This window comes from Gymnodraco acuticeps, unplaced genomic scaffold, assembly GCF_902827175.1.
Source record: "Gymnodraco acuticeps unplaced genomic scaffold, fGymAcu1.1, whole genome shotgun sequence".
In the NCBI taxonomy this organism is placed as follows: Eukaryota; Metazoa; Chordata; class Actinopteri; order Perciformes; family Bathydraconidae; genus Gymnodraco; species Gymnodraco acuticeps.
The window spans coordinates 3,363,301-3,625,789 of NW_022991219.1; the positions used below are offsets into that span (position 1 = coordinate 3,363,301).

The 262,489-nt window shown below is 41.4% G+C and overlaps 11 protein-coding genes across 16 annotated transcripts; 7 read left to right on the forward strand and 4 right to left on the reverse strand.

The window, feature by feature from the left end:
* Positions 1 to 22,156: 22,156 nt before the first annotated feature.
* Positions 22,157 to 40,043, forward strand: slc2a15b (solute carrier family 2 member 15b). The gene is made up of 12 exons (XM_034239259.1): positions 22,157 to 22,643; positions 25,054 to 25,152; positions 28,883 to 29,043; positions 29,181 to 29,305; positions 30,806 to 30,951; positions 31,410 to 31,542; positions 31,752 to 31,939; positions 33,977 to 34,087; positions 35,054 to 35,155; positions 35,932 to 36,007; positions 37,157 to 37,284; positions 38,773 to 40,043. Exons 1-12 carry the CDS (start codon positions 22,599 to 22,601, stop codon positions 38,992 to 38,994), a joined length of 1,536 nt encoding a protein of 511 aa, XP_034095150.1. The 5' UTR covers positions 22,157 to 22,598; the 3' UTR covers positions 38,995 to 40,043.
* A 26,855-nt stretch (positions 40,044 to 66,898) lies between these two features.
* fgf8b (fibroblast growth factor 8 b) lies at positions 66,899 to 71,262 on the forward strand. The gene is made up of 5 exons (XM_034239261.1): positions 66,899 to 67,577; positions 67,669 to 67,705; positions 68,300 to 68,480; positions 70,139 to 70,245; positions 70,520 to 71,262. The coding sequence occupies exons 1-5, from the start codon at positions 67,519 to 67,521 to the stop codon at positions 70,814 to 70,816; spliced, it is 681 nt and encodes a 226-aa protein (XP_034095152.1). The 5' UTR covers positions 66,899 to 67,518; the 3' UTR covers positions 70,817 to 71,262.
* A 1,718-nt stretch (positions 71,263 to 72,980) lies between these two features.
* On the reverse strand, positions 72,981 to 75,417 carry dpcd (deleted in primary ciliary dyskinesia homolog (mouse)). The gene is made up of 6 exons (XM_034239284.1): positions 75,310 to 75,417; positions 74,616 to 74,696; positions 74,385 to 74,509; positions 74,122 to 74,255; positions 73,857 to 73,959; positions 72,981 to 73,433 (listed from the first exon to the last, which is right to left on the reverse strand). Exons 1-6 carry the CDS (start codon positions 75,371 to 75,373, stop codon positions 73,329 to 73,331), a joined length of 612 nt encoding a protein of 203 aa, XP_034095175.1. The 5' UTR covers positions 75,374 to 75,417; the 3' UTR covers positions 72,981 to 73,328.
* A 189-nt stretch (positions 75,418 to 75,606) lies between these two features.
* On the forward strand, positions 75,607 to 84,499 carry poll (polymerase (DNA directed), lambda). 2 transcript variants are annotated; one of them, XM_034239110.1, is made up of 9 exons: positions 75,607 to 75,667; positions 76,686 to 76,829; positions 76,969 to 77,266; positions 77,839 to 77,956; positions 79,094 to 79,432; positions 79,586 to 79,759; positions 81,954 to 82,082; positions 82,666 to 82,834; positions 83,435 to 84,499. In XM_034239110.1, exons 1-9 carry the CDS (start codon positions 75,652 to 75,654, stop codon positions 83,788 to 83,790), a joined length of 1,743 nt encoding a protein of 580 aa, XP_034095001.1. In that variant the 5' UTR covers positions 75,607 to 75,651; the 3' UTR covers positions 83,791 to 84,499. The 2 variants fall into 2 exon arrangements, with proteins under 2 accessions (XP_034095001.1, XP_034095002.1); XM_034239111.1 differs by having other exon boundaries at positions 75,650 to 75,667; positions 76,686 to 76,730.
* A 394-nt stretch (positions 84,500 to 84,893) lies between these two features.
* On the forward strand, positions 84,894 to 103,191 carry wbp1lb (WW domain binding protein 1-like b). The gene is made up of 4 exons (XM_034239262.1): positions 84,894 to 85,302; positions 92,240 to 92,342; positions 97,444 to 97,605; positions 99,648 to 103,191. The coding sequence occupies exons 1-4, from the start codon at positions 85,216 to 85,218 to the stop codon at positions 100,469 to 100,471; spliced, it is 1,176 nt and encodes a 391-aa protein (XP_034095153.1). The 5' UTR covers positions 84,894 to 85,215; the 3' UTR covers positions 100,472 to 103,191.
* Positions 103,192 to 104,283: 1,092 nt separating this feature from the next.
* Positions 104,284 to 114,233, forward strand: as3mt (arsenite methyltransferase). Its single transcript, XM_034239092.1, has 11 exons — positions 104,284 to 104,457; positions 104,750 to 104,798; positions 109,622 to 109,749; positions 109,844 to 109,994; positions 110,405 to 110,541; positions 110,643 to 110,712; positions 110,782 to 110,863; positions 110,943 to 111,074; positions 112,393 to 112,532; positions 112,606 to 112,728; positions 113,653 to 114,233. The coding sequence occupies exons 1-11, from the start codon at positions 104,441 to 104,443 to the stop codon at positions 113,755 to 113,757; spliced, it is 1,134 nt and encodes a 377-aa protein (XP_034094983.1). The 5' UTR covers positions 104,284 to 104,440; the 3' UTR covers positions 113,758 to 114,233.
* Positions 114,234 to 115,049: 816 nt separating this feature from the next.
* cnnm2b (cyclin and CBS domain divalent metal cation transport mediator 2b) lies at positions 115,050 to 179,038 on the forward strand. 2 transcript variants are annotated; one of them, XM_034239153.1, is made up of 8 exons: positions 115,050 to 116,717; positions 154,527 to 154,670; positions 156,773 to 156,910; positions 158,621 to 158,790; positions 160,221 to 160,314; positions 161,127 to 161,189; positions 175,918 to 176,096; positions 176,778 to 179,038. In XM_034239153.1, the coding sequence occupies exons 1-8, from the start codon at positions 115,220 to 115,222 to the stop codon at positions 177,072 to 177,074; spliced, it is 2,583 nt and encodes an 860-aa protein (XP_034095044.1). In that variant the 5' UTR covers positions 115,050 to 115,219; the 3' UTR covers positions 177,075 to 179,038. The 2 variants fall into 2 exon arrangements, with proteins under 2 accessions (XP_034095044.1, XP_034095045.1); XM_034239154.1 differs by lacking the exon at positions 161,127 to 161,189.
* Positions 162,289 to 209,549, reverse strand: nt5c2b (5'-nucleotidase, cytosolic IIb). Of its 4 annotated transcripts, none has more exons than XR_004571412.1 (20): positions 209,303 to 209,549; positions 205,795 to 205,914; positions 200,695 to 200,768; positions 193,837 to 193,954; positions 193,403 to 193,498; positions 192,815 to 192,906; positions 192,568 to 192,625; positions 191,894 to 191,987; positions 191,091 to 191,144; positions 190,917 to 191,000; positions 190,768 to 190,809; positions 190,529 to 190,636; positions 189,175 to 189,241; positions 188,775 to 188,945; positions 188,413 to 188,493; positions 187,834 to 187,885; positions 187,523 to 187,583; positions 186,772 to 186,948; positions 185,369 to 185,789; positions 162,289 to 162,314 (listed from the first exon to the last, which is right to left on the reverse strand). XR_004571412.1 is itself a non-coding variant. In XM_034239156.1 (20 exons), the coding sequence occupies exons 3-20, from the start codon at positions 205,893 to 205,895 to the stop codon at positions 185,547 to 185,549; spliced, it is 1,773 nt and encodes a 590-aa protein (XP_034095047.1). In that variant the 5' UTR covers positions 205,896 to 205,914; positions 207,094 to 207,349; positions 209,303 to 209,525; the 3' UTR covers positions 182,682 to 185,546. The 4 variants fall into 4 exon arrangements, 3 of the variants coding, with proteins under 3 accessions (XP_034095047.1, XP_034095046.1, XP_034095048.1); XM_034239156.1 differs by lacking the exon at positions 162,289 to 162,314 and adding an exon at positions 207,094 to 207,349 and having other exon boundaries at positions 182,682 to 185,789; positions 209,303 to 209,525; XM_034239155.1 differs by lacking the exon at positions 162,289 to 162,314 and having other exon boundaries at positions 182,682 to 185,789.
* Positions 209,550 to 212,256: 2,707 nt separating this feature from the next.
* On the forward strand, positions 212,257 to 217,173 carry inab (internexin neuronal intermediate filament protein, alpha b). The gene is made up of 3 exons (XM_034239158.1): positions 212,257 to 213,364; positions 213,860 to 213,984; positions 214,184 to 217,173. Exons 1-3 carry the CDS (start codon positions 212,327 to 212,329, stop codon positions 214,467 to 214,469), a joined length of 1,449 nt encoding a protein of 482 aa, XP_034095049.1. The 5' UTR covers positions 212,257 to 212,326; the 3' UTR covers positions 214,470 to 217,173.
* A 31,775-nt stretch (positions 217,174 to 248,948) lies between these two features.
* On the reverse strand, positions 248,949 to 251,278 carry LOC117561748 (protein ANTAGONIST OF LIKE HETEROCHROMATIN PROTEIN 1-like). The gene is made up of 2 exons (XM_034239331.1): positions 251,111 to 251,278; positions 248,949 to 250,600 (listed from the first exon to the last, which is right to left on the reverse strand). The coding sequence occupies exons 1-2, from the start codon at positions 251,257 to 251,259 to the stop codon at positions 249,688 to 249,690; spliced, it is 1,062 nt and encodes a 353-aa protein (XP_034095222.1). The 5' UTR covers positions 251,260 to 251,278; the 3' UTR covers positions 248,949 to 249,687.
* A 3,566-nt stretch (positions 251,279 to 254,844) lies between these two features.
* On the reverse strand, positions 254,845 to 256,399 carry LOC117561570 (formin-like protein 14). Its single transcript, XM_034239065.1, has 2 exons — positions 256,247 to 256,399; positions 254,845 to 255,583 (listed from the first exon to the last, which is right to left on the reverse strand). Exons 1-2 carry the CDS (start codon positions 256,390 to 256,392, stop codon positions 255,151 to 255,153), a joined length of 579 nt encoding a protein of 192 aa, XP_034094956.1. The 5' UTR covers positions 256,393 to 256,399; the 3' UTR covers positions 254,845 to 255,150.
* Positions 256,400 to 262,489: the final 6,090 nt, after the last annotated feature.

Below are 262,489 nucleotides of genomic sequence, written 5' to 3' on the forward strand. Positions count from 1 at the left end.
GTTTAGTGCAATTATTTCACAAGTTTTGTTATATATACACAGCTCGGAAAAGATTACCAAGGTCCGGACCTCGGTGACCTCAATGGTGGATACGGCCCTGCTCCTCAGTTTCTCCTTCAACTGTCCTCTATTTACACTTCTTGCATGCTAGATGATGAAGATGCACTTCCCTGTCTCTTTTTAAGCCTCCGATTTGCTTTCTCCAAAACTTGTTGCCAAAACTGTGAAGTCCTTGCATTTCCTGAGGCCAAGTTGAAGGATCAAATACTAAGAAATTATCACATGACTTGAAGTTATATCTGATTTCTACGGAGCCCCCTAGGGGACATGGAGAAGAAAAAGAAAAAAATATGAACGAAAAAAAAAAGAAAATGTTTTTGCGAGATCTCGCAAAACCTTTGCTTACTGGTCAGTTCGGCTGCTACGGCAACACAGAAACCACAACAATGGAGTGGTTCATCGATTTTACTTTGAGCTTGGCCTTAAATATAAAGATATAACTTCAGTGCTTGGCAATAGGCACGGGTTTCACACATAGACTGTATGTATACAAGGGTTTCACAAGTGAAGACACCTCAAGAGAACACTCAGAGCGAGGGGACGTGCACGTCCCTCTGAGCTGAGTTATTGACAGATTCGAATTTCGCGGATCAATAACTCATGAACATAACGTTGTAAAAATGCAAACAACATGACTTTACAATCATAGCAAGGTAGACAACGAGCTACGGAGTCGTTTTTATCAGAACAGTTCGATACGCGCCGTCATCCGAGCTAAACATCAAGAATTGGTCACAATCTGCAGCTGGAGGAGGGAGAGGAGTGCTTAGGGACCGTCTACAAACTGCAACGGGGTTTTGCGAGATATCGCAAAGGGGTTTTGCGAGATCTCGCAAAGGGGTTTTGCGAGATATCGCAAAACATTTTATTTAAAAAAAAATTCAAATAATTTTTTTTTTCTTCTCCATGTCCCCTAGGGGGCTCCGTAGATTTCAGATGTGGGAAGTTACTAAGTATACTTATCCAAGTACTGGGTTGCGTTCCGATAATCCAAAAATCAGCTCCTAAATTAACTAACCCTATCTCCTATTCCTTGACCTCTGAGTGAAACGTCACGGGGTTAAGGGATAGTGGATAGGAGAATTCAAAAGGATTTAGGAGAAGAGACCGCGGTACTTTAGAGAATCCGAATGCACTTTCACTATCCGACGTGTTTATGATGCGCCAGCGGACGTCATGAATGTGCGTCTGCTGCTGTGGGGAAACTATGGAAACTACAGTTTTCTATACAGCGGACTACAACATGGATGTATAATAAGAAGGAGGGACTACTGTAAACTCATCTAGAGACTCTGCACCGTGCTCTGATGCTGTTGTTTTATGCTTTATGAACGTGGACAACAGAGAAACATATTCTTCATGACCAAAGTTGGAATTGAAATAAAAAAGGAAAGTGAAACTTACGCTCGTCACCCTCTCCCTCCGGTCCACATTAATACAAATGATCCCAATACGTATGATTGTATGAACTATGAAAATATCTTAAAATCAATACAAATGTATTTATTATAAACGTTAGTCCTTAACATCTATCACTGTGTATATCACCATTCAAACATCTTTTAAAATATGAACAAACTCCACACAGCTCAGTAAAGACTGTGAAATGTTGACTTTATTTGATCATTTCAGTAAAAACTAACGTTCATATTTCTCTTTTTGATTATAATACTGATGAACGTTCAGAAAAAAGCACTTTGGCAACTTACCACATACGTTTTAAAATGCTTAATAAGCACCGTAACTTTCATGATATCATTTCTCGGTCATAATCGGTTGTTTCTGTGAACGGCCGACTGTTGAGTGACGGCAAATGCTGCGGCTGCAATGCATTGTGGGGCAGCATTTTCTCCTCTCTTTTCGGCTAGGGAGGTCCAGAGCCATATAATAGAAGAGTTACGACATCTCCGTTCACTCCAATGGACCACTTTTTTACAGCAATGGCGGATCGTGGAGCCTCTCAATCGTTCCCCGGAAGTTAGCGCCAAGGCTAGCAGAGCTGTAGAGTTGCAGCATAATAGACCGTTCGTGACGGACTTTTAAAGGTAAGAAGACGTTTAAAGATTTATATTGCGGATATTATCAGTACATCTTGATTCAAATTAACATGTGTATTAAAGGATGTCAGTGGATTATCCCTAAATTAGTAGATTTAGGGAACGTTTACAGATAACAGATTAAGCTAGGATACCGGATCAAGTTAGCAACACGTTGAACAGCCTTTTAATTGTAAATTCCGTTCTCTTAATGTCATTTCGTCCAACGTTGTTGAATTAGAGAAGAGGGGCTTCTAAACGGGATTGTATGCGGGAGTGGAGGGAGTTAAATATTAGATAAATATAACTTTGGTGCGTGTAAGAGTGAGTGTTTTTAGCAGAGCCATATTGTGTCCTTGTGATTATGTTGATTATTACCTGTCTGTATAATGTTGCAGCTCAGCTGATTTTGGATTGATGGCAAAGGGAGAGGGACTTAAGTGAGAGTGAAAACACAAGGTAAGTTTAATACTACTGTTTTATATAAGTAAGCATACTAAACATGTATTCTATCACTGTATTATATAAGTAATCTTGTTAGTAACCTACTGTATGGCAGGTGGAGGGGCAGTGATGTTACAGGTGGAGGAGCAAAACTGCAAGACTGCAAACTCACAAGACAGAGAAATCGAAGTTTGTTCTCCAGAGAAGAGGTTGATTTCACTTCAATTTTTTCATATTTTCTAAAGATGTGGAAATGGCACAAAAAAAAACTTGAGAGCTGTAACCAAGACAACTGTAACAACATGAGTAGACAGCCACCAAGGTTTTTCAAGTCCCTCTCTTACTCCATTTTGCCAACCCAAACTTCCAGGTACATGACGGGACACCTTGCTTGTTTTTGTTGTTTGCGCTCCTCTGGCAGGTGGAGGGCAGTGATCCCTTCATTTCTTCCCTCAATCTTTGAGACTAATGTAAGTAGAAGACATGGCACTGTAAATGTTCGAACATTTAAAATATTATACCACTTAAAAATAAGAAATATTACTTTTGTTACTAAGAGTTCATACTTATTATACCTGTGTCACCTTTCACACTATCGCTGTGATCATGAGCTATGGGCTTTGTAGATACAGTTCCCGGGGTGAATCGTGGTGTCTCTTTTTGACCACAGGGCGATGCACGAAGATGGTGGGTATTGCCTCTGCTCTCTCTCAGCCTAGTCTTGCCCTTTTTTGTCTTGACAAACTGGTCTGCATCAAAATGTGCCTGCGGAGTGACTTGAGGTTACTTCACACACAGAACAACTGTGTCTGAATCTTGTCTGCCCACATACATATTCCATAGTGGTTGAATACACAGTATTAGGAAACACTTTATACTTACTGGACATGTTACACTCATTACATACTGTATATAAAATATGACCAAGAATGTGAGACAACTTTATAGAAATTCATATCACATCTGTTACTGATGCCATTTGTCATACTTTGTTAAACTCACAAATAATAAAGTTCCATAACTTCAGTTGGGAACAAAGACCACACCTTATCTCCCCAAGGCAATTTCCCATCCAATAGGTGTGCTATATAGGTGTGTATAACCCTTTCTCCTGTCTGTTTATCCCTCTTTCAGCACAAGAACCAGAGGGGGATTCAATGGAGCCTGAATACCTGCACTGAGACCCTCACCCTGCACCCTGAGTCTCAACTCTGTGTTTTTCAAGTCTTTCCCTGTTTTTTGTATTAAACAAAACATTAAGCTTTCCCAATGGTGTGGTTTTCGTTTTGTGAAAAAGTGCAAATGCAGTGTTTGTATATAAATCACATATTTTTTTGCTGTTGGTCGTGAAATTGCTCCTGCTTCCTCTGCTCTGTGTCAGTGGGGAAGCCGTACATTCGTACTCCTTTCTCTGAGCGATTTGAGCATCCCCAGGCAGCACAGCAAACCATGGTGGCGACTAGGAGGCAGCACTGCAAACCAGGACAACACGGAGGAAAAGGCACAGACAAACTGCATGATATGCTATTCAATGTTTATTGAATTCCATGTATTTGCAATGGATATTCCTAAAACAACACATTTAACATCATCATCATGCTGCTGCTGCTAGTCCTTTGATAGTCACCTGTCCTTTCTGAAAGCCATAAAGATGACATTAGTAATTTAGATAACTTGTGTCCTCAATTACCATGGGATTACTGAAACTACCATGAATTTAAGAAAATGGTAGAAATTAATCTAATCTGAATTTTAAAGCATTACTTTAGATCCCCTCCCTCTAAATATATCAATAAACATTAGAAAGTGATGCTCCTGACTACCATACAAGTTTAAGAAGATAATATTGGTTTTAAAGAATTCAAAGCTATAAATAAACAGCAACAGGCTCTTTAACCAAGGCACTGTTAGCCTAACATGTAAACTAGTTGTTCACACTAATCCTAATATTATCACTTAATATTAGCTAATTCTATTTTATTTTTTAAAACATATTGATGTAAATACATACACATATCGATTTGTTGTATAAATATTGCAAATCAAAACCTTTATTCACTAATAATTACCAAAAATCGTAGTTCTATCTCCTGTTATCAATGCATTCACATTGCCCGCCATGAACTTCCGGGGAACGATCCTCTTCTACATGAACCACGTGACGATAACCGTTTTTGGACTTCCGTTGTCGTAACTCTTCTATTATATGGCTCTGGGGAGGTCCAGTGGTTCCAAGCCCCCAGGAAGTGCGCCGGAGTCTGATGAGAATATTCGTAGTGGCCAAACGGCGGTACTACACTTCCGTTTGGTTGCTGGGCCCGGAAACACTTTTTCCCATTGACTTACATGGGGAAAGAGTGGTCTGTAACTCGTTGGATAATTTTTTTAAAACTAAATAAACAACCCAGTATGAAGACTTGTATAGCCCTTATTAAAAACATTTGTTCCTCAAGTTGTAAAAATGTGCTAATAACGTTATTCTGAGAGTTATTTCCCTCGACATTATGAACGCGCATCTAACCCACGGGACCGCGCTCTCCGGCACGTTCATGTGATGTGACGTGTTCAGCACCTCCCCCTTCACACGCGGTCACGTTCAGTGTTCACTGTCACGTCACTGAGGCTAAAGAGACAACGCTTTATATATACAGTCTATGCTAACAACCGACAACAGTTTGTTCCAAAAGGTAAGATACGAAAACATATGTATTTTCTAACCTGCCTCCTTAATGTCTGTATGTAATGTAACATGTTCTCATATAAAAGAGTAAAATAAGCCAAACCACTCATCAGCAACCGCTACTGTGGCTAAGCTAATGGGTGTTTGCACAGTAATTTTCCATACTTTTCATAGTTAACCAAAATGCTAGAAATGTATGCATGCCAGCAGTTCTGCAATGTTAACTCTGTATGCATTAGCTAACTTTCTAGAAACCAGACTTTGCATTTATAATTCGTTTTATATATATATATTTATATTTAAAATCTATAAATGTGAGATGAAAAAACTAAAAATGACATATCTTTTTCACAACTAATTTCCAATGCAATGTCCCTACCATTGTAAACGACGATGCATACGGAATCTTCAAGAATACATATTATTTTAAAGAGGCGTGAAGAGCTAATCATTTGTACTTTATTTATAGATGGCAGAAATAGCCGTATCGACATCCAGAGAGGAAATCCTGAAGGAAAGTGGGCCTGCCGCCATACTTGGACAAGGTGCTGTATAGTTTTTATAAGAATTTTTATTCATTTTGTTTCAGTAATTTTTTGATTGCATACCCTTTACTTTCATATGGCAAAAACAAATATATTGTACCTTATTTTTACATCTGATAAGTGAAATCAGTTGATTGTGAACTTATCACAAAAAGTCAGTGACTTGATACATCCTGCTTCGTAATAATGCATGAAATCGTCATGCATTATTTAATGTAATATTAATAAATAATCTTAATCCTTATAAAGTTTCATCATGATTCTATATACAAGTATAGAGTTATATGTAATATAATATACAAATTAAACTTGTGTAGTCTTAAAAATATGATGAAAATGATATGACAACTCAGGCTACATGTACCGCCTTTTTCTAAAAGATGATCACCAGTAACCACTTTTTCCTTTTTCAATATATTTTATTCTATCTAGGTCCCAATGTGTGGATAATAGGGAGCAGCTACGTTAGACGTGGGGAAGAAAGAGCCAGACACACCATGGGAAGCAACCTGGGTCTCAATTGCCGTGTGTGGTGGTTTGGCAAGGGTGGTCTGAGGTGGAGGAACCTTCTTCCCTTTTTCTATCAGTCCTTGAGAGGAAGAACAGTCCCGGATGTCCTGCTCATCCACTGTGGCGGCAACGACCTTGGCAACATCAAAGGTGTGGAGCTTGTCACAGCGATGAAGCAGGACCTGCTTTCCCTCAGTGACAACTTCTCAGAGATGAAGAAAATTCTATCTTCTATCAATGAGAGATGTCACTGGAGGAAAGCCAATCCGGGAAAGCTGAACAAGGCCAGAATGTGGGTGAACAGAGAGATGGGTAAATGTGTTAGTGGTTTGGGTAGAGTGTAAGGCATCCTTGCATTAAGTTTGACTGCCCTGGCATATTTCTAAGAGATGGAGTTCATTTCACCAATTTGGGAAATGATATGTTTTTAAGTAACCTTAAACAGTCCCTTGAGGCTACAATCTAAAGTGGTTCTGCATTTTGGATTCTAGCCTCAACAGGATATGTATATTTAACAAGAATAACTTTTACATTTGACAGGGCAGTCCTCCTTGTAAGGATGTCTTCACTTACTCACACAATTTTTTTAAATGTGTAATTTAATTAAATTGTTCACTCACATTCTGTGTTCTTCCTCTCTCTTAAACTTTAGTCCCCTTGTCTTTTTCTCTCTTTCCTTCACTCATCTTAGTCCCCTTGTCTTTTTCTCTCTTTCCCTCACTCATCTTAGTCCCCTTGTCTTTTTCTCTCTTTCCTTCACTCATCTTAGTCCCCTTGTCTTTTTCTCTCTTTCCCTCACTCATCTTAGTCCCCCTGTTTTGTTTCTCTCTTTCCCTCACTCATCTTCCCCAGCCTCACCAGCCTCACCAAGACGACGAGACGGCGTACAGAGAGGAGGTCGAAAACCTGACATCTTGGTGCCAGGATAACAACCACCATCTCAACGTCAGCAAAACCAAGGAGCTGATTGTGGATTGCAGGAAGCCGCAAAGAGAGGGACACGCCCCCCATCGCCATCAATGGGACTACGGTAGAGAGAGTCAGCAGCTTCAGGTTCCTCAGTGTCCATCACGGACATAGCTGCATCACAGCCTGGTACGGCAGCTGCACCGCCCTCATTCGTAAGGCTTTCCAAAGGGTGGTGAAAACTGCACAGAACATCACCAGGGCGGAGCTTCCATCCATGGAGGACCTTTACTCCCAGCGGCTCAGGAAGAAAGCCCTCAGTTTATGTTTATTTTAGAAATGTTTTGGCACATTTGTTCCAATTCTGCTAATGGTATATTGCAGGATATTTAAGTCTCCCATGTACTTTTTAAATTAATAATAGTATGTTCATCTTGATGTTTAACTTGTAATATTGTAATCATCTTAGTTAGAAATGCTGTTTCCACCCCATCCTCTGCTGCTGAATGATTTTATATATTGTTACTTAAAGTGCTTGTCTTTGATATTATAATGATTACACCAGAAAGTCACTCTTTGTGAGATGTATTTGTTCACATTTTTCCCAGCCACAAGATGATGTTCATTCATTGGAGGCCTCAAAGCTGGGTGAAGGTATTGATGCACGGATCAATGCAATCCTTTACAACAGCATTCCACTATGGTTGGGGATGTCTGTAAAAAAAGGAGAAATAATCTTAAACCAAATAAGTCTTGCAATATAGGGAAACAAACTGACAAAAACATCAATTAGATCAGAATACATTTACATTGTTACAGCAGAAAAGAGCCAAAGACAGCCTAATGTTACTTAAAGTATGCATACAAAAAGTATTAAAGATTCAAAACAAGAAATTATAATTAAAAAAATATACACATGTCACAAAATACATATCCAGCAACAACAGTTTGAGGATTTAGCAGCCTGGTATATTACACAGTTTTAGCGGCATATTTATATATATATTTATATACACATGGTTGGTATTTAACAACAAGGGGTGTTGTACTGTGATATTGGTATTTATGGGAACATTTTACACCTTTCCTTCAAGTATTATACGTTTTAGTTAAATGTGGGCTACTTAACATGAATAATCACAGTTAATATCCTTTTACTCCATCACATTTCAAAAATAAATAGGATATTGTTATTTTAACTCCACCACAGTAATCCATTGATTGATTGATTGAAAAGTTTATTAACAGCTTGTATATTGGGTACAGTACAGTACAGCTCAAAACAATTGTTAAGGGGATGCAAACCAGAGAAAGACTTTCGTCTTGTTTACATCAGGGTCCCCCATTTCCAATTCATCATGTCATTTAAGACATATAAGACATATTTGACATACAGATGGCTTATTTACAATTTACATACAGGTGGTTTTTTACATACAGATTGCTTATTTACAATTTTCATTTTAGATTTCGTTCTAATACATCCTAACCGGACATTTAAGACATACCAAGTCTACAGATATACAGTTAGTAACAGAGTCTAAAAGGCGAGTATAACCATAGATGGGGGGGGGGGGAAGCTGTCCATTGAACGACAGGTTGAGATTTGTACCATTACCGGGGCCAGTTTTGCAATGCTCTCCCCCGAAGGTGCTCTTTAAGAGAGGTTTTGAAGGTAAGTATAGTTTTACTTTCCTTTACAGTTGTGGGAAGAGCGTTCCACCTTGATGTGGCATAATTGCGAAACGTGTATTCCCCCTTTTTTGTGCCAAATCTGGGTTTCACATGATTTGTGGAGCTCCCTCTGGTGTTATGATCATGGTATTCCTTGACCTTTGGGAAGAATTTTGACATGTACATGGGTACCATAGAGGTGTAGTGGATCTTGTAGACCAGTCCCATTGCAAGTAGCTGTACTCTGTCGTCTACTCTAAGCCATCCTAGGTTGTCAAAGTGGGCAGAGGTGAGGTGGGTTCTAGATGAAAGGTCAAGCAGTAGTCTGACCAGTTTATTTTGCGATGTTTGAAGTTTTATTTTTAGCGCCTTGGAGGTGCTATGGTACCATAACGTGCAAGCATAGTCATAGTACCCTTGAATGAGTGCTCCTGCCAGAGTTTTCAGGGTGTTTTTGTTTACCAGAGAGGAGATCTGGTATAGGAATCTAGTTCTTTGATTGACTTTTTTTATTACATTGGATGCCATTTTGTCACAGGAGAGGTTTGCCTCAAGAATATATCCTAGGTATGTAATTTCCTTCTTAGTTGTGACAATAATGTCGCCCACTGCAACTGAGAAGTCGTCGGATTTGCTGAGATTATGTTTCGAACCGAAGAGAATGAATCATCAGCTTTACTTTTTAGATAAAGTTTTAACTCACAATTGATCATAACAGGCTTCAACATATACATTTGTATATATATTACCAAGTGGTTTCATGTACACAAGTATCATGCTAAATGAAGCTCTGTTGCTTGGATATCACTAGATCCTGATGTCAGCGTAATATAAAAGTACATAACGATTGATGTGTAAGTTAGCATAATTTACTAGCTAGCTGCTAACTGCCGCCTCGTTAATATAAATCCAGTACCATGCTGTCATGAACGCGCGGTGCTGTTACGTGTACGCAAATTCACGTGCTTAATGTGAACGAGCCTTTTGGGTGGCGTGGTTAAAGTTGCGCATGCGCTATGAGCGCACATAGGGGTACTTCTCAGGCATGCCGGGTAATCTGTGACGTTTCGCTCTCTCAAAAGTTGGGCCATTTTGTCATGCGCTAATGAGCAACTCTCATAGGAATGAATGAGGCCCCGCCTCCCACGCTGTATCCAGTTCTTATTATACATCCATGAGTGGTTCCTGTCACTACCCGATCTGCAGTGCGCATGTGCGAGATGGTCCGCCATATTGGACAAATCCGGACGGCAACCCAAGTAGGACAACATTGACACAGTGGCTTTTGGCAAAGCTCAAAAATAAAACGAGAGAGAGATGAGTTATTGTTATTACAACGTGACTTCACTATTATTTAACAACTCTATTTATTGGGTTCTTTTATTTGGGGTTAAGTACATTGTCAGAATAAGTGAGAAATTGATTTAACTTCTGTTAGACAGCTATCATACTGAATACATATTTACTGTGAATGTGTGCAAAATGTATGGCATCTAACAGAAGTTAAATTCATTTATCAATTATTCTGACAATGTACTTAACCCCAAATAAAAGAACCCAATAAAAAGAGTTGTTAAATAATAGTGAAGTCACGTTGTAATAACAATAACTCATCTCTTTCGAGTTTTCCTTTTGAGCTTTGCCAAAAGCAACTGTGTCAATGTTGTCCTACTTCGGTTGCCGTCCGGAGTTGTCCAATATGGCGGACCATCTCGCACATGCGCACTGCAGATCGGGCAGAGCTGCAGATCGGGTAGTGACAGTTCCTAAGCTAAAGGAGGTTATAAAGGAAGTTTGAAACCTCCTTTCCTTTCATTTGGAGAATTGGAACGGCACTTATCATGGCTGCCAGTGACGTACTTCCGGGTCATTTCACTCCGTTAGGAAGGTTCCTAAGCTAAATGGACTATTGGAATGCAACCCTGTACTTAAAGGTGGGGTATGTAATTTTGGAGAAACCAGCTAGAATTTGAAACTACGCAGCCGAATAAAATCTGCCTCTTCCTTCAGACTTCCTTACAGAGCCCCTCCTCCAACACACACAAACGCGCACATGACCAATGAGGGCACGAGATAAGTTTGTGCACGAGATGGAAGGCTGACAGGCAGGTAGGCCATCCAGTTATTTTAGCCGGGCCGGCTAAAATAACAGTCAAGTAATTTATGTGACTTCAAAGCTCATGCTTAAGGCGAGACACAGCAGGCAAAAACATCGTTTTTCAAGTACTGGTCAATTTTGAGATTTTGTGCTATTTTGATTCTATAACATGTTTTCTTTCAGGCTTTTGGAAGGAAAACGTACAACATACACATTTAAGTGTTCATTTTACTATAGTCTGTCTATTTGCGTCTGTAGATTTTTCCTAAATTCACCAAAAGTTAGCATTCTAACGTAACATAAAGTACCGCGACCGCTGTGTGCACCATGTCAACAGAGATATCGTTGGAAAGCTGTGTCTCTCCTGCACAATCTCATCGGATCCAAATATGGTCATTTCCTTTGTATCAGCAACCAATCGTGAAAGCACAAAGGGGTCTTAAACCAAGAAACGAAATCTCATTGGCTGGTGTCAATTTCGGACAACGTGATTCGTTCAGATGCGTCACGTGGTGTGCTAAAACACTTCCTGGTTAGCTTTCCGCTAGAAATTGAAATCTCAAAATGGCAAAAGAACGGAGAAAAAAACGTTCACAGAGAAGACGACAACAATTGTCACTTGCACGAAGCAAGGTTATACAAAAAACAAATGACCCCGAACATGAAATACCTTCACGCAGCGCCATATAGACTGAGAGTTACGTCATCTCCGTTCACTTCAATGGACCACTTTTTTACAGCAATGGCGGATCGTGGAGCCTCTCAATCGTTCCCCTGAAGTTAGCGTCAAGGCTAGCAGAGCTGTAGAGTTGCAGCATATAGAGGCTTTGCATATGACGTCACGTTACCCGTGAAGTCAGCGCAACGGCCATACTGGAGTACCAAAACAGACACCGTAATACGTCATACCTGTTCAATGTTTGTTTTTTACCGGACATACAATGGTTAACTTCTGTGCCATTGTTGGCTGCGGCAACAGAGGTGATCGAAACAGGGGGCCAAAGTCATTTTACAGGCTGCCGGCGGTTATTATAACACACCAGGGTGAAGCAACACATGAACTTTCAAAGCGTCGCCAGGAAAAATTGCTCGGATCGGACGGGAGGATCTCAAACCATCCAACCAACTATACTCGCGTTTGTGGGGATCATTTAACCCACGTACTAAGACATGCATCTTAACAAGGAAATAGGAATCCTGGAGTCTGTCATCGATCGACATATCAGATTGTGGAGTATCTACAAAGTAAAGTCATCCCTTGGTCATCTTCACACCAGTCTGTCAATCCCCTGCAGTGCTTCGTTTAACTGTAATTTAAAGTAATTCCTCCCCCTACTGGCCATTTGATTATATGTAAACAGTAAAGGCTGTACAGTCCCTGGCCCCTTTTCAGAGGCTTTTGGTTTCCTCAATTATTTGTCATGTTCCAATGTCTTGACACCAGCATTTTAAATATATCTAAAGTCTGACTTGTCCTGTCAAAAGAGGTCAAATTTGTATTAATTAACAGTTCACCCAGCCAGGATATAACTGACCTACAAGTGGCACTTTTTGACAAAAATCATCCTGACTGGGCACCGTCTGTCAAATTAGGCCACGAGAAAATTACAGCACCTTCCCCTGCTACACATGCCAGTTATAAACGCGCCAGAAAAAGGTCATCCATCGCACTACTTGATCTCTACAGCATGATATACCATCTTTAGAAGAGCCCACACCAGTCCTGGGAGCCACTGGGGAAGAAGAAGGACTGATTAAACCAGAGACTGGCACTGCAACTCAGTGCTTCTTTAACTGTAAGCTGCAGAGATCACCTCACATAACAAATAGATTAACATTGTGTTCATATTACAGTTATTTTCAATGCTAAAACACATTTTTTGAAAGCAGGGCTTATTTTCTCAAAACACTAAACACAATTCACAAAACCATACACACAAAGTGCAAAACACCTCATATATGCTGCAGACTTCAGCACTACACCCAGAACTACAGAAACACTTACCAAAACCAAACTGTTGCACCAAATGGCACACACTTCATTCACAGTACAAGACATTTTGTAAAACCAACTACACACCATCGTGCTCAAGCACACTGTTTTATGGCGTTTGATATAGAGAATTCTGCAAATAAAGATGGTTCAAGTCTCCAAAATATGTGCAGAAACACAAATATACTGTTGTTATACTTTTACTTTTCAAAAAGTGGAAAGTTGAATTGCAAATTGGGTGCAGAGCTGAACATGTGTTTAGAGTTTTGGATATTTGAGCTGAGGTTTTGCTCTTTGAGTGTCAGTTTAAATAATGATGATTTTTGTGTCATTTTAGTGTGCACAACTTGTTTTGATTGTTACACTTACATTACATTACATTTAGCTGACGCTTTTATCCAAAGCGACTTACAATAAGTGCGTTCGACCAACAAAATACAACCTTGAAGAAAACAGAATCATATAAGTACATCAGGTTTCATAGAGCAAAAACATTTCAAGTGCTACTCAACTGGCTTTAGATAAGCCAGTCCTTTATTAGTATATAAGTGCTTTGTTAATAGTTATATCGCTCGAAGTGGAGTCGAAAGAGATGAGTTTTCAGTCTGCGCCGGAAGGTTTGTAAGCTTTCTGCTGTCCTGATTTCAATGGGGAGCTCATTCCACCATCTTGGAGCCAGGATAGCAAACTCACGTGTTTCTGCTGATGGGAACTTGGGTCCCCTTCGCAGTGCGGGTGCAGCGAGCTGTTTGGCTGATGCAGAGCGGAGTGCACGTGCTGGGGTGTACGGTTTAACCATGTCCTGGATGTAGGAAGGGCCAGATCCATTCGCAGCATGGTACGCAAGTACCATTGTCTTGAAGTGGATTCTAGCAGTTACCGGAAGCCAGTGAAGGGAGCGGAGGAGCGGAGTGGTGTGGGAACATTTAGGAAGGTTGAAGACCAGACGAGCCGCTGCATTCTGGATGAGCTGCAGAGGTCGGATGGCACATGCAGGTAGACCAGCCAGGAGGGAGTTGCAGTAGTCTAGGCGTGAGATGACGAGAGCCTGGACCAGAACCTGCGTTGCTTTCTGTGTCAGCTGGGAACGCATCCTCCTGATGTTGTAAAGCGTGTATCTGCAGCAGCGGGTTGTAGCAGCTATGTTTGCAGTGAAGGACAGGTTGTTATCTAGGGTCACACCCAGATTCCTTGCAGTCTGAGTCGGGGAAACAACAGAGGTGCCGTGTACTTACATGTTCTTTATATAGATTTGATGTAAAAGAAACAAGTTCAATCAAATAAATATATACACTGTCATTCAGATTGATTAGTACTTCTGTTTCTTTTGAGAGGGGACGCCTTTTCCTGGGTAACTGTCTTGGCATCACGTATCCGTATAGATGTTTGTATGTAGAAAAGGAGAGATGCAACATGAGTACATGTTGATCCCAAACCAGCCTTGCAGTTGCAGTTAGCTGTGATGACTGCACCATCCTTCTTCATCAGTAGCCACGGACATGTTGGCGGCAGCCCAATACTCTGAGAATGCAATACCTGAAAAATAAAATACAAAAATATTATTGGATTGTTGACTATTTAGAACCACCTTGTCATATGCTAGGTAGTACATAACAGAAGCTGACAACCAAGAATAGGTTCACAACTTTTGGAATGTAAATATATTGCAATATATAATAAAGCTTTATTTATAAAGCTCTTTTCATAAAGCACGATTGTAAAGCAAAGTGCTTTACAATCACAAGTTAAAAATAAACCACGAGAAATTCCCCTCAGATCAGATGTTAAGACACAAGACTAAGTTAATTGATGCAACAATATAAAACCCTATAAAAGAAAGTAAACATATAGATATAGGTCCAACAAAAATAAAAGCTGGTGTTTAAAAATGTCCACTGAGTTGGCCTCTGATATTTCTTGGTAGCGTAGTGGATAAAAGCAGCCACACCCATTTTATTTTGGGGGACTTTAGGGATATTTAAAAAGCCAGCTGAAGAGGACCTCAATAAATATTTACTCACTTTTCCAGCTATTACAGCCACATCTCCTTGATATGCAACGCAAACGTTGCGGATCCACCCGGATGTGAACTCTTTATGTGCCTAGAGTCCTTTGTACGCCTTCATTTCCTCCATGGTGTACAATGGAATAGACGAAAAAAACAGGTAGTTCACGATATCACAGTAGGAATGTGAAGGCCATGAATTTATATCAGTGCTGTAATCCTTAACGGGAATCAAATAAGGGTCCACCGAACCAATCGACGTATATTTTTCTCTGTAAACGGTCTTATCCTCCGGGTTTAGTGATTCGTAGTAGCCTTTCATTTTCGCCATTTTTGAACGCTGCCGCCAGTAGAGTGGTACTCCAAGATGTTTGACGCGAAATCCCGTGACGTCATTCGGAAGCCTCTATAGACCGTTCGTGACGGACTTTTAAAGGTAAGAAGACGTTTAAAGATTTATATTGCGGATATTATCAGTACATCTGATTCAAATTAACATGTGTATTAAAGGATGCCAGTGGATTATCCCTAAATTAGTAGATTTAGGGAACGTTTACAGATAACAGATTAAGCTAGGATACCGGATCAAGTTAGCAACACACGTTGAACAGCCTTTTAATTGTAAATTCCGTTCTCTTAATGTAATTTCGTCCAACGTTGTTGAATTAGAGAAGAGGGGCTTCTAAAAGGGATTGTATGCGGGAGTGGAGGGAGTTAAATATTAGATAAATATAACTTTGGTGCGTGTAAGAGTGAGTGTTTTTAGCAGAGCCATATTGTGTCCTTGTGATTATGTTGATTATTACCTGTCTGTATAATGTTGCAGCTCAGCTGATTTTGGATTGATGGCAAAGGGAGAGGGATTTAAGTGAGAGTCAAAACACAAGGTAAGTTTAATACTACTGTTTTATATAAGTAAGCATACTAAACATGTATTCTATCACTGTATTATATAAGTAATCTTGTTAGTAACCTACTGTATGGCAGGTGGAGGGGCAGTGATGTTACAGGTGGAGGAGCAAAACTGCAAGACTGCAAACTCACAAGACAGATAAATCAAAGTTTGTTCTCCAGAGAAGAGGTTGATTTCACTTCAATTTTTTATTTCCTATTTTCTAAAGATGTGGAAATGGCACAAAAAAAAACTTGAGAGCTGTAACCAAGACAACTGTAACAACATGAGTAGGGAGCCACCAAGGTTTTTCAAGTCCCTCTCTTACTCCATTTTGCCAACCCAAACTTCCAGGTACATGACGGGACACCTTGCTTGTTTTTGTTGTTTGCGCTCCTCTGGCTGGGTGCTGGCAGGTGGAGGGCAGTGATGTTGGCAGGTGGAGGGGCAGTGATGTTAAAGGTGGAGGGGCAGTGATGTTAGCTGGGTGCTGGCAGGTGGAAGAGCAATGTTTAGTCCAAATATTTCCATTGCAACGACTAATGGAAATGATTGCAGCTGTGGGTCTGTTTGGGGGTTGCTGGATGTGGTAGCTTGGCTGCTGTTGTTCCTTTTCACCTTTTTGGATTGGCTCTTGCTTCCAAGATGGCCACCTTTTTAAAAAAAAAAAAATTTCTGTCATTTCTGATTTGTTTGGCCTCAATTCTCAGCCTCAGCCGTATGAATCTTTTTATGAGTTTTTGTTGTACTCCACAGCATGACGGAAGCCTGCTGGAGAGGGCCTGAGCTTCTTTCTCCAAGACACCCACTGCGTTGGGGAGCTGCATGAGGGAGGAACCAGTCTTGGTCCTAAATAGTTCCTCAATTTGGTGAATGAAGTCAAAGGCTTCTTGGGAGGGACGACAAAGAGCACCTGCCTTGAAGTCTTTCAAGTCCACTAACAATCTGTTGTCACCAGAAGGACTCTCATCATGGTGCTCTGTTGCAATTTTGCATTTTTCACAGATGCTGGCAAACTTGATGATTTTGTGGACAATGTAGCCTGCAAGATGGAAGAGAATACATTTATCAGTTTTTGTGAGGTCAGGTGCTGCTGCTCTGTTCACCGCCATCAGCTGTTTCACTCTGACTGATGGAGTGATTTTTGGCTCCCCTGTGTCCAGGAAGTCTGCCAAAAAGCTACTGTGGTCTTCCTGGTAGCTCCCAGAGCTGATGGTGGTGAGGAACTGCCCCACAGATATGATTCTCAGTGCATGATGGAATTCCACTGGAGTTGGGACAGGATTTTTAGACCTCACACAGCTGAATGTATTTTCAAGGCAGTCTTGTGTGAACCTTGACGTTAACACAAACCTGTGTCCTTGTGTAAGCATCTCCTCTTGTATGGCCAAAATTGATGTTGTTGCCATTATCACCCTGTTTGAACAGGCTTCCAACCTCCCTTTTGACCTATCTTTATCCCACGAAACAGATGGACGATGTTCTGGAGGACGGTGATGGCCTTTTGGTACTCCTCCATCTTGAGCCTGCTCAGGGCTGTAATTGGATGGCGAGATGACATCAGATCAAACCAACGATCAACCTGCAACCACGCTGTCGTCAGGTAGGACAGAGGGCGGTTTTCTTGCTGCACCATGTATTTCAGCCCAGCACTTGTAGCCTTACTGAACACATTTAGAGCAAGACCAACCTTCATCTTATCAAAGTGACTTGGCTCGATGGCTGCAGCTGAAAGATGGGGAGCTATTTTTAAGGCCATCCCTTCCTGAAAGGTCAATAAGTCCTTAATGGGGACCACAGAAACCTCGTTAGAGGGGAGGTTCTCTCTATTAACAACATCCTCAGGAATTATGAAGACCTGCCCACGGACAAGGGCACTTTAAAAAAAAAAATCCAGATGTGGGACATCGGGCATGAAATAAAGCTGCCTGTATGGTTTTGCAGGATGTGGCACCGATGTTTTATTTTGGTCCACCCCAAAGGATTTCCACATGGCTCGGTTAGGGCTACCCATGTCGGTGGTGACATCAAGCACATGTAGCCCTATGGATGCTGCCCTCTGTATTATATCAATAATGATTGGCCTGTACTCTGCTCCATTGGTAGAATTGCCAGTGTAATGGTTTGCCACTACTTGCTTCCACCGTGTTGTGTTTCCAGCCAACATAAACACACAAGCATGTGTTGCCACCCCTGTGTGACCTGGTAAAGTCACATCACCGTACAGTTTGCCTGTAATCATGTCTAACTCCACACTTGGTGTGATTGCCATTTCATCCAAGGTCAACACACACTCCCTTTCAAGGTCTGTCAATCTATCTGCCTTCAATTTTAGGAAATCAAAGACCTCTGTCAACACACCAGGCTCAAACTTAACACATTGCATCCTTCGTTGCAGTGTCCTTATTCCTATCAAGCACAAGTACGGGCACGAGCAAAAAATAGGACTCAAGAACACAACCAATAAGGTCTTTAGTCAAGCGTTTAATCCAAAAGGTAAAAATAAAACAGGCAATGATCAAAAAATGTACTGACTTGAAGTAACGAAAAACAACCAACTAAGTTGGCGGAAAACTACTAGAGAAGCAACAAAAAAACAACCAACTAGGTTGGTACAAATGCTAAGCAGCTAGAACAATAGCTTACGTCAGAAGAGAAACATTGAGCACTTTCTGCTATACAGACAAGACGAACTGGCACTGACCAAGGAAACAGCACAGACTAAATACACAGGTGAGGAGTGATCATTAGGGACAGCTGAGGATCATTGAGACCAGGCAGGTGATTAACAGGGAGCAAAAATACACAGGTGAGGGAGTGAGACGATCAGCCAGGGCCAGGATGTGACAATTCCTGGAAGGGGAATCTGCAATTCCTGCAGAGTTTTGTAACCCGTTGGTCCAAAAGCAAAAAAAAAAAGCAAAGCAAATTTGTAAAGCCTTCATAATTGTCTCATTGCTCCATTTCATCCCCTTTGTGGTGAGTCTGCCTAATGCCTTAAGTTGATCTTTTGAAAACGTTTTCTTATATTTCTTGTCCCTAATTTTCATTGTTTTCTTGAGAGCTGCATTTTCCTTCCTGATTTTTCTTAGTGCAGCCTTTGCTTTTTTGGTGATTCCTTCTTGGCTCTTTAATTTTCTCTTTAATTTTTTTAATAGATCTGTTTGACTGGCTGCTGGTTCCCTCGTATGCTGACTGGCTGCTGGTTTCCTTGTATGCTGACTGGCTGCTGGTTCCCTGGTATGCTGACTGGCTGCTGGTTCCCTGGTATGCTGACTGGCTGCTGGTTCCCTTGTATGCTGACTGGCTGATGGTTCCCTCGTATGCTGACTGGCTGCTGGTTCCCTCGTATGCTGACTGGCTGCTGGTTCCCTCGTATGCTGACTGGCTGCTGGTTCCCTCGTATGCTGACTGGCTGCTGGCTGAGTGGGTGGTGTCCGCCCTCCCTGTCTCTCCTCACTAGCCATGTCCTCTCTTTCTTCACCCTCACTTTCCTTTCTCTCAGTCTCCTCATCCCTTCTTCCCTCAATCTTTGAGACTAATGTAAGTAGAAGACATGGCACTGTACATTTTCGAACATTTAAAATATTATACCACTTAAAAATAAGAAATATTACTTTTGTTACTAAGAGTTCATACTTATTATACCTGTGTCACCTTTCACACTATCGCTGTGATCATGAGCTATGGGCTTTGTAGATACAGGTCCCGGGGTGAATCGTGGTCAGTGGTGACTGGTCATTAGGGGCAGGTGGGGAACAGCCCCACCTAGTGTCAGCAGAAAGTATTAAAAATAATGATTACAAAAAAATGCAAAAAATATATTTTAAGATCATGTTTAATCATCTGATTCGTCTTTACATTGCTGTTTTAGTCTGTGTTCTTCTAATTAGTGTCTACAGTGTGTGCCTATTGAGCTGTTTAGAGCCATGTGGGACAAAACCCGATCATGCCCCTCCCTCTCTCTGTCTAAGTGAACGGTGACTGTAAAAACTACACTGCGCATGCTCAGAATATTTTCCTATTTAATGTGTGTGGCAAAAAAATAATGACCATAGGGGCATAGTGCTGCCATCCCCACCATACGTCATCTCACATCATTCAGAGCTGATTGGCTGTAAGTATACACACCTTATACGTATACGTGTGCCGCGAAATGTGTGGTGTGTGAAGAGGAGACGAGAGAGCTGCAGTGAGTGACGCATCCTAAAACCCGCAAGTAAACTGCGCATGGCTTCCCTCGACAAAAAAGCAATGATATTTCTCCATGGGATTTTAGAAAATAGCTCCAAATAAGGTCTGTGGGAAACAAACCTGTTAGATAAATGCACGTTTTGTTCAGCCGGATAATATCCACATGTCTACCCTACTTTTATAATTTTCTAATCATAAATCTATTGATTAGATTAGATTTATGATAGACTTTTGAAACTACAAGAACATAAGGAGGACTTTTACAAAAAAGTAATAGAGATTTTTGTCCAGAGGGATAGGCAAATGGACTTCATCTTCAAGTCAAGGTAAGACTGCAATTGTATTGAAAATGGGATCTTACTAAGAGAGAACAATTCAATATTTAAATGATAAAATTACATTTTTTGGGTATCCCTTTGTTGAACTGTCTGTTTAAAATTAATTGAAGCATCAGACAAAAAAAGATTTTGAAAATAATATTATATTTTGATTTAGGTCAAAATATAATATTTGTAAACCTGAAGAGTCAGTGCCAGTGCCTCACCAGCCATGAACCTCACTGCAGAGGCTTATAGACATCTACGTTTTTTGTGCCCCACCACTTTTGTACATATAAAAACGCCACTGATCGTGGTGCAGGGGCCCTTCTCTTTTTGACCACAGGGCGATGCACGAAGATGGTGGGTATAGCCTCTGCTCTCAGCCTAGTCTTGCCCTTTTTTGTCTTGACAAACTGGTCTGCATCAAAATGTGCCTGCGGAGTGACTTGAGGTTACTTCACACACAGCACAACTCAGTTTTGTCTGCCCACATACATATTCCATAGTGGTTGAATACACAGTATTAGGAAACACTTTATACTTACTGGACATGTTATACTCATTACATACTGTATATAAAATATGACCAAGAATGTGAGACGACTTTATAGAAATTCATATCACATCTGTTACTGATGCCATTTGTCATACTTTGTTAAACTCACAAATAATAAAGTTCCATAACTTCAGTTGGGAACAAATACCACACCTTATCTCCCCAAGGCAATTTCCCATCCAATAGGTGTGCTATATGTGTGCTATATAGGTGTGTATAACCCTTTCTCCTGTCTGTTTATCCCTCTTTCAGCACAAGAACCAGAGGGGGATTCAATGGAGCCTGAATACCTGCACTGAGACCCTCACCCTGCACCCTGAGTCTCAACTCTGTGTGTTGTTCACACTAATCCTAATATTATCACTTAACATTAGCAAATTCTATTTTATTTTTAAAAACATATTGATGTAAATACATACACATATCGATTTGTTGTATAAATATTGCAAATCAAAACCTTTATTCACTAATAATGACCAAAAATCGTAGTTCTATCTTCTGTTATCAATGCATTTACATTGCCCGCCATGAACTTCCGGGGAACAATCCTCGTCTACATGAACCACGTGACGATAACCGTTTTTGGACTTCCGTTGTCATAACTCTTCTATCTATATGGCGCTGCCTTCACGGAGTGCGTCGATGCACAAGCTGTCATCCAAAGAACAGGAGGGTTTAGCTAGCGCCTCACTGAAATCTTTAAAGGTCGTTTTCTCAAAATGAGTTTTTTCTCCTACTCTGAGTTCGAAATTTCAACTTCAGTAGCACGTAGATACACCAAACCTTCCAGTTATATTCCTATCAATATTATGAAGGCTTTTACTGAAGGGTTTGTTCATATATCATTCATAGCCTGAATTATACAACATTGTATACCTAGAAACATGGCGAAAATTGATATTTTAGGGCTGTTGACAGTATTTTCTGATTTATGGAGTGATAAAAAGAGATATCCAATATCCCTTCTGTAAAAGCTTTAGATACTAATATGACTACAAAATGAAACAAGAATTTTGAACCTGGCTTTATCCAAAGTTCAGATTTCGATTCCTGAAATGTGTTAAAATATGTGCATATTTAATGAGATAATGGGACATTTGCATATTTAAACATGCTATTTCAGAAAACGTGTAATACAAAAAACAATTGCATTTTTGTAAGTAATTAACTGGAGAAATCTCTAGCTGATACCTTTAAGTTAAAAAAAACTACCCTATTCACCTGGGGTGTCTCGCCTTAAATCTGTATTGTGTTGGGCACCTTCACCCGGAAGGGGGGATTCCAACACTTATACTTGTTCTGAGCCAGGCCCCTATTGTGTACTAATCCTGAACACGCCCATGTTAGTCACGTTAGTCATAGGCTGTGTAATAACAACTGTGCGCGCTTTGGGACGCAGGATGAAGCCACTTGGCTCATGTGATCGCTGATGGACCGGGGAAAAAGACCTCACGCCTGGGGTGGGCCTGCTCTTCGATGCGCTGCACTGCGAGGATTGGAGATCCGGAGTTTGACAGGCTGTTTTTAATTCCGCCCATCAACACGACACGCCTCCTCTGGTCCCAGGAGCATGTCTGAAAACTACAAATTGGGGAGTGAAGAGTTGGACAAAGTTGTGCGCATCAGATTATTTCTAATCTAAAAACGAGCAGAGCACACAAGGGGAGTAATTATAGATGATTTAAATGGCGGACGAAATACTTCTGGAAAGCGATGGAAAACACGGCACGGTGAGTGTTCAAATGTGACTTTTATTATGGAGGGTTGATTGACATGTAGTCAAATATCATATTTTTCTGTTGCATTATACAGTATTTGGATTATTTTGTGAGATTTTCCTGATTTGGATTTGACGTTTTTAACCATCAGCTCTTCATACTGTCAACACAGACATGTTTATGTGGCCTATAAATGGAAATACTGTATGTTTATACAAATATCCAGATTTGTATAAGGATCATCAGCTGCTACAATTTCGATTTCACTATAAAATGATCTAAAACAGGCTTTAATTTCTTTAAAATCAATCATAAATCAAACTAAGAAAATCCCAGCAAAGACTAGTCAAATATTTGCTTTGACTAAACTGCAACATGTGAAGAGCTGCACATCCGACAGATAATCAACCTAAATTAAGTGCAGACTGGGCAGCATGGTCTCCAGTAAACTATTTTCACGTGTAGTCGTCTGACTCCATCCTTCAGTCTATTAAGCGGCTAAATTAGGTTTCTTGAAGGCATCTATGCTGTTATTGTTCAGTCACAGAGCAGAGAGCCTCCTCAGTCTGCTCCTTGTACTAACATCTTACACATTAGCAGATTCCTTTTGGGCTCGCTGATATAAAAGAATAGTGGGGTTGAATAAACCCTGATTTTATTTAGTATTATATAAACTTAACAGAGTGGTTGGAGGGTGGACTTACTGTGTGGTGTAATTTTCTCCAACCTGAGGTATAGATACTCAAAAGAACGTTATAATCCTGTTGACCTTCTAAGAGGTCAGCTAAGCTTTGTTTGCTGGAATTTTGGATGGCGGCCAAGAGAGTAGCTGCAACCCGCTCCTAATGAAAATACAGTAGACCGCCCCCTCCCTCTTTAAAGACGGAGTAGGGGCTCATGTGACTTTGGCGTTATCCACACAAGTACTCTACCAGGCTGATGTTATTAATATGCAACACAACGCTTAAGTTGTCCTCTTTTCTCAGACTGCTACACAAGTTTAGCTACCTGAGAAATGTTGTAGCTTCATAAAACCTATTTTTCCTACAAACCAGTTCTAATTCAAAGTGTCTCTCCCATAGGTAAACGTTTTGAATGTGTCCTGTATCCGTGTGTTTGTTTTGATTGATTGATTGATTGAAAAGTGTATTAACAGCTTGTATATTGGGTACAGTACAGTACAGCTCAAAACATACAATTGTTAAGGGGATGCAGACCAGAGAAAGACTTTCGTCTTGTTTACATCAGGGTCCCCCATTTCCAATTCATCATATCATTTAAGACATATAAGACATATTTGACATACAGATGGCTTATTTACAATTTACATACAGGTGGTTTTTTACATACAGATTGCTTATTTACAATTTTCATTTTAGATTTCGTTCTAATACATCCTAACCGGACATTTAAGACATACCAAGTCTACAGATATACAGTTAGTAACAGAGTCTAAAATGCGAGTATATACATAGATGGGGGGGGGGGGGGGGGGGAAGCTGTCCATTGAACGACAGGTAGGTTTACTTCTTCTGAATCCACCAGGTTCCACTAGGAGCCGTTTCAGCTTTGCCCCACCCAAAGTCCTAAGATCACACATGCAACATACAATAATAATAATGCCGGAGAATAGACCCAACGTGCATGACATATGTTTAAGTACACAGCAGAGACTATTACAATACTTTATCACTTTAATTTTGCTGTATTATTAATTTAATTTGTATTCTATTTTATCTTAATTTTCACCCTGTGTGAATCCTGTTTTTCATTCTGACACTGTTGCTGCTATTAACGCCTGAATTTGCCCAAGGGGATAAATAAAGTTCCATCTTATCTAAGAAAATGCACAAGCTACAGTATCGTTAATGATCTAAAATACACCAAAATTAACAACAACAGTTATTATTTATACTAAACCAGACTAAAGACTTTTCTTTTTGCCGCTGCTTTTAATTGAACTATTCACATCTTAAACTGCACTGTAACTTTTATCCATGTATTTTTTCTTTTAATGTTTATTTTATTATCTTTTCTTTTTTAATTAATGACTGATTTTAAATGCCATTTTCTTAATGTCTTTCGTTTTTTGTAAAGTACTTTGAATTGCCTTGTGTAGGTGCTATATAAATAAACTTGCCTTGCCTTGCCTAAACACACATACTCTATGTCATACTACATAGACATTTACAAATATGGACTGTAAAGCTTTTTATTCTGACATGAAGGCTACATTGAATATGGCTAATACTCTCTTTGTCCATTATGGGAAAATCAAAAGTTGGAGTCACGTTTTAACAAAAACACCCATCAAAGACAAACATTTTCGCTAATACCTAAGTCGTGTTAATACTTCACTACTGAGATAGTTTACTATGTAACTTTTGTTGGCATCTGACTTGTTTTATCTTTCCATCCTCAGCATCTCACAAAGTCTCTGCTGGCGGTGGCTTTCCTGGCCTCGTTCGGCAGCTCCATGCTCTATGGCTTCAACTTGGCGGTCGTCAACTCACCAGCACAGGTTAGCCATCACTTCCATTGTCAGTCATCATCCACCTGAGTATTCAAATAGTTTTTACCCCAAATGTTTCCAGACTGAATCTTGGAGACTCAATCTTTATCTATGTTACGGATTACTTTTAGATGTTAATGGAGACAGCAAAGATAAGATTGCATTTTATTGTCATGTGAAGTCATGTGGGTGTGTATCAAATGGAGAGGCGGCTGAGAGCCTCACTGTGTCATTGATGTCCTGCCGTTTATATCCACCTTCTGCACTTCGAATTGTGATTTTGCCGTGGTGTAGTGACTAGGCTGGGAACCATTCCTGTCCCCCCCTCATCACATTGAAGCATGTGAGCTTCAGTGCCACATTTCTTACTACCAGTCAGGGCTATTTTCCTATGAAGGAGATGCATGGAACTCCAGCATATCAGCACATGACGAACACCATTTCCATCAATATGGCGAGGCCTTTAACAAGCAGTTGAATATTGAAAAAAAAAACAGGTTAAGAGTCACATTCATTTAGAGCCCTGTTTGTATCCACCTTCTGATTAAGTCAAATGTTTTCTTTCTTTTTCTATTCTTTTTGGTCTCCACCAGTCTCTACGGGATGACATCTGTCTCATTAGCCACTAAATGCTATGAACGTTTAGACTACAGTGGGTTTTTAGAGCTTTTTGAACTTCAAATACCGGCAAAGCTTTGAGTGTAAACCAAATCAGTTGTTAACAGCTGAACAAGGAGTTGAAACGTTCCATTAGGGTGAGGGGAACCATACATTTGGGTGATAATCCTGTGTAGATCCGACCCCTTGCTTACGGCTCTCCATTGTTCCAACCTCTCATTTTTTAACATGAATATTTTACCAAACTTGAATGAAGCAGCATTTACTTTGTTAGATTGGAGATAAGTGCTCATAGTCACACATTTCCCAAATTGCTACCGATGTGAGGTTAAACATTTGACCATGCTCCATGTGACTTCAGTGTTGTAGGATTCACCGCTGTGTGTCATCTGACATTAGTTACTCCAGTGTGCTCCAAATATAACTTGGTGGGGCAGGGAGATCAGTTGACATTGAGCTGAGAGGAAATGGTTGAAAGAGGTTTTTCCAGGATACCTAAAGAACTAACTACCTGGGTTTGTATGTCTTAATAGTATGACATTATCAGAAAAGTAGTTTCTGACTTCCTCCACTCTGTATTTTGAGCAGACTTGCTGCAGCATAGAGGTCTTATTTTATCAAATGAAATGTGTTTGCCTTTAAATAAAAACATTTTGGCATGGAATCTGTGTGAGCTAAGCATCAAGAAAGTCACAGCATAATAACTTTCTTAGTTTCTGTTTTGGCTTGACCACAAACTTTAATACATTTCACTTGAGGCTCAGCTTGAAGCAAAGGAGTTTCTGACGTTCAGGAATAGTCAGATGATTAAATGTGAATTTTCTTTTCCTGGAATTATGATCACTTACTGTGTTCTGACTCTGAATTACTTACAAAAAGGTATCTACAGTGTTAACTAAAGGGTTCTTACATTGCAGGGTTGCACCCATTTCCCACCATTTTCTTCTCCCTTTCCCACGCCTTAAGGGTATTTTGCTGACTTGCCATGTGATCATGTGCCCTTCAGCTATTGTGATATTTTTACTTTGAGTCATGTAACATGAGATTCAAACTAATTTCCCTTTGAATGTACTGGAAAATGACATGTTAACACATGCAACTAGTGAACAGGGCAGAACCGAAAACAAAGGGGCTCCTGCTGTGAGATTTCAAGTGACAGAATCAAAATCAGATTGTATTTACAATATATAGCTGAGTGTCACAAAACCCATTTAGTTGGCTTCAAATATCAGAAAATAATTATATAAAAAGACATAAGGAAATTACAAAAATACAATACAAATGACATGATAAAATGTGAAATAGAAATGAAATAGAGTAAAATTCAATTAAATAGAATAAGAGAAAAATACAATAAAATGTAGGACCCAGGAGGACGTTCTGGGGAAGACTGAAACCAGCTCAAACATGAGGCTTTATTCAAAAGGAAGGTCTTTAGCTCTTTAGCTGTATTCCTTACTAATCAAAACAGGAAGCTGGTTCCAAAGAATGGGAATTCGGTACGTTCAGTATCTACTTTTGCAGACCCGAGGAACCACCAACAAACCTGCACTCTGGGATCATAATGCCCTAGTGGTGCAATAGGGGATTTTTTAGATAGGATGGTGCCAGACCATTCAGTGCTTTATTAGCTAGACAAATCATTTTTTATCAAATTAAACCTGAGAATATGTACTTCGGGTTATACTAATGTAATATTATGAACCAAGGATTGCTGTGATGCTCAAATATCATTTGGCCTGTCAATACGGCAGGATATGATAGAACTAGAAGGGCATTTAAAGAGCATAGACTGCCCCCAAGGCCATTTCCATAAGTGAAAAACAAAGTTTGTGTCCACCCGTAATTCCGATCTGTTTCAAAATGCGGTTTTTATTTTTTCTTGACCAATGCTACAACCTTCCACAAAGTTTCATAAAAAATAGGCCGGTTGTTTTTCCTCTTTACACTGCTGACAAACAGACAAAAATAACAATACCTAAAAGCCAAAACCTTATCCAGCTCATCATCTAACGAACGGGAGAAGTATTTGGCAATAAGGCCAACAAGGCTGAGTAAAGATTCATGTGTGATTATTACCAGCATCTGTCATCCACAACTGCCTCCATGTTGTATGAAGGCCTTTCCTTCCGAACAGCAGGTATGTTGATTACACACGTGAGATCTGTCCGTTACCTCAATTAATTCTTGCTCAATCAGCACCAGGCTGGTGCAACTGAAAACATTAGTTGTCTTCTAGCACTGTACACAGACTGCCACTTTATAAAGTTCCCTGCATGTGTTGGAGACATTCTTGGGACAAATTGGACGCACGTTGTCCAGAGTTTCATGACAAATTGACCAATCCCCTCCTTTCATTACTGAGCCCCCACAGCGTCATCCATTCCTTTAAATGATCACGCTTCACTATTTTAATAAACTAAATAATTTGTCTTTTAATCTGTTGAACAGTGTAAGTACTAAAACTACTCACACAAATTCAAATGAACTTTTTCCGTCTCCTGTTTTCTGATGTTTCTTTTCGCACAGAGTGACTGAATTGTGTCTCTTGAGATGAATTGGATTAAATGTAATGGGTTCTCCAGGACAGCCTGATCTCTGCGGAGTCTTCACTGTCAGATAAACCTGAATGGAATCTGACGGATCTTGTTGGCTCTCGCAGTAAATGTTTGTCAAACCGAAGAAACTACCGCTGTCGTTTTATCAAGCATGCAGTTCAATCTGATCTGATTTAAATCTGACTGTGGGGGCTTGATGAGCTTCTTTAGACTCAATATGGCTGCCCCTCACACTGTTTCAAAACATCTATTCATCCCATTGCACCTAACACTTTTGAAAAAGCAAGACCAATATTGACATTTGGAACCGTGGCAAATAGTTCCTCATGTGAGATGTCAAATGTTATGGCCACCATTTTTAGGCTCCATGTTCTTTTTAAGAGTATTCACATACAATCTCGCAAGGAAATGTTTGCCTTTTGTAATAGAACAATGTCATATAGTGGAAAAACACGATATAATATTTGGGACATATCTTGAAACTCCACACGGTAACGAATTGTTTTATGGTTTCCCCTGCTAGACAGTGTCAAATGAACGACATTCATTCTTTCTTCCGGTAGTACATCAAAAACTTCTACAATGAGACGCTGACAGAAAGTTACAACTGGATTCCCGATGAGAGGCACCTCACCATCCTGTACTCCGTCACCGTGTCCATCTTCGCTATCGGTGGGATGACGGGGGCCCTGCTGGTGGGCAAACTCGTAACCAAATTTGGAAGGTAAGTGTGTGTGGATTATTTTTGGGGTGTAACACATACTAAAGGCATGTATCTCTTTGTTATATACAATCAACAGTTTTAAACATCTTTTTCTGTGAGTGCATTAAGTAAAGGGGGATGACTGTGTGTCCGAACAGGAAAGGGACGCTGGTGAGAGCGACTGTGCTGGTGTTTATAGGAGGAGCTCTTATGGGCTTCAGCAGAAGCTGCCGGATGCCTGCGATGGTCATTTTGGGACGATTCATCACAGGAGTACACTCAGGTAGGTTGATTATTCAAATGAAAGCACAACATTGTTTACACTAATTACCTAACCTTTTGTGATGTTTATTCCAGAGCACCCTTGTAAATCCATCACTTGCTTTGTGTGTTAACTTAATGTGTCATAAAGTAGTTTACGTTTGAGATTTACTCATGCACTAGTGCCTCTGGCAGTGTTGAAGAAGGTCAGGTCCTTTACCTAAACAACAACTGTATCATAGACAGAGGTGGGAGAAATACTTCAGATCTTGTACTTGAGTAGTACAAGTATTTAAAAAAACATGTGTTAGTGTTTTTTTATTCAACTACTGAATATTAAGCTTGCCATACAAAATTGTACTTGGAAAAAAGTTTTAAAGTAAGGTTTTGGTTTAGTACGGTGAATGTACACATTACTAAATATGTAATACAACATACCAGACTTTTTAAGGGATAGTCCAGTTAAATCAAGAAAGTAATTTAATCCGTGCCCTGTATTTTCATGGACAAATACACTTTATCTTGTTGGAGACAGGCATCTAATGTCTGATAATTTCTTTAACCCTCCGGTATCACTGTGGACGTTTTTGTCCATATGGGTCATTTTTCACTTTTCATTTTGAAATAACTTTGGTTGTGTTGGTGCAAATGGCCTGATTTTTTGTAACAAGGCTATTTTCTCGATCTATTTTGGAATTTCAATTTTTGAAATCGGTCTTTAATTCACTGTGTAACAAATCGACTACGCAAATTAGTCATTCGAGACAAAAATGTCCACTGCAAAATGCTTTGATAAAAACATTATATTAAAAGGTTTTTTTCACAACTTTTTTGGGTTCAATCTTTAAAGCAACTTCCGCCCTTATAGAAAATAATAGAAAGGATTTTAACCCTTTAAATGCCATTTTGAATACATGAAACCGATGGTTTTTTTCATGATGAAAACAGAGAAAATTAGTTATTTTCCAAAAAATACATATCTGGGGACTGGCTCTTTTTTTTTTATAACAGTCTTGGATATGTCGAAGATTAGCAACAAAATGGATTTTTTTGCATAATTAGTTTTTGCACAAAATCAGATTGAACAAAAAAGTTACAAATTAGTCATTCGGGACAAAAATGTCCACTTCCAAAATCTGCTCTAAAATGACAACAGATTAATATTTTTTTTAACTTTTTGGGGTTAAATCTTTCAATCAACTTCAGTCCTGATCAAAAATACCAAATGTTAACTTATGTTCAGGATTTTAACCCTTTAACTGCCAGTTTGAAAACATGAATTTGCGTTTTCTATGAAAAACATGCACAAAAAGGCAGTTATTTTCCATATAATGAATGGAATGGGGGGTCGGCTTTTTTTTTTTTTAACACAGTCTTGGACATTTGCGTAGTCCAATCGAATGATACCGGAGGGTTAAATGTTCACTGATGGTAGAACATTTCATCATATGACTAAGCAAACCATTTTCTTTTATGCAGAAAATATATTTGAATGTTCCTAATACGTGTTTTTTTACCACAGGTATTTGCCTAAGTGTGGTGCCGATGTACCTCGGTGAGATTGCCCCCAAGAGCCTGCGAGGCTTCCTGGGCCTCGTTCCCAGCATCCACATCTGTCTGGGAGTCTTCATCGCTCAGTTCCTGGGACTCCATGAACTGCTGGGAAAGGTATACATCTTAGCCTTTAAACGCCACACAGGTGTTATGTCACTGTTTACTGCTGGAAACACTTCAAATGTCTGAAGTTTGTTTTCTTTCTATTTGTTACTATCTTCTCCACTCTCTGGATTAATGGTGTACCAGTGGGAACAGCATACTTTTTTATCTATCCAGCAATTGTTGTCAAAGTACTGAATTACTCAAGTACTGCTAGTCCTGTCTTCTATTCTCTATCCATCTTGTCTTGATATTGCATAAGAAATACACATCACATGCCTTATTTCCCTCAGATTGAAAGACCTGAGATTGAAACTCACTTTTTTAGTTAATATATGAACAAGCTGTTACTCTATAATTAGATGCCAATCATTTGTACGACATGTCCAGTAGAAAATATAATTGGGTGATAAACAAAATTCAGATTGCTGCATTAAGTAAGGTGACATGTTTTTTGTTTCCCCACACAGGAAGAGCACTGGCCTCTGCTCCTGTCCCTCATAGTGTTCCCCACCATGATCCAACTGATGCTGTTGCCATGGTTTCCAGAGAGTCCACGATACCTGTTGATAGAGAAGGGAAATATTCATGCCACCATACAAGGTTCGAAACTAGATTTTTTATTTTATTCTTCTAAAATAGTTTGTTTATATTTGATTGTATGGAGTAAAGACTGTGTCATGATTTAAAAAAAACTACATTTCTTGTTTGTCAAAAATGAAGTTCCCGTGAACCTGTTACTGTTTCCTCTTGAATTTGTTGTCAGTGATGTTTTTGTTCTTCTGGTAAAATCTCTCTTCTCTGTCCTGTAGCTCTGAAGTGGTACCGCCCTAAAGGAAACATCCAGGCGGAGGTGGATGAGATGCAGGAGGAGCAGCGCTCTCTGTCCTCTATCCACACCATCTCCGTTTGGGGCCTGCTTAGGGACCGTTGTGTTCGCTGGCAGGTCATCACCATCATGGTGCTGAACATCGGCATGCAGCTGTCTGGCATCGATGCGGTAAGCGTGAAAAGCGTTGTGTGCTCCGTCTGTATTTGTGTGTCCTCACAATTTGAATGTGCAAAGGCACTGAGCGTTATTATATGAGCGTGAGAGCTCATATTGCCACAGTTCCCAGCTGTGCTCCACCCATCTGCACCTCCTCCTGTCCATACATCACAGACCCATACATCACAGACCCACATGCAGCCACTGAGCGACTAAGCAGGGGGTAACAGGACCACGCCTCATTATCTCCTGGTCCTCTATGTTAGCGCTACCCCACATTAGAAGGTCTGCCCGTCTGCACACCAAGTCAGACACATCTTTGCACTCATTGCTCCATGTGGATGGAGGCTTGATGCATGCTGGCGCACATGCTAGTACCATTTCCCAGCAGGGGTACCCCCCCTCTGTGTCCAACTGTCCCAGGAACACTGGAGGATTGAAACATCCAGAATTCATGTGTCCAAACGCTGCATGAAATAAACCAGCGACAGACAATGCTAAGTGAATGAACATGTTCTTGTAGACTGAAGATCTTGGACATTTATAATTTTATTTATGATCAAATCTGGTTCTTTTACAAGACATACACTGACTTTGTGGAGTTGTTATGGAGATCTGCAGATCTGGAACAACTCGACCATGGACGGAATATTTCAACAACATCTAGACAATGAAACAATAAATACATATATTTTATTATTAAAAATGAATAAAAAAATGGGAGAAAAGGAAAAATGGCAACCACAATAAATGAATAGATCCCTTAAATAACTTTTACATATTACAAAACACCACCCAGCGGTTCATTCAGAGTTACGGGATGCTATTCAAGGTGCCAGCCGCTCAAGGACCTAACATTCCCACACATTTGCACACCATTGGCGATTGGGAGCAATTTGTGGTTAAGAATCTTGCCCATAGACACATAGACCATTAACTGCAGGGGCTGGTATTGAACCCCTAACCTTGTGATCGGTAGACGAGCGCAACACCTAACAGAAAGAGGCCCCACACTGTAAGACTCTGGATGTAAAGGTCAATCTTCTTTCTGCATATGACCACAGTAGTGACCTAAAGAACTAATTTCTACCCAATTTTAAAAAGCTCACTCTCAAACAGGACGAGGAGCTAAACGATTGAGGAAGACCTCACCTTAGAGGATTCAAATTAGCCGGTTGAGACAGGTGCAGAGTTCTCCTAAGGTGCCTCCCTCTGGCTGTGTAATTGTGGAAGAAGACCTTGAACAACCAGATGCACCAGAGGGACTACACCAGACAGCTGACCCAGGAACACCTTGGGTCTGGCCCTGGAAGAGCAGGAGGAAGTCTCAGAGGGAAACATGCCAGCGCTGCTCTGCTAATGTGGGCGATGAGTTTGGACAGATCGATGAAGAAGACTACTGGAAGAAAAGAAGATGATTGATTTAGCATAGATATAAACAATTCTTTGAGTCTATCGAGTGGCCAGTCTTACATGTTCAGTATTGCAGCGTATGTGATCTAATAGAGAACACACATGATTTTGGTTGTTACGTTCGATTTAAAATGAATATAGACAATTCTTGTGTTTAAAACAATGTAACTGGTCCAACTGCTCTAACTTGATTTCCTCCAGTTCATGTATGTTTTCTGATTTAATACAGTTATGTGTATGAGAACTTCAAAGCTGCAATGGTGATAAAAAAGCATATGTACAGTTACTAAATCAACAAGACAGCATTTAACCGCACCAATCAGGATCTTGTCCACACCTCATCAATGATGGATGTAGCATCAGCAAAGTGTGATTAATGAGAACACACAAATTAATTTCAGAGGGAGCAGTTGTCAGACGTCCATGCTGATGAAACGCTGTATCTCAAATGCATGAGTGATGGTCGGTGTGATGATAATGATCACGATGATGAATCACGTGGACACAGCAAATAAACATAGCGACTTTTTGGCTTTTCTTTAAAAAAAAGTTTCATAGCATCTGTCTGGGTGGGTATCAAGGGTTGGTCCTACCTATTTATTGTGTCATTGACTTCTTTTCACTTTCAATTTTCAGATTTGGTTCTATACAAATGACATATTTAGGGACGCAGGAATCCCTGATCTTAATATTCCGTACGTGACTGTGGGAACTGGTGCCATTGAGGTCATCTCTGGGATGCTGGGGGTGAGTAGACATTACCACACTTCAAACACCATAAAGATGACATATTATATAATACTATCTTGTTTGGTGTTTATATAGTGGATCCATTGTTGGGATTTGTCACTCCATTTTATACCTTTCTTTAGTAAATATCTAGCATAACAAGCCGTGCCACCTCACCCTGGCTCTGTGATCTTCTGATGAGTGTATTTATAGACTTGACAGTTAATCAAATAATCACCTAAAGGAAAATTGATTTATCCAAAATATTGACTTGTTCATAATGGTAACAGTCATTGATGGCCGGCTGAATACTGTTTATTAGCTTAAGCAGCTCAATTAAAATTACATTTTTGTAAAAACATTAAACAAATTGCACATTTTTTATTTGCTCTTGTAGTTTGTAGTTGAAGACGGTATTTTAATTTAATTTCATAGATTGAAAGTTAATTGCCAAATTGAAAAAAGTATTTGGGAGATTAACCAATCAGATTATAAGTGTTCATTTTAGTTCTAATCATTTGTTGTTAGTCATTTGATAATTTGTCCTACGAACATTTTTAATTTGTCACACAATTGCACCTGTGGGATTTCTTTTCTTCTTCTGTTCACTGTACAAAGGTCCATTTAGGGCATCGTTTTGCAAACTAGATTATTTTATAGACATCTTTTACAGCCGTAAAAGCGTAGTTGTAGTGAAATCATTAAAAACAAATAAATATCTGCTGGAATAGGTCTGTTGATACTGGTCAATATACTCACCCGGACAATTAAACTAATTGATAACAGAAAAAACTGCGAAAGCACAAATCATTGACTTTTATCTTCAGAACTCTACCTTTACTTACTTTTAACATTATTTAACATTAATGCAATGTAATGTGCCAGATTAGCTAAACGGCTAATCATAGATGCCTTGTGTTTTATGGAAACATAGGTAAATATTCAGCCAATCACAACCGTTTTCTCCTCTGTGTCTGTTTGCAGTGTTTCACTATCGAGCGTGTGGGCAGAAGGCCTCTCATCATTGGCGGCTTCCTCTTCATGGGTATCTGCTGTGCTGGGATCACATTGTCTGTCCTCTTCCAGGTCATCTGTCATCTGATCCTGTGCTAAGCAAAGAATATATTAACAGCACCTTGCAGATTGAAGCTTAGAGCATACAGTGCATTGTTTTAGATGGCGCTAAGGGCATAACAACATTTACATAATCATTTACTTAACCAAGATCTGGTTCTAATTTATGGTTGTTGTTGGCATACAGTAAGAACACCATATAAGGGGGTTGCCCATATAACTATTTAGAATAAAGTGTATTATATGCTTGAGGGTTCAGCAGTCTAAGATCCAAAATGACTAATCAAATGTAATTCTTCCAAAACCAAAGTCTGTTTAGTAATAATTTCCCTTTTTGTTTCCCTTTGTAGCTACAATGGAAGAATCATAATAAAAAAGTGCATTTTGTACTTAAAAGGCTAATCATGGAAGATATCCACTTGATTTGTCTAGTCTCGCTTACATTACATGACATTGGGATAAGAAAATAACCTAGAGAATAAAGAAAATTGAGAATAGCCCAAATGAGCAGGAGTGTGTCATGTGACACATTTGAAAAACGCTGATTAATTGTTTTAAATGATTTGTAAAATTTTAAAAAAGGTGAACAATTTGAATTATTAGATCATAAGTAACAAATGTCAGGAGCCCCACATGGTTCATATCATGGAACTCATTTGTTTTTAAGTTGTAAGAAAAATAGTCAAATGTTTAATTGTGAAAAACTATTACACTATAACTATACATTGTTTTACGTATGTTTACAACTTCTGACCTCTGACTCCTGACTTGTGTTTGACCAATCACAGGCGCAGGTGGCCTATATGCGCTACATCAGTGTCGGCTGTGTTGTTGGGATCATCGCTGGCTTCTGCATAGGTCCAGGTAAATACTTTAGTAACTCTCTCTACTTGGAACTCTTTAAAAAAAAATCCACTCCATACATACTTGCACTGCTGCCCTGTGTGTAAGATAACACTGCTCCCTGCTGGAAGCTCGCGCAACAGCAGCCCCCAAATATTATTTCTAAAGCAGCACCCCTCCCTACTCCTCATGTGACTGTGAAGAGATATTGTATTTCATTAGTCTTGTAAATTAGGAAATCATAACTGCCACACTACATCCATTCCCACAGCCATTTGTACACGGGATGAGTTGAGTGAAGTGAATTAAGAGGCAATAGTTTACAACTTTGGGAGCCCCGTTGAGTGGACCTGCGAGGATGATGAATTAGAACAAATCTGGTTTACATAGCGTCATTCGTCAAACCGACAAAAATCCATACCTCGGCATGCGGACGAGGATTTCTGTTGCTGCAATTAGACTTTTAATGGCTCATTGTTCATAAGCTAGCCGTGATGAATACGGTTTCCTTTCAGACGAAATCTCGCATGCACAATGACGCCCCCCATACATACCGCAGATGTTGACAAATTACGGCCTCGTTATTGGTTTGACGATATTAAACCTTCCTCCATGCAATTATCGTGAACAGTTAATGAGGACGTCGTTGGGAAAAGCTCATCATTAGAGCTTTTACTAATGCATATTTCTCCTTCATGGCTTTCACTTTTAACAATGAGGAATTATGCATTTTAAAGATAGGACAACATCTCTACATATTAAGTTAATGACCTGCACAAGTCCTGGCTAAGCTTTTCTGTTTCTTGTGGCGCTGAGTTGGACTTTCTCCAAGTTGAAAAAATCCTTCTCTCTTTCAATCTATGACCACAGAGTAATAATGAACACATTATGAACTACACACAGAAAAAGGGAGTGTAATAAAATAGCATGTGAATTGAATTGGTTTCATCATTGTTCTGTTTATTTTGAATGACTGCCAAAAAGTTCTGTGTGGGATATTGATAAACTAATTGATAAATGAAGATGCGGGTGTTATTTGTACCCAATAGATTCATATAGCTACACATGGATGCCTTGTAAGATCAGACCAATAGATGAACTACAGGGAACATGTCGTCAAAACCTGTCCTTTTACATAAAACATATATGTTTTCTTCTCTCCTTACGTAGCTGGTGTGCCCTTCCTGATCACTGCAGAGCTTTTTAAGCAGTCTCACCGACCGGCTGCCTACACGGTGGCTGGTGTCCTCAACTGGATGTCCAACTTCACCATCGGCTTCGTCTTCCCCTTCCTAGAGGTCAGAAAAAACTTTAAATTCTTCTGTTGGCTTTGTATTTTGAAATATACGACCCTAAAACACGGTGATACACATCTCATGGGTTAACTGTCTTAAATAAAGTGGTGCAGGAATGAGTCCTAAAACCCAGAAATGAGTTGACCTTCTGGCACTTCAGGTTGAATTGCCCGTGTGGAAGTCAATATACTTTTATCATATATATGTTTTTAGTTAGATGTCTGAAATCCCATAATGTGGTTAACAGAAGCTTAAGTTCTACAACAATAATTACATCAGTAAAAATGTTGGTTGTTAACAAGTGACCTAATGGCACGTGGTTACGTAGCCTTTATCTTAGCGGTGGTGATGCGCAGCCTTGGGACAGTCATGTAGTTCCTTTAAAGCCTAACGTTAGATTTGTATTGCTTAACCATAAAGCGGTGTTAATATGTGGAGATTATCCAGCTTAAAAAAACCTGTAAATGTCATAACTGTTTGTTTGCCACAGAGCTTGTTTCTTTTCTATAATCTAAAAGCCAATGTAAAAATCCTATTAGCATGTTGTCGAGGGAGCCCTTGTGATGCTAACATCTTGGTCGGCCTACAAAAACATGTCATCCCTGCATCACTCACCACTAAGGTTCGTTGTAAAATCATCATCTTGTAATGATTTCTAATATGTTGTATAATAAGTCCAGTTGATATTGAAACACTCAAGTTCATCTTGACATTGCACCAAGGATCTGATGTGGCTTCACTCACAGTGCAAGACAATTGATGTGGGCTGTCTGGTTTTGTTTGAATAGAGGCGACTCCCCACAAAGCAATACAATTACTAATTAAAAGCGACCTTGCTGTGGCTTAAGGTCTAGTAAAAGACTTGTCTGGTAAAAAGGCACAAAGTAAGGAGGACGGTGATCTGTCTTGTGGAAAGGGTTTGATCTGTCATCTTTAATTTAATTTAGAGAAACAAAATGAACCGAACAGCTTCAGAGCTTTCCAAAGCCATACTTTCCACTTGGACTTATGCTAGCAGCTAGTCAAATACTTATGTGTGATGTAAGTGATTAATCCGAAGATTAGTATCCGCTAACTTTGCAGTCCCTTAGCTCAACAGGGCGCAACAAAATGCAGTTTAGTGTGTAAAAGGTGGAGAAATGTACATGGTAAAAGAAAAGAATAGAATATATATCCAGTAAGGTTTATGAATACACAAGGCAATACATTGTATGATATATGTAACTTAAGGTATGAGTTAGCCGCTAGCTGGTGAACATAGCGGTGGGTGCATTTAGCAGCTAAAGAGACATATTTCCTGAAGATTCCTGAAGAAAAACCCTGGAAATAGAAGGAGAATGAATATTACATGAACATGATTCCAAATGAACGATCATGTTACTCCGAATCTACTGTATGTGTAAATGAGCAACTTGCCAGAACATTTGTTTTCCTTGATTAGACATTTGTAATCTTGTATTCACTGTGACACTGTGTCCCCCCCCACTACAGATGACTATGGGCCCTTACTGTTACCTGATTTTCTGTTCCATCTGCTTGGGAGTGGCCCTCTACACCATCTTCGTTATTCCTGAGACCAAGAACAAAACTTTTATTGAGATCAGCGAGATGTTTTCCGCCAAGAACAACATCCTGGAAGAAGAGCTGACCTCCAATGGGTATCTCAAAATGGCTGAGATGAACGGCTATGGAACGCTTGGCCTTCACAGCTAAAGATCAAAGGGGCGAGGAGACATACCTACATTTAAAGATGATCTTCTTAGTATGTAATGACTGAAGTTAACGTAGTAGAGGTAAAAGGGGGAACTTCTGTGACCAAGACGAGATCTGCTGCTTCAAGTTTAAAACTACAAAGACCCATGTCCACACACACACACACACACACACACACACACACACACACACACACACACACACACACACACACACACACACACACACACACACACACACACACACATACACACACACACACACACACACAATAATTTATGTTTCAACAGTTAATCTCCTGTCAAAGCGCAGCTCCTGTACATAACGTGAGACAGAAGTCACGCGGTAATGCTTTTCAAATCAAGCATCACTGACATTTTAATCAGTTTCTCCGCATCTTAAAGCATTTTACAGGAGCCGAGTTGGTTTCTCACAGTGCTCTGAGAAGTTTCAATCTCCGCATTAGCTTCACTTTGTTCAAACACATCCCATGATCACTTCATTGTTCACAGTCAGTGTTGAATGCTTTCTTTGTTGCTCAATTGACACTGAAATATGTTCATTTAGTGACACAGCAATAACAGCACACACTAAAGGAAGATATATAATGTATCCAATGTTTCATACAGCTGTTAAATAAGTCACAAGACATCAGAATGATATAATGTTATATTTAACTGCGTGTTCACAGTGTTCAGCTCAAGGTGAACGTTTCCTCCAACAACTTGAGCTGGTGTTTGTTTCTTCTTCTGTTCACTTTGTCAATTTGTTGTCTATTTTACGAGAGCTGGATATTGTGGCCATTTCATTGATATTGTCCAAAGATACGCACATATATTTAAAGCTTGTTAAAGAGCTATAACTTATCAATATATCAAAACAAAGTTTAGTTTTTTCTTTTTGAACTGGCCTGTTTTACAAGAACTCTGTTTAAAATACGGTGGAAATAAAATGAAGGCTGTAATGTAAAAATGTAAAAATGTAATGAATGAACTGAAATGAATGTAATGAATCTATATGCAATAAAGTAATTTACTTCACCAACCACCGCAGTGTAGCGCAGCGGTTCTCTACCAAAACAATTATTTTAGGGCAAATGTTTATTACTTTAGCTTTTTCGGCGACCTTTAACTAGAGATTGTGTCCATATATAGAATGTAATACATAAAGTGAGAATATAAACAGACAGATCTGATCTTCCCACAAAGCCAAAATGATTCCTAATGTTGACCTAATAGAAAGTATCGTTAGAAAACACTGAACCCCTATGAGGTTGCCTAAAAAGCAGTAATAAGACACCCTTTACTCTGTCTTGGACAGATCAGTTGTAACTAAGAGCTTTATTAATAATTATTACATGATTTAAAAGTGATGTGCAAAATCGTGTTGACCTTAAAAACAGCGGTTTAGAAAATAAACGCCCCCATGAAGGTCAATTTAGTGGTATGATCAGGAGCATTTATCATATCGCATGATCATCATCAGCAGACCCAGTGTGCCTAGCTGCCATTGACTCTCCAACGTGAACAATAAGTACTAATTGACATTTCAACATTTACAATTCCATGCAAATTTAGCAAAAGTCATCTGCTGATGAGGATGATAGGATATGAACAGAAGCTCATTGAATTGAATTCAGTTCAAAGCTGATAATGAGAACAACTAGTTACAGAAAATCCATTTGGCTGGGTTTCATCCATTGTACTTGGTAATTATTCAGTCAAGCCACGGTTATTTAAAAAAGAAAACACAAAGCAAGTGCCATTAAATATTAATATAGCACCAATAAGAAAAAGAAACATTTAAACTATAACCAACAAACACACTTCTTTCTTACTAATATGGATCTATAACAGTGTACATTTAACATCATCTTAAAGGTCCCCTATTACACTGTTTTTCATCAATATATTATAGGTCTCAGATATATACAAAACATGTCTCTGTAGTGTTTGGCCTCGAAATACCAAACAGATCGTGCATTGTAGCATCCCATAATCCCCTCTGTTTCAGCCCTGTTTCCAAAGTGCTGATTCTCTGTCTGTTATTTTAGATGAAAATAAGGAGCCACCCCCCTCTGAGAGATATTTGGGGGGGGGGGGGGGGGGTTACCTTGGTTGGTGATTGGCTAATGGTTACACAAGCCAAAGAATCGTTATGACATTATAAATTGGCCAAAATCTGATCAGCTCATTTTCAGACAGGTTTTTATATAAATGGATCAGGACAAAAAGAGAGAGAATCTCTTTACGCATGGGGACACATGTTTATATATAAAATACATGAAAAAGAGGATTTTGCATAATAGGTGACCTTTAACACAGTCTCTGCTTCTTTCCAAGAATTCTGCCCTGCGTTTGAGGTTATGACCATCTCTGATATTTTTGACCTTCACGTCAAACTGTGTATTGATCATGGTGTGAATAATCTCCCAGTGGGTGAAACTGCATCATGAGTGCAGTCCTTTGCCAGCCAGGGTTGTGAATTTGCCATGTGACGTTGTATGGTAAATCTGGGAGTCATACAGTATGTGCAAGGATGGGAAGTGGCGCGCTCTCTCTCTCATCTCAACTCACTGCCTTTAGGCTGGCTGATCCATCTGTCAGAGTCCTGCAAACCCCCAACTGAGGCAGGATGGATACTCGTGTAACATTTCTGCTTGAGAGTGAGAGGAGGGTCTACCAGGCCATCGTTGGAAACATCCCATCTGGATTGTTTTGGTACAGAGGAAGAGTGCACTTTCACTTTCAGACATGGCTCCCTGTCAAAGCAAAGGAAGGAAAAGGAGGTTGGTTGATTGAGAGTCAACCTTTGGAGTTGTTGATTTGCTGCTGAATGACAAATGGACAGCAGAGCCCTGAGAGAGGACAAACAGGGGCCGTGTGGCTGTTCATATGTAACTTCACTGCCAAACAAAGGGCTCCTTGTCACTGCGACTACAGTACATTTCTGTGGATAATGCCAAAGCACATGTGAAAACACACTCACACACGCAGGCAGGCTCACTCCGCCTGGGGCAGGCAGAAGCTATAAATCAAACAAATAGCATCACAGCCTGGCGAAGGAAGCATTCCAACAGATAAAATGCTCTCCCCCACAACAAAGCCACACTCACTGCGTAATTAATTGCAACAAATTACCTCTCCCTCTCCCTGTCGGCCCCCACCTCGCCTCTTTTACGGCACTGACAAGCGCACTACACGCCGTGCGTTCGCGGGGTGTGTGTATGCGCACGCGGTGCACACTCCTGCGCGCATGGTGGCACCGGTGCCCACACACACATACTCGGCCTGCACCCTTCATAAGTGCTTTAATGTGGCTTATTGCAGTGTGCGGTCCCCTTAGCCGTGGAAATATTCGCTTGACGGATGTGCTTTGTCGCCGGCGCTCCCCGGCGGAGGGCGGCTGTCAGGGAGGAGATGATAACATTAACAGGGAGGCAAGGCGATGACAAATGCCTGTTATCAGCGAACGAGGCCGGTGACAAATCGAACGGCAGCGCCCAGGCAGCCCCGGCGCGGCGTAATAAAAAAGAAGATGGATGGCACACCCAGGCAGGGCCCGCGTTAATGCGATTTCCACTGCTCTCCCTGACTCCCAATTAAGGCTGGGAGGGAAGGAGGAGGGTGGGGGTGAGGGAGAGAGAGTGTGTGGATGAGAGTGTTAGAGGGAGCATGATGTGAGGTAGGGGTAGAAATGTGAGGGCAGGAAGGGAATGGGTGCAGTCAGTGGCATTATGAAGAGGATGGATGTCACCGAGGATGAGGCACGAGTGACAGGAACAAAGTGGAGGAAGCCTCAGCAGAAGATGCAGCTTTAATTGTCTGCCGAGCCCATCTGCTCCCCGCCTCCTATCCCCTTTTACTCACATCTCAATCAGGGCCATGTCTCAGAGGTGTTGGGTTTGTAATATGTCATTGCGGCCAGGTAATGAACAACACCTCCCTGTCTTTGCATTGACAGCTCGACGCTCCTTGATTAGCCATCAGGTGTGTCAGCAATGGATCGAAGTATTAAAAAAAGAGTCCTGCATGCTCTTGTGGTTCTCTATTGGCTCAGGATTCAAGAGCTGCTCCCTAAATCAGCTCTTATAAAAACAGAGCTGACAGACAGCCCATGGCTTACAGGCAGACAGAGCTATAGAGATGAGCTACGACTCTGAGCCGGGATGACTGTTCCAACTAATCCTGTCCAAGGACCCAGATGTTATCTCTTTGCTAAAAGGATCAGCGCAGGATATTGAGAAATCGCCGAGGGATGGTGGGGGGCATCTGCGCCCCGAATACCCAAGGGCTGCTGTTTTGTCACTCTGACAGTGTTTTATAAAAAGGCTGAGGAAGCTCCGAAGACTGCAGAAACAAGGGCCCATATATCTCCTGCTATTACACCCAGGCTAGGAAGAGAGGCTTGAAATGACAATGAAATATAGCCCCGGCTCAACGGGAGAAAGAGAACAGGGTCTAAAGAGGGACGGCTGAGTCTCCTCAGGAGCCTGCAGGGGCTGTGCTCCAAATCGGAGACAGATGCACGGCAGTCCCAGACACTAACCCTGCACAATACTGCAAGTACTCAGAGGTGAGGAGGAGAAAATATGTGGCTCATAGAGAGGAGTCCTTGGAGAGAACATTCTCTGTGAGCCTCTGCTGATATTAGTCTGAAAGAACAAGGAGAAATTAGAGCCCCGCAGGAGGAGACGAAGGGAGAGGAAGAGGGTGAAAGTCCAAACTCGGCAAGGAACCCTGCATCATTAAGTTGTCAAGTGGACGGGAGGCCCCGAAATATGACTTGGAGTTATGGCTGGGGCCGGGGCTGATGATATAAGAATTACAGTACATGGATCATGGCCGGATCGATAGGTAGACAAAGTCATTATGGAGGGGCTAGAGTTCAATGCCTCCCTGGGGCTGCAAGCGGGGACAGAGGGCTTACATTTATCACCATGGCAATGTGTAACACACACAACACACAGGTGGGTAGCTGTGTAGTTATATTTGCCCTTATTTCCAAAGCTATCCGTTCCAGCTGTATTGATCGGGCTGCAGAAACAGACCTCTGCATGTGTGTGTGTAGGTTTGGCATTTATTCGCCAATGCTTTTGTGAAGGATGTCCGCACATATGTGTGTTTACAGGTAAGCTAAATGTCTTGGTGCAGGCACATCATTCAGCGGCCAACATTTGTCCTTCCTGGCTCTCTTGTCTTTGCAGAAGAGGGATGGGGAGCAGGAGCAGGGCAGCATCGATCCTCTCTGTGCCGAAAGAAATTAGGCATGAAATGAAAGCTCTCATCAAAGGCCGGGGCCGGCACTGTAACCTGATCCAGCACTATTTATACTCCTGGGAGATGGCGATGATGATGTCTCCATCACGCTGATGATAACAGGACAGAGAGGAGAGAGGGAGAGAGGTGGAGAAAGAGAGTCTCTCCCCTCCATCCGCCATGCCACTGACCTGCCATCATTTATACTGCCAGGGCCCAAGTGCAAGGTTAGCGCCAGCCCGAGCTCCCATAAATCACTGCTCTGCTGGACGGAGAGAGGCCGGGGTCGACGCCTCTCGCAGCCAGCCTCTGCTGATGAGAGAGTATTTATAGATCAGGAGGGAGAGAGGAAGGAAGAGGAAGGATAAGTGGCTTAAAAGAATACTTCACCCACAAAATGACCATTTGTATACCGATTACTCACCATGTTATCCTGAGTTGAAGAAAACGTTGCTTTTCTTGCAGGCCTCCATGGTGAATGAAAAATCCGATTGAAAAAGTCTTGATGAGTTTAAGGGAATAGATCAACAGCTAAACTATCTGTTTTCCAACTCTCAAACAACTCGTGCAGTATAATCCAAGTGTCATTGATTCAGGTGTATTCTTATTACTTCTTAAATTAAACTACTTTGCTAAAACTTCACTATAAAACACTTTTGCCTTCAATGGATTAGAAGTGTTCTTGCATAAGCATTAGATTGTTTAATTAGTGTTTTAAGGTTTTAGTGAACTTTTAAGTGGATGTTTTTGATATAGTTTTGCTGTAGTTAAACATAGCAATCGTTACTTTAATGCTTAAAGAATATTCTCAGTTTTTCTATTCTTTGTTTAGTGTTGAATGCACGATAGAAAAACAACATTTTCTTCACAAATTCAAGGATACACAGGATAAACACATTTTAGGGGTTAAGTACTCCCTTTAAGAGGACATGTGCTCACAGATATAAATATTCGAGGAAATAATCTAAATGCATCAAATCAACTTTAGTGCTGATAGCAAGTTAGAACATAAGCTGAGCTGTTTAGCTGCAGTAATATGAAGTCAGTGAGTGTACAGGAGTCATAGAGTTGTGAGGAAGTCAGGAGACAGCAGGGGGAGCCCACCGCACATCACACCCTATGTGTTGGGTTTCCTTCACCCTCACACACTCTGACTTTTATTTAAAAGGGCAAAGTTGCCTTTTGTCCTCTACTTAAGACATCACGTTTAAACAAGACACTCAACCTGCAAGTCACTCACAAGTTCAAAAATGTCCATGTCAAATCAGCAGCTTTAGACACATATTTTATCCAGTCACATTGTGCTAGCAGTCCCTGCCAGGAACAGTGTTTTGACAGCAGGACAGCAGGGCCCCGCATGGAACTGTAACGACCGGGGGACAAAGGTTGTCCAGGCTAAACACTGGTTACGGTGAACCACAAGATGACGGGTTGTCTCTCAGTCTCGCTTTTTTTTGCATGCTGCTGGTGTGCCGCACGGCATCCACCTCTCCAGCAAAAATAAACGTTGGCTTTGTGCCACTGTGTCTTTTTGAAGAAAAAAATCACTTTTAAAAAGTTTTGTTTCAGGATCACAGCTGATTCTGTCATGTGTGGTGAAACAGTGATTCGATAATGACTTAACGTTGTTTTTTTATTCACTCTGAAAACCTTCAACAATTACACGAATTGTGAAGGGATTTCAGTATGCAGTGTTTGAACAGGGGCAACAGAAGCCTGGGGATTAGAAAGGAAGGCTTGTGATTGGTTCAAATCCAAATTGGCTCAGTTTTGGGAACATAGTTGGAAAGTAAATTAATTTGGATACTGTACAGTGTACACCCTCAAAATACTGAGTCATTTCTCATATTAACTAGTTATTATTTTAATTACGTTGTTATATTCTGAAATACTTTCTAAAGATGCCTTGATGAGAGAGAATTATTGTATATTTACATTTATAATCTATCTGTGGTAACTTTACAGAGTAAACTACTCAAACTGAACTCATATAATGTATTGCTAGAGTGATAGCAACGGATAGAAATGTGTTGGTGGGTTTTTTTAAACAAAAGAAGAGAAGATTTGAAAATAAAATCAACCAATTAATTAGTAATGAAAATAAACCAGTTGCATTGCAAGGATAACGGTATTACATGTTATGGAGTAATCTATGCAAAGCTTCACTACTTTTGAAAATTAAGTAAAGTTTACTGTAGAAACTATACATACATTCTGAGTGTTTTTACCTTTAAAGAAGTGTTACTACATTACATTGTGTTTTTGATTTGCTTTTTCACTCAACTTGAAGTAATAAATTACTCAAAGAGCCTTCAATAAAAGCCAATAAAAGTCAGAAACAGCAACTCATAGATAAATAGATTATGCATATGTATTTCTCTGCTATACGCTCTTATATTGTATTGAATTGACTATGTCAATCACAAGACAGCACCCCCCCACCCCAGACCACGTCTCCCATTACAGCCTCCCCACCCAAACACCCCTCCTCAGGACATGAAGGTCAGCGTGGCAGATAGCAGGGGTGTTTGATCGATAAGCACCACCCTCCCCTCGGCTCACTGACAGCTCCTGTCAAGTGTCCAGCAGGGCGCGTATCAAATGGATCAACCCTTTAGCCCCCCACCCACCGCCGCCTGCCCCCCACTTTAAAGGAGAACTGTCACTAACTGCCACTGTCACATACCAGTCAGGTGCTTTCAACGCACTGATAATGTGCCAAGGAATTTCACCAGGACTGTTATCCCAACTGTAAGGTGGGGGGGAATGTGTGTGTTGGGAGGAGAGCTGTTGAAAGTTGGCCGGTATTGTGCGAGCGAGCGAGCGAGCGTGTGTGTGTGTGTGTGTGTGTGTGTGTGTGTGTGTGTGTGTGTGTGCCCTTTCTGACCCTGTTTTCATTTCAGATCAAGCCACTAGAATATAGGATTATTCTGCCTGTTTGATTGATTTTACAGTTTCTCTTCTTCTGTCGACAAAAGTGCCCGGAAAGACTCCGTCCTGCAAGAAATCATCATATGTGGAAAGAAAAAGTGACTAGTTGAGATGAGTTACAAGGCTGGAAAGCTATACTTTTTTTTAAAGGGAGTCCTTGTTAAAAGAGACCTGCTACTCTCTGCATTTCACCAGAGGAGTGGTGCTCCTCCTCTGTGACCCATATCACAGATGTTGGAGGTGGAAGAGTCCTTTGTGTGAAGTCTGAGAAATCTGTGTTGGTGTGTCCTACACCATCCACAAGACCCACATTCTTAGGTGCTTAACACATCGACGACTGTGTCCTTAAACTGAGACGCAGCAAAGCGGCCTACAGGCTCACAGAGTTGGTGTGTTTGTGTGTCTTGGAGTGGGGCGGGGGGGGGGGTTAAAGGAGCGACAAGGCGATAGTGTCGCTGATTGACACGTGAAGAGCGACTAAAAAATGCTCCCCTTTGGAATGCGACAATCTCCCACCGTCCCGTGTTGCTCTGCGTCCGACAGTGAATTGTTAAAAGCATTCCTGGCAGTTGGGGTGAGGGTGAAAAGAGGGTGAAAGGAGACGGTCTGGTGCTAAAAGAGGAGTTTGTTTACCCCCAAAGAGGATGAACCGTATCCTCAAAGGCCTGAAACATAATCACACACAAAAGATAAAAGATGGAGGACAAAAAAGGGATGAATATTTGAGCTTGTGTCTGAGCATCTCTGTGATGTTACTGTCATTCTGAAAGGCACAAACAATCTTCCATCCTTTCTCTTTAAGAGCTAGTCAAGCCAACATTTGGGATTTTTACTGAGGACAGGGGTTCAAAAGACCCTTGGTGGTCCCTGGGCTCCTGCGGTCGCATACACCCCCCACCCCACCGTCCCAAACCCACCCACTGAGGCAGGCAAGGTTGTGGTGGTCGCGCTACGGGGCAAGGGCCTTGTTGGAGCGGCAGGTTAAACCGACCACACGACAGTGGCAAAAGCCCCCCGCTTACAAGGTCTAATTGGTTCCACAGGTTGCAGACTACAGAGGAAAGAGGGGAACGGGGCAGAAGAGGAGGGTGAAAGAGGGGGGGAGGGAAGAGTAACAGCAGGGAGTAAGAGACAGATAAATGGGAGGAGGAGAGAAAAAGGAAAGAGGAGGGTACAGGAAGGAGACATCGGGCATGAAGAGTAAAGCAAGCCGCGGGGGGAAACGCAGAACACAGATAGAAATCAGATAGATGGAAAACACAGAACAGAGATCAAGCTAGAAGGGGAAGTGAGGGATGAGGAAGAAGGGAGAGATGGAGAGGTGGAATAGAACATACAACTACATTATAGTAACATACAATTGTTGGGTTTTGCAGTGACTTTTACTGAGAGCGTTAAGGACTGGACTGGATTAGGATTCATTGGTTAAACGCTGGGCAGTGGTCATCCTAAATGGTTGCCATCTTGGCTACATAGCAGATGGGAACGGACAAACAAACTTGGTTTCGGGCGAGGAAGCTGCAGCAATTGCAGTTGCTCCAGTAGATACAGGAAAACATTAATAAAATTGTGAAAAATAAAAAATAAATGTTAGTGGCTGACAAACGCTGTTAACAGTAAAGCTGTTTGTAATATTATTTGGTGCCATGCTGACTGATCTTCAGTGTGTGGCTGCACAACTGAACTTTGAGCTAATCCTAACATGCACACAGTACAATGTTTACATGCTCATCTTTAGCAGGTAAAATCTTAGCCATGTGCGGCGCTATGTTAGTTTAGCTTGTTAGCATGCTAACATTTCTTATAAGAAATGAACACAAGGTAGTCTACCGCTGAGGCGGATGGGAATGTCTAAAAGCTAAGTATTGGACACAACAAGACAAAAAAATGGACTTGATGACGGTTCTAGACGAATAGCTAAGGGATCACCAAATGATTACAGTTTATCCTGAGAGGGAAATGTAATGCAATTGCTAATTTCATGGTGGTGCCAAAGATATTAGGCTGCATACCTTTGGATTATCAATATCTGTGAAAAAATTGTTTTTAGTTCTTAAAAAACTACAATCCATATATGAAAAGAGGTCTATTTTTGTAGTGTCTTGTTAGTGGTCTAGTTACAAAAGTTAAGGTGATGAGGTTTTCCTGTGCCGGCATGTCAATCCCAAAAGGGGAAATTGTTTTTTTAACTCGCTCCCCTCCACAGGAGGTCAGAGAGCAGGGTCAGCAACAGAGCGGCATCCCACCAGCAGGACAACTACTTGTTGTCATTCATGGAGGCTTGAACATGGGCCTCTGCATTCAAGGTAACACTGTCTGAAACCCATTAAGCCTAAACAGACTTGGAATTATTTCAAATATTTCTACAATTCTACATAACAAATGTGGTTTTTGTTTTTTCTCAGAAAGTCGTATGATTTTGGATGTTTACTTACAAGAAAGTATATAGTTACTTATTTACTGAATTATTGACTCTAACCTGATAAAGTCATCTCATCATTTGTTTGTATCTTTAAGGAGATGAAAACTTCCCTAAGCAAAGCCCACATGTGATCCTATATTGCCTGTTATGTGTTTTTTTTGTATTTTGTTAGATTTACATTACCTCTTAATGTTCAGCCTATGACAAGAATGAGTCACGCCAATAGCCAGAAAACCACAGCACAAAGCCTTAAAGCTGTAATGCCATTGAGAAGTAAAATCTGGAACTGTTCAGCAGATGAAGGAGTGACTTTGTGAGTCCTCAGAGTATTTATTTATTTTTATACCCCTACGAGCTTTAGTCTGTATTATTGGTAGTTATAGAGCAGAAAATGGTATTCCCAGAAAAATCACCCTGGGTGCTATCACACCACAGGAAATCTTACAAGTCATTTAATCTAGTTAGGGCTCTTAAAATATTATTTTCCTTAAAAAAGCGGTTAAAACATCTAACAAGGTGAAGTCATTTAACATACTTCTAATGCAAATACATAAAATGCTTGAAATGTCTTGAAGAGTGTCCTTAAAATAATACCTTTATCATACTACAGGAGCATTCGGCTGGTTTTATAGTATTATATTGTTTCTTATTTCAGCTACATGTCTGAGACACCTGATACTGTGCTGGGAATACGGATAATTACCTGACTGTTATACTTCATGTTTTGGGAACAATATGATTTTCCTGTTATACACTACTTTTTATTGCAGACACCGTCACCGTATTGCATAGTTTATTTTTTATATGGAACAGGTCCAATTTTACATCTCCATGACATCTGTCCTAGACTGTCTAGACCATTGTAATAACACATATAAATTCCTAAAGTGACTGGCATTCCCATTTGATGTAAATTGATCTGCTGTGTGCTTGCCAGGAAGAAGTGAACAAGATCACTGACACTTCTCCTGTTAGACAATTTATTTGTAGGATTCACTAAGTATAAATGTTCCAAATCCTTGTGTTTTTGTACATGATGCTGCAGCTGTAAAAATGGAGTGAAAAGTACCTGTGTCATTCAAAAGCTTCAATGGCACTCCTCTCAGCTTTTATCTACTAAAACATCCATTCAACAAAAAAACATTGTCAACTTCTTTCTGCCATTTCCTTATCTCTAAAGCTGCTAAATGGGTTGTTTTCCGAGCATGGACACCTTCAGCCAGTACAGCTGCAGTTAAGTAATGCCATGGATAAACTATTATGGTCCAGATGTTTTGAAAAGTATGCAACACAGATGTTAAATGATGTATTCATAGATGTGTTATGAATGTGTCAAATATCTAGTAAATGTAAGCCTTTACCACATCTTTTAAATTAAAAAGAACTTGAAATAGTGTACAAATCTGGTTTCTCAACTATGTGTCTTGACTTTTAACGGGTTATTGGACTCTATCCCGACACATTTATATAGAGCCCAAACCCATCCAGCTATTCAATGGAGTAATGAGAGCAACTCTGCAACCAGGTTGTGTTAACTTGAACAGAAACAAAGATTTAAACATCAGTGAAAAGGCCAGTGTGGTTGTTTTAACTAAATACTCCTACACTGCGTTATGGTGCTTGGTCAGAAAATGAATCATTTCTGAAAGTTATAGATGAATCGGTTGATACTACTTTCATTAGGAAATCTAAATTCGGGACTAAGGTTTTGGAGTTCACGTGGCATCCAATATTTTTCACATCAAACAGTATGATAACAGTAGTATGTTTTCCTTGTTTGGTTCTCGTAAAACAGCAATAATACACAGGTAATTCCATCCCCAGTACCCCCTAGTATCTGTAATATGGTCTTGCTTTTTTTTACGGTTTCCGGGACGCCAGGCTTCATGTCAGCGAAAGATGGTTTCATTTCCATCTGCAAAACATCCTGTACACAGCTTGAAAGAACTACAACAGCCATTATTCAAAAAGGAAACAGAAATGTGCCAGATTTGGCACAACTTTGTGTAATGGGACTTACCATATTTTTCTAAGGTTTCTGGTCATGCTAAGTTCTCTGCTACCGTTAAAACTGATAGGGCAAACAAATAGCTTGGCAATCCATAACAATGAATCAAAATCCAAAACACATGTTTTTACTGGGGGATTATTTGTAGAACCATTTTTTGGCGATACATAGATAGAAACATCGTACTGCACTTGGAGGTTTCACATCCTGTGAAACTGATGTTTTTTTCCCTTTGTTTGTGTACATAAGACAATCAGTGAGCTTTACAGATGCTGATCACCATATTTGTTTTACCTGACAGATCAAGGCTAGTTTTCCTCCTTGTTTCCAGTCTTTATGCTAAACTAAGCTACGCTAATCTAATCAGCTGCTGTTTATAGATTTATATTGACCATATAGACACAAAGGGGCATCAATCGTTTCATCTTACTCCCCTCAAGTAAGCCAAATAAGTGTATACTCCAAATGTGAAACTAGTCTTTTAAAACTGTACACTTTACACTCACATGCTGTGACACTGTAACGTTTTTCCACTTAAATGTGTTGCACGCACTGACAACAATCAAACTATTCTGTAGGCAGAGAGGGATTCATTTTTTTGTTGATGCTTTGCTGAGTTGGACAGGAAATGCGTGCATATTCATCAGTTGGCTCAATGTGACTGGATGAAATATTGCAATAACCAAAAGTGGATTATAAAAATAAACATACAAAATAATTAAAAAAGGATTTAAATCATGTACTGCTTATCAAAACTCTTACTTGTTAGAGATACATATCTAAACCTGGTTTGGAATGAATGTTTGAAGTATTTTAGGGGTTAAGCCCCCAGTTGGTCGGAGGAGATAGGGACTAAGAGCAGCCCATGAATCCTGCGGTCTCTGCAGGCACAGCATGGTAAAATAATTAGGCCCGCCTTTGAAGGGGACTAAACAAACACAACAGCACTCAACACCAGCCCATTCCACTCTCTATCCCTTTCCCCTCCCTGCCTCGAAGTGGACTTCCCTTCTCTGCTTTCTCACTCTGTTACCTGCTGCACTTAGCCCCCCGTGTTAACCAGCCGCCATCCCACCCATAATTCTCAATCTTTCATCTTCCTCTCTCGTTTATCATTTTGCCGTCTCTCTCTCTGTGCAGATTCTCATGGGGAGGAGGGGCGGGGAGGAGGAGGTAGAGAGAAGGGCCAGGTGATTCACAGGTCAGTTTTTTACATCTTCTACAGTTGGCTTTAAACTGAAGGGGGAAACAGAGCTGCTGGAATACTTAACTAGTAATCCATAAGTGTTATGATACTATTAAAGTCCCCTCTGTTAAGTGGCCTTTAAAACGCTTGACAATAAGCGAATGGAAAACGTGTGAACTGATTCTTCTTGGTACTGTAAGTTATTTTGAGGTTGGGTTAACGTGACAGAATGAGAACTCGCAAGAGGGTGGTTTTTGCAATTTTTGATATTTTCTGCGGAAATGCCTTTTTATATATAATTCTGTCATAGTTTAAAGAATAAGAAAAAGATAACGAATAGACATTTAGGATTTTACGTGTTGAATTCAAATTCAGAACAGTCATTGTTGGGAAGGTAACTTTTGAAATGTCATCAGTTAAAGATTTGTAAACTTACTGAAGATTATTGGAAAGGATAGTTTGAGATTTTGGTAAATATAGTCATTTGCTTTCTTGTCTAGAGTTTGAGGAGAAGTTTTACTCTCATGTACGCTAATACGAAGCTAAAGCCTGCAGACAGTTGGCTAGCTTAACATCAAGATTGGAAAAGGGTTAAAATAGCTAGCCCGGCTTTGTCCAAACGTTTGTTTTTTTACTTGCCAGCATTTCTAAAACTCACCAATTCATGTTATATCTTCACTGTGCAAATAACTCTCACCTGCTTTGTGTTGTATGCAGTGGCGGCGCTAGGGGGTGGCTACTTGGGCTCAAGCCCCGGATGTTTTCTGAAAAGCCCCGGATGTTTCACTTAAAAACAATTTTTTTTAATTAATCTTTTTTTTTTTTTTTTAAACGTCTCGGGAGTAATGTGCAGTACCACCAGAGAGGCAGCCACTGTGGGACATTAGCCTGCGTACTGCGTAGCCTGCCCTGAAGAAGAAGTGATCCTTCCTAGTGCCTGACGAGTTTTAAGCTAATAGCCTATACAGTTATGGATATTAGAAAGTTATTGTCATCGAAGCAGGCCACGAGCTGCAGCAGCAGCAGTATCAGCAGCAGCAGTATCAGCAGCTGACAACAATGTCATCACCAGCAGTCAAGAAATGGATGATGTTTCAGGTTTGTTAATCTAATGGTGATATCTGCACTCTGGCTGACTGAGTAAGAAGTGAAAAAGAGTGATGTAACGTTAATGTTATAGCTAGTAAACATGGAGTAACCACACTAAGTATACCCTTATATGTTAGTATGTATACAGAACCTGACTAAAAATTATCCTAAGATGTAACGTTAACCCTTCATACCTGTCTACTTTTAAGACACTAAAATAACGTATTCCAATTTTTATCTTGTTTTCGCGCGTGGAATTATACCGGGTTTCGTTTCAGTACACATAACAACAGAACTGACAGACAACCCTCTGAATCAGACTCCGATTGGCTGTGACTGCATCCACTCAGAGTGTCCGATTCATTACATTACATTACATTACATTGCATTTAGCTGACGCTTTTATCTAAAGCGACTTACAATAAGTACATTTGACCAGGAAGACACAACCTTGAAGAAAACAGAATCATATAAGTACATTAGGTTTCATAGAGCCAAACATTTCAAGTGCTACTCAACTGGTTTTAGATAAGCCAGTCCTTTATTAGTATAAAAGTGCTTCGTTAATAGTTCTAACGCTCGAAGTGGAGTCGAAAGAGATGAGTTTTCAGTTTGCGCCGGAAGATGTGCAAGCTATCTGCCGTCCTGATGTCAATGGGGAGCTCATTCCACCATCCTGGAGCCAGGACAGCAAACCCACGTGTTTTCGCCGATGGGAACTTGGGTCCCCCTCGCAGCGAGGGTGCAGCGAGTCGTTGGCTGATGCAGAGCGTAGTGCACGCGCTGGGGTGTACGGTTTAACCATGTCCTGGATGTACGAAGGGCCAGATCCATTCGCAGCATGGTAAGCAAGTACCAGTGTCTTGAAGTGGATTCTAGCAGTTACCGGAAGCCAGTGAAGGGAGCGGAGGAGCGGGAGTAGTAGTGTGGGAAAATGTAGGAAGACCAGACGAGCCGCTGCATTCTGGGTGAGCTGCAGAGGTCGGATGGCACATGCAGGTAGACCAGCCAGGAGGGAGTTGCAGTAGTCTAGGCGTGAGATGACGAGAGCCTGGACCAGAACCTGAGTCGCTTTCTGTGTCAGCTGGGGACGTATCTTCCTGATGTTGTAAAGCGTGTATCTGCAGCAACGGGTTGTAGCAGCGATGTTTGCAGTGAAGGACAGGTTGTTATCTAGGGTCACACCCAAGATTCCTTGCAGTCTGAGTCGGGGAAACAACTGAGGTGCCGATGTTGATTGTTAGGTCAAGAGTGGGACAATCTTTTCCCGGGAGGTAGAGCAGCTCAGTCTTGTCAAGGTTGAGCTTGAGGTGATGAGCAGACATCCACTGAGAGATGTCAGCTAGACAAGCAGAGATGCGTGCGACGACCTGGGTCTCTGAGCGGGGAAAGGACAGAATTAATTGGGTGTCATCAGCGTAGCAGTGGTAAGAAAAACCATGCGGGCTAATGACTGATCCGAGCGAGTTTGTGTACAGGGAGAAGAGGAGGGGACCAAGAACAGAGCCCTGAGGGACCCCTGTAGTTAATTGACAAGGGTCGGACTCAGACTCTCTCCAAGTCACCCTGTAGGTACGGTCTTTCAGGTATGAGGTGAGGAGGGAAAGTGCAGAGCCTGAAACTCCAAGTTTTTGGAGAGTGCGAAGGAGGATCTGATGATTCACCGTGTCGAATGCAGCAGACAGGTCCAACAGGATGATGACAGAGGAGAGGGATGCAGTTTTGGCAGTGTGCAGTTCCTCCGTGACAGCAATGAGAGCAGTTTCTGTGGAGTGACCTGCCTTGAAACCAAACTGGTGCGGATCCAGAAGGTTGTTCTGATTGAGATAACAGGAGAGTTGTTTAAAGACAGCGCGTTCAAGTGATTTAGACAGGAACGGGAGGAGAGAGACAGGCCTGTAGTTTATAACATCAGACGGGTTGAGATTCAGAAATGTGACTCTTACACTCTTTACGTCACAAACAAAGATGGTGGATGAGAATAGATCTATAAAACGATAAGCAATGCGCCAGAATCAAGGTGAGACTATCCGCATCCTTTAAAACTCTACGCACATTCGTTTCACCTTAATAAGTAAACGACTATTTGAGTGAGTTAAGGCATTAGTTTGCTTCATCAAAGGGTGTTAATGAGTGTTCTCCAGTGCCTTTTGTCCGCTTTAAGGTGTTATTAAGGTAGGGTTAATGTTGCTCTAGAGTGCACCAGATTGATGCTTTCAACTTCAATATTTAAAAAAAAATCTTCCCGGGGGAGCATGCCCCCGGACCCCCCAAGAGTAGGCGACGACCGTCCTAAAGGATGTTCGGTCCACCCCCCACTTATAAAAAATAGCACTGTACCCCTGCACCCCCCCCCAACCCCACCCAACGACTCCTGGGCTAAGCCCCGGTTCTCCTACAATCCTAAATCCGCCACTGGTTGTATGATTAAGCTGTTAGCTAGCTGTTCACCACTGCTTCCAGTGTGAGTGCTAAGCTAACTTTATGATGAATGAGGCTGCTGAATCCATACAATTGTATCTGTGCCTGTTAACAGCTAAACATGTTGTGCATGTATCGAAAAACACAGATTGCTCACGCATGATATTAATGGAAATGTATCAGTGATGCAACCACAGAAACCACACATGGCAATTGTTAGTTTGGAGGTTCAGCACACCAAGGAAAGCCAATTACATACAATTGAGCACCTGCTTTCTGACTGCTCTTATTCCCACACACACTCCCTGGCCGGATAACTAAAACTTGAGATTGCCGTAAGTGCACACTTACAGCAATCTAAAGCAATCATGAAGCCAAGTTGCTGCATTGTTACATCCCAGCTAGCATAACACTGTCCAACATAAACACATCAACTAATAGAGACAGCGTACAGTGTGGCTGGAGGAGAATTAATAGGATTAGAAAGCCTAAAACTGAGCAATTTTAAAGAAAGAAGCTATTTGAGCAGTACCAAAGGGGATGGTGTGTATGGTCAGCAACTGCTCTTTTTTTATGATATCCCACCACTTGGAGGAGTGTGAGGAACGGTGATCTCACCACGGAGTGGACTGATGGTGATGATGCATGAGGGACATTACGTTCAGCTCCAAAACTCCAGCTCCTCTGTCTCATTTTTCAGAAGCCGAGGTCGAAATATGCTAGAGATGAGAAATTTGGCCATAGGTATTTGTTTCATTTAATGTGAATATCAGAGCAGCAGAAAGTGTTTATTGTATCAGGGTTGTTGCAAAAATTGAACTAGTTGTGTTAAGCTAAAATCTTGAGTGGAATTATTAAGAAATGAAACAACTAATGCAATGCACATTACAGATTAAAGATGAATAGTGCAGCAGTGGAAAATACAATTAAGAGTACTCCATCAATTTAACATTGCACTCCTAAAAGAGGACACATGATGGACAGAACAAGGATTTCAAATAATAGATAAATTATTCATTATGATTCATTACACATAATCCTCTTCCCTGACAAAACCTTGCACCGATGCGTTAAGCTAGAACCGCTAAAGTAGCTTTGAGGCGCTAGCCTAAAGCAAAGATGAAGAGCACACTGCAAAGGTCTTGTTACTTCACTTGTTTCTAACTCTACCGCCCAGGTTTTTCTTGTAGTCACTTAAGGCAAATAATCAGTCTATATATTATGTGCAGCTCCCTCTGGAGCCGTAAAAGGCTTTATACAACATTTCTCACATGTTGTCTCATACTCTGCAAGACCTGCTGATAGTCTTTGATCTATAACATCATTGGAGTTAAGAAAAACTCAATTGCTAAAATCTAAATATTTAACAACAAACCAAGTTACTGACTGTTTGGTTGAGTCTCACGGCTCTCAGCAGCTCCGAACCGCGTTTGGTCTCCATAAACTCTTACATGACGAGTCATTCGAAAGATCTGAGTGAGCACTTTACTGGAACTTTACCGGGGTAACTGCAACAGAGACAAAGAGGTTTCAACAAGAGCAAAATATTTTCCCTTTTATGAATCTATTTCATAAATGTACAGAGATGGAGGAAATTGACAGAAAGATTTCTTGTGGGTTTTGAGATCAATAAGAAGGTTGTGTGGATGGAGTAGGGGGCAGACCCAATTGACATAAATGAATGTCTTTATATTGACTACATTTAGAACATAAAGTTAATAAGCACCAATCTTATTTTGATGTACTTCATTCACTTGAATTTCAAATTCCTGCCAGCAATAGGCTACTCGACAATAAACATTTGAACTAACAGACATTTGTGAATGGTCGCAAAGCACAAAACTTGGGCAAGATTAATTGTTTTATTTGTTTAAAAAGTTGCAATTACAATGTCTAACATAGCTAATTTCTTTCATGTTTGTCAGGTAATAAGTCTTTTAAAGGTTTACATTTCCTGAATTAAACTCCTCACTGCAAGAGTTTGGCCGTCTTCTTTCATTCTATGGTTGACCTTCAATGAAATGTCTTCCTGCGTCTCAATTTGTTTTAAGACAATTACAAAATGTAGTGGTAAAAGGGAGCATGTGAGGTCTGTTGCAGGAGGAGAGGTTGGTTAACGAGAGATGTGAATCTGAAGCACAGTGGTTTCAGGTTTAATAGAGACAAGCAGTAACTGCAAGACAACTAAGTAAATAAGAAGACAGAAGGACCGACTGAGAACACTTTGGAAGATAATGAGCAAGCAAGAGAAAGATAAAAAAAAGAGAGGAGGAATAAGGTAGAGAAGAGGGGAAGTAGAAAAGAGTGAAGCATGGGGAGGTATGATTCCCGGAGGACCTTTGAATTTCCTTTCTTTCTTCTCTGCGTTTTTCATGGTCCTCTCACTCCCAGGTCTACACAGCTGTTTCAGGGCCGGGGGCTTCTTTCTCCAGAGCCCAGATGAAAGAGCCGCCCTAAGCAGCCCTGCAGGTAGGTCTGTTAAAGCCATTGCTCTGGCTGTCCACTGCCCAACGCAAGAAACAAAAAAGCCAGAAAGAGAGAGAGAGCGTGGGGGGAGTGTAGGAGAGGGTGAGGGGAGGGGGGGGAGAGGATGATATAAAAACAGGGGAAAGAGAACCTCAAAGAAGAGGAAGAGAAGGAACAGACGACACAGATGACAGACAAGGAGAAAACATGGAGATGGAGGGATGGAGGGGGGAGGGGGAGGCTGACCTGCCCTGAGCCACCCCATACCTCCCTCTCTTCCTCCTCCCCCTCGCCACCCCCGTCCCCCCCCTCCCCCCCCCCCCCCAATACCAGGAATGATGTCTGCTTTTATTGACTTTGTTAAACCATTTTCAATGCTACTTCCTATGTGTTTACAAGACAGTAAATCACGCTCCATTCGGGGTGGGGGGGTTATGGGGGTGAAGTGCGGGGGAACATCCAAGTAGTGGAAAAGGAAGAGCTCTTCGAGGGAGCCAACGACAACTTTGCAGCTTTCTACCTCACCGCTAGCACCTCACGCACCTTTCCTCGCAGGAAATCGATGGGGACGCCATTGCGGGCCCCTTTGTCTTCATTGCTTTCAGTTCCATCTGTTCTAATTGGGGGCAATGAGTAATTTAAGACACATTGACATCATTAAATTGATGTAGAGATACTTCAAAAAACAAGCCTACCACCAAGAGAAAAAGCAAAGCAAAACGGCTCTGCTCAATAGTTGTTAAAAGGTTCAACAGAGAGCTTTATTTAATACCACCAGGAACAGCGCTCAAAGTCGTTACGCAAACACATTTGGGTTATGGCAAAATCGGGTCCCCTTAATCACTTCTACACACCGGGGTCATTCCCAGACAGTCGTTTCATCCAGTTAAAAAGTCGTTCCGCTCCCCTTGAACACGAGTAAGTACTTCAAACGTCATACGTTGGTGGCGGAGAACTTCGACTTGATTTTCCAAATTTCTCACCGTGACAATTTCTCAGGCGCTGGCGCTGGGAACCACCACATACACACTCAATCAAACACACTGCAGCCCACTCTCCAGATCATCGCCACCGTGTGACTGAGCGGCTCTGGGTAGCTATAAGGTATGACAGACCCCCGCTGCCCCCTGATTACCTCATCGTAATGGCACAATTACTGTCCCACTCACGCTGTCTTTCCATCAGTCCGAATTCACTTCTAAGATAACAAGAAAAATGACCTTGCAGAGGCAACGTCTTGTCTGCATTAATTTGTATAAAAATAAAATGGGTTCGTATGGATATCCTTGAAATATGTCGCAGACAGCTCTGCATTCGAGGCGTACATAATTCTAATTCGCTTAATGAAGAACATTGCTACATGTTGTGTGGTATAATTGGAAATATCAAGTACTTGACTGGGAAAACTAAGGTTATTTTACTCCTGTGGCCCCTTACAGTTTAATGCGGCCATACTAGAAATACATTATTTAATGGTAATAAACCATCAAGTCTGCGGTTATAAATGAGCATAAGTCATTAATAATAATAGTTCAAGAATTTCAAACTGTATGATAAGCCTACAACAAATGGGAATAATTCATCTATATGTTTAAATTGTCATAAGTCTATGTGTGATTAAAACCCATTCTTATGTCTAATAGACAGAAGAGATCATTCCCCATTGACTCTACTGTTATACAATCTTATATGGGGGTGGGAAAGTACCAGGATGATCGCAATTTTCAAACTGTTGGTAAACGGTTCAAATTGAAAATAAACTATGTTGGTAGGTCAGGAAAGATTATGGTTTTGGTTAGAATAAGTATGTTTGTAACATTACTTACATCAGTGAATGGTACATTTGCACACGGGTAAAGGTTACAATTTATTTTAAGTACACCATTTCAACTAAGTTAAAGGTGGGGTAGGTAAGTTTCAGAAACCGGCTCGTGATACACTTTTTGTTATATTCCATGGAATGCTCTTAACATCCCGATAGCAATGAATATCTTAAGTGCTTTGACAAAAAACCCATAAAATGTCATCTGTGGAACCCGTAATACTGTAAAAAGTACAACCAAGGCGGCAATCCAATCCGTTTAGCCGGCCCGGCTAAACGGATTGGATTGCCGCCTTGTCTGTCAGCCTTCCATCTCGTGCACGCACAAATGTATCTCGTGCCCTCATTGGGCGTGCCGTCATTGGGCGTGCATTGCGCGTTCATGTGTGTTGGAGGAGGTGCTCTGTAAGGAAGTCTGAAGGAAGGGGCGGATTCTTTTCGGCTGTGTACTTTCAAATTTTAGTGCACTCGAGCCGGTTTCTGAAACTTACCTACCCCACCTTTAAGTATATCTCAAATCACATCTCAACAGTGATCACTTGGGCGAACGTGTGTTTGTTGGACCAACCTCTTCCCAACAATGTCGTTGTCGCTTTTTAAACTACGCAACCTGGCTTCCGCCTTTGCTATTCTCATAATTACTGTGGCCACTAGGGGCAGTCACTCCAAAATAAATGTTAAATATTGGTCGTAAAATGAGCTGCTTTAACAGACGATTTAAATGGATGATTCTTAGTGGAGGACGGACTGGCAATAAACCAAGTCTCCAGTTGTTAATGATGTTAAGATCCAGCGCCCTTTTCCAGAAGGTCCACCCAAAAGTTGTTCTTGTTATACAGCCTTAGTCAATAATAAATTAACATTAAAGCGGACCTATCATTCAAAATGCACTTTTTTATGTCTTTTAAACATAAACATGTGTCCCCGGTGTGTAAGGGAACTCACAAAGTGTCAGAAAACAAAACCCTCTCTCTTTTCCTCCGTAACCAAATCTCTAAAAACGGGGGTACAACGGAGCTGATCCAGATTTACGGCCGATCTGACGCAATATCGGAAATGAGGACCCACAGCACTATCAGAAAGGTTGCTATCAGAAACAATGCCCGACTGTTTTGGAAGTAATATGGTCTTTGTTTACATTAGCAAGCATCGCTAACACTCAAAGCTAACATGTACTGGAGAGAGTATGTGTAAAAAAGCAGGAAATAAAAAAAGGAACTCACCTTGTCGTGAACCCGTGAGAGAAAAAGCATTTGAGCTCCATTCTGTTCAGAAATAATCCTTGATGTGGTTTGGAACATGATATGGCGTTTAATCACGGCAGAATTTAGCTGAGTATCTCGTAGAATTCTGAGCAGGCACAAGCTCCCCCTCCTCTTTTTTTTTTTTTCAAGCTAAGGACCCTGAAATAGCACTTCTCTACTCTAACAGGGCTAAAACAGAGGGATATGAGGGATGTCTAAAATGCATGATCTGTTTGATATTTTGAGCAAAACACATCATAGACATGTTTTTAATATATTTGTATATATCTGAGAGCCATAATAACCTAACCATAGCATAATAGGAGACCTTTAAAGTTACAACATATGAATCCTATCCAGGATAACCTACTAAGGGGGTTTCCATTTTCCTTTCAGTTATTTTTTTAATATCCTTAAAGAATTAAACGGTTCCATTCTATTAGTGCTTACATGCCATTAATGCTCCATGTCATCCTGAAAGTGCCCCAGGAACAAACGACAGTACACTCTCGAACCAGTTCAAGGTAAGTGTTGTGAAGTGGTTCCTGGCACATTATGTGGTTCCCGTTGTTGCAACAAAGCACCAGTGCATAATTACAACAGGTGATTGAAGAGTTTATTCCTTCTAAAAAGCTGCTGAGGTTTGGGCGGTGAGCGACACTGCTACCAGATGACAGTGGGAATCCCAACATCCCACATTTTCTTTCCACACTCGAACATACACACACCCTCTCATATTCTGTCCGTCTTTCTCTCTGGCTCCGTTTTGTTTCTCTTCCTCTATGGTGTCTACCTTTCCATTGGCTCTGCCTTGTGCAAGAGTGTGTATTTTTATGTCTCACATTAGCTAGGGGGAATAATACCTCTCACTGAATGGTAGTCTGCTCTGGGGCCTTTTCAGACATTCAGTCACTCTTCTTCTAAGAATAACCAATGTACGTCTTTGCCAGAAAGTTCCTATTTTTCGTGATTGCTGTTTTTGTGCCTCATTCGCTGATACCGGGGCTTTGTATTAGTTAGCTAACTGTGATCCAAATGAGAAAAGCAGCATTGGGAGACTGGGAGAAAAGACAAAAGGAGTCAGGATCTGGGGCAAAACTTGGACCTGTGTCAACTCTTCTCAAACTCATTAAGAGGCCAGAAAAGCTAGTCACTAGAGAATCTCAGGAGTGAGGCAGCAGCCAGTTAGGTATGTAAAAGCGAGAGTAAAAAATGATAGCTTTTGATCGGGTTTCAGGGGAACCTTTCATGTACAGTCTGGAGAATTTTAGCCGAACTGTCTGACAGGTCACCTTTACCAAATGCCATTTACATTGGCAGAGACAGAGTTCTTTCTAAATTGTAAGTGGCTGTTGTAGACTGTGGTGAACTCAAAGAGAAGTATCGACTGTACTGTACAGGACCAAATGTTCTTACTCAAGTTTTGTTAAGAAGTTAAAACTGTGGGGAAGATACTGCATGTAAGCATTAGTAGCTCAAATGTTGTGTATAGTTAAAGGAATAGTCCAACACTTCTTAGCTGAGACTCAGATTGAAATATTGAAGGCATTACATGACAAATAATGACACAAACATGCGAAATACTTGAAAATATGACATGTCCATAGGCCTTTTATTTAAGAAAAAACAGAACCATTGGATCAAGTATACACTGCTTATATGAGGGTTGAAAGGAGTAATAAAGTTTGATGCCTTGGTTGGGACCACGGAGCCTGCATAAATATAGGCTCAACTCAAGCCATTCCGCAAAACTTGATTTGTTGAGGCCTTTATTCGATGTGCAAAAGCTCAGAAAAATGTACCTCATTCTGTTGCTCTTATGCTGCTCAACATTCAAATTCTGTGTGAAAGTAATCATTACAAAAACAACAGTTTGAAAATAATTATTGGTGTGCAAATGTATCTCTGAAAAGAAACGCTACAGTCAGTTAGCTTAGCATAATGATTGGAAACATTTGGGAAACTGCTAACAGGCCTTGGGTAAACTCACGTTTTTTTTAAAACTCACCAGTTAACTTGTTATACCTCGTTTCTTTAATTCATACAAATTATACTCTTTGTGGTTATGAACATTTCTGACACTTTCTTAGCTGGGTGCAGTGAGTGATTAGATTCACTGTTATATTTGTGTGAGACAAATGAAAGGGGATCAATGGTAAATGCCATGGACTGTACTTATATAGCGCTTGATCAGGTCTTTACGACCCCTCGAAGCGCTTTTAGATACTACAAGTCATTCATACAGAGCAGTGCCAATTGCTCTTGGATAATAACATTCACACACATTCATTCACCATTGGCCGTGCCATTGGGAGCCACTCAGGGTTAAGTATCTTGCCCAAGGATACTTTGACATGTTGACTGCACTCTCAGCAAGAAAGCAAATAAGCGAAATGTCCACTTTAAGACGTAAAAATCCAAAAAGGTATGTAAAAATTCTGTGTCAGTACAAGTGGCACCCTGTAAACAACAAATATTGCTAAGAAAAAATGATTTAACAGAACTATTAATTAACAAACGGATATTATTCTTAAGGCTGCTTACTGACAAACGCTGACTGTTCTGTGCAAATCTAGTCTAAAGCAATAACTGATTAAAATGCTTAGGTAGACAGGTTTTCATCTTCACACAGCTATTGCAATAAAATCCTCTACTGTAGATGTTTCTTGTCTTTCTGGCTATCACTATATTAATGAACATGTGGGAAAGACAGCTTCATAGCAATCATAGGACTGTTGTCTCTGTCTGGTCTTAACTGACCCAAGGCTATGACAAGAGTATGAAGTAGGCTAAGAATCTCAGAGAGAAAAATACATTTTGAAGTGAAGTAGTGTCATGCTCTCTGCATAGACTCAGCTGCTTGAAGAAGGCATGTTGACTGATATAAACAATGGAGAGGAGGGGTTTAATGTTTTTATCTGAAGGAATTTGGATTTGCTTTAGAAAATAAAAATACATGATTTCTCTCTAAAATAATGCATTGTATGTATATATAATGTTGAGTTATGAACAGTTGATTGTTACAAAACATAAAAAGAGACCTTCCATCTCTCCAGGTTTCCTCTTCCTAATCGAATTTTCTTTAAATGATTTGTGACAGAACTGATCTGTAGGTCAAACATGATGCGTCATTATGTGGTCTTCATAAAAAGTGAATCACTTTAATTATCATGCATGTGGATATTAGCTTTAAGATGTGTGATCATTGCTTCATATGGGGTCAAAATATATGAGAACAAAGAGCTGAATTGTTCCAGGTGGCAAAATGACTTGTTACAGTGTCCCGCTGGAACTAATAAGGCAGGTCCATTTTCACCCTCTAAATCCCCTGCATTGGCTGAAATGACTGATTTACAGCTAAGACATGGACCAAATTCTAACAATTATATACGATATGTTATACTCCACTCTTGTACAGCTGTGCTCTGGGAAGGGTGCAAAGGTTTCCGACCATCCAGAGAAAACCGGCCTGTTTTATGAGAACAATCACAGGTAAGAGTCAACGTCAAGAAACTGTATTCTTTCTCAAATGATCTGATTTGAGGCTTGAATTCAGTTACTGCAGAGTGGCTCTTCTATCTGACTCAAATCGTGTACATATGATCTTGTTGCCTAAAGTTTTGATGTTTCCCCTACAGTCACAGTTTCTGAAAGACATGGTGAATTATTTCATAAGCATAAACCAGAATAGTAGAGGTGGAATACAGTGGGGATCAATATAAGATGTTCCATCCATTAGTCATAAATATATGACAGAACTTTAGCATCTTTGAGTAACACATCTGGATAAGAGCTTTAATTATTATTCAATCGACTATTTTGATAGTCAATTCATCGTTTAAAGTAAATATTTGTGAATTAAAAAAAGCAGAAAATAGTGTTTTCAGCCCCTCAAATGTTAAGATGTCCTCCTTATCTCTGTTTTATTTCATTTTAAACTGAATATCTTTGGGTTTTGGAGTTTCACATATATTTAAAGACATTGAGAAACAGGGATGGACATTTTCCACTATTAGCTGACACTTTATAGACCAAATAGATTGATTACTATGGAAAACAATTGGCCAATGAATGGATAATTAGAATAACCACAGCCCTCATTAACTGAAGTTATACAACCAGTACTTCAAAGGCAGTTAGTGTAGATCAAACCTATAATTCATTCAGAGAATTAAGCTACTTCAAAATCTTCATTTATAATTAATTTCTGCTTGTGTTTGATCAAAAAAAGTGTCAACACAATTGATCAATGTAGTTTCTGACAGGCCAGAGTTCATAGTATACCTTGTAAAGAATAATCACCTTATAATTGCATGATATAGTGCAGTATGTCTTGCTGTGAAAGTAAAGCAGACCTAGGCCAGAGACACTTTTGAAAATCAACCCAGGTTTGTGAAAAGTTATGGAAGAGTGACTGCAAGCAGGAGAACATTTGTATCCAAGGCGAAGGCTTTAGATGTTATGTGAAAACCATTCTGTGTCATGTGTTCACATGGAATACATATTACTTACATATGTAGGATGAAAAAGTACATCAAGGTCCATCCTGAGGGACCACCAAACAACCTCTAACCTGCAGCCAGGGAATAAGTTAATGTAACTGTAGATTTTCTTAAGTACATGCCAGGGAATTTTTCCATGTGTACATGTCTGCTTATAGATGTACACTGTGATTTAACATGGATGAAGATACATGGCATGCATGATTTAGATGAATGTGTATAATTGTGAATACATTCAACATTTGGAAGAAGCCGAAAGCTGATTTTAAATGTGTTTGTGTGTTGGTATCTTTTCTCTTGATATCTCTTTTTTTTTAATATACAAAATTGGAAGTTGTCATATGTTCATATTGTTGAAAAATATACATTCAGCTCATTGGTGAATGATGTGCTTGTGGATTTGTGCGCAAATACGTGCAGGCAAAGCGTTTTAATAAGTATTCAGTTTCAAATTGGCTCCAGCTCGGACGCTCCGCCTGCTCTCGCAGAGGATATTGACTTTCCCGCAAGTTAAAGTATTTAAATGTAGAGGGAGACAGATGCTGTGGACTAGAGGCGACCACAAGAAACACACGTGTGGGAAGAAGGTTGACATTCGAGTTTTTTTCACTATCCGTGCATCTTATAGAGGGACAGCTGTAACACAATTAGCTGCGACTGTACAGCAGATCATTAAAACCTTGTTGGTACTTGTGGGATGCATTGAACATTTTTAATGTAACCGCTTGTTTTAAGGAAACTCACGGCGCGCATCTCACCGCTGATGCCTAAAGATCCGTGCGTAAAACTAAAAATAATCGCCACTGCTCTGCCATTGAATGTCAGAGAGGATTTATTTCGACTTGATACCTTAATCAAGAGCTTCTTTACGGAAAAAAAGTGATTGACACGGAGAGGATTTAATGGAGGTGGCTCGGTGACAGCGACACTTCTCCGGACTTTCAGTTTGGATTGGAACCGAGGCGCATTTAAATCTTCTGGACTTTATTAATATTTCACTAGAGAGGAGAGGGGATCCTGTATCCTGCATGGGACGTTAACAATTTTTGGATCTCTTAATTGTCCCGGCTATCATCTTCTATGTGTCACAAGAGGGGGATAAAAACGGACCTGAAATCCCCACCAGGAGGAACTTTATTTCCGAGAGCTCCCAGCACCGAATCTGTGGAGTATTCATGAAGCAATATTTGAACTATTACAAGATGAGGCTGAGAACATCGAGGTTAGGTTATCTGTAAGTAAACATTTGACAACATATTGTAATTGTAACTTCATTTGCATTTGAACATAAATTCTAATATTCTAATTGCTTTTTCTTTTCCCAGGTTACTTCAGTTCACGGCGCTTTGCTTTTACGCACAGGTAACTCAAATTTGCACTTCAATAACAAATCATTAATGTTGCGTGAAGTTTTATAATTAAGTAGATAACAGTTAACACAGGTATGCAGGCGCCGCACTTTAGAGTCTCTACATCTGCAATAGGCTGCAATAACAATGAAAACATTTTATTATGAGTGCTATGGCAATTGGCAACAATTCAAACATCTTGAAAAGAGGTAAGCTCTGGCCCATAAAGTAATTGTTAAAACATATGTGGATGGAGAAGGGCTGAAAGGAGAAAAAAAGAAGTCAAGAAGGGGTGAAAGATCATCGGTGGTAAAAACAACCTATCAGAGGGAAATGTCATCCCCGAGGGTCCATGAAAGCATCTCGAAAAGGAAGATAGACCTACATGTCCATGTACAAATAGGCCTACATGAAAGAAGAAAAAAGAAGGAGGCCTTATTTTAAATGTGATTAATGACATAATGAACTGTGGGCCTGGGAAACGGCTTTTTGACTGGCAAGCTTTAGTCTCCTCACTCATAGTTGACTTTTTCCCCCGAGTTGTTAAGTAAAAAACATTAAAAAGTAATTTGACATGTAGTGACATGTGTTTTCTATTGTCCGACAGAACACTGTGCAGTCCCCACCTAATTTCAAGCACCATGTCACCGAGCAGAGCCGGCTGTCGGACCGGATGAGCCGCAGGTTGACCCGAACCTACCAGCTGTACAGCCGAACCAGCGGGAAACACGTCCAGGTCCTGGCCAACAAGAGGGTCAACGCCAACGGAGACGACGGAGCGGTGCACGGTAAGAAAAAAAGACCAATGTATATTAGAAACTATTAAAAGAGATAATAATACAACTACAAATTACAAAAAACACAATTCAGTGTCTATAAGATGTTACGTTTTAGTAATAGGCAGGACATGGACAGTGAATTTGCGAGAGAAGTTTTCAAAATATCGCGAGAACAATAATATTTAGCTTTAAACATTAGGCTATAGCCTAGCAAAACTCGTACCTTAAGTGGCGAACAAATACATATTCAAACATCTCTTATGCCAATTATATAAAGCTAAACATTTTTTTCCCACGTTTCTTTCTTTTAAATGTGAGATCTTTTTTGCTTTCTTTACAATGATGCAGAAACTTGTTTACTTGAAGCCCCGGTGTGCCACAGAGAGATTAACAAAACCGTTGACAGCTAAACGCCATTGTTACATTTCAATTATTTTAAACCTCAGAAAAGCAATACAAAAAGTGAACGTGTTCACATTACAAACACGGGAATAGTTTAAATTCAATGTTGTTGTTGTTGAAAATAAGTATAAATTATGTCGTTCTTGGCAGGCTGCTGGAAAATGTTAGAGCCAGGAGAAACCGTTTGCAATTGTAAACATCGTTAGTGGCATTAGTGTTGCAACCTTTTAAGGCCTTTGAAGATGATATATATATATATATATATATAGGCCTACATTGTTGTGTTTTTGGCAGGCTATAAGTCCTCGGTACATGTAATGATGGACTTAAGGGAGATACTCTTTGCTTCAAGCAGAACAACTAGCTTAAACCTAAAGGGAGCAGAAATCCTGTCACCAAAGGAGTTTGGTGTGTCTAGCCATCTTTCCACCCCAGCCACCACCAAGATCCATCCCCTTCTCTATGCCTGCTGCCCGGTTTCTGGAGGTTCATTTTATGAGGAATTTTCATTGCTTTACAACTCAATGTATGACTCAATTTATTAGGAGCGGTGAAGTCAGCATCTTCACTTTATACCTTTTCCTCTCCTTGCCTCTCCTGTGTGCTCTTTTGTCTTTTAAACCTTTCAGCACACACACACACACACACACACACACACACACACACACACACACACACACACACACACACACACACACACACACACACACACACACACACACACACACACACACACACACACACACACACACACACACACACACACACACACACACACACACACACACACACACACACACACACACACAAAGTGGGTGTCACTTTTGTAAGTGGCCCAAATCTGACCGCTGCTCTGTGCTTGTGGCTGTGTCCCTGACCGCAGTATTCTCACTCTCCTTTCTCCACAGTCTGAGCTGCATCACAGCACAGCATTTACTGACGTTCGACAACAATCACGCAGTGCGAAATAACTATCATTTGGTGCTTTTTTGGCAGGCTTACATGCTTTGTTAAAGATGGCTACTGGACTATAAAAGGGTTAAGAGAGGGAATGTATATGTCATCTTCATGATACTGGTTCACTGCTCCTGAAAAACCATTAAGTGTTGACATTAAATGTTGAAGTGATGTAATTCCAGTTCATTACAGTACCCACCGTACATAAATAATTCATTTGTCTCACACACCGTAACATCATTATCTGCATGCCTGCACCATGTCAGGACTGTGTCATCTCATTAGTTGTGATGTGTTTGTCTGCGCAGCTAAACTCGAAGTGGAGACGGACTCTTTTGGAAGTCGTGTTCGCATCAAAGGGGTGAAGACGGGATACTACATATGCATGAACAAGAGGGGGAAGCTGATCGGCAAGGTAATCTGGAATTCATAGTTTGTGTGGCTGAATATGGCTACAGCAACATCTTGAAGTATGTTTTGTTTCTTAGACATTTCCAGATTTGCAGCTTATGGCAACACATTGTTGAGAAGCATTCAAAAGCCAGAACAAATTGGATTTTGAGTTTTTCTGAACAGCCCTCTCATGGTTTCAAAGAGTATTTGATTGTCTGGAAATAAAGACGATTTTCTCATTCTGGAAGTGTTCCAACATACCTCAACTTCTCTCCCCCGTCTTTTTTCTCTCTCAGCGGAAAGGACGAGGCAAGGACTGCATCTTCACTGAGATTGTTCTGGAAAACAACTACACGGCGCTGCAGAACGCCAAGTACGAGGGCTGGTACATGGCTTTCACACGCAAGGGCCGTCCGAGGAAGGCCTCCAAGACCAAGCAGCACCAGAGGGAGGCCCACTTCATGAAGCGTCTACCCAGGGGCCACTTGCTCAGCGAAAGGAGGCCGTTTGATGACCTTCCCCTCCGTGTCCCTGCGAACCCTTTAGGCAAGCGGACTAAGCATTCGCATCACCAGCGCTCAGGGGGCCGCTGAAGACTGAAACCACTGAGCGACGAACCCGCACAAAAGAACCACTACAAGGGGAAACAAGTGCTCCCAGAGAAATTAACTTTTACAGTCAAGTGCCCATACACTTTTTGCCTCATTTTGTGGACTTGTGTAATTCTTTGTACTGGATTGTATGTAACCATTGACTATCTAATCTGTTAGTTATTTCCAATGCAGACAGATTTTAGGACAGATTTTTACTTATAAAATCAATGGGCAGGAAAGGTACCGAAGTGCTCAACAATATTGCCTTGAATGAAAACCTCTGGTTAGAAGTAAAACCAGCTCAGCAACAAAGAATGTTTTAAAAGAGAAATTAGTACAATGAAGCTAGACACGGCAGCTATCTGTGGATTTACTTGTGGTTACAGCATCTGAGTCTCAGTCGACATGCTATCCTGCCTTAAGGAGGCCATTCTGGAGAATCTTTAACCTGTTTTTTTTTTTTCTACATATATGAATATATTTTTACTGTAAAAATGTAAATGACGTCAAATGATGGAAATATTTATTGTAGAGTGTATATTAAAACCACTAAAGAATCAATTCACAAGCTGTGCTGCTTTTCTCTTGAGTGTTTTGGGATGGAAAGCATACATTGTTGGTTGCCCCCCGAAAAAACTGTTGTTTTTTCTTCTTCTTCTTCTTCAAGCTAGAGACCCAGATAACTGAGGGGCAATATCTGTGACAGGCTACTGAATTCAATGTGCTCAGCAAGTGAGACTTGGGCCTGAATAGCCCGAGCTATGCATTAAAAGCGATGAGGTCAGCCCACCATTTTGGCCCAAACAAAGGTTACCACCATGTAGTTGCATTTCTCACGATCGCACACCGTAACCCTCTGATCAAATGGGCCCTTTGTGAAACCTCATATAAAAGGGCATGTTATACAATAGTGGGTTCGAATAATAACACGAGGAGGGGTCAGTTATCAAAAAGAAGCCAGTCACACAGGGAGGGGTTGAAGGGGTGGTGGCGGGGGGGTTGCGGAGAGGGAGTTGAAGGGTTGCAGCAATAGCATCGGGGCCTGTGTGGCAAAATGTGGCATCGGCTGAAAGAGGGGGAATGGCTGGGAAGAGGCATTCGGCAATGAAAGGGAGGCAGAAAAGAAACCCTCTTCCCAGAAGCAGTTGAGCATGACCATCAGAGGCCAAACGACAGGGGAGGAAGAAGACCCCGAACACAGGGACCCGGCTGCTCTCACAGTGCATGAGCTGGATGTCCAATTTGTGAGTTGGTGTTTGTTGCTGGAGGAATTTGTTTTGAATGCAGTTCAAGCTCTCAAAACTAAAGCATTGAAGTAAATAACTAAACTTCTGAATGAATGCTTGCTATTTACCCGCACAAAGTAGTATCAACACAGCACCTATTTTAAAAGAGAACAAACGAATCAAGTATGTATTTATTTTTCTAAAATTAGATCCCTCAAAGGAATTTGCAAAACAACAAGACAGGCTAGGTTTTTTTTGTACTCTTGTTCTTTCCATCTGGAAGAAGACAAAGCACTAGTGAGAGACCTGTGGTTTTGTTTCTGCTTTTTGCACTTGCTCTCTGGGTTTGGACAAGTGGTAAAAAAAATGCTAGGAATCACACGGTTGAAACAAGCTATACTTAAATGCTATTGTCTCTTTTGAACAGCTCTGCAAACAATTGTATCCACTGTCTAAGTATTTTTTGACTGGACTGTGTTTGTATGGTCTACTGAAATAAGTAAACAAATCTAAAAATATTCTATCTGAAGGATTTGTTATCTGTAATGCCGTGTTTATATGTGTTAGTAATATCAAATTTGATGGAACAAAGCCCTGCAACATTCCTAACTTTTGTGCATGTAGTTTGAGCTGCAGACCACAGAGTCAGAGTGACCCTCTGTTGTAAAGGGGGAACAGTAACACTAGCTCGCTCTCTGACCAGACTTTCAGTAATGGCTTTCAGGGTGGGCTACAACATGCAAAGAACATGAGGGTATTCAGTTAACACAAATGGGATGTGCTGGTAACGGTGACCCCAGAACGAACAAGGATGAGGCATTGTGTGTTTTGAGTGTTTTACAAGGACATCAATGAAAGGAGGATGGTAGGTTATGTGATCCTCATCAAACTTGCTCCCTAGTAGTTTTGGGAACGAGAAGCGAAAAAAATAGACACTGTTGCGATACAATTTTTTATGTAAATTATTTTTTGCAAAAACAATAATTAGAGAAAACACTTTTGGTTCACCTAGAAAGGTAATACATCTAGTTGTGAGGGTTTAAAACACCAATATCTGGAATGTCTGTATCATATATATCCAGAAGGAGAAAATGTTAATATTAACGTAATAAATGAATCCCAATTAGGAACAGATTGACAAGGCACTGTGCAAATGCTTTCTTAATGAAGGGATCCGAGTAGAAGGAATACATAAACGTGGGCTCACATGTGACTTGAACATGACGCAGTGAGGTTCTGCTTTAAATTCAACGCAGAATATATCCCCTCGCTCCCACAGTCCGAATTCACTGAGTTTTGCAGTCCACATCCCCTTCGTCGGTCCCCTTCAGTTTCTTCAGCTCCTTCAGTAGCTCCTGTTCCAGGGTTAAGATCTCCTTGGGTTTCTTGTACTGGACGAGAGAGAAGAAAAAATGTATTACTTAAACATTTGCTCCATTTCCCTCCTGCAAATCTTTCACTGTAAATCTTTTTGCAAGAGCTTGCAAAACATAAAGAAATCATAAACAAAGAAAAATATTTATGTCAAAAACTTCAGTTATTGATGTTCAAAGGGAAGGCTTGAGTTTAAAAATTGGTATCAAATACTGTATCATCCCATAAAAAGCTTTAAATAAAACACAATTAAACTTTTTTGTTCATCTACCTTTGCAAATTACTGCTGAGAATAAAATAAATGGTTCCCTGCACTCAAGACTTTAGGTCAGAATAATAAGAATCAACCTTTAGTTCTTACATCTTTACATTTAAAGCAATTGGTAACACAACCTTATTGGTAAAGATTCATGTATTTGTGATTGTTGTGTAGGACTTACGCTGATAATTAAAGTGTTGTTTGCGTGAGAGAAGTTGACGGCAGAGTTTTCCAATAGCAGCTCATTGCGATCCAAATCAGGAATATTGAACTTCTTATAATACCTGGGGAGATATGGAGAGGATGTCAAAGGTTTATCACACTCCTGTGTAAACAAATGCATTGTAAACAGTGCCATCTATAGGGAGGATACGAGGATTACATGCAACGAGTGTACAACACAGGAATGATAAGAACATATAGAATGGGAAACCCAGTGTTTTTACTTTTTGTTTGACGTTTTAACGACGATGCATCTGTCAGAAGGCTCTGCAGAAACACTGAAAACATCTTTAGGGAAGGGAAGGTTGCGGATTCTCCACTGAAAGCTGTTCTTTGTGTCTTTACGCATTAGCACAGGCTGTGGAAACAGAAACATTCAAATCCATGTTGCAGACATGATATTCACTAGTGTTTTCTCTTCAAAGATTAAAGAGAACTTATAAAGTAAAGAAGGAAGAGAATTAACTATAGAAGAAAGAAAACCTACATTGGAGCAGTTCTCCTTGATCACCTCCGAATCCAAAGAAGTGTCAGGGCCCGCTAGAGGCTCCCCGACCTCCACCTGCCATGGGCCCTGATCTCCGAGTGTACTTTTATGGCGCCACTTTCGTACTGTAAAGAATCAAACGTTTTTATAACATACATAAACTTATGCCATTAAAAACCAGAAGGGCAGTAGCTACATGCTTCTGTTCGAAACTCAAGATGTATTTCTCACCAATGAGCTCATCTGTTTTCAAGTCGTACTCTTCTGACATTTCTTTTCCATCTGTAAAGAGGTAGTGGATTTTCCTTTTGCCTGGAGGTGGAATTTGAAACGATTTTTCATATAAAATTACCATTTAACAACAAAACAAAACACACCAGAATACTATAATGTTAGTTTAGCACAACCTATACAACTACAGTCTGTACTAACACAACAACATGGCATTATTGGTTAATTTTGTATAGCTGTAAAAAGAAACCAACAAGGATGAATAAAAGGTACTTCAGGGAGTAATGTAAAGCGAGCAGAGATGCTAACAGGAAGCAGAACCAGACTCAAAATTAGCTAGATGCTAAAAGTAGAAATGCATAACTTCTCTCTACAGGCAGGTTAGAAAAGCGAGTCAAAGTGTACTTCTTTAGTCAGACACAACTTTTTCTGAAATGTTGCTACAGGCTCCTGGCGAAGGGCTTAATAAATTGTCAAAACATATTTTACAGCATGAGTTTAACGGTCTATTTCTGTTAACAACATGTGTAATTTGCTACAAGGCTAGTTGTTGTGCCACCTGGTTCTCGCAAAGTGACATTGTTGTTAGCTTGAGAGCTAGCTAGCAGACTAAGTTCATGACAATGAATATAGCAATGTTGGCAAAAGCATATCTAACACTTGTGGAGCGTCGTTTTCTTTTGAAGTCCCTCACCATCGCTTATTAAAGCTGTTTTCTTTGATGATTTCAGGATATCAGTCCAGTTTTGCACAGCCATGTTTCTAAAGAGGTTTCTCGTACACAGGGCCACTTCCGGACACGACCCGTAAATTACGGGTCGTAACCACAGCAACTGGTAAACTAAAGACGTAAACGAGAAATTGTATTCAAATATATAAAATAATTTAATTCAACTGTTTAGTGGTAAAAGTAATTTTAATTACATGGTGTAATATAAAGACATCAAAGCATTATTGAAATAGATTTAAAAATATATATTTATATTCGTAAATGACCCGGAAGTGAAGCAATTGATTTGGCTGTTGTTCTTTTCGTATGGTTCCATTTGAGGGTAAGAGCCCAAATGTTAGTTTTTAAAAGCGTTTTGGAAATAAAAGTACAGTTGTAGCTTTTATATATTGTAGTGAATTAAACCTGGATTTAAACATTGAGTAAAAATAAACAGTTTTAATATCGATTGTTTAGGGTTAGAGCCCGATAGCACAAGCTAAAGAAAGTTAGCTAACACGATTTTATCGTTAAAAAATCTCGTGAGACATTATATTGTTATCACAGATTGATAATTAAGCCTTTTGTATTAACTGCTGTGTCAGCTAGCTGGATATCTGTACTGAGTACAAGCTGAAACTGATCCCAATGTTTTCTATTCCAGTGTGCTTAAATCATAGACTGTATATGGTTTAAATCTACTTAGTGTTACTGCTACAATATATAATGTTGACAATGCAGAGCAATGTTATGCAACAAGTGTACAAGAAGTGTACTGTTCTGTCATAGATACATGAAAGTAATTCGAGATCAACAGGCATCACATGTTTTGTTAATATAAATGTAACTACTCCACCGACTCCAGACAAAGTTACTTCCACAATGACCAGATTTAACATAAAATGCTGCACATACATTTATGGATGTATTGTAGTATTACATCATTTAACATTAACAGGTAGCAATCAGTCTGCATACACAGTCTGCATATACCTTTGCTACCTAGTTAATTAAGATGAAGATACATGTGCTTAGTACATTTAGATTAGGATACTTGCATTACTTCATTATGTAAATAAGAATGCACTCCATTTTAATATAGCATTCTTCCAGTGTAACATCGCTACTGTCAAATAGTAAAAATTATGGCATAAGTATCACACAGCGGCAAAAGGAGCATTTTGCGAATGTTTAATACTTTTATTCAGTCAATATTTCAATGTGTAACTACTGCCAACTCAGACATAGTTAACATGGTTGCTCTTGATGGTATCACACAGACTTTATTATAGGTTTGTGGATGAATTTTACTGAACGAAATTCTAAATAATAAATAAATACATCTGTTTACCATTTCACAGGCCTCTGGCACCCTCCTTCAAGAGACACAATGGAGCCTCGTCACGGTATTATGAAAGCCTTTCCCAAAGTTAAAAGAGCCAGAGTGTTACAGGGAAAGGATGCTCCCCCAGTGAAGAAGAAACCTGAAGAACATGATGTCAATGGTTATTATTGTGTGTGTGTGCACGTGCACGTGCGTGTGTGATCTGCATTAAGGTTGTATTAGGAGAAGAAACCCCAAAGTTGAAGCCAAAAAAATTCAACATATTCCCTCTTTGAAACATGTTCCTCTTTCTGTCCCAGGAAACTGTTTTAAAGGCGTCACAGTGTACATTCTGCCTGCTGGAATAGGAAATGCCAGATGCCAGATCTTTGAAAGGCAAATTGAGCAGAATGGAGGACAGACAGAGAGAGCGCTGTCTCCCGGTGTCACCCATGTTGTTGTGGATGACAGCATGGACAGTGACAGGGCGTTGCGATTACTTAAAGTGGATTGTATGCCCTCTGGAGTCCAACTGGTGAAATGCATTTGGTTGAGCTCGTGCATCACTCAGAAACAACTGCTGGATGTTGACAGCTACAGCCTTCTTTTACCCAAGAGGTAAATCATGTTATTGTACTTTTTTAATGCAACTGCATCTTGATTTTACTATGTTTCCAGTTTATCACATACATCGTTTTTTTGCAGAAGAGAAAACCATAAATGGGAATCCACTTTTGAATTGTACGTCACAGTTACTACTTAAAGGGAAATTAAGCGCAGAATTACATATATTTTATTTAGCTTGTAGTGCTTTGTATCAATCTAAATTGTAATATGTTAAGTTGCAGAGTCTTAAATTCCAGCCATAAAGATGTCTGCCTTCTCTCGAATAAAATGGAATGAATTGGCATTTGGCTTGTGGTTTTCAAAGCCCCCAAAAAATACATTTGGAAAACTAATTTCATTAATCCTGAGTGTTTTACTCAAGATAATCCACAGATCTTGTTGCGAGCAGTTTTATATAGGAACTATTTTCTTTCTATTGACCTACTCTACTACTACTACTGTTCGGCTGTCCCTTTCAAAACGAAGCATTTCCACAAGTCCTTTGAAATTAAACGCCATACATATGTTTGAAAATGCAACGAGTTGTCAGTCTTAAAATCTCTTTTAATGTTCTCCCCACTTAGGCAATCTGAAACAAAGAATGAAAACATTGAAGAAGAGCTGCCAGATGTCCAGCCGACTGCAAACGCTATTGTTGAGCCAATGTCTGATCACAGCAAGCAAGAGGAGACCTTAGACATGGTAGGTATCCTGCTCCTGTGTATAGGTTTTGCAGTCTGTAATCATTTTGTACCATAGGGAACAAAAGCTTGACATCGAATACATAAAAACAACACGTCTGTGTTTGTTGTAGTTAGGGCTGCACGATTTTGAGTAAATTATATTGAAAACATTTTCAGATTTTCATTCAGTATTATAAAAAAGATCATCTTGTGATTTTCTTTTAAGGTGATATCTACCAAACACAGATTATTTTTTATTAAAAGGGCCATTTTATGGTTTTTAGGTTTTCCCTTTCCTGTAGTGTATTATATAAGTTTGTGCATGTAAATGGTCTGCAATGGCTAAACTACCAAAGTTCCCTCCAGAGGCCTGGAAACGCCTCTAGTATAGTCCTTTATTTCTTCCGCAACATAGTGACATCACTAGGTAACACTCAAGCTTCTATAGAATAGGGCTCCAACACATTATACGTGATGGACTAATGTGCGGGTCATCTCTAAGCGATTGACCAAGTACAACAGAGCCAGCCAGCTAACCAATCAGAGCAGACTGGGCTCTGGTTTCAGACAGAGGGTGAAAAGAGGTGCTGCAGCACAGGCAGTATGAGAAGAATAAAGAGCTTATTGAACATTATTACTTGGCTTAGTTGAATACTCGATTCTGATTGGTCAATTCAGAACACGTGACACATTGTTAATTCAGAACAGACAGACCGCTGTCAAGCACTTATTGACCGTTGTTAAGGACGCTCACATCTGCACAAACAAGTCAGTTCGATTTAACTGTATACAGTTTGGCCGAAAAGCAAACTGCATGCCGATCTAGATCCCTCCGCTTCGCGTCGGGCTCCTGATCAGCCTGTCGGTGTTCTTTTCCCCATAATGACCGCGTCGCTGCACATTATCCCTTACTTAAAGCATGGAGACATGTCACAGTAGAGACACTAAATAGGAACTTACAAATGAGCATAATAGGGTCTATTTAAGTCTGTAGAATACTGTTTAGCATTGATTTCTCTGCAGCACCACAATACTTTATTAAGAATGTTTTTGCTCACATATTTAGCATTTACCAAATATTGCACCAATTGCCATTTGGATATTGCACTATTCCATATTGCAATTTGATAACATAACCTTCATATTTTACTCTCAGGCAGTCCTAGACACTCAAGAGGAAGTGCGCGGAGAAGAAGACGGGGTCTCTCAGAGTGACCTGGAAGCTCTTATCACTGGTCAGACCCCCCAAGAGGAGACTCCTGGCCCCAGCCTGGAGCCCGCTACAGACTCTGCTGCTCAGAGCGTCGTCCCAGGGAAGTGGGTCTGTGCCCAGTCTTCTCAGTCCAAAAGTAATAACTTCAACAAGGACATCACGGACAAACTGGAAGTGCTGGCCAAGGCCTACACTCACAAGGGGGACAAGTGGAGGGCGCTGAGCTACTCCAAGGCTGTCAACGCTCTGAAGAGTTACCACAAGCCCATAACATCCTACCAGGTAGCCTGAAAGCCTTTTGTTGGTAGTGTCTGGACTGTGTGTGTAGCAAGTGCTTTTAATTTGATGACGGGAAAGTATAAATATTATTCTAATGCACAATAGGAAGATTATTTTTTGTTAATTTTAAATCAAACCTTTTTTTATTTGTTTTAGGAGGCTTGCCAGATCCAAGGAATTGGAAAACGCATGGCCGACAAAATCGATGAGATCATGGAGAGCGGTCACCTGCGGAAGCTAGACCACCTCGGGGATGCTGTGCCAGTGTTGGAGCTTTTTACTAACATCTGGGGTGCAGGGACTAAAACTGCACAGCTGTGGTACCAACTGGTAAGACAGACATATAACCTGATTTAGAAAATCTTCTTGCTGATTTATATTCCCTATATTGAAATTACTTTATTGCATATTTTGTCGTGTATCTGCTATCTGACAATTAACAAGAAACTGAAGGACATGAAGGATTAATAGAAACGTTAATTTTCTAACTAAAAAGTCCCCTTAGTACTAATCTTGCTTAAAGTGGACCTATCATGCTATATTTGAATATTATAAAACGGACAAGTCAAATCAAGCAATCTGATTGGTTCTTAGTCGTGATATACTGGTAGAATTGTAAGTTACTTTTCACAACAAGTCAGTATCCCTCCGCGTCTGAGAAAAACAGTATACCGTTGGGGTTTCATACTGGAACAAGAAAGCAGACGGGGCAGAAACCCTCCTTTTTACGCAGCGGTCCAGACATAGACATCAAACGGCAAAACATATTCAGTGTGCAGTTCCTTTGGCATCAGGGCAGGGATATCTAGATACTTTCCAAGGTTTGACATAATGAATTGAGCTACTTTTAAAGCAAGCAGCGATGTTTTCAAATCTGTAATCAAAGAGGTCCGCAAAAACACTATCGGCCAATCAGATTGCTTGATTTGACTTGTCAGTTTTATAAATATATTTACATTTCTTCCGTTACGAAACAAACTTACAAAGCTTAAAATGGAAACATTTAAGGTTAACTTCGACCTCCGGGGGGGTCTTACTATGGAGGAGTGGATTGAGGAGTGCCTATCTCCAGAAAAAAAAAGCACCTAAATGACGGCATGCAGAGCTACGTGAAGAGCAGGTTGTCTGTTGAAATCAATAATCAGTTTGTGCAGTTTTAGACACAGTAATCGTTGTCCAGAGCAGACCAACCCCAACCGATTAGAAACCCCTTGTGAGAGTTGTTTAACATAATTTCGAAGCGATCCCTAGTGCAGTTAAAATGCAATGAGAATATACACCGACCCAATCCCTATGTTTTTGGTTTTGGCAAAACATGAAACAATCCCTTTTTTTCACAGATTTTTTTGGTTCTGCCAAAACATAGGGATTATAAGCTGCCTACGCAGGCATTTGTTTAGATCAAGACAGATTAACAACCAATGCTTGTTTGACATCTCGCCTGAAGATAACATGTAGAATATACTAAATGAAGTCCATAAAAATAGTGACGTTTGTAGACGCAGGGTTTTCACTGTTTCTGTTTATAATTTTCTAATGCAACATTTTCAACCAATAAGAAAGGCTTCTGAAAGTACATTTCCTGGTCCACCTCCTATGTACATGCAGTGTTTCCCACAGAATTTGATTCTAGTTGTGGGGGCAAATAGAATCAATGTGCCCCCCCCCCCCCCGTCAGCAAGAAAATCCAAAGGCCCCTTAACCTATTCGGGTGGCCCACGCATCCACCCTCAAATAAGAAAATACATGCGAGTTCATGGCTACTGTAGACAACGTTGTTGTTGCTCTGTGTTTCGTTGTTAATGAGTGAGACACACCGGAGTTGAGGGTCTGTGGGGTTTACTCTCCCAAAAATATAATTTACAATTTAGGCATTTAGCAGACGCCTTATTCCAAAGCGACTTACAATGACCAATTACAGGGACATTCTCCCTGGAGTAACCGAGGGCTAACTGCCTTACTCAAGGGCACACTAGTAGTGGTGTTCCAGGCAGGATTTGAACTCGCAACCTTCCGATCATCAGCCCACCTCACTATCCATTAGACCACCAAAAAAATATATATAAATTGATGTATGGGAAACACTGACATGCCCCTTGAGTATCCATTTTCTTCAGATTTGGAGTAGACAAACAGACCATGGCTTGGGAAAGCGCCCATAAGAGAACCTTAAACAAAATATAAGTTATCCTTTCTAAAATGTTTGTTAATACATGTCAGATGCATTGAATAATATATATGTTAATATAATTATCTGATTTTGTAAACTCTCAGATATCAACTGAAGTATCATCCTTAAAAATATAATTTGTTGGGCTGTGAATCCCTATAAAAAACAAAGAAACTATGAAAAACATTTGCATTCTTCATCAAAATCATCAAGGAATTGTAGTTAGGCTGTGAACTAAAATATGTTATCATAATTAAGTGCATAACAGAGAAAAGAACGACTCAGGAGACACATTTTTATTATATAACATGCTTTTTTCTTTTCAGATTGATTTCAAATGTTTTTTCCTTTTAGGGATTTCGCACACTGGAGGACATCCGCACAAAAGCCCACCTGAGCACCACTCAGAAAATAGGACTCAAGCACTACGATGATCTTCTGGACCGAATGCCCAGAGAAGAAGCAGCTGCCATAGAGAAAGTGGTAATGCATCTTCATCTGTCGCAATATTTACATCATCATTCTGTATAAAAGACTGAAATATGCCTGCATCTTTCACCACTTTCAGTATGTAACATGAGGTGAGGTATCTCTGAAAAAAGATTCCCCCTCAAGCCCTCAGTCATTTGGAAGGAGATGCTGGAAGTAGAAAAACGGTTGTGTCAGCTTTCCTTGACTGCTTGATAATGGGAAAACCAGACTGTGCTCTCACGGAGCGGAGCATCCCAAAGGGGAAAACTACTCCTTAAAAGTAGCCGCATCTTACGTTAGCCAGATACCTGTTCACTCCAGGGCGCTGAGTACAAGACTAGTTGTTTTCATATTGTATTACTTATTTTTCCTTGAAAGCTGCCAGATAGAAAGTGCACATTAGATAGATGACTAAAGCAGGTGTATTCCCTCCGGCTTGTCAAAAAAATGATGTGCTGGTTCAGCAAACCTACCTCCCAGGATAAGGCTAAAAAGCGTACTTGTAAGATTAAAGAACATATCCAAATATTTGAAAAAAATCCTCCTCCATACTCGGAAAGACGATAGCCTATATTCTCTGTCTTTTAATGTGCAGGTGAAGGATGCTGTCCATGCAGTAGACCCAGGCCTGTTATCGATGGCGTGTGGCTCCTACCGTCGGGGAAAAGCCACGTGTGGAGATGTTGACGTACTTATAACTCACCCTGATGGCAAATCTCACAAAGGGGTTTTCAGCAAACTGTTGCAGAGCCTCCGTGACAGTGGTAAGCTCCATCTTCTTTAGGTGTTAAAGCTCCCCTATTACACTGTTTTTCATCAATATATTATAGGTCTCAGATATATACAAAACATGTCTCTGAAGTGTTTGGCCTCGAAATACCAAACAGATCATGCATTGTAGCATCCCATAATCCCCTCTGTTTCAGCCCTGTTTCAAAAGTGCTGATTCTGGGTCTGTTACTTTAGATGAAAATAAGGAGCCACTCCCCACGCCCCTCTGAGAGATATTTGGTTAAAAAGAACACAATGGTGCTCTAGGAGGAGATTCAGGTGATAAGGTGGGGGGGGGGTTACCTTGGTTGGTGATTGGCTAATGGTTACACAAGCCAAAACATCATTATGACATCATAAAGTGGCCAAAATCGAATCAGCTCATTTTCAGACAGGTTTTTATATAAATGGATCAGGACAAAAAGAGAGAGAATATTTGTTCCTGAAACTTTCAGACTCTCTTAACGCAGAGGCGACACATTTTTATGTATAAAATATTTTGCATAATAGGTGACCTTCAAAAACTGCCTGATGTCTTTCTAAGATGTTTTCTTTCCTAAAGAGAAACCTTAATAATAAATGTTATTTCTAAGGGTTTTTGACGGATGACCTGGTGAGCCACGAGGACAACGGAGAGCAGAAGAAGTACATGGGCGTGTGCCGTTTGCCAGACCACCGCCATCGCAGGCTGGACATCATCGTCGTGCCCTACAACGAGTTTGCGTGTTCTATCATGTATTTCACTGGGTCGGCACACTTCAACCGCTCAATGAGAGCCATGGCAAAGACAAAAAGAATGAGCTTATCGGAACACTCCCTGAACAAAGATGTGGTGCGTCAGGGTAGCTTAAAGGTGTTTGGCGGCACTCCATATACTACAAAGACAGAGAAGGATGTTTTTAGTATTTTAGGCATACCATACAGAGAGCCCCATGAAAGGGACTGGTGAGGTTTCCCCAATCACAATGTTTTGTCTGTTTTTAAAGAATAATCATGATGATGAATGATGACAAACTGCAATTATGGCCAAACAACTATTTTTAAGAATGTTTTACTGCATGAGTCCTGTTTTACTTGAATACCATTTTATTCTACAGATGAATTTATATGTACCATTTAATCATAAGAACCTTTTTTCTTACACTCAACCCTAATTGTATCTTTTCTTCCAGATTGTTTAAGGGATGTGTACCAAAGTTTTGAGATATCCATCTCTGAAACTCCTACTGACACGCCATTACAAACAAATATTGGGAATTTTGCTGTAGCCTTTTAAAAAAATATTTGTAATTGAATTCTTAAGGAAAGTTTCTTACATGTATTATTCACAGTGTAGAAGGTAGCTGAATGAAGCTGACTAAACAGGAACACTATGACAAATAAATGTTGCTTTGAAGTTTAATCAATGTTAAATTGTAAAACTTCTATTATTCAAGGCTGACATCAAAGGTTTTAAAGGTGAATATATAAGCAATTCAACAGGTTAATCAAAAAGCTATGTGCAGGGCTGGATACAACTTGAGGTGAATAGAAATATATATGAATTTGCAAGTTGATTAAATGTGTCTTTAAAGTAATTTTAACATATATGCTTGATACTTTGTATTTTAAAAAATTCAAAAGTGGGTTATGTTAATAAACAAAGGGAATTTAAAATATCTTTCTGTGTCTTGCTTAATTTTTTTCAGAACTGCACAATAGAATGTTTTATGTTTACAAGCTTTAGTCTGGAACGACAAGACAGTTCTAGCTGCAGTATTTACTGGATTGTGTTCTGTGACATTCTATGTAACTTGACCGGCGTTTGGTACAATCAAAAACTTCTCTAGTCATTTTTACATTGAATATGGCCTCATAAGGGGGGATACCACATTTTAAAAGTCATGAGGAAATACATAACTTTCCCCATAAACTGGAGAAGGGGCACCCAAAAAGACAACAAGGCCATGCACTGGAGACGCACCGGTCCCTGATTGGTCAGCCTCTCCCCAGCTGGCCTTGGCTGTCCAATCATGATTCAGTCCGCAAAACCAGTGGCGATCCACGCAACCGCAAAACCAGTGGCGATCCACGCAACCGCACGCCCATCACGTTGTGCACTGCACATGGATCGGGTCGAGGTGACCACGCCACACCCAGCGGACCGAGTGGCTGTGCTGGAGGAGCGGCTTGTGTAACAGCTGTATCCGCCAGTGGCACCGACACAGCCAGCGCCAGCTCCGAGTGAGATGTCCAGAGGAGGCGGCGCGTCCAGCGGCCTCTCAGCGCCACAGGGGCCGCGAAACAGTTGAACATATTCGGGCATAGTTTGCGAACAACACTGTTTGCGTGCGTATGTTTTTTGTCAGAGCTGTAGCCACTTTTTTTTGGAGGAATGAGAGGCGTATGTCCGGCTCTCAACATGGGATTGTTTTTGCACGCTGTTGGCTCTGTCACCCCCACCGAGTCCGCAGCAGACAGGGTAAGACTGAGCAGTCAAAAACAAGGCTCTCTCTCAGGGCTGTTAGCTAGCTAGTTATCCGGCTAACTTAGCAAACTGGACAACTTTATATTAACTGGCTTATAAAACAACATGTCAAGTCAGTATAGCAACATACTGTTTCTGTTTTCATTCTATATTGACTTTCTTTCACTTATAGTGTGCTGTCAAGAAAGATATTAGCATGCTTGTTGACTTCGTCTGCTCGCTGCGATAGCTAACCCAGTTAGCATAGTTAAAGTGAAGGGACGCTCGAGTCAGGGCCCTGCTGTGTTTTGTTTATGGTAAAGCCAGGGTTTGACATTTCAGTTAGAAGTGTGTTCCAAATAAAAATAAAAGCAGTTCTACAGGTATGGAAGTAGCCACACAGGTAGACATAACAAATAGCATTGACGGGTACATGTATTGATTACTGCCATCTAAAAAGAAAATAGTTCTAATATTATAGCAATTTATTTTATAAGATAATAAAATATGTTGTTGGCAGTGTGTTGACAATGACGTTGTTATAACAAGTTGACCCAGTCATCATGTCATCAAGCAGATTTATTATTTATACAACTGTTTTAAATACAAGAATAACTGTATTATTATGTGTTAAAGTGTTATCGTATGTAGAACAGAATTTGAAGTACAGTCTCCATACATTCTCCTGTCTTTTTTATTATAATAGTCACCTAGGCAGATAATGATGTTGTTGAATGTGACTGTTAAATGTTAAATAATTCATGTTGATTAATAAGAGTTACCTTTTTTAAACTTCTGAATTGATATTCTTAGGGTTTCTTCCTTACAGCTAAACTTGTATTGTAACCTGGTGTTATTTCCTGTTTAGTACATTCACATTGCAACTTCTGAGGAGGTAGACATTAGCAGTGAGCTTCAGATTATTGTCAAAAACAAACCTACCTGCCAAGAGGGATATTTGATTTACATTCTCAATTTTTGCAGTCTTACCCTGCTTTTGTTTTGGAGAAATGATGTGGTTGCAATAATACACATTGTTGTGTTTCTTATGGCGTCACTTGTGCATGCACAATATATATATATATAACATAGAGTATATTTAGTCATGCAATTGTCCTTGGTCTTGTGACTTTTCAGTAAACATTTTAAAGGCGTTTGCTCTGAGAGAAGCAGTTTGATTTGTAGTGTTTTTAGGCCATGATAAGTATGAAACCACAACCTTGCAAACTACTGAGTAAGACTTATTTATGTTGAAGCAGCAGATTTTGCATTACGTTGTTTCAAGCACGTTGTCACTGTAGCATTAATGAAGAGATGCAGTTACAACATTCTTGCAACGCATAGCCTTTTTTGCTGACTTAAGACTTAACGATATGTCACAACTTTCTTTTTACTAGCTTGGCTAAAAGGATTTTCATGATCATTTAGATTCCATCAATGGCATCCAATCCGTGTATCTACGAAAAACATCTATCTATCTACATCTATCATGATGATGATCAACATCTATCATCTATCTAAGAAAAACAATTGGACGGTAGATACACGGATTGCATCCACATTACTGCTGTTTTCCTCTGATTGGATGAAATGACAAATCCAAAAGAACAATATGCACACACACTAAACATTCAACAATAAACAGGAATGTATTTATACATATAAGTTCATGTATTATACAGAAACTAAACTAATCTAACTTCTTAATGGTCCAAAACATTTATTTCATCATTGTAAACATTGTTTTAAAAATGGTATAATAACACAGACATATTACTAGGGAAAGTAATGGTATCAATTCTAAGCATTTCAGAGAAATGTAAAATTGTTTAGAAAAGCCTGTTAGAAAATGCTGTTTTCAGCCTTTCAAAACAAGGAGATTTAGATTTTATTTATTAGATTATATTAAACTACATATCTGGGTTTCGAATAGGGATGGGAATTTGAAAGCAAATGTATATTCGACCCCCAAGAAAACAGTTAAACGATTAACCAAAATGTACATATCCTATAAAAAAAAAAAAAAATGTGGGGAAATCTTTTGCAAAACACACCTTTAGACCTAACACACTTAGCTATGGCACTGTCGTATACATTGAATTATTCCATTTGATCATATGTAATCAACGTAGGCATCCCTCCAAAAAGAATTACAATAAAAAATATTCATAACTCATATTCGAAGACCTGAATAATTTTGAATATTCGATGAATCGTTCCCATCCCTCGTTTCGAACTCATCCAATGTTTGACATAATCTAGGACTTTGTGGATACTTGCATGGAAATGTTCCACTTTTTACTCTAATTTACAGGCCAATTGATTTAATCTAGAAAATAGTCGAGAGATTCATCAATAATGAAAATGAGTTGCAGTTCTAGTTATGTTGCTGTAACTTGGAGTTATTTGTCCTTTTCTTTGTGGTGAGAAAGTAGAGAAAATGTATAATTCATCAACCCTATCAAGACTTTATCAGTCCTTTTATACACGATATATACCCTCTTTGTTTTGTCAGTAGTGAAAAAATATCTCTGAAGTGGTGATGCTGGCTACAATTCCTCTGCGAGTGCATCACGGCACAAGAGCCACAAGCTAGGGGACAGAATTGGGCTTTACTTGTTGTTTTTCGGAGCAAAGAAAAGTAAGGCAAGGCAAGGCAAGTTGATTTATATAGCACTTTTCAACACAAGGCAATTCAAAGTGCTTTACAAAAAATGAAAGACATTCAGAAAAAGGCATTTAAAATCAGTCATTAAAAAGAAAAGCTAATAAAATAAACATTAAAAGAAAAAAATACATGGATAAAAGTTACAGTGCAGTCTAAGATATGAATAGTTCAATTAAACATTTTTCTTTTGTAGTCACTTGTGTTATCACGTGTACTAGTGCCATGTATCTATCTGTTTGTTATCAGTGCACGCATGTGAGCAAAATTGCTAAAGTTATGCAACCCGTAATTGCAAGCTTATCTATCCTTATTTCAGGACAAACAATAGTACAAATGATGCCTTCAAGAAGTATGTTATTTGTTCATGTATAAAAGACTCATGGCCCTTAGGAGACCCAATCACATGGCCCTGAGCTATATCTTCTATTTGAATTCATTCAAAAACAGGCAGCTATATTTTTTCTGTCACAGTAACCTGTTATCGTCAGTTATTATGATTAACACTCAGATCTGTTTTCATCACCTGTTTATAGCAAAAAGGCAAACGATTTCTTCTAGTTTGCATCATTTCCGTAATCTGTCAAAATGTGTGCCTTCCGCTGATAGATTTGAAACGTGATGTATTCAAGAGCTGGTGTCTCAAAAGCTTTAAAAGCGTTTTGTTTCTTTACACAGCTTATCATAGCACCTAAAATAAGAAACAAAAGTTGTCAGTTAATTTTTTCACATGACATCATGGGGTACAAAAAAGCTAGCATGTAAGCCGGGGTCTTGTCAGCGTCCTCCACACACACATCTTAAATGTATAAATACAGTGTTTTGTTTTGTGGGAAAAAGGACCGTTAATCATTTCTTTTTTTATTATTACTTAATTGCAGGTATTAACATAGCAAGTTATCAATCTCATGAACTTTATCATTCACCCTGCCACATTAACTGTGTAACCAAAATAATACTTATAATCATGATACTACCATCATTTCTGAAGCCATTGTCAAATGTCATGTTTTTGCATTTCTAACAATGTTCTGAGAGACCTCTTAGTTGACTGCAACATTTTTGTGTCCCAGTTTGATTATAGGCCTTGAATAGTACCAGCTACAGTAAGTGTCCTCTTGTATCCTAAAGTCCTGGCATACACACGGTATGTTCTGACTTGTATAATGTAGCTACTTGTTTGTTAAACTGAACTCCTCAGCTATGTGGGATAGTATTGCATTTCAGGGACAGTTCACACAAACAAATACATACTTTTTTCTTTTACCTGTCAATCTAGATTGTTTTTAGAATTTAGGGATTTGGGAAATCTCCCAAGGCTCTTGCTCCAGATGTAAACAGCTGTAACGTTAGCCAACTCAGTAGGGCTAGGTGAGCTAGCATTAGCTTCATTCTCCGCGTTGATACATTGGCCGGTGTTATTCGTTAGAGAGAAAGTAGTTCCTCTATGAACCTGTGCACAACATGCCTAGTTTTGGATTATCTGAGTAACCGGGTCTTGAGACATTGCTGTCGAGTACTACTTCCTTTTCCCCCCTTTTCTTTTAGAGAAGGTACAAATGTCTACGACTAATGCCTCCACAATTATTTAGATTGATACATTTAAATAGCTCTTTAAGTAAGAGGGAAAATAGGTGTTTTACATTTTTGGGTTGAACTAGCCCTTTAAGGCTGTTTGGAACATATCAGTGGTGTTGTTACATCCATGACCTTGATGACTATAAAAAGCTCATTTATTTGTTGCAAGACAGAATAATAAATAAGGGGTCGGCAAGGTCTTTATGTGCATCAGCTAGCTTGCCAAGTCCCTACAGGCCTGTATTAAGTGGATCAACTCAGAATGAACTAAGAACTGTACCCTCTTAACTCCAGTGACTGTAATCGATAGCCGTTCTCACTGTCTGCTCATTTCAGCAGCTTCTCATTAATAAGGTTTATTATTTTCTAACGCAGCGATCATTTCTGGGACGGTAACCAAATCCAACTTTAATCTTGTAGCGTAGCATGAGAGAGTGGATTGTTGCCTGTTTGGATGATAGACAGAGGAATCTAGTCCCTCCAGATTCTTTGCTCAGTCACTGTCTCCTATAAGATAAAGGTTACAGGGATAGTCTCAGGTTAAGGCTTGATTCACGTCCCATCCCGCAATGTATGACATGCATGTCAAAGATCAGATGGAGCACTTTTTCTCCACGAAAGGCCTGTTTACGAAACCCCCCGACCCACTTCAGTGCTCTAGTATCTTTATGCGGCACAGGCTGAAGACCCAAACAAACTAGATGGTTATCTGTATCCAATTCCAAAAAGGGCTCAGCAGCCTGCCAAGTGGGGAGCATATGGTGGGGAGTAGTGAGTCAGTGAAAACAGCTGAAGTTATCGGAGGAACAGAACATTATGTGTTTATTACACAGACAATTAACTCCCTCCGTGTTGGGGGTGTTTTTTTTGGATAAAATGTCATGTTGATAAGGTTGAAACAGCTGTTGAGAGAACTTTTGAAGGTTGCGTCCACATTTAATGTCAGCAGTTTAGATTGTGCTGATCCAGCGTGTGACGAATTATTCCCGCGTTACCTACCGCTCCGTGTTCTCGCCCGTTCTTCCCAGGCCTCACACTTTAAGACACACACCTCTCGGCACCCTGTACGCCTTATTATCATGCCCAGCTAGGAGCTCGCCCTCCGCTGCTGCTTGGAAATTTCCGTAGAGCAATCCTTGTCCATTGTTTAGGGTGAGGGAGTGTGTGTGGGGTGGACAGAGGGAAGAAAAAAAGATAGAGAGGGAGGCAGGGACTGGGAGAATGTGTGTGAGTTTCTTTTGAGGGATAATCACCCATGAGGTTGGAGGGACTTGTCTGGGATTTTTGGAACCTGGATCCTCATCGGCATGCATCGCAATCTGGGACCTGCACTGGTAATCTGCAGGGATCAAACCTGTCCTTCTCTAGAACTTGGGCTAGCTAATCATTGAGCTCATTTAGAAGAAAACCTCTGAGGGATCTAGCTGCAAAAACCCATTTGAAAGGATTTTGATTACTCCCTTGTCTTCTGGCACTATGGGAATCATCGGATCTGATTATCCTCCGCAGTCAGGTTAGCTTTTGATCATTTCATTGACGCTAGACAAATACCTTATTGGTTTTGGATTAAAGTTGACTCTTGTGCCGAACACTTTCTGATATTTTAAAGCTTTTTTAGGCCTCAGCTAAATCTTTTCAAGTTGAGTGTGTGTCTCAGATCTTGGGCAACATACGGAGAGGTTTTCACTGGCTGCCGTTCAGAAATTTGCACTTGATATGGGTCTTGAACACTGATGAAATTCAAGCACCTTGTTTACTCCGGAGCTAAGTTTAAATGTGGCTACAAGATATGTCTGCAGTGTTATCATTCTAAATCAAATATCAGGGCTAGGCATGTAAGACGTGCTTTTTCCAGGGTTCTTTTCACCTCCGTTCCCAAATATTTGTGTTCTTTCTTTCAGCTTTGAGTCCTGCTTCTCTTTCCCTCAGTGAATTGTTGTGTGGGAAAGTATTGTACATCAAAAGAAAGTATGCAAATACATCATGCTACCTGAAAGCTGTTGTTTTTTTTTAATACAACTGGAACATAGTACATGATTACACAATGAACTAGCTTTAGAACAAATTGAAATAAGGCCTTTTGACATGTCACTATAGGAAAATCAAGGGTGTAGATAAAACGATGAGAGCTGCTTTAGTGTCATGGTCCAGCCGTTCTGTATAGTCTGTCACTGTCACAGTGTCATGGCTTATTGGGACACTTGAAAACAACAGACATTGTCAATGTTATCTATACCTATTGAAGTGTGTGACAAAGTAAAGAGGAGTCACTCAAGTATTTGACTTAGAATACAAATTTCAATATAATTGCATGAAGCTATTCTAAAATGGTCTAAGAAAACGGAAATGTATCTTTAAAGTTCAGAACAAACAACACAAATGTACAAACATGACTTCTTATGTAGCTTCTAAGCAGGTGAAATGTCTGCAGATTATCTTTTATTTTTGCTTGCTTAATGCAGATCATTTTATTTTTTTGTTTCGGCAATAAATAGTTTTCCAAACAGAGCAAAACAAGGTACAAATGTAATTTCACACTGTGTCAAGGAATAAAAACATGAATCATTGTGGGGGGTTCTGTTATTTTAATTTATTGGTACAGCTCACCGTAACCAGATTTCTTAAGATGATGTTTCTTTTAGGTTGTTTTTTTTAGTAGAGATGTTGATAACACTTTCCTTTTAAAGGGACACTGCTCCTCTCTTGCAGAGCCTACTGCACTGTGAAGGTGTGAACAACCAGAGCTACGTCTGTGAGTCTGGACACTGCTGCGGGGAGTCCCTGTGCTGCAGCTACTACTATGAGCTCTGGTGTAAGTATCCTGCTTAAAAGAAAAGATATATACTAATAATAATAATAATAGATTCATTTTATTAGAGCTTTTACAGGTGCTCAAAGACGCTTTACAGATATAGTTAAAATAAAGGAACAACAAATAAATATATAGTTAAAGTCAAATAATACAAAAACAATCACACATTAAAAGCCAGATTGAAGAGGTGTGTTTTTGTAAGTTTTCTGAAGGTGGTGAGGTCAGTGCAGTCTCTGATGGGTTGTGGGAGTGAGTTCCAGAGGGAGGGGGCAGCGACGGAGAAGGCTCTGTCCCCCCAGGTCCGGTGATTGGTGCGGGTGGGGATGGATAGGAGGTTGGCTTCTGATGAGCGGAGGCAGCGGGAAGGGGCGTGGTGGTGCAGCAGGTTTGTGAGGTGGGGGGGGGCCTGATTGTTGAGGGCTTTGTGAGTAATGAGGAAGACTTTGAAGTTGATTCTTTGACGGACGGGGAGCCAGTGGAGGTTCTGGAGGACGGGAGTGATGTGGTCTCGGGAGCGGGTGTGGGTGAGGAGGCGGGCAGCAGAGTTCTGGATATGTTGGAGTTTATTGAGGAGGTTGGATGGTATGCCGTAGAGGATGCTATTGCAGTAGTCGAGTCGTGATGTGATGAATCTATGAATCAGGGTTTCAGCAGCCGAGGAGGAGAGTGATGGGCGGAGACGGGCAATGTTTTTGAGGTGGAAAAAGGCGGTCCTGGTGATGTGATTGATGTGGTGGTGAATTTGAGCTGACTGTCGAAGATGACTCCGAGGTTGCAGATGTGAGGGGGGGAGATAGAGTGTGGCTGTCAATGGTGAAGTTGAAATTCTGGATGTCTTTGGTACAGGATGGGGGGCCGATGATGATGATGTCTGATTTGGCACTGTTCAGTTGGAGATAGTTTGTTTGCATCCATGCTTTTATTTCTGAGAGACAGTTGGTGAGAGTGGAGTGTGTTGTGGGGGTGATGGTTTTTGTTGAGATATAAAGTTGGATGTCATCGGCGTAGCAGTGAAATTGAAGGTTGTGGCGACAAATTATTTTGCCAAGGGGGAGCATAGAGGATGAAGAGGAGGGGGCCAAGCACCAATCCCTTGGGGGACGCCTTGGGACAGAGGAGCAGTGGAGGAGGTGCAGTTGTTGATGTTGATAAACTGATGTCTGTCGGTGAGGTAGGATTTCAGCCAGGAGAGTGCAGTGTCGGTGATGTTGAGTGATGATTCGAGGAGGGACAGCAGGATGGCGTGGTTGATGGTGTTGAATGCTGCGGTGAGGTCGAGGAAGATGAGGATGTTCAGGTTGCCGGAGTCAGAGGAGAGGAGGAGGTCGTTTGTGATTTTGAGAAGAGCTGTTTCGGTGCTGTGTTTTGATCGGAAACCGGATTGAAATGGCTCAAAGAGGTCATTGGAGCTGAGGTGGGATTTTAGTTGTGAGGCAATGACACGTTCAAGTATTTTTGACAGAAAGGGGAGATTTGAGATGGGCCGGAAGTTGGACATGATGTCAGGTGTGAGTCCAGGTCTTTTGAGAATGGGTGTGACAGCAGCCAGTTTGAGAGAGGGGGGGGGGAACTGAACCAGATCTGAGGGAGGAGTTAATGATGGTGGCGATGAGTTGGGAGATGGCAGGGAGGCTCTCTTTAACAAATTTGGAGGGCATTGGGTCAAGTGTGCAGGTGGAGTTAATTCCAGTCATAAAGTCGGACAGTTGCATGGGGGTCACAGGGGAGAAGTGGGACAGGGGCTGTTGAGGGTGTCAGATTGCTGTAAATGTTGCTGATTTTGGTTTGGAAAAACGAGAGGAAGGAGTTCGGTGGTGAATGATGAGTTGGCGTTGTCACAGGGTTTGAGAAGTTTGCTGATGGTGGAGAACAGACGCTTGGGGTTGCTGGAGCCAGACTGAATGAGTTGTGAGTAGTAATTAGACCAGGCTGCTTTGAGTGCGTTACTGTACTGCTGGATTTGAAGATGGACTGTTAGTGTGGTTTTCTTGTGTTGGCGTTCCAGTTGACATTTCCTTGATTTCATTTGGCGGAGTTCGGGGGTATACCAGGGGGCGGAGTGTATGAAAGAGACATTTTTTGTTTTTCTGGGGGCCAGTTCATTGAGACAGAAGGAGAGGGTGCTGTTATAATAGTCCACAAGTTCAGATGGGTTTTCAGAAAGTGGGGGGGGGGGAGACAGACATCTTGCAGGTAATGGAGGCAGTGATTGCTGAAGGTGAGATGGATTTGAGATTTCTGTAGGTTATTGTGCGTTTTTGCTTTTGGGCGGGGATGTTGATGTCCATGATGATGGCCAGGTGATCAGAGATGTGGAGATTGAGGCTGGACAGATGATGGATGGTGAGACCAGTGGAGCAGACCAAGTCCAGGATGTGACCACGGCTGTTTGTTGGGAAGTTGATGTGTTGAGAGAAGTTGCAGCAGTGAAGGGTTTCCTTAAATTCAGAGGCATATTTGCAGGTCGGGTCGTCAACATGAATGTTAAAATCACCTAAGAGGAGAACAGATGGGGATATGGCAGAAAGCTGAGTGAGAATGTCAGAGAGGTCGGAGAGAAAGGAGGGGTTTGGCTTCGGGGGACGGTAGATGATGGCTGTGACCAGGGGAGTAGGACCAGAGAGTTTAAAGATCAGGTGTTCAAATGAAGAAACATCAGGGATGGGGATTATGGTAGCTTTTATTTCCTTTCTGATAATAGCAGCTATACCACCATGTCGGCGAGGTTTGTCAATGTATGTGAATCCTGCTGGGGTGATTTGATTTAAAGAAAAATAGTCCAGGGGTATTTGCCATGTTTCGGTCAGATACAGAAAGTCCAGGTTATATACATACCCCTTGTCACTTTCTCGCAAAACGCCTCTACTATTGAGGGATTGACAGGCCTAGGATATTTAGCTACCTCAATTATTCTGTTGTTGCCCAAAAATCTCAGCACCCCTGAGGATTATTAGTAATAACAAATACATGTAGATTTATTTAAAATAAAGTATGGGCGTGTTTTGGATTCTACAACATTTTTCAAGAACGTTATTGTTATTATGACAGTGATCGAGCATCAGAGCTTCCGGAATTTGACAGACTATGTAGAAAATTTCCAGAAATGTTCTTTTTTTTTTTAGCAGAAAGTAAAGAACCTTAAAGGTGAGGTAGGTAATTTTGGAGAAACCAGCTTGAGTGCGCTAGAATTTGAAAATACACAACCGGAATAAATCTGCCACTTCCTTACAGAGCCCCTCCTCCAACACACACGAACGCGCACATGACCAATGAGGGCACGAGATAAGTTTGTGCACAGATGGAAGGCTGACAGGCAGGTAGGCCATCCAGTTACTTTAGCCGGGCCGGCTCAGATGATTGGTCGTGCTTTTTACAGCGCCACGGCTTCCACAGATGACATTTTTTTATGTATTTATTGTCAAAGCACTTAATATATTCATTGCTATCGGGATGTTAAGAGCATTCCATGGAATATAACAAAAAGTGTTTCTGAAATAAATTACATACCCCACCTTTAAGTTTTAAATAATTAATAATTTAAAGATATCTTTCTTGGGATTACCATAAAATAGTGATGGTAGGAGTCCCTGGGTTATTGAAACACAAAAAATGTAACGTAAATAAAATTATTACATTTTTTGAAAATGTTGAAACATGTTAAATGTACTTTTTGATTCAAGGTATGTTATGTTTCAGCTAACCCTTCTTCCCACTCTAAAAAATGTTTACATGTGATATAATGTAATGATACGTGTATATGCAGTATTAAATATATTACTTTACACAGATTCTGCTTGGAAAATATTCTATAAATATCTGTGATAATGTAGCCACATTATTTCCACGAGGTGGGCATGCCATAAGATGTTTGGTATGCTCAGACATGATGTCTGTCTGGGCTCCATCCATGTTTCTGACCTGACCCTGTAACCTTTTTAAATCGTCTGCTCCAAATTTTCCATGACAGTTTCTTCTGGCCTTCATTGATGTCATGAGGCTTAGGAATAGGCTGATGCCGTATGGGCAGTGCTTGCAGTCAGGATATAAGGGTTTTAACTTAAGGGCTGGAATCCTTGTTTACACACACTACAGAAACATGTTTTCTACAAGATAACCCTACTTACCTTATTAGATAAGACTTTTAAAAAAAGGGCGTGAGAAATGCACTTGTGATGATTTAACGCAGATTATTTCATACGTTCCTGTTGCTTTATAGTCACCATGGGTTTATGTGCTTAGTTAACACAAATATTGCAGACATGTATTTACTGTACATGCCACTATATAAGCTTGGAACCACCAACATAGAAAATCATATTTTAGCCTTTGGTCGTTGCCTGTTTTCAGAGAAGAAATTCACATGTAGTAGAGGCTGGAGTTTAGATGGTACTGTTTTTTTGTTTGTTGAAAATAATAATAATCACCTACAATGTGTTGTAGCGCTAGCCAATAGAAGCGCAAGTCAAGTGTAACATAGGGATGTCAGTATTTGGTGGAAATAAACAAAGAATGGAGGCGTTTCAGGCAGAGGGGGGAGTGTGTGGGAGCATTTACATGCTCAAAACCTACATAACCTATATAAAGAGAAAACCCCACAAATCATAATAGAGCCCCTTTAAACAATGAAATTGTGCTGGGATGTGGTATTCATAATTTATATTCCCGAATAATAACTGTGTGTACAAAAGATATTTCTGTTTTATTTATTTTGTCTGATTTATTTCAACATCCACAATCAGAGTTTAGTGCGTGTCTAATATCTGTGGTTGCTTCACAGAGTAAACAGTCAGTGTCTTGTTGTGGAGATAAGTACGGACTTGGACCTCTTGATGACGTCAAATTCATAATGCAATGCATACAGTTTACAAGCACGTAAATGTTTCACTATTATAACCAGAGGTTGGTTGTATTGGATCTGTTTGTGTTAGCAACAGGCAGAACAAACTAGCACAGTTTATGGACATTGTAGAAGACACTTTCCTGTTAACACCCCTTCATCATCCAACAAGTTTATTATACAATATAGTGCCAAACAATCTTATATATTTGTTATAGTTTCACTGTAAGCAGAACATGACAGTGTTGATTCCTCTCACTTCAGGGTTTTGGTTGGTGTGGGCGATCATCTTCATCCTGAGCTGCTGCTGTGTGTGTCACCATCGCCGCACCAAACAACGTCTGCAGCAACAACAACGGCAGCACGAGATCAACCTCATCGCCTACCGCGAAGCACACAACTACCCCTCCGTGCCCTTCTTCTTCAGTAAGATCTGCTACACCAACACAGACAAGATAATAAGGAAACATGATATGATATAGTTGTTCGTCTTTTTCTACGCCAACCAGGAAATTATCATCGCAAAAGGTCCCTTGACAAAAAAACGCAGGATTCTCTATCGGATTTTGGGAATATTGCAGTAATAAGATTTGTGGCAAACACACGTTTATGACACTTTGAGAAAAACACATTCTGATCCGCAGGATAATCTCAACACACGATTATAATACATGAAGCTTAAATGCAATAGCCGGAATTAAATTGCTAACACTAGTCTGTAAACAAACTACATCGTGCTCATGTAGCATCACCCCCGCTAAACTAAAGGCTGTCTCGTGATGGGTGAGAATATTTGTAGTAATCACATTTAGTTGGCTTTAGTGTGTTTGTGTTGGAACGTCTCTCTCAAAAGGTAATTACTCTCACTGCCAGAGGGGGGAGACAAAAGTTCTACACTACAACTTAAAAATGGATTAATACCATTAACGCCAACAAGTGTTAGCTTAGTAATTGCAGAAACATTTTACATTTTTTGGGGACATTTTCCTCAAAAGTTGACAAAAAAAACATTTGTTGTGTGTTTATCATGTCAAGGCATCTTGAGTGCGTAAACAAGGCCTTCCTGTCAGAATTTCAGGTTTAAATCTAAATGGATAAAAAATATTGACGTATGTTTTTGAAAGTGTAATTTTGAAGTGTAATTGAGCTGAAGCATTTCATTGTTTGGTATGTACAGTAGTGCAAGGGGTTAATAGCACTGTTTTAAAAGTGGTTATTTAAAAATAAAACTGTATTGCGTGCAACCCTTTTTTTGCACACACTAATTTCCTTCAGGCTACAGACTCATTATATGTGTGTGGCCAGGGGAAATGATTGAGGAAGCCAATGTTCTCTTTGATGATCTCTCGTCTTGAACCCGCCTGTTCTCCAAAATCGATGTTTGCTTCCTCCCCCCATTATATAAATATTTTTTCTTTTAACATGTAAACTACGCGTTCTGGTACTCTCTGACAAGAAAATAAAGCAAAAAGACAATGAACTTCAGGCAAACAGGCCAAATAATATTGCCGCAAGCATGTTTGAGTCATTTTAGAATCAGTAGAGTAAGGAGGAATTATTTTTAGTTTACTTTGTTTTAAATGACATTGCCTGGGCCCTGCTGCTGCAAAGCGGGAGCAATGTTTTTCTTTACATTTTCTATTAAAAGTTTACTAACATGTCCAAATTGAAATACTTTGTGCATGCTATTTTTCAGAACATTTATAAGTTGTACTGGTCATTTCAAAAAGTGGTGGGGACATGTCCCCAGCGTAAAGGACGCCTATCCGAGGGCCAGTGCTGCCCCCCCCCCCTGCAGTCATGCAACATGTTGAAGTGTCAAGTGCTCGGTAGGCATGTCTACAGTATTGAAGTGTATGTTCGTCGCTTTGGATAAAGGTCTCAGCTAAATAACATGTAATGTAATAACTTGACCCCATTACAAGGATTACCAGCTGCGTGTCGAGTGTACGACTCAAAGGTCGCCTATGTCAAGTCTATCGTAGAGGTGAAGGTGTTTTGGAAAACAAAAACTCAGTTCTTAACCGTTAGAATTTCAAGCACTAACACGTAATTATCAAACTGAGGAATTAAAAACGAGTGACAAACAGCGCGGTATGAGCCTGGCTCAGTGTAATGTTTGCACTGACATGTATCCCTGGTTTCACACAGCGTCAGAACCTTCCCTGTTTGCATGCCCCAGTTTTCAGGAAACGGCCGGCATCCTTGGGTCCTTGCCAGTGTTGCAACAGCATCGCGCCCAGAGCTGCAACGGCCTTCAGCACAGAATTGACCCAGATATGAGCTTGTTTTGTCACATTGTTCCCCCTATTGCTTTGGGAATGTTTGAATAAGTGGAAGTTCAGTGAGGTCATGTTAGAATCTTTAGGGGTCAGACAGAGAAGTTATGTGAATGCAAAAATAACTAAGTGTTGCTGCCATGAAACATTTCCAGTGCTTAAGCAGATTTCTGCTTTTTTTTTTATCAGGGTTTCTGCCAAACTACCTCCTGCCTGACTACGAAGAGGTGGTCAACCGGCCCCCGACACCCCCCCCTCCCTACAGTGCCTTACACACAGGCCCATCCTCAGTGGCTACTAGCCCCCTGGCTCCTGATCAGCAGGAGGGACACTGTCCAAACATCCAGCCCACTCCGGTGCCCCCGGTCTCTGACAGTCTGTGCAGACCCGGGACAGAGGAACCACAGCCCCCCACCTTAGACTTGAGGCCAAAGCCTGACAACAAGCCGCAAGAGTCTGGCGTGATACTGCTGTCAGATGGACTCAGGGAGGGACTTAGCAGCCCGGATAAAAGGAGCGGAGGTGCGGAGGACTGCTGTAAGGACCCCCTGTTGAAGGAGCGGACGGAGGGTCCTGCTGAGGACAAAGATCGATTCCTCAATGGACGGAGGAGGCGATTCACGGGGGACTCCGGGATTGAGGTGTGTGTGTGCGGCTCACGAGGGAGCAGCGGTTTTAGTGGAGCTGGAGGGACAGGCCAGGAGGGAAAGGAGTTGAGGGAGCTAGAGGGCCTGCTGGGGCATGAGGGGGTAGATGAGGAGCAGGGGGGAGAGGAGGAGGAGGAAGAAGAGGAAGAGGCGGGCGACTTCTGCGACAGCTGTGGCAATCGAGTCTCCTTCAGTGTGGAGGAGGAGCAGGCGCCGGGCGAGCCGGAGAGGCGGGTCGCACCCGGGCCTCCTCAGCCGGCTAATCAAACAAGCGGTGCCGCGCCCCACCCCCCCGTGTGCCTCCTCCACACCATCAACGAGCAGGAGGGGCCGCACCTCGGCCCCAGCACTGAGCCGCAGGGCTGACACACACACCTGCATGTCGGAGAGGGAAGAGGCTTTTGTATCTGACGGGTGTTTTATGTCTAAATGCTGAGTGTGAGTATATGTGTGTAGATAAAGCAGGTGTGGGAGCGGGAAGTTGAAACTCAACAAAATATGACAGAGAGTTAAGAAAACCTGCCCCCCCCCCCCCCCCTCACACTGGAACGGTGGCCTTAACCTGTGTTTTTTTGGGTTACGTTCGGGCAGTCCAAGCCCCTTTAACAAGCCTGGGGCAAATTGAGACTCCTCACACACACACACACACACACACACACACACACACACACACACACACACACACACACACACACACACACAGTCCTTCAGTTGACCTTGTCATGCAACAGAAACTACTGACACACAGTCAAAGACTTGAAAGCTAAAGCTGTGACGTCAGGAAGGGACATTCACTGCCCTGGATTAACGCAGCTCTACATTTTGGGTGCTTGCAACGTTTCTACCAAGGCATTTTTCAAGGCAGGAAACTAGGTAGTAAAAAAAAAAAAGGAACACATGCAGCAGGAACATTTTTGGGTGAGTGCAATGTGGATTTGCCACCGTGCGTGCTTATGCAAACTGATACTGTACAGGGACGCTAGAACAAGACTGTGTGTGACGTCCCATCAGATTTCAGAAGTGCTTTTTTAGCTTTTTAAAAACCGCTCTGCCTTGTGTGTGTTTGTGTTGCTCTCTATCTGCCCCAGCTAGTCATAGACTGTGAGCAGTTCCTATTTTGCACAAAGTATATGTATCTTTATAAATGAAACTTTAATGGCTTAAACAAATCAAAACAGAAATAGCTTTCAGTCTTAAATTGCAGTTACATAATTTAGTGTCTTAGGGTTTTGGGGCAACATCAATAAGAAATGGACCTCTGGATTGTTAGTAGGGAATGCAACAGACTCACTCTGTACACAATCACTTAAAAAAATAAAATAATGGAATGTTGTAGTATGTGCCTACGCTCCCCAAAGAAAATGCAGAACTTTTATGGAACAATGACGGTTTCAATGAAACTGAGAGACAATGAGAAAGCAGGTACCAAAAATAGAAAATAATATATAAAAAAAGCTTCTTAGAGATTACAGATGAGAACGTCAGACTTCATACTCAGTCGCTTCTATACATAACCGCCTTCACCAGCTATACAAATATTGACACCCTGTACTGGAATTTCATAATAGCACAACCTGAATACACTTTCGCTGTGGAATTCATCCACTAAACATCAATAGCAGCTTCCTGTAGGGTCTGTTAAGTTGGATTTAATTAGACTGGTGCAATTGAACCAAAATAGCTATATGAACAGCTATATAACTATAAGTATGTTTTACTAATTGATGACTGTCAATATAATGCACTTTGCTGTACAATCTGAGAGGAAATGTTCCGTGTATTTTCCTTTATTTTTATACCATCATTTAGCCTGTTAAATGGAATAATACCTATTTGGGGACTTGAATTAATGAATAAAGGAAAATAAACCAAGTAGCAAAAAATAAGATAAGGTAATAAAATAAGTTTGGTAGTTGTCCTTTTGTTATTATCAATACCAGTAAACAAAAGGATATTTCTTGTTACATGTTTTATGGACAAACATTACAGTTTAAAAAGCAATATTGATAATGCTGTAATGCGAATAGAAAGCAAAGACCACCGTTGTTCCATCATAAGTATGTTGTAATGCCTTTTAAGATGTTTTAAATCTAACCTTTTAATCCAGATTTGACTGAAGTTCTGATGATAAATGGGCCATGAAAAATGACACTGGTTGAAACAGGAGCATGCTACGTCAAACTTTTACAAAAATAAGTGAAATTAGACTCTGTCCATTCCCTAAAGCGAACTGGAACTTGGTGATGCGACATGTCATTGTGTCATGATAATGTATATACTACTTTGGAGCACCCTGAAAAATGCACACGTCCCAATGTTTGCAAAGCACAAATGTTTCCTTTCACAGATTTCTATATACCGCTAGATTTTAGGGCCTAAAACAATCTAACAAGAGATCTCTAAACTTCTAGCACTAATTCAATTGTGTCGTGAACTTTCTGTATAAGCAGTAAGGTGATTGAATCTTACCCATGAATGCCTGAACACTCTAAAGTGCTTTATACAGTATGTTGATTGTTTTTGTGAGCTAAAAAGTGATATTGTGGTACATGTAGTACCAAGAAAAAATATTTTTCATATCAACTGAAAACCTTTACAAAAAAAGATTATGGAACTGTATACAGTTTCAGAACCACTTTATATTTGAAAATATGTAAAATATACTGTAACATGTTTGTGAACCAAATAGTTGCTTTCATAATTTGTATGAAATCATTAGCTTTATTGTTATGGACAGCTTTTCTCATGACTATTATTTGTTTCTGTTATGAGAAGATTTCACTTCTTAAGCTGTGTGAAGGGTACGTTTTGACTAACAATACAGTCGATACATGTAAACAAGACCAGGGGCATCTTGCCAAAGACACCTTTTCTTTCTTAAACCAGTGTGTAAGGTGGTTTTGCACGTATTCTTTGAATGTTCTGATCATAAGCCATTTATTACAACCAACAAGGTATGTTAAATAAAACATGCCCTTTCAAATTCAAGCTGACTCTTGTTGTTAAGACTGAGTGGAGCTCTATTTTTGTGTGTGGGAAACTAAACTTGCACTTCTAAAGACTGAATAAAAAAAGTCTAACATGCATGTCATATCTTTGGGATTTCTTTTATTCAAACTTTGTTTTTAACGATTTTTCGTATTTGTTAAATCAGACAAACTTGCTTAATATCATGTAGAAAGAAAGAAAAGAATAAACATACAATACATACATACACACACCTATACAGTACATTTGTATACACGTATCTATTTAGATACTCTATTTGTGTACATACATTAAAATACATATGGCTAATGAAGGCAGGGTTACATCAAATTACCCAAGTCTTTGGGTCCTCTCTGTCCATGATTGACCTTTAAATTGGTCTGATTCTTCCATGTATAGACTGAGATCCATTTATTTGGCTTTAGCACAGGGTTAAGTAAAGCAAGTTTTACAAACAAAGCAAGTATAGGACAAGGACAAGTGGTGGAAGAAGACTTCAGATGCTTTACTTGAGAAAAGTACCAATACATTATTTTCAAAATATCTAATTACAAGTACAGGTATACGTCCTGCATTCTAAATCGTACTTTAATAATAAAAGTATTATCAGCAAAATGTACTTGAAGTATAAAAAGTTAAGATAAACATCGCACAGAAAAATTGCCTTCATGTGTGTATATCATTATATTTGTAAGCGACATTTTTAGATACTATTGTGGAATCACGTAGCATTTAACTGTTTTAGACAAACATAGTTCTGATTGACTTTTTGTGACTTGGAAGAGGCAATTAGTTTAATGTTGAGGGATGCATTTTGTTAGAAGTAGCTCAAGCAGCAAAAATAAATGTAGTGGAGTAAAAAAAACATTGTTTCCCTTTTAATTGTAGTGGAGTAGAAGTATAAAATAGCATAACATCGAAATACTCAGGTAAAAGTACAAGAACCTCATAATTGTACTTAAGTACAGTACTTGAGTAAATGTAGTAAATGACTTCCCACCTCTGATATGGACATCCGTTGGGTTTCAAATAACATTTCCAGTTTTTCTAGTAGCCTACTCAATTGTTGTCTTGGCATGTCTCAGAGAGACAGTTGTTCCATAATATGAATTTCCTGAACTATTGCTTTCCACTCTGAAGTTGCTGGACATTGTCTACTCTTATCTTTGGGATGTGTTGACTGTACCAGGGTTCAGATGTGATATCAGACCGTGAGGGGCAGGACGTGCTATTAGCAGGAAGTCATTTCATATACATTTTGTTCGGAGAGCAAATAGGTGTGCATCAGAAAGCTTTCCTCTACAAATAAAATAATACTTTACTTCAGTACTTGAAACACTCGAGACAATGGCCGAAGAAAACAGGTAAGAACATCAAAACATGCCTCTTTTCTCATTCATCATATTGTATGTTCATGTAAGCTATCATAATAAATTGAGCGAGTGGCGTGTGACATTCGAACCTTCAACTTTAATGACCATAGTGGTAATGTCACATATATTACGTATTAAAAATAGCTTGTGTGCAGTTATAAGTTGTCATGTTGTTGTTGCAAACTAGCAAACTGAGTTAGCACATAGCAGATAGCTAACGTTAGAGTTAACGACGAACATGCAATTTGAAGTTAAGTTCACTTTCAAAAACTTGTTGTTAAAGTGCGTGTGCCAAGGGCTTCGTCGATAGCAGCATTCATGTCGACGTCAAGGTAATTTCACGTGCATTACATATTCACCTGATATTCACACAGAACATGTCATGAATAGTGTTTGCTAGCTTAGCTTAAACGTGTGCTTTCATGAGCTTAACCACTGACAACGTGTTGTTACAACGTAATGTTGAAACGTAACGTTAGAGCAGAACTCTATTTAACGGTTTTAAGGTGAATTAAACGATCAAAGTACATCTCACCATATGAGTCAGTTTACTACTACCGTGCCATGTGGGCTACACAATACACATGGATGACAACAGGGTCGGCTCTAGAACAAATCGAATGGGGGGGCAATCATTTACCAAGGGGGGGCACACACTGCCGTCAACAACCAACACACAAACACCAACGCAACTTCAATTTCAAAAAACATGCTGATTGATTGATTGAAAAGTTTATTAACAGCTTGTATATTGGGTACAGTACAGTACAGCTCAAAACATACAATTGTTAAGGGGATGCAGACCAGAGAAAGACTTTCGTCTTGTTTACATCAGGGTCCCCCATTTCCAATTCATCATGTCATTTAAGACATATAAGACATATTTGACATACAGATGGCTTATTTACAATTTACATACAGGTGGTTTTTTTACATACAGATTGCTTGTTTACAATTTTCATTTTAGATTTCGTTCTAATACATCCTAACCGGACATTTAAGACATACCAAGTCTACAGATATACAGTTAGTAACAGAGTCTAAAATGCGAGTATATACATAGATGGAGGGGGGGAAGCTGTCCATTGAACGACAGGTTGAGATTTGTACCATTACCGGGGCCAGTTTTGCAATGCTCTCCCCCGAAGGTGCTCTTTAAGAGAGGTTTTGAAGGTAAGTATAGTTTTACTTTCCTTTCCTTTACAGTTGTGGGAAGAGCGTTCCACCTTGATGTGGCATAATTGCGAAACGTGTATTCCCCCTTTTTTGTGCCAAATCTGGGTTTCACATGATTTGTGGAGCTCCCTCTGGTGTTATGATCATGGTATTCCTTGACCTTTGGGAAGAATTTTGACATGTACATGGGTACCATAGAGGTGTAGTGGATCTTGTAGACCAGGCCCATTGCAAGTAGCTGTACTCTGTCGTCTACTCTAAGCCATCCTAGGTTGTCAAAGTGGGCAGAGGTGAGGTGGGTTCTAGATGAAAGGTCAAGCAGTAGTCTGACCAGTTTATTTTGCGATGTTTGAAGTTTTATTTTTAGCGCCTTGGAGGTGCTATGGTACTATGACGTGCAAGCATAGTCATAGTACCCTTGAATGAGTGCTCCTGCCAGAGTTTTCAGGGTGTTTTTGTTTACCAGAGAGGAGATCCGGTATAGGAATCTAGTTCTTTGATTGACTTTTTTTATTACATTGGATGCCATTTTGTCACAGGAGAGGTTTGCCTCAAGAATAGATCCTAGGTATGTAATTTCCTTCTTACTTGTGACAATAATGTCGCCCACTGCAACTGAGAAGTCGTCGGATTTGCTGAGATTATGTTTCGAACCGAAGAGAATGGACTCTGTTTTACCCAGGTGTAATGATAATTTATTATCAGCGAGCCAGGTGAAGATTCTGCCGAGCTCGGAGCTGAGGGTTTTTTCAACCTGCAACCTGTTCCTGTCAGAGACCAGCAGGGCTGAGTCGTCCGCGAACAGGAACAAGTTGCAGTCACATGCTGATGACATGTCATTTACATAAATTAGGAACAGTAACGGACCTAATATGCTTCCTTGTGGAACACCACAGCTCACTGGGAGGGGGGGGGGGACAGAGTACCGTTTACCTCCACCATCTGTTCTCTCCCCTCCAGGTAGGATTGCATCCAGCTCACCGATAGTTTATCAAAACCAATTGCTTTTAGCTTGTCAATCAGAATGGGGTGATTGACAGTGTCGAAAGCCTTTTGTAGGTCCAGCATCACCATGCCGCAGTATTTGCCCTCGTCCACCTCTTGTTTGATGTGGTCGCTCAAATAAAGAAGGCATGTGTCAGTGGAGTGGGATGTTCTAAAGCCAGATTGAAATTCATAGATTAGTTTCTTTTCCGCGAGGTACTTTTCGACCTGTTCATATACTATTTTTTCCATGACTTTCGAGATGGAGGTAAGTATAGAAACAGGGCGGTAGTTGCCTGGGTCCAATTTGCTGCCCTTTTTGTGCAGGGGGGTTACTCTTGCAATTTTGAAGTCTTTGGGTACTTTTCCCTGTTTTATGGAGAGGTTAATTATGTGAGCTATGACTGGTGAGATGGCGGTTGCTGAGTCTCTGAGGAATTTGGAGGGGATATTGTCGTGGCCAGTGGCCTTGTTAGGTTGGAGGGCGCTCAGTTTAATGAGTACCTCTGCTGTTGTTACCCTTGCTAGACTGAAATCATCTTTGCGTACCCCTAGGTTTTAGTAGGTCATGATGTGATCTACTCCAAAAAGCCCTGAGTGGGAGGGTAATTTATTTACAAGAGTTGTGGCTATGTTTGTGAAAAAAATGTTCAAGTACTTGGCCACATCCAGTTTGTCTGTGATGAGCCTGTTATCTGTCTTTATGTTTAAGTTAGAAAATCTCGTTTTGAGTTTTTTACTGCAGCCAAGCTGGTTATTGAGTAATTTCCAAAGTTCACAGGGTTTATTTTTGTTTTCCTCAGTTTTGACATTGATGAAATTCTTTTTGGCAGTTTTGATCATGGAGCTTACGTCATTTCTTAGTCTGTTTCTTTCAATTTTGAGTTCAGTCACGTGGGCCTGGAGTTCACTGCTCGTGCTTTTGGAAAGCATTGACTGACTTTTATGCTGTAAAGTCTGTTGTCTTTCACACACATTGCAGGAGTGTAGTGCTATTTTATAGCGCACCTATGACTTGTGCAGACATGCACGGTTGTGGCACGACCACCAAAACAGAAACATATGGACATAGGCCACCATATGAAAAGTGTGCAAATGTATTTAGTATCCTATCCATGTGAACATGTTTTAGGTGGGGGTGGACCTAACCTCCTTTAGGAGGGTCTGGGGGCATGCTCCCCCGGGAAGATTATTTTTAAAATATTGAAGTTAAATGCATCATTCTGGTGCAAGAGATCTATGGATACCTCTCTCAATACCCATATGAAACAGAACTGTACACAAATGTACTTTTTCTTTATGGATATTTTACTAATCACTCCCCTTTTAAACTGTATTCTTGTGTTACTGTCCTATAGTATTTCATACCCGTTTTTTTATTTATTCTCTTATTTTTTAATAACTATAATGATCATATAAAGGTGTTCCTCGCAAATACTTGTTTACTTAAATGGTGACCAAACCGTTTGAGAGTCACTGAGATAACTTACACTGAAGTGAACTATCTAAACACTGAGAGAGTCCTTACCCCACTGAGCTGAGGTTATACGATCCTCTCAGTCTGACAGGAGAGGACTCTCCTCCACCTTGGTGTAGAAACAGCTCTTTATATCCGTTAGCATAGCTAGCTAACCAGATGCTAACAACAACATTCCACGTTACCGCACGCGCACTCACAAAATGCGCTCGTGCCACACACACACAGAGCCGAGCTTGAATGAAACACAGAGACCCAGAAGTAGGCTACTTGTACTGTACTGTATATCATTTTATTTTCGATGGCTTAACTGCAGTGGTGTCAAACTCAAGGCCCGGGGTCCAAATCCGGCCCGCCACTTCATTTGATATGGCCCCACAAGAGCTTGCAAATAATATAATACGTTTATTATAAGGTCACGTGCCGCTTTACGTTGCCCATAAACTACATGTCCCACAATGCATCTAATTTTGTGAGATGCGCACTGCAATTACTTACTCGACTTCTGCTTTCAGGCGTAGTTAATTATTAAGTTATTACCCTATCCGATAATAATCCAATGCAGAGGAAATATTGTAAAATAATACATTATTTTATATATATATATTATTTATATTTATTTATGTATATTTATATAGTCTTAAAGTTACCACCGGCCCTTTGAGTGCAACCATAATTCTAATGTGGCCCGCGATGAAATTGAGTTTGACTCCCCTGCTTTACTGTATAATCAGTGTAACAGATGAACAGATCGCCACTGGGCTTTCATCTAAACACACAGCCACGTAATTATAACAAAACAAAAGTCGGGGGTCATTGGTCAAACAACACACCAATCAGAGAGCAGCAGTGAGCACACCTCAGGCTGTGTTTTATATTTGTATTCTTTATTTCTGATGTATTTCACACAAAAAAACCTTTAGTGGAAACGTTTTCACTTATATGATTGAAAAAAAAAAAAACGGCAAAGTGGCAAGGCTTGCCCATCCTGCGTTGGGGGGGGCACAGTGACTCATTTGGGGGGGAATGGGCCGCGAATGACCCCCCATGACGCCGACCCTGGATGACAACCTGATGTAAGTACAGTTACTCAAGTACTGTACCGGTACTTAAATACAATTTTGAAGTACTTGTACTTTACATGAGTATCTGTATTTTTGCTACTTTGTATGTCTACCCCACTACAATTCATAGGTTAATCGTGTACTTTTACTCCACTTAAATAAGACTTTAGTTACACCTGGACTAAATACCCAGCAGTAAATAAAATAATAAAAATGAGTTCCACGGTGTTAACCAGCTGTGACAAACATATGAATTCATTCAAAACAAATTATATGTATCATTCTAAATGGGCAAATCTGCATAATGAGTAGGCTACTTTTGATTTTGAGTGCAGGACTTTGACTTGTAACAGAGTATTCCTACTCTGGAACTTTAATTCTACTTTAAATACAACATCTGGGTACTTCTTCCTCATCTGCAACCTGCTGTGTGTGCTTTTCTGCACCCAAACAGGATTATTATGGCAAGGTGCTGAAGAAAACCTCTGACCTGAAGAGCAATGCCTGTGTGGCTCCAGCTCAGCCCATTCCTGCCTTCATCCGCCAGGCTCTGAAGAAAGTGCACCCTGAAGTCACCGCCAGGTAACCGGGCAGCTTTTGTTTCACCCTCAGTGAAGTGTTAGCAACAATCACTGATCCACAGAAGCGTACTGTTGGTGTCTCTCTTCTCCCTCAGGTACTATGGCTGTGGTCTGGTGGTGCCAGAGTGCTTGGAGGGCTGCAGGATCCTGGACCTGGGCAGCGGGAGTGGGAGGGACGTGTACATGCTGAGTGAGCTGGTAGGCGAGAAGGGCCACGTCACTGGCATTGACATGACTGAGGACCAGGTATTGTACGTTAGAAATATTTATGGTAAATCTTGTATTCTTCTTGATATACATCATTGTGTTCATTCTGTATCAATGTTTCTTGTAGCTGTATAGCATGTTTGAATACTTAGTACATTTCATTTAATTGTATAATTATAATAATGTATGTGTTTTTTTATTATAATAATAATTGTCCCTTTTTAATTTATCATTATTATTTATATTTATTTATTTTAATTGGTGAGTGTGTAATTGTTCTGTACTGCTCTTAAGTTTACGTTACATTTCAATAGCTCACACTTTTATCCAAAGCACCTCTATAGAAGCAGATCACACACTGTTGAATTTGGGGTTCAGTATCTTGCTACCAACCTACAAAAAAAAAATATATATTTCAGCTTTAAATGCAAGAGTTTTCTATTTTCTAGCTTGACGTGGCCAGGACGTATGTGGACTATCACACGAAAGAGTTTGGCTTCAAGAAGCCCAATGTGAGTTTTGTCCAGGGCTACATCGAGGCTCTAACAGAAGCGGGTCTGGAAAATAGCTCCTTTGATATCATTATGTAAGAAGTATTTCTCAACTCTCTTCCTCTGTCTTTATTTTGAATTGTAATGCTGTATACTTCTAGAAATAATGTGTTCAAATGTTTGTTTTCTGTCATAGTTCCAACTGTGTGGTGAATCTCTCTCCAGACAAGAAGCGAGTACTGGCTGAAGCCTACAGTGTGCTCAAGGTATGCTTCTCTCTCACAAAACATGAATTAAATGAAAAATAATTAGAACATTCACCTGTTGATCTTTAGGATGGTGGTGAGCTGTACTTCAGTGATGTCTACAGCAGTGGAAGATTAACAGAGGAAATAAAAAATCATAAAGTCCTCTGGGGTGCGTAACATGAATATCCTACAGCCATAAAAAGCTCACAGATAGTGGTACCATATCAAGATGTAATTTATCTTGGCAGGCGAGTGTATTGGTGGAGCGCTCTGGTGGAAGGATCTGCTGCAGTTGGCAGAAGAAGTTGGTTTCAGCCCGCCACACCTTGTTACAGCCAGCGTCATCACCGTGGACAACAAAGAGCTGCAGGACATCCTTGGTTTGATATTTTATTATATTTTATTTTTTCATAACTTTCTTTATTAAACATATTTTTTGTTATAAAGGAAAAGTGGAAAGACACATTTCCAGACTGTGATAGATTTTTAAGTAGAGAAATGTAATCTTTTAATCAAAAAGATGTGATGGTAGTTAGGATTTCTGCTATTGGTTCTATTTTATTCTTAATATGTTTCTTGTTTACTCATCTTTCTATATCACGTTGTTTAGCTGTTGAAGTAACAAGCATTCATTTTGAAACTAGACATAATTAAGGTTCTGCCAACATCATTTTACGACACAAATTCTCTTTACTGATTTAAATATTTAAATAATTTTCTCTCTAAATCAATCCTGAAAAACCCTGCTTTAGAGGCTTTCACACCCATACAGGTGTCCACTTATTCTTGCTAAGTAGACGTAGGCTCTGGTTGAAAGGGGGCAGAGAATCTAATGAGGTCACCAGACATGAACCATTAAGAGTGAAACTTGTCCCACACTAACATGTGTGTTAAGCTCTCAGTACAGTGGGGGAGATGTCAATCAAGCACAGTCTGCACACGCCCACAGAGAGGTCTAATTAGGCATACATTGGAAACACCTGTGTGGATTGTGCAGGTGTTAATAGACAGTTTCATTAGGTTTAAATGTGTTACTATGTGTCCTTACTTACCTTTAGTCCTGTGCATCTACTGTAGTAGCATTCTGGACATGTTTTCTGGTCACCGAATATCTAATTGACCACTAGTTTTCTCTTTAGAGTTTCATGTTCTTGTTATATACTTTACATTCTGTGCAGTTATGTTGACAGTGGAATTCTCTCTGGTAGCTAAATTCCAAGGAACGTGTTGTATTCAACAGAAAATATTACATTCAAATCCAACTTTAATTTGAAAAAAGAAATTGAGAAACCCAACATTGCAATTCTTAGAAATCCCATTAGCATTGAACAGCTCCAACTTTTACATTGTTTGTTGCATTGTGGAACAAACAATATAAAAAAAAGGAACAGATTCCGTATTGGGATTTTTCCATCGATTTAATACTCAAATCATCTACATGTTCTAAATATTTATAGTATCTCTATAAAGGAATTTATTCAGGTTTGCTTCATTTAGATTTACAAAACTAAGGGTAGGTGTATATTGTGCTGCAAAGCTTTGGTTAATGTTTAACTTATGTTAAATTGAGTTCTACTGAAGTTGTATCGCAAACTGTGTTTGTGAAACTGTTGTTCATTGAATATACCATACAAGACATTTTAGATTGTTCTCGATGTTGACTGATTCTGTTCTCTCTGACCTGTTCTGACAATACAGGCGACTTCAAGTTTGTCTCTGCCACATACCGCCTGTTCAAGGTCCCTAAAGGCGCCACCAAGCCCTGTCAGGTCATATATAATGGGAGCATTACAGGAGTAGAGGACAGCTTCCAGTTTGACACTCAGTTCACATTCAAGGTGTGTACATACCACAGTTACTTCAGCTCAAGCTCTGTATGCACATTTTATAAGACATGTGTGGATGTCACAGGTGGATGAAGTGGTGGAGGTTGATGGAGAAGTGGCCACCATACTGACCCATTCCAGATTCAGGGAAGATTTCACTTTCCAGCCTCAGGGAGGCCCCCGTGAGTCCTGCGGAGTCAAACCTAAGGTCAGTGTCACGACTGAATTCCAGGATATGTAAATGTCTGTATGATTGTTTTTTTGTTAAACACTAGAGGTCAGTGTGTTCGTCGTATTCGTTACAAGTGTGTGACACACCCAGAGAGCCCCTCTGTCTGAACTGTGCACACAGTCACACACACACATGTGTGCACCAGGACGCATGCTGCAAGTTCTTACACACACTCACATACGCACTCAAACATACATACGCACACATCCACACGCACAAGGTCAAGCAGCTGTCTTGGAGTCATAACCAGACTGTGGAGTCCTGCTGGGGAACATTGAACAAGAAGGAATGTTCTCTTCTCAGCTAACGGAATGCCATCTTATCAGCTCTCATGGTCGTTCTGTGCACACACACTCACATCTACAAACGCCACTATATATTTTTCAATGACTATCCTAATCCTATGATCACTTGCAACATTTTATTCTGATATTGAGGAAGTTCCATTTGGTTTTTGTGGAGCAAATAACGAAATTGAAAATGTATCATAATCTGTCCCTGGGTTCACCCTTTGGCCTGTCCCTCTGAAGTAAAATCATGTCCAAGATACTTTTCCCTTATTAGCGCGGCTAGTTGGTGATAATAGGTAATACATAGCCTTTGATCTTGTTTTTGAAAGCATTGCTAATGTGAAATGTTTATTTCACGAACAACTAGTATCTCATAAAAGAAATAGCATGTGGACACAAGAATAAAAAAACGCCTTTTTATTCTGCTATTATGAATATTTTTTAGGATGTTTGATCCTGGAATATCTGAAAAAAGTGAGAATAACCTTTTCAAGCTTTTCTATAATTCTTAGATTTGCTTTCACACCATAAATATAATACATACGTACATAAAACTGTGTGTGTGTTGTTAACTCCTACTGATTTCTACCTTGTTTTACTTTTCATACAGGCGGGCACTGTGGATCCCTTCCAGCTGGTCCTTCAGCTGGGGAAACAACAGCCAGGTTCAGCCACAGGGGGATGCTGCAGCACTCAGTCTGCCTGCTGCAAGTGATGGTGTGAAGAGCACTCAGAAATACAGCCCCATCATGATATATAGCATAATAACAAAAGCGCAAATGTCCTGACATTATGCTTCATTCGGTGCTATTATGTCGTGCCATATTAACATTTGAAATTATGACTTTAATTTATGTGAATAATAATGTTCCATAAATGAAATGACTTTGGCTTTGTATCAAGGCAAAATCAAGATGCTCACACATTCAAAACGTGTGCACAATCTTCTTATAAGGCTATCATTTTCATATTTCTTAACAATCCTAGACATCTGCATTTTCTTATACGTGTCATTGAATTCTTTTATTGGGACTTTTCCATCTTTATTATATAAAAAAGCCTTTTTCTGTAACACCTCTAATTGAATTCATTCGTTAAGGGAGTATATTGCCATAAGTGTTTTAGTGCACTGCTTTATTAATTGTTTTGTGTTATATATTTTATTATAATAAATGCTGTCAATCAATCTAATTAATAGTCATTTATTGCACTTGCCATATGATGGGATCTTTACAGCAACAGGTGGGTATGACTTAAAAAAGGCCTTCGGTACTGATCGCTGATAAATACAAACCCTCTCGGAAACTTTATAATGTAGGCAATGGTTCCCAACATAAATCTAAAAAAATAAAAGAAGAAGAAAAAAAATAGATAATATGTATCTGCTTTAAAAAATCTTTATAGTGTGAAACTTGTCAATGTGATTTTGTTCATTAAGAAAGGCTAAATTTAACCTCTTCAGGCCTCATGGAATCCTTCAAATAAAACACTTCGAATTATTTGATCCAATTGCATATAAGTCACATACACATTAGGATTTGGATGTTGCTTTTTTTTAAGTGGTCACAACTCAACAAAGTTTGGAAACTACTGGTTTAGGAGACATATCATTGCATTTTCTATTATGTGTTGAATGCATTGCAAGATCATAATATGGTCTCCCTCAAAAGTAACAATGTAGTTTAATGGGCATTTTCAATATAAATGTATCATTATAAAGTAGAATTCATTTCAATGAGGTTATATTGCATTAAATTGAGCAGTTGCTAATGTTACCGTTTTTATCTTTATTGATATGTCATTTTTTAATTGAATACGTTTTAAGTTGTATTAGTTATCTTCTGTATGTTAAAAAAAAAAGTCACCAGTAGAGTCCTGTCTGTCTCTTAACATGAGGTGCACTTGTTTTGGAATGTGATTGGCCAAGGAGGCTGCGGACGCCCCGCCTCCGGCCAAACGCCTCTCCTGATTGGTCACCTCCGTCGCCTGTCTTGGGGACATCAGGGGAGGCACGAGTTGGCCTGTAAGCCTGCGCTCGCGAGTCATCAGTGTCGGACACGTAGTGGGAACGAGCAGGTCCCGATGCACAAGTCACGGCAACCCTCGGCGGAGATGAAGGCGGACTCCGACTGGCTCTGATTTTTAAAAGCCCTTTTCATTCAGGCGGTAGGTTGCCAATGGTTATCAATATGGCAGAGCCGTCATCCCAGGCACCCACCGCTGCAAAAATGGCGTCACTTAACCGGGTCCGAGCTTTGGCGATGATTTTCTTGACTGTCACCGGCTGTTGTGTCGCCCCGACAAGTGGCAAGGAAGGGTCCGAGGAGACCGTCATCATAGGACTCCGACTGGAGGACACGGACGAAATTTCCTTCATGGATAGGGGCTACCTGCGGTTGAGTGAGCGCTCTCGGGTGAAACTAAGGGTGTACGGGCATAACATCAACAACGAGACCTGGTCCAAAATTTCTTTCACGGAACACGAGCGGAGCAGGACGGTAGGGAGTGTTGACAGCTCCTCGGGGGATAACCAGAGCCAGGAGGACTCGTCCAGCTTTCATCCCTGCGGTATTAGGACTTCGGATATAATTATATTACCCAACATCATCCTAAATCGAAAGTCGTCGGGAATAGTTGAAATTGAGGTCAAACCTCTGCGCAAGACCGAGAAGAGTAAATCGTATTACCTTTGCATCGCTACCGCGACACCGGCCGTGGGCGGGATGCACGACCCGTGGACGGAGAACACCTGGATCTACCACAACGGGGATGACACCAACGTGATAGTGGTGGAGGAGAAAAAGTTTCTGCTGCCTTTCTGGCTCCAGGTAATCGTCATCTCCATGTTGCTTTGCCTGTCAGGCATGTTCAGCGGGTTGAACCTGGGGCTCATGGCTCTGGACCCCATGGAGCTCCAGATAGTGCAGAACTGCGGCACCGAGAAGGAGAAGAATTACGCCAAAAAAATCGAGCCGGTCAGGAGCCAAGGGAATTATTTGCTATGCTCTCTTCTGCTGGGGAACGTGTTAGTGAACACCACGCTGACCATCCTGCTGGATGACATCGCCGGTTCTGGGTTGATCGCGGTGGTCATGTCCACCATTGGAATAGTGATTTTTGGAGAAATCGTTCCCCAGGCCATCTGCTCCAGACACGGCCTCGCTGTCGGGGCCAACACCATCTTCCTCACCAAGTTCTTCATGTTGCTCACCTTCCCTGCTTCCTACCCGGTGAGCAAACTCCTCGACTACCTCCTGGGTCAGGAGATAGGTACCGTGTACAACCGGGAGAAGCTTCTGGAGATGCTGCGCGTAACGGACCCCTACAACGACCTGGTGAAGGAGGAGCTGAACATCATCCAGGGCGCGCTGGAACTCAGGACTAAGACCGTGGAGGACGTGATGACGCCCCTGAGAGATTGCTTCATGATCCCCGGGGATGGCACCCTCGATTTCAACACCATGTCCGAGATCATGAAGAGTGGCTACACGCGCATCCCAGTCTTTGAGGGCGAGAAGTCCAACATAGTGGATCTGCTCTATGTCAAGGACCTGGCCTTCGTGGACCCGGATGATTGCACTCCTCTGAAAACCATCACAAAGTTTTACAGCCACCCACTGCATTTTGTGTTCAATGACACGAAGTTGGATACAATGCTGGAGGAGTTTAAAAAAGGTGAGACAACAACATAGAATGCACTATTTTCACATGTTTTATTAAATATGATTCCATATACAACTATACAAGAGAGCCTGCTTATTATGAGTTTAATCTCAAGTGAAAAAAGTCAGGGCACATCCTCCTTCCTTTGGATGAGGGAGGATAGCAGGTGAATTATTAGGGAATATAATACAATAGGAGTGCCTCATGAAAAGGTCACATTGTGCCTCATGAAAAGGTCGTATTGTTTGAGGGAATGGTAAAATTAAAAAAAACGTATCTACAGGACTTAAAGGGGTTAGAATAATGTGTGTCCCCTTTAAGATTGAACAAGAAACTTCTAGGTAGTGAAGGAAGAAAAAGTTATTTTGTCATTTCCTATCCGGCCTTGCATCACTACATTCTGAGGCAGCTGTAGTGAGGTGCACTTGCCCACAGCCTCACAGGTCATTTCCTGTAAAGGGGAGGAGGAGGTTATCTCTCTCCATCGCTTCCATTCACTGTTAATGTTCACACGGTTTCTCTCTCCTCTTGCTCTAACCTTGCCCTCTCATTCACTCTTTTTTACTCTTTCCCCTCCTTCCTTCTCTTTCTCTCTGATTAGTGAATGCATTAGGACATGTGGGAATGGTGCAACGGCAGTGCTAAGGTTATCAGGTGGGGGCATCTTGTTTGAGAACCTGCTTAAATCCCTCTCTACCTCTCTTGTGCTTGCCTCTGAATGATGGTGGCGATAACTCCTTTTGTCCAGTCCTGGAATGCAGTCGTGTGGATAATGAATAACAGCCTTTAGCACCCTCAAGTCCCCCACTCATGTGTTTTGTGTGTATGCGAATGGCGTTTAAGAAATATGTTTACCTCACCCATGGTTTACCTGATGTTTTGCATAGCCATCCCCCCTCTCTGTTGTTTTCTCTGACTCAGTTGTTCCTGGCAGCTTGTGTGCGGAATTTGGTACTTTCTTTATTCCCAGATAAGCAGCTACAGGTGTGACCAAGTGATACATGGGCACACATGTTCAGAAACTCATTTATCAATGCTTAAAATGTGGTGGAAAATGCATGATTGTTGCATTGCGTGCTCATTGGAATATTCACTTCACTTTTAAGAGGATTAATTGGGGGGAAAACAGGGCAAATCATTGAGCTCCATTACTAGAATTTAGCTGTAGCGCTCATTGCCAAATTAGCATTACATAATACGGGGGTTTATTTGTTTTCATCACAGACTATTTACAGCAAGAAACATCGATTCCCTTGACCTTGTTGATCGTTTCAGACGCAGAAAGTTCAAAAGAATATGCATGTTACAGAACCAGGGGGTGCCATGTTCCGCTGGATTATTAAAATAACCGTGTGACCGAATATGACCCCTGCAGTATCCCCTGATTCACTTTTTATATTAGTAGGCCTACAAGTGGAGTGTGCTCATCTGAGGGAGGAGATGTTACTTTGTAAATATTATTACATCATTTTGACCTGTGAGTCTGTGTGTAAGACTATTTTGGGTATGAAAAACATCAGATAGGAATGATGTAAGTATATCCCGCTACATCAACAACTTCTTAAAATACACATACATACACAACAGGTGATTAGAAGTTGTGTCATCAAATCACACACATGATGTTTTTATAATTTTTCAACAGAAATCAATACTTCTGTTATACTTCATTGCTGTTTAAGGAGCTGTCACTCGGATTTTAAACCACAACTTCCTTGGCGGAAGTAACAAAGTGCAGCAAATAACGTATGTAACTGTATTTGAAAATAGTCTTATATGTGTGGTAGATATAAAGTCCTACAATCCTGCAATGTTATAAGCTACGTTTGCAATATCAGTTTTAGAGGGAGGGACAGTTTTTTGGTCTTTTATTTAACTGATTTAGCTTGTATGCTAGTCTGACACTTGTTGAATAGTAGCCTAAATTGTCAACTGCTTCCATAGCAGTCTCAGGTGTATCTGTTTACTCATGTTGTTAATTCTGTTCTTTTCCTCCCAGTAAAACCCAAAACAGCGCATTTTGTCGGCGACATAGTTCTTCACATATGTCCAGTTTTGGTGTGTAGTGTGGCAGAGTTTTTCTGCGGCTGGCCCCTTGCCGGAGGGGATTCGCCTTCAGCCTCTCATGTAAGTCATAAGCGACTGTTGTAGGGAGGGCTGCAGGGTCAAAGTTTCCCGTCAATCTGGCTCTGTGCGCAGCGCACACTCAGTTCAAAGTGCTTTGTATTGTAAGTCATTGTTAATTAATTTGATGCCGCTTGCCGAGCTGCATAGACGTCTGAAAAAACGCTCATATTAGAGACTGTATCACAGTATTGGGTATAAACTTTGTGGCGAGGTGGTTTCAGTTTCCAGTTTTATAGGATTTACTTTCACGCTCACATTCTCAACCTAAAAACTATTCACTTTTCAATATTATACTAGTTTAAGCACTCCGAAATCAAACTGAAGCAAAGTAATCCTAAAATAATTATACATATAAGTAGTTGAACAGTATTAATGGAGCTTCAAATGTAAGATTTGCTCTACGTTTTATTGGTAATGGAAAAATGCTCACATGTTTAGGTTTTACCCGGCTTGACCCTGGTCCTAGGTTAGGGGTTACAGTCGGATTCATGCAGGAGCATTTTGATTTGAGCAGACACCCCTCTGGAAACTTCTGACCCATTCTTTAATTACTCTCCGTCTGCGATTGCAACAATTACTGTCATCCAGGGGGTTGCTTGTCAGGCTGCAGCTTTACCGGTTAATGAGTGGGTCACTGTGCACCATTTGGGAAACAAAGCAAGCAGCACCTGAGTCAGAAACAGGAATTTAGCTGCCCTTCTCACCTTCAATTATTTTTGATATTCCTGAAAGTGAAAGCTATTCACTCGCTCACATGCAACCCAACCAGCCTTGTTGGGGGGGGGGGGGGGGTGGAAGACAGGATCTACTGTATGGAGATTTGGAGAGCTAAAATCAGGTAATGTGTGTTCTGTTCTGCTGGGGAAGGCAGAGTACTTGTCTAACTTGAATTTGGGAGTCCAGACGGGGGACTGGGACTTGACCCAACAGAGGCAAGGAGAAAACACTGTCTAAAACAGTCCCCATGCTTTGCTAGCAACAAACACGCAGACACAAACTCTCAGTTCTTCTCATCTCTAAACCTGGTTTCTAAATCTATTTATAAAAGTCAAATCAAGCAATCTGATGCGCTATTAATTTAAATAGCTACTTTTAAAGCAAGCAACGATGTTTTCAAATCTGTAATCAAAAAGGTCCGCAAACACGCTATCGACCAATCAGATTGCTTGATTTGACTTGTCCGTTTTATAAATATATTTACATTTTGTCCATTACGAAACAAACTTACAAAGCTTAAAATGGAAACATTTAAGGTTAACTTCGACCTCCGGGGTGGTCTTACTATGGAGGAGTGGATTGAGGAGTGCCTATCTCCAGAAAAAAGCACCTAAACATTACATTACATTGCATTTAGCTGACGCTTTTATCCAAAGCGACTTACAATAAGTGCGTTCGACCAACAAAATACAAACTTGATGAAAACATAATCATATAAGTACATCAGGTTTCATAGAGCAAAAACATTTCAAGTGCTACTCAACTGGCTTTAGATAAGCCAGTCCTTTATTAGTATATAAGTGCTTTGTTAATAGTTCTATCGCTCGAAGTGGAGTCGAAAGAGATGAGTTTTCAGTGTGCGCCGGAACGTGTGTAAGCTATCTGCTGTCCTGATGTCAATGGGGAGCTCATTCCACCATTTTGGAGCCAGGATAGCAAACCCACGTGTTTTTGCTGATGGGAACTTGGGTCCCCTTCGCAGCGAGGGTGCAGCGAGCTGTTTGGTTGATGCAGAGCGGAGTGCACGTGCCGGGGTGTACGGTTTAACCATGTCCTGGATGTAGGAAGGGCCAGATCCATTCGCAGCATGGTACGCAAGTACCATTGTCTTGAAGTGGATTCTAGCAGTTACCGGAAGCCAGTGAAGGGAGCGGAGGAGCGGCGTGGTGTGGGAGAATTTAGGAAGGTTGAAGACCAGATGAGCCACTGCATTCTGGATGAGCTGCAGAGATCGGATGGCACATGCAGGTAGACCAGCCAGGAAGGAGTTGCAGTAGTCTAGGCGTGAGATGACGAGAGTCTGGACCAGAACCTGCATCGCTTTCTGGGTCAGCTGGGGACGTATCCTCCTGATGTTGTAAAGCGTGTATCTGCAACAGCGGGTTGTAGCAGCTATGTTTGCAGTGAAGGACAGGTTGTTATCTAGGGTCACACCCAGATTCCTTGCAGTCGGGGAAACAACAGAGGTGCCGATGTTGATTGTTAGGTCAAGAGTGGGACAATCTTTTCCCAGAAGGAAAAGCAGTTCAGTCTTGTCAAGGTTGAGCTTGAGGTGGTGAGCAGACATCCACTGAGAGATGTCAGCTAGACAAGCAGAGATGCGTGCGACGACCTGGGTCTCTGAGCGGGGAAAGGACAGAATTAATTGGGTGTCGTCAGCGTAGCAGTGGTATGAAAAACCATGCGGGCTAATGACAGATCCGAGCGAGTTTGTGTACAAGGAGATGAGGAGGGGACCAAGAACAGAGCCCTGAGGGACCCCTGTAGTTAATTGACAAGGGTCGGACTCCGACCCTCTCCAAGTAACCCTGTAGGTGCGGTCTTTGAGGTATGAGGTGATGAGGGAAAGTGCAGAGCCTGAAACTCCAAGTTCTTGGAGAGTGCGAAGGAGGATCTGATGATTCACCGTGTCGAATGCAGCAGACAGGTCCAAAAGGATGATGACAGAGGAGAGGGAGGCTGCTTTAGCTGTGTGCAGTTCCTCAGTGACAGCAAGGGGACAATATGCAGAGCTACGTGAAGAGCAGGTAGACCAACTGGAAAAGTACCACCATTCAAAAGCTTTCTGATGCGGGTCTTGAAACAAAGCAGAGAAATTATGACCGTTAGTGGCCACTGGTGCGAAAGCTCTCTCCAGAGCTACTGGAAGCCGAATCTCAGGGACCGGAGAAAGTGGAGCAATATTCTCGCCACGCCAAGCAGCAGCCTAGAACAACCTCAACCTATACAAGTAACCACGTAAGCCATTCTACTGATGCTGGACAGTTTTTCAGTGGGTGCACAATAAACGGCAACATACAAATTAATGTAAATAAATAGCCAAATAATGGATCAACGCTCTCTGTCTAAAATGTTCGCTAGCTGTTAGTGTTGTTGCATAGCAACCACCTTGCACTATGTTTCGTGCAGAAGGCAACGGAGGGACTATTTTATTTTGAACTTCATTATTTACTAATAAAAACTATTTAAATTAGAGTGTGTATTTTTCTTTCATATTGCCACACTTGGTAACCGTTTTATAAAAGCAAAAGCTCACTTCAGGCCGTGGTCATTATATCACAGCTGTGATATAATGAGCATATATCACGGCCTGTCGAGAGCTATTGCTTAAATAACAACTGCTTATATCTTATACAGACTTTTGAGGTCAAATATATAATCCTGACTAAGAATGACATGAACAAACCCCTCAGTAAAGTCTTTCAGAATATATATAGGAATGGAATTTAGAGGTTTGGTGTATGAGTGATGAGTAATGCAGAAGTGGACATTTCTAGCTAAAAGAATGAGAAAAAGACACACTTAACCTGTTAAGCCCCAAGCCTGTTTTTCAGGTCTCAGGCTCGAACATGACATGCCCAGAACAAATGACTATATCTTCACTTCTAAAAGGGTTACATGAATAATCTTTTTTTCTCAAAGCAATGATACACCTGTGAGTTGGATGTAGAAGTGTCAGAATCAATATAGATGTTTTTATTTTAAAGTAAATTCAGATTGAACACAGTAAAAACATGTAAACTATAGTGTCCGTCCAAAGAAAGCCCATTACTTATAGTGAAAACCACCTTTGAATGATGGGATAGTAGACAAAAAGCTTTAGGAATCCAAACGATAACATATAATAAGTACCCTGAATCAAGATTGATGCAAAACAAGTTAAATCTGACCTTTTTAGAGAGATTTAGAAAGAAAACCCACTTCTGGGGTCATTTGGGTGTATTTTCCATATCTCTGGAACCCATCGGTCGATTTTGATGATTGACACCTCTTTTTAACCGATAGAGCCAATAGAATCTAGAGGGAAGTTCCTAAATCCATCTAAACATTACCATTGGTGAATGAGTGATGCGCATCCAGCATGCCCAAAACCGGAAGCTCTCGTAGCTCTCATAGCAGCTATATATGAAAACTACTCTTGACGTAAATGTTATGATGGATTGTCAGTAATCATTTCAAAGTGACACAGAGACATTGTATTAACCTTCATCAGCATTTATATGCGTTTTAATGCCATTGAACACCACTTTTGATCAGAAAACAGCAAAGGTAAGACATATTTGCCGTTTTGGCCCCCGTAAAGCTAAGTTGTGTGTTGTCTGGTTTTGCCTTCGCTGCCGCGAGCTTTGGTCGTGGAGTGATGAATCTGTGGAATCTCAGCTTTCCACAGATGCTATGATATCTTGTTTGTGCAGATCTGATGAAGTATAAAATATTTCTACCGTGAGCTATGTGCTAAGTGCGTTAGCACTCTTTCGCTTAGTGCTAATTCAGACGCTTGGCGTTAGAGTTGTGTTTTGTTTCGGTAAAAAACAGTTTCGTGAAAGAAAAATCCCGTAGCCCCCGTCGGCGCCCCGAGAGCCTGTTCCCCACAACCCTAACCCTACCCCTAGAAGAAAAAATTGCCCAAAGTTTCTAAACTTACCAATGCAGGAAACAGCAATGGTTTTGCCTCTGGTGTCTCACCTTATTGCATCCAATTATATTAATGTTTTTATTTATGTTAACAGTACTTCTTTCTCACCTTCCCACTGTCTGTTTAGTTCTCCATTCAGCTAGTGTCTCATAGCCCAGGGTATACATGCTGCTCTGTTTAAAGTAAGGTCCCCAGTGTAAAAGAGCCTACATGAGGCCTGGCACGTCTTGAACTAGTTCCCCCGATTGCTGCAATATAGGCCAATCTATGCTTAATTCAGATTCAACAGCCTTCACGGTCTCTTTCCTCAGTACTTTGTCTTAAAGTGAAACTCTTTTCTCTGTCGGCCTTGCTGAATGGTGACAGGAGTTTTGTGGTTTGCTTGAAACGCTCTGTTTCTATCTGGGTGTTTGTGTGCAGCGTATCATAGCAGAATGTCTAGAATTCTGTGTGTTTGCCTGGTAACCCCTGGTGCTAATGCTGCAATGAGTGTTGGGATTAAATGGCATCATGTTGGTAAGAACACTTAATGTTTCCTGATGAGGGACACCCCTCTGAACTCAGCGAGAATTCTCCTGCCAGCCGCTCGCTTTCTCAGAACTAATTACCTCGAATTAAAGCTTGTCTGCATTTTGCAATACTGTTTGTTACGAGAGACTGCAGTAGTAGTTATTTTTTGCTTATGCATGGAATGTCATTTGATGGAAACCATTCATATCACACGCACAAACAGCACAGTTAACACATTGACACATGCTGTCAACTTAAAAATCACAGCAGCTGTTCTTGCTTATGTTTGAGTTTTTATGCAACGCCTTTGGAGAAAAGGCCAATGCTGCTGTTGTAGAAACCTGTTGCGTGGTAACTTTTAAGGACCACCTGTTCTTTCGCATGGTTTTGCTTCAAATCATGAATACTTGATGTATCTGCCAACTGTTTCAGTCAAAGCATAGTTCTGCAGAGACTTGAAACCATCTGGAAAGGTCTGAGGTAATCCATCACAGTGAAAGTGTCATTGTCTTTACATGTTGTTGCAGTAGGGCTTACATGCTAATGTTGCTATGGCAAATGGCAAAAACAGTTTGCTTTGGCCAAGGAAATGTATACAGCAGACTTAGACTTGAGTTTTTTTCCAGACATTTGGTAAATATAAGTCTATATCTCTTTTCAAATCAGTTTGGGCTTACACCAAATTCACAAGGTTAATATATCTGGCTCTTTACCTGCTTAATACTCAACTATGCTAACCAGCTAGTGGCTAATGGTGTTTGTCTGATGTCTGATGTTGAGTTGTTAGCTTCTAGTGGGTTTATAGATTAACAGTTTGTGTGGTGGAAAACCAAAATGTTGGGCTAAAAGACGCTCAAATGGTCTGTAGACGTTTGGTCATATAAGTGTATGTATAAGGGAGTTTCAGGAATCTTAATTTAAAAAAACAGCATCAAACTAAACAGACATTATCTATTTATAATATGATTGTTTGTTCTTTGCCTCTCTGAAGAACCAGCACCTTACCGTGGTAGAGAGGTTTGTGTGCCCTGATGAACCTGGGGGCTGTGTTGTCTGGAACCTTGTGTTCCTGGTAGGGTCTCCCATGGCAAATTGGTCTCAGGCAAGGGGCCAGACTAAGATTGGTTCAAAAGACCTCATGAAAGACGACACAAGAAGTGAGGATACCCGGCCCGGAGGAAGCCCGGGGTCCCCTTCTGGAGCCAGGCCCAGAAGGAGGACTCGTCGGCGATCGTCTGGTGGCCGGGCTTGCCACGGAGCCCGGCCGGGCCCAGCCCGAAAAGGCAACGTGGGCAACACCTCCGCTTCTCCGTCCCGTGGGCCCACCACCTACGGGAAACAGCGATGGGGTCGGGTGCGCTGCCAGAAGGGTGGCAGTGAAAGCGGAGGGTCTTGACGGACCAGACCCGGGCGACAGAAGCTGGCTTTGGGGACGTGGAACGTCACCTCTCTGGGGGGGAAGGAGCCGGAGCTTGTGCGAGAGGTGGAGCGTTACCAGTTGGATCTGGTTGGGCTCACCTCTACGCACAGCATCGGCTCTGGAACCTTACTTCTGGATAGGGGTTGGACTCTATTCTTCTCCGTAGTTGCTCAAGGTGTGAGGCGCCGGGCGGGTGTGGGGATACTCACAAGTCCCCGGTTAGGTGCTTCGTTGTTGGAGTTTACCCCAGTGGACGAGAGGGTCGCCTCCCTACGCCTGCGGGTTATGGGGGGGAAAACTCTGACTGTTGTGTGTGCTTATGCACCCAACAGCAGTTCAGAGTATACGGCCTTCTTGGAGACCCTGGAAAGAGTCCTGTATGGGGCTCCTGACGGGGACTCTTTAATCTTGCTGGGAGACTTCAACGCACATGTGGGCAATGATGGAGACACTTGGAGGGGCGTGATTGGGAGGAACGGCCCCCCTGATCTGAACCGGAGTGGTGGTTTGTTACTGGACTTCTGTGCTAGTCATGGATTGGCCATAACAAACACCATGTTCGAACATAAGGATGCTCATAAGTGTACGTGGTACCAGAGCACCCTAGGCAGAAGGTCCATGATCGATTTCGTTATCGTATCATCGGACCTGAGGCCGTATGTTTTGGACACTCGGGTAAAGAGAGGGGCGGAGTTGTCAACTGATCACCATCTGGTGGTGAGTTGGGTCAAGTGGCGGGGGAAGCCTCTGGATAGACCTGGTATGCCCAAACGTGTAGTTCGGGTGAACTGGGAACGTCTGGAGGAGGCCCAAGTTCAGGAGGCCTTCAACTCACACCTCCGGCGGAGCTTTTCGGGCATTCCTGTGGAGGTTGGGGACATTGAACCAGAGTGGTCGGTGTTCAAAGCCTCTATTGCCGAAGCCGCGGCGGGGAGCTGTGGTCTCAAGGTCCTAGGTGCCTCAAGGGGCGGTAACCCTCGAACCTCCTGGTGGACACCGGTGGTCAGGGAAGCCGTCCGACTGAAGAAGGAGGCCTTCAGGGATTTGTTATCCCAGGGGACTCCCGAGGCAGTTGCAAGGTACCGACAGGCCCGAAGGGCAGCAGCCTCATCCGTGGCCGAGGCAAAGCAGCGGGTGTGGGAGAAGTTCGGAGAAGACATGGAGAAGGACTTTCGCGCGGCACCAAAGTTGTTCTGGAAAACTGTCCAACACCTCAGGAGGGGGAAGCAGGGAACCATCCAAGCTGTGTACAGTAAGGATGGGACGTTGTTGACCTCAACTGATGGAGTGTTAGGGCGTTGGAAGGAACACTTTGAGGAACTCCTGAACCCGACAACTCCGCCCTCTATGTTAGAGGCAGAGCTGGAGTATGACGGGGGATCAACACCAATCTCCCGGGGGGAGGTCACTGAGGTCGTCAAACAACTCCACAGTGGCAAAGCCCCGGGGGTGGATGAGATCCGCCCGGAAATGCTGAAGGCTCTGGGTGTTGAGGGACTGTCATGGTTGACACGTCTCATCAACGTTGCGTGGAAGTCGGAAACAGTACCGAAGGAGTGGCAGACCGGGGTGGTGGTTCCCCTTTTTAAAAAGGGGGATCAGAGGGTGTGTGCCAATTACAGAGGCATCACACTACTCAGCCTCCCCGGGAAAGTTTACTCTAAGGTACTCGAAAGGACGGTCAGGCCGATTGTCGAACCTCAGATTGAGGAGGAACAATGCGGATTCCGTCCTGGTCGTGGAACAACGGATCAGCTTTTAACTCTCGCAAGGATCCTGGAGGGGGCCTGGGAGTACGCTTATCCGGTCTACATGTGTTTTGTAGACTTGGAGAAGGCGTATGACCGAGTTCCCAGGGAGTTACTGTGGGAGGTGCTGCGGGAGTAATGGGGTGAGGGGGTCTCTACTCAGGGCCATCCAATCTCTGTACTCCCAAAGCGAGAGCTGTGTCCAGGTCCTCGGCAGTAAGTCGGACCCATTTCCGGTGAGGGTTGGCCTCCGCCAGGGCTGCGCTTTGTCCCCAATCCTGTTTGTAATATACATGGATCGGATTTCGAGGCGTAGTCATGGGGGAGGGGGTCTGCAGTTCGGTGGACTAAGGATTGCACCACTGCTTTTTGCAGATGATGTGGTTCTAATGGCTTCATCGGTCTGCGACCTTCAGCACTCACTGGATCGGTTCGCAACCGAGTGTGAAGCGGCTGGGATGAGGATCAGCACCTCCAAATCTGAGGCCATGGTTCTCAGCAGGAAACCGATGGACTGTCCACTCCAAGTAGGGAATGAGTCCTTACCCCAAGTGAAGGAGTTCAAGTATCTCGGGGTCTTGTTCTCGAGTGAGGGAACAATGGAGCGTGAGATGGGCCGGAGAATCGGAGCAGCGGGAGCGGTACTGCAGTCGCTTTGCCGCACCGTTGTGACGAAAAGGGAGCTGAGCCAGAAGGCAAAGCTCTCTGTCTACCGGGCCATTTTCGTTCCTACCCTCACCTATGGTCATGAAGGATGGGTCGTGACCGAAAGAACGAGATCGCGGATACAAACGGCCGAGATGGGTTTTCTCCGCAGGGTGGCAGGTGTCTCCCTTAGGGATAAGGTGAGAAGTTCGGTCATCAGGGAGGGACTCGGAGTTGAGCCGCTCCTCCTTCGCGTCGAAAGGAGCCAGTTGAGGTGGTTCGGGCACCTAGTTAGGATGCCACCTGGGCGCCTCCCTAGGGAGGTGTTCCAGGCACGTCCAGCTGGGAAGAGACCAAGGGGTAGACCTAGGACCAGGTGGAGGGATTATATCTCTTCGCTGGCCTGGGAGCGCCTTGGGATCCCCCAGTCAGAGCTGGTTGATGTCGCCAGGGAAAAGAAAGTTTGGGGCTCTCTGCTGGAACTGCTACCCCCGCGACCCGACCACGGATAAGCGGGAGAAGATGGATGGATGGATGTTTGTTCTTTGTCTTCTTGGTTTGTTTTTTCATGAATGCACAGCGCTAAATATCCTATGTCTATCAGTGAACAACCGAGTAGAGTTTTTTTCTTTAAATGGTCCATTCTAACAGTTTCAGCACTCCACATTATAATTATTTTGATAAAGAATGAAGGTGTTGATATCATTACTCTAAAAGATTTTGTGAAGTCGAGTTGTCCCGATGTGGTTGAAGGTAGAAAATCCATCTAAAACACAGTTTGTTAATGTAAAGTTTTTGTCAATAATCCATCCGCCTACTTTAGTAGTGATATAGGATGATAATGTTGAACGTAGCAACAGGGTAGAGTATCTTTGTTTGGAATTTCCAAATTGATTATTCACGTTTATTCCGACGTCAGACTTGTTCATCACAATGTGAAATAGGAGCAAATGAGTTCTCGATTGACTTTAGGTGATTTGGACATTGTCTTAATTGAACTCTCGGGTTTGTTGTGTTGGCTTTTGAATTGGCCTACATTCTTCAGATTCTGGTACAACATGGAGTAGGCTTTTAAGACCCGATTAGTACAACGGTTGAGGAGTGTGAATCAAGGCGCAGTGCTTTACCAAAGCCTGTCTGATCTGGCATTATGTCTTTTACTTTAAATTTGTATTTTCTCCTGGGCACCCAATGCTAGGTATTTCCCCCGGAAACATCAATCATTTGCGGTTCACAAGGTGATGCTATTATAAAAAAATCTCCTTGTGTGTGTGGTCATATCTTAAGGTCTCTAGCATGATGCTTCATATAAGCTTCTGTCTTTTATCAAATTGTATCGGTGTCAGCTATATTCGGCATAAGTTGCTATATGTGTAACCCCATACATTTGCCCCACTTGGCTGAACCTGAGTGCAACCAACAAAAGGTAAAACTGAAAATACAACGTGCTACTGTTTCGCATAAATCAAAACAAGGTTGTTTTCCTTGAAGATGTCAAGTGTTTTAAGCCTCACTTTGAAGAACAAATTGTGTGAATTTGTCTTTCATGAAAAACTTCTGATCCAAACCTCTGTGATCCGGCTTCATCGCCTCTGTAGGACAACACTGATGTATCAAAAGACTGCTTATAGTAGAGGCACAATGGCCTACTAAGATAGAGCGCATAAGAATAAGTCCCATATTGTACCCAGGACATGAGTAGGATTCATCTGAGGCTTTAACGTTTTTACTCATGATGATGCCTATTCCTGAAGAAAGGCGTTGGTGCTTTTTGTGTTGTGAACGTAGTTAAGGAGCAGAGTCTGCTTCCAGCAACATGTTTGTCTGTAGCCATGCACTACTGAGGGAAATGTGTTATTACGCAATCGAGAATGCAACCACCCCCACGTTCTTTTTAATAACCGGTTACCAAAAACAGACATCACACTCGACCTGTGTGCTTTTTTCTTCTTTTCGATGGACTAAAGTGTTAAAAGATGTTTTGACATGATAGCAGAACTATAACCCTAACTGCAAACGGAGACCGACAAATAGTTGTCTGTTTATGCTGTAAATGGTACTGGTTGGTGCTTCGTTGATATCAACCGGTGGAAGACATATACAGTACAGGTCCCTTAAGTTAAAGTGAGTAAGAGCAATCCTTAAAATGCACTCAAAGTATTACAAGTACAAGTATCCGAAGCAAAAATCCCCCAAACACCCACAAAACTCGAAAATGAATTTAATGTTTAACAATGCAAAATAATTATATCTCAATGGGCTTGTTGATTTAAGAGCTAAGTTGTTCTTTGATAAATTCAAATTTATCAAAAAAATTACTGGCTACTTTAGTTTTCAACAATTATTTTTTAACCTTTAATTTGTTGTACTTTCTTTTTTTTTGTCTATAAATCTTAATTTGTAAAATAATACCTAAAGCCAACACTGACAACTAAGTTCTGTATGTTTGAGTGGCCAACACAATTTTGCTTAAAATCAAATCAAAAAAACATATCCTATCTAATTAAATGCCACCTTGGCATCTCTGAGCTGTCCATGTTGATTGCATTCCAGATTCAGTTTGGTTTTGTGCTCTCAAGCTCTGAGAGACATTGTGAATGTCCACAGTGTTGATTGAATGGTCGAGGCAATCATGAAGTTACATCTCCTTTGTCTGAGAGAAAATACAATAAAGAATGACACAAAAGTTAATTCAAGACCATTCAATCAGCGTTGCCAACATAAAAACTCTCTCCTGGAGCTGAAAAACACTTCACTGTGTAATGTAATCTTTAATGTCATTAAGACATGACAACACTGCTGATGCTGACTTACACTGACTCATTCAGATCTTGTCTTACTCAAGGACATCAAATAAAGGTTATTTATAAAACTTTGACACTGTTCTCAGTAAAAATCCATATCTCTTCGTCTCTAATGAGAGAGGAGGTTTTTTTTACTGCAGTCATATCTTTAAGATAGTATCATGGTAATGGGGGTGTTATGTGTGCATTATGTCATTCTCATGAAATGAAGGGAAATGACTGCTATTAGTGTCGCTGTGTGAAGATACAGAGGAGGAGGAGAATGGTGTTACAGTGAGGGTTGAAATGTACATATTGTGAAAGATGTGCTCTTTATGTCATGTTCTTTCTGTCACTTTGTGAGTCTTTGACAAGCTGTCAAACATGTACTGCTGTCAATATTTTATTTATTGTTTAAAACACGCGCTCCATTCCTCCCACAGTTGAATCTTTACTTATATGTGTGTTTCTGCAACCGAAGCTTCAAATAGTTTCTTCTAACTTTTACTAGAGCAAAAGGAAAAGTGAGGCCCTTTCAGGCTGTGCCCCCGAGAGGGACAGAAAGCCCTCCAGCTTGGTCAGCCTAGTAACCAGGCTCTGTGCAGCACACTCAGGGAAGCAGAGCCACTTGCTTGTGCAGCGAGCGGTCCCATCCCCCTCCTCCCACATTCCCTCTCTCCCTCTTCTCTCCATATTGTCCTCTTGCCCATTTCCCTCTGTGTTATAAATTACAAACGACACAAACCTCCAGGCCTAATGCCTTGCCATGGACGCCTTCCAAGCTGCACTTTTCCGAGAGCCAAGAGGCTGGCTTCATTGATAACACCGGGCACACTGTCCGTCTCTCCATTTGCTGGCAGGAGGAAATGCCCAAGACAGACCCTTCACAGGCCCGAAAGACACCAGCGCCTTTTTTTACAATCGACTGATGAAGCCTACTTCTGTGAGACTTCACCAGCACTAGTGTAGAACACATCAACAATATAAAGTACATCAGTAAAAGAGACTTCAGGCTTATTCTTACATGATGCCTTATGATTTAAATATTCATGGGTTAAAGTTGTCCATGAGAAGTATTTTTTGGGGGCATTTGGAACACACTGTTTTGGTTTGAGAGAAATTGGCACCAAACATTGGTAAGCATTTATTAGCAAAGCCAACAGGTCATAAAGTGTCAATCTCACAAGTTCATCTGACCTTTTAGTGCCCTCACACACAGTACTGGGTTGCATTCCAATAGTCCATTTAGCTTAGGAACCTTCCTAACGGAGTGAAATGACCCGGAAGTCCCTCAGTGGCAGCCATGATAAGTGCCGTTCCAATTCTCCAAATGAAAGGAAAGGAGGTTTCAAACTTCCTTTATAACCTCCTTTAGCTTAGGAACCACTGGACCTCCCTTGACGAAAGGAGAGGAGAAAATGCTGCCCCACAATGCATTGCAGCCGCAGCATTTGCCGTCACTCAACAGTTGGCCGTTCAGGAAAACAACCGATTATGACGGAGAAATTATATCATGAAAGTTACGGTGCTTATTAAGCATTTTAAAACGTATGTGGTAAGTTGCCAAAGTGCTTTTTTCTGAACGTTCATCAGTATTATAATCAAAAAGAGAAATATGAACGTTAGTTTTTACTGAAATGATCAAATAAAGTCAACATTTCACAGTCTTTACTGAGCTGTGTGGGGTTTGTTCAACTTTTAAAAGATGTTTGAATGGTGATATACACAGTGATAGATGTTAAGGACTAACGTTTATAATAAATACATTTGTATTGATTTTAAGATATGTTCATAGTTCATACAATCATACGTATTGGGATCATTTGTATTAATGTGGACCGGAGGGAGAGGGTGACGAGCAGTAAGTTTCACTTTCCTTTTTTATTTCAATTCCAACTTTGGTCATGAAGAATATGTTTCTCTGTTGTCCACGTTCATAAAGCATAAAAGCAACAGCATCAGAGCACGGTGCAGAGTCTCTAGATGAGTTTACAGTAGTCCCTCGTTCTTATTAAACATTCATGTTGTAGTCCGCTGTATAGAAAACTGTAGTTTCCATAGTTTCCCCACAGCACTAGACGCACACAATGACGTCCGCTGGCGCATCATAAACACGTCGGATAGTGAAAGTGCATTCGGATTCTCTAAAGCACCGCGGTCTCTTCTCCTAAATCCTTTTGAATTCTCCTATCCACTATCCCTTAACCCCGTGACGTTTCACTCAGAGGTCAAGGAATAGACGATAGGGTTAGAATTTAGGAGCTGATTTTTGGATTATCGGAACGCAACCCTGGAATTAGCTGTTTCCACTGACATTGCAAGCATAACAAGAGGTTCTTGCGCTGCTTTTATTTTACAGTTTCAAATAGTTTCACACTGCAGACACACAGGTATGGTAGGTAAGGATGGAGAAATCAGCTCGAGTGCGCTAGAATTTGAAAGTACGCAGCCGAAAAAAATCTGCCCCTTCCATCAGACTTCCTTACAGAGCCCCTCCTCCAACACACACAAACACGCACATGACCAATGAGTGCACGAGATAAGTTTGTGCACGAGATGGAAGGCTGACAGGCAGTTAGGCCATCCAGTTATCTGACCCGGGCCGGCCCAGATGATTGGTCGTGCTTTTTACAGCGCCACGGCTTCCAGAGGACATTTCTTCATGTATTTATTGTCAAAGCATTTAATGTATTCATTGCTATCGGGATGTGAAGAGCATTCCATGGAATATAACAAAGTGTTTCTGAAATAAATTACCTACCCTACCTTTAACCCGCTTCAGGACTTTTTGAAATGCACGCCCTGTGTCGGGAAATACAAATAGTGGCTCAAGTAGTTATAATAGTGGCTAGTTTTGGTATGTAATCTGCTGAAACAAACTATGATCGCTCAAACTCCAGTTTATTTTATTTATTTACTTTTGTGAACCCAATACTTTATGAAATATGCACATTGTATCCCTGGTGCAACCACATGTCTTCCACATTTTTATTAAGCCAGTGTAAAACTCATCTTGGCATTGAAACGGGCCCGGGTGATGCAGCAGAATTGACAGCTAGCGGCGCCGGTTAGCGGACTGAGGTGGCACCCACCTGTCACTCAAAGCAGCCCTCTTAATGCATATCTTTCAGCCTTACTGATACGTTTCAGTTATATAGAACGCAAAGTTTTGTTTAATATGGGAAAAGCTAGAGACAACAAGTTAGCCATTTTATCAATGGTGATTGACACCTTTTGGAGGCAGCCTCAAGTGGCCATTGGATGAACTGCAGCTTTGATAGGCTTTACTACAATAAGCATTGCTGTAGTTCAGCATTTTCAGTGTGAAGTAACTTATTGCTTACATACCTATGTGCTGTGCCCACCTTAATTGCGTGCACTGATGCATCCAAAAGCCCATTTGGATGCATGAGAACTATTATTATTACATAAAAACTATTAAAGTGTTAGTCACCAATTCACAATTAAAACAAACAAGCTCCAAAAAGTGTAACCTCAGGTTCTTTCATGACACAATTCAGATTGTTTTCTTACATGTCATAAGAAACAGATAATACATGTATCGTGTTAGTGTCAACATGAAAAAGCAGCTTGAAAAAACACTGTTTACAGATCATTTTTGCATAATTTGTAAGAAGAATTCCACCAATGGGAAACCATCCACATATCTTCCTTTGCAGCTGCAGGCCGGTGTAAATGCACATGTTTGAGGTCATATAGAGCTCTTAGTATATTTGCACTTTTACCCTCTCCAGTGTCTCCCCTCTAACAGCGGGGGTGGGGGGAACTGCTAGTAAAGCCCCTCTGCTCCAGCTGAGCCCCAGACCCAGGTGGTGCAGATGGGGATTTTGCAATGCTCATACAGTGTTTAAAACGTGTGTGTTCAGTGGGTATGAGTAAGTCTCTATGTCCTGATCTCAGGTGACAGCTGTCAGTATTTGTAGATATTAACTTCACATATTTGGTTTTAGGGTGGATTTTCCCTTTGGGTAGAAGAGCTGTTTAAATCCTTGTGTTATTTTAAGAAGTAATGGTTAATTAGTGAGAATTTGTGTATACTGTAGAGCAACCAGTCGATCGCGATCGACCGGCCGATCGCGGGGAGATTCCCAGTCGATCGCGAGATGTCTCTAAAAATAGAACAACAATATTCGGTTTTATCGTTAATGTCCTATGACATAATCTTCCTGTGCCAGAATAATGCACTTGAACGCATCAAAGCTTTGTGATTGGCCGGCGTGACCCCATGTGTCGGGGCGTGGCTGGTGGGCAGTGGGCACTGTAGAGCAGTGTTTCCCAACCGGGGGTACGCGTACCCCTAGTGGTACGCGAGGGAACTGTAGGGGGTACGTGGAATTTCCAAGGTGACAAGTAAAACAAATAATAATCCTGTCAAAAATGATAGTGCGCGATTTGTTTCCCTAGGGAGACAATAGTCTGTGGCACGCACAACCGCGCCAAAATCCCACAATGAAAACAGCTGTTTACCTGCAGCCAGAAAAATACTGGTATGTCTGCGCTATGGATAAATGGCTGAAACGTCCGCTTGCTCTGGATTCAGGCCAGAGTTCAGAGGAGCCCGCCGAGAAACGTAAGAAAGAGGCCAAACTGAAACCAAGGCAGTACAGTTAAACATATATATTATTTGGATTCATTTATACTTCTGCGGACCCACCGCAGCCTCAGTGCTTCTTTTGCGGTGAAGTCCTGGCTAATAGTGCGATGAAGCCAGCGCATTTACAGAGACACCAGAGCACCAAACACTCGGGAAGTGTCGATAAAAGTGAATAATTTTACAGACGAAAGCTGTCGGAATTTAAGTCGAGCCAGACAGTAATGATGAAAGCCACGAATGTGTCAATGAAAGCACTCGAGGCATCTTACGCCGTGTCCCTGCTTGTGGCTAAATCAAAAAAACCTCACTCTATTGTTGAGCTCATTCTCCCTGCAGCGACTGCGTTGGCCGAAATTATGATAGACAAGAAAGCAGCCGAAGCACTCAAGAAAGTTCCCCTGTCGAATAACACCGTATCCCGTCGGATCAATGATATGTCTGTGAATATAATTGAACAAGTGGTGAACAAAATAAAACTAGCCGGTCAGTTCGCTTTTCAGCTGGATGAAATGACAGATGTGAGTGGAGAAGCGCAGCTCCTGTCCTTCGTGCGTTACAAAGATGCGTCGGACATAAACTATGGAGGTTATTCCCTATCTTTATTCAAGAGCGTGATATTTAAATATGAGAGCTTACTTTATGTATTTATTTCCCTCAAACCCTGTCCTCGCACTCCAATAGTGCCTGCTTGCACTTAGATTAGCTCTGCTTCTGCTCAAACTGTACGCTTGCACTCAGATATATTGCTGTTTACAGATTTGTTCTGCTCTCAGATTTATTCTGTGCGCGCTCGAAACTTTTGTGCAACAATCCTGTCAAAATCCCTCAACCAATAGGAGGCCAGGTGTCCTTGCGGGTGCGTTCGCTTTACTTATTACAGCGTCCCGTAAGGGCGGTTACTCTTTGGTTTATAAACTCCCGCCCTCCACGGCTTTATAACATAGCATGTACTGCACTTGTTTGATTTACAACTACCTTACATAATAGCTACGTTCAGTGGCGGACTGGGACTAAAAATCAGCCCGTGAATAAAATAAAATCGTCCCTCCGTTGCCTTCTGCACATGTTGCTATGCAACAACAATAACAGATAGCGAATGTCGTCGTTTAGGTGCTTTTTTTTTCTGGAGATAGGCACTTCTCAATCCACTCCTCCATAGTAAGCCCACCCCGGAGGTCGAAGTTAACCTTAAATGTTTCCATCTTAAGCTTAGTTAGTTAGTTAGTTTACTATATAAAGTTTAGTTTAGGATTTTATAACGGTTCTCAGACGCGGAGGGATACTGATTTGTGAAAAGTAACAACAACTATTCCCTGGATATAGGCCTACGCTCATTATATCACGGCTAAGAAACATCAGATTGCTTGATTTGACTTGTCCGTTTTATAAACATATACTAACTGTGCTTAACCCCCCCATTGAGTGATTTAAGTTAAAATTAAGAAAATGCCTGAGAATTAGATGTTCAAATTAAGGAGATGAAATAAAGTTATTTTCATTCAATAATCAGTTACGTTCTACTTGTGAAGGATCATCAGCACGTATGAGTGAGGGGGTACTCATGGTATGACAAAAGGCTCAGGGGGTACACAAGACAAAAAAGGTTGGGAACCACTGCTGTAGAGGCTTCTCAATACTCAAATGTCCCCTCCTCGACTCCTCGGTCCTCGGTCCTCCGGTAGTGACCCGGAAATGAATTTCAGCGCGCCATTTTGAAGGACATCTCATTTCTCTAAATGCACACCGAGGATCGAGCGTCGAGGAGGCTCTCTGGAGGAGATCTAACCGAGGATACACTGATGGTTCCTCCACGGCTCCTCCACGGATGCATTTCCGGGAACGGTGGAGGCGTGACGCACGGCCGGACTTATCTCAGCCAATGACAGCTATGCATGCATCCCCTGGATATTATTTTAGAAACTGCTTTCATCGCATAGCGATGTTTCCAGAGAGAACAGCTGTAAGGTCCATGCAGAAAGCAGAGCAGTGTGTATAATATATATCACTCAGTATAACAGGCCTACTCTCTTTATTTGCTTTAGTTTAGTAGATATCTACAAACAAAGAGTCGATATTTTTCTAAGACCATTGCTTCACATAATAAAATACACAACGGCTTATGCTTTAGGAGCTGTAGGTGTGTGTGGTACAGTGTGTAGGTGTAGGTGTGTGTTGTACAGTGCGTAAATGCGGCGGACAGACGGGTCTCTGTTGGTTTGGTGTCCTCTGCTTACTTTTAATAGGCCTACTTGTAAATACAACTTTTGGCCCGTAATTTCAATTCCCCATTTCAGCGACCAGAGAGAGGGGGGGATATATCCAGTCTCTGATTGTGTTACGTTATTATGAGAGTGCTCTCATACTTTAAATTGTATATTGTGGTGACCACCTATTTAACCACTGGGACATAATTCAAACTTGGAACTACAGTTGCGGTTATTGTTCCCACACGGACATGTTATGGGTTACCTATAAATAGTGTGTACCCTCTTGGCTCTCTCTTGTCGACCCGGGCTGCGACCCGACAACATGTCCTTTACAGCATGTGAATACATCACTATTCTTGCACCTTCCTTGCACCGCCTCTGACTCCATATCTCTCGGCACTACACTGGTGACCTTGATACGTCTTGAGAAGTTTCCGGGACGGAGCCGAACACGGCAAAAGGAACTCGAGTTCCTTTCTCGAAATGCCGGGGTTTGATTGGAGACGTCCGTGTCTGCCACCGGCACGCGGACTGAGGCTCGGTGCGCGCTCCGCAGAAGGCTGGAGACGTTGCTCGCCGTTCCCGTATCGGCTTTCTATCCAACGGGGGGACGATGCACGACCTGCTGGGTCGACCAGCAACCCCATTGCTACCTCATGGGTTTGTTCTTCGGGGCGTGCGGCTGCACGTCCCGGCTGCTAACCACGTGGGGCTAACGACGGCTGGCAGCTACCCATGGCTGGCAGCTAGCGGCTAACCACGTGGGGCTAACGACGGCTAGTGCTAACGGCTATCAGCCCTTTTGAGTTTTGTTTTTTTTCTGGTGCCGGAGAGGAGGTTCGACCAGCCGGTTGACCTCATGTGGACACTCTCACCTTTTTCACCACCTCCACGGCGGTTCCAGACGCCACTCACGTTTCCATCTACGCCTGGTTGGTGCACTCCTGGACCCCCTCTCGCCTCGACAGTTCCGGACGTCGCCCATGCTCCATCGGCCCATGGGTGGCGCGCTCCGGGACCCTGTCTGGCCTCTCCTGCTTCCCGGGGATGCCTCAGCGCCTGCTGAGGACGTCATGCCCGCCGCCGCGGCACGTCTGCCTGCGGCCGGGTTGCTCTCCTGCTTCCCGGGGATGCCTCGACGCCTGCCGAGGACTTCGTGCCCGCCGCCGTTGCACGTCTGCCTGCGGCCGGGTTGCGCTCCTTCCTCCCGGGGGGACTGCTCCTCTCTTCCGGGGATACCTCGACGCCTGCCGAGGACTTCGTGCCCGCCGCCGTTGTGCGTCTGCCTGCGGCCGGGTTGCGCTCTTTCCTGCTGGGTTCTCCGCGACACCTACTGCGGCCCCCTTACGACGGCCCGCCCCCGGTGTGGGTGCCCTCGCCCTCGTTAGGGCCCCTGCCCTCTCCTGCGGCCCCCTTTCGTGGCCCGTTCCATGGCCCGTTCCATGGCCCGTTCCATGGCCCGGTCCTCACCTGCGGCCCCACCCTCCTCGGCCCTTGTGGTGCTTCCTCCACGGACGTGGGGATATATATTTTTTTGCCATGTTTGAATTCTGGGGGGGCTTGTGTGGTGACCACCTATTTAACCACTGGGACATAATTCAAACTTGGAACTACAGTTGCGGTTATTGTTCCCACACGGACATGTTATGGGTTACCTATAAATAGTGTGTACCCTCTTGGCTCTCTCTTGTCGACCCGGGCTGCGACCCGACAACATGTCCTTTACAGCATGTGAATACATCACTATTCTTGCACCTTCCTTGCACCGCCTCTGACTCCATATCTCTCGGCACTACAATATATTTATATAAATATATTTGTGTGTGTGTGTCCGCATCTGTTGCCTGTTATTGTCTCATTATACCGCACTCTCAATGAATTCAAAGTAAATATGTGGGGGAACAATGTTCAGCTGATCTAACAGAGATATAGCTCTATGACAAAACACTCGACAGCTGATGCAGCTGTTGCCACGTAATAATGAACGGACGTCTCTTTAAAATGACCGCTCAGAGGAGAGGAGTTCTCATTTCTTTAAACGTCTGCTGCTCCCCCTCCTCTCTCCTCGGTTCCCCTCCTCGGTCCTCCGCTCGCATCTCCTGTGGGCGGGTCTAAGTCTCGAGGAGGGGAACCGAGGAGGGGAAATTTGAGTATTGAGAAGCCTCTTGTTTCGCTGACGTTGTCCGTGTCAACAGGAGTGACAGTCCGCACACACACAAGACCGCAATTATGGCAGAAGCAAAAGAGCCCAAAATATATAATTTTCACTCCGAGTTGGAGGATGATTATTTTTGTATCTATTCCAATTCAAAGTCCATCTGTCTCATCTGCAATGCGAGCGTGGCTTTATCGAAGAAGAGTAATTTAGGAGCACAAACGCTACGAGACGGAATTCCCTCCTAATTCTGCCCTACGCTCCCAAAAGGGGAGGGACCTGAAAGGACAGCTAAATGCACAGCAGTCCATTTTCACCAGGCCCAACAACAAGAGCAAGGCTGCTACCATGGCATCTTATCGTGTCAGTCACGTTCTTACGAAACCCATGAAGTCTTTCAAAGACTGCGAAGTTGTGAAATAAGCCTTCCTGGAGGCTGCGACGCGCTTTTGGGGACAGTAAAAAATAACAGAAGCATTTCAACAGGTTTTTGATATAATAAAAACTAAAGTTAGATACCGTTATTAATCAGCTGTAAGTTTGAACTTATTCATTATAATTATTGTACAAAATGGTATAAGAATGCAAACTTAAATTGATTATAGTCTATTATCAATTCAGGTTAAGAAACTAGAGTTGCTTGCATCCTATTTTAAAGGCATTTCTTTTTATACTCTACTAAAATGCAACAAAAAAAGGGTTTGATTCTATACATTTTTTAGATCATCTTTTTTTATTGCACTGTTGCAGCAGATTCCTGAGTAGCTTCAGATCTGAGTTGTCTTATTAGTAAGCCTAATTTATACTTTTGTAGCAACACTATTTTGATATAATGGCAAAGAAAGGGTTCAGAGTCTTTTCTTTTTTCCTGTGTCATATGTGGCAGCACTGTTCAATGTGTCTTGAAAACATTACCCACTGTAGTATGTGACGTGTGAATAAACTCCAACTCTGTATCAACAACACTGTTGTGTAACTTCAGTTAAATACTTGTATGTGTGTAGATTAGAAAGAGGTAAGATAAAGGATCTGCAGGATTTTATGAAGTATTAATTGTACAAAGGTCAGTTTTATACAAGTAGAAGTGTGTATTTACCTGGTAGTAGGCTGTCAGTAATGGCAACGCCTCTCTATTTGGACTGGTAGATCTCGACAGACTGGCAACTTTAAAAGTAGCTCTCGGTTCAAAAAAGGTTGGGCACCCCTGCTGTAGAGACACAGTATTTATGCCATTTGAAGAGTTGCAGGGTAAGCATTTTAATAGTTTAACCAGAATATTTTCAGATAATTTTTATAGAAAATGTGTGTTGATTTTCTTTGTTAGGGCTTTACATTATTTGCGGACACAAATCATCGGTCGTTTTTCATTTTAAACGCAGGAAGTTCTTACAGATTTCGTGTTTTCCTCATCATCCCACATTCTCAAAGATTATTGCACAAAGCACGAGAGCTTTTTTATAGAGTACTTAGCTCATTCTAGCTTTAAGGATTTCCCCCCAGCTAATTGTTTTTATTAAGGTATTAATTATTAGTTTCAAAGCTCAAAGAACCCGGTGCCAGCAATGCATGTTTTCAGGTGTTTGATTAGCTTTCTGTGTCACAAGTGAAGAGTGTGTCAAATGATATGCATATTAAATACCGTGTATTTTAAAAACAAAACATACATGTTTATACATACTGTAATAAGAGATGACTTAAACAAGTTGTATTCTAGTACTTGTAATCAAAGAACTTTACAAAAGCCTATAATGCTCCCACTCATACACACAGCGATGGAACCGCCAACCCTGTGGGGGGTGTGGTAGAAAAACTCCCTCTGGTGGGAACACAGGGATTTTAGTCTTTAAAGATCAATTACATGCACAACAACCTATAGAACACACTACAGGAGAGAGGAAACCCAACAAGCATTATAGGGCCCTTTTAATAAAAAGCTGGCAAGTAAGCTGAATGGTATGACATTATTATTATTTGACAACATTAAACACAAATCATGTCAATTTTTTTTAACGTGACAGTGAAGTTGGAGTGTTTTTAGGTTCCATAGCGTTAAGTATTTCCAAGTGAACCAGAATAGTGGGTCTGGTATAATTTAAAGAAGGCCTGATATTTAAATGTATTGGTGGATCAAAAGCAGATGTGGCTAAGCAAATATGGCCTGATGTGGAGCTTTACAAAGATGGGACTCCCCTAAAACTTGTTATTTCAGTGTGGGGGCGATGCCTCCCTGCGACACATACAGTGTTGTGTGCCTGAAACATATTTCCATCAGCTTAGTGGGTTGTCTTCCCCACTGTACCCTAAATAATAATAATACATTTTATTTAAGGCGCCTTTCATGATACCCATAGGACACCAAAACATGGTTGTATAATAACCTAATGATTGACTTAACCTCAAAATAAAAAGTATATCTGTTTGTTACTTTATATTAAGATTAGGGCCGGGACTTTAACGCGTTAATTAAGATTAATTAATTACACAAAAATGAACGCGTTAAAAAAAATTAACGCATTTTAATCGCACTTATTTTTGCACCGCGGAACGTTTCTCACTGGATGAGTTTCAGGCGTACCGATTATACTGGAGCACCAACTAACGTTCATGACTTCAGACAACAACAAACCACAGTGAACAACAGTGGGAAATGTTGTTTTAAAAAACGGACGGATGGAAGCGTCGATAAGAGCACGGTTGTGTGCAAATTATGCAAAAAGGAATTCGCATATCACCGCAGCACATCAAGCCTCAAGTATCACCTCAATGCAAAACATATAGCAGCTAGCGTGGAAGCTAGCCTCTTTTATCGCGTTCACACCAAAAAGAGCCGGTACTAAAATTAGTTCACCCCACGAAAGTCCCTGCTAGAGAGCAGGGACTTTCGTACGGCTCTCTTGTGAGAAGAGAGCTATATGTCTGATTGGCTGGGCGGATTGCAAACCACGCCCCGTAAAACTCCCAAAAAGTTTTGTGAAGCCGCCATTGTCGCCATATCCTCGCATTAGCATTAGCCCAGCGCAGAAACGCAGAGAGACTTATGGCAACACAAAATAAAACATGGGAGCGGTGGAGATGTCGGCGTTCTGGCGATTTACTCGGAAGGCTTCAGTAGAAGCTGCTGGGACTCCCAGCAGCTTCTACTGAAGCCAGTCCCCAACTCCGGGGACTTCCGGCCGGGGACTTTGGGCGGCAGTATACGCCGTGAAGTGGTTTGCGGCCTGCCAGTAAACCCAAAGCAGAAGAAGAAGAAGTGACGTCAGCGGCTTCATTTGCCTAATCCTCCCCCAGGTTCAAAGAGTTCTCATGAACTAAGTTCTCATGAACCTTTGTGGGGAAAGTACTGCGGTGTGAATGCGCCTAATGGTATACTAAAATCCATGTGAAAAAAATTGCTTCTCACTGTTCTCAGGTCAAATATTTATATGTGATTAAAAATGCGATTAATTTTGATTAATTAATTACAAAGCCTCTAATTAATTAGATTAATTTTTTTAATCGAGTCCCGGCCCTAATTAAGATGATTTGATATTATGTGTTTGTGAACATCGATAAGAAAAAAATACACTTAAATGTTTTCTGCTTGTATTACCGCAACCACAACTAGCATTACCTTGTTTAGACTTTTGTCTGACCCCTGATACATTTATCCTGCAAAAACCTGCTCATCAGGATTGAATACCAAGTTTTTAAGCGTCTTTCAGTTCCTAGAAAATAGCTATATAAGTGTCATGTATTATTATTATTATGGTTGAGGTTATCCAAATCATGAAACAATATATGTAAAGGTGCACAAGTTCAACATATATGGCATAACAAAATATGATGGAGCAAAGAAGACAGTCATCTTTACCTTTAGAAAATACAACATTTTGAGAATTATCCTCTTTTAAAGGTGGGGTAGGTAATTTTGGAGAAACCAGCTCGAGTGCGCTAGAATTTGAAAATACACAACCGGAAAAAATCTGCCACTTCCTTACAGAGCCCCTCCTCCAACACACACGAACGTGCACATGACCAATGAGGGCACGAGATAAGTGTGTGCACAGATGGAAGGCTGACAGGCAGGTAGGCCATCCAGTTACTTTAGCCGGGCTGGCTAAAATGATTGGTCGTGCTTTTTACAGTACTACGGCTTCCAGAGATGAAATTTGTGTATGTATTTATTGTCAAAGTACTTAAGATATTCATTGCTATCGGGATGTTAAGAGCATTCCATGGAATATAACAAAAAGTGTTTCTGAAATAAATTACATACCCCACCTTTAAAGGTGGGGTATGTAAGTTTGAGAAACCGGCTCGAGATACACTTTTTGTTATATTCCATGGAATGCTCTAAACATCCCGATAGCAATGAATATCTTAAGTACTTTGACAAAAATTGCATAAAATATGTCCTCTGTGGAAGCAGTAGTACTGAAAGAAGCACGACCAATCATCTGATCCGGCCCGGCTAAAGTAACTGGATGGCCTACCTGCCTGTCAGCCTTCCATCTGTGCACAAACTTATCTCGTGCCCTCATTGGTCATGTGCGCGTTCGTGTGTGTTGGAGGAGGGGCTCTGTAAGGAAGTGGCAGATCTTTTCCGGTTGTGTATTTTCAAATTCTAGCGCACTCGAGCTGGTTTCTCCAAAATTACCTACCTCACCTTTAACCTAGCCAACTAAAAACATCATTAAAACTATGAGACAAATTTCCTGCCACCTAAAGAATGAAAAACATAGCTCACAACATGTCTCGGTGAGGAAACTGCTGCTTTTTTTGTATAATATTTAAATACACAGAACATTTAGCATCATTTTCTGATTGTTCAACATTGAAACTTTCTAAATGATTACTGATACTGAGTAGAAAAAGTTCTTACCATTCCACATGTGTTTAATGAATCATAAGGAATGGTTGTGAATTGTGACTTTCTTTTACCTGTTGCACCAAGTTAGGGCTTAAGATTTTTGAGTATGTTGTCAAAAAAGTAATTTAACGTGTGTATACAGATGCCGTATAAGAGCAGCCAAGCTTGTATTTCTAAACCTGATCAAGAACCAGAAATGAATGACCCTAGTGATAAAACGTGAATGATTTTAGCACTTTGATTGGTTTTAGCTTGGACAAACTAGTCGCAGAAGTTCATAAGAACACCATTTAGTTTTACTTAGCAACATTAAAGCTAAAAATAGTAAAGCAAAAACTTTTATGTGTTTTAGCTACTTTAAAAACACCCCCAGTTATTGTCATTGTTGTATGATGTGCTCACCATTCAGCAGTTGCAACACTCACTAACAGAGCAGCACCTGACGCGGCCCATTCAGTTATCCCCACTGCTTTCCCATTGATGCCTCTCCTTATGACTGAGGCCCAAAGGAATCTCCACCCAGGGGACCTTTCAACAACAAACGCAGCCAGCTACGACAGCAAGCTGCTTCTCTGAATGAACAACAATGTCATTCCAGCAGTGTGTGGCTGTACTGTATGTGTGTGTGTAGTGAAACACCACTGGCAAGTAGCAGCAGAGTGATCTTGTGACCAAAGCCCCTTAATGACGGTTAGTTAGGAGCTGTAAGCAGACTTACTTCTCTGCGTTGGCACTTATCATGCTAACTATTGTTTGACCCGGAAGAAAAGGGACCCAAGTGTCAGGGACAGGAATGTAATTAAATACATGTCTACACATTTTCTGCTTAATAATTTAATGTATTTTACAAATGGTTAAAGTAACTGATCTTGTAGACTTCTTCCGCTTGTTGATTTCTGTTGCGGCAGGCTCCGAATGTGATACAGGTCATGTAAAAGACATATTGAGCTAGGATATCGTAAAATATGCAGGACGTAGCATTTTCTTTACACATGTAGGATATGCCGATATTATGGTCGGGAGTTAGGTTTAGGAGTATTCATTGGACATGTATGGAGCACGTTAGTGTACACGCATCCAATTGGGTTTTTACTGCCCTTCGCGACACAAAAATGTTTTTGTTTCGCAATGTTTTTTTTTAGGAATGTGGTTGGTGTAAATATAGAGTGAGTAAGAGGGAACTTGCCCCCAGTGGAATATCTTTTTTTTTTTAAAGTCCAAATATAGACATTTGCATGTTAACGGCATTGTGATTGAATATTCATTTTCTTTAGCAATTTAAATTGTTTATCGTAGTACTTTTTCCAAAATAAGGAAACGGAATATTTTGTGCATGTTAACGTATTCACTGAATGTATACATGTTTTTTAAACATAGGACAGTGCACAAATCTGTCTCACTTCATGCCGGCAACTACATTTCCCATAACCCTCTTAAAAACAAGACTGCTTACTGTTGTGCCATAACTTAGCCTCGGCTAATGACTTGTTGCTACAGTCCTTCAGAAGTGAACCAGCTTTAATGTTTGGTTTCATCAGTAGAGCATTTTACCTGTTAGTATATGATTGGAATCGGAAATTAAATAGATGTATAAGATTTCAATATGCTGACAATTAAAATTAGTTATACTTTGTGATCTGTTTAGATGCTTAATCTTTTTTCTCTTTCTGAACTTTGAGTGTTCAACCTTGTTTGTGTGAATGCGTGTTTGAATCTGTGTTTCCTGGATATCTATCTGGATGACCTGTGATTAACAGACCATTCCCCTTACTCAGAGGTAATAAAGTGAGATTAGGAAACCCTACTTTTTCACAACTAAATCTCAGTAAGAAAACAAAGTGATATGGTGAATATAGCACCATGTAGATTAAATGTTGAGCAATGTGTGTAGGGGAAAGCACAAACCTTGTGTCACAACTGTTAACACGCCAGCCTTTTTTTGGCACATGGGTCCCACTAACTGCTGATGTGTTGTATTAAGTCCGAACTTATCCTCGATTTAGAAAGAGAGGCAACAAAGTCATGGCATGTCAATAAGCTGGGTGCGTAACATTTAAAAATCATGACTAAGTGGGAACCAAAGAATCCCTTGCGTAGTCACATTTTCTGAGTGATGTCACTGTTAGGTTTTCCTCTGAGTTGTACAGATCCTCTTTGGAGCAGCTGTACTTCCCGGAAAGTGACTATTTATGGTTAATTTGTTCCCTCATTTATATTAATAGCATTCAATGTATCCATAATGATTCCAGACAAGAAAATACAGACTCTACTAAACACAAACATACAGGCAGACACACATTCCACTTGTGTCTCCAGATAACACAGGCCAAGACATAGAATAATGTTATTACATTGCATGTGTACTCAGACTGCAAGCTTTAAATGGTCGACATGCCACCAGCATCAGGGTAAAGTTTGTGTCTATGTCAATGGAAAAAGGGGTCAGGATGGCTGGAAACTTTCACTGGAGGTAGATTTGGAGGAAGGACTTTCCGATGGGTTCCCATCACCCTAATATTGCACTATATTTGTCAGTGCTCAAATATTTGGAAAAATAGGGGGAGAGCAAGGCAAGGAGGGGGGCAATGATGAGTGTCCACAACAGATACTGACCCCTCATACTCCCACCCCAACTCTCCGAGCCTTACGTGCCTATTTATAGGGGGAAATTGCGCTATGGAAAAATATGACAAAGCTGCATTCCATAAATAAGCTGGGAATGGTGGAAAAGAGCACACAGCCTGGTCTCTGAAGGTTGAAGAGGAGGTTCTCAGGCTTGGCTTTGGATCACGGATAAATAGACTGATGGATGGATATATATTGGTTCAACTGAGTGTTTTTAATGTGGGCCTTTGTTAAAGGGGCCTTAGTATGCTTGTTGAGGTTTTCCCTTCCCTGTAATGTTATAAAGGTGCAACATAGTGACATCATTATGTAACACTCAGACTTCTATTGGCTTGCACGCCAACCAGTGGAAGTGATAGACTTTGGGGCGGGACATCTCTAAGCAGTTGACCAAACACAACCGAGCCGGCCAGCTAACCAATCAGAGCAGACTGGGCTCTGGTTTCAGACAGAGGGTGACAAGAGGTGTTGCAGCACAGGCAGTATGAGAAAAATAAAGAGCTTTTTGAACATTAAAGCATACAAATATGAATTACGTCTGTTTTAATCTGCTGTTGGGCTACATTTTACGATTATCGAATAATCTGCCCTTTATATTCTCGATTGATCAATTAAGAGACTCAAAAGTCCAAAGTGATGTTTAAAATGTCTTGTTTTGTCAGTCCAAAACCCAAAGTTTTTCTGTTCAATATAATGTCAAACAGAGAAAGCAATAATCTCAATATTTGAGAGGCTGAAAACAGCATTTTCTGCCATTTTGCTTGGAACATAATTTCAGCAATTAATTGAGAGCAAAATAGTTGGCGATGACCTTCTATCGATGGACTGATGTATTGTACCTTTAAACATTTTTCATCCAATGGATGTTATTTATTTGTGAACAATGGGTGCAATCCATCTGTATCATCAGAGAGTATGAAGAGTTTGATGAAGTCAGTGTACATTTTTGAGATAAAACTTCACTGAGTAAAGTTACACATAGTGGGAATATTAAAAGCTCATACCAGCATTTTTAGCTACACTAGTGGCAAGTCTCCAGACCAAAATATCTCAACAACCTTGCATGGACTTCAAACAAATGTAAATGCATTTATTGTCTCCAAAGGATAAAGCCTATAGAGTTTGATGACCCTTTGACTTTTTCTATAGCACCAACAACAGTAAACAACTATTGGTTTTGTTGGTATTGATTTCAAAATCCCAGTTATGGCGCTCTTGAGTAGATGTGTTGCCGTGCATCTTCATACTTCTGCAGCTAGTGTTTAATACACACAATTTGGGATCTCCAACCCTCTCCTCAGTGAGATTAAGCACTTCCTGGTACCTGAGTCATCTGCTGCTTTGTTGTTAGGGGAAACACAATAATCTTTTGTGTGTGTGTGTGTGTGTGTGTGTGTGTGTGTGTGTGTGTGTGTGTGTGTGTGTGTGTGTGTGTGTGTGTGTGTGTGTGTGTGTGTGTGTGTGTGTGTGTGTGTGTGTGTGTGTGTGTGTGTGTGTGTGTGTGTGTGTGTGTGTGTGTGTGTGTGTGTGTGTGTGTGTGTGTGTGTGTGTGTCCCAATTACAAATGCAAACTAAACCTGCCGGTAACAGGTCTAATGACACAACCATTATTCTCAGAAGTGTTTTCGAAATGGAATAAGAGAGCTTTTAAGTGCATTTTAGGCTTTCAGAAAACAATCAACCCCCGACCCCGATATGTGCAGTGTGCCTGTGTGCTGGAATACCCAGCATGCATTCAGGCTTAGCCCAGCTAGACAGCCCCAGATGTCAGGCAGCAGTGATGGCATATAGGACCCCAGACGACTGGTCCTCGCAAGGGCACACGTTTTTTTTTAATGTATTTATTGTCAAAGCACTTAAGATATTCATTGCTATCGGGATGTTAAGAGCATTCCATGGAATATAACATGTGGCCCTTCTGCCAAGCTCCAGGCTCCAGAGGGTCAGCCTCCCCACTCTACCTCCAGTTCCCCCTCACCGAACCCACTGTCACAACAGCAGCTAAGGAGCTATGAATAAACAGTCTGTCATTGTCTCGCACTGTATTTATGGAAGACAGAAGCTGCTTTTTTTTCTGTCGCTTGTGTGGTATTTTGTATTTGTGGGAAACTGGAAAGTATGCACTCATCTTGAGGGACTGCGAGACAAAACGATGAGGAGTAGAGCTACTGTGCAAAAGACCAGTGTGCTTGCGTGTGTGTGTGTGTGTGTGTGTGTGTGTGTGTGTGTGTGTGTGACTGTGTGTGTCTTGATATAGACAGAAATAGATTTTTGATAGACTATGCAGAAACACCAGAGTGGTTTACATGGGTAAATTGCTTTTAAATTGGCTGCATTTAGACTTTCACTGCATTTGAATGCACTTTTTATTTGTCGCAATGGACAAAAGCTTCCAATATAAAAACATTTTTTTAAGTGGAAGAAATTATCCAAATATATGTCTATCCTTCTGTCTTGAAAAGTCAAATTCTACTGTATATTTTCAACTCTGATGTCTGTTCTTATTAGTATAAAGACTTATGTTCTGTCAGTCGATATTCAGAGAAAGTACTGACATATGTTACATGACACAAAACACTCACCAGCATTCTAAAATAAATACATTTATATTTTGGAGTGAAAAAAAGAAAAGAAGCTGTATATATATCTGGTTGTATTCAGATAGGTCTGTCTGCATGAATGTACCCATGTTTGAAGCATGGCTCTGGGGATGGCTGTCCATCACTCCAACACTAAAGTCCAAAAATTGTTAATTGCCATTAACTTTTGTACATTTCTACTGACCTTAAGTCTTGCTCATGGCAATTCTAAAGGTCTACAACCACGCTAACAGGACTGTTCTTAGACTCAGTGATGCTTTGAGCTAAATGCTAACATCAGCTTGCTAGCATGCTCACAAAAATAATGTTAACATGTTGGTGTTAACAGGTAATATTTAGTATGGTGACATCTGAGTTAACACATGCTAACATGTGTTAGTTATCACAAAAAGCACAGCTAAGGCTGATGTGAATTTCATGTTGTACCAATCCACCAATTATGGTTCAGATACATCTCAGAGTAAGGGAAAACTTTGACCTGTTCATGGTTGTCAAGAGTTCCCCAAAGTTGTTCCAATTTAACCCATGGGAAATGGGAATTAACCACTTTGTAGTCCTTACAATTTGTTATATCGTAGCCATTTCTTGAATGTCTGTTCCGCACATTGTGCCAATCCATGTAGAAGATGGGAATATTTCACAGGATAAACACATCTCAGTCGCTGATGGCGTTATTGGAAAAGTAAGGACTTCATGACATCATGGTCTGTACAAACATGAATTGCAATCCATCCAATATTCGTTTACATATCTCAGATGGACACTTGTTACATAAAGTGGTTGCTTAACCAACACTGTGACAGACATTGCCATTTTTGGCACTTTGTGGCAAAATATGTGCTCAATAGATGTCACTAGTTTCTATTTCCATGAAACATACCAAATAGTATGATGGAATGATGGGTGTATCCATATCACTTTGCTGTCATATGCAAGGAATTTGAGAAATGTCTTTGTTCTTTTTGTATAGCCCACTGGAAAGACTGGGAGATAAACACTCCTATATTTTGCATAAACATATTTACTTTTTGTCATTTAAAATGATTAGCTTCCCATTTCCCCCCCTTTCTTTCTCCTTCCACTAGTGACCTATGCTTCCTCTGTTAAAGCGGGTCATCTCTAATGGTTAACTCCATGTCAACTTTTGTGTTGAAGGAGGTGATAGAAAGTGCTCTTGATGGGAACAAACATCCTGATGGGATTAGTTTAACTTGTCAAACAAGTGACTCGCGCTGTCCCATGTGTGTTTAGTGAGTGTGAGCTTGTAGAGCTGAACAGATGGTGAGTGGTATCAGTGATGGCCTCCATTTCTTATCAGGTGGCTCATTTAAAAGTCGTAGGTCAGGCCTTTTTTATGTCTTTGGAATGATCACTTTTTGTTAATCAATCAATCAATGTTTATTTATATAGCCCAATATAACAAATGTTACATTTGTCTCAGTGGACTTCACAGTGTGTACATATCAGTATGACAATGGTTAAACAAAAAAAGTTAAGACCTCAACTTTGATTATTGATTTGACTTTTAATGTTGTTCAGTCAAGATTCTTGCTCAGTTGAGCATTATGTAGTGATTTGAAAGAGTTGTATCAACTGGTGTTGAGTGCCAAAGTCCTTGCTGATGGTCTCAACCCAAGGTCCACATCTTTTTTTCTGACCTTTCAATTAAATCACACAGTAGTTGCTCATTGTAAAGTAGTTCTAGATAAAACATTGTAATGCCTAAACAGAAATGAGGGATTCTTTGGAAATTATGCATATGATATTTGAAGAGGTTGATTCAAGAGATTCAAGATTCAAAGGCTTTTTTGTCATATGCACAGTAGCTACATAGATATGGCAATGAAACTCTGAAGTCCCAAGATCCTCCAACAATGCAGCCTTATATATAAGTATTCAAACAAATGTAAGTCTGAAGAAGAAACAGAGTAGAAGAGAGTAGAATAAAACATTGCCAGACGGAAGCAGACATAACGGTTTGTTCTTGAAAGCTCTTGACAAAGTTTTAATTTAAGATTTATTTGGTCAACCTTAACTTTTGCTTACCACCACATCCCCTAGAAGAATAGTTTAACCATTTGGTAAAGTAAACTTTCTTGCTGAGAGTTAGATGAGAAAATCATTACCACTCATTGTCTGTATTATACATTTGAAGCTGAAGCCAGCAGCTGGTTAGCTTAGCTTAGCATAAGTACAGAAAAGCAACAACAGAAATGTCCTATTCAAACCATGTTTCTTTTATGGAATAGCATGTAAGATATAAGTGAACTATTGCCTGGCTAGTCGGTAGATTTTTTAACCTTTGCACAGGCTAGCGGTATCCTTCTTTCTTTGATTCCTAATGCTAAGGTAACTGGTCGTTGACAGAAGCTTTATATTTATCATACAGACATGAACGTGGTGTATGTTCATCTAAAGATAACGAAATTATTTCCAAAAATGTATTCCTTCAAATATTAAGAAATAAATAAAGACTCCAATGTTATACAGAAAAAAGTCTTGACAAGTGTATTTGTGCAAAAAAACTAACCATTTTAAATTAGGTAATCTCACTTTCCCAGCTGGATTTTCATGTTCTGTTCACTCTAACAGTATAATTATGTGACATTAAGTTTGACTACCACCTGCAATGAGTGGAGTGGATACCATTGAAGAGAAGGAAGTAGCATTGATCTGTTTCACTGTACTCTGCTTTGTAGAGTAAATTGCTTGCCCAAGGACTTCTGAGGCTTGATTGCTTTAACCCACTGAGGCTCCATGTGTGTTTGTCCTGGTTAAACCCAACCCTCAGTGACAAAGAGCACGCTCAAGATCTCATTGACATTTCACTAGAAATAGGACGCCTTTACCTTTTTCCCAGATTTCCTGCCATTTGAAAAACTATGTTTCATGTTGGATTTCTGGTGTTTACATTATAAATACCTTTCCCTGCCAGGCTATTAAGTGTAAGCAAGTTTTGAAAGCACAGTTCTGCATGTAATGCTCACAACATTCTCACGTTGATGCTCTCAGGCTCTGCACATCAGTGTGGAAGCTGCAGTCAGTGCAATAAAACAATCAGTGCTGCTCAGCCCTCAGCCCTGCACCAAAGCAGCCAACATTAGCTGAAACAGCATGTGAGCACTGACTCAGTGATATACCTGTGTTCTCCAGAAACAGACACACACACACACACACACACACACACACACACACACACACACACACACACACACACACACACACACACACACACACACACACACACACACACACACACTCACACCACACTCCACTCACACTCACACTCACACTCACACTCACACTCACACACACAGGCTTGTGCGCTCGTACACTCATGCACTCTGACACACTGGAGTATCTGCATGCAAACGGCCCATTCCGAGACAATCTGATCACACAGCGGAGGCTTCGCCGGGTCTGTTCCTCCGCTCGGTGAGAATATCGCCGGGGCGGAATGGAAACTTCATTTTGAACGGGCTAATATTAGCCTGGGCCTCTGGAAAATTCCTTTTTAAATGATCACAAGCTGAGAAAAGGCAAAGAATTTGTTTAGTGTTTTGCTTGACAGTATTCTCTGCATACACGGCAGTTTGTTTCTTTTTTTCCTTTTTCCCCCGGATGGTACGGCTCACAGGAGGGTCCTGGGAACACAGATGTGGAGGGAGGGAGGGCTAAGGGGAGCTATATGATGACATTCTGACTGTTTGACTGTCACTTTGAATGTCTCTATGGCTGTTTGAGCTGGCACTGTAAACACTTGAACTACCATTGTCCTGCATCCCTGGTTATTTTAACTGATATAGAGAAAAGATTCCTCCTTCAGATCACTTAGTGTCACCTGCTGTATGACAAACTGCAGCATCAGTGTTCTGTGAGTCTTAGCTGACATAAGTGATTTTTTTTTCTTTTCTATTTCACAGTAGGACTGCTCGATTATGGCAAAAATCATAATCTCGATTATTTGGGTCAATAATTGTAATTGCGATTGTTAAATGCGATTATTCATTGACTTTGAAAACATCCTTTCATTGTACTTTAAAACAAATAATAATTTGAACTTTTTAACTGTTGAATTATACGTTCAGGGTAATCAATTGAAAAACCAATATAAAATAAATTATACATTCATATCTACATTTAAATAAATAATATCAAAATAATAAATGCCAATAAACAAGATCAACAAACATGTTGCAGTGCACTGTCACAACCTGAAAACTCCTTAACATATAGCCAACATTTTGGTAAAACATATTCAACATATTCCACTCTGTTAAACATTAAAGGCTGGCCCACCGTCATGGTCCAGAAGTAACAGGAAATAAATGTTGAACTACAATTTAAGACCAAATACAAATGTTTTGGCCACCATGGCAAATGCTGGTAGGGCTGCTCATGTCATCTCTTAAAGATGTTTTACTAGAAACTAGGGTTGCTCGATTATGGCAAAAATCATAATCTCTATTTGGGTCAATAATTGATACTTTGAAAACATCAATTTATTGGAGAAAAAAAAATGTGAACAGTATGTTTTTAACAGTTGATTACCCTGAACTTTAAGTATAACTCTACTGAAAAACCAATAATAAAAAAACTATTAAAAAAAAAACGTTGTTTTCGTAATCGTTGCAAGCCATAATCGTAATTGCGATTAAAATACGATTAATTGAGCAGCCCTATTTCACAATATAAAATACCACTATTGACCTACTGTATGATACAGGGTGTTAAAAAGAGAAACTTTTCAAATCAAAGTGGATATAGCCATGTGTTTCCTTGCCTGTACGTATGTTCCCTTGTACCTCCATCATCACCTGACCTTTTTTACTATACTATATAACTCCCTTTATCAATGTATGACCCTGACTTTATATGATGTGTGTATCTGTGTGTTTTGATAGGTAAATCCCACCTGGCCATAGTTCAGAGGGTGAACAACGAGGGTGAGGGAGACCCTTTCTACGAGGTTCTGGGTATTGTGACCCTGGAGGACGTTATTGAAGAAATCATCAAGTCGGAGATCCTGGACGAGACTGACCTGTACAGTAAGTCCCTCTCTCTCACGTACTGTAGGACCACAACAGGTATATGGCCTGTTAAAGTATCAGGGCTCTATTTAACAATTAGGGTTAGATGGGGACCATCTTAACCAACTTAATGTACGCTAACCCAGCAGCAAATGTATTTAAATATAAATGTTGTGTCCTTTCGGGGGCTTTCAAATAAACACCAATGCTGCTACACCTAAATGGCACATGGCACAATATATCATGATACAAACATGTGACAGAAAACAGGCCCCAAAATTAGCATCATAAATATATCTGATGCTAGAATTTGTAAGTGAGGGAAAAAAAATGTTTTCATGCGCCTAATATACATTTTAATTATCAATATTGTTATACTACCAATGGATCAAATGACATGTAATTGAAAAGATATTGCTTGTATTGATGAACCCACAAATAATTATCATCTGGACTCTGCTCCGTTTAGTACCATCTCATCTGAGAAATTGTTAGTTTCTTAAAAACGAATGTAGCTCTCTTCACGTAACAGACACAGGTCGGTTCTTTGAAACGGGCGTTTATTCTTGGAGATAATCTTGTAGTCTCCCCTCAATAAATTAAAGAAAATAGGACATGGCGCCCACATGAAACAAATACCTTGTTTGCCGATTGTTGTGAAAGGAGATTATTTGAATCCTGAAAGTTCTTCTTCTGCTGATAATAAAGACGTCTACCCACGTTGAGTTGCCTAGTGCGTCAACAAAACACGCAGTACTAGTACATGAACAAACATTAGTTCCGAGGCACCAAAAACAACAAACCCTTACGGTCACAAAGCATAGTTACCTGTCTGCACATCGGTGTAACATATAAAACTAAACTGTTTAACGATTTCAATATTACATTGAATAAAGTATTTATTTATTGTATTAAATTATGAAATTAATTAAGTTATTCTTCTTAAATAAGGCAACTTTGTTAGGTCATTTACAACCAGGGCCGCCCCTCCCTACAGGCCAATCACGCAGGCTGCATGGGGCCCCGCCTTGCGCAGGGGGCCCCGCCCAGAGAGCCTCAGCTGCTGTGCACAGTACCGGAGTACCGGAGTACTGCCGTGCAGTTCTCCGCGCACCCCCCGCTGACACGCGAGAGTGAGAGGTGACAAGGGGAGTACGTCTGTAACTCGACACCGTTGCAATGAATCGACATCTGACCAATCACGGCTTTGATATGGCCACTAGTGCAGGTGAAGAGATGTCGGCGAAAAGACAGTTTCAGTCAAGCAAGAGGGAAAAAAAACAAAACATGAAGAAACTAGAACATCACTCGAAGGGGGGGGGGGGGGGCTCATCTCACAATGTCGCTTGGGGCCCCAAGTTGGCCAGGGGCGGCCCTGTTTACAACTAATGTTTATAGCTAATTGCTAACGTTGCAGTTCGTAGCAGTAGTAGGTAGGTGCACTACTGTAGTTTTTTATAGATATGTCAATGCTGCCTCGGTGAGTGTAAACCGAAACAGTGAAGTTCCAGCAGGAAAACCAAAACAATAGAGCTGAAATATGCTAAAACGGGGAGGAATCGATAGGAATTGCTGGTTCATCAATACGAGAGATCCCTTTCATTACATGTGGATTATTGTGTATCATAATTTTGTGTAACAATTTAATTTAAGTTTAATAATTGCGTTTTTTTTAGAAGATTCGATTAGGTTATCATGTTGTGTTGTACACCGAAAAGTTAAAAAGCAGTTTTTTAAAACAAATATACAGAGGGAGAAATCAATAATGTTATAGTGTCACAATCTGTTTTATATTTTGTGTAAGTGTATTTGACCGACAAATGAGCTGTCTGATGGTAATGGCCAGCAGATATAGCGTACGTGCCAGTCTATTTGCTGGCCTAATACATATGGCTTTAAGTAATGCTAAGAATGTGGTAAGCTAACAGTGTAGCCCCCTATAGCTCCCTTTTAGTTCTGAGAAGAACACCACAGCTACATTTCAGGAAAAAGCAATAAGCTTTGGGTAACTCAAGTTTAGTCACCCTGTGACCCGGGGGACGAGCTCACAGTCTGTGGAGTGGCGTGGGTCCACTATAACTTTTTAGTTTGTGACTTACTTTTTAATTTCCCCTCCTCAGCTGACAACAAGACGAAGAAGAAAATCACCCATCGAGAGAGGAAGCAGGATTTCTCGGCCTTCAAGCCTAACGACAATGAAATGAAGGTTAAAATATCACCTCAGCTTCTGCTGGCTACCCTGCGTTTCCTAGCAACAGGCAAGTGGGCTGTGTTGCTGCTTGACTTCCCCCAGTGTGCCCTCAGCCCCATCGCTGCGGGGAAAGTGTGTGTGTGTGTGTGTGTGTGTGTGTGTGTGTGTGTGTGTGTGTGTGTGTGTGTGTGTGTGTGTGTGTGTGTGTGTGTGTGTGTGTGTGTGTGTGTGTGTGTGTGTGTGTGTGTGTGTGTGTGTGTGTGTGTGTGTGTGTGTGTGTGTGTGTGCGAGCGAGCGAGCGAGCATGTGCCAGTATGGGCTTTGAGTTTTGGGCAAGTGGGTGTAGGGAAGAGTGAGTATGTGTGTGGAATGAGTATCTGTTGTTTGTGTGTGTGAGGGAATGAGTTGTGTGGGGACTCACAACAAGTGTGTTGGTTTGTGTGTAGAGGTGGTGAAGGCCTCTCGGCAGCGCGACACGGGATGTCTGTGCAGACTGCGCACAGATCCCCCCCCAAAAAATGCAGGCTTCTATTTGCTTGCGTGTCATGCTCTGGAGGTTACATGTTGAGATCTTAGCTCACAGCTTTAAAAACACCACCCTGTTTGCTTACACGCGTTCCTCAGTGACATCACATCCAGCATTTTTGGCCTATGATCGTGGTTCTCACACAAGTCGACATACTTAGTGTAAAATGTGAAATATTTCACCCGCGTTCCCTGGGGAAATGGATTTCTGTTCAGGTGGCAGAGTATCCGAGTACTACTACAGCAGCAGAGGTTCACGATGCCTCATTGCAGTTGGATTTGCTTCAGAACTTTGACCTAGCAGCTAAGCGATGATTAAGTTCCTCTAAAGGCTATTAGGGAGTTTAGTTGCTGGTGGTGGAGCCAGCTGACACATATCACCGCCGCTCAGCGGAACGAGCTGATTGGCCCATCAGCTGGTTGAAGCAGATCAGTCCCAGTATGGTTGTTTAAAAATATTTAAATTGGGCAGGTTTGGATTTTAGTTCCCTTGGACAAATCTAGCATTATATGGTAACATATCACACCCTTAGAATTGGATAAATAAAAACTTTTAAAGGAACATTTCACCCCCAAAAGTGTGTCCATTTCTCAAGAGGGATTTTTTTTTCTCCCACACATTACCTCCCTGCCTGAAACACCTCCATCGGACTCCTTGGTTTAGTTATGGAACATAGTGACATCACTATGTAACACTCGTGCTCCTATTGGCTAGCGCTCCAACACATCGGCCAGCTAACCAATCAGAGTAGACTGGGCTCTGGTTTCAGACAGAGGGTGAAAAGAGGGGCTGCAGCACAGGCAGTATGAGAAAAAAATGTCAAAGTTTTGAACATTAAAGCATGGAGACATGTCACAGTAGAGGCACAACATACAATAGGGTTAGGGTTAAATGAGTATTATATGCCCTCTTCAAGATTGAACATTTGTCATCCCCGCACGAGGCCCAGTCGGCCCATTTGATGTTTATTTATTGAAAAAAGTCAGATTACAGTATAAAGTGTCCATCACAATTATTCTGGAAGATGACGTGGTATAAATGTTTTGACTGTCCTTATAGCACTTAATAAAAAACATTGTTGTCCTGTATTTGTTGTGTAAATAAAATGCTGTGGGCCAATATATTACAATATTTATATATATTTTAACTAGTATATTAACATTGGTATAAGCCCCATATATACGTGTTGGATTTTAATTGATATCTCAAATTCCTTACAGTCTCCCTCTCTGTCTCTCCCCGGTTCTTCAGAGATCGAGCCTTTCACACCGATGCAAATGTCAGAAAAGATTCTGCTGCGCCTGCTGAAGCATCCCAACGTCATCCAGGAGTTAAAATACGATGAAAAGAACAAGCGGGCGGTGGAGCACTACCTCTTCCACAGGAACAAGCCCGTGGATTACTTCATCCTCCTATTGCAGGTGTGTGGAAACAACGAGATACAAAGTGAAGAAAAAAGGTCCAACATCAGACCCACTGCTCAAAAAGCAATTTGTGTAACATGCTGAAGGACAATTTATCATTCAGTCATCACAGTAATTGATCAAACTACTTTTTACATTACATAGAATGTTAGTGCTACACACTCTATTTCCCTTGTTCCCATAGTTTTGAACAGTAAAGCCATCCTCCTAACAGAGCTGTACTGCAGGTTTGTTCCCACAGGGGCATCCTGAAGAGGTATGCATGGTATGACTGTACTGCAGGGCAGTTAGGATTAAAGCAAGAAGCAGTACCCAAGATAAACAGCTCATTAGCAATACAAATGTCTGGCCGGAGATATGTCTGCCCACTGTTCTTTCTTATCTTTGTGTGCAGCAGGGGGGGAGCAAACTGTCTCTGTCCACAGTGAAAATGTTATTTATAGTTTGACATAGAAAAAAAAGAGAAATTATATTAGCTTTTTCCCAACCAAAACATATTAACTTTAAAACCCTCTGGAGTTATTAGAAATGTCATCCCTGCTGGAATATCATTTTACAAAAGTATCATAATAATAATTCCAAGTGCAACTTTTATATACACATTTAAAAAAATGCTGTGCAACATTCAGAAGTTAATTTGGAGAGCGACATTATATTAACCTCATAATAAGAACATGAACAATATAAGAAGACATGATGTATTCATTTTTGACGGTAGTGTAAATTCCAGAAAAAAACACCAATCAAAAGTTAAAATATGTCTGTTTTCATATTCAAAATGATCAAAATGTCATGCTACTGTCCTTACCAATCTCTCTTTGCAGGCAACTAAAATAAATCCCCCTACAGAGCTACACTTATTTATTCAAAAGCAGATCAAAACAAAAGCTGCCGAGCTTCATGTAGCCAAACAGTTTGAAAACTGGTTTTAATTGTGCGCTCTGTCTCTGAATACATTGGATCAGAAGAATACCTTACTCACTGGCACTAAATATGAGTTGAAAGTCATGTTTGAATCCATATAAAATCTAATATTTTGCAGACACTTCCTTTATGCACCCACTTAGTTAATATGTGTAATATCCCTGGATCAAATAAGGTCCAGATTGAACAAGTGGGGTTCTGGGTCAATGACCTTCAGACCAGGGTTTTGCAGCAGATCGGAAGCTATTAAACAAGAGTACGGATTTACAAATAGTAAAAAGGAAGGGGGGATTTGTTCTAAACTCACGGCAGCATGAATACATATAGCAGGGAAAGTGGTTTAAAAAGAGGTGAAAGTGTGACTCCAAAGCTGTAGCGGACATCCACAACGAAGCACTATGGTTACAAACTGCAAATGTACAATGAATATGTTTTCTGTATGTGGACAAAGTAAATACCAGAGTAAAGAACATAGTTTGTGTAACACTATCTTTCTGTCACAGGGGAAAGTGGAGGTGGAGGCGGGAAAAGAGGGGATGAAGTTTGAAGCGGGACCGTTTTCCTTCTACGGGATGTTGGCTCTGACAGCCTCGCCAGGTAAGATCAAAACTAGTTTCAAAAAAGATTCTTGTCAGGTTAATTTTGTAAAATGTTCAATGCAGGTGTACTCTAACTCTTTATTATGTATTTATTTTTCATTCATAGTCTTACTTCTTATGTTATATAAATATTTGTTTAAGTATTTTATTTTTATTTTATTCTAAAATGCAGTAGCTGTCGCAAAAGCAACATTCCCAGGATAAACAGTACTCTGATTACTATATTTCTACTTAAAAACATATTAGGAAAATATTTAGATAGCTACCTCTCGCTATATCTGACACATTTGTTCACATCCTTTCTGTCAAGTGAAAAACATGTAAAAAGTGATATGGATCAAATTTGACTTGTCCAATTTCTGCCTTCACATTGCCCCATGAGTTAAGTTAAGCACCTTCTGTGATTTTAGGCCTACATTTCCCTCTGATGAATGTTGACATACTATGATTGTAATACTGACTGCCGTCCTGCAGTGACATCATAACAAAGCCTAGTGATCCTCTCAGTCCATTCATAAACTACAGTCCTATTATTCTCAGCCCTTTTTCTGATTCACATCGGTGATGAGATCTTAGAGACACCTACTGGTGAAATAGGAGAATACTTTTTCTTGTCATGTGTGCAGGAACTCAAAGATCAAGAAAGAAATCAAATACTTTATGATGAGACTTGACAACTTTGCTCCTGTTGTGCCTGCTGTTGATGAGGCTTCCCTACCAGATTGAATCCACATTTACCATGTGTGTATATGCATCGATTGTTTCTCAACTTGAACACATTTCCCTTCTCCTTTGATATCCCCCCCTCAGTGCCTCTGTCCCTGTCTCGTACCTTTGTGGTCAGTAGGGCTGAATCATTAGCAGGATCTCCAGGTACAGTGGCCTTTTCTGTCTGCACATCCTCACATATACCAACATGCTGTGGTACTGTTTGTGCTGGAATACAACAATGTTCCGCATGTAACCCTGCATGCTTTGCATAAACCTACACAGGGTTTTTAATCCTATTTTCTCCTGTTTGAGTAGTATATACTTTTCTGATTGTTTAGTGCCTCTTTGTAGTAGTTTTGTGTCTTTGTGGTTGTTCCTTTTTTCTTTGTTGTCATGTCGCTTCTCTTTCTGTCTCTTTGTAGTTGTTTGTGTCTTTGTGGTGGTTTTGAATCTCTTTGTTGTCATGTTATGTCTCTTTAAAGTTATTTTGTGTCTTTGTGGTTGTTTATTTTCAGTTACTTTGTAGTTGTTTTGCATCTCTTTCTTTTCATTTTGTGTCTCTTTTTTAGTGGTTTTGTGTCACTTTGTATGTGTTTCATGTCTCTTTATGTTTTTGGAAGCATGCCTGAAAGTCTGTTTTCACCTGAATGCAACATGCACTGTATTTCCATGCGTACATAAGTGAAAGAGAAGGGGGGAGAGAGGAAAACCGATTCAGGTTGAGACTTAACACCCTCATCTCCTGAGCCATTAGTCAAGTGGCTGAATGGTGTTGGAGACTGGAGGCCCCCGAGCGGACCCAGGCTCCGCCCCGCTCGCCCCTAACCTTTAACCCTCCGCCTTACATAAACAAGACCTACAGCCCCCTGCCGGACACCGCTGAGCGCACATACAAAGACACATATGTTCACACGCTCAAGCACATGTACGCACACATAGCTACGGACATGCTGCCACGAACACAAACATACCCACATGAATCCGGAAATGCAGTTGAACAAATACACTCTCTTCCTCTCTGTAGCGGTGACCTACATTGCACCTCTAAACATGTTTTTTTTCACCCGAAAAGCACAATCGTTTGAGTGTGGCTGTATGTAAATTATGCATTATGTGTGTGTATCCATGACACACATCGTTGCATTTTTTTTTTGCGTATTGACCTGGCCCCTAAGGCCTCTAGAAACTGGAGTACTAATCTGCAAGAGTTCACATGCCAGGTATTTGGCCCACTGCGCTCGGTCCACACACACACACACACATACACACACACACACACACACACACATATTCTAACATGGGATTACATACATTCCAGTCAGCGTAGTAGCATTAGCGTTGGCCAAGACTTTTCCACTTTGTTGTGTGTGATTTTCACTAGGCTTCTTTAAGAAGTGGAAAACATAATCTGGCTTTAATTAAAAAATGTCTAACAAAAATATTAGAAAAAAGAACTAGAAGTCTTCCATGTGGTAACCGTAGAAGGAAGCAGCATCACTGGAGACCACCGACTCAATACCTGCTGTATGAAACTCCCCCCTAGCACCTAAAGACTTATGTTAGAAATTAGATTTCCATATATCACAGCAAGCATCTTTACTGAGGTCTTAGAAGTTGACCTGGAAAAATGTCACCAATAACACAGGATTTTAAGTGATGCTGGAGCTGTTGAGCAGCTAAGATTAGGCGCCTATCCCCACACCGCAGATTTGTCAGGCCATACTTAAAGGTATAGTTCAATTAATTTTTTTAAGTGGGGTTGTATGAGGCACATATCCAGGATCAGTGTATTTCCTTCAGTAGATGCAGGTTGGCAAGTTTGGAGAAACAGACAGGTGTAACTGGACAGAAGTAAAGCCTGGACAAGTAAACTGTGGACTGTGGTGACACCATGTGGGACCATAATTCACCTTGCTTATTGTGTTGCCACACGGACCCTTTAGTGGGGAACACCTGTAGCTTTAGCTGCCATTCCTGCTATCTCATCAGGCAGAGCAGTGCATGTGTTAACCTCTCTGATAAGAATGGATAATAAAGATTGGAACTCCATTCTTAATACACCACCTCCGACTCTCTTTTCACGGCACTACACTGGTGACCCTGACTTTTCCGAGAAAGTTTCCGGAAAATTAACGAACATGGCTGAGCGCGATGTTTTCATAAAGGTGCCGGAATTCTGGGAGCACGCCGCGGAGGCATGGGTTGCGTTCCGATAATCCAAAAATCAGCTCCTAAATTCTAACCCTATCTCCTATTCCTTGACCTCTGAGTGAAACGTCACGGGGTTAAGGGATAGTGGATAGGAGAATTCAAAAGGACTTAGGAGAAGAGACCGCGGTACTTTAGAGAATCCGAATGCACTTTCACTATCCGACGTGTTTATGATGCGCCAGCGGACGTCATGAATGTGCGTCTGCTGCTGTGGGGAAACTACAGTTGACTATACAGCGGACTACAACATGGATGTTTAATAAGAACGAGGGACTACTGTAAACTCATCTAGAGACTCTGCACCGTGCTCTGATGCTGTTGTGTTATGCTTTATGAACGTGGACAACAGAGAAACATATTCTTCATGACTAAAGTTGGAATTGAAATAAAAAAGGAAAGTGAAACTTATGCTCGTCACCCTCTCCCTCCGGTCCACATTAATACAAATGATCCCAATACGTATGATTGTATGAAAATATCTTAAAATCATAAATGTATTTATTATAAACGTTAGTCCTTAACATCTATCACTGTGTATATCACCATTCAAACATCTTTTAAAAGTTGAACAAACCCCACACAGCTCAGTAAAGACTGTGAGATGTTGACTTTATTTGATCATTTCAGTAAAAACTAACGTTCATATTTCTCTTTTTGATTATAATACTGATGAACGTTCAGAAAAAAGCACTTTGGCAACTTACCACATACGTTTTAAAATGCTTAATAAGCACCGTAACTTTCATGATATAATTTCTCGGTCATAATCGGTTGTTTCCGTGAACGGGCGACTGTTGTGATGGCAAATGCTGCGGCTGCAATGCATTGTGGGGCAGCATTTTCTCCTCTCCTTTCGGTTAGGGAGGTCCAGTGGTTCCTAAGCTAAAGGAGGTTATAAAGGAAGTTTGAAACCTCCTTTCCTTTCATTTGGAGAATTGGAACGGCACTTATCATGGCTGCCAGTGACGTACTTCCGGGTCATTTCACTCCGTTAGGAAAGTTCCTAAGCTAAATGGACTATTGGAATGCAACCATGGTTCGCACACGTGGAGGCACATTTCGCCTGCCAACAGGTCCGTGACGGGGACCTGAAATACTACCATGTGGTAGCAGCGCTGGGGAGCTCCACGTCGTCCAGGTTGGTGGGATTTATCACAGACCCCCCACACCATGGCAAATATGAGGCGATTAAGGCCCTTCTCCTTAAGACATTTAGCTTATCTGCTAAGAAGAGGGCTCGCCAGTTACTTGACATTCAAGGCCTAGGAGACAGCAAGCCTTCCCAGCTAATGGAGAAAATGCTAAATCTGCTAGGGGGGGAAGATCCCCGGATTTTATTCCCGGAGATTTTCCTGCGTCACTTGCCTCCCCGGGTCCAGACGACGCTGGCCTTGGCTGAGGAAGCGGATCGTTTTTTTCCTGGCTACACAACAGCCCGGTGCAGAGACGTTAGCCGCGACGCTCAGCGGCCCATCTGCAGTCAAGAAAGCGTGGCGGAGGCAGGATACGGCTGTATCGAGCCGGCGTGGAGACACCGGAGAGTGCTTTTACCACGCACGTTTCGGGACAATGGCGAAGAAATGCATCGCCCCGTGCAGCTACAAACCCCCGGGAAACGGGGGGGCCGGCGCTCAGTAGTGGCCCTGAGCATCGGCGGCACGTGCAGGCTCCTCTTCGTCAGCGACAGCGTTTCGGGGAGCCTGTTTCTGTGTGACACGGCCGCTCAACGGAGCGTAGTTCCAGCGTCGAGTGAAGACGTCACCCGGGGTGGGCACGGACCGCGATTGACGACGGCTAACGGTGGTCCCATTCGCACGTACGGCGTGAGGCCTATGTGTTTGTGCATCGGAGGACAGCGTTTCAGCTGGGATTTTGTGACAGCAGACATTTATTTTCCCCTCCTCGGAGCGGATTTTTTGTGTGCTCATGGACTCTTAGTGGGCGTTTGGTTGATGCCTTAACGTTTTCTTCCCTTGTGTGCACACTTGGCAGCGCAGCATATCTGTCGGGGGCAGGCACGTTTCTCAGACTGTTGGCCGAGTTTCCAGACCTGTCGCTGCCCACCTTCTCTGCGCTTACCACTAAGCATGGCGTGGAGCACCACGTCACTACCGAGGGGCCTCCTGTCTACGCCAGGGCCCGGCGGTTGAACCCTTCTAAGCTGGCTGTAGCGAGGGCGGAGTTCGCAACCATGGAGCGCCTGGGCATTGTCCGCCGCTCCGACAGTCCTTGGGCTTCCCCCCTGCACGTCGTCCCCAAACCGAACGGCGGGTTCCGCCCGTGCGGGGATTACCGCCGACTCAACGACGCCACTACGCCTGACCGCTATCCGGTGCCGCACATTCAGGACTTTTCGGCGCATCTGGCCGGTACGGGGGTGTTTTCCAAGGTGGACCTAGTGCGTGGATACCACCAGGTGCCCATGCACCCTCTGGACATTCCCAAGACAGCAGTGATAACGCCTTTTGGACTCTTTGAGTTCCTGCGGATGCCTTTTGGACTCAAGAATGCTGCTCAGACGTTCCAGCGCCTGATGGATTCGGTGCTGCGGGACCTGCCGTTTGTGTTTGTCTACCTCAACGACATACTCGTCGCCAGCGCTTCAGTGCAGGAGCACCTGTCCCACCTCCGAGCCCTTTTCACGCGGCTCAACGAACATGGATTAATCATCAATCCTGCAAAGTGCCAGTTCGGGGTGTCTGACATTGATTTCCTGGGGCACCGCGTCACCAAGGGCGGTGCGGCACCTCTGCCGGCAAAGGTGGAGGCTGTTGCGACTTTTCCTCGCCCGCTCACAGCCCGGTCGCTCCGTGAATTTCTGGGGATGGTGACCTTCTACCACCGTTTAATCGCCCGGGCCGCACACATCATGCGGCCGCTGTATGAAGCATTGAAGGGCAAGACCCCCGTCCAGGCGATCGACTGGACGGCAGAGGCGGACGTCGCTTTTGCTGAGGTCAAGACCGCGTTGGCTCAGGTGGCTTTGCTGGCACACCCATCATCTACGGCTCCCATCTCCATCACCACGGACGCGTCGGACTACGCGGTCGGCGCGGTGCACGAGCAGTGGGTGGAGGGCGCTTGGCAGCCGCTCGCCTTTTTCAGCCGCCAGCTGACGCCCAGAGAACGCAGGTACAGCGCTTTTGACCGTGAGCTCCTGGGTCTTTATTTGGCCGTGCGGCACTTCCGTTTCATGCTGGAAGGCCGGGAGTTTACGGCGTTTGTCGACCACAAGCCACTCACTTTCGCCATGTCTAAAGTGGCGGAGCCTTGGTCGGCACGTCAGCAGCGGCAGCTTTCCTACATCTCTGAGTTCACCACAGACATTAAGCACGTGGCTGGCAAGTCGAACCTGGTTGCAGATTGCCTCTCCAGAGTCATCATCGGAGCCGTCCAGTTGGGCCTGGACTATACTCGCATGGCGGCGGACCAGGTCACAGACCCCGGCGTCCAGGCTCTGAAGGTGAAGGGCGCGGGGCTGCGCTTGGAGGACGTGGTGTTCGGCGACGCGGGCGTTACCCTCCTGTGTGACGTCTCCACAGGCCTGTCGCGGCCAGTTGTTCCCGCCAGCTGGAGGCGCTCTGTGTTCGAGGCAGTACACGGACTGTCACACCCGGCGTTAAGCCTTCGGTGCGCTTGGTGGCCGCGAAGTTCGTCTGGCATGGGCTAAAAAAGGACGTGAGGACTTGGGCTGGTGAGTGCGTGGCTGGTGAGTGCGTGGCTTGTCAGCGCGCTAAGGTGCACCGCCACACGAAGGCCCCTTTGGAGCGTTTCCTGGTGCCTGAGAGGAGGTTTAACCACGTCAACATTGACCTGGTTGGTCCATTGCCCTCTTCTCAGGGCTTTTCCTACCTCCTCACCATGGTGGACAGGACGACCCGTTGGCCGGAGGCGGTTCCGCTCGTTTCGACGTCGGCCACGGACGTTGCCCGGGCCTTCATTGCAACGTGGGTGTGTCGTTTTGGCACCCCGTCGGACATTTCCTCAGACAGGGGCTCTCAGTTCACGTCCGAACTCTGGAACGCCGTGGCAGGCGGTTTGGGGGTTAAGCTGCACAGGACTACCGCTTACCACCCTCAGGCTAACGGCCTCTGCGAGCGCTTCCATCGCTCCATGAAGGCGGCCCTCAAAGCCGGCCTTAAGGATGGGAATTGGGTCGACAAGCTGCCCTGGGTGATGCTGGGCCTGAGGACTGCGCCTAAAGAAGACCTGCAGTGCTCTACGGCTGAGATGGTCTACGGGCAGCCGTTGAGAGTTCCAGGGGATTTCCTCCCTAACGCATCGGCTCCCTGGTCGGCGTCGGCCCAGCGGGCTTTCCTGCAGGATGCCGCTGAGGCCTTTGCTCCGATCCCTACTACTCAGCACGGTACTCAGGTGTCCCAGGTTCCCGCAGAGCTCCGCTCGGCGGAGCACGTGTTCATCCGGCACGATGCGCACAGAGGCCCCCTGCAGCCCCCTTATGATGGGCCTTTCCGGGTCTTGGAGCACGGGGACAAGCACCTGGTGGTCGACCTGGGTGGCAAGGCCGAGCACGTCTCGGTGGACCGGGTGAAGGCTGCTCACCTGGACTTGGACCAGCCTGTGGTGCTGGCTCGACCTCCGCGATGGGGCCGCCCCCCGGCCTCGTCCCCTGTCACGGATTTAAGACCTGTTGTTCCGGTCCCTCCCCTTCCGGGAGCCGCACAAGCGGAAGTCACTTTTCCGACTCCCGTGCTCAGGAGTCGTTCCTCCCCGTCATGCTGATTTTGTTTGTGTGAATTCTGGGGGGGCTTGTGTGGTGACACCATGTGGGACCATAATTCACCTTGCTTATTGTGTTGCCACACGGACCCTTTAGTGGGGAACACCTGTAGCTTTAGCTGCCATTCCTGCTAGCTCATCAGGCAGAGCAGTGCATGTGTTAACCTCTCTGATAAGAATGGATAATAAAGATTGGAACTCCATTCTTAATACACCGCCTCCGACTCTCTTTTCACTACAGGACAGCATAAAAACCTGTTTTAGCATCCTAAAAAAGTAATAATATTTATTTATGAAATAATGTAATCTCTATTTCGATTTTTTTCACAGCTTGCAGCTGGTAGCTTTACATTTCTGTGAGATAACATGTATGTTTTTGTCAATCAAGTCTAGTCTGGTCTGCTTTGAAGAAAGCATAGATACTGGCTTCTGTTAAAAAATGTTTCAAATATAGCATACACCTACCTACCAAATATAGCGATACACATACCTTTTCAAAAATCGGAACTATCCCTTTGAGTGCAGAGGTGCTTGGAGCTAAAGGCTAACATCAGCATGCTAACATGCCCACTATGACATTGCTAACACGCTGATGCTAGAAGTTTTAGTGTTTGCCATGATCCCCATCTTAGTTTAGAATGTTAGCAAGCTAGCATTAGCCTGTTACAACAATACAAAGTACATCTGTGGTTGACAGGACTTTGATTAGTTTTGCAGATATGTTTGCCATAAACCAAAGCCAATGTTGCTAATACGTCTAATTGTTATGAAGCAAGTTCATGTAAAGCCCACATTTGTACGGAGCCCCCTAGGGGACATGGAGAAGAAAAAAAATGTATTTGACATTTTTTTTAATAATAATGTTTTGCGAGATCTCGCAAAACCTTTGCGAGATCTCGCAATACTTTTGCGAGATCTCGCAAAACCCCTTTGCGAGATCTCGCAATACTTTTGCGAGATCTCGCAATAATTTTCATTTAGCTCAATGTACTTCCTGGTCAGTTCGGCTGCTACGGCAACACAGAAACCACAACAATGGAGCGGTTCATCGATTTTACTTTGAGCTTGGCCTTAAATATAAAGATATAACATCAGTGCTTGGCAATAGGCACGGGTTTCACACAGACTGTATATAAAGGGTTTCACATAAGTGAAGACACCTCAAGAGAACACTCAGAGCGAGGGGACATGCACGTCCCTCTGAGCTGAGTTATTGACAGATTCGAATTTCGCGGATCAATAACTCATGAACATAACGTTGTAAAAATACACACAATCATAGCATGGTAGACAACGAGCTACAGAGTCGTTTCTATCAGAACAGTTCGATACGCGCCGTCATCCGAGCTAAACATCAAGAATTGGTCACAATCTGCAGCTTGAGGAGGGAGAGGAGTGCTTAGGGACCGTCTACAAACTGCAACGGGGTTTTGCGAGATCTCGCAAAAGTATTGCGAGATCTCGCAAAGGGGTTTTGCGATATCTCGCAAAAGTATTGCGAGATCTCGCAAAGGTTTTGCGATATCTCGCAAAACATTTTTTTTTTTTTTTTTTTCTTCTTCTCCATGTCCCCTAGGGGGCTCCGTACATTTGAACCTCATTGTGTTGCTAGAGGCCAAGTGTAGGGATTACCAGAGCCATTAGGACTTATCGCCTTGGCACCACAGTTATCTATACTAAATGTCATAGTAATTCATCTAATAGTTACTGAAATATGGACCAAAGTTGTGGACTTGCTGACCGACTGACCAACATTGCCATCCAGAGCCAAGCTGCTGCAGGTGTGACTAAAAGCGCAGATCTGTATATTCAAGAAGTACAATTTGGCCCCGGGCCGTAGTTTGGACAACCCTGATGTAGTATGAGCAGCAATGCACTATTGATGTGTGAAAGGGGTTTGGTTGCAATACATTGTAAAATGTCAAAATAATTTAAAATAGTTTGAAATAAAAAAGCCTGAAAAATATTTAAAAGCAAATGTATTCAAAATAAGTGTTATACTGTAACAACAACATAACCATTGATGTATTAAGAGATTTTGGTAGCACATCTTTAAAAAAATGAAATTATTGAATTTTTCTATGAGTAGGCTATATATTTTTCGGCGTTGCAGTTTGTAGACGGTCCCTAAGCACTCCTCCCTGACGGCGCGTCTCGAACTGTTGTGATAAAAACGACTCTGTAGCTCGTTGTGATTGTAAAGTCATGTTGTATTTTTACAACGTTATGTGCATGGGAGTTATTGATCCGCGAGTTATTGATCCGCGAAATTCGAATCTGTCAATAACTCAGCTCAGAGTAGGCTATGCTTTGCGACGTGCCAACCCAGTCTCATAAAAAAACGTGTAATAACTACGTTGGTCCACAACGTAGGACGTAGTATTTCTACAAAAACGCCTCTGAAATTGTAAGATCCCTACGTTTTATTTCACCATTCATTCCAATGGCTGGCGTCTATGTCACGTGATCTTCACATTTCTCCCTGCAGAAAAAAAAAACATGGCCGAACTTCGTTTTATTCTCGGTGTAAAATACCTATTTTAAAGTTAGTTTGGCCATTAAAATGCGTTTTGATGTCATTTGATGCGAGAAATATGAGTTGTTATTTCAGATTGTGTGTGCAGTGGATGTACATGATCTTTAGTTTGCTAGTTATTACGAAGATTACTTCAGGAAATTGTGTCGATACAACGTTTTCATTGTTACCAAGGTGGTTGCTAGGGACGCTGCTATCGATATTATTTCTGTTATGTTGTGTAACAGTTTAATGGTGTAATCTTTATTGCTACCCCCTTCCCCGTCAATGTATAGTGTTGGTCCACAGCGCAAATGTATTTGATTAATAAACACAAGTTGGAGTCCGTCAGGACCGAGGGTTGGAGCAGCTCATTTGCTTTACAGAATATTACACCCGGAAGTAAGTATTCTCTCCGCTTCGCTTGACAAACCCTGTGATAGTCCTCAAGCTCTGTGATTGGAGAGTGTGCTCCGAGGGTTACGCCGAGCGTCGAACAGCACTTGAAATGGGATGGAACCACGGCAGACTGTCCAAAACTGGATTTGAACGGGTCCACCCCGTCCCCCCCTCCCTATCCCCAGAACTACACATGCTGGTGTTGCTAGGGACGCTGCTATCGATATAATTTCTGTTATGTTGTGTAACAGTTTAATGGTGTAATCTTTATTGCTACCCCCTTCCCCGTCAATGTATAGTGTTGGTCCACAGCGCAAACGTATTAGTTTAACAAAATCCGCATCTAAAATTGTGGCATAGATACGTTATTTTCCCCTGTGCAATTCCAGTCTCACATCTCACATCAGATCGTCATAAACAAATACCGGAAACAGACCGAAAACACTTTATTCCGAGTGTGCTTGCTTTTCTCTTTGTAGCTCATCACATAACGGCATTGTAATACACGGTTTGGCTGCATTAAATATTACATATCTGCCGTAGTTCTCTATTTATAGAGCCCTGATGAGAAGACTTCTAGACAAACATGAGGAACTGTCGCCAACACTGAAAACGTGACATGGATCATAAATATATCAGCCATTAAACAACATCTTACATTTATTTTCACACAATACGTCTCCTTGCAGTATCAACACTAATTCTGCTGACTTTTATATTTGATCCAATTGGTAGATAGGCTGTATTTACACCATAAAGGTGCACAGCTGATATAAAGGGACACCTAGTGGTTAAAGCATGTTATTGAATTTCATTATTTTTATTATTAGATGTTAATAGGATCCCTATAAAGTATATTCATTACTCGTTATTCTCTACTAATAGTTCATTAAAGACTGTATATAATGACTATTTTGCACATCCCTTTCAAGATTTCAAGATTTTCTAAGGTTTATTGACATATCATATTCACAAACGGTGTAGTTATGCATTGAATGAAAAACTTTGTGTATACCTCCAGCAATGTTAACTATGTTGAAGCACTTATTTTTAACTGATATTATACATATGTATTATACTCTTATATAAGATGTATGTAGATAGTATAAGAAATGTGCAGAATATGACAGTTTAATGGTGGAGGTATACACACATATTGATAGATGTCTTGTAATGCACTGTGGAGGAACCTGCGACCACAGTTTTTCATCTCCGGCCTTGTCAGGTATTGAATATTCAATAAATAAAGAACACAGAATTATTAAATATAAAACACAGAATTTGTGTGATTATACTAAATGATTTATAAATAAACACCACTGCATATTTACAACTGTTACACATGCTGATGTAATGCAAATGTTTCCAACTTGGGATCAATAAAGTATATCTTATCTTAAGCTGATCGATGGCTACTGCCATATTTGCAAAATGTGCCTCAGAACCTTGACAAGTGCATGTTTCAGGCTTATCAATTAACAACAGGAGGGGTCACAGACATAAGACCAGCTGTTAAATAAAGCTCTTCTGACCTTAGCTGGCATGTGGGCAATGCTGCCCATTATGGGCACAAGCCATTTTCACCCATTTATTAATTATATGTTTTACATTTGAGTGTTTCCTATCCCCTAAACCAGGGGTGGGGAACCTTTTTCCTCTCAAGGGCCATTTCAATTTTTTCAACATCCTCCGAGGGCCGTACAAATTATTGACCTCTGCTTAAAAAAACTAAAATCACAGCCCATTCATTTGGCCTTTCTTTCATGCTGTGCAAAGAAAAAGCAACCTCTTAATCCATATATTTTACCATGACACGCGCATGCATGCACGTGCACAGTTGTAGCATGACCACCAAAACAGAAAGATATGGACACAAGATGTGTGCAATTTAGTTTCCTATCCATGTGAACATGATTTAAGTGGGGGGGGGGGGGGACCTAACCTCCTATAGGGGGGTCCGGGGGGCATGCTCCCCCGGGAAGATTTGTTTTTAAATGTTGAAGTTAAAAGCATCAATCTGGTGCACTTTGAGAGCAACATTAGGAGCTCTATGGATACATCTCTCAACACCTATGAAACAGAACTGTAAGCAGATTTTCTTTTTCTTTATGGATATTTTACAAATCACTCTCCTTTCAAACTGTATTCTTGTTTATTAATAACAACTTTTTTTTACTGTCATATAGTATTTTATACCTGTTTACTTTATTCTCTTATTTTTTTTATAATAATGATCATATAAAGATGTGCCTTTACCTCACTGGTTGTAGAAAAAGCTTCTTATATTCGTTAGCATAGCTAGCTAACCAGATGCTAATAACAACACAGTTATTGACTGTATGATCAGGATGACAGATCGCCACTGGGCTTTCAACTAAAGACACAGACACGCAAAAACTGCGGCATGTGTACGGCTCCTAATGGCTACTGCAATTTTTGGAAGTGCCGGAGCGGTGTTCTGGTGCTCTCCGTCAGAACTATACCCCTGTCAGACGAGACATATACCACGTGATGACACGTTAGGCTCGTGTTGTGTTCAAGGACCCTGACCTTGGCCAGGAAAAACAGGCACTCGCTTGTTTAATTTGTTTGCGGTCTAGATTTCTTTCATTTTTTTCTTTTTTGCGTGTGTTTATAAATTACCTCGAGGGCCATACCAAATGGTCTCGCGGGCCGTATACGGCCCGGGGGCCGGAGGTTCCCCACCCCTGCCCTAAACCTCCAGGGATGTACACAGTTGAATACTGGCCACTTCTTATTATGGGAAATACGAAAACGTCTTTTAAAGCTACAACTCCCAGTAGAGACGTGCCATAGAGCATGTTGCGAAACACAATAGCCAGCATGTGTAGTTCTGGGGACGGGGACGGGGTGGACCCGTTCAAATCCAGTTTTGGACAGTCTGCCGTGGTTCCATCCCATTTCAAGTGCTGTTCGAGGCACACTCTCCAATCACAGAGCTTGAGGACTATCACGGGGTTTGTCAAGCGAAGCGGAGAGAATACTTACTTCCGGGTGTAATATTCTGTAAAGCAAATGAGCTGCTCCGACCCTCGGTCCTGACGGACTCCAACTTGTGTTTATTAATCAAATACGTTTGCGCTGTGGACCAACACTATACATTGACGGGAAGGGGGTAGCAATAAAGATTACACCATTAAACTGTTACACAACATAACAGAAATAATATCGATAGCAGCGTCCCTAGCAACCACCTTGGTAACAATGAAAACGTTGAATGGACACAATTTCCTGAAGTAATCTTCGTAATAACTAGCAAACTAAAGATCATGTACATCCACTGCACACATAATCTGAAATAACAACTCATATTTCTCGCATCAAATGACATCAAAACGCATTTTAATGGCCAAACTAACTTTAAAATAGGCATTTTACACCGAGAATAAAACGAAGTTCGGCCATGTTTTTTTTTTCTGCAGGGAGAAATGTGAAGATCACGTGACATAGACGCCAGCCATTGGAATGAATGGTGAAAAAAAACGTAGGGATCTTACAATTTCAGAGGCGTTTTTGTAGAAATACTACGTCCTACGTTGTGGACCAACGTAGTTATTACACGTTTTTTTGTGAGACTGGGTTGGACGTGCATGTCCCCTCGCTCTGAGTGTTCTCTTGAGGTGTCTTTCACTTATGTAAAACCAGTGACTATTGCCAAGCACTGATGTTATATCTTTATATTTTAGGCCAAGCTCAAAGTAAAAATCGATGAACCGCTCCATTGTTGTGGTTTCTGTGTTGCTGAAATGACCCAGAAGAACATTGAGCTAAATGAAAAGTATTGCAAGATCTCGCAAAACAAGATATTTTTTAACCAATTTTTTGTTTCTTCTCCATGTCCCCTAGGGGGCTCCGTAGAATAGTCCCCGCTTCAAACTCTGCATATAAAAATGGCCTCAAGCTATTTTTCTCTGGATATGGCAACCCAGGAGGGACAATTGAAATTACAGAATAGATGACAACACACATGTGAAGTAAAAGCATTCCCTAATAATGAGTTCAAGCAGAGATCAGACTGTGACATGAGCTCTCTGTTGTTGAATGACTATAGCTTTGGGTGATTTGTTTTTCCACGTCTTAAAGGTCCCATGTCATGCTTTTCCGGTTATTACCCGTCCCCTTGTGTGTTATGTAGCTTTTTATGCATGTAAACGGTCTGCAAACCCTCAAAGTACACCCTGTAGCGAGTAAAACTCTAACACAGAAAATACCTGTCTATGCTGCCTTGTTGGAGATTTTTCTTTTTAAATTTTTTTCTTCCTGGTCATAGTGACGTAACGGTCATAGTGACGTAACGGTCATAGTGACGCACTCACTCAGCCTTATCTTTTCTCAGCCGCGGCTCCGTGGAACTCAGCCTGAGCACACACACGCCACGGCTCCGCGGATCTCCGCGGTGTCTCGCTGTCTCGCAGACCCCACACAGCAACCAGGAAACAACACCAGTAATCCAGCTCACACTGTCTGCTCCTCGAGCCTCAAAAGGCGGAGCAGCGAGCCGTGCAACGTCCCGCCAACACGGCACCCAGACCCCACGCAGCATTCTCATCTGTTTGTCATTACTGGTGTCATTTTCTGGTTGCTATCAAACGCCATTCTAACACATAAACACTGATGTTCCGCTGTAACGGTGGTGATCTCATCAGAACAGAGTGGGCGAGCTGACCAATCAAAGCACAGTGGGCTCATAGGGAGGGGGGGGGGGGGGGCAGGAGCTCCAACAAGCCGTTTTAGGACAGAGAGTGAATACACATACTATACAGAGATGCTATATGAGAAACCAATGTGATTTTGGAACATTGAACAATGTAAATCTATTCTAGTAGACCTCAACAATGGAATTATGATCAGTAGAAATGGCCATGACATGGGACCTTTAACCATTTTTAGTTGTGAACGAAACATATATGCACTGACGACAGCCAAGGTTGAAAATATATTTTCTGAGATACTTTTACATTTCCTGGTTTAAATCAATTCTGTTCTCTCATCACCTCCTCACAGAAAATAAATCTCCTCCGCGGCCGTTTGGACTCAACCACTCAGACTCCCTGAACAGAAGCGACCGTATCGACGCCATCACCCCGACGCTCGGCAGCAGCAACAACCAGCTCAACTCCTTCCTGCAGATCTACGTACCTGACTACTCAGTCAGAGCGCGCACAGACCTGCAGTATATAAAGGTGAGAACACACACAGATGAACAAGACCAGCCCACTGAGACTCAAATGTGTAAATATAAATGCTGGAATAGAAGATTCTTACAGGCTTTTTACTAAACTATGACTTATTTTTAAAACTTTTTTCATTATATACTTTAGAATTACTTTTACATTCCACACTATGATATTTTTACATATACTAAACTATTACTTTTTTATGCTTGACTTAATTACGACTTTTTGACATACCTTTTTATGACATCATATATTATGACTTTTCCAAAAAGTTCATAATGTACAATACTATATCTTGTCTAAGACATACAATACTGACTGTTTTTGGAATAATATATGATGACTATGTTTTATGACAGCTTCACAATTTCTTTTGAATAATATATCAAAGCATATACCGTGACTTTCTTATGATATTTAATACTATGACATTTTAATAACTAGCTATACTTATAATATAGTATACTGTATACATTATTATATTTTGGCATAATATACTTTTTTATTTTACACAAAGGAACTTGAATACACAAATAAATACACATATGCAAAAATATATATAATATAAAAACGTTTTCATATATAAATTAAAAAAATTACGATTTTCTAAGTGTGAGGTCATCAGGCAGGTTGCTCTGGGAGTACCTACCATCACAACTGCTGTGACATTTGACCTTATTATCCTAGGTAACACGCCAGCAGTACCAGAACGCTGTAATGGCGTCCCGGATGGACAAAACGCCACAGTCGACAGACAGTGAGTTCACTAAGATAGAGCTAACGCTGACCGAGCTCCACGACGGAGTGGAGACCCCCACCGTCGTTGTCACCAGCACCGCCGGCACTACCAGCACCACCAGCACCACCCCTGCCGTGTCCGTAACCATCGCCAACGAGACGTCCCACCTGCTCAACCAGCAGCAGCAGAACTGTGTGGGTCTCAACAGGAGTAACCACACCGCCCACAACGAGGGACCCATCTAGCCCCCGCCGAGCCCGGTGGAGACCCAGACTCCACCCTGTCTCGTGGACACGCGCAGCGCTGTGGCGTAGGTGATGAGGGAAAGCGGGGAAGTGGAGGCGGGTGGAGTGAGGGTTCTGCTCCAACCAGTAGCCCCCTGTCAGTCAGTGAGACCCTTTCATGGAGGGGCAAGTGGGGAAGACGGGTGCTGCGCCCCCTGAACGCCCCCTACCTGAACGCTGTCAGAATCCCTGCTGTACTCACCCTCTCACAGGGGGTGCACTCAGACAGTACCTGCGACTGAGCTTCTTTTTGGGACAATCTGACACTTTCATAGCGCTGACTAAAAGATGACAGAGTGCATGCAAACCCAGTTCCTATGCCTGAAACACACAACAAAACGCAACACTCGCTGTATTTTCTTCTCAGGCCAAAGACTTTGGTCCCCCCTTCTTACACTGGACACAGACTGTTTTGCAAAACACACGTATTCAAACGGTCACAATCCCCAAACACACACAAATGCAACTCCCCCACCCGTGCATCTTTCAGGGAGGCTCAGTCGACTGTTGATCCCATCAGCAAGGACTCAAACCCAAACAAGCAGAGATTGGTCAAAGACTGCACCAAAAACCGCTTTGAAGGAAAACCGTTAAAAACCACGAACCAAGAATGTTATCCTGTATTTATTTATTTTATAATATTGTATGTATATATGTACGCGTGGAGACATGATATGACATAAACTGGCATAAGAGCATGCCGATAAGCATGTACACAAAGGTGTGCGCAGGGGCGCACGTGTCATATCAAAAAGGACATGCTACATATATGGAGACGAACATCCATTCATGTAAATGAGGAGGTGAGGGTCTTTTACAGATACAGTATGTATATTACAGATCTTGTTATTTTTACTATTATCCTAAATCAGGCTTATGGTACACTATCTTTTTCACCTTTAAAAAAATCACACTATTGCCTTTAAGAGAAATCATATAATTAATTATTTTTAACAAAGTGCAATGAAAAGCAATTTATTTAAGAGATGATTATGAATTTTTCAAAAATCACTGTATTATAAATTGACAGATATATTTGTATGTACTGTATGTATATTTGTTTTTTTGAAAAATGCTAAACTGCAGCCATCCACAAGCAAATTTGTCCTAGTCAGTCTCTCTTTCTCCTCGTCTCTTTCATGTTTCTGCATCCTTTGACCTCACGTCCATATGGGATTAATGATGCCAACACTATTCACCACAGTGTAATGAAATGGGGAGGGGGGGAAAACGGATAGGGTGTAAAAGTGCCAACACGGCACCTATTTGTGGGAAGGTTGTGTCTTTTTTTTGCCAATTTTACGCATAATCAAGCTTGATAATTGCACAGTATTAATGACCTCATCTAACATGTTGAGCATCATCAACGTCACAAAAAGTAACCTCGACATTAAACATGTCCATGAATGATACAAAGCTATGCTTTTCCACTGTTTATGTGTGAATGTGTTTTTTTGTGTGTCTACAAAACATAGCCCTTTGGTTTAGTTGATAAAGGCTGTTGACAGGAGTGAATGTGAAAGAGACTAGACTTTCCTTGTTTTGGCTCCCCACACATTGTGGATTTTAATCCATGTTTAATAATTCCTGATTTAATTCAGTTTGACGTTTTAAGTATATTCTTCACAAATGTTGGCTGCTATTAAAGAGATATATTTATTTCATTTTATCTTAGAAACACTGTACCCATATATGTTTGTTTCTTTCACAATTTAAAGAACACACAATCAAGGAATAGTTTGGCATTGTGGGAAATACACTAAGATGTCTTCTTTTTGAGAATTAGACAAGAAGATTGATACCACCATTTTTTCAAATATGAAGCTATAGTCGGTTAGCTTAGCCTAGCATAACAACTGGAAACAGCTAGCGAGCAAGCCTGGCTCTGCCCACAAGCTAATAAAAAACACTACTACTCTACCATATATGAAGCCTATTCATTTCTCCTTAGTCTTAAACAACTTTTTTCTTGGACTATCACATCCCTCCTGGAGTAGTAATTAATAATCTTTAGTCTACATGCTAAACTAAGCTAACACTCCTTGCTCCAATTTAGGATATGTGGTCTCAATCTTCTCACGGAATTCTTGGCAAAAAAGTAAATAAGTGTAAATGTCAAACTATTCCTTAAAGTATTTTTTATGTTATTAGTATTTTCTTTCTTTTGTACTTTCTTGCCCTAATTGTTTTACCCCATGAAGACAGGAATGAGTGATAAGATACTAGGCTATTTGTGCTTGAAATGTTTCTTAAAAGTACATTATGTCTTAATGTAGAGTAAATTCAGTTTACTTAATATCTGTAGAGGCGTAGATTTTTAACTCTCTAACAAAAATTACTTAAATTCCACTTTCAGGCCTGTTCATTAACATAACTGTTGGTTGGCAGTTTTCTGGCCAGCCTACAGGCAAACAGTGTCCTCAAAGCTGAATTATTTTTAAATATTCAGTTGCAGTTTGAATCCACTGGTGGTCGCTGTTTCCACATGTAATCCAATGTGTCTGTAACAGCCCCTGAACACAGCACACATGGACAAACAGCCCCTCCATCTGCTTGGCTACGAGGGTCGTCTCGGTTGCATAACCAGAAATAGAGTACGTCTGCATTGTTTGCAGCTGTGTTGTTTATTGTTTACTTGAAAGTGCTCCTATGCAGCGGGCCGCTCCTGCTCTGCTGGGACAATCATTCCGGAGATACAGCAATGAATGAGATCAGATTGTGACATTGTGCTTTACAGACTCAGTGCCTGACAGGATAACAAGAAGCATGGAGACAATTAAAAAAACGCACAACAGCAAACACTGGGAAGAAGCATCACCTGTGACTGAATATTCTGTTATACACACGTTTTATCTTCTTTTCCTCCCATCCTCTGCTGAACACAAGATTATTACCCGTCCATTATGTGAATGCTTTGCCGGCCTATGTTGAACTGGTCTTTTGTCCATCCCAATGCTGCTACTTCTGTACCCATGTGCTGTCCATAATGCTTCTTCTACCTGACGACAACATTCCCATTGCCTCCTGCAGCTGGTGGCTTAATAAAAAAGTGAATGATTAACAGACAGACAGTGGCTTAATCTCCTCGATTTAAAAAAACTCTGCTGCTTCTGAATGTTCTCTTATCAGGTTTGTTATTGGTACGCTTTAGAAATGTACAAACACTTTGTAGTATTGTACAAGATTAGCAATTCTAAGTGAAGTTCACGGGCAATAAAATGCACCCCTAATCAAACTTTAGCTGGATATTGCTTTGTGACAGACCCTGTGGTCGGTTTGCTGACTTGAATGCTTTTTGCTACTGCTGTGTATACTACTTTACAGCATCCTGTAATTGTGACTAAAGTGGCTAATTTTAACCAAATAGTCTCACTTCAAGACTTGGAAAGTCACATTTTTACTCATGTATAATAGTATTGGCTTAAAAATATACTAAAAGTACTCCCTATAAAGAGTTGGAGATCTTTGAATTACTTTTCATACTTATTTTGTTGGTATAATATTACCCCAATAGATACAAGTTGTATCTTAATCTGCATTACATCATAATTGATTTGTTATATCTATTTGATGTATTATTATTCTGAATCTGCAGTTATAAAATTAATGCAGTAAACATAACCTGTGCCTTTCAAATATAGCAGAAAATGAAAATACTCAAGTCTAAGTAGCTCAAAAGTTTACTTGAGTAAATGCATTTAGTTATTTTCCACCACTGTGGTTCTCACACATTTTGCCATGATGACACAGACTGACAAAGTGAAAACACCACCAGCGTTCAGACCCAGCTGGTAAATAGAGGAACGATTCTTAGTGCTGCAGGTCTCCCTTGAAAAAGAGATCAATGATCTCAATGGGATTTCACCTGGATAAATAAAGGTTTTGAATTGAATTAGGGTTTGAACAGCGTTTGGCTGCGCAACATGAATGTGTATTGAGTTACAGCGGTTTGTATTTACTGCCCTTGAACTTATTATTGCGTGTGTGAACCACCATGACATGCACGTCTGCCATCAGGCATTGCATAAGTCTTACACCAATGGAAACATCACCTTGTAGAACTTTCTACAGCCTCCACCCCTTTGTCTTCTTTACTGTTGCTACTCTTTCTAGATCCATGATGATCAACCTCAGGGTCAAAATGAGCTGTGTGCCCTCATTGACATCCTGTCTCTCACATTTTCCATTAATGATGTATTAGCTATGGATAATATGTGTTGGTCTACTAATAGATCTTGTTCATTTGTACCTTGTTAACTCAAAATGCTGTTTATATTCTGTTTTACTTAGTTAAAAGCAACAATACTACAGTGTAAAAATACAAGAGTCTGGCATGCAAAAGCTAGTTGTGTACATAAATACCAGCATAAAATAAACATGACCAACAATAAAAGTAATTACTATTTAGAATATCCAATTCATTATTAAATATCTCACTAAGTCCATAAAAATACAGCATAATTTATTGGATTTATATTTTATATTTAGAATTACAATACTGGCTTCCAAAATATGAGGAAGTAGAGGTAAAGGTAATCATAAAATGGAAAACTCGAGTTAAGAAACTCAAAATTCAGTATTTGAGTTTGAACCTCTGATCGTGAAGACATTTATCACAATAAGCAGTTGATTTGTATACCAATATATATTTATATTTTTCGCATGTAGATTACCATCCAATATACATTTTTATATTTATCACACAATATACTAAATTAATATTTTGGACAGCATTGCTATTTACAAAATGTTGTTAACTCTTTCAACATTTCTCAAATGAATATACTAAATACTGTATACACTAATACAGTTCAGCATATTTATAATAAGTTGTGGTATCGATGTACATTGCATATCCTAGTTCAAACACTAGATGTCAACTACATTTTGTGAAGTCTTCTGATTGGCACAAACCCATTTTACCATGCCTGTTTGATAGTTACATCTGAATATTTAGGTGTTATGGTCTAGAAACAATGATCAAGAACTGGTTGAAAACTATGCATTTACTTTTGTTCGCCCGTGGCTGCAATTTTTTTTAATGTATGGCCCACAATCAAAAAAGGCTTGGCCACCCATAAGAGGTTTTCTGTGTACTTGAATACAGTCCACTTTTTGATTGAATTATTATTAACAAAGCTATCAGCAATTAAAGAGGCCCTATTGTGCTTTTTGGGGGTTTCCCTTTAGTGTGTTAAGGTTTTTGTGCATGTAATTTGTCTCCCCCCCTAGCGCTCCAACACATTGTGTGGGGTTTTCTAAAGGGCAGGAGATTTTTTTAGCGGTTGACCAATCAAAACAGAGCCGGCCAGCTAACCAATCAGAGCAGACTGGGCTCTGGTTTCAGACAGAGGGTGAAAAGAGGTGCTGCAGTAGGCAGTATGAGAAGAATAAAGAGCTTTTTGAACATTAAAGCATGGAGAAGTGGCACAGTAGAAGCACAACATACAATTATGAACCTGAAAGTAAACATAATAGGGCCCCTTTGTGTAAAAACAACCTGACACAAGGTGAACCTGAGGTAAATAATTATATCACAGTAGTAAAAAGAAAAAACAACAAGAAAAGTATGAAAAACTATCTTTATTCTACATTTTTATGTAATTTACCTCAATGTACAGTCTGTAGGATAATTTCTGGAAACAAACAAACAAAACACTGTTCGGGAGAACATGAAGTGATATGCATAAAAACAAAAGATAGTTTAGAAAATGAAAGGTGAGTGTCTTGGCACCTGTTCATGTTGATGCATTAGGGCATATTTGCCAGGATTAAGTCAGGTAAAAAGGTAAGAAAAAGAAAATGGAAAGGTCTATTTACAGTTCTGTAAACCAGGGCCATTTAAAAACACTAGCTTATAAAAATAAAAATAACCCCATGGTATTGATAACAAGTAACATCTGTTAAAGTCCCCTCATGTACGTTTTTCTTCTTTTATCTTACAGGTTTGTAGTTTTTTCTCCCCGTGTAAACTACAATGACAAATTAAACGAATAGCTTTCCTATAACGGTCCACATAGAATTCCAACAGACGCTACCATAACCACCGCCTCAGCAGAGCAGATATGTGTTACTTTCACATGCATATGCAAAATATGCAAAGAAAAGACTACTTCCTATTAGCAGTGCAGCTGCCTGGTGTATCCAGTTATTCTACGTTAACGAATCAAAATGATTCATTTGTAAAGAAAAAAGGAGGAAATATAAAAGAATAAAAGAGAATGTCCTACAAGCTGTTCTTCCATTGAGTAGCAGTTCAACAAATGCACCTGTCTCCACAGCAGATCAAGCCAAACAAAGAAATGATGCAAAAAGTAGACGGCATGTTTCTTCCCTTTTGTTGCCGCTCCAACACTTACAGTATCAATACAGCATGTAGAGACTAAATATAAAAAGGTGAGGAACGTTAACATACAGGATACAATGGTTACAAGAAAATAAATGTGTTTAAAAAAAAATCAGGCAGTTCTCTTGATGTTCTGCAACACTGGCGCATTTGGACGTTTTTAAAGAACACAAATTAACAATAAAGGATGAAAAAAGATATTATCATTGGTGTTGGGGTCTTTACATGAACACTGACTGACTGACGGAAACAGTTTGTGTTGTTTCACACAACAGATATCGGAGTTTCTGCTCGTCTCTGTGCTCTTCCCAGTATTTGAAGTGGGCGGGGCTCTGTTTAAAACCGGTGATGTCACTTCTGTTAACCAATCAGAATTTAGGAACATATCAATCAAAATCTAATGACAGAAAGTTGGCTAATGCACATTCTTGAACATGCTAGTTTACATACACGGCTGTTCTGCATATATTAGGAGTTGAATGAAACTGTTGGTGGTGTCATTGCAGAAGAGGAGCATGCAACAAGTTATTATATTTAAAAACTCATTAAAAAAGACTGCTTCCATTGCACTTGTCCCACTTTGCTGGTGCTATCCACCTCACACAGGCACACACAAATGTCTTGTTATGTCTTCAAACTCCTGGCGTTTCCAATCCTTTTGGAGTAAAACAATGGATGGATGGAAAATAATGTACTGTCAATGAAGTCCTAACACAACGACCTGATGAGGCCTATAAGCGGAGCTTTTTCAGAGTTTAACTCTTCATAAAGAAACCGAACGATTTATATATCTTGATAACTATCGAGTTGCCGTTTTAGCCATGCAAATGTGAAGTCAAGCGCTTAAACTCAGAGATCATCTAGTTTTCAACTGCTAACAGAGCTAGAATTAGCATATAGTCACTTCACAGTGTTTAGAGGCTGCACAGGAGAATACTATACAAAACTGTTAGATACACAGCAGATTTTACACCCAACAAAGCCCCAAAACCAAAGAGAAAGACAGTCTATCTAAAGTTATCTGTATACTATACATCCTGAAAACACCTTATTTCCTTGCATACTAAGGCCACTTTCACACTACACAGTGGACAGATCACATCTCTAAATCAGCTTGACTGCAACATCTACCCTTTCAAAAGGCAATCTTCAAATTAACTGTGCAGAAGAAATACTGCATGTTAACAGCTGGTGGCATTAAACCGCTCGCTTGCTATTTCCAGCAACACTGCGGCAGGCATAATACACATGTACAGAACTCTGTACTTATTGTTGCTTGGTAACAAAATATCGTGTTTTCTCTCAACCAAAAATAAAAGCATCTGTTTAACGCCGGCTTGTGCTTCAGTTTAGTACGAGGCATTCTTAGCTTACCGTCACTCAGGATGCTGCGCTCTGAGTGAGACACAAACACACACACACACAAGGTTCAAAACAAAGTACTAGTGAAAGAGACACAAAGAAACTAAACAGGTGGCACACTGAACATTGTTCCCATGTTGCATCAAAAGAAAAAGAAAGTGTTTTAGTACAGTGTGCATCTTTTTTTTTACACTGAAGCTGAGCAGTGTTTTTTTTCTCTGTTATCGAACAATATGTTAGGAATCTACGCAATCTGCTTCATTCACCAGCAGGCCTTTCAAGTCAGATTATAAAAACAGTATGGGATGTTCTTTAAGTCTGACGGGGAAAATAAAACAGAAAATATAATTAAGTTAATTAAAAAAAAATGATAAAGTGTTTCTTTTTTCTATAGGAAGGAAGCTAGGGAAAGTTAGCTTTTAGAGGACCGAGCATGCATACAGTCTTCTGACAGTCATATGATCTGTTTGCTACTGGTCCGTTTTTTCTTTCCTCAGGAATCTGCAGTGTGTGTGTGTGTGTGTGTGTGTGTATACAGTATTGATATACACACACACACACACACACACACACACACACACACACACACACACTCACACACACACTCACACACAAACACACACACACACACACTGCAGATGCCTCACTTTGAGAGACAACTACCCAACTCTACTGGGAACATGAAAAGGAAGGAGCAGGAAGTGCCTTTCATCTCCATGTCCAGCCTATTCCTCCTCCTCCTCCTCTTCCTCTTCCTCATCATCATCTTCATCATGGCAGTGAGTGATCTCCTGAGGAGTCTGGGGGAACAGGTTGGGGGGTTTGATCTCGCTGAAGGAGCGGGTCAGCTGGCTGCGTTTGCACTCCAGGTCCTTGCAGTCGCTGCAGTGGGTGCGGTTGCGCGTTGCCAGCGGCGACTCCATGTCGATGTCCACGTGGGCGTGTTCCACCGTCGACTCGTGGGGCATCTGGGGAGGAGGAAGTAGAAATGTGAGGGGAATAAAAAGATCGTTTAACAGAACAGTTTATTGATCTTGCTGATTCATTACAAGCATAATCCCCGATTTAAAAAAACAAGAAGAAAAGAAGTCCGGCAGTGGCTCAGTCCGTAGGGGCTTGGACTGTGAGCCGTAGGGCTGCTGGTTCAAGTCCCCGAATTGATCTAAATATGGAGTGTGGACTGCTACTTGGAGAGGTCCCAGTTCACCTCCTGGGCCCTGCCGTGGTGCCCTTGAGCAAGGCACCGGCCCTCCAGAGCGATATAGCATTAACAACGTACATTTGAGTTACCTCTGTAGGGGGATTTTTTAATAACCAAGATTTATTTTGATGCTTTTCTACTTTCTTTCTACTCATTTACATGCATATAAAATGCTCCAATCATTGAAAAATTGACATGTGTAACACTGCCAAAAACTCACACATTTATTTTGAGTTGAAATATGATGTTTGATGTTAAAGTATTCACACTCCTCTACTGCCTGAGTCACTCAGGGCTGATGGCCAGATTCACACACAGGGTAAGTTCAAAGACCTGTTAAATGAGACCTAGTGCCCTACTTATGAGCCTTGTGGGTATCTGTGTAACAGGATATGATAACCTACTTTTAGTTTGAGATAGCGCTGAAGCTGTAGGGCGGAACTAGCATCAAGTTTTATACTCGTCTCATCCTGTGTCTGCTGTATCCTAGAGGCAACATTTAGTAAATGTCTTTTTGACCGTTTGTTTATTTGTTTACCATTACCCACAACTTTTGCAGTTGATCCCGCCCTTGTTTCAGTTATTGTGATTTGAACATACTTGTGTATCATTTGCCTAAAATGCATTTTAATCTTGAGACTTGTTTGGTAACTGGGGAAAGAAAGACCTTTTCTGACACTTGTGTTTTCCTTCTCCCTCATTAGAGGTCCTTCATAACAGTACTCTTTCATTTCCACACAGACACTCACCAGCACGTGAGCGGCTCTGAAGAGGTAGCTGAAGGGGTAGTACAGCAGGTTGATGAAGGAGGCGGCGTACAGGTCGGCGTAACGCATCACCTGGGAGGCGAACAGTGTCTGTCTGGAGCCGCTGCGGAACAGACTGCCCATCATGCCGTAACACATGTCCATGTCGTGGGTCACTTTCTAAAAGAGAGAAAGCAGAAGAGAAGACGCGGGTGAGTCGTCAAAAACAACTTTGACCCTCAAATGATTCATTAGGGCTGCACAGCTCACTTAGTAGAGCTGGGGTCCCATTTGCAGAGGTTTGAATACGGCCTGGGGTCTCTATAGGCGAGACCCTTGATCCCCCCCATTCATATATATCTCTATGATAAAGGCTCAACTGGCTCAGAAATACTTTTTATAAAAAGGTACAATAAAAACACATTTAAAATCAGAATCAGTTTTTTACCCCAGTTGAAATTGGTTAAAATATTTATAATAACATAAAAAGTAAGAATGTGCCATAAAAGGATAACATAAAAGATAATATAAGAAATGTAAATAAGTCAAAAAAATGTAGTATCTTTATCAGAAATATAGGTGTGGTTGTTCATTGATAAGACCGTAGTGACTCAATGTTAATGATTCACCAATAGTAGGCTCATAAATGGTATCGTACACATTGTAAATGCGGGCATTGATAACTAAGCCGTTTCCGGGCGGCATGTGGAAAGGTCTCCTGTTGTCATAGAAACAGGGGTGATTAAGGCTGTACCTTGACTCTTCTCTGAATAGTGCTGATGTCCGGCCTCTCATTACTGCTGCTGTCCAGATGTCTGAGGAAGGACGAGAACAAGACAGTGAGATGATGAGAGGGGGGGGGGGGTATAAATATGTCTGCTGAAAGGTAATCTGTCACAGAGTTGATGCAACGACAAGTCGTGCCAAGTTAAAAATAACGTCAGTGAACCCCGCTTATCAGGATAGAGTCGACCCTTTTGACTTTACTCTGTCGAACCTGTTGTTTTCCCTCAAACAGAAAACTGATGTAAGTCACGTGAAGAGGTCAAAGGTTGGAGATCTTACTTGTAGAGTTCTGCCAAGAAAATGTCCAGGCCCTGCAGTTCCTCGAATAACGCTGAAAAACACAGGAAGAGCGTGAAAACAGGGTTCTAGTATCAGTGTATCAATGAAGCGTTCAGGAGGCAGTGTTTTGACGTTGTACCTTCTGGTCTCATGATCTTTATCACATTTAGCGTATTTACTTAGAGTGTTTTTCTGAGTTAACAGGTCTGACATTGCGGCTGCTGTTCTAGGTCACATCCCTGCTGAGACGGTTTCTATGCCACTAGGACTGCAGTACTGGGAAACCAGTCTAAATTCAGATACATACACATATACATAGTAGAGGTGCACCGGCTCACTTTTCTTGTCTGATAAAATGTCTTTCAAGTGGGACATTCTGACTTGTTTTCTTCTTTCTACACAATATTATTTACAACATAAATATTTTTGTAATTTTTGAAAAAAATCTGTGTGCTCATAATAATACATAAGACACAAGAAATACACAAAGAGACATATGTTATACATTTAAAAAATATGTAAAATAAATTGTATAATTCATTTAAAAGAATGAAAAGGTGTTTATTAAATTATATTAACTCCCACTCCTGCAGCAAGCGTTGTCCTTCACCCACACCCACTGACTGCACACACAGCAAGATGAGGGGGAGAGACCCCCCGCTGTTGGCAGAAGAGCCAGTCACTACGGTTACTTTATATGATTTACAATATGATATATTTGCTAAAATGTGGCTTGTGGCTTTTTTACAGGCCATAGTGTCTCTATGTGCATGATGTAAACGATTGTGCATGCATGTCAATTTGACACTGAAAATGGTCCAAATCCGCTCAGCAGCTGATATTTCGGGGCATCTCTAGTATATGCGGTCAAGCTAGTATTTCTAAATGTCACTACACACGTGTGTTAGGGCCCGTGTTTACGTGTTTGCCTTCAGACTCACAGCTCTTGTCGGTCCACACGTGCAGCTCCTGGGCGAGCTCGGGGATCACCAAGAACGTCCTCCAGCCTTGGCGCTTCTTGGACTTGAGGATGTCTCCAAAGATGTGGTCCCCGATGTACACGATGTCCTTCCCCTTGGCCCCCAGCAGGTCGCACACAATATCAGAGGAACCTGGAGTAGAAGGAGTTTAAAATACCTGCTTTTAAATGAGTGTTTTAAAATCCCATTTTATAATGTGTTTCTTCTGCACTATTTCTTAATTCTCTTAATGTCTTTCATTTTTGTAAAGCACTTTGAATTACCTTGTGTTGAAAGGTGCTATATAAATAAACTTGCCTTGCCTATCTAACAAAACTAACACAAGGTCAAAAAATGGAAGACTGGTAGACAATAATCAGACCTCCAGAGTAGACGATGCCGCGCTGCAGAGGTCCAGTGTAGGTTCCAATCTTTAAACGCCCTGTTATCTGAAATAAAGAACACAACATCCGATTGGTTAGAAAGGCCTTCGCACAATCACAGAGGTGAAACACTCAAATGGACCTGAATAAAGCCACATGCTAAAACTACATTTTACACAGATTTGAAGATGCATCAAGTCTATACACGTTTTCTTTTTTCGTGCATAACTAGAAACTCTGTAGTCGTTCCCCATGTCATTCATGCTAATTGTTCTCAAAGAGAATATCTGTCCTTATTTGTAGAATCCAACCTATCTGAAAACGACTACAATTTATCAGATTGTTTAGAAAGTAATGGGAAAACAAAGACAACTCATAATAGGCGCTTTCACACCAAGTACTTTTCCCAGGAATCGTTCCCGGAACTCTTTAGTTCCGGAACTATCTAGTAGATCGCGTTCACACCGGAATAAGTCCCTGAGGGAGCATTACGCAAATGAAGCCGCTGACGTCACTTCTTCTGCTTTGGGTTTACTGGCAGGCCACAAACAACTTCAGGGCGTATTCTGCCACCCGAAGTCCCGGGTAAATCACCAGAAGCGCCGACACCTGCTCATCACTCCACCGCTCCCACGTTTTATTTTGTGTTGCCATAAGTTAGACTCTCTCCGTTGGTGCGCTGGGCTAATGCTAATGCTAATGCAAGCAAATAAAATGGCAGCTTCACAAAACTTTTCGGAGTTTCACGGTGCGTGGTTTGCAATTCGCCCAGCCAATCAGAAATTGGAACCTTTTCCTCCCCAGGAAAGTACCACCTCTCTAGCAGGGACTGAAAAGGGGTGAAAAGGTTCCCAAAAAAAAGTTCTAGTTCCAGATCTTTTTGGTGTGAATGCAAAATCCCAGGAACTATCGGAACTATTCCTGGGAAAAGTACTGGTGTGAAAGCGCCTAATGACTCATGCTTGTGTTTGAGACAATTATTGTTTTTGTGACATCAATTCCGCTTTCCCCACTCTGATCTGAATCATGAGTGAAGCTGAATAAGAGCACGAGCATCTAGATGTTGTCTACTTTTGTCTGGGTGCTGTATTTTGTAACTATATGTCAAGACAACAAATTTGAAATCCATTCTTTAAAACCGTTTTTTCAAGAAGCAGTGTCAGATGTGTGCAGAGGATGGCTGCAAACTGACCAAAGAAACTAACTGACACTGACTAAATGGGAGACAATGGGACACATATTATAATTTCAGTCTGAGAAAGGTCATGTATTTCTAGAAAAGAGGCTTCAACATGTCCATAACTCTCTGCGTTCCACATCGATAAACACTGTCTCAGCTCTGTGTCTGCTCACCGTGTCCACCTGTCTGAGCACCGTCCCCTCTCCGAAGAACAGCGGCTTCCTGGCGTCCACCAGGATCAGATCGAAGTAGGACTGCCAGGGCCGGTGGGAGGTTCCAGGCTGTAAAACCAACACACACAGGATGTAAAGCCACGCGTAGGTAAGAGCAAGAAATGTGTCTTCCACCTTCACCTGCATGTTCGACACATTAAAAAGTGTGAAGAGCAGGGGGGGGGGGGGCAATGTTTTACCTTGGGGCCGTGGGGGAAGTCAAACAGGTAGGTCATGATTTTCTGAAAGAACACAACACACACCGCAGTGTTTAGAGTAGATCAAACAGACTGACAGGGAGATTTGGAGCGCACAGTTCATCATAATCCTTGAAAACACCGTTACTCACCTCTGTGTATTTGTAGTCGCTGTTGGTAGCCAAGAAAACCTTGGCTACTTCATTCATTCTGCTGAGGAGAAGAGACAGCTTCCCCTGGAGGGAAAATAAAAAGACTTGAGCATCTTTACAAACCAGCAGATTATAACAAGAATGTGTTCCTATATAAATACAAGTACTACTTACATCTCTCACAACATATTTCTCCAAGTTCTCCACTGTCTTCTGCTTCAGAGTACCCTGCAACGAGAGACACGAGAGTCAGAATAATGAATGCCATGGTAACAGTTGAGTAACAGTTGTCAGTGGCAACCCACAGAGCACATAAGGACTCGTGGCATTTAGCAGTAAGTACTAAAAAAAGGGAGCGAGCAAAGCAAGGTTTTTATTTTTTTAGATAGTGAAAAGATGCAACTGGTCACACAATGTGAGAGCAGTTGCAACAGAAATGATTTGAAATAGAAAGTGATTATGCTATAGAATCTATTGGCCCTTTTTCCCACAACTAGAGAGTTAATGGCCTATGGATTTTGAGGAAAATGTTGCAACTTCCACTAGGTAAAATGATTGTTTTTGTCTGGTGGCATTAGAGAACTTAGATAACACACTACTTAAACTTGTAATGGGAATTGTTCACCATTTTGTAACATTTAAAGACAATACAATGAATTCATGAATCTGAACAAATCAAAATTGAAAGTTATTTTTTGTCAAAGAAATGTCTGAATATCTTTTGAATCCCACGTTCTGTGAGGTGAAATTACTGTTTTTGTGAACGAGTCTGGTGGCTTTGAACAGGGGGTAGATAACAAACTACTTCAACTGGAGATGAGCATTTTCAAAATGTAACTCATTTTACGTGATTTTTAAGGGCCTCTTTATAATGACTTTTTTGTTGTCATTTGTGACTGGTGGCTGTAAAGAGAGTGCAGATAACTCCGTATTTACTAACTGACAGACTGAGAAAAGGACTTTCAAAGGGGTCTCACCTTGAAGTGGACCCAGTCGACGGCGTCGCGGATGTCCTGGAACATGCTCTGGTAGGACATGAAGAGGTCGCCATTTTTGAAGCCACTTTCACAGCTGGGGGAGAGGAGCACAGACACACACGAGCACAGCCGTTGGACAGGCCACATTTTTACAGAAGGTTTTCAAAAACATGACATTTTGTTTTTTTGTTTGCTTTTAAATGGGATAGCCTTCCCTTGTTGGAGGGGTCCCCAGCCAAACAGGAAAGCATTCTCCCCCTAAAAGACCAACAACCAGGTTTCAGAGGACAAAGGACATGCAACCATTCCAGATTACACTCTCAACAGATTGACAGGAAATTAGGTCTGCTCCGAGTAACATTTTAAAAGATTATCTCGTAGCTATATCAGGATTGCATTCTCTTTAAATAGTTAGTGAGAACATTGTTCATTCCTATCTCACTCTGATAATAATCCATGCTTTTCTACCATTAGTAGAAGAGATTAATATAAATCATTGTTACAGAGAAACAAAGATGGCTGTACTCCCATTTGATTTCCATTTAAAACAATTAGCTTAGATTAGCGGTTGAGACACCTGCCCCCTCCCATGCTGACCCAGGTTTGGTGAGCAACTGTCTTTGTGTCACCCGACACTTGTTGCATGACAGATAGTGTTACAAACAGTTCCTTACCTTGTGTATCTATCACAATTGGAGAAAAAATCCCCAAGACAAGCAAAGAGGTAGGTCTCTGTGAAAGAAAAAGAAAGGAGGGAAGGGGGGTCTTTAGTGAGGAAGCAGCTCGATCATCTGACAGGGGAAATGTTCGGTTTGAATCTCCCATAACATCATGTTCAGCTTTTAAATCAGATTAAAAGTCTTGCAGGCTTATGTTCTCTGCAACAGTCCCGTGATGTTTCTCTGAGCTCAGAGGCCTTACCTGGCAGGTTGAAGAGTGTGTTAAGGATATAAAAGCGCTCTGTGTCATCCCTCTGGATGAACTTGTTTGGGTACCGTTCGCGGATCTCGGGGCTGAGAAAGGAGAAAAAGACAAGAGTAAATCTTTGTTGGCCCTTTTTTTTTTTTTTTAAGCTGATATATTTAGAGCTGACAATGTCGGAAAAAAAGCTAAATCAAGGTTGGTAAAGCATTTTAAGAGTTAAACTCAAACACTTTTTAAGCACTTTCAAGGTCATTTAACCAACATTTTTCAACCCTAATGTAACTGCTTATTCTAACAGCTGTTCATTTCAACATTCATTTCATTTCTTGATCACGATTATTTAATTTTGAGCTAACTAAATTCCCAAAATACAACCAACTAACAGCTTATAATTCAATAACATATTTGTAACATGTGATTATAATCAAGCATTTCTAAAGGAGTTTAATTGAAATCAAAGTATTAATACCAAGCTAGAAAACAAACTTTCAACACTTTGAACAAACCCTGCAAAGTTATCAAACTGGATTATGATTTATGATCCTTTTCAGATGATAGGGGGGGGGGGATGTGGGACACACTTACCCTCGGAGGAAGTTGAATCCATGGCAACAGACCAGGATGTTACCGTAGGCATCAACCTTCAACAGGTTTCCATACATGGTATCATACACAAGACCCCTGAGAGTCGGAGGGAACAGATGCTTCATTAGTCTACAGTGCAGCATTTATACCGTGTATCACAATGTTGAACATTATTGACATATAAAACTCTCAGTGTAATACAGAGCTACAAAAAAACTGCATAGGTGTATTGTAAACTATGTAGTTGTATAGTACAATAAGTAAACAAAAGAGACCGAAAAATAGATTGGTATATCGAGACATTTCCAGTGTGTATTTCCATAATGAAACACATCTAGACCTTACACACACAGACAATGACAAAACTCATTTACATATGGGTGTCTCGTTTACCGACATAATACCTAGGTTTATAAGTATTAATGAAATCTGACCTGGTGGGGAAGGTCGGGTCGTAGACGAAGCTGAGCAGCTCCTGGGGGTAACCGATTGAGACCAGCCGCTCCACCGTCAGCTCGAAACCCAGGGACTCATACTCTGGTGACTTGTACACTGGAAATTAAACAGACACACACATTCAACACAATAAAAGGTAACAATGCATGTGATGCTACAGTACAATTTGGGGTCTAATCTGCTATATAAAAGGTTTTTGGTGTTGACATTTAAAAAAAAAAAAGATTCAATGCTACATATACAGTAAGCGATTACTCTGATCACTGCTTTATTGTTAGACTTTGTTGGTCACTTTGAACTGAATAACGAGTCAATTCATCAATTAGTCGCTCGTCAGACAAGGAATATATAATAAATATCATATTTGACAATTATGAAGAAAATAATTCAAAAAGTCCCGTGATTTCAGTTTTACAAAAATGAAGTTTTTCCTTCAGCTTTTTCTCTGATTTAAGTTAATATTATTATTTTTTAGGTTTTTTGATTGTTGATCTGACAAAACAAACTATTTGAACTTGTGATGGCCATTTTTAACTATTTTTTGACATATTAAGAACAAGAAAGAATCTGATCAATTGATCAATATAAAAGATAAACAACATTTCAATCAGTAATTAAAGTCATTTTGAAAGTAAAACTTTAAATTGTTGTATATGTTGGTCAGAAAATCACAAAGCAGTTAAAAGTGTGTAAGGAACCTTGGTTTAATAACTACAGATTTCTTCAAAAGGTGACAGTAAAGTTGTCCTGCTCTTTGAGAGACAACAGTCACTAATGTATAGCTGTTGAAGTGGTAAAGGTCAAGCCTGTGGAACATGTCACATACATGTCAAATGTACACTATATTATGTATACAGTTAAAGGAACATGACCTGCCATTACACAACTAACAAGGTTTCATTAGAGGCGACACACACTCAGTGGAGATCACAGTGTCACTCAACATGCACACAAGACTTCTCTCATCCCCTTGAGAGTCCGTTGTGCTGTCTCAGTATTTTGACATGTTCTCACTCTCCAGTGAACCCCCCCCCACACCCCTTCACACACACACTTGCCCTTTTCTTTCCTCGCTATCAACAAGGCCCTCTGTGTTTTGCACACAAATCCACAGAAAGAAACAGGATCAGGCGTGAAAATGAAAAGTCACTGATGAGCCCTCCCAACCATGTCACCACTACATATTTACCAAAACCGAGGAGGGGGGGGGGGTCTGAAAATAAACAAAACTCAGATTGATGCTTTGCTCAGAATAACCCCACAGAGGATTTAAATGCTATGTGACACTGGGAAGAGAATATGTCAGATGTTATAAATACGATGGGAGAATGTGCTTGTGTTGTTGCCTGCTTTCCACAGTCCCAGTGGGGCTTGCGGAAGGAAGGGGGGGGGAGAAATGTTGGCTGATGATGCTTGGATAGAGGACAGTTAGAAAGGGTTGGGGGGGGGGGGCAGCATTGGAGGACAAACATCTGTGTCCTACTCCGTGCTGAGTTACACACAGAAGCTTAATGTATGCACGGGGTTACAGGAAAATCTTGTGTAGAGCAAAGCTTTTGTTGATGCAGCTCTGAAAGCATCAGCCTGTTTCTGCATTACAATCACGTAACCTCTCCCCCTTTCTCCCTCCACAACCCTCCCCGCTGTGGTCTCCCAGCAGAACTGAGGCTTTGGGCCGGGTGCCCGGAGCAGCAGCGTACAGCCACTAAACTGCCCGTACTCCTCCTGCTTCTCGTCCATCGCTTGTCACAATCTTCTTTAAGCTCTACAAAGAAACCTATTTTAAGAGCCATTCCCCTCCGTCACCTTTGCTATCATCACTCTCTCTTTCTCTCTGGGGCTCTTTCCACGTGTTGACCTTGGGACACTGGGGCGGTACTCCCACTCGCATAGCAATCAAATCTCATCTCTAGGTAATGTCAAAGTGAGTCACGCTTGTCATTTAGGAGCAGGAAGTTGTTTTATTACATAATAACCAGATAAGGGTTGTTACACACCATCAATTTCACAACTGAATTGAACCAAATGGAAAACCTGGTTTCAAATCAGAGGATCTAAAAGGCTCATTTTCAAGTTCATATTTGTATGTAGTGTCTCTACTGGGACATGTCTCCTCGCTTAAATGTTCAAAAAGCTCTCTATTCTTCTCATCCTGCCTGTGCTGCAGCACCTCTTTTCACCTCTGTCTGAAACCAGAGCCCAGTCTGCTCTGATTGGTTAGCTGGCAGGCTCTGTTGTGATTGGTCAACTGTTTACAGATGTCCTGCCCCTTATCCATACACTGTGTTAGAGCGATAGCCAACCGAAACGCAAGTGTTACATAGTGATGTCATTATGTCACAGAAGTAAACAAAGGAGTCCAATGGAGGCGTTTCATGCATAGAAACCTAAAAAACACACTAAAGGAAAGGTGAAACCAAAACATCAAATGTTTAAATCTGATTTGTCCAAAGAAATACACAACACCTTTTTTCCCTCTGAGCCCCTCTCACAGAAATATGTTGTCTGACATAATAACCAGATCTGTGCTAACAAACATGTAAAAACCCTGACCATAATCATAACATCTCTTTCCCTGTTTTTGTGACGTTAATGACACTGAACCCATTTGAACACCCCCCCCCCCTACAAACTAACTCAACACTGACACACAATACCCCTGCCCCTCACTATCTGAAATGTTTAAAGGCTTGAGCAGTGGAGTCATTGGCAGACCTGTTTTCAATGACTGAGGGCGGTCATGAAAGGGTGCATCCTTTATTAAAAGAGGCATCTGAGATAATACAACAGAAAAGGAGCGGAAGTCCTACACACACACACACACACACACCACACACACACACACACACACACACACACACAACACACACACACACACACCACACACACACACACACACACCCACACACACACACACACACACACACACACACCCACACACACACACACACACACACACACACACACACACACACACACACACACACACACACACACACACACACACACCCACACACACACAACACACACCACCACACACACACACACACACACACACACACACCCACACACACCACACACACACCCACACAACACACACACCCTCACACACACACACACAACACACACACACACACACACACACACACACACACACACACAACACACACCACACACCACACACACACACACACACACACACACACACACACACACACACACACACACACACACACGAGATCGTTGCCAGTTAATTATACTCCCACTGCTCCGATGGCTGAGGTGTGAGTTTCTCTCCAGAGTCTACAGGCCAGGTCACCTCAGGCCTAAATGTAATGTACTCCCCCCCTCACACACACACAAGGTAAACAACCCGCACCCTTTTCCTAATAGAGCCCTCAAACACAATCCCATGAAAGTGTGCCTTATGCCCCGGCCACACGAGGACGAAAACGGTCGTTTGCGTTACTGTTTAGTGTCATATAGACCATTCGGCCACACGAGGACGACAGAATACGGCACTAAACGACTGCGGAAACGATAACGGGTCCCAAGGTGGATAGAACGGCATACCCAACGCTCTGGGGGGTCCAACGGCTCCGTGTGTGCGCCCTATATGATCATTTTCTGATAATGATGAGGCAATAGCCCCGCCTCTCCCCACCTCTGCTGCTCACCCCGTGTCAAAGTAAACTGCACACTGAATTCAGATTATTTATCTTTCTCTCGATATGGACATAAACGCGAGTGAAGTCTAATCTGACAGGACGGAGACACCTCTCAAACTACCTAAACTAGTTAAAAATATGTTTATTTTTACTGTCGGCCGGGTCACTCATTACTGGATCAGCTGCTGCATGAGACAGACACTGACGCTGTCCAAAGAGAGGGAGGAAAAAGAGAGGCTCCATGTATTTTATTATTATATTATATAGAGTCATTATTCATTTGTTTTAAAGCTCAATAAATAGCAAAGAAGACCTTTGACCGGCACTTTTATAATTTTGTCGGAAGATTTAAACTTTAATACACGTTGACTGGCGAGAAACTCTGCCCGGTTCCCTCGGCCCCCACCGCGGAGAATAAACAGAAGGGCAACCATGACAACCATGCTTCTTCGCTGCTTTTGTGGAGGAAGTTACAGCGCCACGTACAGGCTCCTGCATATGTACTGCAGCTTCTCCAGCGGTTGGAGCTAAACGGAGCGGTCTCGTGTGGACAGACACTATCCGGTGAATATTGCGTGTGGACGGAAGCTTTTTTTTGCGATTGCGTTTGCGTTAATCCTATGCGTTTAGCCGTTTTCGTCCTTAATCTGAACCATGCCACATAGCTATCTATATTAGAACGCGTCATCGGTTTTATTTTATCTGCGGCTGCTGACACACAAATGTAGGCCTTTGTCACAGATGTATGACACCATGAAAGATATCGGGAAGAAAATAGAAGCGCAGCCTCGGGGATCTACAGGGCAGCCAAAAGTGTGTTTAAAAACTAGGACAAAAATATGTGTTTCTCTCGGTGAAAACTTGGCTTTACAGAGTGGTTGGGTAACATTCTGGGGCACAAAGAACAGATGAGGTAATGTTGTCTGATGTTGGTTGCAGTCTTGTGAAATACTACAACATGTGTTATGCACGCATTGTAGTCGTTGTAAATCCATCAGCAACCTTTGAGCTTTATATGTTTTTATGGATGAATTAAGATTAATGTCAACTTGGGCTGGGACATGTTCAATCAGCTTGATCTTGATAAGGTGATAAATACAATTATTGCTCAAAATATACTTGTTTTTTTTGTTTTAAAACCACGTAAAGGTGAACAAGTATGAAACATGACTGAATAAGGAGTGTCCACTTAAAGGGCTGAAACCAATGACTATTTGTTAGTATTGATTATTAATCTGCCGATTGTTTTCTAGATAAGACAGTCTCCGAAGTTTCAGAAAATGTGTAAAACATTTCTAAAAGCCCAGAGAAATGTTTAAATGTCTTGTTTTGTCACTCCAAAAACCAACAATATTATTTTCTAATATGTTATTAAACAGAGAAAAGCAGAAAATCTCCACATTTTAAAATCTACATTTTTTGCATTAAAAATTACAGTATTATTACAATTACTCGTGATTATTATGATCTTATAATATATTTGTCAACCAACGTATTGATTAGTCAACAACTGGTTGCTGTGCTAGTCATTAAGGATAAACTTCTCTATGGTGGAATATATGATTAGTATCATTCACATAAGTTGTTATATAGCAATTGGTATACAACATTAATGGACTCCTGTTGGCCAATCAGAAAGGGCGTACCATTTTTTTCATACCTTGATTTTTCAAGGCAAAATTCCTCAATATATAGCAGACACATTTATTTACTTTTCAGCTTGATATTTCCTACTTTCTAACTGAATTCCGGAAAAAGTTGTGTTTTTGATTTTTCCTCACAGAAATACTTTGTATAAACAAGCCCACATTTCGAGCATTTGAAATGCCGTTAACAACCCCCTGATAAACAAATACCGGGGGGGCTGTGACACCACCAGCTCCCTGATGATGGAGTACCTCTGTGAATCTAAACCTGAACAGCATCCAGAAAGATACATGAGAGCCGTGCTTTCAGTAAACATTAACACTCGGTTATGAGCGCCCATAAAGAGCATCATGTCAACAGCTGAGCGTCTGTAATATCTCCGGCGGCCTGAGCGGGGATCGGACCGCGGAGCCGGAGAGGGACTACGACTGATCTCCGTTCTCATGGAAGCCATCACTGGACAAAAACAAACGTGACCCGCTTTTCAAAGTCAGGGAGAATGTATTTATAGAGACAGCGAGACCAAAACTTCAGCTGAGTCACAGCGCAGAGTGGCTTTAAAATCAGGGTATTTTCAACCAGGTTAGAGGTCAGTAGGAACAAGAACAACTCTGTGTACCAGGGAGCTCGGCTTAACATTTTCTTATCTAAGTGTCACCGGCGTTGACCTAAATAATATTTTGTGGATTTGCTGAGGTCCTGGGGGGATGGTAAGGTGGCCAGATATAGAGTTGAAAAGATAAGATAGTGAGAATTTAACTTCCATGCAAAATATGTTCATATCCAATACTTGGAGATTTGTTTTGTTTTAAAAATCTAAATTCACCCAGGAGACTGAAGATCTGTTATGCAATCCTCTGGCCAACTTGGACTGCTACCGAACATTTAAAAGTACCAAAAAGTAAAGCGCAGTGTTGGAACTATAGATTACTTTATCAACCAAGACATTTATCAATTGTGTTCCAATCAACAATAAGAATTTATGCCACATAGTTTTAGAATGAACGTCAAATTTCTGTAAAACATTTCGCCAAAGTTCAATTGTGAAATTTAAAAAGAAGTCAGAAAACCCATCGACTTAAATCCTTATTTTCCTTAAAGGTGGGGTAGGTAAGTTTGAGAAACCGGCCCGAGATACACTTTTTGTTATATTCCATGGAATGCTCTTAACATCCCGATAGCAATGAATATCTGAAGTGCTTTGACAAAAAATCCATAAAGAAATGTCATCTGTGGAAGCAGTAGCGCTGTAAAAAGCACGACCAATCATTTGAGCCGGCCCGGCTAAAATAACTGGATGGCCTACCTGTCTGTCAGCCTTCCATCTGTGCACAAACTTATCTCGTGCCCTCATTGGTCATGTGCGCGTTTGTGTGTGTTGGAGGAGGGGCTCTGTAAGGAAGTGGCAGATTTTTTCCGGTTGTGTATTTTCAAATTCTAGCGCACTCGAGCTGGTTTCTCCAAAATGACCTACCCCACCTTTAAAAGATACAAAATATATAAAAGGTGCATCAAACTTACCTGCTAAAGTGTAATCCATGTCAAAGCCAAAGCATTTAATCTTCTCCATTGCCAAGCTTCTGTTGACAAACACTCTGTGGGACACAAGTAGAGGTACATGTTTTAGTTTCAATGCAATTTTCAACAATAAGATTAGCATGAGCAATCTGGCAGACCCAAAATAAGTTGTGTCTCCAACTGGATGGACTCACTATAACCAATTTGTGGGCCTAAATAATCGGTCTATTCGGTATGAAGAAAAGCTGGCAATGTGAAACTGTCTAAAAATACTGCTGCAACTCAACAAGCCAATTACACGTACAATGACATTTGCAAAAGATCAAGCCCTTGGCCATTTGCATTCAGAACTTTGGGTATAAATGTTGACATTCTTTTTGATCTGATTAAAGAAGACAAACGACTTGCCCTATTTTCATGAAACTTTGTTGACGTGAAATAGGGCCAAGGAAGCATCCATAACATTTTGCAAGTGATCCGAATCATGGGGCATTAAGCTCATGCTTCACTTGTATTAACAATGCCGTAGGGTATTTCTGCTACTTTGATGTGACACCGGAATAATCAAACAATGTTGTACCCAACGCCCTCTTGAGTAGGACCAACAACTCGGCTTGAACAATTAACGGGTTGCTTTAACACTGTGAGCAATAAAGACAACACATCTTCTTTATAGCGCTTGTAAAAACAACTTCCTATCCCAGAAATCAGAACACCATTGACCTTTGCGGAGGTTCCACTTTTCCCTCAGGTTAAATGATCAGTCACCTAACAACCTTCTCTGCGTTGCAAGAATTCTAAAATCAACTAAAACTATTAAAGAAGGGAACGCTATTCAAGTTTAGTCCTACTGTTAAAGCGTGAAAACGTCATGAGGTAGCAGGAGGCAGTTTACTAAGTGTTACATCTGGGTTGTATTTCTAGGTTGGTGAAAAGCAAAGCAAAAGTACAGATACTTAAGCAAAGATCATCAGTTGTTAAAATATAATAAAATAAAGTCCAGGGAGGCACCAAAAGACACAACTGTACATAGCATTTGATGACACTTTGATGCATTTGATCAACATATTCAAAAGGAATATGTTCAACTAATCGGGGATCAGAAACTTGTGACACATTATTGCACAACATAAGGATAGACATGGGTAACAAAGACTCAAAATGGTTGAGTAATGGTAAACCCCATGTCTTGAGTCCAGCGGCTGCTAAAACCACAGGAAGTTCAGAAAACCAGGGGGCGTTGAAACCACACCGAGCACATCTGACAGGGATCAGCTCTCCTGTGATGAGTCATAAATCCATCAGGAGACCGCGGAGCTCACACTGACAGACAGTGTTGACACGGTGACAGGGCTACCAACCAAAGGACACATGCTGCTAGTTAAACTGTTGGGACAGACCTTCATATCTTATCCTCAGCATCTGTGCCTGAAGTGAACATGTAGCCTGTTCCTAGATCTTTCCACACAAGTCAATATTTAGTCAAGCTACAAATAGGCTGAAAATCGGCCAAAGGGTAATCAAACACTCAAACAAAAACAAGGTTAGATCTCTCTAGTAAATCCATCCGCAAGGCATCTTATCATCATCACCAATCTGTAAATCTGTCGTGAAATACCTGGCGGCAGATCCATAGTGAACAAGTTCCCATTTAGACGTAAGTCCAGCAGACGAGTGGCGATGCATTCTGAGCAAAATTAAAGCTCACTTTGACTCTCCGTTGTTCTAAACTGCTCGGGCTACACACTGTAGCTCTGGCTCACAAACAAAGCCCCCCCACCCTCCTCTCTCTCTCTCTCTCTCTCTCTCTCTCTCTCTCTGCTTTCTTGCCATTCACACATTTTTCTGACTTGTTGCAAAAATGATTGTGGCCATTCTGCGTCATTCTCTGTTGTTGTGAGCCGTCAGTCAGGGTTGTTGTTGTTGTTGTTGTTGTTGTTGCTGCGCAGCGTGGTGTTTGTGCGCCCTCAAAGACATCCAGAACAATCACAAGTCAGGTAGAAATAAGCAACCCCCCCCCCTCCCCCTCCACACACTCGCCAACAGAGCGGCAGCTGCTTACCATACTGAGATTTGGTTCTGTGTAAACACTTAAAGGATAACTTCTCTCACGGGAGCATTAGGTTTTTTCTAATTGTACCTTTTATAAAACATGGATGTATTTTAAGCACCTCACTGCCTGATTGTTAAATGTAATTAATAGTGAATGTTGTTGAAGACATTCATTACATCATAACTGTTTATACTTGGAAATTCAAATAAAAAAAGAGTTAAATATAAAAATAAATGTTTAAGATGCTCAATTTTGATCGGTCAAATTGCATCTCAAATGTAAGTCAAATTTAAAATTGCTCAAATCAACTAAATTGCTAGCAGAGAAAGAAAATGTTGTTTCATTTGATTCAAGAAAAATAATTTTAGAACAAGTATTAACCCAGAACAACTACTTTTTGAATCTGAATTTATTTTGGGAAACTTTTTTTTTTTTTTTAAATAGCCAAACTTAAATATTAACATAAAAACCAATATATTACTCCTGTCAGAATTTCTCAGCGTTTACCCAGCCTACGCCTTTTCAAGAGAGGGATTCAAATCGAATTATTTAATATTTTGTTGAGCAGTTGTCATTTCATGTATGACCTCTTGCTTAATATAAGTGGGAGGTGTAGTAAATGAGAGCCATAAATCATAACCTAAGTGAGATCAGGGTCTAAAGCTCGCCCATATTGACAATGGGTGGGGGATGCGATGGGTGGGGGCACCTTGATTAACGGAGTCGGCCTGGACTTTGGTTCGACTGACAACACGATAGCCTCAAATATCCCTCATGGGCCGCACCACACCGAGGACAGAATCCTTTAACCACTTCTACTCCATGTGAGCTCAGCTGTGTGACAATCTATCAGATTGTTTCCACTGCTCTCTAATCTCCTGCAGACAGTGGTTCTACTCCCTGAGATAGAAAGTTTATCTTTTCCGAGCAGAGTCGTCAGCCCTGTGCTATGTGATACCCACAACTCACGGTCAGGCTGCATTGTTTCAGCCGAGCACTTACTTTAAAAAGGAATGCTCTTCGTCCCTTCTTGAGATAAACAAAAACGTCACTTTCAATGGTTAATTCAATTAAACTGAACTACTCACTTTCTTTAGATTGTTTCTATTGAGCTCTACTCCACCTTTGTACCTTTTGTTTTTATCTTTGCACGTGTGGCTGTTTGGAGGAGTGTGTCTGGAGCGGGGGGGGGGACAACTGGGCACATGCAGAGCTAACAGATGAGTGACAGTTTCATAAACCTTGTGAGAGAGCAGAAGTGGACACACGCATATCTCAGGCTGAGTTAAACATTGACCAGCAACACATGTTTTATAGCTCTCACAGGGCTGAATGCTTCCTAACATGAGGCATTCAGAATGACTGCAGGGCGTTTCCAGTGAGCAGGTATAACTATAATGAGACTCTTTATTGCGCAAGTTAACAAAAGAACAAACAACTTCATTCCATATTCAGCAACTGTGGAAAGTGTTGTTTAGCCCCCAAGCCAACTATAAGCTGATTCATGCACTCACTCACTCACTTCCAGGACCTCAACAGACCAGTGACATTTTGCCATGCGTGGGGCAGATGGGAATTTGGAATAATAGTGTGAAAACCACACCCAAAATCTATGAGACCAAACCTGTTCTAGAAATAAAGGGTTCCACGTGACTAAATAACAGGTTTATGCTTTACTAATCACTCTCCTTTTAAACTGTTTTTTTTTTACTGTCCTATTGTACACATTGGAATGATTTCTTACTTTATTGTTTACAACTACACTGAACAAAAATATAAACGCAACACTTTTGTTTTTGCTCCCATTTTTCATGAGATGAACTCAAAGATCTAAAACATTTTCTATATACACAAAATAACCATTTCTCTCAAATATTGTTCACAAATCTGAAAAAAATCTGTGATAGTGAGCACTTCTCCTTTGCCGAGATAATCCATCCCACCTCACAGGTGTGGCATATCAAGATGCTGATTAGACAGCATGATTATTGCACAGGTGTGCCTTAGGCTGGCCACAATAAAAGGCCACTCTGAAACGTGCAGTTTTGCTTTATTGGGGGGGGTCTGGGGGGGGGTCAGAAAACCAGTCAGTATCTGGTGTGAGGGGTAGGGTTAGGGGTAGGGTTAGGGTTAGGGGTAGGGTAATGTTGTGAATCGAGTGGCCCATGATGGTGGTGGGGTTATGGTATGGGCAGGCGTATGTTATGGACGACGAGCACAGGCCACTCGATTCACTATCACAGATTTTTTCAGATTTGTGAACAATATTTGAGAGAAATGGTTATTTTGTGTATATAGAAAATGTTTTAGATCTTTGAGTTCATCTCATGAAAAATGGGAGCAAAAACAAAAGTGTTGCGTTTATATTTTTGTTCAGTGTATATTAAATAGATAAAGGTGTGCGCTCGCTCGCAGAGGCTGTGTGCTCCTCCGTGGCGATGACGCGAGTGCCACGTATTATTATTTGGTACCTGGCTGGCGCCCCGTAGGATCGGCGTGCATACATTCAGCAGCGGCGCAGCTGAATGTATATAGGGCAAACACTGCATTAAGAGACATACTATACTGAATAAACTGAAATGTTGACTTTAATTAAAAGTGTTATGTCAACAATTGACACATCATTTAGTTAGGTTGGTTGAAAGCAATTATATGAAGTTGAACTCAAAAATATTGCTTTTAATTTACCTAATACAATTATGTGTATTTTTGTTGACATTATACATTTAATTAAAGTCAACGTTTCAGTTGAGTTCAATGATTATCAAAGGCCTTGCTTTAAAAACAGTCTGGTTAAAATTAAATAATGTAATATATTTTGGGTGGGTTCCAAGTGGAAATGTAAGAGAGGGGAATGGATGTTGGATGTTTTTTGGATGACTTTCAATCTTTAGTTTCATGATAAATACTCTACTTGACACATTTCAAACACAACTAACTGGTGTGGACTGACTTCAAAGTCTGACTGTGTATTTTATGGCCTGAAACACTCCCATCTGGATGTAGTTTCAGTCAGAAATGCACCTTGTACCTCCACATGTGTCCCTCACCTGTGGTAGGACTCTCTTCTGTATTTTTTCATTGTCACGCGGTCCATGTTTGCAGGCAAGTCTGCAAAGTTCTGCAGTCTGTCGCTCCATGAAGTGGTCATCTTTAAAACCGTTCAGTGTCTGGGAGAAAGAAACACAAATGGAGGGGTTCAATTAGAAAATATTCAGTTAGACACAAACACAATCTAATGCCATTACATTAGACGATTGTTGAGTAACAAGCAAGCTAAACTATAATGTTCTTCACATTTAAGTAGAGAACATGTTGTAAATCGTAAAAGAAGCACCCAAATTTGACTGAAAAGAAGCCCTGTTTGTTTTCATCTAATCTCTTTGTCCGTGCACCTAATTGTGCTGTCAAATGACACGTTTCTAGATATAGAACACATTCAGATTCATGCACTGTGAAAAAATACGCATGAACACAGCGTTTTTTCAACTGATTGTATTCGAAGTTTTGCACTAAAATAGTAAATGTATCTGCAAACGAAGAACTGAACAAAGCCATACTGTTCAAACCACTTCTCCAGCATACAAAATACAATATGTAAAATGCAGTCATGTGTAAACTGACCACTTGAGCATCTATGTAAATGTCTTATCATTGAACACATCTGTAACTTAAATAACCTGAACATTAGTCTGTCCTCTCATAGTTAAATGTACATGTATAATCAAACTATGCTCTGGTTTGAATCTAGTCTTCCAGTCTGCACCTACACAACGCTGTGCAGGCCAAACCAAAGCTGTAGCATTTGCACCTTCCACGGCATTCGTATACGCATCCACTTCATCTTGGACCAACTCTCGGTCTGCAATAGCTCTGCCGCAGATAACCTTTCCCGATGCATCCCCAGTCTGCAGGACTTTGTGCTTCTGGTTGAGAGTATTGATTGACCCATATGCATTCTGCTTGGTTGTCAGCACAGTATTACATGCAGGAATAGCTGCAAGAGTAGGAGAGATCGCTTCGAGAAAACATGTCCGGCCCTCCATCATCAACACCATCCGTTCACTTGACTTGTCATACATTTTGACCACAATATTCCGAAGGCGTTCAAGTCCACATTGACCACGTTTGGTAGATTTGAGTAGTTTGCTGACAGAAACATCCCAGTTGTGCCTTGTAGACTGGTTCTTGCCACACACTGCTGCCGTCTCTTGATGTTATGCAGGTCTTTTCAAAACATACAACATGGTATTTGAACTGCTGTGCAATAGCAGTCCCACCAGCTGTTTTGTCCACATGTTTTCACTCAGACTTTCATTCAACCGTTCATTAGGATGCATTGTCATTACCTGGTACTGGAGCTTCTTTATCACAGTTTCTGCATCTCGGTCTTCATGTTTGCTCTACCACAAGTTTAGCAATCTTCTGTCAGCTGATAACTTTGACCAGAAGTTCTTCTTTGTTATGCCCATTAGCGATGTAATGATTGTGAAGCGAATGCGACAGGTCCGATGGTACCTTGTGTTGTTCTTTTTAAGTGTTCCAATATGCAGTTACAGGAATCCAGACTTGTTGGGTCAAGAACAATAAGGAGTTGGTTGACGGCTTAAAACAGAGGAACAATGGTGTCAATCATGGTGTAGCCAATATTATCGTCTAAGGTATGAGAGGTGGTTTGAGTGCTTCCTTAGTATCCTTTGACAGAGGCAATATTTGATCCAGAATGCTATAGCAGACGATCAGAATATAACATACATCTTCTTTAGGTGGAGTGCAGTGCAGCCCTAAAGCTTCAACCACCTACACAACGCATCTTAGCAGCAGAGAGCTTAGTAAGCAGGTTTCTTTTAATGGATGCAATATGGTAGAAAAAAAGGTTCCTATCAAAACATCCCCGTTTCACAGCTGGAGAAGTGTTGGTTTAACCTGCAAGGCAGCAACAGAAAGTTTGAAGCCCCCTGGGATAAACCAGCTGTGATGGAATTGCGTTTTCTCGTTTCAGCCATTGTGATTTAGTTCCTATAACCAAACTAAATGACATGATGGGACAGGCCCAGGCTAGTCAGTTAGCATGCTCATTTCAGCAGATAACTATAAAAAACCGCTCTGATATAACATCAACCTGTAATCCCTTTACATTCTGTCGATAATTGTTGTTTTCCATCATTGCACTGTCATTCATCATCATCATTTAATGCAGACTTTGTCATGGTGTGTTCAACTGCAAATAGAGGTCATGGTGGGGGAGCAGAGGATGGGTGGGGGGCCAGTGAGGCCACTGGGTTCATTTATGAGACAGATCAAACCATGAAGATTCAACCTAGTCTGTTGATCTAACCATAGCTATATCACAAGGCAGAGTCAAAGAACAAAGCCATGAGCAAAAAGACTGAATCAAATGAAACAATTTAACACGGCCAGGTCATAATAGTACGGTATTTTACGGAAATAACACAATCAAGTCTTTCTCTGATAATGAATCATCAGATTATGCACAAAAAGGATCAAAGAGGAAAGGACAGAGAGGATAATGTGTGGAATCAATGTCTCGTGAATGCTATGTAAGCCTAGTCTTGTCCTTAAGGCCAGAGTTGTACGTTTGTTTTCTCCCTATCATTCTGCTGTCACTGGAGAGGCTGTGCTGCAGGAAGCAAAGGCAGATCAGCTTTCTTGCTTTTGGTGCCAGCACAAAATGCTAATTAAACTAGCACGCTGACGCAAGTGTCAACAAACACTGCGTTAGAGTACTAACAACGCAATAAATGTTGACTATACATGAGGCTAAACAAAGGCGTTGACATGTCTGTCTTTTACAATCTGGAATCTAATTTCGTACAGGGTCTGAAAATAACATAACTAGACAGTTTCAAAGATGTTTCTAATCGTGGTAATGCATTTCTATTATTTCAGCTAATGCCTTTATGACACCTTGGCCCATTGCCTGGGTCCACTGGGCTCTGAAGCTAAAGGGAGCAGTGGCTTGGAGAGATTCACATTCCAACAATAGGAAGACCTTCAGTTCTACCCTGCAAACATTCTCTGGAGAAAGGGCATAAGATAACTTGTTACAGGCTTTGTTGCCGCAGGTCAGACTTGAGAAAGAGGGTCGACGCTCATCTCAAACAATGGTACACGTAACGTTAGCTGTCACTCAACATAGGATGTGGTTTACGTGTAGTAATAGCGTTTACATCGCTGTTTACATTTAAAAGAGATATTATTAAACCAACGATGGGTGAAGCGTGAGAGATTAGCTTAAGCTAACTTACTGTGAAAGTATATTTTCAAGCTAACAGCAAAGAAAGCCCTTGTTCGCAGGGGTTAACGACGGTACAAGACAACGTCCCGTTATTTGCCTAACTGTGAAGCTAGCTAACAGTCCGCTCAAACAGTCTCTGTCCGGCTCTGTATCTCATAGCTGACATTACTGAGAAGGACGGATACAAGTGATTCGGGCAAAGCTAACGCGCTAGCTGGCTTTGATGCAAAAACAAAAGCCACAAAGTGTCGGGGACAGATTCCACTGCGTTAAGTCGTGACTGGCATTACTGTACTCACCTCCGAGTTCCTGAATAAAACAACTGCACCGTCACTTTGTCTGTCTGAGCATGCGCCTTGAGCTGTGTAAAAGTCGGAGGAAAATAGCCGCTGTGTTTTCCTAAGTGTCTTCACTGTAAAACGCCAGGCAGCAGATGAGTGCTGTTCCTGCTCTCTGCTTAGCTCTCACTCTCTTCCTCTGTGCTACCAGCTGTTGTTGTGAGGCGTTCAGGGGCGATGCGTCTCCTGTCTGTCAGGAGGAGGCGGGACTCTCTGTCGTCGTGGCACAGACACGTGACACCGCGGTCCTGCTTCTGTTATCAGTTCACTACAAGAGACACCTAGGCAGCAGTGAAAAGATTACCGAGTGACTTTGTATACTGGAAATACTCAAGTAAAGTACAAGTATCTCACAATGTTACTTAAGTACTCTACTTAAGTAAATACTTGGCTACTTTACACTACTGTTTATCACGTGTTTACTGGTGCAGATAGTAAACATGGAGGTCTCATTTTCCTTTACTACAGGTTTTACTTTGGTAATTTAATTGTATAATGCCAGGTAGCTTGTGAATTGTCACCTAATCTATAATATGTCATGTATTGATAATATTTTGTGTATAGTCCGAGTTTGAATGTCCAAATTAATGAATGTAAACAAAGTAATGTATTTGAGTAAAAAGTATAAAATATACAGAAAATGTAAATAAACAAGTTGAAGTGGTAAATGTACTAAGAAGGTATCCACTACTGATAATGAATCAATGCATGTCCAATAACATGTACCTTATGTAGCTGGTCAATGTGGAGCTAGTTATCTGCTTAAGATAGTTAAGAGTTTATTCCTGAGGTTATCATCTTAGAGGTCGCCATTCCAAAGTCGTAAAAAATGGGGAAGGAAATAAGAAACAATTCTGTGACACACCATGTGTCAACTCTTAGCTTTTTTTGTTAAATGTTGTAGAATAACCTCTGGGCCTCAAACGACTAAGTGAAACCATTTGAGAAGTTATACTCTTTAGTGAAACTGCTGACAACTCGCCAAAAACTGGGATAAGAGGCCGAAACGACACCCTTTTATTTAATGGCTCCCTCCCTCAGACCCCCCCCCCCCCCGCCTCGAGTGGACTCCTTTGTTGTCATAATAGTGACATCACTTTTCGACATTCACGCTTATTAGCTGGCTCCAACACATTGTACGTCATAAGTGGTTGGCAAATCAACAGAGCCAGCCAGCTAACCAATCAGAGCAGACTGGGCTCTGGTTTCAGACATAGGGTGAAAAGAGGTGCTGCAGCAGGCAGTATGAGAACAATAAAGACCTTTTTGAACAATAAAGCATGTAAACATGTCACAGTAGAGGCAGAAAAGAAAACCTAATAATTACCATAATAGTGCCCCTTCAAACTTCTAATTATAGTTGCCGGACTGTGGAGTCTGACAAATATGCACATCTTGTTATGCCCTGCAAAGTTCTGAATGAGCTGCAAGGCATACTTACCTCTTAACTCTATCTTGACTTGTTAAGAAAAACTTTGAAACTGCAGTTGCTAAACAGCAGTGGTGTTGCTTTTAACATTCTTTCTAACAAGCACTTCTTAATTCTTTAAAGCCCTAAGTCATGTATGTTTTGTGTCTGTTGTTTGGTTGTGGTCTGTTTCTCATTGCACAGCAAATCTGCCTCAGTATCCAATCAAAACCCTAGCACATTTGTTCCATCCAAGAACATAAATGCAGCACAATGACTGACAATAGATCATTAGGAAACCGATTTTTTCTAACATACAGTAACTCAACAAGAATTCAAAAAACTACTCTCAAACACACATTGGTTACTCATGTGTAATCATAAAAATAAACAATAATAGGAAGTTCTATTAACATTTCTCGTCTACATCGTATGCTGTGCACATTGGGTAGAAACACAAGGTTTGAAAATATTGTTTTCATTCATTTATGGCATAAACATAAACATATCCATAAATGAGGACATGAAAACGATGTGCTGTGTTAATATTGTTCCACATCAGATGGACGTTGGACTAATTGGGATTCGAGCTTTAAAAAGGTGACTACAAATTAACCAGCATTGTAAAAAAGGATATAAAACAGCTTTTAAAGTGCCAAGTGGTCCTAGCCTTTATATTAAAATGTCCCGTCTGCCAATGTGCTGCAATTTGACGACAGAGGGCAGCAAAGGCCTGTAAGTGGAGAGATGTGTTCAAGGGATGTTGAGCAAACTTGAGTAGCCTATGCCAAACTAAAGTTATCAACTATTGTTTTTGAAAAAGGTAAATTAATATGAATTACGATGTGGTTCTAGTTCAAACTCACACGTCATTCCCCCCCCCATTTTAATTAACTTTTAATAGCCTATATTAGTGTCATTGTAAAGAAACACACGATACAAAGTTTCTGTAAGTGCAGCCTGTAAAACGATGTCTCACCGTGCTTAATTTCTTGGGACACTTGTGGGACAGTGTCACTGAAATGTTTTAGAGAATAATATATAATTCTCTGGTGCTATTTGCAAATAGGCCTATCTTCAAACGTTTTGTAGGAAAGTGCATCATCATTGTCCTTCCTTAAAATAATGTCAGTCTTTATGTAAATATAGGGTTGTTTTTCACATTTCAGATAGCCTATATTTCGTCTTCAGAAACAGATGGAGAGGCTCCCTTAATATGAATTATATAAGCATTTGCTTATGGAGGAGCATTTCCTATATTATTAGTTTTAAGTGTAAAACAAGCGATACAACTTTGACGCACCACTGCGCCAAAAAGGACAGTTCCATCTGCTCCACTCAAAGAAAACTTCCCACTGTGCATATCTGGACCAATAGTAGGATTACCTCAGACTAATTGTAGAATAGTAATAAGAAAAAAATGCAACATTGATTCTTATATTTGCTGTTCTACCTGACGCATATGGAAGCAATGAGCCGGATGTTCATATGTTCTGCATTAATAAGTGACTGGGCTGGTCCCCCTATATAAAGGAGACGCGCCCACTGCTCTGCTCTGTCTCTCCATACACGCCAAGATGAGCTTCGGGTCTGAATCCTTCTCCGCCTCCTCCTACCGCAAGATTTTTGGGGATTCTCCCCGTTATGCGTCCTCTCCGTCGCGGTCAACCATTAACATGTCCTCCAGGACAGGTTACCGGTCCTCCTCTGCGTCCCGGAGCAACGCATCAGCCCTGGGCTCGTACAACAGAAAGTCCGGCCGCTCCATGCCACTGGAGACCTTCGACCTGACACAGAGCAATGCCCTCAACAATGAGTTCAAAATTGTCCGTACCAATGAGAAGGAACAAATGCAGGGTCTCAACGACCGCTTTGTCATGTTTATCGACAAAGTGCGCACCTTGGAGCAGCACAACGCAGTGCTGGAGACGGAGTTGACCGCTCTGCGCCAGAGGCAGGCCGAACCGTCCCGCTTGGCGGAGCTCTACCAGCAAGAGATCCGCGAACTGCGCTCCCAGCTGGAGGAGCTGAGCGGGGAGAAGTCCCAGTTCATGATAGAGAGGGATTCCGTCGAGGACGAGCTGCATAAGGTCAGGGGAAAATACGAAGACGAGTTCCGCGCCCGGGAGGAAGCTGAGGCCACCCTCAAGGCTTATAAGAAAGATGTGGATGATGCCACCATGGTGCGCCTGGACCTGGAGAAGAAGGTGGAATCTCTCCTGGACGAGATCAACTTCCTCAGGAAGGTGCACGAGGAGGAGGTGGCCGAGCTGACGGACATGATCCAGGCTGCCCAGGTGTCCGTGGAGATAGAGGTGGCGAAGCCGGACCTCACCTCCGCCCTGAAGGAGATCCGAGGCCAGTACGAGTCCATGTCGTCCAAGAACCTGCAGTCCGCCGATGAGTGGTACAAGACCAAGTTCGCCGACCTGTCCGAGCAGGCCGGCAAGAGCAATGACGCCATCCGCGCCAGCAGGGAGGAACTGAACGAGTACAGGAGGCAGCTGCAGTCCAAGACCATCGAGATAGAGAGTATGAGGGGATCCAACGAGTCTCTGGAAAAGCAGCTGCGGGAGATGGAGGAAAGGCACAATATGGAGATTGGAAACTACCAGGTAATCACCTTTAATGACTTTTTTAAATGCTATAAAATCCTTTCATTTTCAGTTGAATAAAGGTGTTGTAACATTGAACAGTAAACATTGCATATGGGCATTTCTTCTTATATTACAAATAATTGTCGGTGCGGTAATAATATGAGGAGCAGCTGAGCTCTGTCCGTGGTGCTGAAACTCACTCCCATGGGACAGCGCGCCACTGCTGCATCTGACAACGCCCACTGAGTGGATTTGCTAGATCAGTATGTTTTCTTTGTTGTTTGGGATCCAACAATCCTAGCTGAGAAAATGTTTGTTTTTTTAGACCAAACACAATTTTGCTTATAAATGACTAGAATGCCAGCTACACACTGGATTAAAAATAGGATCGACACAGGTCTATGTCTGGGCACTGCCATCATTCCCTTTAGAGAAAGGTACACACAAACTATTTTTCTTCAAACAAGTATTGAACCCTGGCCTTCTTTTCCTGTATTGTTTGATTCCCCTTAGGACAACATGATGGAGCTGGAGAACGACCTGCGGGCCACTAAGGGCGAGATGGCTCGTCACCTCAGGGAGTACCAGGATCTGCTGAATGTCAAGATGGCACTGGATATTGAGATTGCAGCTTACAGGTAGGCTGTTCTCTCATAGACAACTCACTCTCACTATTAAAAATCACTTTTATAAGTTATGATAACCATAACAAGGAATTGAAAAGACACGATACAGACATAAAATGGGAGAAAAATCACTTTCTCCATTGTAAAAATGCTGTTTCTTCCAATTACTCTCTATCTGTTCTAAACCTTTCCCCTATGGTTCTCTCTGAAGGAAACTGCTGGAGGGTGAGGAGACCCGCATCGGGACTGGGATCAGCTTTCCCGGCTCCTCCATGAGCAGCATCAGTTCCGGGCAAGGCTACAACTACCAGAGCCGCATGTACAGCAGCTCCGGCAAGAGCTCCAAGAGCAAGGACGAGGAGGAGCAGCAGCAGCAGCAGAGCAAGTCCATGGGCAAGGTGACCCAGCGTGAGGTTTACGAGGAGACCGCTGTCACCACCAAGAAGATGGAGAAGCAGCAAGACCCCATCGACAATTCCACCAATCAGAACAACTAAGAGCCTATACTGTAAGCTAGTTTTCGACCCTTAACCCACCATACTTCTATTCATTTCCCAAGCTAGAACAAACCCTGAGCCTTCACACTTACACACTTGTGGGCGTCTACGCTGAACGCCTTGCCTTGTATTATAAGCCTGGTCATGGTTTCTATCCTAAATGTCCACAAGTGTGTGAGTGAGTGTGGGATTTAGATGTTTGTTTTACCCTTCCTGTTTTCCCCTTTCCCCCCACATGTGTTCCCCAAAGGAAATCCATTATAAATCGTCTGTAACAATCACTCTTTACAAAAAACACAGTGCTCTCTCTTTCTAGTTCACACACTCAAACAATAACAAGCACTTACGTAGCATCTCTTACAGATCTTTCAGAAAGTAATATTATACTGGTCTTTCACACTACTGAAACACGACAGATAATAAAAACTCTGGTCAGCCACAGGTACCACAAGCTGTGAGGTACTCTCAACACATTCCAATGGAAGCATGTGTGTGCATCCACTTACACGGAAAAAACAACCAGTGACAGTTCAGTGAGGAAGCACACAGTTCAAGGAAACCCATAGCGTATTGCTGAGCCAATATTTCAAAGACTAATTATCAGGTACATGAGCAAATAGTGTCATTGCACAATTTCACAGCGTTCTCTTTAAACTCCTTCTTAACTTCCCCGGTGAAGTTTCATTCCCGGAAGTGGATTCCCTGAGCTATTTAAGTAAAATGTAAGTCAAATAGCAAAATAATAATCGAGCATAATTTGCATGTTGTATGTAGATGATTGCATGGAATCCATTGGCCCATTGCTCTTTGGACACAATGTCATCGTTCGGAGTTAAAAGGCAGACTCATGCCTTCCTTTTCACCATCTTCCATGCTGAGCGTCATCATGCACAAAACTCATAGAAGTCATAGACGTGCGCTTGTTAGCCTGTAGGCTAGGTAGGAGTTAGGTAGATGTAAACGCTGTGAAGATAAGAATAAGGACATCTCTTTAGGCACTTATACAGGAAGTTATCTTGCAAATGTAGAAAGCAGATTGCACAGTTTGTCGAAGGATACAAGGAACAGTGAAAGTTGAGCGAAGATGCCCTAATGGAGACGAAATGCAGCTAATATGATATTAAAGTGGAAGCGATCTCTTGAAACGTGCGCTTCAGCACAAATGAGCAAGACTCTGTATGATCCATATGGCTGTATGCCTACGCCATTTCATTTCCCATGTTGCCATCAATGTTGCTTGAAGCACATGTGAGCCCCAGAATCCATACCATATCACTCCGCCAGAAGAAAACCATGGCATCACCTAGGGCTGGGTATCGTAAAACATTTTCGATACCAGTATCAACACACTAGTATTCCAATACCATAACAGAGAACTTGATTTGATAACTTTTTTTTTTTTTTGACCCTACTTCATGGATACCTAAAACGTAAATGGAAACTTCCTGTTATGTGAATTGCCTCCACTAAATTCAAATTATTTCACACCACTATATTTTGAATGTAGGCCAATCAGACGTCGCATAAATCAAAGAATGTTTACATGGATTGGCTGTGAGCATACCCATACAAAAAGTTGGTTTCTTTTTTGGATGTGAGTATACAAATGCATCAAATGCAGGTTTTGATGGACTGGAGAGTTTTTCGAGTGTTTTGGTTTATTTCGGACAAGACTTTCCCGATACAGATTACTGATACCCAGCCCTATAATCAATGCACAAAATACGTCACAAAATCAGTTGGAAACGCCAGATTGCAACACACTTGAAACAAATTGACCTCTCTCTTTATTACAGTGGCCATGACTGAATCAAATGTCTGTTGTAGTAAGACCTCACCACTAGAAATACTCAGTATGACAGACTAAGGAATAGCTTGTTTTTTCTGCTTGCACACTGCCGAATTTAACACATCTTATTGTACTGTTGCTGGTCATGGCGACCCACGTCTTGTCAAACTGCACTCACAACAAAAAAATGACTGATTGTACGGCAGACTGTTCTGGAACGGGTTTGGATGTTTTACTTGAGGATTGTGATATTCATGAGTACTGTAGTGAGTGTGTCCGTACTGTATCTCTACACAGTGGCCTATCATAACAGGGAATATTCAGAGCGGCAGCAAATCTGAAAATTGGGCATTTTGTTTAACAGATTACTGAATTCAAGTGTAAAGCAGAAGAAAAGATGTGAGATGTACAAGAACATACAAATGTTAGCAGCATGTTATAGTATACAGCTATAACAATGGATGAATGTTTCATGGTTGGAAATGTCAAGCCTTTATCCAAAATAGTTTTCATTGGTGTCTGAACGAAACCCATCCATACTGCTACTACCCCTGCACTGCCAAACGTTTCTTAGTGCACATGCAACACCACTTCTTCATGGAATAAAAAATCAAGCATTCTCTGAAAATACAGTATGTCACCAGTGCAAAACCAACAATCAAGATTTAGCCATAGAACAAATAACTGTAGGATGTGAAATGCCTTAAAACACCAGCAGCTTTTTTTTGTGACGTGTATGATTCTGTCCAGTGGGGTGTTTAATCATTATTATGTCTTATTAGAGCTACCATGGCTGCACAAAGCATAGGGATTGAATGTAGTTGAAATACCATTCTCTTTACTGTTATAACTATGTATTGCTGTATGACACCATATATATCAATAAAGACTTGACATTATTGAGGCTGCCCACGATTTTCATTGTGTTTATTTGTTATGCAACACCCACCTTTCATGTTTATAACAGTGGTGTAAAACAACCAAGTACATTTAGGAACTAAAATATTGAGGTGCTGTTACTACAGAAAGTATTATTGTACTATTTACATATATTTGGTATATACAGTCATATTTAATGGAGATTCAAGTTAATAACATATAATATTATGAACAAAACAACCATAATGTTTTTTGATTACTGAGGGAAGTTTCACGAGCCATCCAGCAGTATGCAAATGAATAAATACAAGCCCGCCCTTTGCCAGCATGCATGAATGCATCAGTGATAATAATCCATTAATGAAATATAAAGAGTCCAAAAAGGGGCAATTCTGCATAATGAATACTTTAACTTTTGGTACTTTCAGTAGAAACATATTGTATTTCTATATTGTTTACTTTTTACTAAAGTAAAAGATCTGAGCACCTTGTCCATCATTCATTTTTAAATATGATTTAATGATATTATGAGGGACTGCAGATGGAAATGAGCTCAAAGCTAAATCTGGTTGATACATTTGAATGTTTTAAGTGTTCATTACTGTGCATTGTCCCTGCCAAATAAATTATTAAATATTATGAAAGGATGGAGAGAATATTCACAACTGTATGTATGTATTTATATCTGTTGCACCCTTAGAATGATGCAGTAAATGCAGAACAATCTGTATCTAAAGCAAAGCCATTTGATCAATTACCATGTAAGGTTCAATGTTAATTCTCAGTGTTGCAATGGAAATATTATTCCATCATGTTCTCAGGTCTGAGGAAGGAGATAATCATCTTCGCTTTGATTTATCTCATAACATAAATGTTGCTTTGGAACAAGACAAGCAGGAACGCAATGTCACCTTGACCTTTTTCTGGACATATTTATTCTACAGGGCCACAGTGCAGACGTGTATTAAAGGAAATATGATGGATCACCAGCCGCTGTACTGTATGTTGATCTTTGTACCCCCAGCCAATGCTCCACACACTTACACACAGATAGTCCTATAGACCCTGAGACCTTGGGCCTCCTGTGTCTCTTATTAGTTCATCTCCCCTCGCCCACAAACTGGGTGGGACAGTATCAGCGCTGAATGTGCGTGTGTGTGACGCTGGTTGCAGTTCTTCAAAGATTTATACCCCTGCAGTGCAGAGTAGAAGGTGTGGTGGGAGCCATCCACTAAGATGCCGGTGTAAAAGCGCTGTTATGAAACAGCCCTCCCTTCTCATGCTTCAAACTTGAAGAGTGCTTCAACTTTCTATTTTTACGTTTCACCTTAGCTCCCCTTCCTCGCAATAACCATAGAAAACACAGGAGAGTATTACGAGGCTATAAAGACCTGTGAATACCATGTAGACAATAACGCCTCTCATAGGTAACTCCGGGTCTGAACGCTATCAGAGGGGGTTTAGTCCTTCAGTCCCAATGCAATCAGCATACATTGCAAAATGGCTGATTTCTCAAGAGTCACTTTGTAGTTATTGCACTATTGTTTGTCTTAAAATACTTGCTGTGTTTTGTAAAATGTATGCTTTAATAAAGCAGTCAAACCTTTTATTTCCATCTATGTTGCTTTAAGCTTAAACAAATCCCCCCTATTTCACACCCATTGAAAGTATCACATGTTCATTATGTATCATGTATGAAGCTTTAACATGGTAACTCTGAGTGAAAATGCAATCTCTAGATTCCTAAAGCCATTTTACTTAATATTCTACATGTCTTGTGCATTTTTTAAACGCGTTTACAACATTTTCCCTAACATGTCTGGACACATTGAGACATTTGGGGAGCTACCCTAGGGTTCAAAATGACTTCCATTTATGTACGTTTCAACAATGTTTTGATGTACAGTATGAGTTGGAGAGGTTAATTAGTAGTTTATTTATTGAATCATTTAAATGCACACTTCTCATTGACTGTTGCAATCATTCCTTCCCAGGTCTTAGATGAATAAAGGAGGCTGTGTCGAGGGAAAAGCATGTTTTATGTTCTGTCTAGTAATAAGTGTCTGTGTGGGGCTGTGATGGTGAGAATGAGAATCAGGACGTGGAGCGAGGGGGCCACAGCCGTAAATTGCGCCTATATGCCAGCGCCTCGGGATCAAAACCATCCCTCTTCCCTGGACTGAGGCGTTGGCTCAGCAGACATTAAGAATGTGATGGCGTGTGACCTTCCACACACACAAAAAAGCTTTATCACACTACTACTAGAATGTAGACATTTTCAGGCAATTATTCCCTGAACAAGGGAGATGGTCACATTATTTGTTAACCTTAATCTAAGCTTCTACGAGTCTAAAGCTCTTTTCTGACCAAACACAAACATTTTGTGATCCAATTGGTCTGGAAAGATAGTTCTCTTGTTCGCATACAACGTAAATATTTATTAGAGGCATATTAAGAAAACATACTATGCTAAGCTAGGCTAAACACGTACATAGCTGACCTTGCACAGAGATGAAACAGCTATTTGGTAAGCTAATTGGCTGATTAAAATCAGAGCTCTTTTATCTACACATAGGAAGACATTTTCAAAGCTTTTTTTTATTAGGAATCATTCAACCACTTGACTCAGCAACAGATGGAGATGCATGTTTTCCTTCTCTTTCAACCTGTTAACCGAATGTTAATTTGTGAGTTGATGCTGCTGTTTCCTTGGAATCTGTTGCTAGCATCCTTCAGTACCTCAGGGGAATGAAAGCTCTCAGAGAGACAGTGTGCCCTCGTCCAGACAGGCAGACAAAGATACGACTGAAGAGAGGATTATAAAAATTATACTAAAGTCAGATTGAAGCCAACGTTATGGGGAGTAGATGAGTCACAGTTTTAGATAATGGCACACTGAGGTAGGTGGTAATGTATGTTGGATAAACCTTATGTGAAAGTAACACCCAAAAATGGTTTGTTGACAAGAAACATTATATTCTGTCGGTAAAATAGCAGTTATTAAGGAAGTATTAAGCATTAAATTGCAATTTCAATCTGTTTCCATGCCTGGGAGAAAGTACTGAGTCTTTTTGAGGTAGGCCCTTTGTGTGACGTGGCGTTCTCTCTATTAGGCCATCTTTGTTTCCCTTGCTAATAATAGCATAGACAGAGCCAGCAGAGCCAGACATGCAGACAGACGGACGGATAGAAGGAACACCTTGAACAAAGGGGAAGGTCACAGCCCTATTCTGGACCTCTGTCTTAGGATGGAGTGATATTGGGGGTATTCAACCAGAGAAACACAATCACATTAGGAGGAAAGCGCATTACATTAATCAGAAAATGGAAAACGGCATGGCCTCTGTTCTTTTTCAATTACTTTTGATATTGTAGAGAGATTTAGGTGTGAAGATTTCATTTGTAGAGTAGAGGTTAACCGACCCTATCAACTATGGATTTGATCATTTTTTTTCTTTTTCTTTGGTCAAATGATCGGACAAAGCAAATGTATCGCTCAATCAACATTTAATCTTATATTTAACATTTATAGACATATAGACAGGTTTCTGAAATGTTGGTTGAATTAGTAAATGGAAACGGGTTAATACAAATGCTTTATTATACAGTGTGCGCACGTTTTAGAGAAAGAGTAGTAGCTATATACACATGCATACTGCAATATTCTACACCAAAACAAATGTGATGATTGCATTAGTGATGTCAAAGCAGTTTGCAACAATGGAATCTTCCCAAACCTTCATGGAGGCTATATTTAAAACGCATCGCAAAGGACTATCTTGGATGACATCTAATCATTTCTTCAGTTTTTGAAGAGTGATTCATCGCTACCTGCAGCTATTAAACGGAAATGACTGAAACCTATTCCTATACAGGGATGTACATAAGATGTTAAAAAGAAGATATTTTTGGTTAAGAGGGAGTAATGTACATTTAGAAACTGATATGAGCATAAGCACTGCACCCTGATGTTATGCACAGGAGCCACAAAGCCAGTGTGGTATATAATTTAATATAATAATATCTAGTTAAAAAGTACCTGCACGTGCCTTTCAGAAATTCCTTGTAATATTTAGTTTTGCTTCTTATTTATGCATTCTGTCATTATTCAGTTACCTAAGGATATATCTTTGTTGCGTGATAAACTTCCAGCCATAAAGAATTCCTGAAGAAATAGGTGATGACTTTGAGTTGAAAGAAATACAGTAAATTTGAATTCTGACCTACAGTTACTTTCTGTCAAACGTTTGCAGAAATACACACAGTGGGTTAAAGAATGAATTGATGCTTGGTCCTAATCAGAAGGGACTCATTATTTTTGCAAAACAAGTTCAATCTGCAGGGATGTGTCCTTAGAGAAACCTGGAGCTGAAGGCTGCAACCTCACAGTATCAACGCCGGATGTATTTTGAAATAAAACTCACATTAAGGTATCCATTTAGGTGGTGACATTCTGGCTTATAGGTCCATAACAAAGCAATCCTCATAAAGCTCAGGCCAATTTCAGAAATGTCTTTCATATTAGCAATGTCAGTTCAAGATTGTTGTTCCATAATCGAGTAAAATACATTGTATCAGTTATTTCAATCTTGATCCTGGGATGTCATGTTCAGATACAGAAATGGATAAGTGCACACACAATGTGACAGTTTTTTTTATAATTGGTGTATAAGTTCACAGTGTACGTCATGTTCGAAAATGTTCCTTCAGCTCTTTGGGGTGTGTGCTGCCGCTGCTTAATCCATAATAGAGCAGCTGAGCCCATCTAGTGCTTTCTATTCAACCTCCAGCCTGCAGACTGTGACACAGCATTCTGAGGGAGAACAAAGAGAAATTCAAAGTATAAAAATGATGGGAGAAAATCAGCTGGGATTCAAACCCAGCTGAATCATTTGAAAAACACAAGAAGTGAGTGTGACAAATGGAATAATTAATAATAAGGAGCTGAAAGGGTTTCCTGTGATCTGTCTTGGATTCTGTTTCAATGCTCAGTGTTGAAAATTCCCTTTTACACTTATGTTAGGGCCCTAATGACACATCCTGAACAGTTGAAAGATAACATGAAAGATTTTCATGATCTTTCCTCAAGGCTCCTTCTTTCTTTGTTCTTGTACATGATCAGGAAAATATAAAATTATTTCACCACCGACTTGCCATTAAATACCTGCTCTTGAATAGTGTGTGCAGATTTTCACAACATGTTAAAAAAGCATCTATTTGCAGTGATATTATCAAGCCTCACCTGAATTAAATATAACATTTGATCATTAGCTTTGTTTGGCATTATTAGTGTGACCATTCATTTCCTCTGCTGCTGAGCAGCTGTGAAACTGTCAGAGGTCAGAAAGAGTCGTTGTGCCATCATTAATCTTCACACTGCAGGATTTTATCAAATATGTTAAAGGGTCATGTTTAATAAGGCCATTATTTCACAGAAGGAACACATTTCCCATTAACAAGGTACCAGCACTCTGTAGGTCTATGGTCTAAGAGAATGGTCTTCTTTTTGTTGAACCAGAATTAAGTGGTTAACCTAGGAAAAGGACTACAACATGTAGGGGATAATTAAACCTGATATTGCCATGATGACTGATTTTCAAGATAATGAATACCCTGGTCTGAAGGACATACTAAAGGTCACCTTCTACCGGAGATTGTTAATAATTGGATCTTTTGCCTCTCAGTTGAAAACAAACCAAATTGGAGGATTCATAATGATGACACTCTTTTTTGGACATAGATAAGACTGCAAGTGTTTCAAGTTGTTTAAGGAAATAAATGTAAAAGATTACAATCGTCTTAATTTAGCATCAAGATTTCAAACAGGAGTTAGAAAGCTAGCCTGGCTCTGTCCAGAGGTAATCAGCCTACCAGTAGCTTTAAAGTTCACTCATTCACATACTACTATATCAACACGTTGGTCTTAGGAAAAGATAATAGTTGAGGTTAAAAAAAGTATGTTCACTAATTAAGTCACGTACATATGTTATGGTCGTTTCGTAAGGCATGTACGATACAAGGTTTAAAAAAGGCATCGTCAGGTTTCATACAGGCAAGAACAGCTGTATTTTGTGTCCATCAACCCTAACAATAATTGTATGTCACCTTCCACTTTTAATCCCGTGGCCACTAGAAGCAATATTTCATGTGCAAAACTGATGCTAGTTCGTAGAGCCTCACAGTTTGATGCTATACTGCCACTGAACAAGCTGTCAGATTTGGCGCTAGTCATAGGCTTTTATTTGTTTATTCCACACAAAAACCAAAGTGTAACTTAACCAATTTGCAGTTTCAAAGGGGGTTTATATTCTGGACTATTTACTGACCCCTGTTACCATTCTTATGTTAAGATAAGATAACCAGCAGCTGGCTGAAGCCTGATATTCATTGGACAAATATAACACTGGTATTTATTTTCTTATCCAACTCTCTGCAGGATCGACAAGTCAGTATATCAACCTAACAATCAAAGTATCACTTTTTTTCTATTACCACCAAAATGGTGACTGCATTAGCAAAGTGTTACCTTTTACACATCAACAAACACAATCTTATCTGTTCTCCTCTGTACTTCTATGGTCTCCAAAGACTCCTGAAAGAAATATTGCTAAATGCTGGACCAGTTACTATCTTTGCAGTTTCCCTTTTCCCCTTTACAACAGGTTAATGGTCTTTTCCCGCTTAAAACATCTGGCCGCTATTAGTCAGAGAACTATAACAGTACAGACGTGACACATTATACCAAGATGATGCCCTGAATAATAATGAAACACTCAGAGGGATACCTCTCAGAGAGTCAGGTGAATTCTCCCTGGGTTCATAAAAGGGCCTTTTTGTCATTAGATATTACTGTTTGACCCATCATGATAAATAAATGAACCCTAGGTGATCATGAGGCAATTGCTGTAAGCTTGTGTTGCCTCTCTCTCCAACGTTTTTTCATTTGTGGTGTTGATTATCTTTGAGATGATGAGTGTCCAACCTTGAAAACTCCCCTCATTATATTGTGTTCATTTTGCAATTTAATCACTGCAATTTGCTCACAGTATTGTTGGTTTAGAGAGGATAAAACACATTTTTGAAAACATTTAATGTGGCCTTAACTGGATCGATCTGCTTCTCAGGCCCAAGTGATCCTTTTAGGCCACGTTTACACGGAGACGAAACAGGTTGTATCTGCTACAGTTCTCTATCGTATGGACGGTTCGTTCACACGAGGCCGACACGGAAACGCGGAAACGGAGCCCTCAAACGATAACAGCTCCCAAGGTGGGTAGATCTGCGGACGAAACGCTCTGGGGGGGCAAACGGCTCCGTGTGTACGCCCTATAGGATCATTTCCTGATAACGATGACGCCATAGCCCCGCCTCTCCCCACCTCTGCTGCTCACCCCCGCCTCACCCGCGTCATTGCTGATGTGTTTTGCCAACAACAACAACAATGGCGGATCACAGGGTTGCTTTCGTGCTCCAGACACTACTGACCATGATACAGATGTTAATGCAAAATCTACAGCTCCTCTACCACAACCATCAGCAACAAGTGGACATGGTGAACTACATGAACTACATTTTGCTAAATCCACCGCGGAGAATAAACAGAAGGGAAACCAGACAACCATGGCAACCATGCTCGGGGTCTTCTTCGCTGCTTTTGGTGTATTTTGTGGCGGAAGTACAGCACCACTTACAGGCCCGGCATATGTACTACAGCGTCTCCAGTGTGGACGGACACGTTTCTTGAGCCGATTCCGTGTGGACAGAATACTTTTTTTATATCGACTAAGGTTCGTTTTCGTCTCCGTTTCGTCTCCGTGTAAACGGGGCCTTAGCTTCAACACAACAATCAGCAGCTTTTATTTGTCTTATCAATGAACTATACAAGTGAACCCTTTTGAAGTTGTCCTCTCATGCAGTCTCCCACTGTGAGTGAGATTACGGTTTGATTTATACCTTGCATCAAACTGCATCAGTAGCTACCTACCAATGTGCAGCAGAGGGTGCGTGAAGTGGAAAAGGACACAGAGGGGACACTCCCCTCCCCACACAAAGGACCGCAGGCTGTCAGGCTGGAGGAATAAAGATTACCTGCCTCCAGAGGCCGACTAATTGACAAAGCTCCCATGCAGTATATAGTCTTCAAACATTCAGACGTGCACAGGGGCCGATTGGAGGGGGTGGGTTTTTTTGGGGGGATGGTGCTGTCCATATACTCCCCTGCCCCCTCTTTGATAATGAGATAAAGGTGAGATGTTATATTCTCTGCTGCTGCAAAACAACAGCATTACCATTCAGCAGGGATTTATAGCACTTAAGCACTTTCTTACATGTTCACTCATTGTGGGATAGCTTTATCTTTATATTGTCAACTAATTCTTTATATAATCTTAATTTTAAGAACTGTTAACATCTCTGTGTATTAATGACTTCTGATTACACATATACACCACTGACCTGTTTCAATTTCACACTATTTCTCTGCCAGGCGTATAAGATATTGTGTTTGGTTGTTCTGTCAGCAATACATCTTGCATATATAGGAACCAATAATAAAACATTAATAAAGCACTCTTTTATGTCTTAGGTTCTCGTTTTTTTGTAATGCTAAGCATTTTAAGCATTGTTAAATAGGATCATGAAATGTTCATTGTCAACAACCTTTTTCTCCCTATTTGTTGTGCATATGAAAGATAATGACTTGAAGCCTGCAGAAGGCATGTTTTTTCACACTGCGTACGTGGCTGCCACACCTTGGAAAATCCTGCATCAGGTCTGGGTTAAAAATATCTCATTGCATCAAAATGCAAAGCACACGCACTGTGCTGTTAAAGGCACGAAGGTCATGTTTGAACATGTCCTCTTCATACGGAAAACTGCTTCAGGCGAAGTTTTAGACAATACATGATAAACACACCATGCTGTCCACATTGACTATAGGTTTAAGACAAAATCCTCCAATATCATCAATGTGTTTTGAGAGAGAAAGTAATAATTGTGCGAATGGGGTTCAAAAGGAAGTACACAACGTGAATTAATCAGACAAAAATCACTGCACACCAGTTTAAACTACCAGATAATTAATATAAATTGGCTATAAAAAGATAAACCCTGAAGAGCATGATAGTGTTACATATATGTTTGCAGATAACTCTAACCAACCATGACATTGTTTCAATGAGATGGATGACATACATCAATTTCCTAAGGATATAATGTTAAAAACAAAAGTGTTTTAGTATTTTTGTGGTTAACATGTAATTTATCAATCTGAGATCCATAACAAGCTGTTTAAAAGAACAATCTTTGCTATGACATGTTTTGAAAAATCACTTTGGCTGGTGCTTGTGCTTTCTTGCTTTGTCTAATTTGCTGGCTTTTTTTATTTTTCTCCCTGGTGCAGAGCATTCCTTACCAGAACACATTTATAAAAAATTCAACATTTTGGGAAATACCCAATGGCGTAAATATTGACGATCAGTGCAGCTACACAGAATCCCAGAGGCTGTCAGAATGGAGGAAGGCAATGTTTTTGTCATGCAACTTCATTAAGGAGTGGCAGCAGGGGTTTAATCTATAGCAATGTGATTTCTACTTTACAAATGTTAGAAAATGAGATCGTTCTGGTATCAGTGTCTACCATAACATTTGCCCGATGAGTCCATTACAGGCTGTTGAATTAGCGTTAATGAATTGGGCACTTTGACTGGTTGGTTGCAGGATGGGGTTTGCTTGGTCATCGTAACATAGCAATAATCTGAAGTCTGTAAGTGAGTGTGTGAATCTGTTTAATGGAGAAAAAAATTGCAATATCGTGGCCAATCACATGTATAATATGCTACGAGACTCTTCTTATAACTCCCTGAAAAACAGTATATTCCCCAAAATGTCAAACTTGCCCTTTGACAACTTATTAACAAACCGGAGTAAAACCACCAGACTCAGGGACAGTTTTATCCCACAGGCCATAAGACTGCTAAACACCTGAGCTCTGTTAAGTGCCCCGATAAACATTCCTGTTTGTCATCTTGCAATATACTTATTTATATAAATAGTTATCACCACAATAAACCATATTTAATTTTGTCTTAATGTAGACTATTTAATTTAATATTCTAGTTTACATGTATACTTCTTGCACTATTTTTTTATTTGTATTTTTACATTCTATTATATATGTTGCATTGTAGAAGGAGCTCGGGTCAGAAGAATTTCATTGCCATTTCTACACTGTATAGCTTATGTGCATGCATATGACAATAAAATCTTTTAACCATTTAAATTTGAACATAAACAAGCCAAGCCATTGTATTGTATTAATATAAGAAACCTGAGTTCATTTATTAATGAATTAGAGTTTTTCCTAGAAGTAATCTTGTCTGATCTGTAATGCAAACATAAATGATTTATTAATCATTAATAAAGCCATTTGTCGCATGCCATAGTGTACCATACACCATTTTCTGTGAGTTGAATTATTTCTATGGATGGTTTAGCTGGGAAAGCGACCGCCGAGGTTGATTGCCCCTTTACTGCCGCATGCATCCCTCAGCCTTCACCCGCATAAGGTGATAATGTATTTGCAGGGGATGATGTGTGGTGTGTGGGTGTGTGCCTATGGTGTGTGCTTAGGTGAGTGGTGCTAAAGTATCGAGCAGTACCGCCATCAGCTTACTCCCCTGTGCCCGTTTGAGCGGCGGTATCTATTTCCACCTTGAAGCTTTCAAAAAAATGACATTAAGATTAGGGTCGTAGCCTACTGCTGGCTGATCGTTTCCCTGGAAGTAAATTATTCAAGCTAACCTGCTAGTCATGGGTGAGTGCAGGGTAATTACAAGGCATCATTCAAGATCTTAAGGCGGCAAAGAATGACTTCATAGCGTTATGATTCTCTTGGCCGGCTGAAGCTAACAGAGCGATTGTCCTCTTAATAAAAACAGAGACAGTTATGGCAGCAGATCACACTAATGGCTGCTTTCATTAATCAAACGTCACCATTGATCAGAGGTATTGCCCTATCGAGTGGGAGGAACAGATGTTGTTAACTCATTCACTCAATTTGTTTTGGCAGTGTCAGCTGCGGTGTTACCCGGCCGGGCATGAAGACAAACTGTAGTCTCTAATTTAATGGTCAGCACAGCCCATTTATTTCACTTATGTTATGTGTAGCGTCACAAGCTCGACACACATTCTGCATTATATGTGGGGGAAGGATTGAACATTCAACACCAATGCAAGAGTGTCTACAGCTGAGTTCATTAAAGGCACAATTTGTCCTTTTCTGCCACCAGGAGTCTCTCAATCAAGAGAAAAATAATAATTTGGTTGGCGTTAAAGTAGCGTGGGATCATGGGAGTTGTTGTCTTCCCCAGTATGCAGTCAGCTTCAGCTAGGATTAATTGAATTACAATTAGTATTAATCTTTCAGGTCTAATTATCTGCAGAGTTTTCCTCCTCTACAACACAAAATAACTCGCAATTAAAAACACTAAAAACATCGGATAAATCAGTTATTGTTGAAAATCAGTGTTTCTTTCACAGTATTGTGCAAAGGACATCCATGAGGGGCTGAGAGTTGATCCTTCATCTGGTTTATCTTCATTATTGTACAAATGTGGTTTAAAGGTCCCCTATACTGTTTTTCATCAATATATTACAGTTCTCCGATATACAAAACATGTCTCTGAAGTGTTTGGCTGAAATACCAAACAGATCACCCATTACAGCATCCCATAAACCCCTCTGTTTCAGCCCTGTTTCAAAAGTGGTGATTCTGTGTCTGTTACTTTAGATCAGGGGTGTCAAACTCAAGGCCCGGGGGCCAAATCCGGCCCGCAACTTCATTTTATGTGGCCCGCAAGAGCTTGCAAAGAATATAATATGTTTATTATATGGTTACATGCCGTTTTACAGAAGCACACTGCCAATAAACAACATGTCCCACAATGCATCTCATTTTGTGACATTGAAGAGACTTGCAATTATTTGCCCTAGACTTCTGCATTCAGACGTAGTTAATTATGAAGTTATTACCCTATCCGATAATAATCCAATGCAGAGGCAATAATGCAATATAATACATTATTATATATATATATATATTTATATTGTCTTACAGTTACAACCGGCCCTTTGAGTGCAACCATAATGTTAATGTGGCCCGCGATGAAATTGAGTTTGACACCCCTGCTTTAGATGAAAATAGGGAGCCCCTCCCCACGCCCCTCTGAGAGATATTTGGTTAAAAAGAACACAATGGTGCTCTAGGAGGAGATTCAGGTGATAAGGAGGCTGTGGCACAGTGGATAGTGTGCTGGACTTCGAATCAGGGGATAGCAAGTTTGAGTCCCACTGCAGTCAGCATGTCGTTGCCTCCATGGGACACTTCACCCCAAATTGCTCCTGTGGGGATTGTCCACAGTATTGAATGTAAGTCGCTTTGGATAAAAGCGTCTAACAAGTGACATGTAATGTAATTTAATGTAATAAGGTGGGGGGGGGGGGGGTTACCTTGGTTGGTTATTGGCTAATGGTTACACAAGCCAAAAAATCGTTATGACATCACAAAGTGGCGAAAATCTGATCATCTCATTTTCAGACAGGTTTTTATATAAATGGATCAGGCAAAAAGAGAGGGGGTCTTTGTTCCTGTTACTTTCATAATCTCTTTTTAGACAGAGGGGACACATGTTTATTTATAAAAGACATGAAGAAGTGGATTTTGCACAATAGGTGACCTTTAAAACGTGATAAAAAAGTCAATGGTTATTAGAATCAGTTTGTGGTCAGATTTGAAGCTTTTAATAGGGCGAATGCTAACTCCACATCGGCCTACTAAAATACCTGCAACACTCATTATTTTTTTATATTAGCCGCCTAAATAAATCATTAATGTGATTAAAATCAAGCATTTATCTAGATCTGTAAAGTGCTTATACATTTAGGATAATGCAAGAACACAACTCAACAATATTCAACATTTAAGGTTGTTTTTAGACATGTTAATGCAGAAATGTCACCCATTATACCTTAAGTCTTTGTCTGTTTTCCTGAGCATTTCTATGTCTTTCCTACTCCTTTTGTCCGTCTGTCTGTGCTTCTCTTGTCCGGCTCACGTTCACACCGCAGTGCTGCAGCACGCAGTACCCATCAGAGACAGCTTTTAAATTCATGATGCGAGGAACCTCTGCACCCATGGCTCCACCCTCTTTGCTGCACTACAGCAACACAGCAAAAACACGCAATATCAAGGCATCATACAGTATGCATGCATGTGTGCATTATACCCCCACCAACCCCTCCCTTCTCCTCCCCCCTCTTCTCCCATCACATCAAGTGCTGAATGGAGTCCTTCCCCACCTGCTGGCAGCCTGCCTAGAGGCTGATATACTGTGTGCCTGTACACACATTAACAGCTATTGATCGGCCACAAAACACCAAAAGCATTCCATTATGTTGGCGTGACCGTAATTAAAAATGGCAACTCATTCTGAGCCCGTGGGGCCCAAAGGCTCATTCAGGCAACCTTTTTTTCCGGATGGCAAACTGTTAAAATATTTATCTCCTCTAATGAAGTGAAGGAATCCGGCTGAGTGGTGTAAAGGTATGCATGATGAGCCTGTGTTTTTGTGTGTACTACAAGGGCAGCTGATCCATCGCAAGCCTGAGCCCTATAATTAGAGAGCAGATCGATGGAGCAGGATCAGCTATTAATTAAAAAGCAGTTGAGAGGCTTGTACAGTCAGCTTTTGAGAAGACTGAGAGGTCATATATCACTTGACTGTATCCATCCTTAGGCTTGTTCACAGGTTTGTTTACTATTGTTTTTGGGGCTTTCCAGTGTTTTTTGTATCTTGTTTCTGAGAGCTGTGAGAGTTTTTGTCACTGTGAGCTGTGAGGTTATTATTTGATTTTGTATGGATGAGACTATAATCTCATTGACTCTTAGGTGTTAGCCTTGCGTTTCTTTTCTCATTAAATAGCATAATTACAGTCTCTCTCAGTGGGAAGATTTCCTGGTATTACCATGGAAATCGAAATGTTCATTACACTGAATACTTTGCAGTCCTTTTACACAGGCCATAAAACCCAGAGTAGATTCAGATTCCATTAGAGATGGATATAAAATTAGCACATAACTAGTTACTCTGATTTATACTGTAAGGGCCATTTTAGAAATGTTGTAAAGATAATATATTATTAATTAATATATTTATTTCCCTGTGAATGGTCTTCCTTTTGAAACTGCTTTTACGATTACTTACCAACCTAATTAGGCTATATTTGCCATAACGTGTATTGGTTTTTAGAGTGTAATACATTTAATCTTCAAAAGGTTATGGAGCTCACGCATGCAAAGAAGGAAAACAAGAAAAATGATCACCACACAACAAATCCCATGACATTCTTCAGGGAATACTTCTAACTAAAGGGAGACGATAAGGTTGATTAGGGAGGTGTCTTTTAACACACACAGTCACACACACACACACACACACACACACACACACACACACACACACACACACACACACACACACACACACACAAACTACTCATTAGAACCAAGAGCTTTGCTTTACCATTGACTCACTTGTTTGTGCATTCGCCTGTTTGTCATTTCAGATGTATGTATTTTTATATTTAGATAGAGAGAGAATGATTGATTGCATTTTGGCCAAGACCTCCCTGATGAAAGGCAGAATGAAAATCAATGTGTCCTTTTCTGACAAATTACCTGATAACCTACATGGGAAAAGGTGCTCCTAAACACTTTAGCTCACAGAGAAAATCAGGATTTAGTTCTGGTCCACATTGACAGATTTCCGGAATTTACCCAAAGCTCCCTATGCGCGAGACACGGATCTGTCAGTCTATTGTCCGGGATGTCGTCTGAGAAAAATCCTGCTAAAGTGACAGACTGGTAGAGAGAGAGGTGCGTTGCCCTCCATAAATTATTCAAATTTCTGATGGGATGGACACAAAGAGCTAAAAATATCACCATCTCCTTCTCTTTTTGGAATATTCACTTAGTGGTCCATAGATGAGAGTAACACCTACGTCACTTCCGGGCAAAAAATACGGCCCCGCCCACTTTTGGGGAAAAACAACGCTGTCATTTGAATGGCGGTCAATACAAATTCTGAAGTTTTTGCCAATCCGATCAAATTGTTTTGAAAACCGTGGATTTTTGGATCTTCAAAGAGCTCGATTACGATGGCCAGTCAGGCAAACAATTACATTCGATCATTGGTAATCGACAATCGGTCTTGATATATGGTAAATTAAAATCAGTAGGCGAGAATGTAATTTCTCCAGCTGTTACTCTCATGAGCAAGGCGGAACATAATAGTTTTATCATGCCAAAAAGCTGCTGTGTCGTTTATTGCACCTCAAACATTATTCAAATAATCAAGAGTTCAGTGTTTCTGTACTTCCTCTAAGAAGAAAGGACAGTAAAAGAAGAGCTCTGTGGCTTCAGGCTCAATCGCCATTGAAATGACATCGTTGTTTCCCCCAAAAGTGGGCGGGGCCGTAAAGTCAAGTAGATGTTACTCTCTATGAAAATCGATAGCCTACTGCTATATTTAACCATATATCGAGCCCGATCGTCGATTTCTAATGGCTTAATGCAATTGTTTGCCTGTCTGGCTATTGGAATCGGGCTCTTTGAAGATCCAAACATCTCCGGTTTTCTTCCATTTCTGATCGGATTGGCAAAAACTTCAGAATTTGTATTGACCGCCGTTCAACTGACAGCTTTGTTTTCCCCCAAAAGTGGGCGGAGCCGTTATTTTTGCCCGGAAGTGACGCATTTGTTACTCTCATCCTAAGGCACTTGATCGAATGTCATACCGCTAAAAAAACATAAATAACACACACATCACTACATTATGTTAATTATTTGTCTCTAAATTGTCACCATTAGGCGCGTTCACACCGCAGTACTTTTCCCACTTTAGTTCCGATATATATACCTTTTCACCCCATTTTCCGTCCCTGCTAGAGAGCAGGGTTGCATTCCAATAGTCCATTTAGCCAGGGTTGCCAACTTTGGGTACCTGGCTGGAGTGAGATTTTGATATCATGGTTTAATTACATATGCGCACAAAATGACTGCTATCGTGTCAGCAGCAGGACCTTAGCATAGCCTATATATAGGATATATATACAATATATACAAATACACAATATTGGACACAGACTATAAAGGGCACAAAGTTTCATTCACTAATGAAAGTCAAACACATGTTTGTTTCCACTGTTTTATTGTGTGCCTGTCGCGATAAGCAATGAATTGACGTATTGTACGATAAATAAAAATGAACTCGATAAATTGCCATTTACATGAGGATGTGACTAGCAGTTTGAAAGGATGTACTTGAATTATTATTATATATTATCATTATGTCAGTGGTCTAAAATTTTATCGTTGTATCGTTTATCGCAATAATTTCCGGGAAAATTTATCCAACAAAATTAATTATCGTGAGAGCTATACATGAAACACACACACACAAACAAATCTACAGACTTACTCCAAACTGCCAAATATATTAATTAACACACTCTCACTCTCATATACTCTTTGACTCTATTTTGGCCTATTAGAACAATAAGCAGCAGACTTTTACTTTTTTATCATTTCTACTGGTTCTTAGATCTGAGCATGCGCAATACGGGTCGGCAGTTGCGAGAGAGTATTTTTGTTGGGTAATCTATGGTAGGGCTAACCCATACAGTGGTGGGGCTCATGTCAGTATTTGCAATGTAATTACATACACGCTCCCCTTGACAGTGAAACGCCACGCGTGAGGTTTAGATTATTTCCCTGTCTCAATCCAAATTGAACTGTATGAAATAAAAAGGCACATTTGTCTTGTAGTAAATAAAAAGGGCGACCTGGAGCCAATCCTGCAATCTCTCCACAGGTGAAAGAGTTGACATGCTGAAAACCCAACCCCTGCAGGGTGGTCTGGGGGGATTCTCCCCCAGCAGATTTTTTTTGTTTTAGTTTTGAAATAGGTTACTAACATAAAATACACATTCTGGTAGCCTACTCTCTTGAGAAGAAAAATAAATAAATCTATTACTACACGACATATTTAAAAAAGTAATGCCATTTTAGTTTTTTGTTACTTTGTTCTGAAAGCTGAACCTGCTGCTCCACACAGAGAGAAGAGGGAAGAGGCTGTGTCAATTACTTTACATTGTGGATAAGGGTGGATAGGCCCCATTGTTCTTTGTGTCAAAATGAAAGACAGCCCACACACCTATCCAGGGACGTGCACAGACATTTGGAGGGGCTATTGCTGTAAACTGGAAAAAGGGCCTCCCCCTCGAAAAAAAAAAACATAAGACCTTTTTTTAATGTAAAAGAAACCAAATGATTATTACATCAACTAAATTGAACAGTAATTCACATCTCATAACAAAAGAAGTTAAGGCGACTACTTGCATTCGGTGACTTAATTTCAAAAATGAAAATCAGGGACATTTTTTGTTTTGCGGTCCATATCTCATTAAAATATCTAATGTTAGTAACTATTAAAGACAAAATGGGGACAATTCTGTTCTAATGTAGTTTGACCATTGTAACTGCTGTGCAGTCCAGACATACTGATAAAATAGGGCCTCTAACCAGGGGTTAAATTGGGCCGGGGCTGTCCGGGGCTCAGCCCCGGCACATAGGACGATGCTCTGACGTCATCGCCCTCGCTCATTTGTCATTTGTTTAAGCCATAATGTCAAAACATCTCTCGTTCTTAATATAGACTTTATTTAGGGTCGATATGTGTTGACTTTAAAATTGAAAATAGCAGATCTCTGTGACAGGATATCGTTTTTCCGCTTAGTGAACGTGTGTCTCTGCTCCGATCAGGAGCTGCAGCACCGTGGCTCCTTCAGTGCAGAGAGTCTGCAGCGGTGTGTGTGTGTGTGCAGAGAGTCTGCAGTGGTACCGCCAAACCCCCGACCGTCTTGTAACACGGAGCCCGTTTCCTACACCATCAGGGCCGGTTCTAACCAATTTGTTGCCCCAGGCGAGATTTTAGCTGGCGCCCCCCCCCTGCCAGAAAATCGTTCAGTAGAACAAATAAAAGTATCCAAGGAATACACAATAGAATATATAAAAAATAAAGGAAAAATCTCTACAAAAGACCAATGCACTACAAAAACAGAAACGTATTGACATAAGTCATATACATCAAAGGCTTCAAATGTATTCAATATTATATGAACATGTTTTAATTGGGGTGAGGACATCACATCCTCTAGGGGGGTCCGGGGGTATGCCCCCCCCGGGAAGAAATGTTTGAACATTTAAAGTAAAATTCTTCAATCTGGTGCACTCAGAGCACACATTACTAGAGACCTGATCTAGGGGGTACAACTCTAACGGCCCGTCCACACAGCGGCGTGCGTTGAAGCTTGCCGGCGGGCGTGTCTGAAACTCGACCAACAACCAATCACATGAATCTCCCGCCCCTGACATACAAGCAGCGGTTTGATTGGCTAGAGCTTGTACTGGCATGTGATTCGATTGGCTGACGCTTCTGCCGTGGCTTCAAAACTTGAACATTGCTCAACTTTTGCAGCGAGCCACGCCAGCAAAGTGACGTCACCCCATTCAAAGTGAATGGTGAAGCCGTAAAACACCCATATGAAAAAGATTGGTTTACATTTTAATAATCAAATAAGTATGTGAACATAACCAATGGAAATAAATGCAACTTATTTTATTTTTGTTGTTCATTCATATCTTATTTGACCTAGTTAACATTTATTTATGCATATTTTTGTATCTCTCAAGTTTTAAACAATATTTTTGGTTTACTGTCCTATAGTATAAATTGAAATGATTTCAAACCTGTTTACCCCAATAATTATAAAAGAGTGCCTTGGAAATATGTGTTTACATAAATTGCATTTATCTCTCTCGCTCGATCCCACACCCACTTTGGCTGTGAGCTGCGGACGCCTGATAAGCCAACACCCCCCACTTTCATCAATTACAGCGCCCATCGTACAGGGCAAATGAAAAGTGTAACCCGGGGTGAAAAGGGTGTTACCTTGACTTAATTATGAATGCTGTTACATCAAGGCCGAAAATTAGGATGAGCGCAAACAGTCAAAATGTTTTTTTCCCTCCCAGAGCTGCCAGCGCAGCGCCCCCCCCAGATCTGGCGCCCTAGGCGACCACCTATGTCGCCTATGCCAAAAACCGGCCCTGACTTAACCTAACAACTTATTTAATTTGTTTTCATAATTACTAATGTCATGTTTTTTTTTATTCTTGAAGAAAATGTCTTTTTTTCTGGCATTCTTCCAGGATTAACAAAAATAAGAATAACATTGCGAACTATCTTTGAAGTAAATGGCTGTTGTTAAACGCTTTCCATATTTACTTCAATCGTACAATAGAAAAGATAAAAGTACCCAAGGAATACACAATAGAATATATAAAGAATAAATGAAAAATCTCTACAAAAGACCAATATACTACAAAAACAGAAACGTATTGACATGTTGGTAATATACATCAAAAAGGCTTCAAATGTATTCGGTATTGTATGAACATGTTTGAATTGGGGTGTGGACGTCACATCCTCTAGGGGGGACCGGGGGTATGCCCCCCCGGGAAGAAATGTTTGAACATTTTAAGTAAAATGCTTCAATCGGGTGCACTTTGAGCACACATTGAGACCTGACCTAGGGGGTACAACTCTAAACACCCATATGAAAAAGATTGGTTTACATTTTAATAATCAAATAAGTATGTGAACATAACCAATAACCTACCATAGCCAATAGCAAATAAATGCAACTTATTTTATTTTTGTTGTTCATTCATATCTTATTTGACCTAGTTAACGTTTATTTATGCATATTTTTGTCTCTCAAGTTTTAAACGATATTTTTGGTTTACTGTCCTATAGTATACATTGAAATGATTTCAAACCTGTTTACCCCAATAATTATAAAAGAGTGCCTTGGAAATATTTGTTTACATAAATTGCATTTATCTCTCTCGCTCGATCCCACACCCACTTTGGCTGTGAGCTGCGGACGCCTGATAAGCCAAAGTGTAACCGGGGTGAAAAGGGTGTTACCTTGACTTAATTATGAATGTTGTTACATCAAGGCCGAAAATTAGGATGTACAAATGTTTTTTTCCCTCCCAGAGCTGCCAGCGCAGCGCCCCCCCCCCCCCCCCCCACCAGATCTGGCGCCCTAGGCGACCGCCTATGTCGCCTATGCCAAGAAGCGGCCCTGTACACCATGCTAAATATGTCTGCATAAAGCTGAGTTATGATCGGTCATAATAACACAGAATTTGGTGATGATTAAATAGTTTACAGTGAGATTTACTCCCATACTTTTGGCCATACTCATGCAGCCCTACAAATGAATTGAGATTTCCAGACAAATGTTCTTTAGCAAGTGTGCAGAGCAGTGTTGATTTAAAAAAGCAATTTGAAGGTTGGATATTTGTAAACCTTTTTTTGTGTATATATATTCATAATTTAAGATGTAAATGAATTCCAGTTTATTTGTAATACTTTCTATTTTTATTTTTGACATTTGGTGGCATCAATGTCTGCATTTGATACAGATAATGGAGCAGTTGCTTTAGGGCCACAGTGTAGGCCTATATCCCTTAAGGTCAAACAATGAGATCCTCGATCATGTTGATTCGGCCACAACAGAAAAAATAAAAATAAACTCTCGCTCTCTCCAGAGGGGCAGGTCAGCCAAAAAGGCCAAACGGGCCGTTGCCCTGGCAACATTAGCCCGTACCTGTGCACGTCCCTGCACCTATCAATCATCAAACCGTGGGGTCTTATTTCATTACGTGTTGATTTCTATCAACACGTAATGTTGTATCGATGTATATAGAGATGTACTACAGCAAAAGTATTCTCCGTCGGGACTTCCTGGAACAACACCACGCCGTTATCTTGATTCTGATTGGCCAGAAGACATTATCAAAGATGTTCTATTGAGAAGACGATCACTACCTGACAAAAGTTTTCAAAACCGTTTCTAGTCTTCGGTATTCTTGTTTTTGGCGTGAGAATAGTTTGGGCAGCGTGAGAGCGTGAGATTAGGCGCTTTCACACTGCGGTACTTTTCCCACAAAGGTTCATGTGAACTTAGTTCATGTGAACTCTTTTATCGCGTTCACACCAAAAAGAGCCGGTACTAAAATTAGTTCATGTGAACGTTTTTACCCCCTCGAAAGTCCCTGCTAGAGAGCAGGGACTTTCGAACAGCTCTTTTGTGAGAAAAGAGCTACATTTCTGATTGGCTGGAAGGATTGCAAACCACGCCCCGTAAAACTCCCAAAAAGTTTTGTGAAGCCGCCATTTTATTATCCTCGCATTAGCATTATTAGCATTAGCATTAACCCAGCGCAGAAACGCAGAGAGACTAACTTATGGCAACACAAAATAAAACATGGGAGTGGTGGAGATGAGGAGGTGTCGGCGTTCTGGCGATTTACTCGGAAGGCTTCTACTGAAGCCAGTCCCTAACTCCGGGGACTTCCGGCCGGGGACTTTGGGCGGCAGTATACGCCGTGAAGTGGTTTGCGGCCTGCCAGTAAACCCAAAGCAGAAGAAGAACAAGTGACGTCAGCGGCTTCATTTGCCTAATCCACCCCCAGGGACTTTTTCCAGTGTGAACGCGATCTGTACTTAGTCCATGAGAACTAAAGAGTTCTCATGAACTAAGTTCACATGAACCTTTGTGGGAAAAGTACCGCAGTGTGAAAGCGCCTATTGAGAGTGAAAGCGTGTGTCACACGCCAGATGCGTGAGAGTTGGCAACCCTGATTTAGTTTAGGAACCTTCCTAACGGAGTGAAATGACCCGGAAATACATCCCTGGCAGCCATGATAAGTGCCGTTCCAATTCTCCAAATGAAAGGAAAGGAGGTTTCAAACTTCCTTTATAACCTCCTTTAGCTTAGGAACCACTGGACCTCCCTAACCGAAAGGAGAGGAGAAAATGCTGCCCCACAATGCATTGTAGCCGCAGCATTTGCCATCACAACAGTCGCCCGTTCACGGAAACAACCGATTATGACCGAGAAATGATATCATGAAAGTTACGGTGCTTATTAAGCATTTTAAAACGTATGTGGTAAGTTGCCAAAGTGCTTTTTTCTGAACGTTCATCAGTATTATAATCAAAAAGAGAAATATGAACGTTAGTTTTTACTGAAATGATCAAATAAAGTCAACATCTCACAGTCTTTACTGAGCTGTGTGGGGTTTGTTCAACTTTTAAAAGATGTTTGAATGGTGATATACACAGTGATAGATGTTAAAGACTAACGTTTATAATAAATACATTTGTATTTATTTTAAGATATTTTCATAGTTCATACAATCATACGTATTGGGATCATTTGTATTAATGTGGACCGGAGGGAGAGGGTGACGAGCATAAGTTTCACTTTCCTTTTTTATTTCAATTCCAGCTTTGGTCATGAAGAATATGTTTCTCTGTTGTCCACGTTCATAAAGCATAAAACAACAGCATCAGAGCACGGTGCAGAGTCTCTAGATGAGTAGTCCGTGGTTCTTATTATACATTCATGTTGTAGTCCGCTGTATAGAAAACTGTAGTTTCCATAGTTTCCCCACAGCAGCAGACGCACATTCATGACGTCCGCTGGCGCATCATAAACACGTCGGATAGTGAAGTACATTCGGATTCTCTAAAGTACCGGGTTGCGTTCCGATAATCCAAAAATCAGCTCCTAAATTCTAACCCTATCGTCTATTCCTTGACCTCTGAGTGAAACGTCACGGGGTTAAGGGATAGTGGATAGGAGAATTCAAAAGGACTTAGGAGAAGAGACCGCGGTACTTTAGAGAATCCGAATGCACTTTCACTATCCGACGTGTTTATGATGCGCCAGCGGACGTCATGAATGTGCGTCTGCTGCTGTGGGGAAACTATGGAAACTACAGTTTTCTATACAGCGGACTACAACATGGATGTATAATAAGAAGGAGGGACTACTGTAAACTCATCTAGAGACTCTGCACCGTGCTCTGATGCTGTTGTTTTATGCTTTATGAACGTGGACAACAGAGAAACATATTCTTCATGACCAAAGTTGGAATTGAAATAAAAAAGGAAAGTGAAACTTATGCTCGTCACCCTCTCCCTCCGGTCCACATTAATACAAATGATCCCAATACGTATGATTGTATGAACTATGAAAAGATCTTAAAATCAATACAAATGTATTTATTATAAACGTTAGCCCTTAACATCTATCACTGTGTATATCACCATTCAAACATCTTTTAAAAGTTGAACAAACCCCACACAGCTCAGTAAAGACTGTGAAATGTTGACTTTATTTGATCATTTCAGTAAAAACTAACGTTCATATTTCTCTTTTTGATTATAATACTGATGAACGTTCAGAAAAAAGGACTTTGGCAACTTTCATGATATCATTTCTCGGTCATAATCGGTTGTTTTCCTGAACGGCCGACTGTTGAGTGACGGCAAATGCTGCGGCTGCAATGCATTGTGGGGCAGCATTTTCTCCTCTCCTTTCGGTTAGGGAGGTCCAGTGGTTCCTAAGCTAAAGGAGGTTATAAAGGAAGTTTGAAACCTCCTTTCCTTTCATTTGGAGAATTGGAACGGCACTTATCATGGCTGCCAGTGACGTACTTCCGTGTCATTTCACTCCGTTAGGAAGGTTCCTAAGCTAAATGGACTATTGGAATGCAACCCTGCAGTCTCTTCTCCTAAGTCCTTTTGAATTCTCCTATCCACTATCCCTTAACCCCGTGACGTTTCACTCAGAGGTCAAGGAATAGGAGATAGGGTTAGAATTTAGGAGCTGATTTTTGGATTATCGGAACGCAACCCTGGGACTTTCGTGGGAGAAAGAGGTTCCTATGTCTGATTGGCTAGGCGGATTGCAAACCACGCCCCGTAAAACTCCCAAAAAGTGTTGTGAAGCCGCCATTTTATTATCCTCGCATTAGCATTATTAGCATTAGCCCAGCGCAGAAACGCAGAGAGACTAACTTATGGCCACACAAAATAAAACATGGGAGCGGTGGAGATGAGGAGGTGTCGGCGTTCTGGAGATGTACTCGGAAGGCCAGTCTCCAACTCCGGGTACTTCCGGCCGGGGACTTTGGGTGGCAGTATACGCCGTGAAGTGGTTTGCAGCCTGCCAGTAAACCCAAAGCAGAAGAAGAAGAAGTGACGTCAGCGGCTTCATTTGCCTAATCCTCCCCCAGGGACTTATTCCGGTGTGTACTTAGTTCATGAGAACTAAAGAGTTCTCATGAACTAAGTTCTCATGAACCTTTGTGGGAAAAGTACTGCGGTGTGAATGCGCCTATTGGTTACAAATTGTAATTATTGATCCAGGCATTAAGTACCAGGCTCTGACCTTTAGCAAATTGGAGGCCACCTTTTTATCTTACCCTCAAAGCATGTGTGTGTGTGTGTGTGTGTGTGTGTGTGTGTGTGTGTGTGTGTGTGTGTGTGTGTGTGTGTGTGTGTGTGTGTGTGTGTGTGTGTGTGTGTGTGTGTGTGTGTGTGTGATAATCTTTAGACATGCTCATTGGACCGCAGCGGAGACTAATTTAGTGGGGGTGCTATCTAAAGAGGTTTTGATTGCATGGACCAAAGGACATTCATGCAGAGAATTATCTCTAACATAAAGCTTAATTCTGCAATAGGTTCAACAACAAGGAGTTATAACAACAGCAATATTTATGATCTAATATGTGATACGGAGACATGCAGTTTGGGGTGTGTGGAATAAGGAGTTGAATCAAAATGCTTCAATAGGACTCTGCGTGTCTCTTGGTTGGAGTTTGTTATGTCGCCTCACTGCATTATTTATAGTGATAAAGAAAACAGTGGTGCACAACATTTTGTTGGGAAGGACCTGCAGTAGGAGGGCTGCTAAAGTGCCTTGTTAAATCCTCTGACAGAAAAAGCGTGGGAGGGAATAGAGAGAAATAATAGAGGGAGAGAGAAGAGAGAATGTGCAGAAGTGAAAACAACAACAATTAAAAATGACGGTGTGTAAATAAGATCAATGCAGACTAAAATAATTGTTAGGACAGATGGTTTTTGCAGTGTAACTACTCAAAACCACCTCAAAATAATCTTTAAATAGATTCTGAATTCACAAGCAGAGTCTCTAGTCAGCAGAACAAGATTTTAGTTTTTTAATTATTTGGTTTCTATTTCTATAAAAGCAGGGTTTCCCAAGGTCCGGATCCGGACCGAACTGCAAATCAATCCGGACCGAACCCTGTGTCCCATTATAATAAAAAAATGATGTAAATTAAAGTGGACCTATTATGCTATATTGGAAACATATATTGTAGGGCCATACCTATACAAAACATGTCTGTGAAGTTTTTTGCTTAAAATACCAAACAGATCACCCATTGTAGCCATGCCTCACACTGCTCATACCCCTCTTTTGCAGCCCTGTTAGAGAAATGCGGATTTTGGGTCCTTAGCTTAAAAAAAAAAAAAGAGGAGGCTGAGCTAATGCCTGATCAGAATTCCACCGGAGATAAAGTTAAATTCTGCTGTGATAAAACGCCATCCTGTTCTAAACCACATCAAGGATTATTTCTGAAACAGTATGGAGCTCAAATGCTTTTTCTCTCACAAGGTGAGTTCTTTTTTTATTTCCTGCTTTTTAAACACATGTGCTCTCCAGTACAGGTTAGCTCTGAGTGTTAGCGAGGCTTGCTAATGTAAACAAAGATGAGATTACGTCCAAAACACGTCAGGCATTGTTTCTGATAGCAACTTTCTGTGGGTCCGCTGCCGATTTGACGTCAGATCGGCAGCAAATTTATATCCGCTCGTTGTACCTCGGTTTTTAAAAGATTTGGGTCCGGAGGAAAATAGAGAGGGTTTTATTTTCTGAGACTGCGTGAGTTCCCCCGACGCACCGGGGACACATATTTATGTATAAAAGACATCACAAAGTGCATTTTGCATGATAGGTCCCCTTTAATGTATATTTTCTTGTGTCTGACGCGTTGTGAGAATGAATGTGCATAAACCATCGACCAAAGCTCTCAAAAAATAGCCAAACGTAAAACATTTTTTAAAGCATTTCTGAAACAGCTAAAGGGATGATTTTGACAGAAAAAAACTGAATTAGAAAGTCCTTGAGGACACTGTTATCAAGACATAGTAGGTGGCAAAAGAGACCAGAAATTAATCTGGTAGCCCATTGGCTAACGTCAGGCAGCGATTTAGCTTAAAATGAGCTTAATATTAGTTTGTAAAGGGGCTACATGTAAAACAATCCGGTTATAGTCTTTGACTCTCAACTCGATTTCCTTATTGCGTCTTAAATTGCTAATCAGACTGATCAGTGCACAGAAAACAAAGTCTTAAATTGTATATATGTTAGCAACACGGCTGCTGTTGGAACAAGTGGTTACCAAAAAACAAGTAGTCCAAGGTCAAGGCTAGGAATCGGGATTCATAGACACATTTAAAGTGTACACCAATGGATATTCTGTTTGTATGTGGGCAGGTTTGTACACTTATTTTCATTTTATTACAACTTTTTATTCAGGAAACCGTAAGCTAGCTTTAGTCTTAGCTAACATTAACACTACCCTTCAGAGGGCGTAAACGTAGTGACTTTTGCCCAAGGTAACCCAACATCCACAGCCCCAAGAGGATTACCGTCATCAGACCGCCATTGGTTCAGACTTTAACAAACTACAGAATATTTCCCTTAGTCACTGTGTACATACTCCATTAGCTGTTCTTGGGGATTGAACCGGTTGCCACCAACCATCTGTGACGCTCGCATGGTCGACAACTGCGTGCGAGAAGCAGACTTTCAGTTGGGTCAGTATTGAATAATGCAGGCTCCCCGCATTTCACCCCCCACCCCACAAGGTGGAGATCTCTAGTGCACCACTTCTGCCTTCACACCCATTATTCCACTTGGATGGGCAAAAGGCCCCAAGATGCACTCATGCCAACCGCGCACAAGTGCACCATAACGCACGCACGCACGCACGTACGCACGCGCGCACACACACACACACACACACACACACACACACACACACACACACACACACACACACACTCCTCACAACGAAAATGAGGAACAGCATCTGTAAAACAAGGAATTAAAGGATAGAAGCTCAACAGAATGTATTGGCAACCTAATATCACATCAGTATTTGTGCCTTTAAGTGTTGTGAAAACACTGGTTTAAAAAATAGATTTAGAAGGTGGTATCGAGGTCCCTAGTACAAATAAAACCTACATTTACTCGTTCTCTGACCCCTACCAGTGAATATGAAAATATAGGTGAATAAACTGGAGAAAGATGCAATTCTTCTTTGTTGCTAATGGCCAGAAGAGAACTCCTCATCCCTTTTCCCCCTTTCTGCACACTTCTTACATCACTGCAGGAAATCGGCTACTGTTAGCTCTGCTGTTTCACTTCATCACACCACACTTTGCACCTGCCTCTTACCCCTCACATAGTCTTTCTTATGCTCCTCTCCTATCAGGCGAACATCCTCTGAGTTTGAGACACCATCCTTTCTGTCTTGTTACTGCTCCCCATGCGTCGCCCCACCCCCCCACCCCTCCTGTTGCCTGACCCCCACCCAGCATGCTGCCTTCCCCACTCCATTCTCTCCCTTCATCTTTCTCCCCCCCCCCCCCTCCTCCTTCGCTTCTCTTAGGGCATTTTCCACCTCTTCTGAGAGTCACACCTCATGAATTATTAACTTCTGCATCTCAGTTGAGGGATTTTTGCTGCGTTTCCTAACCATTTACGGCTCATAGATAGACAGGTAGTGGTTTCTGGATTCAGGAACTCCTTTACAGTGCGTATAGGTAAACACAAAGTTGGCCTGATTTTCAGTCGAGTGCCGGGGGTCCTGCATGAAGAACAATGACACCATCTTAGAAAAGCGAGGATTGACAAACACAGCACGCCAGAAGGGGGCATTTAGGTGTTACATTTAAATATAAGAAGGGATCCAATAAATGTAAATGTATTTTAAGTAGTCAGCTCATGCAGCACGACTGCAGCATTTCTCATGGGAAAAAGAGACCCCACGTGCATGCATTAAAATCAAACACAAAAACGACTCGAAATCTGCCGCGCCCCACCCTGCACTCCCTCCCAGGACGACATCACTCTTTGTTGTCTCACACACACACACACACACACACACACACACACACACACACACACACACACACACACACACACACACACACACACACACACACACACACACACACACACACACACACACACACTTTCCTGCAGAGTAAAGGTTCCTTTTCAACAATAGTTTCCCCCCCGTTTTATTATGAACAATTGTAAAAGTAATATTAAAGATACATAACCTCAACAACTGAAATCATTTTGTTCACACTTGGGGTGAGGCCAAAAAATTCCAATTAGCACATCCACCATAAACCTTCCCTCCCTCCATCTCCATCTCTCATTTTTATGGGCACACAACCCACCAGCTTGAGAGGACATCCATAACAGCGCATCATCTCCTGAAGCGCATTAACAATGTTAACACAAAGCAAAAGCCTTTTAATTTAAATCAGTAGCCTAATGCATGACAGTGGAATCAGCCACAGACTGGATAGTAGAGAATGTAAGCTCTTATAATAACTGCAATTAACATGACAACAACAAGAGAGTAAGTGTTATGCTGAAACATGCAGGGATTTTCTACTGTTTGGACAGCATAATATGCTATTATTGCTCTTAAAAAGTGTGTTGCGGATCTAGAGAAATACAAATGTTATTCTTTCTTATTTTAGGGTCTTTGTGTGCTCCTATGAGCTTTGTCTCCTTTGTGATGCCACACCCTGCTGCCTCTTGACACACACGCACACACGCAAACACACACACACGCACACACACACACACACACACACACACACACACACACACACACACACACACACACACAGGGAGGGAGGTGGGGTGGGGTGTTGGTGTGGGAGTCCTCCAGCTTCTGCACAGACACAGAGAGAGGAACTGAACAAAATCGGCACTGAGGTGTGAAAGCAGCAAATGAACGTGTGTCTGTCTATAAATGACTTACACTTTTTTCTATTGTGAAGAGCATGCAAGCAGCTTTTCACATTCACTGAAAACTAGACCACATACCAAACTGAGAGGATAGAAAGACAAAAGGGTACAGAAGTGGGCGAAGAATAACAAATTAGAAGGAAAAAAAGATTTAAAAAATACAGATTTCAGTATTCTGAGGCTCTGAGCCCCATTTATTTTCCTCACAGACGGCAACAAAAGTCAGAAATTATACGATTTCAAATAAAAGCAATAACTGTGGCTTGATATTGAGTAAGAACATGTTTTTATGAACCACACAGCTTCCGGTCTTCCTCGACCCGACCGGAGAAAAAGACGTGCTGCAGGCAGTAGAAATACATTGCTTTTAAAATCGTGCTGTGCAACACGAAAAAAAGGGGCAATCGTGTTGGTGAACACGAATCAATAGATTAAAAATCGTGTTGGTGAACACGAAATGCCGTGAGACTGGGTTGAATAGAACATTGGTTAAAATAGCAAAATCTGTCACGATTCTTGTGTTTTGTCACGTTTTTAGTTGTGTGTGTCTGGTAGTGGGTGTTTTGCTTTTCTCCTTGTCATGTTTTCCTCCCTGTGTATTGTCAGGGGGTAATACTACGAAGCAGGATTTTCGCTTAGCCGGCTAAATTAAGGGAAAACTCCGGCTTTCCGGTCCTACGAAGCTGGTTTTCTTTTTTAGCTGGCTAGATCTCCATGGTAACTAACGGCCCGTCTACACTACAGGCGTCAAAAAATGCTTTCAACGCTTCGCCCATTAATTTGAATGGGGTGACCTAGGATATTTTCAAACTTCGCCGAACTGCATTGTTGGTAGCATGGTAAGGCGTTGCAAGCATCGCGAGCGTCTATCGGCCTCGATGCTTGCTCGAAGCTGGCGTCAGCCAATCAAATCCCGTTTATGCAAATCCCGCCAGTACAAGCGCAGTACAATCAAACCGCGTGCAAGCTGGGAGAGCCAGACCGCAGTTCATTTCCTCATATTCCAAACGAGAAATTACGGTAGCAAATCACCCGATTCTTTACGACCAGAACTATTTACCGGGATACAAACCGGAGGAACCAGGCATGGAGGGAGGTGGCAGAGACAGTGGGTGAAACTGGTAGGTTTTCGCCTGTTTGGGGAGTTTATATCCAGTTTACTTCGTTTTAACATTGCTATTGCTTTGTATGTCGGGGGCGGGAGATTCATGTGATTGGTTGTTGGTCGCGTTGCTCGCAAAAAATCGCCAAGCTTCAGACACGCCCAGCTTCAAGCTTTTTTGACGCCTGTAGTGTAGACGGGCTGTTACGGCCCATACACACAGCAGCTTTTGGCGATTTGTCCACCGCTTCCAGCGCGTCTCCGCCCATTGACTTTGAACGGGGATGACGTCACTTTCCCTCGCTTGTCGCCGAACTGCATTGTGGGGGGGCGAGGCGAATATTTCCAGGATTTCCAGGATGTTTAGGATTCCAAAGTTGAACAATGTTCAACTTTTGAGGCTGAGCTGGAAGCGACAGCCAATCAGATCCGTTTATGCAAATCTGACAGTTCAAGCGCTAGCCAATCAAACCGCGTGCAAGCTGGGAGAACCAGACCCGCAGTTCATTTCTATATTCCACAAAAATGGAGGAGAACTTAGTTATTGCGGTAGCAAATCACCCGGTTCTTTATGACCAGTCCCTATTTACTTACCGGGATACAAACCGGAGGAACCAGGCATGGAGGGAGGTGGCAGAGGCAGTGGGTGAAACTGGTAGGTTTTCGCTTGTTTGGGGATTTTATATCCAGTTTACTTCGTTGCTAGTTTACTTCGTTGCTAGCAAGCATAGACAGTATCATTAGCTAGCATGGAATGTAGCATAAAATAGCACCATAAACATTAATCTCATAAATGTTCAAAATGTTAAAAAAATAAATGTTCATTATAGCCCTTCCCACACTTTACCTCTGCCACATCATAGACTATATCTGCATCACATTAATGCACACAATGTCATATTTCTTTATGCACATATTCTGATTTCACATTTCTTAGTTTATATGCAAAAATGCATTCATAGCATTCTATTTCCATGTAAATTACTGCTTTATGTAATTGTTATCTTATTGCAATTTAACTGTATTTTATTACGGTGTAAAACATTGTGTTTTATATTAGATTTATTGTTTTTTATATATGCACCATGACATCAAGTCAAATTCCTAGTATGTGCAACCTACCTGGCAATAAACCTGTTTCTGATTTTGATTCTGATAAAGTGTGACAAAACCTTTTATGCAATTGACAGTGATAAAGGGATTAGGTTTTCATTAATGGAGGAATAATTTTCTAAAATTAAAGAAATTAACTGTATTCTTTCATTTCATTTTATTAGACGAAGTGTGCAGAAAGAAATGGAAGACACTGAGGGACAAGTACAGGAAGGAGAAACAAATTGAAAAGGAGGGGAAAAGAAGCGGTGCAGGGTCTTCGGGGGGACATAAGCCCTGGCATCTCGCGGCAGTCATGACTTTTTTAAACCCATTCATGATTGACCGTGAGAAGTCCAGCAATGTCCCCCGGCAAACCCTTCCTCCATCCACCCTGGTGCCAGAGGAAGAGAGCCAGGAAAGCCAGCCAGCCAGCCAGTCAGCCAGCAAGTCCAGCCAGCCAGCCAGCCAGCCAGCCAGCCAGCCAGCCAGCCAGCCAGCCAGTCAGTCAGTCAGCTAGTCAGCCAGCTAACAGCCAGCAAGCAGAGCAGACAGGACAGGAGGAGGCGAGTGTTGCGATCCGGGGGAAAAGGAAAAGGGGAAGTGAGATGTCCTCCTTTCAGCAAAGTTTGCTGTCTGCCGTCGGTCCTATTCTGGCCATGCCACCACCACCCCCACCAGTGGTGGTGGAGGAGGACGAGGACCTGTCATTCTTCAAGAGTCTCTTGCCCACCATGAGAGTGATGTCAAGACAGAAGAAGTTAAGAGTCAGATTTGACATTCACAAGGTGGTTTTAGAGGCAGACCAGGAGGAAAATTGATTACTGATACTGATCCACATTACATGTTTTTACACTCATCACACACTTCACTGACAACATTACATAAATAAAAGTTATTTAAAGTATGTTATGGCTCTACTGTGTCTTCACTTGTTCATGTGGTTTGTCAGTTGCAACATACCAGAAGCTTCATGTATGTCGATATAATGTGCCGTCTTCTGTAATTGTTCAGGTGAAAACCTTTTGTAATCATGGGTGGTTTATCAGTAAAAACAGGGCTGAAGGAAAAAGGTTGTTAGTCATATCATAATATAATAATATCAATTCAAGAAACATGTTTATTAGGAATGTTTGATTTTAAAATGGCTCATTTGGAATATTTGCTTTTTAAAGAAAATATGGGTAGCTCTTAAAAGAGCTTTTGGTTTGTAGACAATGGTGACCCTCACCCTACACCACATTCTTCTGCCATCGCACTGCACCCTCCTCATTGAAGTAGGAGCTGAAGGTCTCCCTCAGTTGGACGGATCTGCGTGTGGCATTGTTGGAGCCCATCCTCGGTGCATCACGCAGGGTTGAAGGAGCTGGAGCTTCATCTGTGGACTCTGCGATAGGTGTGCATGATGGCCTTCCCATCGTCTTCCTGCGGAGGAAGTTGTGCAACACACAGGTGGCCTTCACACACAACTCTACTACCTCCGGGCTGGTGGTGATGACACGCCTGAACATTCTCCACTGGGATGAGAGGATGCCAAACGCACATTCAACCACCAACCTGGCACGGCTGAGGCGGTAGTTGTACATCCTCCTCTCGCGTGTGATCTGGCGTCCAGGGAACGGACGCAGCAGGTTGTCCAGCAGCGGAAAAGCCTCATCTCCTACAAACACATGGGGAAGAAGGCCGAGCCGCTCTGCTCCTGGGATGACGGTATCAGGTGGTAGCTGCAGACTGCCATCTCGGAGGCTCTCTCCAAAAGCGGAATTCCGCAGGCTCCCACCGTCGCTGCTCCTTCCAAAACCTCCGACATCCACTACCCTGAAGAGGTACTGGGCATCCACGACAGCCAGCAGTACCAAGGAGTGGGTGGACTTGTAGTTAAAAAACAGGGACCCAGAATTTGCCGGAGCCTGGATCACCACGTGCTTCCCATCAATGGCACCAACGCAATTCGGAAAGTTCCAGCGCTCCTGGAACCCAGTAGCGATGGCTCTCCAGTCCTCGGTCTGTGGTACCGGCATGGTCTCCTCAACCAGGGCGGTCCAGATGGCACCCGCAACCTCCCTGACGATGACAGCCACTGTTGAATGCCCGACCCGATAGCTGAATGCTATTGTCCTGTATGAGTCACCGGTTGCCAGGTACCTGAAAAAAAAACATATATACATGATTAAAATAAATATGTCAGACCCCACATACACACACACACAGATCCCCCCACACACAGACCACAGACACACACACAGAGATCCCCCCACACACAGACCACAGACACACACACAGAGATCCCCCACACACAGACCACAGACACACACAGAGATCCCCCCCACACACAGACCACAGATGCACACACAGAGATCCCCCCACACACAGACCACAGACACACACACAGAGATCCCCCACACACAGACCACAGACACACACACATAGATCCCCCACACACAGACCAGACACACACACAGAGATCCCCCCCTCCACACACACAGACCACACGCCATGTACACAGGGGAGCAAGACTGTGTTTACCTAGCTATCTAAATTAATGTCATCCATCTGAACTAAATCAAAGACTTCAGTCATCATTCATCCATGGCATGCATTCTCTCTCTTTATATACAGAGTCATATTAAAGAAGTAGAAATACACAAAACGTACCGTAGGCAGATGGCGAGTCGCTCGGCGGGTCCAATTGAAAAACGCATATGGGTGTCAGCCTTTGTAATCAGTGGACCCACTTTCTGGAGCAACTCGTCGAAAACGTGTTTGCTCATCCGAAAGTACTGCTGAAACAGCAGGTCATCCATACGGAGTTCTTGGACCAGAACGTGGTATCCCCCCCGTTGCAGACGTTTTCGGAGTATTGGATGTACCCAACAGCGACGAAAACTACATGGCCTCCAGCGAGACAATGCATCCACTAAATGCACCCTTGCTACTACACTTGCTACCCTTGCTACATAACCGGCATCCATTTTGACAATAGTGTAGAAGAACCGGGTTTTTTTGCTTTATATGTCGGGGGCGGGATATTCATGTTATTGGTTGTTGGTCGCGAAATCCCCAAGCTGTCAGACACGCCCAGCTCCAGGATTTTCAAGATTTGGTCAAAGCTGCTGTGTGGACACACCGTTATGCTTAGCGGCTAACCTGGTCGGGACCAGGGGGGTATACTACGAAGCAGGATTTTCGTTTAGCAAGATAACTTCTGGGATTTCCGGTACTACGAAGCTGGTTCACTTTTTAGCGGGCTAGATCTCCATGGTGATTTATCCTGGAACCTAGTCTGTGCTCCGAAGCAGGATAGGTTCCAGGATAAGAGATCAACTCAGCGAAAGCACCACGCCTGCTGACCAATCAGAGCTCAGTGTGCGGAGGAAATACAGGAAAGACGGCCGGCCAAAATCACCGACTGTGTGAACGTGAAAATTAATAGAATATCACCTCCCATCTTCAGAGCAATCTGACTATTATAACATTAGCGTTAAGAAAGCTTACTTAAATATCTGCCACAACATAAGTAACCGGATCAAAGTAACATTACGTAGCCTACAGTCCGCGGCACTGTGAGTGCAGACGTTAATGTTTCCCATTATCATTCATATCACATCATAATGTAGCCTATCATATATTTCCTTATCTGAGTCAGCTTATTGAGCCGTATCTGGCCGTGCAACACTTACAGTGTCACATACATACAGCAGAAGTATTATTTGAACACATTAAGTTGACGAAACACTCGAGTCAAATGTATTTAAAGTCAGATCCACTCGTGTCTTGGACGGGGCAGTGATATCATAAACCGGTTAATGTACGCATTCAAACACTTTTTCTTTTACCAGCTGTATTCACCTTGCAGGCAGGGCCGCCTTAATGCACAGGCTGACCTGGGCTGAAGCCCAGGGGCCTACGGAGATCGGGGGCCTATCATGAGCCAATACAAAAATTCCAAAAAACTAATTAAATTTTCGGGTGTTTTTTTCACATTTTAAATAAACAAAGTCTTGGCTTTCAGAATATGACACTTTTATTTCCAAAATCACACGATAAATACATTTTTGAAGCTTGTAAAGGCAAGATGACAGCTCGCCTCTCACTTGCCACTCTGCTCTTCCACAGCGCCGCTCCCCCTCCCTCCGCTGAAATTATGAATGTAAGGCGTATAGTAATCATAGATAACACGGCAGGGTCCGTTACAGTTTGTTTTCATCTGATTTCAAATAAACAAAGTCTTGGCTTTCAGAATATTAAACTTGTTTCAGTAAATTCAGATGATAAATACAACTTTGCAGCTTGTAACGGCATAATTACAAGCGGAGAACGGAGTAACTTGACGTCACAGCAGGCATAACAACAGCCGGTGTTTCTCGTGAGTGTTTTCCCCGGGACACAAACACAATACACACAAACGCAAAAATACACAAACACACAAACACACACACACACACACACACACACACACACACACACACACACACACACACACACACACACTCACTCACTCACTCGTGAGCTTCCCCCAGACCAGTAATCCAAATGAAAATATCTTCCCTCCATACTATTTTGATCATTTGCTCTGCTAATCAATCAGATCGATGGATTCCAGAGATGACTCCGTAACAGTCAGTGGGCACCACTTAACAGCCAATCAGAATGAGAATATGTTTCACATGTGACTTATTCAAATTGCGAGTGATTGAGTGACAGATGAGGTTGTTTAGGAGAAAATGTCGGAGAAGAAAAAGTTTGAGAGTGGCGCTCGCGCAAAACAAATTGTTGAGGGAAAAGGAGTTTCGAGACAAGCAGCTATTATAACAAATGCCGAAGCTTACAGGTTATTTTAAACCTGTAGGCCAGGATGAGGAGGAAGGACAGATTAGTTCTGTACCGAGCGGCAGCGGTGCCGGCCGCGGGGCCTCGGAGCCAAGTAGGCCGTCTGGTTCTGATAGCGATGGAGAAGCGGGAGAGGAAAAACAGACAGGAGGGACATTATCTGTTGGAGAAGACGACGAGGACTTGCTACGTGGAGGGGAGCCAACGGCAACCAGACAAATACATGAGGGAGGCCCGATACGTCACTCATCTGGAGGAGAGGACCAGGCGCGCGTAGAGCAGAGTGGAGAAGTGCGATCACAGAGCCTGCCGAGGCTATACATGACTTTGATTTGTTGTTTAAATAGGGGGCCTACAAAACAGCCCCAGGGCCTGATGGCAGGTTAAGGCGGGCTTGCTTGCAGGTGCAGCTATGGCTTTGATCCTGGATAAAGTGTTTAAGTCATGGATGTTTAAAGTTTAACTTCTTCATATTTGACTAATATTATAGTTGACTTTTCATTCAGGAAGTATGACGCTGCGCTGTCAGTATACGCTTCTCCATGTTTGTGATTGGTCGAATGCTCCAGATACCACCCCTTTTATGTGAACGCGCACCTAGATAGGACACGGCTGGCTTGACCGAACGAGTTGATAGCCAGCGTTGTATGGCAGTTTAGCGAGAGCGGCTTTGTTTTGGATTAAGTCAACCGGATAACTCAAAACATATCCATGATAGGTTGAACTAGATTCGTAGTATACCCCCAAGGTTAGGTTGCAGGCTAAGAGCTCAACTCAGTGAAAGCACTGCCTGCTGACCAATCAGAGCTCAGTGTGCGGAGTTTAAAGCGATCAAGTCATATTACAGGAGAAAGGAAATACAGAAAAGCTGCCGTTGCAGGAAAGACGGCCGGCAAAAATCACCGACTGTGTGAACGTGAACATTAATAGAATATCACCTCCCATCTTCAGAGCAATCTGACTATTATAACATTAGCGTTAAGAAAGCTTACTTAAATATCTGCCACAACATAAGTAACCGGATCAGAGTAACATTAACCCGCTGGAGTCTAAGGGTATTTTCTCGATTTTTAGATGTTTTCTTAAATCACCTTTTAAATGTATTTCTTCTAAAATGGCACCCATGTGTTACATATCAAAATGTTCAGGACAATCTCTAGTATTGCTATATATGCAAATGACTCACTTTAGAGCACTGTTTGATGAGATAAGTAGCTCAAAAGCTTAAAATTTGACATCCGATTATCGGAAAATCTTCAAAACTCTTGTGAAAACACAAATTTACTCATGTGATCGAATTGTTTTGGTGTTTTAGATTTGGTTACCAAAGTCTTAGGATTACAAAAGTAGTGAAATATTTGAATTACACTGTATATAAATGTGTTATTCATGTCTAAAATGAAATTTTATAAATTCGCATTCTGAGTAAAACAGCTGTCAATCACTCTACTTTCACCACAGCAGGGACTGAGATATATCAGGACTGAATAATGACTTCATATTACATAACAAGGTTCATGTGATGTGTAAACAAAAAAGAATTGAGCATTAGAACTTTTTTTTTCAACCAACAATTTATTATAATACCAACAATGTATATAAATATAACTGCAAAATCTCACTATTTACAATATTGAACATCAGAACTTTTTTTCCTTCAACCAACTATTCATTATACACTGACAAAATGATCCTTCCTCCAGTAGTCCAATAAATTGTCCAGTTTCAGCAGCCCCATGTATTTATAGAAATCCTCTACAGTCAAGTCAGTCCATTTGTAGGTTTTACCCTTTCCCATCTCCTGTGCAGCCCGCTTGTTTGTGTTGGTACAGAGTGTCTGTACTGTTAGTGCACTGAAGAACAGCTCAAGGGGTTTGTTTGATACTGTTGAGCTGTGGCCCGGGTGTGCGAGCAGGTTGAAACCTGGAGACAGGGGGAGCAGTGTCAGGGTCTTCGCCTGTCTTCCAAGACAGTGGAGCTGGCTGCTGTGCAGGTGGGGGTGATGGTGCATGGGCAGCTGGTGGCTGTGTGGGAGGTACGTGTGCTCTACGAGACCTCTTTGCTGTCCGGGTTGATGGTAATGGCTGTGGCTGTGGTGGAGCTGAGGTGTATCTTGACCTAGTCGCAGGCAGAGATGGAGGCAGCTGTCGTGATGCTGGTCCCCTAGTGCTTGGTGGGGATGGCAGTGGTGAAGGCCCTTGATCCATGGTAGATCTCAACATGGTGGCAGGCACAGCTGGAGGCTCCTGGATAAATGTCATCTGTGGGCAGCTAGGCCCAGGCAGCTGTGAAACCTCTCTGTAAAACAAATACAAATTGTGGGACAATAATTATTACGAAGTTCCACACACACACACACACACACACACACACACACACACACACACACACACACACACACACACACACACACACACACACACACACACACACACACACACACACACACACACACACACACACACACACACACACACACACACACACACACACACACACACACACACACACACACACACACACACACAAATTAAATATCTCCGTTGTGGGACAAATAAAGGATTATCTCATGCATCTACACATGTAACCTTACTTATACACACCAAAATAACGTTTACACATAAAGTTTATCACAGACACACATGTAAATAAGTCTAGTATGACAAAGTCTCATCTGTACAGAACAGTATGATCAAATAAAATACATGTCTATAAATGTCTCCGTTGTGGGACGAATAAAGGATTATTTTTATTCATCTACACATGTAACCTTACTTATACATGCCAAAATAACGTTTACACATAAATAAGACACAGAGTAAACGTTTACTAATCAAGAGTCTATTTTGTCCCGAGAAAAAGTTCATGAGGGGAAAATAAAAAGGTTGATAAATCCATTGTTCATTTTCGCGGTACTCCTCACAAAATGGCAAATGCACTACAAGTAATATTTACACTTACCCATCGTCAAATGGATCCCTGCTGTCCCTGTATTCTTCTTCTTCAGAAGAGTCGAAGCCTTCAGGTTCTGATGAGCCATCTTCTTCACTGCCGCTCGCGAAAATAAAATCCAGCGCGTCCGCAACGGTAAAGTTCCTTCGAACCATTTTCTCTATCTTCTTCACAGACTAAAAGATTGAAACTGATGGGAGCAGTGTTGCCAACTCCATAGTAAGGAAAGTAGCTATTGGCTGTCCGAAAAGTCGCCAGAAGTCGCTAAATGACGTCATCGCCTAATTTGCATATCATGTAATGGCGGCTGTAGGCAAAAAACGTTCCCAACCCTTCAAGGATCAAAACTTGAAACCACCGGAGTTAAATCCAGACGACAGTAGATCAGAAATGTCTTTGCCTTTTGAGTATATTTTGGGGTTTTAACATGACAGTTTGGCATAGAAATCCCCCTTACAATAAAGGCAGTATGCCCGTGTGTCATCTCCAATAAATGGCTTCAACCATCCTTTATACTCAGGGTTTGATTCCCACTCCTTTCTGTATTTTTGAGAATACAATTTAGACTGTGCCATGATGTTTAGCTTGTCACAGAGAGGCACACACACAGTGGACGAGGTGATTGAGTGACTGAGGCTGTGTGAGTCAAAGCAAAGCAAAGGCAGTTATTTATTATAGTGTGAAAGAGAGTGAAGAAACATTTACATTCAACATTTAAATCCCGCTCAAAACCAGGACGGCTTGGCAGTTGGCGCATGCGCAATTCATTTGCAGTCTCGACGCGGGGGAGTGTGGTTGTCTCCTCTCTGCTCTGACTGCAGCAGCAGCTATGCTGAGGCCAGGCAACTGTCAGTCTGAGCGCCTGTGAGTACTATGGGAGGGAAGCGGGGCTCACGGCAGCACCCGCGGCTCGTTAACTGCAGAACAATGTGAGTCTCCAAACACCAGAAAAGTCGCTAATAACACCATTATAAATCGCTAGATTAGTCGTTAGTCGCTTTTGACACAAATAAGTCGCCGGAGGGTTTGGAAATCCGCCAAATTTAACGAGAAAATCGCCAAGTTGGCAACACTGGATGGGAGACACCCGTTATATGTTTTTTTATTGGTGGGTAGGTCCTTAGATTTCTAGAGTGTCCATTGGTCATTTCAGACCGACATGGCTGCCGGCCGGCCGGCCGAGATGTCCTTGACGGACACACAAATCCACCAATCACACACAGTGTAACGCCGAATCAAGCTGTTTTGAGCGGCAATATTGGCTGCTGTGCCCTGGGTACAGTCTCACAGGAGATACTCTTGAAAAGCTACGATTCTAGCGATTCCGCAGATATCGGAATCATATTTCTACTCCTTACAAGCGAAAATCTATGATTAAATACGTAAATAAATGTGCACTTGGCTTGTCACCGACTCCAGAGGGTTTTAAGTACAGTCCGCGGCATATCACTTCATAATGTAGGCCTATCATATATTTTCTTATCTGCGTCAGCTGAGCCGTATCTGGCCGTGCAACACTCACAGTGTCACATACTGTATGCAGAAGTATTATTTTAAGCAACACATTAAGTTGACGAAACACTCGAGACAAATGTAATTAAAGTCAGATCGTGTTTTAGACGGGGCAGTGATATCATAAATCTGTTAATGTATGCATTCAAACACTTTTTCTTTTACCAGCTGTATTCACCTTGCAGGTGCAGCTATGTGGCTTTTATCCTGGATAAAGTGTTTAAGTCATGGATGTTTAAAGTTTAACTTCTTCATATGTCTAATATTATAGTTGACTTTTCATTCAGAAAGTATGACGCTGCCCTGTCAGTATGCTTCTCCATGTTTGTGATTGGTTGAATACTCCAAATACCACCATGACTGTAGAGGATTTCTATAAATACATGGGGCTGCTGAAACTGGACAATTTATTGGACTACTGGAGGAAGGATCATTTTGTCAGTGTATAATGAATAGTTGGTTGAAGGAAAAAAAGTTCTGATGTTCAATATTGTAAATAGTGAGATTTTGCAGTTATATTTATATACATTGTTGGTTGACATTTTTTTTCTAATGCTCAATTCTTTTTTGTTTACACATCACATTAACCTTGTTATGTAATATGAAGTCATTATTCATGTGAACGCGCACCTAACTAGATAGGACACACCTGGCTTGAGCGATCCACTTGATAACCCGCGTCGTAGTACCGTTTAGCGAGAGCACGTATGTTTTGGATTAGGCCAACCGGCTAACTCAAACATATCCAGGTTAGGTTGAACCAGCTTCGTAGTACAGGCCCCTGGTCTTTTCCCCCTGTGTGTTCCTGTCTGTCATTAGTTTCTCTGGTGTGTCTAATTTCCTGATTGTTTCCACCTGTCACCCCTTCTGTGTCTCCTGTGCTCATCAGCGTCAGCCCCGCCCCTGATTGTTCCCACCTGTGTCTTGTTACCCTGTGCTTAAATTCTCCTGTCTCCCAGTGTTCAGGGTCAGTCCGTTTTTGTCTATGGTCATGGTCAGGTCTATGCTCCTTGTCTTTTGCCTTGGTCAGGTCTATGCTCTTTTGTAAATCGTGAAAAGTTTTGTTCCTCACCACGTGAGCGATTTTCTTTTTTGTTCTCATTTTTTGTCATCTCATCCTGAGATTAGTTAGTGACCATTTTTTGCTGTATTTTTGGAAAATAAAGTATCCTACCAATACTTTACCTCTGTCTCCCGGGTCGTGCAATTGGGTCCTACCTCCTAAGTGCCTGAGTTCTTAACAGAACAAACTGACCATTATGGACCCAGCCGACCCAAGAACACTTCACGCCGCTCTGTCAGCACACGGCGCGGAAGTGTTTCACCACGAGGAACAGTTGGTTATGGCCACCCAGAGAATACAAGAGCTGAGAGGACGCCAGGCAGAGATTCAGGAAGACATCTCTACACAGCTGCAACAGCTGGCTGAAAAGATGAATCGATTGATCCCTCACCTGCGGACTGCTCCAGTGCCGGCCCCAGCAGCCATGGTTCCGGCTTCACTACCGGCCCCGGTAGCCATGGTCCCGACTCCAGTTTCGGCTCCAGTGCTGGCTCTTCGGCCGATGCCAGCTTCCTATGCCCTGTTGGCTTACCGACCGTCTCAAGTCTCCTCTCGAGTCCCCTGTCAAGGTCCTTTTTAAGTTCCCTCTCGAGTCCCCTGTCAAGTTCCTTCTCAAGTCCCCTCTCGAGTCCCCTGTCAAGTTCCTTCTCAAGTCCCCTCTCGAGTCCCCTGTCAAGTTCCCTCTCCAGTCCCCTCTCGAGTTCCCTTTCAAGTCATCTATCGAGAGCCCTCTCAAGTCTCCTCTCAAGTCTCCTCTCGAGTCTCCTCTCGAGTTCCCTCTCAAGCCACCTCTCAGTTTCCCTCTCGAGTCCCCTGTCAAGATCCTTTTCAAGTTCCCTCTCGAGTCCCCTGTCAAGGTCCTTTTCAAGTTCCCTCTCAAGCCACCTCTCAGTTTCCCCCTCAAGTCCCCGCTCAAGTTCCCTCTCAAGTTCCCTTTCAAGTCATCTCTCGAGTGCCCTCTCAAGTCACCTCTCAAGTCATCTCTCGAGTGCCCTCTCAAGTCACCTCTCAAGTCTCCGCTCGAGTTCCCTCTCAAGGCACCTCTCAAGTCTCCTCTCAAGTCTCCTCTCGAGTTCCCTCTCGAGTTCCCTCTCAAGTCCCTACCCAATGTCCTGGTCCGTTGGAGACCCCGCCGACTACTCTTCTGCCGGGGGTCCTGCCAATCCTGTGTTCCGTGCCGTTGGAGACCCCGCCGACTACTCTTCTGCCGGGGGTCCTGCCAACCCTATGCCCTGTGCCGTTGGAGATCCCGCCGACTACTCTTCTGCCGGGGGTCCTGCCAACCCTATGTCCTGTGCCATTGGAGGTCCCGCCGACTACTCTTCTGCCGGGGGTCCTGCCAACCCTATGTCCTGTGCCGTTGGAGGCCCCGCCGACTACTCTTCTGCCGGGGGTCCTGTTCCGTCCAGGGTCTCGTCTGCGCCTGGCCCACCAGGGGTTCCACCAGCTCCTGCCCGTCCTTGTGCCCGGCCTCCTGAGTTCCCAGCGGTTTTCGCCCTAGAGCCCGGTCTACTGAGTTCCCCAGCCGAGGACTCCATCATGGACTCTGCCTTGCCCCTGGGTCGTCCGCCCGAGACACCCATCATGAACTCTGCCTTGCCCCTGGGTCGGCCGCCCGAGACACCCATCATGGACTCTGCCTTGCCCCTGGGTCGTCCGCCCGAGACACCCATCATGGACTGTGCTTTGCCTCTGGGTTGTTGTCCCAGAAATCGTGAAAAGTTTTGTTCCTCACCACGTGAGCGATTTTCTTTTTTGTTCTCATTTTTTGTCATCTCATCCTGAGATTAGTTAGTGACCATATTTTACCTCTGTCTCCCGGGTCGTGCAATTGGGTCCTACCTCCTAAGTGCCTGAGTTCTTAACAAAATCTCTATAATTTAGAGGCTGAAAAAGTATTTTCTGCCATTTTTGCATCAAGAGAGATTATATTTCTGTTCAACTAAATGTTTATTCAATCAGGCGCTGCAGCTCTAATATAGAGTCACTTGTCTTTATCACTTACGCAATTTATTCCTCCGGCACCAGCCTACTTCTGTCACTCAGTTTTATTTCAAATCAATGTCAACACTGTTGACATTGATTGCTGCCATGACGCGTTAGACTAAACAGGGGAAATTGCTTTTTCTGTCTCTATTGTCATTCATTATTATTTCATTTTGAAAATAAAATCACTTAAACAGCCAAGTGAAGAGATTATATAAAAACATAAAAGCACATGTCACTGTCCTCCTCATGGTGGTGCATTCAGGTGCAGCACAGCAGGCTCTATGTAAATCGCTATATGAAGATAACACTTCTAGATCTTCAATCAATAACCTTTAGCCTGACACAGGTGTTTCAGCCCAGGTCATCTGTATATCTGCTTGGTAAGAGACACGTTCTATGTCAGCCATAGGAAAACTGCTGATCTCAGTATAATGCCACATACATTGTCATTCAGTGACACCCCAAAGGACGTTATAATGAGCCTGCACTGAGGACCACGCCCTTGGTGCTGACGTTTGTCTCCTTCACCCTCCGACCGACCGACCAACCAACCAACCCCACCCCAGCCCCCACATGGAGCTACACCACTGCAATGTTATACAACGTCACCTGCTTCTTCTTCTTCGGCGTTTGTCCCACCCCTCAACGTGGACCTGAGTCTACCACACGAAGAAAAAAAACCTGCTGCTGAGTTATCACTCTTGTGAGCCAGAGCAGGAACAAATAAGCTTTACAAGTACATCCAAGCTTTAATTCAGTAATTGCTGCACAGATTTCTAAGTATGTACAACCATAAGGTGTTATTAATTAGGATATATCTCGATCAAAGTACTGTAAAGAAGGGATTTCTAACAAATGAGAAATGCTGACATTGAGTTTACATTGCACTTGTGCTGTATGAAACTAAAATAAAATGCTATTAAGTTCTGATTTATGACGGACAGTCTCTTAGAAATGAAAATAGATGCCGTGCTGTCCCAGTGATGCACAGTCAGCGGTATACGACTGCTTCTCTGAATGGGAGTTTAAAGAGGGAAGGTGTGTTACTCTGTAAGGCAGAAATCCCACATCAGCAGAAGGCAAAGTGAGCACTGCTGGTACTTGTATGTAGTTTCTACATGGCATGTGCTTTTATATAAGTGTGTAGATAATATATAAGTGATATATAATTATTCAGGTTTTTTTATATAAAGCAGTTGATTAATCCAACTGCCAAACACAAAGTTGGGTTGACCAAGTGCTTATCAGGATCACAATTTTATAAAACTTGTATTTTCTCTCTGTTTGACATTAAATAGTTGTGTATCAGATATATAAAAAGATTCTGAATTATTTTAAAATCATGTGAATGTGAAGCAAATAAGGGTAGATCATAAAAAGATGCTGCATGTCCAAAATGCATTATTAAGTTACATTTGTCCAAGAAGGAGGCGAAATTGTTGGGACACTCTAGACTGGGCAGGGGTTGTGTGGGATCAAAGTGCCCCCATCTGGTGCAAAATGGAACATCAATATTATAAATTAGTAAATGAAATATGCATTCCTGTTTGCAGTTTATTTATAAATGTAAGTCTTTAATTTCGTAATAATAATAACAACAAAAATTAAATGATTATTGCTGCTCAAATTAATTACTTTTACATAAAAAAGATAAGCCTTAATTGGTGAGAGTTAAGGAAGTTCAGGGT

Bases quoted from the DNA above. Each gene is read 5' to 3' on its own strand.
- slc2a15b (XM_034239259.1), top strand. From the start codon at position 22,599: ATGGCGGACGAAATACTTCTGGAAAGCGATGGAAAACACGGCACG. The intron at 34,088-35,053 runs GTGAGTAGACAT...GTCTGTTTGCAG, and splicing joins TCATCTCTGGGATGCTGGGG to TGTTTCACTATCGAGCGTGT. The intron at 35,156-35,931 runs GTCATCTGTCAT...GACCAATCACAG, and splicing joins CATTGTCTGTCCTCTTCCAG to GCGCAGGTGGCCTATATGCG.
- fgf8b (XM_034239261.1), top strand. From the start codon at position 67,519: ATGAAGCAATATTTGAACTATTACAAGATGAGGCTGAGAACATCGAGG. The intron at 67,578-67,668 runs GTAAGTAAACAT...TTCTTTTCCCAG, and splicing joins ACATCGAGGTTAGGTTATCT to GTTACTTCAGTTCACGGCGC. The intron at 68,481-70,138 runs GTAAGAAAAAAA...TTGTCTGCGCAG, and splicing joins AGACGACGGAGCGGTGCACG to CTAAACTCGAAGTGGAGACG.
- dpcd (XM_034239284.1), bottom strand. From the start codon at position 75,373: ATGGCTGTGCAAAACTGGACTGATATCCTGAAATCATCAAAGAAAACA. The intron at 74,697-75,309 runs GTGAGGGACTTC...TTCCACCTCCAG, and splicing joins AACAGCTTTAATAAGCGATG to GCAAAAGGAAAATCCACTAC. The intron at 73,960-74,121 runs GTAAAAACACTG...ATATCTCCCCAG, and splicing joins GTTAAAACGTCAAACAAAAA to GTATTATAAGAAGTTCAATA.
- poll (XM_034239110.1), top strand. The intron at 76,830-76,968 runs GTTATTATTGTG...TTTCTGTCCCAG, and splicing joins TGAAGAACATGATGTCAATG to GAAACTGTTTTAAAGGCGTC. The intron at 77,957-79,093 runs GTAGGTATCCTG...TTTTACTCTCAG, and splicing joins AAGAGGAGACCTTAGACATG to GCAGTCCTAGACACTCAAGA.
- wbp1lb (XM_034239262.1), top strand. From the start codon at position 85,216: ATGAGAGGCGTATGTCCGGCTCTCAACATGGGATTGTTTTTGCACGCT. The intron at 92,343-97,443 runs GTAAGTATCCTG...CTCTCACTTCAG, and splicing joins CTACTACTATGAGCTCTGGT to GGTTTTGGTTGGTGTGGGCG. The intron at 97,606-99,647 runs GTAAGATCTGCT...TTTTTTTATCAG, and splicing joins CTCCGTGCCCTTCTTCTTCA to GGTTTCTGCCAAACTACCTC.
- as3mt (XM_034239092.1), top strand. The intron at 104,799-109,621 runs GTAATTTCACGT...GCACCCAAACAG, and splicing joins GCATTCATGTCGACGTCAAG to GATTATTATGGCAAGGTGCT. The intron at 109,750-109,843 runs GTAACCGGGCAG...CTTCTCCCTCAG, and splicing joins CACCCTGAAGTCACCGCCAG to GTACTATGGCTGTGGTCTGG.
- cnnm2b (XM_034239153.1), top strand. From the start codon at position 115,220: ATGGTTATCAATATGGCAGAGCCGTCATCCCAGGCACCCACCGCTGCA. The intron at 116,718-154,526 runs GTGAGACAACAA...GTGTTTTGATAG, and splicing joins GCTGGAGGAGTTTAAAAAAG to GTAAATCCCACCTGGCCATA. The intron at 176,097-176,777 runs GTGAGAACACAC...TTATTATCCTAG, and splicing joins CAGACCTGCAGTATATAAAG to GTAACACGCCAGCAGTACCA.
- nt5c2b (XM_034239155.1), bottom strand. From the start codon at position 205,895: ATGACCACTTCATGGAGCGACAGACTGCAGAACTTTGCAGACTTGCCT. The intron at 191,988-192,567 runs GTAAGGAACTGT...CCTCTCCCCCAG, and splicing joins AATTGTGATAGATACACAAG to CTGTGAAAGTGGCTTCAAAA. The intron at 190,810-190,916 runs GTGAGTAACGGT...GTGTTCTTTCAG, and splicing joins GCGACTACAAATACACAGAG to AAAATCATGACCTACCTGTT.
- inab (XM_034239158.1), top strand. From the start codon at position 212,327: ATGAGCTTCGGGTCTGAATCCTTCTCCGCCTCCTCCTACCGCAAGATT. The intron at 213,365-213,859 runs GTAATCACCTTT...GATTCCCCTTAG, and splicing joins TGGAGATTGGAAACTACCAG to GACAACATGATGGAGCTGGA. The intron at 213,985-214,183 runs GTAGGCTGTTCT...TTCTCTCTGAAG, and splicing joins ATTGAGATTGCAGCTTACAG to GAAACTGCTGGAGGGTGAGG.
- LOC117561748 (XM_034239331.1), bottom strand. From the start codon at position 251,259: ATGGATGACCTGCTGTTTCAGCAGTACTTTCGGATGAGCAAACACGTT. The intron at 250,601-251,110 runs GTACGTTTTGTG...TTTTTTTTTCAG, and splicing joins CGACTCGCCATCTGCCTACG to GTACCTGGCAACCGGTGACT.
- LOC117561570 (XM_034239065.1), bottom strand. From the start codon at position 256,392: ATGGTTCGAAGGAACTTTACCGTTGCGGACGCGCTGGATTTTATTTTC. The intron at 255,584-256,246 runs GTAAGTGTAAAT...TTTGTTTTACAG, and splicing joins AGGGATCCATTTGACGATGG to AGAGGTTTCACAGCTGCCTG.